General features: G+C 38.8%; 2 protein-coding genes across 2 annotated transcripts; both read left to right on the top strand.

Annotated features, from left to right (window-relative positions):
• The first annotated feature begins 73,842 nt into the window (after positions 1–73,842).
• On the top strand, positions 73,843–241,285 carry LOC121443640 (A disintegrin and metalloproteinase with thrombospondin motifs 19). Its single transcript, XM_041645465.1, has 23 exons — positions 73,843–73,930; positions 74,434–75,083; positions 112,088–112,253; positions 120,765–120,937; positions 122,073–122,156; positions 122,858–123,015; positions 136,967–137,010; positions 149,614–149,719; positions 158,096–158,236; positions 160,365–160,515; positions 166,867–166,968; positions 172,288–172,418; positions 173,316–173,488; positions 178,514–178,641; positions 189,350–189,470; positions 196,124–196,204; positions 202,888–203,045; positions 208,444–208,597; positions 215,376–215,511; positions 220,118–220,322; positions 221,233–221,385; positions 236,959–237,136; positions 241,134–241,285. Exons 1-23 carry the CDS (start codon positions 73,843–73,845, stop codon positions 241,283–241,285), a joined length of 3,633 nt encoding a protein of 1,210 aa, XP_041501399.1.
• A 4,772-nt stretch (positions 241,286–246,057) lies between these two features.
• Positions 246,058–260,690, top strand: Minar2 (membrane integral NOTCH2 associated receptor 2). The gene is made up of 4 exons (XM_041645455.1): positions 246,058–246,276; positions 249,763–249,813; positions 257,208–257,432; positions 259,872–260,690. The coding sequence occupies exons 1-4, from the start codon at positions 246,112–246,114 to the stop codon at positions 260,049–260,051; spliced, it is 621 nt and encodes a 206-aa protein (XP_041501389.1). The 5' UTR covers positions 246,058–246,111; the 3' UTR covers positions 260,052–260,690.
• Positions 260,691–288,358: the final 27,668 nt, after the last annotated feature.

The following is a 288,358-nucleotide window of genomic DNA, read 5'->3' as shown; positions in this document are numbered from 1 at the left end:
GAACAGATATATATCTTTGTATTTTAAAGGGAAGAGTAATAATTGTAAAAACCAAATTACAAAATAGAGAAAACAGAACAATAGTGGACAATAGGCATTAGAAATCATTATAACAAACATATGCATATGTCTGCATATTGTTATACATGCAGTAAGTATTCACTCCATCCATGACCTTGAGCTGTTGAGCTGTCTGGTGCAATAGAGGTGGTGCTTCTTGTCTGTGGATGTGAGCTCTTAAAAGAGTGGGGTAGCTGTTACCCCTTTAAAGGGATCTCTTGGATTTGTCTATCTATCTATCTATCTATCTATCTATCTATCTATCTATCTATCTATCTATCTAATATATATACTTATGTGTTTATACTGATTATAAATACATATATACACAAAATTTCAGATTTATAGTCAGTAACATGAAACAAAACACTCAAACACTCACCATAAAGATTGTCTTCATTTGAAGTTAACACTTATGAATTCTTAGGGAACACACTAGAAAGCTCTGAAGGGTTGAAGGAGTCAGAGTTAGACAGAAATGTTAAATTGAAAGTTTTCAGTACTATGTGGAGCTGCCTTATTGTTCTAATTCTGTAAAATCTACATCAAAGTCAGAAAAGAAGCATTCACTGAAATGATTAGAAATTTGAACATTAAATCTCTATACAGCCTGGACATGGGGAGAGACTCTAATAGAAACAACATCAAATATCTCTAAGATACAAAATCATTTAAAAACTGCATTTGACATTTTCTTTAACAAATTATACATGACTAGAAATTGAAAGAACTCGTTTGACTTTTCAGCTTTCTGTTTATGCCTGACTTAGATTTTTGTGAAGAATTCTGATGAGTTTTAATGTTTTTAACCCTAGGTGATAATATGTGAACATTTTTGTCCTTCATAGTTACAAATTTGACTTTAAGTTGATACACAAATTTGAATCTATATACCGCATGATATTTTGAAATGTGTTTGTGCCTTACCCAGGGAAATTGATATATGTGTGACCCAAACATATCAAAGACTTCAGACTTGTCGTGAATATCCTACACTAAGGTTGTCATGTGTTACAATGACTCTCTTAAAATTATTCCCAAATAAAAGGGTGCAACTTTGACAGGCATCCATGCAATGTCCCACACACCCTAGTAACACCCACTCTACTTAGATGCCCCTTCTTGAGCTTGACTTTGTTCAGATACCATACATGAGGAAGATGTGTGGTACTTGGTCTACATCTGACTAATTTCACTTAATAGAACATCATCCGTGTTCATTCATATCCTCAGGAATAGAAGGACTTCTTTCCCTCCCCATCTTTTGATGGAGGGAAATGAATGCAGACCCTTACCATGCTAAGCAAGAGCACCTGGTCATGAGACATGACCAGACATATACCATTTTGTTTATGAGTATCATTCTACTGTATATAAATACCACATTTTCTCTATCCAGCCATTACCCACGGTGATGAAGTTTGCTTCTGTGTCTTACCTACTGTAAAAACCAGGATGATAAACAGAATGCCGAGCTCCTCCAAGACTGAGTTATTTTATTTGAACAGTCAGGAGTTGGATTGCTGGACCACACTAATGTGTTTTGAGAACTGTCCATGAAGTGTTTCTCTATGATGGCTCTTCTATCAAGCTTTCTCTCCACTATTATAGAAAAGTTCTCAATTCTCCATATTCTGACTAAAGTTTTCATTTAAAAAATATTAGCCCTTTAACAGTGTGAGTTGACATTGTGGACATTGTGGTTGTAGTTTTTAATTTTCCAATTATCTTGCGGGTTCAAGTTTTCTTTTCTTTTTCCATCTATACCTATTTAGAATTTATCTTTTGAAGTATCTTTTTAGGAATTATACCCATTTTTAATAGAATTTTTTTATATATTTGGATACTCACCCTTTATTATGTGTATAGTTCATAGTATTTCCTCTCTTGTAGAAAATCTCTTCACTTTGTAATTTCATTTATTTTAGGAAAATACATATTCTATTTTTTCTATTTTTGCTTTTGTTTTTGTTTTTATGGTCATATTAAAAAATATCTTTACCCAGAGAGTGTTGTAGATCAGTTTCTTAGTAATTCATTACATGAGTCTCAAATCCTTAATCTATTATAAGTGTTTTCTTTTTTAACATATCTCTTCAACTCAAATCTACACAGTCATTCTTCTATGTACGGACATGTAGTTTTCACATGTGATTTTTTGAAGAGACCATTCTTTGCCATTTGTGTGTTCTTACTATTTTCCAAACGTCAATGGACTATAAATATGTTTTTCTAAGTTGTCCATTCTTACTCTGTGTACATGTCTGCATGCATGTTAACTCCATGCTGACTTATTGCTTACTATGCATTCATACTATGTTTAATGTCAGGTAGTATAGTACCTCCATCTTTAGGTTGGAAGTTGCTTTCATTATTTAGTGGCTTCTGTTTTCCTATATATTTACTTGAATTATTGGATGAATTATGTTGGAAAATAATGATCAGACTGGGCATTGATTTTCTGCCTTGAATCTTAAAAAGAAATGCTTTTGATATAACTTTGCCAGGATGAGATATAAGAAATAATTTATAAGTTATGGTAGCTTTATTCTTTCATCTTTCATACCAAAGGACCCTTGACGAAGTTCTTCGTGCTCTCACTGAAGTAGGGTACACAGTTATAACATCCACCTGGCTTTTCTCCTTTACTCCCACCTTTTATTAACATTGATTTCCTTGGTTTATTTTAATTCTCTGTCAGGCTATTATTCTAAGAAAATTTGAGAAGAGAAAGCATATGATCAAATTATATTATATGAAAAAATAATAAAATAAGCATGGACAGAAAATGGGATCTATATTATGCAACACTTTTAAATAAAATATATAGTTTTATTAAATGAAATGGAGCCTGACAGAATTTGTTGATATATATTTTCTATGCACATATACAGTATTTAGCATATTGGTATTTTTGTTCACTGATTATTTAGAAAGCTCACAGGGCTGGGGATGGTGGCACATACCTTTAATCCCAGCACTTGGGAAAGGCAGAGGCTGTGGTGAGCTCAGGATGGCCAGGGCTACATAATGAAACCCTGTCTCAAAAAAAAAAAAAAAAAAAAAAAAAAAAAAAAAAAAAGCAAAACTCCTTTATCCTTTCCCAGTTCTCCTTTTTATTGAAACAAAACAATTCACATCTGCATAGTACTTTCGAATCTACCCAAACTTAAGATGATGTATATATTACTTAGGGATTTTATCCCCTGTAAATAACACAGGGAAGTTAGGTTTGAAACAAAAATCACGAGGGACGTGGAAGAATGGCTAAGTAGTCACAAACACTGGCTGCTCTTCCAGAGGTTCTGAGTTCAATTCCCAGCACCCACATGCAGCTCACAGCTGTCTATGACTGTAGTTCCGTGTTATATGTTTCCCTTCTCTGATATGCACACAGCACACAACACACACAAATATACATAAAATAAGCACATCTTTCTAAAGAAAGAAAAATGACAATAAATCACAGTAATAATTATTTTTAATATCATAAGCAACAGCCCAGGCCTCTAAAGACAAAGAAAAATTATTTTCAGACTATGAAAATTGAGAATAAATATTGTCCTTGGAAAATGAATGATGGAATAAAATTTTTAAGATTTTAATAATCTTCCAAAAGTTCTGTTTAGAGAGATTGTTGGTCACACTACTAAGAACTGCAGCAGACTGAGCAGGAGGCTACTTCAGAGAGTCTGTGTTCTGACACAGAAGTTGGAGAAACTCCACACTCCACTGTTAAAGTTCCAGGAATTTCTGTACGTGAATAAAAGAGAACACAGTCAGCTGGGAAAAATCAGCATTGGCCTAACACGGAGAAAGGAACAGAAACTAGGTCACTTGACCGGTAGCTTGGGGGACAACCTATATTCTCTTCCTTTAGAGAAAGAAGAGAAGAGACGGGAAGTCCCAGTGAGAAGCACACTTAGGAGATAAAACAAATGCAATTCATTTTACTCTCTCCATGTCATCTGAGCTTTATCATGTGGGAAGCAAATACTGACTAATACTGTTGTTCTTTTTCTTCTTTAATCTAACTACACAGTTCACAATCAAAGGCGGGAAGTATTCAGTTAAATCAGCTGGACTCCATGACTCCTGGAGAGACATTGAGAGAAGTTTCAGGTTGATCATTCTGCACTAGTAACTGAACAATGAGATGGTCATTTGAGGTTTTAAAATATATTATATGAATCTGTAAATCTCAAATAGTTTGTACTTAAATTTGGTAACAATTATACTCAGTGCGGGAGCGGACTATTTGAAGGCTGATTACAACTGCTCTACTTAGTGGGCCCTTAGGAAAATAGTTCGGCAATTATTTTCAAGACACAGAAATTCGTGTGATTTTTATCCAAGTGGATTTAATTGAAGACAGTCACCAGACAATGCATGCTCTAAGAATGAGACTTAAAATTCAATGCTTCTTCCACTAAGAATGTGATTTATAGTTGAGAGAAAAGTAATCATGTCAGATTGACTTGCTGAAACCAGTCTCTTCCAGTCTCCTTTTCCTTGTTTTTGAAGTTTCTAATGTAGCCCATCTCAGAGAGATTTTGTGTTAAATGTCAGCAAAATAGTAGATGCTGGAGGTATTTATACTGATGAACTGATGTTTAAACATCCACACCTGTTCTTTGAATTAATTAGGAGCTTTTAACACCACAGATTGCTTTTACTAGAGAGAGCCTCTTAAAGTCAGTGAAAATCAAGTAGTGGGTAGGTTGGAAACAGAATAATGTTTGGAGAATTTATTACTCAATTAAAATCCTTATGTTGTAATATTATTGTTTAATAATGATAATAATAATAATGAGAATGAAGTCACTTATTCTTAGCTTTGGCAATGTAGGAGTCAAATAAGAAAACTGTTAAAGCAGTCTTTATTTGCTATTAAATAATATTTACAGAATCTTTAGAATGAAGGGCAAATTCACAAGTAGTTTATATGTTATTAAAACACAATTTTATAGTATTTTGTTATTTTGAATGGGGCTCAGCATGTAGTCCCACAGTTAACTAATAAATCCTATGCACTAATGTGTATATGAATGCAGATCAACATGTATTTCCACATGCAACTTTCATCAACTAAATCCAGTTTCCCCACCTACTCTTCTCCTGTACATACTTCCCAACTTCAGAGGTCACTCTTCTCCATCCTGGTCCGCTTTGTGGATGTCCAGTCTAGGGGAAATGTGTGTTTGTCTGATTTAGTTCAGGTAGTGTAACAGCCTTCACTTTGCCAAAGTTGAGAAGGTTTTACTCTTTTTCGTTTTTGGATATAGCGTTCTGTTTATTCATCAGCTCACAATCTTCTAGGTAGATCCCATAAATTGACACTGATTTTGTTACTTCAGATACTAAAAGGTGGGATGGAAAAGTCATACAGAACCCCTCCCCAGTTCGTGTGTATGAAGAATCCCCATCCTAAACTCCACAGTGGGAATGTACTCACTTAGCTTACATCCTCACAAACTGTTGAAGCCACATCCCTACCAGTATTTGTAATGTTGTTGATAGTCTTTATTGATAAGTACCATTCTAACAGCGGGTGAGAAAGTATCTTAATGTAGGTTTTTCTTTGTACTTCCTCAGTGGCATGTTTTCACTTGCTTATTCGCCATTTTCCCAAGTGTGCTAAGATTATTTGGCCAATTTTCATTTGCATGTGTATGTGCCCAGGTGTTCACACATGTGTCAACACACATATAGTGTTTTTGCTCCTACAAGTGTGGACATGGAGAGGTTGAAATAAAGTGTCTTCATCTCTCTCTCTCCACCTTGTGTACTGAGGCCAGATCTCTAAGCTGATAGCTCGTTCAGTTGGACAGTATAGACAGCAGCTGACCAGGTTGCTCTGGCGATACTCTGTCTCTCAATCATGCCCATCTGCTGTTATATGTGCCCGGGTTCCAAACTGGTCCTCACCCTTCCCTGGAAAGAGCTCGTTTACTGAACCATCTCTCCATCCTTTGTTTGTTCATTTTGATTTGACTATCTGGAGGGACTTGGTTTGCATTGTGTTTCTTATATATTAAGAATTTAGAGTTCCATCACACTAATTGAACGTGTTCTCTCGCATCTTTTGGGTTGTCTCTTTGTTTTATTCTCAGCTCTGCCTTGAATCTTCCTACTTGAATGCTGTGGACTGACACTTTTGGGAAACACTGCAGCTGTGATGATCCTGATGGCCGCTTGATCTTGGTTAATTAGCATATGGAAATGACTCTTGACCTGTAGCATTTTCAGTGTGTCCTGCGTGGATTTATAAGGTCATTTGTTACAAGCGTCTGTATCTGACCTATCATCATGACTTTCAGGAAAGAATAGTAGGCTTTAAGGTTAAGTTTCACACCTTAAAACATGAGATCCATATGTTGTCTACAAATCTCAATGCAGACACGCAGAGAATAAAAGAACAGAAATCAATATAAAATAAAAACGAAGGCCTGGAAATGACAGTAGTAGCTGTACTTCCATGTCATATAAAGTGCATTTCATGCCAAATTAGAAGAGATAAAGGTCACTATATACTTATAACAGAAACAATCAGTCAAAAAGATGTAACAATTATATATGCGCATTCAACATTGAGGTGCCCAATTTCATAAAATAAACATGATGGGACATAATGGAATAGATGGGTCCAGATTCTGTAATAGCAGGGAAACTCTTTAATGAATATGTAGTAGTAAGAGCGGTGGGGCTGCATCCCCAGCACCCCGCCGCCCGCACGACTAGCTCTAGCTTATGCCCCAAAATAATTACACAGACACTGTATTCTTTTAAATACTGCTTGGCCCATTTCTATCTAGCCTCATCTAGGCTAACTCTCGCACCTGGACTAGCCCACTTCTAATATTCTATGTAGCACAGCTAGGTGCGCTTACCGGGAAGATTCTAGCCTACGTCCATCCTGGGTCGGAACTTCATTACATGTGTCTGCCCAGGAGCCTGGAGCATGGCGTCTCTGCTCCAGAGAGCAGAGCTGTCAGTCTGAGCTCACTTCCTCTTCCTCCCAGCATTCTGTTCTGTTTACTCCACCCACCTATGTTCTAAGCTATGAGCCCAAGCAGTTTGTTTATTACTTAACCAATGAAATCAACAGATTGATATATGACACTCCCACATCACTTCCCCTTTTTCTGTTTAAACAAAAAAAGGAAGGCTTTAACTTTAACATTACATATAACAAAACAGTTATCAAGTAAAAATTACAATAATCTTTATCATAACTAAGGAAAACTATAATTATAACTAACTATTCTTAACTCCATCAAAGACTCCAGAAAGATACAATATTACTTAAGCAAACAAGAAAAAAGCAACTTTTAAAACTCTAGAAATGACAGAGACATCTTGCTGCCTGGACAGTCACCCAAAGTTCCTCTGTACCGTTGGGGCATCCATCCATCTTCGGCCTACAGGCCCATGGTATCCAGAGACATTTCCATGAAGCAGGACATTTCAAAGTCAGTTCAGTCGCTATCTGTTTTGTCCTGCAGAATGTCTCACAGACTCTTTCATGAATCAGGAACCCCGAAAGATCATCTCACCTTTAGGCAAGTTCAGTAGTCCTCTCTCTGTGGGTTCTCTGTGTCCAGTTTATGCAATAGTGCAGGCAAGAACAGCTTCTTGCCCAAATGGCTATCAAACTCCATAAGGATCCTCTTCGATGCCCATCTTCTTCTTGAAGTAGATTGGTGCTGCCAGGAGCAGAGTGTCTCATTGTCATGAAAAACCCTAAGTTATTAAAACATTTAAAATGCCATATTCTATAATCTTTGAAAGATATGAAGAATGCCTATCTAAGATATATCTACGCACATCTAGAAAATCTTAACTAACATGACTACAAACTTGACTATTATGATTATCTATTAACAAGCTATATATATTACATTTTAAGTGAACTACACAATCACAATATCTTAATCAATAGCAGAAATACATATAACAAAATTGACCTTAAATCTCTATCAATAAAGCAAAATCTATACTAATGCAAATTATTCATATCTATATCATATCCCCCTTTAAATGTAAAAGAACGTTTATAAACCATATTTGGGAACATGGGCGCAGTTTTTTCTCTCCAAACTGCTTCCTGCTGAATGGGGGCGTCATTAATTAGGTCTTTCATGGTATAACCTGTGTGCTAGTTTCATCTCAGTTAGCAGTTGAGTTAGCAATTTTCTGAAGGTGTTCACACCAACCCTTCAGGAGGGCGTGATCCATCATACCAAATCAGAATAGAAGAAATGAACAGGGTCTCATCCTCTGTGAAAACAAAATAAGAAACTCCTTTCCAAAGCATCATGTCCTTAGATCCAAATTTCAAAGTCAAGGCATTTTCATAATATCTATGTTGGATTAGTTCAGCAGCATTTATAAATAAATATCTTTTAGCAGCTGTTGCTCTTTCCTCAGCATTCAAATAATTCAAAGAGAGTATAATAGCATACAGTATCAAAATTCTCTGTGTATTTTCCATCTTTGTATGGCTTTATTTTAACTCTATTTCGTTTATTTTTACTTTTGACTTTTTGCTTTTTGAGATAGGTTCTCTGTATCTTTGACCTGGAATAACTCTGTAGACCAGGCTGTCCTTGAACTCTCAGAGATCCGCCTGTCTCTGCCTCCCAGGCATTGGGATTAAAGGTGTACACTACTACACCTTGAACTCACAGAGATCTGTTTGTCCCTGCCTTCTAGGTACTGGGATTAAAGGCGTGTGCTACCACACCTTGAAGTCACAGAGGTCAATCTCCCTCTGCCTCCCAAGTGTTGGGATTAAAGGTGTGTACTACCACACACAACAACTCTCTTCCTTTTTTTGTTTTTTACTTTAAGAACTTCAACTTTTAGTCTGCATATATTTTTAACACACTTTAAACCATTTAGAAATTTTCTTTTTCTTTGAATCTCTCTTTACTGTATATCTCTCTTTTTCTGACCACACGAGCCTTCAAATTACTGAGCAATATGGGTAGGATTAAAGGCGTGGCTTTGCCAGCTAGATCCAGTCCTTTCCTTAACTTTCTAGCCTCACGGCTGAGGTACTGGCTGTAGCTATGTTTACTGCCACAACTCTATGGCATTTCAAGGTCCCTGCCTGCAAGTGGGCTTCAGCAGCCTGTGCTTGCAAACCACACGAACTGCCTGCGTAAAAGAGTCAGAGTTTGCCCTGGCAGGACAGCCCAGAAAGCCGGCATTTTTAAACGGTGCAGCTTTTTTCCTGCTACGGCTGAAAACCGAAAACCATGCGTTCAGCTTTTCGTCAACACCGTTTAAGTGTTTCGTGGCAGGACCTCTTAATGAGCTGTAGGGTTTTGCAGCTGAAGCTGAGTCAGGAAGCCTCTCTTAGATGAGGCGCTTGCTTGCCTCTAGCAAGCAGAGTAGACCCGAGAAATTGTCACTATCAAGAAAACATGCTTTACTCTTTCCCAAGCTTTTTCAGGCTTTCTGTGGATTCAGTTGTCCACACGTATCATCCAGGAAAACAACTGGTGGAGGTATTTTAATTAGCACCACAGATCGGTGGGTTAAAAGATATGGCTTACATTTTCCACAACAGTTACAGATAAACATTCATCTCAGCATCCTGTGGCAACTTGGTTTCTAGAGAAAATTTTCAATCAATCTATGGAGAATTTCCTAATTTTTTTCACCCACCTTCAACTGCAGTACTCATAGACAAACCACTCCTGTTTTAGATTATGGAATTAATGACTGCAAATGCTTAAAGCATCCAGAACTAGCAACTACCATTATAATTGCATCCATGTCTGTCATCGATATCTTGATCAAATTTTTTGCTTTGAGTAGGATCACTATGGTGAAAAGAGGGGCCCTGCTCCTCTACTCTGTTTTACATGTAAGTTGTTAGAAAGTTCTCCCTATCTGACATAGGCCTTCCTTGAATTTTTGTTTGTCCTGTTGCCTGCAGTGAGGCAGAACATTTAACTATTTGTTTTGCTTTGTTCTTCAAAGTCGTATCCCTGCTGACCTGTGCATACTTGAGCCAAGCAGCCCATTGTAAACCCTCATCCCTTTAACTTTCCTTTCCCTGTCAGTCAGTCCATTTGTTCTTTGACAACCTGCATTACTAATGTTTTGCCTACTTAGGGAATACCATGACAAAATGTCGATCAAATGTAGCAAGAGAGACAAGGAGAACAGGAGCTGCCTGAGGGGCCTGCTGAATAGGCCCAGCATAAACCTTTTCAATGAATTCAAGTAGACTCTAAGATAATAACGATGTGATGTAATCCAACACACTCAAGATGCAAAGGGGTACTAAACATGTTTTGTTATAAAAGAAATTATATGCCAACAAATTTGAGAGCCTGTGAGTGGACAAATTCAAACACACATAGCCACACCAACACTGAATCATAAGAAAATAAGAAACTATAAAATCTTACTAGACTAATAAGAAGCTTGAGTCACTAATCAAAAATAAAAATCTTGAAAAAAAAATCCCAAGGACAAATGGCTTCACTGCTAACTTCAGCTAAACATTTGGTCTTAAATTATTGCAAAAGGAGCAAAGCAGTGGGAATTCTTCCAGCCGCATCCCATGAGGCCAGCATTAACCTGATACTAATTCAGAAAATCGATAGCAACAACAAAAATGTCTACAAGACAGCATCCTTCATGAACTGGGATGTAAAGACCCTCCACAGATTACTGGGAAACTGAATTCAATGGAACATGTAAAAGTTTACTTACTCCAAACAACACTGTTTCAGCCCAGAGACTCAGTGGGATGAAACTGCTCACTTTAAAAGGTAAGGGACTACACAGCCATAGCAGTCTCATCTAATCTACCACGCCAAGATTGACTAGGGGGCTCAGAACCCCTTTTCCCTTTCATGGACTGGGGCTGGGCATATGGGAAGTAGTAGAAAGTGTGTATATGTGTGTGTGTATGTTTATATAAACATTATTTTTCTCATTATAATTAAAACCCATCTACCTGAGCTTTGGTTACATCTATCAAATCCACAGTCAACAATTCCCCATTGTGCTGACTGAGAACGCTTACTTATGGGCTTCATCACACGTAAGGAAAAAACACAGTACTAACAAAATGCAGTGATGCTCTCTGTGATTTGTTTTTAAAATGCCCCATGGAAAGAATCTTTTAAAATCAAAGAAAATCTTATACTAATTAGGAAGCTGTCTTTGAAGGCCAACCGCATCAGCGGAGGGTGATTGTGCTTTGTGTGATATTCAACAGATTCTTAGATTCCAATGGAGAAGGGAAAGGGTCCAATTCTAATCAGAAGCAGGTTGATCAGGGGAACTTATTCAAGAAGGATTAACTTTCCACACAGGAACAAAGAGCTAAATTCCTAATTCCTCCCTAGCACCAAAAGGCGCCCAAGCAAAGACAACTGGAATGGGAAGAAGGCCAATGCAGTATGGCTCCAGTCCTCCTCTCTCTGAAGCACAGAAAGGATGAGACTGCCGGAGAGCATTAGAGAGAGTCACAGCGGCAGGAGCACCAACACAGGCTCACGCTCATTTAAAAGTTTACATTTTACAAGGACTGATTCATGACTTAGGTAGGATTCCAAATTCATTAATACATTGCTACTTTAGAGTCAGATAAACCCAATTTTAAAAGCTACCCTAATTATCTTTCTATCACACAATGAGAATTTTACGAAACGATAATCTACAAGTTGATCACTCTTTACATATCCAGCTTGTTTTGGGAAGTTTCCAAGAACATACAATTTACAAAAGGCTCTTCTCTAGGATATGAGAACTTTATATAAATTGATAGGTGACCCCATCTTCAGATCCCTGTGGTCAGCTAGCTATCTGGTAGCACTTGTTGGATGCAGACTTCTTTACATAGATTCTTTACCCACTTCCATTCTGCTTCTTTAGGAAAACCAAAAATCAGCTCCACTGATTTGAGGTTCCATAGGGACAATTTTTTTCATTTTTTATGCCCTAATTTTTTTCATGTAATTTTTTCATTATGTGAGGTTGTCTCAACTGCACATAGACAAACAGTATTTGGCATTATGCAGTCATTCAATATATAATATATATTATTACTTCTGTTGAACTTAAAAAACATAAATAGAAGCCATAATTCTTGGAGGATAGAAAACGAATGGAAATTGTGGTTAATGATGACACAACTCCCAGAGCAGACACAGATCAGTAACATCTGTAACACCTTCAAAATCTGTCATAGAATCTAAGGGCCCAATCATCGATGACACCTTGGTTCCAAGGATATTTAAGGGAAGCCACCCTGACTCCTTTTAAAGCCCAGCTGTGCAACGTCAGATTGAGGCAATGGTTGGGATGAGAACAGCTAAGCGGGTTTTCTCAGATTGAAGATGTATTTAAGAGTGTGAGAACAGGACAAAGCTGGCAGCTACACAGCTCTGATTTCGACAAAGTAAGAATTGTATTTTTAAGAAAGGAAAGACAAAGAATGCACGAAACCCCTAAACAAGAAAACATATCTATCAAAAGCAAACGTTCAAATTAAATGACAGAATAAGATGTCTCTAGATCTACACCCAGCAACATAAATCCAACTAGGGAATATCCACAGGCCAGAAGATCTGTATGAGTTTTTGGGTATGTATTTGTAAAGCTGGAAACATATGAGCAAAGCCAGGTGCCACACCGTATCTCTCCCAACCTGGCACATCTACACACACACACACACACACACACACACACACACACACACACACAGTGCTATCCTGGAATCTCAACTTCTACAGTGGGAAAAGTGAAGTAGACATCCATGTTCTCCACCATTTTTGGGTGACTCGTAGGAGTCAAAGTCCTGCAACTTCACACAGGAAATATCAGAAGAAGCAGCGGGGCTGAACAATCTGGGATTCAATTACAAATGAGTGGAAATGGTTCTCCCAGTGACAGAGGGCAGGTGGTGCTTGTGGGCTTTCATTCTGGTTCATGGAGGCACAGCTTTCAGCACACGATCCTTCAGTACTGGACACGCAGTCCTTACATCTGTAAGCTAGCTTCCCCACTCTGAAGTCTGAATCTTCTCCAGGGCAGGAGGCAACTCAGGTCACCAATTTCCTAACAGAGGAGGAACATCTGGTTCTACCCAACTGCAGCTGCTGAGCAGTGACTCTGCTACACCTCAGGGCTCTGCTAAAGGCTACCCCTGCATGGAGAACAGAGCCAACTCACCACTTTGTCTGCTAGACATAGCTCACATCCCTGCCTGTCCTGTGTGACTGAAGAGATAAACCCAAGACGTCATCTAACCTCAGAGCCCAGAGCGTGACTTCCCACAACTACAGATGCCTGGTAGAATCATTTTCTTTATCTCATGTGAGCCTCATGGTGACTGTAAGGCGAAGCCATGTAGAAGTTGTACAAGATAAAATTAGTCACACAAATCTCTAAAATAAATGACAAAAGAAGGCAGTAAGAAAGGAAGAAACTAAGTGTCTACAAAACAATATGAAAACCCAGTTTTAGCAGGATGGAAGGAATTCTGAGAAGAAGGAACTGGCCTGTCTTTGGGGATGTGTAAATTATCACAGCCATTGTGAAAAACAGCATGGAAGTTCCTCAGGAAACAAAAGCCGAGTGAGTGATCGTATGATCAGCAATTCTACTTCATGGAATATATTTAACAAAAATAAAATAATGTTTTGCAAATCTACCTCCTAGTTGTATGGCAGCATTAGTCATCATAAGCAAGATGTGGAATTAACTTCATTTAGCGCCCAGCGCGAAATGAAATAATGGATAAGAGCAATGTATATATACACGATGGAATGTAGCTCAGAATTGATGAAGTGGGGGAGCAATTTGTAAAGGTCCTTTTGTTTGAAACACCATGAGTGAACCTGGAGGACACTGTGTTGTACAACATAAGCAGGACCCAAGCGTCACTGATAGCTTGGGAGTCATCAACAGCTGTCTAATTGCCCTTAAAGGTCACTCAATAGAAGGAGATGAATTCAAGCCTGGCACTGTAAACCTAGCCAACTACCTGTGGCTGGTGAGGTCATGGACCCTAATGAAGAACATACTACTATCACTTTCCCAAACTGGTTTAATTCCAAACTGCATTCTAAATAAATAAATAAATAAATACCCCTATACCCACAGGAAAGTGTGACGCTCTCACCTCATCCAAGAGGCTTCTTTGTGCAGCATATAGAGACCATCACAGAAACCAACAACTGGTCAAATGTAAACAGCTGACGGTGGAGTGTTAATCCCCACCCGATAGCACAGTCCCTACACCCAAGCACAATCCCTACGCCCACGGTTTCAGGAACATTGTGAACAAAAATGCAGAAAGGACATCTGTGGCACACTGTGTCTTCTATATATGACAGAGTGTTAGAGCCATGAAATTTTAACAAGATGGTTGCCTACCCTAGACTTGCACAGTGACAACACCAGTTGATATGGCAACACGAATGGAGGAAATCTCACAAGACGTCACCATTAGATAAACAGCTACAGGGAATTAAACTGGTGAGAGCAGAAGTTTTCCTCAGGGATGTGCCCCCTGATGGGTTATCTAATGCTAAGTGGTCAGCCCTAAATACATACACTTGAGCAACACTAAGTGCAGCAATGGGTTGTATTTATACATATAATTAAAGAAGAGGCTATGAAGTTAAGATGGTGGCGTGGTGAGATGCTAACAGCATTGGAATAAAGTGTGGGGTAGAAATGATATAAATGCAATATTCAAACAAAATCCTCCAAAAATAATAAAACACAGGTTAAAACCCAAGCAACTCAGGCCTATAATGATAAATTTCATATGATTTCATTCATCAGTGGAATCCAAAATATTTAAACTTATGTATGCCATCAGGGACTTAGAAGACAGTTGCCACCTGAGAGCAGGGGTGGGAAGGGTGGCAGGGATGAGTGGTTTGCTCATCATAGGGTGGAAAGTTGCCGGTCAACAGGCAAAAGCAGCCCTACACAGGGTGACTGTGCTCAGGATTGACTTGGCACGTGTTTCAAAATTACCAATGGCAAATTCCAACAGAGCAGCCAAATGTGGTGATGTGAGTATGCTAATTATCTAAATTTAATCCATTCATGTTTATACACATCCTTATTATATACTTGTATAGAATGAAGATTTCTTCAATGAAAATAACAAAATTAGTGAAGTTTACAACTGAAAAGCAACAAGGAAAGAACAGAAAAGAGGTAAAGCCCATTCACTTAACACACACACACACACACGTGTGCACACGCACACACACACACACATGTGCTGAGGAAACAGCATGCATACATAAAAATGAGAATGCTGAAATTGTTTACAAAGGAATATAAATGGATTTTAACGCTCAGGTTCTCATTTCAACAGTTATTTTTAGAAAATGATAACTTACTGAATGAATAGTTCTGTGCTGAAAACCAGATATCTCCAGGCAGCAGACTCACACTTGACTCCGACCTCTTACGCTGTTCCAAAATCAACTCAAGGTCGAACAAAAATCTCAAAGTACTCAGAGAAAACAGAGGAGAAACACATGAAGACACTTAGACAGCACCAAATGTGGGCTTCCCCAAATCACAGAGGAAAAGGAGAAAAAAATTAACAAACGAGATTCCACCAAACTGCCCACCAGTAGAGGGAAGAAACAGCCAGTATGATAGGAAGAGTATTTATAAGATACCCATCTGAGAGGGGAGTGATATCCCTCTCAGGATACATAGAGAACTATAAAAACAGCAGAAACACTCCAATTGGAATGATAATATGCTCTAAGTAGACACTGGTTAAAAGCAGAAACACAGAGGGTAAATAAATACATGAACATGCCCAGAGTCTTTATCCACCAGTAAAGGAAGTTCAAAGAAAAGCTAGGAAGTTCTTTATTATCAAAAAAGTTAAAATTATAAATGATGTTCGGCAAGGGCATAGATTAAAAGGAGCTTGTATACTTCTGGTGGGAGTGTAAATTATAAAGCTATCATATGTCAAAGTATGAAGGTTCTTTGAAAGCTAAAATTGTATCTGTCATAATATTGAGCTATCTCAGTTCTGGACATGTAACCAAAAGAAATGAAACCAGCACACCTGAGTGTTGTGGAATGCTGTTTTAAGATGTGTTATATTTGTTTACACTGTGGACCATTTGTTTTAATGATGCACATCATGTTTTTAATGAAGTTTAATGATTTGCTTTTATGTTGCATTTGCATAACTCTGTGAAGTTGGGTTACTTTGCCTCTCTAAAACACCTACTTGATCTAATAAAGAGCTGAACAGCCAATCGCAAGGCAGTAAAAAGAGTTGACAGGGCTGGCAGGCAGAGAATAAATAGAAGGAGAAAAAGAGAGGATCATGGGATGAGAAAGAGGAGGAGATGGAGGAGAGGAAGAGTCCAGGGGCCACATACCCAGCTATACAGCAAACCATGGAGAAAGAAGTAAAGAAAGGTAAACAAAAATAGAGAAAGATAAAAACCCAGAGGGAAAAGATAGATGGGATAATTTAAATTAAGAAAAGCTGGCAAGAAATAAGCCAAGGTAAGGTCAGATATTTGTAAGAAAGAAAAAGCCTCTGTGTGTGATTTATTTTGGAGCAGGGTGGCAGACCCACAGAGAGCAAAAGAGCCAAAAGAGTAAAAAACAACCAAGTACACGTGAGGGATGCCTGCACGCCCATGTTTATTGCTGCTCCACTTACAACTAAGGCATAAAGCCTGGCTAGAGGACTATCAACAAAGTGGTAAAGAAACCGGAACATATGAACAAATGACGTTTCTGCATGCTCACAGCACACACACACATACACACATGCACACCGCATCATATCACACCGCCTTTCATTGCAACACTGAGGCAGGAAGACTCCCATGAATCTGAGGTCATTGTCATCTAAACGGGGACTTCAAACACCATCAACAACAAAAGCAAAAGTTGAAAAACGTGAACTCGCATTATTTGCCTATCCTCCAATATTACACTTTTCTGGCTGCCTTGTTTGAGAAGGGACTAATGATAATCCTTTAAAAGCTCTTAGATTCGGCATGGGATGGTTTTGGAGGAGGCTACTTGGAATCAAACAAGAGACTGTACCCCGAGCAGCCTTTCAGCCCTCTCCTTTGTTTCCTCTTTCTGTTAGTTTGTTTTTTCATTTACTCGCACGTATATGAAAATGACATCAGCACCTGCTCCGACAAAACAAAGGACTACACTTGATTTCGGTATCTTTTCCAGCAACCATGCGCTGTCAAGCCTCCCTTGCCACTCTATATCTCTAGTCTCAACCCCCTTCCCTAAAGTTTATATTTTGTGTATTTTCACATTAAAACCTTCTAAGTCCTTGAGGGGAATGACAGGTTCTGCTTCACATGACCTGCAAGTCCCCAGGGTCTTTGTAAGTCATGTCATTCCTGCCCAGAGCCACAGTCTGGATTTTTAAAGGGTCATGACTATGAGTTGAATAGTGATTTTTTCTGAATTCACTTTTTTTTTTATTAAGAAAAGAAGAAAAAAAACATAAACAAAAAAACAAGTTTCCACCTCCTCCCAGCCTCCCATTTCCCTCCCCCTCCTCCCACCCTTCTCCCCCTCCCCCCACTCCTCTCCCCCTCCCTCTCCAGTCCACAGAGCAGTCCGGGTTCCCTGCCCTGTGGTAAGTCCTAGGTCCTCCCCCCTCCGTCCATATCTAGGAAGGTGAACATCCAAACTGGCTAGGCTTCCACAAAGCCAGCTCATTAAGTAGGATCAAAACCCCGTGCCATTGTCCTTGGCGTCTCATCAGCCCTCATTGTTCGCCATGTTCAGAGAGTCCGGTTTTATCCCATGCTTTTTCGGTCACAGTCCAGCTGGCCTTGGTGAGCTCCCAGTAGATCAGCTCCACTGTCTCAGTGGGTGGGTGCACGCCTCGTGGTCCCGACTTCTTTGCTTACGTTCTCCCTCCTTCTGCTCCTCATTGGGACCTTGGGAGTTCAGTCCAGTACTCATGTGTGGGTCTCTGTCTCTATCTCTATCCATCACCAGATGAAGGTTCTATGATGATATGCAAGATATTCGTCAGTATTGCTCTAGGATAGGGTCATTTCAGATTCCCAATCCTCAGCTGCCCAAGGAACTAACTGGGAACCTCATCTTGGGCCCCTAGAGGGGCTCCCAAGTGCTGAATTCACTTTTAAAAACTAAGTTAAAGTGGCAGATTTTCATATTTTCTTTCCAAATTGAGTTTAATTAAAGCAGACCTGTCATAAAAAGGAAACTAGAGGAAAACGCTAAAGAGAACGCCCGTCAGAATCCATCATAACCGAGCTCCTGATAGTGTTAATGTTCTGGAACATCTGGGCCAGCAGCACCTCAGGGCTCCTCTGTTGCTCTTCCCCCGTTATTTTGACATGTCCCAGCATCAGTCTTCACAAAAGGGCTACTTTGCATTTAAGGTGAATTCATTGAAAACTTCAAAAGAAAGCTACTTTATAACAAGTATTATCAACTCCCGTGAATATTTCCAAAATATAGTCAAACTGCAGAGGTAGACCCATGGATATCACTAGTTATACACATAATGCTGTGCTTTTTGTGAGATTACAACATTTCTTCCCTCCCTCCAAACCCTCTCATATACCCCTCCTTGGTCTCTTTCAAATTCATGCCCTCTGCTATTTGGTAATTGCTATTGTATGCATATATGTGTAAGCGTATACAAATGTGTTCTAAACATAACCTGCTCAGTCTGTATAATGTTACTAGTGTGTTTGCTTTAGGGATTGCCATTTGGTGTTGGATTTGTTGTTGTTTTGCATTCTGATTTTGGTAAGAGAAAGGGGTCTAGATGAGCGTCAGGACTTGTCCTGAACTACCGATGCACTCTGATCCTGTTACAACATTAGGCTTCAGTTTAATTTCGAGTGCTTATCTTTTCCTTCACCCACAATGAACTCAGGCAATACCTAAAATCATCAGAAGCGTCCTGCATCATTTTACTTAACCATCCTTTTACCTTCACAAATGTTTATTGGACTCACAAGAAGGAGAAGCCTGGATGGTTCAATGGTTAAACTTGCTGCTAAGCCGAAAGACCAGAGTTCAATCCCAGAGACCCACTTAGTAGGAGACAACTGATTCCCATAAATTATCCTTTGGTTTCCACCAGTATGTTATGTATGGCACATGCATACATGCATTTTCATTTTGCAGGCTAATGAACATGTACATCTTTTAAATGAGAAAATCAAATTGTGGAAGAAAATATGTTGATTAAAATGGTGTGCTTGGTGCTTTGGGGTTCATAATTCTGATTGTAATAACTACATTCTGTTATTTTTATCCTCGGTATGAAAACAATTATTATACTATTAAGTCCTTCATAGGTACCAGGGGACATTAAAACTATAGCCACAAACTTTTCTACATTCCTTTCAAATGATGCTACTTAGTTCTCTGTACTTCAGCATGGGCTGTAACTTAGTGACCTCTTTTTTTTTTCTTTTTTTATTGAGAAAAGGAGAAAAAAAAAACAAGTTTCCACCTCCTCCCAGCCTCCCATTTCCCTCCCCCTCCTCCTCCCCTACGCCCCCTCCTCCCACCCTTCTCCCCCTCCCCCCACTCCTTTCCCCCTCCCTCTCCAGTCCAAAGAGCAGTCAGGGTTTTCTGCCCTGTGGTAAGACCTAGAAAATGCTGGGTTTAGGAATAATTTGGTTAAAAGGAAAGTGTTTTCCACTGTCCCCTCCTCTTCCTCATTCACTACCGGACAACCTGCCATATTGTAAACTATCCTAAGAGGAGACACACCTGACAAGGAACTGGAGCTTTGGTCCAGCTGAATGTGAGGAACTGAGGCCTAGCAATAACCAGAGCAATGAGTTCAGATGTGAAATTCTTAGCCACAGACAAATATTCAGATGATTTCAGCCTTGGCCGTAGTCAAATAAAGAGCCTGACCAGAAACCAAACAGCCTGGCTGAACTCCAAGCCTAGCTTCTCAGAAACTATAGTAAATACGTGCTGTCTTAGCTTCTAAACTTGGGGCTGCTTTGTCATGGTGCAGTAGAGATTCGGCACACATGGGCACGGATATTGGCTGCTTTGTCAGGGTGCAATAGAAGACCAACTGTAGTGATGGAGGTGGCCAACACACAAGTGCATGGATATTGACTGAAAACAACTTTTCATTTACACCCTGGGGTGATAAGAAAGAAATATTAGGGTATTACAGCAAGAGAAACAACAGTCAGTTTGAGCCCTGAGTAAAATATGAGAGTTCAGTAGTAAACCACAAAGTACTGCTGGTTGTTTGTCCTCTGACCCTGGTAGGGACAGAAAAGGCATATACATACATGTGCACAACGACACGTAATAATAAAACAAGAAGACATGAATTTGAAAGAGATCAAGGAGAGGTACAAGGGAGAGGGAAGGAAGGAAAGGGAGACATGTAACCATATTCTCAGAAATATAATAAAAAGTAAAGCATGGAATTATATCACAAACACAACCCTGCCTACGCTAGCGTGGGTGGGAGGGAGCAATGGAATGCTTAAAACACACAGTGCATATCTGGATTTGACTGCAAACTGCCTGTTGAATTCAAATTCTCTTCTTGCTTCAATCCCTGTTTTTGGCCTTTTAATTATTCTTTTCACTCCCTCTTCTTCTCTTTGTGAAATTACCAAATAGACCCCTATTAATTATTTTACCAGTTTCATTAGTAATTTCTACAAGCATGATTTACTTTGAAGTCTAAGTTAACACTATCTCCTTCTTCTTCCAGACCATGGACCAATGAGTCTCAAATTTAATGCCCTGATGAAATCCTTAAGGACCTTGTTAGACTGAACATTTGGATTTAGTAGTTCAGGACAGGCTGGGGAGGTGACCTTTTAATCCACTCCCAGATGAACTGGCCTCTCCTCCTGCAGGCAGTCTACTTAAAACAGCAAGGCCATGGGCCCCAGGGCTCCTGCCATCTCTGTTCTGAGTCAGAGTTCCGGTTTATTGCTGTTGCTTAATAACTTCTCATTCAAGCCATAGCATTGGCAAATGAAAGATATAATAAACTACTTTATTTTGCTTTTGTTTCATTTTGATATGTTCTATAAAAACATTTTCTACATATCAGAAATACTGTCTCATGTAAGTTTCTTAATATGTGTTGTGTGATTTTTAGCCTAGGGATATATGAATAAATTTCTCATCAGACTATATAGAGAACTAACAACAGATTCAATATGAATCCATTCAAGTCTACTATACTGGTTCAGTGAGCTTAATGGGGTGGCCTAAAGGAGTAAAGAAGATGGATTATTTATAGGAGCATGACCAACTCAAAGACACCTGCATCATCAAAAAGCCTTCAGGAGTGAGGACTCATGAAAACTGCATTTCTGGAGCCCTATATACAACTTGCAGGCAGCTCAACCATCATAGAGTCTCCTTCCCCTGGAAAATGTATTGCCAAGGCCTTGTAAGTCTTATAGGTTTCGGGAATATCTTGTACATCATAAATTTTGAAAACTTCTGAAGGCTTATACACCTCCCTTACCATCTAGGAAGGAATGTTTCAATTCTGACCAAGTAGCTTTGTTGCATTGTGCTATTTTCACACTTATTTAAACTATTTCACTGCACAATTTGTTCAAATGGAGAAAGATATGTAGATAAACTTATATCCTTCCATCAAAAATTAATAAAACTCTCTTAGCTGCCCCTGACTCTAGAATAAGAAATCTCAATTCCTTGGTCATGGAATTTTGTTTTTGTCATCAAAATTTCATTCTTTAAATTTTTTAATTATTTGAGAATCCTATACATGTCTGCATTGTATTTTGATCATATTTGCCCCCACTGTTTCCCCTAACTCCTTCCAAATTCTCCCAGCCTATCCGAACTTTATGTCCTCTTTCTGTTGTTGTTTTTAAATACCCGACTGAGGCCAATCTGTGATGCCTGTATATTTATGGGTTTGGGACCACCCACTGGAGCATGGGCATTCTACCACGGGCCACCCCTTAAAGAAAACTGACCCCCCTTCCCTGAGAAGCCATCAACTACCAGAAGTTCCTTGACTGTGTGTGTAGTGATGAGGCGAGCATGCTAGAAAGTGTACTGGCCTGATGTTGTACTGATCTTCTATAGACAACAACATTAGCTTTGGTTAGTTTGTGAATGTAGTACGGCTATCATGTCCAGATGACACTGTTTCTTCAGGTTTTCCCCATTACTGCTCTTATGATCTTTCTCTGGCTGTCTTCAATGGTCCCCGAGCCTTAAGGAAAGGAGGTATGACACTGATATCTCATTATGGCCATAAATACCTCACAAAAAATGTGTTTTTTACATTTGGGAAGTTGTAAGCTTCTACATTAATCACTATCTACTGCATCAAGAAACTTCTCTGATGAGGTCTGAAAATTACAATCCACCATTGATATAGAAACATGAATTAAGAGAGTGGTTTGAGGATATGTCTATTAGCAAAGAGGTAGTAAGTTTACCCCTGGAGCTTAGAAGTTCACGGGTCATGGTTTCTTAGCCAGAGTCACGGTATCAGGTGTGAGCTTTCTCCTGTGGAGTGGTCTTTGGTCATAAAGCAGTTGGTTACCCCCACAACACCCATACCACTGATTTTTCCGATAGGCATATCTTACCATGTGATCATCATTATTTTAGCTCAAAAGGTTTACAGATGATGAAACTGTTGATGATTTTTTTTTTCTTCTCCAATTGCCTTCAGATAATCTTCCAGTCATAAAAGCTAGCCAGCAGGGAAGAAGCTTCTGAGTCAGAACTAATTTTATTTCTGCATGTAGCAATAGAGTCTTACTATCAAGTACCAGTAGGCAATATCCATTGAAGAGTAACGGCACTAGCCTGTCTTGTTTGCGAGACTTCTAGACACCCCTGACCACGAATTCAGGGGAAAGTATCTTCCACCTAACACTGGGCTGTTTTTGTTTTCTTTTTCTTAGTTCTTTGTTTGTTTTGTTTTTGGTGTCTTCTGGGAACAGTTTTAACCCATGCTTAGTAGCTTCAATTAAACTTTTATATGAGCCGGGCGGTGGTAGTGCACGCCTTTAATCCCAGCACTCGGGAGGCAGAGGCAGGCGGATCTCTGGGAGTTCGAGGCCAGCCTGGTCTACAAGAGCTAGTTCCGGGACGGGCACCAAAGCTACAGAGAAACCCTGTCTCAAAAAAAAAAAAAACAAACAAAAAACCCACTTCTATATGAATATATGAAATAGTGGGTTCCCATACGGGCTTCCAACAGCTCTAGTTACAGCCTTCCCACCTCCTCTTCTTGACCCGATCCTTCTCCCTTAAACCTCTGCCCTCATTATTTCCCCTTCCTTTTCATTCCTCTAAGAGAAAGTGAAATGAGACTTGCATTTTGATTCCATTTGTTCTTTCCATTCATTATTAATATTTTGTTTAGCAAACGTCTTGATGTAATTCAAGGTAAAACGCAGCATCTTTGTCAGTAATACTTTCATGAACTATATTCTGAGTTGACAAATGTAGGTTTTTAAATCTAAGGAATTCAATCTTTTCTCTTTAAGCTTCATTGGCTTTCAGGAGAAGACGCTCTAACAAAGAGAGAAAACAGGGAGTCTTGGAAACCTCTAGGGCTCCTCAGAAAGGCTTCCTTTACATAGAATCGTTCATCAATTTCTACCGTAACAGAAAGTAATTGGAACGTGACCCGAATAGTAGCTGAAAATTGAGTGGTAACTTAAAACCCTGTTGAAGCTGTTCATCAGATACCAGGGACAGCATGGCCTTCCTATTGCAAAGATGTAGACGCTGTAGATACGTTTGCTAAAACCAAAGCTTGTCTTCTCAATATAGCAGTGGTGACATAGTATGAGTCACATGTTAAAACACTTAACCTTGATAGGTAGAAGATTTGTGGCATGGGTTAAGAAAGACCTAGTGTATTCACGACTGTACAAAACTTCCTTTAGAAGTGTAGGCAAATCACTCCAAAGGGGAACCACTCCATAGGGGAACCACTCCATAGGGGAACCACTCCATAGGGGAAACACTCCATAGGGGAAACACTCCATAGGGGAAACACTCCATAGGGGAACCACTCCATAGGGGAAACACTCCATAGGGGAACCACTCCATAGGGGAACCACTCCATAGGGGAACCACTCCAAAGGGGAACCACTCCATAGGGGAAACACTCCATAGGGGAAACACTCCATAAGGAAGATCACTCAAAAGAGCATCGCTCCATAGGGGAACCACTCCATAGGGGAACCACTCCAAAGGGGAACCACTCCATAGGGGAAACACTCCATAGGGGAAACACTCCATAGGGGAAACACTCCATAAGGAAGATCACTCAAAAGGGCATCGCTCCATAGGGGAAACACTCCATAAGGAAGATCACTCAAAAGGGCATCGCTCCATAGGGGAACCACTTGACCTGAAAGCACACTCTCCATAAGCTAAGGTTTTAGAGAATAGCATAGCTTTCAAGTAATTAGATTCTGGAGAGAGAATTTTAAAGTCGCTTCCAACTCTATATTTGCCCTTGGTGTGAGTAAATTGTGTTTGCCAATTTTCTTTTTTCACATCTATGTTGTTTGCTTATACTTTATGTACCCCAATTCTATTTATAGCTAAACGTCAAGCTTTCAGCTTATAATTATCAAAGTGGCAGAAGTGAAAATGGGCAGGTTAAAATTTAATTATTATTCACAAGTAAACATTCAGAATCAACCTATCATCCCACATTAAAGAGCCTATATAATTCTCAAATTATTTCCTCTACCAATACATAAGTGTGATCTTACATGTTGGCCTTTTTAGTGATGACACTGACATTCAATAGCTCTGCAGTTATTTAAAGAAAAATGTGATTTTATTAAAAACAAAACATGTTTCTCACTACTACTGGAAGAGACAGGGAGAAGAAAGTGAAACAGGAACATTGCCATAATACCTTGAATACAGAGGAAGCTTTTGGATAAAAATTATACTCTTGATATTCTATAAACTATAATAAAGATCGAAAGAATAGTGAACACCCTGCATGCTATTCTCTTAGACACTTGTTTTCAAATTATTTTTTTTAGCACAGAACTGATTTTGAGCCTATTATCTTTTGTACATTTTAAGCATCTTTTCCATAAACATATGGCCCTGATTTTTTTCAATATGACACTTTAAATATATGACATCCAAATCCCAATTAATTATGTACAAGGGAGTAAAGCAAGAGCTTCCCACTATTGATGCACTTTTCTTCTAAATGGTTTCTGTTTACGCTAATCTAGATCAACTCATTTAAAGTATGTGAGGTGTATATGTGGATGTGCATTCATTCAGGTGTATGTGGATGTGAGCGGGCACTGCATTAATTCACGTGTTGTGGACATAAGTAGACACTGCATTAATTCAGGTGTATGTGGATGTGAGTTGACACTGTGTACTGATTCAGGTGTATATGGACATAAGAGGACACTGGGCATTAATTCAGGTATAATTAGACGTGAGTAGACACTGTGCACTGATTCAGGTGTATGTGGACCTGAGCAGACACTGTACATTAATTCAGGTTTATGTGAACCTCAGTGGTTCACACTGCTCCAAATTTTCCTAACTACTTGTGAAAAGAAAGAGATGGAATTTCATGACTTTTTAAGTGGTTAATTTAATAAATTCTTCTTCAACTACCCAAAATGTTTTCCTCTTTCCAAAAGCCAAAGTTTTATCACTTTCCTTTGTTTCTCATTAAAAGAGAAAAAAATCAAGTTAAGTCTATTTCTAAACATTAAATTCATTTTCTATTACAGTTGTTTTTCTTCAATTTAAATGAATCCCAGGAGACTGAAAAAATCTAATGAAAGAACAAAGAACTCTATGTGTTACAGGCAATACCTTCCAATATATTTTTCTCTGTTTGAATTGACTTATTAAAGTATTCAGAGTGCATGCCCCATATGGAAAGTCATGGTAGCCCTCGGTAGTGCCCCCCGCCCATTGCTACAACCAATGGTTAGTGGGACGCCCCATTTTTCAATATTCAAGGCACTGCACAGTGTTGAGTCAACTCATAGAAAACAGCTTTTAAAGATTTCCCAATCATAACCTGACTAGAGAAATTCTCATAAACACTTTTGCACCACCGTTATAAAGAATCTTTGCCTTTCCAGACATGCCTGAAGTAGAGATAGTTTCTCCATTGGGCCCGAGACTGCTTTTCTTCTACTCTCCCACAACCAGGGTATCCAGATGAATATCCATTTTCACAAAAACTATTTATTAACACACAGACCTTTTCCCAGAAGGACCAAGTGCAGGGGGCAGGCCCTTAAATAATACACAAGACCCATAGTATTCCAGTTTTTCACAATCACTAAGTGAGAACTCAGCACATTTTTGTCTGGAAAATTGGTGATTTTCTCAGTCTATCAGGAGGGCTTAAATGACCAAACCAGAATCGCATTTGTGATTCATATCCAGAGACTATGCCAACAAAGATGGCATCATGTTGCTGTTAAAGGGAAAAGATAGCATGGTAGTAAATGAACAGGTCAGAATCCTGAATTTTCTAAGGAAATGAATATAACATTTCTCTCTCTGCTTCTCTCTCTGTGTGTGTGTCTCTCCACCTGTCTCTGTTTCTCTCTCTCTCTCTCTCTCTCTCTCTCTCTCTCTCTCTCTTTTTTACCAAAATATAGACTCAGGGAGCTGGTCCCTTTCAGGGGACACCTGCATGAAGTAATAAGCTATTTTGAAGGTGTAAAAACAGGTAGGAGGTCGTTTCTTCCTATTAGGAATATCAGCTGCTGATGTTAGTGGTGTTGGAGAGGGAGCAGCAGGAATCTGGCGCTGGACTGCCCAGCCACTGCTGATCTATCTTTGTGATCAAACACCATTCTTTGCACATTGCAAGTGACTAAGAAATCTAAAAACATAACAAGAGAATCAAGGACCTCAGTAGTGTGTTGTATTTGGCCAGTGGTTAGGAATACCACATCATCATCACTGACAATGGTGGTAAGGCATCATGGGTGACAGGTTCAGTGAGAGTCTGAAGACCTCTCTGCTCTGCCCACAGGGACTTTGAATTCCCCTTCCTGGTGGAATTGTACATCTCTGCAATGGCTGCCTGTTGACATATATCACAATCAATTGTCACATTAGGGACACATGCTCAACCATTATACCCTTGGAGTCCCCACGGGGAATGAGTTTCATCTATTCATCTTTTCTCCATGTGTCATGATATCTTTGCCATCATTTGACTGAAACTAAATAACTAAACCTTCCAATGTTGGAATTTTACGGATGGTAGAGAAGACTGCATATTTGGGCTACTGTGTTATTATCAATTCATAATAAGACCGAGACCAGTTTTGCAGGACACCAAGTCTCATGAAGAACATTGCCATCTTCTCCCCCGGCTACTGAGGGTAAGAACAGTGTTGGTGTTTGCCCCGTGATAACGGCATGCTACACCTGGAAGACACTATATTGGTTGGTTTTAATGTCACCTTGCCTTGAATTAGAATCCTCTGAGTAGGGAACCTAACCTGAAAAAGTGGCTTGGTTGCCCTGATTGCTATGGGAAGGCCCATCTTGATTTATGGGCGGCATCTTTTAGTCGCAGCCCGGATCAGAAAAGGTATGATAGATGGAAGACTATCTTGTCTTTTGCTTGCTTGTCCTCTCTTCCCCCAGAGTTGATTTGATCTACCCTGTTGCTGCTGCTGAGAACTGACTCCCTTTGCTGCTAGCAGAACCGGTGTCCCCAAGTTGTCATTGTGGATCTACTGATCAGTGGCTCTCAATCTTCTGGGCTTCTGGTATCTGATCCGGACTGTGGAAGTGCTCTGCCTTGGGAACTAAGTAACTACCATAACTACTGGTTGTCACTCCCCTCCTCCCAGTGAGAGACAGCTGTGGGACTGCTCCAACTTTTGAAGGGCCCAGCCTCAAAGCCGAGTGATTACCAGATTCGCAGGTTCTCTGGTGTGATTTAGCTGTAGTTACTATTTTAATGCTGACTTAATATAGTCAGTTCATGGTTATTAAGAGGATGCTGACTAATACAGCATATAAACACTAATAAAACAACTTTCATATAATATTTGGCTGCTTTCTCAAGCACACTGGAAGGAGGAAATGCACTTCACTTACTAATAAGCCTGTGGCTTATTAATGCATATGTAATCTGGAAGTAGTAAAGTGAACACAGAAGCTGGGCTCTTTGATATTCTGCCCCTTGTTCAGAACTTCATTAAAGCTTTCCTTCCAGAAGGCATGACTAAAGCTTTTTGGCTTGCGTATACAGGATCTTGCTATGTTCACACCACACACACACACACACACACACACACACACACACACACACACAAAAGCTTGGGAAGTTTTGATACTTAATTACAAGATTAGGTCAACTACTCTAATACTACAGATTTTCAAATTCTCATTAGATACTTTTGATGTTGTTTGGGTCCTTCAGTGGATGCAGAAGGCTCATTTGGCTTAGCTCACCACTGCAGCCCCCCAACCTACACCCAGTTACCTGGATGTAGCATGAGGGGAGGTCACAGTGTTCCCAAATAGTCCTTTCATCTGCGAGTGAAGATGAAAAATCGTCAACAACTCTCCCTGCATTATGCGCTTGCTCTTTGTTTTATTTTCTAAAGGTTTGATGTTTGATAATGAATAAATTAGAATAAAATATGAATGCTTCCTCTGTAAGGACCCAGCAGGAAACATTAGCTGCTGCGCCAGATCTCAATCAGCAAATGAAAGAGGTTCCTCCTGGCCCTAAAATTGAGCCTGGGAAGTCTGCTTATTTAGAAGAGAATTGTAGATGAAAGAGGAAGCGCATGCGCATGGGTATGCCACTTGTGTGTGCGCGCAAGGGAGGCGGTGACTGGAGGAAGTTTCAGCTTTGCTGAAGTATAGCTTTCATCATCTAAGTTATTCTACAAACACTCACAGATTCATTGATTCCTTTTTCGTGATTTAATTGGCATACCTGCTTTATTAGGAATGCACCCGGCGTGTAGCCATTTGGAGACTAAACATGTTTGAAAGCTCATAAATACTATAACTTATCTACATTTCTGCCTAAACTTATGCTTATAGAATAAACATAAACCCTTTACAAAAATGTAGATAGTATGGCAAGAGGCTTTGTGTTAAACTACCTGCCCGTTGTCATGTTGTAGGTGCCATTACTTACTTTGCAGTCGCCACATTTGGATCTGGTTATCTCTCCCCGTCTCCTCTATGGACGTCACTTCCTTGAAGTGTTGCAGGTATTCCTACTCTGAGGACAGCTTCATTTAAAGCCAGAGTCTGAGGCTAATAGCTTTGCATACCTGATAGCACAGTCCCTTCTCATTACCAGTGCCCCACACCTGACTTCCCAAGAGCCTTCCTATTTAGTTAACAACTCCCAACACTCGCTCAGTTTTGAAGGAAAGCTGGCTTTTAACTACTGCCCTGCCTCCATCCAGTCTTGCCTGAAAGTGAGAGATAAAGCTGTGTTGCTGGAGTTTCTGAGAGGGGCCAATGCCAAGCAAAGGTGTTTCCTTGGTACTTTCCTCGTTTTTCTTGTGTTCCTCTCTCCGTGCCGTTCCAGACTGTAGGATGCGATACAGGTGTGTGTGTGTGTGTGTGTGTGTGTGTGTGTGTGTGTCTGTGTTTTGTAGGGGTTTTTTTATAATCTCTCTAGGTGGCATGCCACTGATTGGACAGAAGTAAATCTAATGAAGACTCAAGGAACATGCCTCTGTAAATTCATCACCCATTTCTACTTCTTGAGCTTTTTAAATGCTTCATTCTGTTTACTTCAATCATACAAAAGTTAACTGCTAAGTGAAAAAAGTCTTAATTTCCATCTAGCAACTGGAGAAGTCACTTCCATAAACAACATCTTGTGAGTAGCACTCAGAGCACTTGCATGGAGCAGGAAGTGACTCATGGTCCTCCCACAACCTAAGCCTATCACAGGTTCTTCCAATCCTTGCGCACACTCCAGCACAGCCTGTCCTTTTTCATTTTAATTGATGAGTCACCTCTGCCAATGCAGGTTCAATTATTTTAAGTAAAGTCTATAAAGTATATAGAAAATTACACATTGTTATTACCATTTGACTTGCTACTTATAATTGAAATGAAGTTTTAAAATACGAAATGAGATGGAAAGATAAAGCAGCTATCTTCTGAAACATTGGGATCAAATGACACTGGATCCCATTCCCTGTGGTGGAAAGCCTTGCCCAGCCTTGATGCAGGGGGAGTTGTTTGGTCCAGCTTTAACTTGAGAGCCAGGTATTGTTCAGTCCCCATGGGAGGCCTTACCCCTATGAGGAGTGGGGGGGGGGGAATGAAGTAGAAGTTGGAGCTGGAGGAGGGAGGCAGGGAGGGGGAACTGTGTTTGGTATGTAAATTGGATAAAAAATTAAAATAAAAAAGAAATAGTTTTTTCTGTCCCTTTGTGAGAATTTTTGGACAATTTAAAATTCAATGATTAAGCTTCTGTAGATCTATAAACTACAAATAATGGAATATTAAAATATAATAAAGTGAAAGTATTATTTTTATTATTCTAATATAAATGATACATTTACATTATATTTTCTTTTCTCTGAATTTCACGCTATTTTTATCTTCATGTCTATCAAAGTTAAGATTCTTATCTATCATTTAGTAGCACAAATTTTTGAAGTTATTGTTTGGAACAAGCAAGCTAAGTGGTGAAGTCCACTGTTCCCACCATGTAATTAAATGACTTCCAACCGTGAAGGGTGTGTGTGGCTGGGTGACGTGCAGACTGTCACAAAGCAACTAGCTAGGAAATGCGCCACAGTAACATGCAATAAGTTGTAGTTCTTTATCATTTCACTAGGTGGCGCGTGACTGACCTGAGCAAAAGAAAAACTACAGGAGAGACTGGAGATCATTAAAAGGTTATAAAGAGCAGGTTCTCCAGCTGGCTGCATTTACTCATTTGCCTGCCTGTCTGGGCTGCGGGCAGTTGAGATAGCTAATATTTGTACTGGGTATCATATGGCATAGTCTGTGATCAAGTGTTGTGAGGGCCAAATAGTTAAAATATGGCCAGCCCTGAGAACACACGTGGACAAGTAACTCTATATGGAATGAGTAGGTTGTATTCATATGTTCAGGAATATATACATACATGCATGTCTCTCTATATTGAGAGACAGAGAGCTATATAGATATAGCAACAATTTTTTAAAAGAGTCCACGAATTTTATTTTTAAAAATAGCAAGGGTATACATGTTAGGGTTTTGGAGGGAAAAAAGAGAACTGGGAAATTCTGTAATTATATAAAAAAATCTCAAAAAATAAAAAATTAAATTATAGTTATAAAAATAAGCCACAAAAGTTAAAAAATTAAAAATATTGTTGTATGATCAGTACTCAAAAAGGACCATAATTGTTTATTTTGATTTTCAACTGTTTAGCATTAGTAATGAGGAATGTCAAGAATTTCTATGAATTCTAATAGTTTTCCAAATTAAAGATTATTTAAAATAATTAAATATGAAATTATAGAAATGATTGCTTTTTTTTTACTGTCTTCTAATTATTTGTCAACTTTGTTTAGATACTTGTGTGAAAATTCAATGGTTTTCACGTACTATGAAGACCTTGAAAACATTACAGGACTGACCTTCATAAAAGTAGTTTGTCTGTGGTAGTGAAAAAGCAGACAAATGGGAGTCTGTCTCAGCACTTTAGGAGTTAAAGGCTGTGCACAACCTGGCAAGGCAAAACACAGGTAGTATTGGTTTGCTTCAGCTGCTGTAACAAAGGCCATAATCAAAAGCCCCTTGGGGAAGAAAGGGTTTGCTGTTCGTTCATCATCAAGGGATATCAGGAAAGGACATAGTCCATCCTTAAGGGAAATAGGGGCAGGAAGTCAAGGCAGGAGCTGGAGATAGGAAGTGAGCCAGAGGCTATGGAGGAATGATGCTTACTGATTCCATGGCTTGTTCAGCTTGCTTTTTCAAACAATGCAGGATCCCCTGCCCAGGGTGGAACTACTCCCAGTAGGATTGGCCCTTCCTTATCCGTCATCAGTAAGAAAATGCCCCACAGTTTGCCCACAGGCCAGCTTGATAGAGGTAATTCCTCAGCTGAGGCTTGTCTTCTCATATGATTCCTGCTTATATCAAGTTGATTTTTTTTTAAAAAACAGCATATTGTATATCACTGGTTAACATTTTCTAATATCTAAGATTTGTAAGAGAGAATTACATAAAAATGTTCATTTATATTGTTTTAATTTTTTCTCTCTAGAGGTTTATTAATATTGGCGAGTTAAGCATGTAGTTCAGGTGATTCCTCAAATAAATGTTTGTGTCAATTCCCATTTCAAAAACATGGAAAATTTACAGAAATGTAAAAGAATAGTGTGGAATATTCCTCTGTACTGTGTGGATATATGTCACTGTGATTGGGTTAATAAAGAAGCTGACTAGCTAATAATTGAACAGACAGAGGTTAGGTGAAACATGCAAACACAGAAGAGAGAGAGAAAGCATGAGAAAGAAGAGGATTCTCAGGACCAGGAGGAGATTCAGAGAGAAAGAGATGAAGTTGTCTTACTGAGAAAAAGTACCAAGGCACGGGGGCAGAGCATAGATAAGAAATAGGGTTAATTTAAATGTGAGAGCTAGCTAGTAACAAACCTGAACTATTGGCCAAGTATTTATAATTAATAATAAGTCTTAGTGTGGTTATATGGTAGCGGTTGCAGGGACACAGAGAAACTCTGCCTACAAAAATGACTTTTTAATTCTCAGAAAAAGAAAGGAAGTAGTTTTAATTTATTGACTATTCACTTTGGGGCAAAGCCAACATTTAAATCCTGATGGTAACTCATTAAAAGAGAAGCAATGTGAGCAAGTTACCTACCCGGTAAGTGAAATGCCTCTGCAATTGTGTGCCCAAAATTGCACTTCTTTTTTTTTTTTTTTTTTTTTTTTTTGGTTTTTCGAGACAGGGTTTCTCTGTGGCTTTGGAGCCTGTCCTGGAACTAGCTCTGTAGACCAGGCTGGTCTCGAACTCACAAAGATCCGCCTGTCTCTGCCTCCCGAGTTAACTCTATCAATAAACCAAAATTGCACTTCTAAAGAGTAGAAAGGTTTAAAGTCCATGGACATTGTCTTTGGTCTTCTCTTATGAACATCTCTACTTGTTAAATTTTTCTAGGTACTCAACTATATAATGAAGTAAATTTTCACAAAACATCTGCCTGCTCTTTGCTCAGTCTTGTGAAAGAAAAAAAAATGTTAATTTATTCTTCTGTAAGATAATATCTTGAGTTTGTTACTTTTCAAATTGAAGTTAGCATACACAGTGACAGGTTTCTCTGTAGATTTCCATACACATTTAGTTTTGGTTGATTCTCCCTGACTCCATCCTTCTCTACATCTTTCTGTTGCACAGCTGGTCCCTCCCCTCCCCAATATTCTTCCATCCACTCTCATATCCCTTATGTTCCACATTCTCTTTCCTCGCTCCTTTATTCTAAGGCCTTCTTTTTATAACACAACAGATTTCAGTGTTTTGAAATTTAGAAATTCAAAGCAAAAAAAGGATAATATTTGAACAAGGTAGTAACAATTTAAAATGCTAGAGGCTCTTTCCCTCACAGACTCGTCATGGTTTTAGCAGTTTTAAAACTCTTGGGACAATAACCACAGAACCCAAGGAAGAGAAAAAGTGGCTGAAAACAATTGAGACTGGGGAAAAAGTTCATTTGGTTTAAGATTTCTAGTTACATGTGATACCTGTGTGTGAGTCAGGCTAGTGCAATGCCCTAGAAACCAAGACTGGGTTCTGCACCACCAGGAGCTGCAGTTATAGACAGCTGTGTGCTCCCTCGAGGTGGGGTCTTAGAATTGAACTCAGGTCCTCTGCAAGGGCACTCATTCACTTCCCTGCTCTCCATCTCTCCAGCCCAAGCTAGTTAAGGTCCTCCAGTCAAGAACATTGGAAATGGTTTAGCCCCACAGGTGTAAGTCCTAGACTTGTGGTTATTCCCCCTTGTGGAGTTTGCCGTTTCCCAACAGAGTGGCAGTGGAAAGCTCAGCTGTGTAGTGGGTCTCCTACAGCGCAGCATGGAGAGGACAAGGAAAGTTAGTCCAACTCCTCAGAAAACAGAGGAAATGGAGATGTCTTCTCCCGCTTTATTTTAGATGCCAAGGAACCCATGCCAGGGTCAGAGTGACTCTACAGGGTTCTTCCAGAGACTGAAGATGCCACACAAGCTCCAACCAGAGACTGTAGATGCCACACAACCAGAGATTGTAGATGCCACACGACCAGAGACTGTAGATGCCACACGATGCCCGACCCAACAAACAGACTGGAGCAATCCTTCAATTCCAGTGCCTCAAGCAGCTGGAGAAGGCAAAATCCTCAGCATAAGAGAGCCTGTCTGGTTGCAAATCTCTCCAAAGAACTTTTGGATTTAGACACACAAACAGTTCAGACATGACCAGACATGTGGGCTGGTAAGACCATAGGCTTGAGAACCACCAGCTACAGTGCAGCTGGGGTGGCCCTCCAGAGGCGCCAGGTGTTTCCATCAAGGTCTGATGGGGCTGTACTAACTGTGCCTGGCAAGATAACCAGGGTGAGATGTTTGGAGGAAATTTGAAAACTAAAAATAAAATAATACGGGAGTGGGATGATAGCTAATGGGCAGTCTTTGGAAAGCAGACTTCACATAGCAAATTGAGGCTTTGTTTACTGCAAGCTAAGGGAAGATGTATTAAATGTTATATATAAAAAGACAAAAATTAATAATAGTAAATTCAAAATATAAGAAACCTAGATGTAAGAGGAGGGGTGGAGAGCTCAATGGAGTGCTTAGTGAGCACAGTGGGGATGTTAAAGGACAGCTGACCAAAGTGAAGAAAAAACACATTTGAGGAGATGCTAGATACAATCTTGGCAATACTGGTGGGAAATATGCAGTATTTTCTCAAAAGATGACAGCACCTACCAAGGAAAATAGAGAAGAGAAAAGTTTAAAGTGACAGGAGTGTTAAAAAGTCAGCCAGGTGGTGGTGGCACACGCCTTTAACCCCAGCACTTGGGAGGCAGAGGCAGGCGGATCTTTGTGAGTTCGAGGCCATCCTGGTTGACAAGAGCCTGTTTCAGAACAAGTTCCAAAGCTACAGCAAAAAAAAAAAAAAAAAAAGGACTTTTTAATTTGTGACAAGTTGAAATATAATTTTTCTCTATGGCTATGACAGAGATTGATTCCGTGTAAGGGTCTGGATCAGTTCTTTTTTCCTCCCAGTTGAGGAATTTAAAGGCAGGAAAATATCTGAAGAGCACCAGGTAACAGTAGAGAAATCAGTAGAGAGATCTCATGCCCAGTAGACAGAATGGGCAGCTGAAGAACAGCATCCATTGAGGGTGAAGACAGCACACATGCAGGAGACACACTGAAAACAATACTCATTGCCAGAAATGCAGTCTCTTCTTGAGGGGTGGGGGTTTAAAGCCTCTGAAGAGATTCCCTTCCCTACCTTAGGGTTGGTCAGTTTGAAGACAGGATGGTTGATTGGTCCACAATTCTTGTTGGCCATGTCCTGATCCACCCTTGAAATTGTTGAGTTCATCAGTAGGAGGTCAACTGATAGAAGATCAAAGCTGCCGGCTTTTGTTTCACGTCAGGAGGTTGAGGGTGAAGGTGGCCATGTTGGGAATTCAAGAGCTTTGTGCCTAGCCATGGTCTCTCTCCCAATTTGTCTGTTAACATGGGTCTGTGTAACTCCCATCTGTCTCTTAAAATTAAGAACAAAGCATTATAAAACCAATGAGAGGAAAGAGCCATGATCCACCCCAAACAGCAAAAATGCTCTCAGAAAATACAAGTAATATGCATTTCAGACAAATTATAAAAGAATTATCACCAGGAAAGACTGCTGTTAGGAAGAAAAACACATCTTCAGAAGAGACAAATGGGATTTCTGGTGGATTACCAGATATTTGAGATGATAAAAAGAAAACAAAGAGTAAAATTGAAAACAAGTCTAAAGTTGAATGGTGGACATGACATTACAAGGGTAGTTATTGTTTTATACATAATCTCTATACATTTGATATGTCAATATAAGAGACAATTTAAAATTGCAATTTAAATAAAAAGTTGGGTAAACCTGAAAGTCTCTTCCCTGAGGGTTAGACCTCATGGTATCAGAAGGTCCTCCTATGCAAGCTGCTGGGGAGAAAAACAACCAATAGTCACTCATAGCCATAAAACATATTAATTGCTACAATGGCAGCCCTGGTAAGAAATAAGCAATAGTGCAATAGGTGCACTACTGTCTTGAGGGTGACCAGCAGCTGTTTAATTGAACTAAGGCCCATTCAATGAGCGGATTTGTGGCTGATACTGTAAACCCAATTTTTAGACCTGGCCTAAGAGGGTCTTTAAGGATTATGTAAAATGGCTTAGCATAATCTTTGGTCACGTTTCTGGATTTGAAATGTGTACTAAATCATGAAAAAGTTTTACAAGTAAATGAAATTTTCTCAATTTGAAAAATTTTCTTGAATCACATAGCTGCCCAACACACAGCCCAAGAAACAAATGTAGGCTGACTTATTATGTAAAACCGGTTTCCAGTCTGTGGTCCCGAACGGGTCCTCAACCTAGACGTTCTGCCCTTTCTAAACTCATCCCCCCTGAAAAAAGCTGTGTAATCCCCATGATTTCATTAAACTGATTAGTTACGGCTCAAAGTTGACTTTCAACCACATTGACCTGGCCTGCAGGACTTAGGTGACCCACTGTGATGTCCTCCCCATGGCTCTCCAGCCTCCCTCCCTGCAGCATGCTACCCCTGCCAAGACACTGGGAAAGTAAACTAGTTTCTACATACTTTGAGAATAAAGCATTGCTTATCTGTCCTCTTACGGGTTTTGTTGTTGCTGTTGCTGTACTCAACTTTTTCTCTGAAGAAAAAAAAAAGCTTTTTAAAATAATTATCCACCTCTGTTTTCACCGATGCCCCAAAAAGGAAAAAATAAATTCAGCAACTAAATGTGCATTTCAAACCAAGTGTCCTGCTTGTTATTTAAGACTTACCAAGGAAGTGAGCAAACATCCATTTTGTGAGAATATCCAGAAAGAAACTGTGTTTGAAAAAGGCGGAGTGGAGAATGCCCTAGCAACAGTATGATATGTTGGACATCATTGCAGTTCCTGCCACTGGCTTTACCACACACATCTCACTTCATATCCATATATAGGAGATTTATAAATGTCATTCAAAACAAGCAAACAAACAAAGAGCCTAAAGAAGGGCAACAAAGACACTCCTCTGAAGTCTGAGGCAGTGGACAACTTGTAAATGCTAATCCCCAATTACCAACCCATTTTCTGTATCACAGAACCCATGTGTAACTATAGAAGTTATGTGGGGGGGGGAGGGGAATAACTTGATAGTTGAGTTTGCCAACATAGAGTAAGACGCAATAAACACTGGGAGAAAAGCACAGGGTTTAAAGAGCATTAAAAGCAGAGTAATGCTGTCCTTACCTAGTGAACTCTGTAAAAATTGTTGAGAATAAAGGTTGCCAAAGGGCAAGGGGAGATGAACTGAGACATACAACAAGCCAGTTTCTGTTCTGGGTAGCAGCCATAGACATGCTGGATGATGAAAGAGAGGCTGCATGGTTGGATAACAGCAGGGGTCTGAGTGTTGAAACACAGTGGAAGCGTAGCTGTCAAAGGACGTGATCAAAGATGAGCTACCAGAGCAAATGACACGACTTCAATGGCTTTTTAGTCCATCCAAATATCTACAGTGGGGCTGCATGAGTGGAATTTTCTGCTTTCCGAATGGCTTAAAGAGGAAGGCATCACTAAATATGGCAATGGGAATGCCTGATGATAGTGAATTGTACAGTACGCTTTAACAGGCCACCTCAGTAGATAGTCAAACAGGAGCATTTTGTTTCTTCAAGGGATATTATCTTTACAGTATGAAAAAGCCATAGAGATTTGGACTTTGTCTGGAAGTTTAATTCAGTTGATGCCAAATTGAACTTCCCAGGTATACAATTTCTGAATTTGCTAAATGCTGCAAAATCTTACTTCTTAAAAGCAGAGGAAGTTTAAGTTGAAATATATATTTTTATACTTCCCAACAAGTATAAGAAAAACTTGAACTCCCCATAGTTACTAGAAAACATCTTAAGTTCTTTCAAAGGACCCAAATCTATGATCATTTAATTTTCCTTGAGAAGAGATCTGGCCTCTAGCTGGAGTGTGAAGAGGTGTGCTGGAGTTTGTCCTTGGGGGACTCTGACATCCGCACTTTCACAGATGCTGACATGCTGCCACGTGAGAAAGAAGCCCTTCATTTATGACCAGTTGCCTCACCTCTCAGTATGATCTTAAGCAAGAACCTAGGGCCCACCAGAAGAGCCTCCCATGAACTGAGTACAGACAAAGTGACAGTTTCAGGGATGTCACTGTTTTCTCGAAGCGGGCGATGAGCTGAAGGACAAGGAAAACCAGAGCTATGTCCTCAGTAATTCCTTTCGTCCATGATTTTGGGACAAAGTAATTCAGCAATTTCTCACTCATGTTGTCTATCTCTAGATACCATCGCCAACAGGGAGATCTTACAGATGTCTAAGAAATGCTGGCATATTTCATAATGTGATTTGTTCATAGGATCTTCTTGACATTTTGAAGCTTGAAATTTCAAGACTTGTCACTTTGCCTTTGAAGTTTTTTTTTAATGAAGTTACATATATCAGTCATCATTACAAAGTCATTGAGAAAGCTATTTGATCATCAGCTTTAGTTAGACCCACTAAAGATTTCTGGACTGGAATGAATGGGAAACTCTTTTCCCAAGGACTCCCCTTCTTTGCCCTGCTTGCTCCTCTGTGCCATTCCTCCCGATGAACATGAATCCCAGACTGCACTGTGTATCCAAGCTAGCAGATAAACCTATCGTTCACAATGCATATGTTTTTTGTTACTTGTCTAAAACATGAACCTGTATCAAAAACAATTAGAGGTATATTTTACTAATTTAGTGAAAAACTAATCCAAGGTCAACCACATAACACTATTTACTGCTTAGTCACAAAAGACAATATTTAAAACAAAATAATCTATTTACAAAGTCTATATATAATTCAAGACAAACATCCTACTAAAATGAGATCAGAAGAAAGTTACAAGTAGTGCAAGCGTTGCACCTTGCTCTTTCTCTGAAGTCCGTTGACACAGTCTAGCTGTTAAAACACGTATCATATATAACTTCAGTATGCAACAAGTTCAGTCATGAAAATTTAGTGAAAGTCAAGGCTTCTCGCAAGAGCTTTCCATTTCCGCAGCTGTAGAAATCCACTTGTGATAAGTCCAATTTGTCAAATGTTTTCAAATGATATTAGTAGTTATAAGGGTTAGTGTTTCTCTTTTAAACAGATATTTTTATAGGCCAGATCAAAATGCACAGCCTAAAATAATCCAAACGTTCTTGTAGAGCTAAATCTGTGAATTAGGCACAGTGAACTTCATTTGTTATGCTAAAGACAGTGGACTCAAGGTTGAATTCCTACTGCCGTTTAACCATGGTCTCTTCTTGATGCTATAAGATATTTGCATACAGTCTCCTTATAACCAAGCTCATATAAAAAGAGATTTCTCACTAGGTTCCCATCACACAAACCATACTCAAATGTACACTTTTTCCGCCACTTACTCCCCTTAGGGTAAATGTTTAGATTCGAATCTCATATCAGTATGGATTTATTATGAACCAGGCACTGAGTTACACACTTTCACACATGTTATATCAATTAATTTTTAAGTGGTTAAAAAAGAACATAAAATTGTTCATAGTTTTTTTTTTAAATGAATGTATTGTGATGTTTGAAGCCACCAAGTGTTGATTTACGTGGCACGGGATGTGAATCGATGGACGACACAGACGCTGTTCTCAGAGAGATTTTGGTCCCACTGCCTGAATAGATACAGTTGCCATGCTTTTGGAAGCAGAGCAAGTCTGTTTCTACATCAGCTGGTCGCTGAACTGAACGTTATCACGATATAGTGGGCGTTTGTTTTACGCACCCACAGCCTGGAGCCCTGCAGTCTGTTTCGTATTGCTGCACACTATTCTAGAAACTTCTGTGGTGTCTCTAGGGTAATGAAATGATAACGTTATCAACAGCACTGTTTCCACTTTGAGCTTTATCAGTGCTCTTTCGCTGGATCTCGCATGCTTTCCCGTCACACAGCCGTGGTCTGTGCATGCCACCTCAACTGTACACAGGGGAACAAACATCGGTTCTCTACACTAGGGATTTCCGGACAAGCTAGGAATGCCCACCGACGTCTGCAGTTGAAAAGGCTGTACTTCATGTCTTTGTTCCATGGTAATGCTGTGTAGGTATGTCAAAGCACAACTTGGCTACTGCCCTGCTCCTAGGTGACTCTAGGACCTACTGTTTTCCACCTCTCACTCCCTACTCATCTGTAGACCAATTAACCGACAATGTGCACCTTAGAAAAACATAGGTCTTTTTTGAGGGGACCTTGATCCCCATCCCCTAACTTCAGCGTTCCATTTTTCTGCTCTCTTTGTAGCCAAATTTGATGGGAGCTGACTTCTTATGTCCAGCATCTTCCTCCAACACTCATCTGCACTACAGTTCGCTCCAAATTGACTTCTGCCTTCAACACATCTTGTCAAACAGAAACCACCACTGTCAGAGGTCTCTACTTCCTCAGCCCAGTTAGAGGATTGACTATATCATCCGGACTCTCAGCACCGTCCCACAGTGCTCTGCTAATACTGTCCTCTAACTCTGATGAACCTCACTGGCCCTGCTGATGGTGCTTTTGTTCACATCTAGCTTTTTGTAGGTCTGCACTTTAAAACCTGTGGGTCAGAAATCTTAGGTCCTAGACTGGGATTTCTCTTTGTGTTGTCATTTTCAATACTTTGTATCATAAATGTCATCTCTAAAAATGAATGTCATTTTCCCATCCCAAAGAGAATTACTACTTGTTAAACAGGAGGCTCGAGCTAAAAATGTAGTGTTCAGAGAGTTTCGCTCAGTGTCAGTAAAATGCAATCAGTAGAGAAACATTCTACTTTATCTCAGTGATAAGAGACATGGCATCTACGATTCTACAATTGGAAACATAGTGAGCGTGTTGCATGAGGTCAGTGTGGGGAAAGGCAGAATCTCATGTGCTTTTCAACAGGCATGTGACAACTGGTTCCACCTTCAGACAAAGGATAAGAGACTATCAGCTGAAGCCATCTAGGACTGGATCCCAGTACCCATTCCATCTCAAGGCGGCTCTTTCAATAATTCAAAGGAACGCTGGTGTAGCGCTGCTATAGAGTATCACATTTTAAGCAGGATCAACTCTTTGTCCTGTCAACTCCATTTAATACTTTTTTCCTAATTATAATAAAAATACACATAAAGTATCTGTGGGAGTATGCATAACTAAGCACTACTAAATATTGAGAAGTTTGTGCATGTGTGTGTTCCAAAGGAATAAAGGTTCTATGTGTAAAAAACAAAACCTGGAAATAGAAGCCAGTAAGATATCAAGAGCAGAGATGTCTGCACAGTGAATTCTCGCTAACATTTGCTTATGTGTTTCTCTACACTACAGTAATTCAGTAATTATGACCTGCATTAGCAACTGTAAAAATTAAAGACATGTATAAAAGTGTCCTCTAAGTCTCCCGGAAGTGTTTTCCTCTCTGATGAAAGAGGCAGCAGCTGCTCTTCTCACCCAGGCAGTGCTGCTAAGAGCCACCTCACTCACAAGCACTCTCTTGCTTCCCTATAAATGAAATCTCAGACATTGGTGTGTGCCCTAAATATATGTAATGGTTCACCATATAAATTCCTAAGGAGTTAAGGCTATCTTTGCTTTATCTATGTTCCACATGCAAACACGCAGAGAGCAGTGTTTTCTATTAGAAAGGACCAAATACCAGGTTAGTGGGTATTATCACATTGGCATATTAATGTCACCACCATATTAATATTACTGTATGAACATTGCTGCAAATATTAAATTAGCACTACCATCATACTAACATAGTAAAAGTTATTATTGTTTTTGTATATAATAGCATGCTATTGACCTGGTATTTCACTTAACTCTTAGTAACAGATCACTTGCAGTATAGCTTCAATAGTTATGATGATAGTGGACAATAATAATAGAACATCTGGGCATGAATTATGTGTCAAGCTCAGTACTAGGCTGCTGAAATGAAAAAAATGTTAACTAAAAAGTCTGTCAAGGCCCATACATTTAAAAAAAAAAGGGGGCTATTTCTAGGAATCAAACTTAGGTCAGCATAGTTCCTTCACAGTCCATCAACACGACCCGTCTCCATGCTTTGTATAATTAATACATGTAAATAAAACCTTGAAAGAAAAGATTTAGAAGCTATTCATCAGAAGGCCTCCCCATCCCATGACTCTGCTCTCTTCAGCCAGCCTGTTGTTACTCTTTGTGTCTTTTGTTTGTTCCATAAAAAGCATTTACGAAGTTAACTGTCCTCCATCACACCAGGCAGGGCATAGTCGACTTTGTCTAACAAATGAAATCCAAGGTAAGCTGAGAAAGTAGCTTCTAATTGTAAATTTACACAAGCCTGAACTTTGAAGTAGGCTAAGCATGTCAACTTAAAGTGCTTACTTGGAGATCATTTCATCTCACCTTTAATTAAATGATTAGGGGCATTGCCACTTAGCACACATAGGGGAGAAAGTGAGATGCCATGGAGTCAAAGTGGGGTATTCATTGAATGGAAAATGATACATTTGGAGATTAAATGCTAATCTTTTAAAATGTTGACATTTTCACATTCTGGAGACCTGGAGAAGAATTTTGTTTTTTAAGCTACAGAAAGAGTCAGTTGTTCTGCGGTGCTGCTGTAACTTTTGTTAGAGTTTTGCAGCTCATTGTCTGGTACAATTTCACGTGGATGTGGACTGCTGAAATAATAGTGTTCTTCCCCTAACAATTTAAAATTATAAAAATACCTTTCAAAGTAGTTACGTTACCACTCTACTGCAATAAACATCCTGAAGGTAGAGTCACACCGTTTTCTCCAAAACTCATGTATCTGAACAAGAAATGGTGACTTATTCATGCAACGTATAAACAATGATTGTTTATATACTTATTCAATTGTTCTAGGAAAAAAAATTAAAATCGTAAGCTCAAGATTTCCACAGTTAACAATATAGCAATACATTATAATGAATACCTTTACAATTCTTCTAGAACAGATAAAGCACTATAATTTTGGGCCACAGATATTATAAAAGTCTTCAGTTTTTTGAGTTTGTACGTTATATAGTAAGTACACAGAGCAATGTTTTCTTTTGCGGACTTCTTTTTTTATAATGCAAATAAAATTAGCTCATTCTAATGGATAATTTTAAAATATTAAAATTGGTCCATGTGCTTTCACTTTAAGCAAACAAAAATGAGTTAATCATTCTCTTGAATTATTAACCCATGAAAAACAATGCAAAGGTCTGTCTGTCTGTCACTGAGGAATCAATTTGGGCCTAATCTAGAAGTTTCCTTCCTTCTGGCCAGCTTTCACAGTGTTGGGAGGTGCTGTGAAAGCTACTTTGGGAGAAAAGTGCTCTTACCCAGCTGTGGATCTCATGAGCTCCAGCAATGGCCTGACTGGCAAGCTATGCCCACTGATGCAATAATGGAGTTGACTATTGTGGGGTAGCCATTCTAATTATTGGATTTGAGGCTCACCCCATAAAGGATACTTGCACCCAATACTATAAATCTGGATAGAGCCTATGGCTGAATACATCGCAGGCCTTAAGGGAGAATGTACTATTTTTGATAAATGGTCATGATGCCAAATTTCCTTCCAAATTCTTCTGTTTACATCAATGGATTTGTGATGTTCTCAGCCTCCATCAGAGAAGCACCTCTTTGCTGTGAGTTAATACAGAGACTCATGATTGACCTACCCACAGAGAATGTATGACAATGAAATATTTGAATTCAAAAGATACTTTTGTATTATTTCCTCCATGGCACAGAAAATACAGCAGAAGTCAGAAGAGAAATATTATAAAAGCCAGAGGTTGGGTAGGAGTAGCGTGAAAGAGTGTCTTCTGCACATGACAGGCACTCCGCTGCAGCTGTGCATTGCACCCAAAATTTGAGCAAGATTGGAACATCAGTGTTTCAAATGCATGGGTGAAAAACTCATGAAGCCTTACCCCTCCCTGAGGGATTATGATCCATTAATGGGTGCTGGGGATGAGGACTCAGTTTTTTCAGTGGTCTGTCACTAACAAGTAGTCCATATTCCAGTAGATGATTCCCTCCTCATGTAAACCACCACAACTAAACTCAGTGGGCCAGAAGAGTAAATAAGTAAGTAAATAAAATAAAGACATAAAATAGGAGGGGTTTGTTGGGAACAAGAAGGGTTTCAGCAGTGCAGGTAAGGGGATGAAAACTCAATACATATGTACATACAAACGCACACTACATAATTATTTGACAGTTTCTATGTCTATGAGTGTGTGGTGTGAAACTGTCAAAGAATTTTTAAAGATTAAAAATTTCTCTCCAAAAGTAAGATCAACTAGTCAGAATAAAGGTATAATGAAAACAATAAGCAAAAACCATTTGTGTGTGTGTGTGTGTGTGTGTATGCATTTGTGTTCATGCCAGCAATAAGACTCACCTACTCAAACAAGGACATGTGACATACCTCAGGGATGTAACATGGCCAATACATATTTCTCGAAAGGTTGTCTTCCAAATTTTTTTCCTGTTTATAGTAATTCTCTGCATTCTAAAATCTGACTCCAGCACACGCCACAGGAGACAAAGAACCCAGTGTTAATACGACCAAAACGAGTTTCCTCGCTCCGTGTTATTTGACACCTCAAAGCTACAAGTGATCCAGATGTCTGGGTGCTGAGACAAAGAAATAGGAAGAGGTATGTAAAGGAAGTCTATACCGAGACTGGTGGGTGGGAAAAAGACAGGTTCTTACAGATTTTGATCTGTCCTGTGCCCATTGTTCCAATATCTCTTTTCCAAATCCTAAGCCGGATCCCGGAGCTAGAGACAGTGGTATCTTTTCTCAACCTCTGAGACCAGCATTTACATGAGCTGATTTTGCTCTTTGTAAATGACACTGTAGAGAATCATGTTCATCTCAGAACTGACTGGAATAAAATAAGAGACAAAACAGAAGATATAGGAGAAATAGTCAACAGGAGGGAAAACACCAAGATCTCCCTTCTCTGATTGTAAAGAAAAGTGGCATCCGATGGTCCCCATCCTTTGAATCTAGGCCGATCTTACGATTGATTTTGATCAATAACATGGCAGATGGATATTACAGGATTACCACTTTGCTCTCAAAACTCACGTACCTCTTGAATTCTGACTGTCCCAGGAAAACAGAAGGCTTTAAAGGGCAGAGCAGGGCCAGATGACCCCAACCATGTCAGCCTGCTCAAATGATGCCGCGGACATTTGAAAGAGGCTATCTTCAACTTACCGGAAGATCTCACATCCAGCTAAGCAACTTCATAGCAAAATCTAACCACCCTGGAACCACAGGAAGGAACGATGGTTGCTAAAGGACTGCTAATTTCTGGGAGAGTTTCTATATGGCAGTTGGTAACTGAGACTGATTCCCACTCCAGGTCACACAGCGCATAATCTAATTTTACTCCCACACCTTCAGTGAATTTGCTTTTATTAAAACTCTTTTTTTTTTTTTTTGTTTTTCAAGACAGGGTTTCTCTGTGGTTATGGAGCCTGTCCTGGAACTAGCTCTTGTAGACCAGGCTGGTCTCGAACTCACAGAGATCCTCCTGCCTCTGCCTCCCAAGTGCTGGGATTAAAGGCATGTGCCACCACCGCCCGGCTATTAAAACTCTTCTGCTGGACTTAATACCCCCTTAGAATGTCTTTCAAACCCTTTCCAAGCTGCCATCCTTCTTGGTTCCCAATAATGTCCTTTCTTTCTTTACGTTTCCAGTGTCAAATTCTTATCTCATGAGGATGCAAGCACAGTTTACAGAGTTGCTTTCATTTTTATGGTACAGTTATCTTTTCTGCAACCACTTGCACGATGTTCTTCTTTGCCCACATATTCATGCCTCTAAAATTTCTAATTCAGGCCATTCCCAGTATGTTCTTTACAACTCCAAATATGTTCTGGAAAAATTAAAGATTGAAATGTTTCAAACTGGACATTAAGCTAAGGCTTGACTTTTCACTAGCAAATTTCTGCATTGATTTTGAATCACTTTTACTTTCCCCGTAGCTCATCTATCTGAGGATGACCCTTCTGTTAACCCTCCTTTGTGGTAATTTCACCTGATCTTTTTTGAAATTGTTATAAACCTCACCTCCATACACTCAGCAAGCCACAGGAATACCCCTTTCTTTCTTTCTTTCTTTCTTTCTTTCTTTCTTTCTTTCTTTCTCTCTTCGTTCACTCAAAAAGTTCAATATTTGTTTTCTGTATTAGTTTGATTTTCTCTTGCTGTGATAAACACCATAACCAAAGGCAACCTAGGGGAGAATGAGTTTATTTCATCCTTCAACTCAAGGCCACAGTCGATCACTGAAGAAGGTTGAGGCACGAACCGACGCAGAGGCCACCCGAGAAACATTGCTCACTGTCCTGTTGCTCATGGCATCCTCAGCCTCTGATACTCAACTCAGGAGCAGTTTTCTGTGGATGGCGCTGTCCACAGTAAGCTGGGCCCTCCCACAATGATCATTGATTATGCCTATGCTCCACAGAGCAGCCTGCAGAGCAATCTGACAGAGCAATTGAAGTTTCCTCTTCCGAGCTCCTCTCATTTGTCTCCTCAAGTCAACAACGGTTAACTGGAACAGTACCTGGAGGTAAAGGTAAAAGCACTGAAATCATTAGGTGCTTAGGGTTTTGAGTGTTTCCCTTGCCTTTAACATAACTTATTCAGCTGTAAGTTAACATCACATGATATGGAACTGGGCTTCTTTTTATCAACCAGTCAGCCCACACAATACCTGGAGTTGGAACAATCAACTGTCTTTATTTATTTATTTATTTATTTATTTTTTGTTTTTCGAGACAGGGTTTCTCTGTGGCTTTGGAGCCTGTCCTGGAACTATCTCTGTAGACCAGGCTGGTCTCAAACTCACAGAGATCCACCTGCCTCAACTGTCTTTTAACAAATGGCTTTTACACTCAACCAAGTATGCCTAGGACATTCAGGGGCTGGAGGAACCTAAACCTCTGTGGTCACTAAGCTGTTGGTCTTTGCTTTCATGTGAAGAACCTGATAATTTTATACATTATAAATCAAACCTCCATAAAACTTTCCTTCACCCACATAGATGCATGGATTCCCCCTGAAAACCCCATCCTTACTAGTTCATCCTCCTGCTCTTATCAGAAATATTGACACTGTCAGTTTTCTTGGTTGCTTAGGGTTTATAACAAACAGCTGACTCATGATAGCTATTCAATTTTTTTTGAATGTAGAAATGAATTTATGAAAAAATGATTGTTGAGGATGGTAGAGGACCAGAAATTGAATAGTGCCACCCGAATGCAGGGCCCTTCACCATCCTGGAAAAACTGATTTTCACTGGCATCATCTAACAGGGAAGGAAGCCAACAGAGACGCTTTCATCGTGGCTAAGGATATCATTGAAGAACAGCAGAGAGATCTGTCAGCAGCTCTCCTTAGTTAAGGACCAGCGAGTTTCTGTAAGATCAAAAGGACTTCAAAGTCTCTCTTCTAGAGTCTCTGGCAAGATATTTCATTACAAACTCTGAGAGAAATTTTAAAATAACAGGAGAAACCAGCAATTATAAAATCCCTGCAAACCTCAGTGATATGAGCCCCACAGCGCAAAAAGGGATTGTGTGCTTCTGCTCAGCAAGACCTAAACACCTTCAGTTCTTAACAATCAGTGTGTAATATCATCACCATTTGTGTAAAAAACAGGAAAAATCAAAGGAAAACAAATGCAGAGCATTTGTGAACTTCCAGACATTTGATTTCAAATCATGTCAATAAAGAAATACCTTCTTGCTGGGTGTCATGGTGTACGCCTTTTGTTCCAGCACTCAGGAAACAGAGGCAAGTGGATGTCTGAGTTTAAGACCAACCTGGTCTATAAAGCCAGTTTCAGGACAGTCAAGGCTACATAGAGAAACCCTGTTTTGAGAAACAAAAATACCTTGTCTTGAGAAACAAAAACAAAACAAACAAATAAACAACAACAAAAAAGAAGTTCTCTCCATCTTCCTCTGTCAATGAATCATACCATTTATCCTTGAGCTTGCCCTTTGTGCTATGGAACTTATTACACCCTTCACAGATGTTGTTACGGAAAACCATAACAGCCAGTGGGGCTGATAACAGAGGTCTAAAACAAGACAACTTCAGATCCTCACAGTGTCAGGACATTCAAACATATTCTGCTAAATGTGACAGGAAACTAACAAAGGACCAGAGCAGCCAACAAGGTTGGGGCCATAATGTCTCCACTAAACAAATGTGCTTTCTTAAAGAGTAAGATGAAGATCCACATCTGCCCACACTGGAAGCATATGATCACAGACAGCTGGCTTAGCAGATCCACTTTTTTTCTTCTGGAATGGATTACTGAAGGTATGGTTCAATACGGGTTATTATTTACTTTGTGACACCAATGAATTCAATGGCTGTAGGGCAAATGGAAAAAATTATCAACATTCTCAATATTTTACATTGTATCTCATCTTTAGAGAACCTTTAGTATGGTTACCAATATATAAAAGTAAAACCAGAGGTTCGTAAGAGGTGGAATGGCAGAGTGAAATAGAAATGTAAGCATCCATGAGCCTAAGATGTATATTATTAATCTTATATAGCATTAATGTTTAATGTTTCATGCCTTGAACATTAACAAGTTTATATTAATAAAGTCAGTCACAATTCAGCAATAGAAACTTCAGTGACAGAGTGTCACTTACCTGAGTGTGCACTGAATGCTTGCTGTCACTGTTCATGCGTGCAAATGCAGTTCCTCATGTCTATTCATTCTTCTAATGGTATGATGTCCCGTTCATTCGGCAAGCAAATACTGACTTTGGACTAGATACTCAATGAATGAAAGGAACAGAGTCCTTCTACAGAATGAACCCATGTTTTAGTTGGAAAAGAGGGAAAACACAGGCATATGTATATGGATGAATAACTACAAGGGCTGTGGACTATGGGAAACAATGCTTATGATACCACAGTGTGATGAGATAAAGAGGCATCAAGAGGATTGCTGACAATTAAATGACTCCATGCTGCCATTTTCGTCCTTAGTAGTTAGTAGCTTGAAGAGCAAATCTTGAGCTTTCTGGAAAAAGAAAAAAAAATTCTTTTGCAAATTAGGCTTTGATGCTACAGGTAATATGATAAAAACCGAGGACTTGAACAGGAGCTAACTTTTCCAGACCGCTTTGCATTTTGTCAGTAACTTTTGGTTAACTCAAACTCTTGATGGGTTTGTTTCTTATAAAGGGGCATTTTGGTAAAGTTAGAGGATCTGTATGATTTGAATCGCTGGAAATATAAAATAAATTTTGCTTTTAACTAATTTTATTTTCCAAATCCCATCCCAAAGTCATGAGCTCCATGACACAGGAAATGAACTGGTAAGTTAAAAAAAAAAATTCTTTAATTTGTTTATTTTTCAAAAAAGATTTATTTACCTTATTTTACGTGTGTGTGTGTGTGTGTGTGTGTGTGTGTGTGCTTGAGTGTATGTATGTGCACATGGGGGTGCAAGTACCTATGGAGGCCAGAAGAATTCATCACAACCCCTGTAGCTGGAGGTACAAATAGTTGTGAGCCATTTGACGTTGCTGCTGAGTATGAATCAGGATCCTCTACAAAAGCAACAAATACTGTTGCTCACTGAGCCATTTCTCCAGCTTCAAGTCCATTTTCATACAATCATTTCTAACAGAGCTGATATTAAAAGATTGAATTGTTCAGTTATGCTGTTACGTTTCCCAAATACACTATGAGTGAAAATGGGAAATGTAACAGCACACTGAATAATTCAATAATGCACATAAATAAGAAACAGTTCAGTAGTTGGGTTCCTGCTGGTTTCGTTTGTCTTGTGCTTTCAATTCACAGGTAAAGCTGGCTTACGTAGAAATATAGTCACTAAGTCATATATACTTTATCTTTGGGCTTGGGAGATAAGATCAGAAAGCGAAGAAGCAAAAAAAAGAAGAGAAATGGCAAAAGAAAATAATAGTGCCTCTTCTCAGAAGTATAGGAAAGGTTGGAAGACTGTTAAGTCTTGATATGAGCCCATCTTTCTATGGTGAACCAGATAAAAACACGACCTGAACTGGAATGAGATGTTTCAGAGCCTGAAAGTTATTTGTGTAGCTAGGTTTAAAAATACTGAAGTCATTTAGAAATGGACATGAAAGGCTTTTAAACACTGTCTTTTCTACCTGGAAATAAAATGAATGGGAGCAAAATAGAGACATGGACATCTGACCACATTTGTAGTACAGACAGATTTGTTTAACATCTTGATAATGTTTGATCCCCAGTTTAATCAAATGCAAGGATCTGTTCAAAACTTGGAGTCTTAAACAGACCCTACACCTTGGATGTCTAGCATTTTTTTTTCATGGTCCAGTGAGAAACTATCCCAAAAATCAACAGATATAGTAGGTAGATTTTTAAATTCATGGGAAAATCCAGAGCTATAGATGGAGGAAGAATATACTAAGCCAGAATGTGTCAGCAGGTGAGGCATGTTTGACTTGTTTTCCTTTTGTTTCCTCATGCTTGAGAAATTTAATAAATTCTACCAACTCCTTTTTAAAAATGAAACTTCAACTAAACCAATAACTTCCCATCAATTAGTCCTGTGAAGCCTGTATTGTGAACATATACTCTGTGAAAATACCAGTAGAACTTCTGTAGATGCAAGAAAAACATCTTGGTTAGACGTCCATGTCAGTGGAAAATACACACAACAATTAACAGGCGGAAATCATCAAAAGTTAATAATTGAAGCACCTGGAGAACCTATGAAAAAATCTGGGAAGGTAAGGCAATTATTGCTTTGTAGAGTCATGCTAAGTTTGGGAGATGACAGAAAAGTTGGAGCAGTACCCTTGTCAATTAAAAAGTATATACTTGAGTTTTGTGTAGGATTATAGATATGGATCTATTTGCCTTCTTCTACAATGCCAACATCCACTTAGACCAGCACCATTAGTTAAAGATGCTTTCTTTTTTTCCACTGTATAATTTTGTATAATTTTCCCACCTGTTTGAACAAAAACAGGCATCTTACAGGTGTGTGGACTTTCTTCTGGGTCTTCAATTAGATTCCATGATCCACCTATCTTTTTATGCCAATGCCATGTGATTTTTTATTACCGTAGCTCTGTATTTGAACTTGAAATCAGGGATGGTAATACCTCTAGAAGTTCTTTTATTGTACAGGATTGTTTTACGTATCCTGGGTTTTTTGTTATTGTTTTTGTTTTTCCATGTGAAATCGAATATTGTTTTTTCAAGGTCTATAAAGAATTGTGTTGAGATTTATTGTGAACTGCAACATAGCACAAGGGATTCTCCCAGGAATCTACAAGGGTGACCCCAGTTAAAACTCCTAGCAATAGCAGATAGTAGCCTGAACTGGCCATCTCCTGCAGCTAGATTGGTACCTAATCTATTTTTCATCAGAATCTTCATCCAGCAAATGATGGAAACAGATGCAAACCCACAGTCAAACATTAGGTAGAGTTTGGGGAATCTTGCAGAAGAGGCGGAGAAATGAAGTTTTCCAGAAATATAAGATGAGCAAATCTTGTGTAGTCTATGATAGTAACACAAAAGAGATTGGAAAATGTTGGAAAAATCATGAAAACACATGGTAACAACACCATTGGGCAAGTTCAATAGTAGCTGTCCTCTGTAGACAAGAGCCAGCAGGAAGAACCTTGTAGTAGCTCGAGTCACTGACAGCCCTGGAACTAACCCCATGAAAAAAAGGCCAGTTAGTGGAGCACGGCCACAAGAGTGGGGGTTATAGTAGTGATCACCCGGGTGGATGTGGTACCCCATGGGGCCCAGTTCAGAATTATAGAGGTAGATAATAGAACACAGATTCCCTACAGCAAAATAGACACACGAAGATGTGGGTATATTCAAGCACAAGAAACCAGAGACGGAAAACTTAGAGCAGTTTCAGTAGAAGTCACAATTTTAGTTTCCAGACATGATCCACTTTGCACATTCCGTAGTCATTAAGAGGTGATTTAGTCTCTGAGAGGGGCGACCTTGTTTAGACTAGAGCAACTATGCGCAGTAATGAGTCCTCAGCCCTTTTCCGAGGGCACTCTGTCTCTACTCATACAGCTATGTAGTGTGGGGAGGATGAAGGGAATCCTCAGACATTTGGAAACCATCATGGAAACAATCTGAGTTGACGCTGCTATCATCAAAAAGACTTAAGATATGGTTGCCCTGTTTGAAGGTAACACAGCACCCAGGAAAAGGGTAGCTCAAGAGTGAATTACAGTAGGCCTACTAAATGCAAAGATGTGTCTAGTCATTGTTTCTGTGATCCCCAATGCATTATTGTTATTAGTATACTTCACAATACTAATACTCGAATGGATCTTCTTTTGTGCAAGCAAGAGGCATTGCACCAGAGAATGCAAAGGAAGGATCATATTAATACATTGTACTGTAAAGAAAATGTCATAAGTTTATGGTGTAAGTTAGTTCTGCCTTTATTTATTTATATATTTTAGATTTAAAATGTTTTTTATTGATTTTTATTGAGCTCTACATTTTTCTCTGCTCCCATCCCTGCAGGATACGGATAGAATGATCACCATCACATCCCCATTTAATCCGTCAATCTGGTTCTGGAAAATGGTAAATAGACCCTGGAATGTGAATCCAGGCGTTCTTCTGATTAGCAGTCACTGCCATAGCAGATGCAGTATCTCTATTCAATCAGATAACATTGCTTGTGGAACACACAGTTTGTGTCTATTGATTTGTACCCTTATTTAAATTAGGATAGAAACAGCTCATATTTGCAGGAAGTATCAGGAGTAGGCTCATGGGATGAAAAGGACTCTGTAGGAAGCCTAAACTTAGATCATATGATCTGTCAACCCCAGTGGGCTGGAGAAATTAGTGAAGGAGAATAGTCCATGTAGGATTTATGGCAAAATTCCCTGTGAGGACTCCAACAAAGACTCATGAGGTTCTGAAGGAAATCCATCCCCTCTGTAATAAGATTTTAATATCTTTTGGGAAATAACCACACTCATGTTAGTTGGCTTTGATGGAAATGGAACACCTGATTGTTAAAGAATAAGTCTGTGACCAAAACTACTCATCAGGAGCTGAATCCTGTCTGATGTGATACAGTATAAATCGAGTAAACACGGCAAAAATTTATTGTAACTTGAAAGTGATATTTCTGGGATCACTCAAACAACAGCAAGGAACATAACTTTGTTTCAGTCCATGCTGTCTGGAGAGACAGATTTGGGAAGATGTGCAGAGGCACAGGATGGTGTTTATTATGAGAGTTGGCTCATTTCTTTATGGAGAAGCACTGTGATAGGCCATCTGAGAGTTGGAAAACATCAAAACTAGCGACCCGGGTCAGCACAAGTCTAAGAGGGCTTCAGAGCCTAGGGAGTTGCGATGCGATTCTTAGTTCTAGACTCAGAAGCCTAGATGGAGGTACTTAGGCACTGTTTTGAGCTCTGGACCCTAGAGGTAAAGAAAATCTGGAGTCGTGAATCAGAAGGATGGGAAAGGGCAGCCAGGGAGGATGTGTCAGGATGAGACTTCTCTTTCTCTTTGTTTTGCTCCACCTGGCCTTCCATATGGCTGGATGGTCCTCCTTTGCTTCAAGGGAGCGACTTTGGAAGTGAGTTCACCAATTTATCCGCCAGTCATTTCTGCAAATACTTAACAAGCACCCCAGAGGCAGCCCAATTATTCAAACCTAAAGTGAAATTATACAAATTACAGAACAAGAAAGGTGCCTTCTATGCCCACTGAGTTACAGAGAGCAAATATCTCATAATTCAGTCAAAATGGTGTCCAAACTGCCTGGAATACAGCATAATCCTCAAGGCATGGCAACTGAAGAAACAATGTAGCAAAGCCGCTTTTCATAGTTCCACTCACACAAACAGGCTGGCCACCTCTAGCAAATGTTATAAAATGACCCTCTTCTAATCATTCAAGGAGCAAAAGGGGAAGAAGTAGATCAATGGGCACTCATTTTGCACACTTGCCTGTGAGCGTAAATGCTCATAACTGGGAAACATGTTAACAAAACCATCACATTGAACCACATAAAGGATTAATTTCTGCAAATTTCTGAAGTTGAGTCGGGATGTAAAAGGACAAGAAAAAGCTTGCTTCTTGAAACTGAGAACGCCACTTATCCTGTGTATCATACAAGTGCTCAACCTTTCAAGCTGCAGTGATTTTCCATGTCGGTGTCATGTGACGTCCCAAGGAGTGCTATTAACTCAGCAGTTCAATGACACCGCAACAGTCTCCGTGGCATGAAACAGCTCCCAGCAATTTACCAAATTGTTTGCTCATTGAGTTGTATTTTCAGAAGTGAAAATGATCAGTTTAAGTGTTTCCCCTCAGCATAATACACACAAGACAAGATCCAGAAAAAAAAACCTGAAATGACAATCCAGTTACTGTTCTGTTTCATGGTACTATTAAAAAGTCATGCAAATTCTACACATAGTTTTTGCTGTTAATATCATGCCTTGTGGTCTGTTGAGTGTTGAACGGGAACAGCCCCTGTGCTCGGGGCTTTTATAGATCCTAGTCAATAAAAGATGAATTAACTACACCAGTTAGTGTGAGGCTTTGGGGCTTGTTTTGAGCTATAATTTTTTCCTCTTTGTCTTTTCATTTCTTCCTCTTTATTCTTTTAGGATGCCATGCCCAATGGAAGAACGTTATGTGACTTTTTTTTTTCAGAGATACCACAACTAGTGTTCACTTAGAAAGCTTGCTGAAAATATAGGAAAGCTTTTAACAAAATTTAGAGATGTCACCCAAAGTCCCCAGTGGCTTTTCACAGAAAGAATTTGAAATTTGATAAATATTTGGACAACAGTAAAGTCTTTTGTTGCTAATTTACTGGGTTACATTTTTCCTTGAGAGGACCAATTTCGCTGCATAACAAAAAGAAGTAAAGAAAGAAAATGTACCTGTTAGTTACACACGGTTTATTTGCAAGAGTTTGATATCTTTAATTTACCAAAAAAGTCATTGCATTGTATCTAAGAATTTATAAATAGATACTGTTATGAAGCAAATTTACTCATGACTGTCTTAAAATTACTTTAAAAATTAATCTTCAGTACACTTATATTTATGTTTCTACTTTAAATGAATCTTGCATTTAAGCATATAAATATAGCATAGAATTATACACTAAACATTTGGAAACAATGAGTTTAATGGGATATTAATGTTTCCTTCCATCAACAGAAATATATTATTGTCTCCATAGAAGGGAACACTGTTTCAAAAGCATTCTAAACAAAATTAAGACTTAGTTAATCTAAGCACCCTTCTAAGGAAAAACAAACCAAACAAAGCAAAAAAATGATTTATCATCTACCTTCCACTTTTATGAGTTTATTTATCCCGAGATAACATTTGCAAAGCTTTCCAAAAACAGAAAAGCAAAAGTTTCTGTTTCTAATTTAAATAGTCATATGACATGTGACCTTAGTGCAATAAGAGCTGTGCCAGCCAGGGCAGGTTCTTCTATGGATCAAGGGTATTTTTGTTAAATTGCAAAAATTTAAAACAAATGTCTCTCTAAGCAAAAAAATAATTAAAATAAAAACCCTTAAGGGCATCATCAGTCATAAGTTTAAAACACATGCTCAAACAATTAACAGCCAAATCACAATAAGAAAGCTAAGAGATTTTCCTGAACACTTTGTGGTATATTTAAAATCTTCTCTTTTGAAGAGAATTATTCTAGGATGACCAATTTTCTTTTTGCACTTTTACTCAATAAACACTGACGAGTCAATTATGTAACAGTAAAACTAAGCAAAACAAAGCAGCATTGAGCTATTTGACTAGATTAAATGCCAGAAGAGAAAAAAAAAAATTCCTAGCTCTTCTGTTTTATCTAGTAAACAGTGACATTCCTTTGAAGTCGTCCAAGACTTGGCTGGTTATTATATCATTCTTTTCTGCACACTCATAAAAATCCACACACAGATGTAAGGCGAGAAGAGAGGCATGCTGCAGTATGACTTCTTCAAATATTAATAGCACCGGAGACACGTCTCTGCACAGCAGCAGAAAAATATCCGTGTGAGTTGAACGTCACAGAGAGTACGTCCCGTAGGAAGGAGAGCCGCAGCGTATCTTCTCAGTCACCTAGTGCTTCTTCCTCTTTAACACTACGTGAACAGTGGAGTGATAAACATGGTGTTCCTCTCTCCAGTCTCAGATGGCTTCTTCAGGTGTAATTGCAGAGTCAACAAGAGTGCTCATTTTAAAACTGTTTTAAAAACAAATACCCAAGGCTATTTGCAAAGAAGATAATAGCACAAGCTCTCAAAAGCAGAATGTGGCTGTTCCTATATCTTACACCGCTGCTCCCACCAGCGTCTCTCTTTGAACTGTGGTGGGTGAAACATGAACATAGGATCTGTTTGCAATAATGTGAATTATCCTCCCAGTTGTATGACTTTTCATACTCACAGATGATTGCATTTCATTTATACTTCCTGTCCCCTAGATTACTTTAACATGCCTTTGAGTTTTCCTTTAGACACTAGTCTACTTAATATAAGAACAGTTTGAATTAGTAACACTGACATTTTTCCCTACATGGATTTTTTTTTACTTTCAAAATATTTCTCATTCTATGAGCATTTTTGTCTTCCTTTTTATAGTAATAATAAAAATCTTTTATTCATACAATATATTTTGGTCATGTTTACCTGTTCCCCAAGTCATCCCAACCTTCCCGCCCAATGAATTTTATATCATTTTTCTCTCCACCTCTACTTTTTTGAAAAAAGGGGCAAAAAAAAAAGCAAGAAGCAAACAAAAAAAAAAGCCCCATTAAAACCACAAGAATGAAAATCAAACTGACAAAAGATCATTAGCAAAACCTGCCCAAACAAAGCAAAATGAAACAAAAAGTCCACAAAAATACCATTCAGTCTTTTTTGTGTTGGTCAGTTTCTCCTGGGCGTGGGGTCTGCTCTGGAGTGCAGTTGATATACCCAGTGAGTGACGTGCCATCTGAGAAAACGGATTTTCCCTTTGGTAGAGAGTTTCACTTGCAAGACAGCTTCTTGACAAGGGTGGGACCCCTTGCCCACTTCCCACTCTCAGTGCTGGGGCCCCATCTGCCTTAAACCTGCCACTGTCTCTATGAGTTCAAGTGCGCCGCAGTTCTGCAGTGCAGAGTCTGGAAGATACTCTTTCTGCATGTCTTCTTAAGATTGGGTAGCTCTACTAAAGTGTTAGGTGACTTTTGTTGTTTGTTTGTTTGTTTTGAAACTGAGCATTGTAGTTTATTTTCTGTTGCTGTGATAAAACATTCTGACCAAAAGCAACCTGGTGAGGAAAGGGTTTATTTTAAACCTTACAGGACCCAGTCCATCATTAAAGAAAATCAGGGCTAGAACCAAATGAAGATAGAAATCTGGATGGAGAAAGCACTGGCCACAGAGAGATGCTGCTTATTGGCTTGCTTCCCCCGACTTGTTCAGCTATTTTCTCAATTACCTACCTGTTATGGGCAGTAGCACCCATAGTGGGCTAAGCCTTCATACATCAACTAGCAATTAGGAAAATATCCACAGATCTTCCCACAGGCCAATCTCATATGTGAAGTTGACAAAAACCAACCATCATAAAGGAACTCCCTATATGGATTACACCAGCCTCAAACTCACAGAGACCCACTAGCTTCTACCTTCTTTACAAGGATTAAAGGTCTACATCACCACATCCTGCCACTATATACATACTTTGTTCTTTTACAACTGTCTTTTCGATGTTGTCTCCAAAAAACTTTTTCAACTAAACATCACATAGTCCTTCCTAACATAACCCTCGGATTGGCACTGTCATATTAGGAAATCAGCCGTGGTAAGGGCTCCATGAACTTTCTTGAGAGAAGCAGATGTCCCAAAGTTTATGAATCTCATCCATCTATGCCACAGTTCATTTGGTCAGGCCTACCTTGATCAAGGGCAAGTTTATAGAGAAGGAGGCTGGCTGACACAGTCAGAAGGGGATAGTTTGTATTCCCGAGGAATGAGCACTTCAGGGCCGGGGCAGGGGTGGGGGGCACAAATGTCTTCCTTTCTGGATCCACTTCAAGAAGTTTGTATACATAATTCATATACAGATTTCTTTTCTTCTCACCAGTCCTTTAATCAGGTTCCTTCCCAACTTCTCACAAGTGTGACAAACCATTAATCTTACTTTATGCCTTTCCTTTTTTTCCAGCCAGATAGATAAAGATGCATGCTTACCATTAGCCGATTGCTTTCAGAGCACTGTGCCATTGCAATCGCCCACCTGTTCCAGGGAACTGCACGGAAAGCTACGAGCTGGGATGAAGTCAGTCCCTCAACTGGTCTTAGAGAATTTCTAACGAAACAGTTGATAAAGTGTGAGGGAGAAATGCCAGTGGGTCAAGAGTGGGCATTACCATGTTTTGAGAGAGAACAGTTAACAAAAGACAGAGGCCCCATGACTCCCTGAGATGCCGTCCTGCATAGGCATTATTTTATTTCATGGGAGTTTCGAGACATACTTATCTGCATATCCTTCTCCTTCTTTCTCTTCTGTTCTCCCCACTCATTCCTAGCATTCTTCTTTTCATCCACAGCTTGCTTACTTGCCCTGAAATATGAGCCAACACATAGTAGCAACTACACTATTGTCAGCTGCTGAGGGATGATGGGGAGCGATGCAGACCAGTTGTTCCTTTGGGACCATCACGCTGTGCTAGCACAGTAGCTTCAACCTTCCCAACACCACAACCTTGCAATACTCATGCCATGGTAACCCCAACCATAACATTATTTTTGTTTTATTTCATAACTGTAATTTTGCTATGGTGATGAGTTGTAATGTAAACTTTTTGGAGGCAGAGCTTTTCCAAAGGAGTCACCACCCACAGGTTGAGAATCACCACAATTGGAGGCCTGCTGCTCCATGCTCTGGTGTTCAGTTTCAGGGAATAGCATGCCAATGTTCCGGAAACCTGAGAGTTAAAAATTCAGCTGTCTTCCTCAGACCCCACTGGTCCCTTCAAGGGTGAGGTTATGCAGGTTGCCTGGTGCCTCCCTTAGTTTCCATGGCCTACAGGGTGGAGAGACAGTAATATGACCTCCTGTAATATGACAGTAATATGACCTCCTGTAATATGACAGTAATATGACCTCCTGTAATATGACAGTAATATGACCTCCTGTAATATGACAGTAATATGACCTCCTGTAATATGACAGTAATATGACCTCCTGTAAGACCAGTTCAAATGCTGAGAATTCTGAGGAATTCTCAGAAAGTGTCAGTTCTTGCATCTTCTGGTAAATACTTAGAAAACATTCCCTCCAATGAAAAACATGTTTTCTCACAAAACCTTAAGACTCATAAAAATATTTTGTTATTTTTGATGGGGAAAATTTGAAAGGGAGAGTAGTTAGGATTTTATTGCTGTGCAGAGACACCATGACCACCACAACTCTTCTAAAAGAAAACATTTAATTAGGGCTGGCTTACAGTTTCAAAGGTTTAGTCCATTATCATGATGGAGGGAAGCATGTCACTGTGTGGACAGACATGGAGTTGGACAGGTAGCTCAAAGTTCTACATCTGGATCTGCAGGCAGCTGGAAGTGACTGCCACATTGGGTGTGGCTTGAGCATCTGAGACCTCCAAACCCCACCCCCTAGTGACATATTTCCTCCAGCAAAGCCACAGCTATTCCAACAAGGCCACATCTCTTAATAGTGCCACTCTCTATGAACCTAGGGGCCATTTTCATTCAAACTAGTACATGCCCTAAATCACCAGATCCTAATAACTTCACTGAAGTTCTAGGCTCTGAATCTTTTACTCTTTACCAAGGTCTCTGCAGTCTGTCAGCACCGTTATCAGCTGAATGAGAAAGCATTAGTTTACCTGGTATTTGTAATGTCTCTGTGAACTGAATCATGAAATGCCTTGGACAGTAACCATGAGTGGGGAGCAGGGATTTATCTTGATCTGTCTCAGGTTAAAATAGGAGTTTCCCTGAGCCTCAGGTGTAGGAGTTGTATTGTAGATTTATCAGCTAAGGCTTGGAACTCTGCAGTTGGTTGTTCTTTGCATGCATGCATTTTGACCAGTTGTGGATCTCTGCAATTGTTTCTATTTGCTGCAAAAATGAATTTTTTTGATGAGGGGTGAGTTCTATACTTATTTGTGAATATAAAGGTGAGATTATAGGAAAGTGGTAGTAGCAGTTTCTCCTCTATGCTCCATGACCTCACCAGTCATAACCAGTTAGTGCTATAGTACCAGACATGAATTATCTCTTACTTACTGGGCCTTTTGTCCAGTTAAAATATAGTTGTTAGTTACCTTATCCAGGGCATCAATGTCACAACTGCACCCTTGGTGATATCTTGCCATGCTGGTCCTTTTTGTGGTTCATAAGCCTCAGAGCTGGGTAGGACTGTTGATTTTTTTCCTGTTGCATAGCTTGGCAGCTTGCTTATTACCTTCTGATACTGTGATAATTAGACCTCAAGGGGGAAGCTTCCAGGTTAGTTCCTGCTCAGTTATCCCAAGTCCTGTGTTTGACGTGCGTAGTGACTTCACCAATAGGGTCTTACATTCAAGTTCTGTGAGGTAATGGTAGACAAGGACAGCCAATAGCCTGCATCGTTTTCTTCCAAGTCTCTTTGATTCCTTTGACCAGTAACTCTTCTCTCTCTCTCTCTCTCTCTCTCTCTCTCTCTCTCTCTCTCTCTCTGTTACACACACACAAACACACACACTATGTATTTTTAAAGTAAATATAAAATGTTTCTTTATGGCTTTTTCAAACACTTATTGATACTGTTTATCTTTTCTACCTCTTTCACACTTGGTATTGGTCTCTGTGCTCCTTTCTCAGTAAAATTCCCATAGTTTTTAATCCATTAATTATTTGATAATTTCATATATCTATACAATATATTCTTGTCATGCTCACCCATGCTCACCCTTCCCCACCCTCTACTTCAAACCTTTTCACCTCTATGAGTCCTCATCACAACCTGCTATTTCCCTCCTGCTATCTTGTCTTTTATTTACTTATTATCTATCTGTTTATATATTTTTTGTGGACAATTGAGTTTAACAAGGTTGTTTTGTGCACTAGAGTGATATTTTGTTTGTAATCTAACAAATAAACTTGTCTGAAGATCAGAGTACAGAGCTAAACCACTAGTTAGCCATAGAGGCCAGTCAGTAATGGCATGCATCTTTAATCCCGGAGGCAGAGGCAGACAGATCTCTGTGAGCTCAAGGCCACCCTGGGCTACACTAGGTTGCTCCAGTCTCAAAGAGAAACAGAGCTAAGTGGTGATGTCTCACACCTTTAATCCCAGTACTTGGGAAACACATACTTTAGTCCCAGCACTAGGGAGGTGGAGATAGGAGCGATATGGCTGGTCAGAGAGAGAAATATAAGGTGGGAGGAGACAGAAGCTCAGATACGGTTTGAGGATGCTGTCTGAGACACGATTGCCCCTTCAATCTGAGGATTCCATAGGGGTAAAAGGTCTGCTTCTCTGAGCTCTCAGTTTTCACTCCCGTGTCTGACTCCTGGATTTTATTTATAGAACAATTAGAATTTGTGCTACAGAGCATGGGTCGAAAGCTAGCGGTTGGAGCACAAGCAAGTCATTACACCACTAAACACAATGACTCTTTCTTAGCAGCAACCATTAACTGCTATGGTTCTCCTGAAAGTAACCAGGCCTCATAAGTCCCTTTTCCAACAATGACTAAACTTTGATAGGTCCAGTTCTGTGCAGTTCTTGTGAGGACAATTGTAATAGCTGTGAATTTGTAAGTAAGTGACATGGGTATGGCCATGTCATAGCCAGAAGACAGCTTTTCAAGTCCTTCCTCCACATCGTCTGACTGTTAAATACTTTCTTTGGTCCGCTTATAAAAGCCTCCTAGATTTCAACCATACTTTGCTTGAACAGATTTTGAATTTGGCTCTCTGATTGTTTTTGTGTAGGATCCTTAGGAACAAGCATGTCATCCCACAAATCTTAACTCCCATACAACAAATATATGGAAAATGAAGATCTGTTTTCAGTGCCTCTGTCATTCTAGGATACCATAGGCAATAATTTAAAGTCATTCTGCTGCTATGTGTCACAGGCTGGCAGACTCCTACTGAAGGACAGAATGTTCACCCCCTCCAGCTTAGGCTATAGACCACAAGCACTTTGTGTTTTTTGAGGTCCCTTTGACCTCAGACAAGTTTAAGTTAGGGTTCTTGTCGGTATCTGCAGAAATGAATTCTGGCTTTACTTAACAGAAAAAAAATGTTGCAGTGATGTCATTGTATGGCCTAGAAATCAGTGAAAAGGCTGGAATACTAAGTTCCTGAACACAGGCAGAGACAGCAAGAATCTGTTTGCTGGGAGCAGCTGGTGTGAATGCCAGTGCAACTGATGTGGGAAACTCAACAAACCACTGGTGCCTTTGCCACTCATGGCCCTGGACTCCTTCAGGCAGAAAGTCTACCGGGCAATTGTTGATCTGAGTATTGTGTTATACATTTGCCATGTGAATACTCTATTTGCTATGCCGAGGACACACAGAGGCTGGAAACTGGGACTGTTGGGATGCTGTGGGAAACCAGAACAGTCTCTACCCTATCTCAGAATTAATTTTAATGCTAGTAATAGCCATAGAACTATGAACCTGAAAGGCTCCAGGAGTCAGCATCATTCTCCCATCTATGGCAGGCCGTGTAACATAGATGTGGATGATATCATCTGCGGTTTCATTTGATCAACTACATAATAAATGTTTTTGAGTATTTAGCAATCCAGGGAATCCGAGACGTGTCATTGTAGATAGTGTTAAAATTAAGCATCCTCCTATCAGGCAGAAATGGTACTAAATTAGAGAATGCAAAAAGCTTAAAAAATTCTTTCAAAACTGATGTGTTGGTTTTCAAGTCATATTGCTACTGATAGTCTGTTGTACTTGATAGAATTTGCTGAAGGAATGTAATGAAAAGTCTGTGCAGAGAGTTCTTGTATCTTAGTTGATATTTTTTGGAACTGGAATAATAATAATAAGTAAATATTAATAAATAAAGTAAATAAGAAGACACTCCTATGTATAAGATACAAGTGGCATGTGAAAAGACCCAATGTGCTGTTCATAAAAGTGAAGAACATGGTGGTTACTTCACCATTCAGAAGGCTGGAGAGTCATTTTTAGTTTACTTTTGGCCTCTCTTATTACTGAGAGGATGTTACATACATACATACATACATACATAGATGGAACTGGACCCTGTAACAAGTTTTATATCTAATCCAAACAACTGAGACAGCTCATGTCCTAATGACTTATGCCACACTAAGAGATAAAACAGAATTACCACAATTCCCTCCTTCTCTGCAAAAATGAAAATACATTTTTTTCTAGTTGAAATGTTGAAATCACATCATAAAACTTTCATTCATTAATATTTTCAAAGTCCAGTCATTACAACATACAAGTCACTCCTTAAAGAGCTTTTTTTTTCACTCAAATAATTAAGTAGAACTAAAGAACCTACATATGTAGACTATTTTCTTTCTCTTCCCTTCTTCCTTCCTAGGCATGATATTTTCTTTTACAAATAGTATAATAAGAATTTAAAAGGCCATCTCCCATTCTAGTAAATGAACACTTATACCATGTGCTGAGTAAGGCTATTTAGAATTACCCTTAAAAGAAAGGAGGGGGGAGGTCTTGGTCATATTTAAATCTTACAGTTCTATTAAACAATATCATGATGTTTGTCAATATGTTTAGTTTTACAAATTACATAAAAGGCTCCCCCAAAAAACCTAGTTGTGATTATTCCTAGGGAGTGGAACTTTGAGACAGTGGAAGGAGTTTGGGCAAATTAAATGTAGCAGTACAAGATAATTTAAACACTAGAACTCTGGAAGACACAGGTGCTCCGATGGCATCGATCAATAGGTATTTATGACACTCTGTGAAGCAAAGAGACAAGCATGAGAGGAATGTCGGAGTTATTTAAGCTTGTAGAGGTGTGAGATGACATGTTCCAGGCGAAGGAAACAGTGTATGTAGTCCTGAAGCAGGAAAGATCATGGTATAAGTTAAAAATTAAAGACGTCCCAAGGGAGGAATATAATGTGATTTGTCTGAAGAAATGGAAGCGTGTGGACCACACAGGACTTTAGGTTTGTTAAGGAGTTTAAAGTTGGTCCTAAGAGCACAAAAAACCATTTGCAGGGTTTTGTTTTCATGTTAAATAATAGCTCTGTCTACAGAATAAAAATCGAATTGTATAGAGACAACAGGACAGCAAGAGACAGGCTATTGAGGAGATGGCAGCTTTTACACTAAGAGCACAGCAATGAAAGCCTGAAGCTAGAAAGTGAGGAAAACAAGTCAATGGTTTGATGATCAGATGGACAGGAGTGACACAAAATGTAAACGAGGCAAGAGTGGCCTTCATGTTCCGGGCATCTGGATGGCTGATGATGACCATATTGAATGCGGAATCTGGCGAAAAGGTCTCAACTCCTGAAAACTACATTCTCTAGCTGCCAGAATTTAAATATTTGAACCATCACACATTTAGCATGTTTTATTTAATTATTATTAAAAATAATTAAAATATGATCATATCACTTCTTTCTCTTTTCTTTCTCTCTCCAACCCTTCCCATTCTCCCCAACTCCCTCTGAAATTCATAGCTTCATTTTCTTTATTAGTGTGGCATAAACGTATGAATGCATAAGTGTACAAACACAATCTGCAGAGTCTGGTTAGTATTGCTTGTGGGTGTACATCTTTATGACTGCCCATTGGAAATGGATAATCAATTAGGGTACTCATCTGTGGGCAAGACTGGTTCTCCCTCTTTCAGTAGTCTAATGTCCTCTGTCGCTCCTTGTCTAGCTATTGGGCTCCGTGGGTTTCCAGCTCTCCATGTTGGCATATCTACTGACATTGTTCGGGCCTTGTTTAGGCGGTCGTTTGTTGAGTTTCCATGAGTGTGTAGCTTCCCTGTCATTTCTAGGAGACACCATCTCACTACAGATTCCTTGGTCCTCTGATGCTTGCAATCTTTCTTCTGCTCTTCTGTGATGTTTTCTGAGGCATAGGTGCAGCATTTGTGTTGTGGATGTGTCCATGGGGCTTGATACCACGTGACTGGGTGTTCTCTGCATGTTGATCAGTTATGGTTCTGTAACTATACCTGTGTCTAGGAAGAGAAGCATTTCTGATGAAGAATGATAGCTACACTTATCTGTATGTTTAAGAATATGTTTTAGAACGCAGTTAAGAATTATGCTGACCTTAAAAAGTGGCAGTATTAGTTTCTTCTCTAAGATCCACAATCTCACTAGACCCAGGTATAATACATATATGTGCCAAAACACTATTGCTGCTATTTTTGGTTGTGTTCTTAAGGTTGAAGGCAAGTCCCTGTGGCTGAAGTCATCACACTCTTCAGACACAGGACCTGACAGATTGGAGCTCTATACAAACCTGAAAGCCTCATCTCTGAGGCTTAGCTTTCATAGTACCAGAAGATGCTATGCAAGTTGTCAGCAGAGGGAAGAAATCAATTGTCTCTCCCAACTGGGATGCCTATGAACCACAAAAAATGATCAGTATGAAAAGACATCTTTAAAAGTGTAATAGTGGTACTCATATCTTGGTCACAACCATAGCTTTCTAAAAAGGCCCAGTCAACAGGAGAGAAATCATGCCTGCTACTGGAAACTTAGCCAACATTAAAAAAAAAATTTAAAAAAGATTTAATTCGATATAATTTAAGTACAATAAATTCCCTTCATGTTAAGCATATGATTTTAGTAAGTCCTGAGTAATATCCATAACCATTTACCCTCTGTCATAACCATAACTCAAAGCACTTACATTATCCAATCCCTTGTCCCGCTTCGCCATCTATGCCCATTGGTTCCCTCATCAAGTCATATTTGAGATTTTTCCCTTTTGTGGATTTTCATATAACGAAAACCTTCCTTCACTTAGAATCCTGCTCTTGAGAAACATCTGTGTTACTGAATGAACAGTAGCTACATTCTTTCCCGCTGAATAATTTTCCACCAAAGGTATGTAAGAAAGCTCCTCGTCTACTTTATCACCTGATGCACAGTGACACTTCTGGTTTTGTCTACATGAACCAAAGTGACATGAATACTCAAAGATACATTATTTTTTACATGTATACTAATTTTTCTCAGATAAGTTTCTAGGGATTTAGTTGTTGAGTTGTACAGTAATACATACTTAACAAATATTTTTAAAAGTCCATTAAATAATGTTTCCTAAGTGACTCTATCATATTGCTTTCACATGCCATGTGTGGGGATATAGGGTTTTTTTTCCATATCCAAACAAACACTTGGTATTGTAGAAATTTTTAAAAGTTCATCAGTTCTAATGGTTATAGAAAAACTATTGCTTCCCTGGTTTTAAAATAATATTGAGCATGAAATTATTCACACTAGTAATGGAAAATATCCATAGGTATATATATATATATATATATATATATATACACACACACACACACACACACACACACACACACACACAGGAACCATGATACTACTTTGACCCTGTTATAAGAATTGAGTCAGCTGGCCTTGACCTTTCTTCATGGCTAGAAACCAATTATGAGTGAGTACATCCCATGTTCATCTTTTTGGGCCTGGGTTACCTCACTCAGGATCGTGTTTTCTATTTCCATCCATTTGCATGAAAAATTCGAGAAGTCATTATTTTTTACCACAGCATAGTACTCTAATGTGTATATATTCCACTGAAAAAGCATGGGATAAAACTGGAATCTCTGAACATGGCGAACAATGAGGGCTGATGAGAAGCCAAGGACAATGGCACGGGGTTTTGATCCTACTTCATGTTCTGGCTTTGTGGGAGGCTAGACAGTTTGGATGTTCACCTTCCTAGACATGGACAGAGGGGGGAGGACCTTGGACTTTCTACAGGGCAGGGAACCCTGACTGCTCTTTGGACTGGAGAGGGAGGGGGAGAGGAGTGGGGGGAATGGGAGAAGGGTGGGAGGAGGGGGAGGGAAATGGGAGGCTGGGAGGAGGTGGAAACTATTTTTTTTTCTTTTTCCCAATAAAAAATTAAAAACAAACCATTTCCCTCAGTTTTATTGAGAAAATAGTCAGGAAAGAAGTGTTTCTCAACTCATGTAATGGGGTCAGCTTTATATCAATAAAGACAACACAAGAAAAAAAAAAGAACTGAGTCAGAGTGAGGGATGAGGTATCTAATCTGATAAAGCTTTAGCTGTTCTAAAAGAAATGTAAGAGAAAATGACAATATTGGAAATTGAAAATCAAAAAGACAAACTATAAAGACAGATTAATAAACCAGAAATTGCCATCATTACTGTATTTAAAATATTGCAGATTTTATATTGACAGTTTCGTATTTGGTCATCTTATCCTCACTCTACCTTGGGCTTATGATTTCTTCCTTCTTATACATTTAAAGCATATCTATTGTTCCCCTTTCATGCTTTTCGTGGCCCATGTTACTTCTATTGTATTCGCATCTGTTTTTTACTAATCGACTTTCTTTTCATTCTTTCTTTTCTTTTCTTTTTTTTTGTTATTAGGCCATAGCATTCAATTTTAGGCTTGCATACAATTTTTTTCCCAGATGCCGGAGAATGAAATTCTTGCATTGTTGCTATTTTAAAAAATAAATCATTATTCTTTTAAATTCGGCACTTGTTCTAATAGGCAGTGAAGTTACTTGGAAACAGATGGATCACATTGAGACTTTAAAGCATAGCTAAGATGGCCGCGTGTCAACCTTAATGACAAGGCTAACTTCGTCTCACTGCTAAGCAGATGCTTTTCTACGAAAACTTTCTAATTCCCTGTGCATTTTGCAGCCCCTCAACTCTAGCTGAGACCCTTGCACTGCCTTAGAAGTAAGTTCTGAGGCTTCCTTATTTCCTGGCTCTAGCCAATGGGTAGTTGCTTCAGGTACTTGTACAAATCAGAGCACACAGAGCTCCTAGAATTCCAAGCTCTGACATTTCTAGGATCTGCTCACAGGTTTCATGGTATTCTGCTCATACAGGATGCAACTCAATTCTTTTATCTAATGTGCTCGACTTAATAAATCATGCCTGACAGGCTATGGGAAAAATGATGGTCAATTCTATTTTTATATTATCTAAGTGCTAGGCTTCTATCTTGAGTATACTATTGTTTTATCTTGAATAACACCTCTGTGAAGAACAAAGGTCTTCTGTTTGAGTCTTCTTCAGTGACTATGGCCAGTGTCTCTGACCTGTCGTTCAATTCCTTCTTATCAGAAAATCTGAATCAGAAATATCCAAATAGTTCTTTTCCTTTAAAAAAATTTTAAATTGCCTTTTTAAAGTTTTTAATTTTGCCTTTGCCTTGCTTTTTAAAAATATATGGGGTTCCGACTTAATTTTTTACATAGCAGTAGACAATGAGTTGCTTTAGAAGTTCTGATACACTACCAGTGAGCACTGCCGTAAAAGAAACTTAAATTCTGAGAATGCAAAGAGTATCCGTGAGAGGCTAAAGTGTCACAAATGAACCTTTAAGTGTTATTCACTTTAAAGTATTTACAATTAGCAATTTGATAGTGTAATACTGATATCTTCTATGTCCTTTGTCCAGGATTTTTGTTCATTTTCTGAATGTGTTGCAAGCATTGTTTGTGTGTGCATGTGTGTGTGTGTGTGTTTTATGCACTGTGTTTGTGCATGTACTCATGAACATACCTAAAAACAAAAACCCAGAAGATACACGATATCTTCGTCTATTTCTGCCTGCTTTACTGCTTTGAGGCAGTAAGAAACTCACCAGTTTTGACTAGACTGTCTGGCCAGTGAGCTTCAAGGACTCACAATGCTTGCTATACAGGTATGCATAGCTATGCCTGGCTTTTTTACATGGGTGCTGACTACAATACAAATTCCATCCTCATGCTTGCACACCAAATGTTTTGATCCATTGAGACATGTTTGTGTGGAGAGGCCCAAACCTGATACTGGTTATCGCTCCTGATGGCTCTTTATTTCATTTATTAAGGCCAGGGAACTACTGCTCCCGAGCTCACCAATTCTGACTAGACTAGAATGCCACCATGTACCTCACTTCCAGGTGTGCGTGACAGTCCTCCTGAATCATTGACTTCATGTCCTCTCCTCTGTGTACACCGGAGAAACTTGAGGAGCAAATTATTCAACTCCCATGTACCAAACAAGCTAACAGTGGAGGCGGCAGTTGTAGCATTTATATTCAAAGAGGACTAAAGCGTAGGTAGGAAAGAACCACATGGTTGTAATACATGATCACATTTTATTATGTACATGTATGACATAATAAATTAAAAAACAATTTAAAATCGTCATTCAAAAACTCTTTACTACATTTTCCTTTGAGTATGAGTTGAACATTGTGATTTTTTTTTTTGATACTCAGACTACAGTATAAGTGATGGTTCACCTCTCTTGAAGTTATGAAATACTATGGCTCCTTCTTTGGGGGGCCCCTTTCTCTCAGACTGTAATACATGTGCCCAGCAACCCTATGGGGAAATTCATGTAGCAAGCTGCAAGCCTGGAAATTCTATTTCCCGTTAAATGTTCTGAAACTATACCCCTGGCCAAGAGTTTGAATACAATCTTTGCAGAGACCTCTAGCCAGAAAGACCCAGCACAGCCGCTCCTAGATTCCTTAGAAATTGTGAAACTGTAAATGTTTAATGATTTTAAACTTTTAAGACTGTTATTTGACAACATAATCGGTGCACTCCCTGAAGCCCCCTCTTCTCTGGTATGGTACTTTGTAAATTCTAGTTACATTATTTTGTGTTCTAGCCCTCAGGACTTTGTTTGATTCCTTTGTATTCTGAATATTCGCTTCCAGTTGGTGGGCTAAGGAAATTATAGTGTTTATTTCAATTGTTCCTTTCTCTCTTGAGTCATAACCCTAGACTGCATGTGGTTTAGTGCCCAACAACTATTATTCAACATGTCTTTCCTGCTTATTTTGCTTATCATTTTAAAACCTTCTTTTGAATAAAAGTGTGTGTGTGTGTGTGCATGCACACATATCTGCTTGTGTGTGCACACACGTGTTAGAGGACAGCTGCAGAAGTTGATCCTTTCTTATCATGAGGATCCAAAGGCTTGAACTCAGGTCCTCTGGCTTGGTGGCAGGTGCTTTTCTCTGCCGATCCATATCTCTGGTCCCCATCTTGTCTGCTTGCTAATTCCTCAAAGTTCGAGTTCCGAGTTAAAATATGGTCCATATTTTTTTCTAGCATGGCCAGAAGCACTTAAAACTGTGCTCTCAGTTTCAGTGCAAAGATTTAATACCCTTATGAAATCCAGTAAAGGGGTTTGTTTTTGGTTTTGTTTTTTGTATTTTCTCAATATTTTAAGTCTTTATTCTGGCCTGGAGAGGGGAGTATTTAAGGTTAGCTTTTTGCTGTGAGAAGCCCAGTGCCAATCAATGATGATGAGCGTAAGAGCATTTGGAGATGGGGAAGCCAGCTCTGCATAAGGATCATCCAGGTTGTAAAACGCAACATGTGAACACTGTGCGCAAGCCCAGTTGTCTCTTCCTACTTCCAGTCTGAGCCATCTACCTCTCCTCCCTGTGTCCTTGTTCTGAGAACACAAGAGCAGTGAATGGTCGATTCTAGTTATCGTCTGGTGAAACACAGAGCAACCTGTCATAGGTGGTATATTTCTTTTTCTTTCCTCAGAGGTTGCTGAAGTAAACACACATGCCGTAGTCCTCCCCCGTTCTTCTCTGTTTCAGCACACATGCTTCCTTGAGTCCTAAATCAGACTAGTTCTTTCTTTCATACACACACACACACACACACACCACAGCACACAGATCAAATCCACTTTCACTGATACTCATAAAACTCTTTTCTAGTTAGAACACAGACATTCCCACACACACCATTCCTCTCTGAGGTTTGTTTTGTTTCTTAGCCAAACACATCAAGTTGATTGTGGCAGATCAGCAGCTAAATCTAGTGTTAATTCTGGATCATGGAGTTGAAATTGGAATAAATAGCATCTTGGAAATTTCATGAGGATTAGAACCATTATTCAGTGTGGCTCATTAAATGAATCAGTATGCTGCAGAAAGATAGGCAAACAAAATCACGGTTACCTTTCAAAACTTTATAGTCCGGTAGGAGGACTAAATGTGGAAACCAACTCAGTGAAAACTATTTATAAAAGCATTTGACTCTGTACAAAATAAATGTTATTAGTATTCAAATAGAAGGAAGTAAAGCTGACTGGAATGTAGGTAATTATTCCTGCAATAATTCATTTACCTCTGTCATGAAGAACACATAGGAAATCACTACAGTCGAGCTGGGAACTTGACCTTGGCAGCCCTTGACCTTTAACACATTTAACTTAAAAATATGGTTCATCGAGTTTTAAGAAATCCCAACTGTATTCCAATAAGTATACATAATTTAATATGCATTTCTCTTGCAATTTTACTTTGGGTAAAACACAAGAGAAAGATCTTATTCTCTTATTCTATAATATGTTATTGTAAAAACATGTGAGAAATATCTTAAGCCCTTATGCTAGCAGAACCCGCCTCCCTCTCCATATTGTCCTGTAGCATCCACCTTCCCAGCTCCGTTCTTTGCTTGGTTGAATCCTGCATAACGGAGTTTTGTGAAAACAAGCAACAGGTGTGTCTCTGAGAACTCACAACCTAGTAGCTCCAGTTTTAGAGAGTTTACAGATTGTGTTGGCCAACTCATTTAGCGTGTTTCATGTGTGTTTTTAGACTGTGCTATCCAGAGCACTCGAGGACCAAGCTTATCCAAACAATTGAAATAGGTTGCCTTTGAAATAAGATCTTCTCCCTCCATTAAAGGCAAAGTCACAGCCTTTGAAACTGGGAACCTAAGGTAAAACAACAAGGGATGTGGGAAGCCACTCTTAGTGGATGGTACATTTTATTTTAAAGTGTATTGGCATGAACTCTTGGTGCCAGGCCTTGTGTAGAGGACTGAAATAGCGGGCTGGATTCATCACCCTTGTAAGTTCAATGTGACTGCCAGAGAGGTGGGGGCTGCAAGAAAAAGAAAGAGGAATGTTTGAGAGGAGAAAAACCATCACTTATGCACAACACAAAAGAGGCAAGATAGTCTCACCTGGTATGAGAGCTTTACAGAACAATTGTTCACATTGATCTCCTGAATTTTACTCCAAGAAGGGGAAAAGGGGGAGAGGAAGAGGAGAAGCTAAGAAAAGGTGGTATAGAACTGAAAAGTCAGTGGTGTCTGTTGTTACTATTCTGGTACGATCCTTGAGAAATTTTATTCCCTCCAGGGTTGGAATGGATTCTGAGACATCAAGTAGACAAATCAGAAACTCTCTGATGCACAAGCTTCTGATCTGTCCTCAAGTATGTACTGAGTTTTGCTATGTGTATTGGGCAGGTAGTGGCAAAACTGAACAGAGGAGGAGCCCGAGAGGGAGAGTGGGATAGGAAGGGGAGGGCCCCCTACCTGCCTTTACCTAAGCCATAGCACCCCCTCGTCACCCCGGAGGGCAGAAGGTGGGGGATGCAAATTAGGTCTTTCTGAATGGCCAATCAGGAGTCAGGTGAGAGAATTTGGGTCCCAACACCACTCTTTCCCAGCCTGAGAGCACGTGTGAGGTGTTCTGGGACCTTTGTCCAGCCAAGTCACTCTTGGCGGGCACTCCTGGGTCCCTAATTCTGGTCTGACCCGCCTGATTCTCTCCACCCCCGACCCCAACCTCCACACCTCTTTGAGAAGAGCGTGCTCTCCCGCCCCCTCCCCCATCCAGCCCTCTCTTCTCCTCGGCGTCCCGGGGAGTGTGCAGAGCTCTGCTAAGGCAAGCTGTCCAAACCCGGGCACCGGCCTCGCTCTGTGCGGGTGCCGGCGGCGAGCATCGGCTGGGATCGCACTACTCCGCCCGATCCGAGACCGGCCGGTCCTCCGCGCGTCTCCCGGCTCTCGGCGGACTGCGGGACTGTCCCGCGGGGCTCAGGCTCTGGCCCGCGGGGCCTAAAAACTCCTGCACGGTCCACAGCACAGAAAGTCGACTCATCACCTAATTCGCCGGGGAGCTGGAGCGCAGAGAGCCCGAGTGCTGCTGGCCGCTCCTCCCCACCCCAGCCCCGCCCGGGCTCCGGGAGTCACACAGCTTGCCCCCCCTCCGCCCCCCGCCCCTGGCAGACAAAGGGCCCGGGCACAGTCGCCGCCTGGCCGCCGGCGCTCCGGGGAGGCGGCTGCGTGCGCTGTGGATCGCGCGGGAAGCGCGCACTGTGGAGATGGGCCCCGAGATGCGCCTGACTCGCATCTGCTGCTGCTGCTGCCTCCTCTACCAGCTGGGCTTCCTGTCGCATGGCACCATCTCAGGTACGTTCTAGAGTGACTTTCCAGCTTCCTCTCCCACTTGGCCAGTGAGGACCCAGGACACACGGGGAGGCAGAACTGGTGCACCCCGTGCGTGTTGAGCAGAGCTCTGTGGGTAGCAGGGAAACAGCTTGCTGGGCATATGAGCAGGTCAGGGTCACAAGCGAAAGGCCCTTTCCTTGGCCTGATTTTAACATCTGTAAAATGATCAGCTCCCCCAATCCCACCCCAAGTCATGGTTCAAAGCTGTGTTTACCGTACCCGGAGGAAACCGGGTGGCTTGCCATTTATTTCTTTTGCGAGCTTACTGGAGTTTGCACCGGTTTCAGTTAGTATATGCTTAAATAATATCGCTACACTTTTAGTATGAAAGTGTCGAGGTCTGTAAGACTTCAGGTCCTGCAGGAGTCTCCTCGCATTCGTGCAAGCGCATGTTATCTGTGGGGACCTTATGCCTGAATGCTTGCGTAAACTTTAAGCCCTGCGCCCGTCTGCCTCATTCACAGGACTACAGCTCACACCCGACGTCGAAGAGTGGGAAGTCGTGTTTCCTGCACTCTGGCGCCGGGAGTCTCTGGACGCGGTGGGCGGCAGCGGGGGCAGCGCAGATCCGGGCTGGGGGCGCGGCGCTGGGGGCGGCGGCCGGCCGCAGGCTGCGGGCAGCTCGCGCGAAGTGCGCTCGGTGGCCCGGGCGCCGCTGGAAGAAGCCCCAGATGGCCAGTCAGAGTCCTGGTTCGAGTCTACCCCGCAGCCAGGTGATGAGGACGAGGAGGAACTCGAATCTCAGGAGCTGCCTCGGGGATCCAGTGGAGATACCTCCCTGTCCTCGGGAGCCCCGGCCTCGTGGCAGTCGCCGTCGCCCCCGCAATCTCCCTCGTCCCCACCCCCGGCCCAGCAAGCGGAACCCAGCACTGAGGAGGTGCTACTGAGAATCCCGGCCCTCTCCAGAGACCTGTACCTGCTGCTCCGGAGAGATGGCCGCTTCCTGGCGCAGGGCTTCGCGGTGGAGCAGTGGCCAAATCCAGTTCCCGATCCCACCCGGGCAGAGGCTGACCCTCGACCTCCCACGCCGCCAGACTCCGCCTGCTTTTACACTGGGACGGTGCTGCACCATCCTGGCTCTTTGGCCTCTTTCAGCACCTGTGGAGGTGGCCTGGTAAGCGCCCTCCCTTACCCAGCTCTTTCCATTACATCCTTTTTTTTTTTTTTTAATACGCCAGCTGTTTTGCATACATCTCCTCCTCCATTCTTTCAAGCGTTTTTCTGAGCTTACTTGGACACCTTACCACCCAGGTGTCTACACTAAGCGTTTCTAAAGGAAACACTACCAGAGCGGTGCAGTGAACCAAAGGTCTTACTGCAGACAGGGAGCTTTCGAGGGAACTGCCAATTTCTTTGGGAGTCTGCCTTCTTATTCTTGCAAGTGGTTCAACTAATGTTTTTCGAATTTCTGAAGCACGTCCACCATGTGGTTGGTGTCTTTGAGCAGTTTGAAATATGCACCATACTGAATCCTGTTTGTATTTGCCCCCACCCTCAGTTCGTCCGTTGTCGGTGGTTTTACGGTGTTTGTTCGTTTGAGTGTCCCACTACAAAGCAGCTCAGAACAGTTCTCTGGTAGTTACATTCTGACAAGTGTTTAGAATCCGTACTCACAACATTCATTCTCGAAAAGCCCATTGCAAAGGTACTCAATCTAAGGCAGAGGTTTGCCATAGGGCACTCCTGGAATCCCACCAGCAGGGGGCTAGGGTTTTTTTACTCTTGTTCTTTTTCATGCTATTTTACAACAGCCCCCTTTCCTCTCGAGAGTCCATGTTGGAATGTTTGAAGGTGGAATTGGTTTCCTGTTGAGAAAGTCACTTTATCCATGTTCATTACTTGACTTTTCTTCTTGTCTTGACTTCATTAGCTTCCATAAGATGACCTTTACTTTGTGTGGGTATAAAAATATAGACCACAAAATTGACCACTCTAAAGAACCTTATATGTTCAGCTCAGTGGCAGTACCCATATTTGCCTAATTTTCCTGCCATATCCCCTATAACCTTAACTATTGGTATAAGCAGAACTCGTGGGAAATCCCCCTGTGAGTTGCTATTGCTCCTCAGAGGGGACCATTAATATAATTCTTATTTATAAGAATTCACAAAAAAGCAATTTGATGCTGTGGAGGAAAATCCAACAGCAATACATGACAGTCAAAAACCACCCAAAGGCAAGGAATGCTAAAGAGAAAAAAAAATGGTTAAAAACCCAAACAAAACAAGACTTGGAAACTTTACCTATGCCACCAAAGTTCTTGTGCTTGAATGCTGGGAATTGTTGGACAGGGCTATGTTTTACTAGATGGTGAATATTCAAATATAGGCATTTTAGGCATGACTGGGAAGGTGGCTTGGAAAAATGACGTGGAAAGCTTTGAAAATGTTTTCGGTGGAACTGATACTGGAACGCCTCAGCAGGGTAAACATTTTGTGGGAGTTTCATTGTCTGCTAGCTTTCGGCTGGGGATTAAATAATTACATATAGAACGTTCCTGGTGTGGTAAGAGCAGTAGGGGGACAAAGCATTTCACTGTATTGAGTCTTGGGCTGTGGGTCAGATTTTCCAAATGAGCTATGTCCTCTCACCATACTTAAGGGAGCAAAGTTAGAATTATGACTGGGGTTTTCATGGCCGGAATGAGAGTTTGACATTCCTCCCTGTTTATCATGCTGGAGTTTTTGCTCACTTTTCCTACCAGCCACACAAGGATATACTCTGAACTGGGAAGTCTTTGTTGTGGAAGAGAACTGACGTTGCCAGTAATACAGTATAGCAGTCAGAATTTGAGTAAATGTGTAGGCAGATAGCCAAGAGGGTAAATCTGCTACTCTAACTGCCATGCTAGTCCCTCCCTTAGGAGCTCCTGGACTAGGGAAGAGAGGATAATTCGTGATCTTGACTCCAGCTTTGGCTTCTTCTCTGGTGAAAAGTTCTTTACCCCTCTCATCTGTGGCATGAGATAACTAAATGATTGAATTAAAATTTAAATAGTCAACTTTATAGCTATTAATTGGATCTTGTATTAAGGGCTAGAATAACCTGTCTTCAGAGGCACACAATGAAGTTGCCCATATAAATAAATGGATATGACAAGAAGTCACACGGCAATGGCATGCAATTGTCAGGAGTCAAATGTCTCACCTGAATTTAAAAATCCTTGCCCAAGGTAAAACCCTAGGTAGGGAAGTTGAGGCCAGCTTTCCAATACTCAGAAGTTTAACTGGGTTTCTAAGAATGGGGAGATAGTCTCCAGCCACATGATGGAGTGCTTCAGGTAGAGCGAAGAGACCGTGGGAGGTGTTGGCAGAGCCCATAAAGGAACAAAACAAACTCGGTGTCTAGACCAGAAGAAACAGAAGACCTTAAAATGTCCATTTGGATTAGACCTCCAGAGCGGCATCTTCTCGAGTGTGGGCCTCGTTTAGCTAGTGTGATGAGCCTAGACCACATTGCTGCTCATCCTGTAACCCTTGTGGGAGACACCATCCTGCAGAAGGTGGATTACTTCCAAATGTTACAGCCTTTTGTGGATAACAGCGTCATTCTTCGCCATCAGCAAAAGCTTTCTTACTGGTGGTTTGACGAGGGTAAATCACCATGTGTCCAGTTATTCGTTCTTTCCATAATGAGTTTTAATTGCTAGCTACTACTGAACCATAGAGATGAATTACCTTCTTGATTATGACATATTTAAAAAGGTTTACATTTTTAATAAAAGGAAAAAGGTTATCAGCTACCCAGTTTTGTAAAGAGCTAACAGATTAGACATCTATTTCCCAGATATTCATCCAGCTTGTAATTTGAAAGTACTAGTGATGGAATGGATATTTTGGATAGAGGACCAAGTTCTGCCTCATCAAAGCACTAAGTATTTCTGAATCTCCATTTTCCCCTTATAAAATGTACATATAACAATTGTGTATCTAGCAACTATTTTACATATGAAGTCTTATTGTGTCTTCTCCCCCTAGTTAGGCTAGTACTGAATGATAACCTTTGCTTAGCTATTTATTAGATTGACTGGACCTCCAACACAGTAGCATTGATCAGTCAGATATCTGCCAACGACTCTTGTGCCTAAAGACTCTGTAGATAACAGAAACAGAAGCAGATGAGGCAGTGTTGATGCTTTTCAAGGAGCGCTCACCCTAACCTGTCAATCGCTAGATAAGCAGGAAGTGTAGTAGATTAAGTGCTGGGATTGGGTGTCTTGCTTTCATTCCCAAATCCTTATGAGATGACTAGTTGTTGATGGGCAAAACTACACAAACAACAAGAAAACCATACCACTGAATAAATAATAATAATAAAAATAACGAATAAAGGGCTTCCCATCATTGTCTTTAAAATGTAAAGTATATGAAAATAACCAGTTCCGCAAAACAGCACAGCAGTGATGTTAGCCTGAAATGGACACCATGACATTGTTTCAGCTATGCTCAGTCTTCATGTACAGTCAAGCACTGTACAGCTGTCCTGCATTTCCAGCAACGTGACCCTGTAAAACAGTCAAATCCACGTACTGAGCCAAAGAAAAGTCGGCCAGTGTCTTTTTCCTTATTGCTAAATATGTAGATAATTTTCTCAGAATGGTGAACAGCAGTGACTAAACCGTAATCGATTCTTTTTTTTTTTTTAAATTTATTTATTTATTCAGGATTTCTGCCTCCTCCCCGCAACCGCTTCCCATTCTGCCTCCTCCCCGCAACCGCTTCCCATTCTGCCTCCTCCCTGCAACTGCTTCCCATTTCCCTCCCCCTCCCGTAATGGATTCTTTACTTACACTGAGAGTTTTAACTCAGAGGCTAAGGCAGGAGAATTGTGAGTTCAAGACTAGCCTGGGTGACATAATGAAACCCTTCCCAAGATCAAACAAGAGTTTTTAATATTAGTGGTCATTTTGTTTACTGTTTGATACAGAAAAATACTTTTTTTTTTCTTTTTTCATGTGTACTTTCCTGTACTCAAAAATTCTAATCTGTGATGAATTTTGAACAAGTTAATATTTTGGGACCTGGACTTTGGATAAGTTAATGTACGAGAGCAGCAGTCAGGGCAGGGAGGAAGGAAGGAGACTGTTTGACATGGAGAGCAAGTGGGCTACGTGTCTGAACACCATGTGGCAGTCTTCCTGGGGAGACGTGACCCGGTCAACGTACCCCAGATAGCAAGCTGGTAACAGACCGCAGTAAGGCTACCATTAAAGTCCAGCTTTGGGAACCAATGCGTTTCATGGGGATTGTTTACAAGAACATGGGGAAGGAGTCTATTACAGGAGCAGAAATGACTCAGACAGCTGCATTACCAAAGTCCCCACCAGCAAAAACTGGGAACCTGGAACATACTTCCCAGCCTGTAAGCAGCTCACTGGGTTGGAGAATATTCTTTCCAAGTAGCCCAGTTGGTCTGAGCCTGGCCTGATCCCCGCTTCAAGGCAGATCCGAGAGTGTCTCTTAGCAGTTCTTTCTGTTTATATGCTCAGGGAGGGAGAGACCTAATGATTATGTTCAGTTTCACAGACTTTCTGAAGCCAATGAGTTATTTACTTCTTCAGCTTAGCATGCTTCCCTGCAAGACAGAAAATTTTAACTCTGCTGAAAGCAGTAGTTCTCAATCTGTGTGCTGCCACCCCTGGTGGGGGCTGAAGGGGTCTCCTAAGACCATCGGAAAACACAGATATTGACATTAGTTATGAAGTAGCAATTAGAGTAATTTTATGGGTTGGGGTCACCACAACATGAGGAACTGTAATAAAGGGTCATAGACTTACAAGGGTTGAGAACTACTTGCTAAGAGCACCTTGTTGCTTTATCTATGTCATCTTCCCATTCTGATCATCAAAAAAGAGATACCTAAATTTTGACATACTGTGACAGAATTGTAGAAAATCAGAGAGAAAGAGAGAAAAATCTAACATTTATTAAGGAGAGACCACCAATGGAGAAACGGACATCAGTTGATCTGAGATGGTTAAATCTATAATATTTGATGTTAGAGCATGGATTATTCAGAGTTCAGCAAAATGATTTTGAATCTTGGTGAGTATACATGGCTCTTCTCCCATTACAATCTAAGGCCAAAATAAATTATTCTTGAAATAAGAAGGATTCAAATCTTACCATGTAGAACCCCCAATAATGATATAATGAAAACTCCTCTTCTATCTGTTCCCTCCTTGTTACTTATTGTTTTTCCCAAGTATAAAACGTGCTTTTTGTGGCATATGATCTGGAAGTTACGAATGCACAAGAATATGCACGTGTAACTTTGCGATTTTTGTGATATCTGCACCTGCATGTGTGAGATTTCCTTTTGAGGAGTTCTGTTTAATTGGATCTCAAAGCTTTTCCACTATCTGCCTCAGTTTGGCTTGATGAACCTTTGAATGTTTGACTCCAATACTTTCCTGTCATGAACTGTGACATACACAGAAGAGTTAAAGACATCGTGGTGGTTAGGTAACATTTTGCATGTCAAAAGGAAGGTGTGTGTATTGGTAATGCATTGTGAGGTGGTGGTGTTTTATACATAAGCCAACAAAGGTGTGCAAGCTCACCTTTCCCTGTAGAGTTACCTGTATTATTATTAAAATTTCTTTCTTTTGGTTCTCATTATCTTATAGAATTTCTCTTTATATATTTTACCTATTTTTCTATGTGATTTTTGCTCTTCTTTATTTCTAATTATAGAGTTCCTTAATGTCAATATTTTGAAAGACAAATTTTAATTATAACAAATATATTCTAAAAACAATTTCAAAAATAAATAAAATTAAATATATCATCTGTAGTCTTCCATCCAGAGAGACACTTAGCTTTTAATGGTTTTATGAAAAGGTTAAAGTTACTGGGAGACTAGGAAAGGTGTGCTTTCTTTCTATGTGTTTTGAAACAGGGATTCTCGGTATAGCCCTAGCTGTCCTGGAACTCACTCTGCAGACCAGGTTGGCTTTGAACTCACAGAGATCTGCTTGCCTCTACCTCCGAAGTGCTGGGGTTAAATAAAAGTCTCTATCTATCTATCTATCTATCTATCTATCTATCTAGGTGTACTTTGTTAAATATCCTTTTGGGGTCATAAGACTGCATTAAATTTTACAGATTTAGAGGATCAGATGGAATTCTTGATCTCACACATTGCGTTTTGTATTCACTTGCTCCATATTTGTGTTCTTATTCAATTCAGGTAATTGGTAATTAGCTTAAGGAACACATCCATTTTCTACATAGCTACATGCCTACATGCAAAGTCTTTATACGTAAGCCTATTGTGCAGTACTCTGTAAATCTTCATCAGTGGTCCTTAAGATCTTTCAATTCAGAAGGCTTGGAAAACAGAAAGTACAATAATAATTTCTTGCCTTATGTATCAATCATATTGAGTTCCTTGCTCATGTATTGATTTGTATCTTAGGCTTGAGATAATCCTATCATGTACCAAATTTGAAGAAGAAATTTTTGTATTTACTTACCAGTATTTACTTTTTTGAATTTTACTAACTGAATCATAAAAAGCACATTTAAAGATCAGATGTATTTATTTTATTTTTATCTATGGGTGTCTACTTTTATGTATGACTTTGCACCACACGCATGTCTGGTGCCCTATGAGGTCAGAACAGGTCATTTGAACCCCTGGAACTGGAGCTATGGCCAATGTGCGGGTCCTGGGAAATGAACTCAGGACCTCTGCAAGAATAACATGTACTTCCAAATGCTGAACCATCTCTCCAGCCATACAAACATGTTTTTTAAAATCTATAGAGAAGTCTTAAAATACTTCTAAAGCAAGACAAAACAGGATATCTAAATCAAAGCTCATTAGCACAGGGATGTTTAATTTAATAGTAATTACAGCACTTTAGGTAGTTTGATGAATTTAATTGAAGGAATAATAGACAAAGGAGTGCTCCTTCTAGAAAATGGGTTAAATAAGGGAATTAATCCATATATATTGACAATATCTACAAATGATGAGGTGAATAGCAATCCCTTCAGGCTTTTGATTTGGGGAGGAGATTCCTAAAAAGAGGCTTCCAGGTTCCCCTAGACAAATGGAGACCATGATTTAATGCTGAGGGCTTTCAGTGTGCAGCTCCAGTGAGCACATCACTGTGTCCATCTCATCTTTATTCTGATGCCAGACTGAGGGAAGTGAGAAAATGGGAGCTCAGCCATGCAAAGCTACCCAGATACTTTTATAGAGTGATTATGTGGTAGTGTTGGAAAGACCCCAGGGATTGGATAGGGCAGGACTCACTTGTCCAGTAAGAGGCACTTGATTTCATCTCATCATTAGTGTGCACATATCTGCACTAAATTAACACTTTATACTCTAACTCATATGTTGTGAAAAGATGGTGCTGAACTTAGACCAGTATTGTCATTCTCTGGGTGTGGGGTTGAGAAAGAGAAAAAGACAGAAAGGCAGAGAGCGGGGTGGGGGGAAATCATCAAAATCAAAGGCATATTAAGAGGGCCAACATGAGGTCATATTGCTCCAGATTCTTTTTTTAGCTTCATTGCTTCAATCTGGCATAACTAAAGGAGTGACCACTTACATGGCAAGCCTCATCATCATGCCTTTAACTAGATTTCCTAGTGCCTTATATATTAACTTGAACTGTGTAGATACCAGTATTAGAATCTTGGAGATAAGGGAAGTTAGGGGTTGGTGAGTATAACTAGTCTTTTTCTGTCCTATCTGCTAGCTCCCAAATAACTACTTATTAGTGGAGACATTAACTATGAAGGCCTAGCCTTAGTTTTTTAGTCTTGTTGTTAACTATTTCTTATAAATTAAATTAAGTGATATCTTTTAATCTATGTTCTTTTACATGGCTTGGTTACCTTTCCTCTATATTCCCCATCCTGCTTTTTTTTGCACCAGGTTGACTTTTGTGCCTTTCTTCTTCCCAAGACCTCTCTGTCCCTAGAAGTGTCACCTAAAATTCTTCCTATTTAGCTGTTGGCCATTCACCTCTTTATTAAATCAATCACAGTGACACATCTTCACGTGGTGTAAAGGAATATTCTGTAACAGGTAAGATATAACTCATAGGTTTAGTTTTAACCTTAAGCAGAAAGACTGTATTTGAAAACTAAAAAGTAATTCCTTTTTCTTTCCTATTTTGATTAGTCCTTTAAGAATTTTTTTCTGAATTAATTTTATTTTATTTATTTATTTTTATTTATTAGTATTATTATTACAAATTTTCACCTCCTCCGCTCCTCCAAATTCTCTCCCCCTCCCCCATTCCCCCTCTCCCTTCCTCTCCAGTCCAAAGAGTTCATTTGTACAACTGCCCCGCTGAGGCCAAACACCATTCTTTCCTTAAAATCATCCACTACCTCCAGCTTTTGACATATTTCTTTTTCCCCTTCTATAATTGTCCCTAAGCCTTGGGAGGAAAGGACATGATATAGTTGTCCCATTAGGGCTGAGCATCCCACAATGTTTAATTATTTCATTTTTAACTCTGGTGGGTTTTCTGCTAATCACCACAACTGCAAATAGAAGCTTTACTGATGAAGGTTGAGAGATGCATTCATCCATGGGCATGATGATAAGCCATTAGGAGTTGGTTTAATATTATGTCCATTTAGCAGAATAATAGTCATAGGTTCTCCACTCGGGCCCATTACATGCTTAGGCACAAGGTCATAGTCCTGATAATGGTGGCAGAAATGGGTTTCCTATGGGGGAGGGGGCCATAAATTCCATCAGAAAGTTGCCTGCTGCTTCCACATTCTTCAGGGCACTATTGCACCTGTCAGGGCCGTCATTTCTGTAGCTCTCAGAGTGCACCACTAATTGTGATTCGTGACTACTTTTCTCCTCTTGTTTGTGGACAGAACCTTCCAGCACTATGAAAGCTATCCAGTAAGGATGAAGTTTCCATGTCAGTACTAGTTTGATTTCTCCATGTTTTATGATTAAAACGTGTGTTATCTTCAGGATAGGGCCTCACCTTCAAATTTAGAGGGTAACTCATCATTGTAATGTTATAAAACGTTGTAATATTTACACAAGCTTAAATTTGAGGGCAGTCATTCTAGTGGCTCTGGAAAAAAAACCACACAGAATTCAAAATCTTTAAAGAAAATTTTACATCTTCCAAACTTTGAATAAGGTTCTGAAAATCTCAAGTTTGTTCTTTTTATCATTTTCTTTTAGCACAATTATAATAAGCATAGATGCCTTCTGTCCATGCCCTCTAACATTCTTCTGGGAACCTCTCGTGTGTCTCTAAATTATAAGTTTGAATTAGTGGAGAGGAGATGCAATGGACTATTACTGCCACTGTGAATGTTTTTCTATTTTTCAGACAAAATCATTGAACACAAGTTGAAATATACTTTGTGTTTGAGAGAATATTTTAGAAATAAGGTAAACAAAACTGTTATTTCAAACCACAATAAAATTTCAGCTGGCAAAAATAAAGCAGATAGCTTATTCTAGTTTTGCTCCAGTCATTATAAAATAAGATTCATCAGAAATAAAATATGGAGCATACCTTCAAATTGACAGGGATTTACCCACTACCAAGTTAAGACGCAACAGAATAAAGGATGCAGAATTTCAAAATTGTGTCACCCTAAATAGCAAGCCTGAGTTCTCTTCTGTGGAAAGAATCATGTGTAAACAGGATCAGCACAGCATAAAGTTTGAGCAATTTGTTGGTAGAAATAACCGATTTTTAAAAATTAAATTAGTAAGTGCCCAATCTGTATACTTACAGATAATTCCGAATCCCAATAGCTTTTCAGTTGTAGTTTCTTGAGGTCAAAATAACTGATTTGTGTAGTAGCATTTTTAAAGTTATTAAATTGGTACTCTTAAGATCCAGTGCCCTCCATAGACCACTTTCCAAATATAGCCTAATTATTTCTCATTAGTAAGATGCAGCCATAGATACCAGGTTGGTTCTGTCTAGAGCAAGTCATTGTGTAAAATAATGAATTGAAAAGGATGTTATGCATGTTTTCTTCCTGCCATCATTTATTGGAGTTATGAATTCTATACCACGAAGTTCAGCTATGCTAAGTGTCCAATCCAGTTGTTTTTAGAACATTTACGGAACTGTAGAGCCATCACTGTGGTTGAGTTTCAGAGCATTTCCATCAGTTCCAAGTGTCTGTCATACTCCACTGCAGTCACTCTTTATCTCCAGGCAATAACCAAGTTTAAATCATACAAGCCTAGTGTGTGTCCAGCTTCGTTCAGTTATCATGTTTGTGGTCATGTTGTACATTCCCTGTTTCCTTTTCATCGAAAGAAATTGAAAATCTCTATTTCTATGACGGGATTAATCATCATGTTATCAATATTTTGATGAGTAATATATTTTTTATTTCATTATGTCTTAATGTGTTTAGTTGAAATAGAATTGTATCACTTTCCTCAACACCCTAGCCTGCCCATCTTCTAGCCTCTCCCCGTTACAATCCCTGTGTGGATCATTTATGATTATCATTTCACCAAGTCAAGCGCATTTAGTTTACTTCCGTGTTTGGGCTGTTATGGTTACTGCTACTATAAATATCTGTGCATAAGACTTTGTGAAGATGCATATTTTTTAATCTCTTAGAGTAAATATATTGAAATGGAATGAACTGGGTCATATGATAAATGATGCTTTAAAGTCACTTCACGTTTTAGAAAAAATAACGTTATCTTTAAAATTTTGGGGTCAGAATTAAGTCATAGTTTTTATCCTATGCATTTTATGTTCCACACATATTTCTAAGGGATAAGACAATAGGAAAATTTTTATTGTTAGGGGAGCTTCGTGGTAGTCAGAGGAAGGTTGACAAGATATAAAACGCAGTGTAAATTATGTCAGCTGGTAAAGGGGAAATTAAAGAAATAGAAAGAATGGAGATGTAGCTTACCTGGCAGTGTTTTTCTGGTATACACACACACACACACACACATACATACACACACACACACTCACACATACTCACCCACACTGTAATGTACCACTGAAACCAGCCTGGGCTACTTGAGTTTCAAATTAAAACAAAGCGTTAAAAGAAAAGGAGGGACAAAGGAGCAGTAGATAGTTGGTCTCTTAATTCCCATGACTGGTTGCTTTTCATTCTCAGTTCTCTAGATCTTTGTCCTTGTTAAGTCCCAACAGTTTGCATAATCCATATGAACTGAAAAGAAATGTTCGGATGAGGGGGGTAGAATTATGCAAAGGAGCGAGGAAGCAGAAAGATAAAAGAGGAATTTGAGTCTGATGACATATACTCAGGGTGCCTTTTAAATGTAAGACTTTGGAAATGCTTGTTCCCTAGGTTCCACTGGATTGTTTTGGAATAGCATGTTCCTGCCTACCTCTGCCCATTAATGTGGTTGCCTGGTTATCTCACCAGTGGTATTTTAGGAAGTTGTCTAAGAACTTGGCTGTTCCTGCCTTTGGCTGTAGAATCTCCATAACTTAAAATTTGGTTTCTCGATGACACAGTCTTACGTGTTCATGTTCTGAATCTATTAATAGCTCACCAAAGGCTTGTAACAGAACACACAAGACTCTGTATTGAAACTACATGATTAACTGCCTGATTTTCCTCTCGTGTCTTCCCATTAACTAGCAGAAGAAACATAGCAGGTGTGCATAAACCTCCTTCGCCTACCATCCATGGAATTTTGAAAATACAAGTGAAAGAACAAACAAAAGAATCCTCATGATAAAATGTGGTTAGAACCATAATAACAATATTTTTGAAAAGTACATTAGAGTTTACACAAAAATTTTGTCTGTGGTATAATACATGCTTTATAGAAAACATATGACCTCAAAGATATGTTTATGTGCTAGGTTTACTTTTTGGAAACTGTTATATTTTAAGGACTCTCTGATACGTTTCTATGTAAAGGAAACCATTTTCTTTTTTAAAATAAATACTTTAAATTTACTTTCTCAGTGAAAGTAAGGTTTAGATATGCCAATTTGCCTCTTAAAAATTTAGGATTCTCCTCAAATTATAAATTTTGAAATGAATATTTGAACGTTTAAATATATTAGACATAAATCTTTGTGAGTCAGGACAGTAGCAGGTAACAGATTGCACAAATAATTCTGCAGGGAGCAGGGAATTTACAAGGTTCTTCCACCTAAAATGTTTTGCTGTAAAGATACCATGGCCCAGACGACCCAAGAGAAAGCATTTAATTGGCGACTTGCTTAGACGTTCAGAGGGTTAGTCCATTATCATCATGGCAGGAAGTAAGCATGCATGTCACTGGAACAGTGACTGAGAGCTTTACATCCTAATCTGCAAGAAGCAGGTGGGGGTGGGGAGTAGGAGGTACCCAAAGCCTACCTGCAGAGACATTGAGACACACTACATGTCCTAATCCTTCTCCAAGCAGTTCATCAATTGGAAGGTAAGCATGCAAATATATGGACCTATGGGGATGTTCTCATTCAAACCACCAGGCAGAGTGTGGGATGCCTCAGTCGTTCACTTTCTAAGCCCTGTGATGGAAAATGGATGAATGGAGAGGATAGTGTTTGTATTTGCGTCACTTTTCAAAGAAAGCAAAATTAGGAGTTCACAGATAATGTAGTCATACTCATTATCTGTTGTCACAGAGTATGGCCAGTTTTCACACTCACTAAGACACATGCTTATTTTTATTAATAAGAATTTGGGGTCTACATGGGTAAATAATTTCCCAAAGTCAAGGGTATGGTAATATCTGAGATGAAGTTCAAAACTGTTCATGTGTATTTTATTTTTGTGATGTATGACTATAAACACAGCAATCATAGAGACTTTATTAGAGTAGAAAACACAGGACTCAAAGATATGCTTATGTGCTAAATTTACTCTTTATAACTCAATTATACTTTGACCATGAAATGTTATGTAAGGGATATAGTTCATATTATTTTATCCAATGTTTATGGAGAAATTGATAAGAACTAGATAGAGTAGTAGAAATAGAGGATAATATGCTGGAACATATCTATCTTTCTCCCTCTTTATGGTTCTCTTGTGTTAGTGTGTTTAATATTTTAAAACAAGAAATTTTTATGCAACAGAGAGATCTGTTTGAAGATACACCAGACATTTTCAAATACCAGTAGCACTTACTTTTACAAAGAAATTCATTCATCATTGTTGTGTGTAAGTCCAAGATGGGTTTGTGGTTGTGGCACAGTGTGTGTGTGTGTGTGTGTGTGTGTGTGTGTGTGTGTGTTGGAGGACACCTTGTGTTGTCAGTTCTCTCATCCCGTCCGTTTTTACCTGAGTGCTGAAGATCACACTCAGGTGATCCTGATCTTAAGCTTGTATCCTAGAGTAGCAAGTGCTGTTATCCATTGAGCCTTCTCATTGACTCTGTGGTTTGCACTTCTAAAAGCAGAGAACTTAGTATTGTCAACTTCTGGCTGCGCCTTTCCAAACTTCATTGGCTGGAAAACCCTGACATGATAGAATCAGTATTGGTTTAGTTTTCACAGTCTGCAGAATACTCTTCCTGCCTTATGATGGACAGCCTTGACAACTGTAAACACCAGTGGTCCTGTGGGACTCAACTGCTGAGTTTTGGACAATCTATTTTTAAGTAATTGCATTCGATCCCAAAGTACCCTGTGAGGAAGATGCTCTGCTTCTACTTGATTTGCTGTTTAGGATATTGAGTAATTGGTCTAAGACCATCAATGGACTCAGATGCAGAGCTGGCTAATTTCAAAACTATTGCCCCATAAAACTATAAAGTTGTAAAACATTATCCACACAATTTTAGTTTGACCCCCAGTGCCCACATGACAGCTCACAACCATCTGTAATCCAAATTCAGGAGAACTGATGCCCTCTTCTGGCCTCTGGGTACCAGGCCTGCATACGGTGCACAGAGAGATATTTTAATACATAGAGGCATAGATAAGTAACATTTATTGTTCTTGTGTAATCCTAACTTTGACTAGGTAGTGTAAATGGCATTACTATTGTGTTTCTTCTGTAACTTGTTTATTGATGTGTAGGACTTGGCCCTAATATTTGACTATCTGTGTGTATTGCTCTCTGGTCAAGACATCATTTTAAGCCCTTTGCTCACATCCACATTTAAAAATAGCTACATTGCCGGGTGGTGGCACACGCCTTTTATCCCAGCACTCGGGAGGCAGAGGCAGGCAGATCTCTGTGAATTTGAGGCCAGCCTGGTCTACAAAACCTAGTTCCAGGACAGGTTCTAAATCTACAGCGAAACCCTATCTCAAACAAAAACAAAATTTAAAAAGCTACATCATAATGCATAACGTGAAAACACAATTTATTTAAATCACCAGTGTCAGTGTTTGACTTAAAACAAGAGCTTAGCTTCTCATTACTTTTATTATTTTCAACAGGATATTCATTCAGTCTTTCTGAGTTTTTAATTTATATTTAAAACAAGAGAAGTGTTTTCTCATTATTTAGCTATAGATGATAGCAGAGAAATATAAACTCAAACAAACTGGTTCAACTCAGGTTTTTTGACGTCACTACAAAGGAGCATGGATAGGGTCAGTGTTGTCTTGTGACTGTTGATATTTAAAGGCATCTGGTCTGTACACATAGATGCACATTTAGGATAGTCAAAATATATTCAATTGTTGCCAGCTCATCCCATTTCTCTCTCTGTCTCTGTCTCTGTCTCTGTCTCTGTCTCTCTCTCTCTCTCTCTCTCTCTCTCTCTCTCTCTCTCTCTGTGTGTGTGTGTGTGTGTGTGTGTGTGTGCTTGTGCAGTTTCGCAAACTTGAGAATCACTGTATCACTGTTCTGGAGAAAGGCATGGAGCGTGGTATCATGCATGCTAGATGAGGCTGCACACATGCACAGAAAAATCATTCTCTCAGATCCTCTGTATGGATGTCACACTGATAACTCTGACTGTACTTGTTCATAGCTGGGAAGGAAGATTAGTGTTGTTAGGCTTTAGTTCAGCCCATTTTACACAATTGCAAAGCACAACAGCTTGTAACCCACAACTTCAGCTAGAGTTTGCACACCTCTTTAAGATATGCTTCTAGAAATGGTATCTTTAAGAGAAAAAGGGAATGTGGGATGGTATTATTGAAATGGCACATTCTGTCAATTAAAAGATGCTAGATCATCTTATATCCTCATCAGTTGCACTATACCTCTTCTTCTTACAAGACATTTGCCATTGTGGATGTTAACACACTTTATGGGCAATATTCTTGATGAATCTTATTGTTTCTTTGCCACAGTTTTCATGTCTTTTCTGCATTACATGTTCATAAATTTTGTGCATTTCCTCATTAGTCTTTTAGTCATTCAATAAATATATAGTTCTATAACTGTAAAACTTCATAACTATATGAATATACATAGGTTAATTCAGCAACACAGATTTTGTGAATGTGAAATTTCACCAGTTTTGCTTAAGACCTTTATTTTCAAATGTGTGCATCATGTTGAAGCTCTCGTGGTACCCCTGGCAGCCAATTTCTTCCCCAAGTCTCCAGATGTAACCACTATTCCCAACATTGTAAATGTATTTTCATTCATAGTTTTATAATTTTGTTAAGTATGTGCATCCATAAAAGCATAATATTGTTTTGTTTTTTAAAAGATGACTAACTAGAATCATACTGTAGATGTTTTCTAGAACTTTCCTTTTTAAAGGCATAGCATACACCAATTTATACAAAGCAACAGCAAATGCCCTTGTTTTGAGCAAAGTTTATCCTGATGCTTCTCGTTTCCTCTATTCAGTTGCTCACCAGGTCCATGCATCATTTCATCTTAGTACATGCAAAATTTGACTGAATATATTTTTCAGGATAAAACAACACAAATCAAGCAGCAAATTTAGAGGTAGTCCAAACAGAATAATTTATTTCATAGGGAAACGTAATGCATAGCCATTTCTTTTGAATTCCTAAATTTAAAGATTCTTTGTCTCTTCTAAAAGAGTGTTGGGAACTACTAAGATGTAGAGAATGTTTGAATAAGGGCTTAAAGCCAAAGCTGGCCAATGTTTAATATATGATGTTGTCATTTCAACAATAAGATTAAAAGGGATACCATTTTAAATTTTTGTAGCACAAAGAATTTAAAAATTCACGGTACCAATTCAATGGAAATATTTGTATCTATTTTGTGGTCTTTGAATTCCATATCTAAGTGTTTCAAAAGTATGCTTTATAGTAAAGATGTCATCAATAATAATTTGACAGATTTTACTTTTTGTATTTATCATATCTCATGCAGTATTTTAGCCCACTTGTTACTGGTCAGTTTTTCTCATCATAAATCACTATACATATCAAATAAACATTCATAAACATAAGTGTATATACATTCATATATACATTACAAAATATACATGATGATGTATATTGATATGTATGGCCATTAATGGAATTGGATTTATAGGTGTGTGTTTATACCTGCGAAATAGTGAATTCATATCTATACTTCCTTGGAATCTCATGCTCAACTACAAATAGCATAGAATTTTATGTATGTACTTTGCTGTTGAAACAGGCTTATTTTGTTTGTTGCAGAGGTCCAGGATATTATTAATTTAGAATATAATTCAGTAAAACATGACTTGATTTCTAAATGAATTCATTCTGCAGCAGAATGTAGTAGTGGGACCTGTCATTTGTATGCATTGTTCTACTAATTATTGAGCTAAGCCAGAATGGAGTTATCCACATATGGAGTTGAATTCTGTATGTGGGTTACACTGAAAAAATATAAGTTCCAGAAAAGTTACTAGACCGAAAGAAGGCATGAGACAATCCTCTGTAGTTTTATTTCCTTTACTGAACTTTACAATAAGGAAAATCACTAGGCTTTAGGTTAGAGAGAAAAGCCTAACTATTTATAAAGTACTTGGGGAGCATTTTTAAGGGGTCAGTACAGGGGTGGTTTGTTTCCTGCAGGAATTTATACTTGCTTAGTGTGCTTTTAATAAACGCCGTGACTTTCAATGGACAGCATGTTAAATGTGAGGTAGAAAAGGTTGCATTAGCTTCTATGTTAGTGCTGCCTCTGGGCTAAGACACTAAGGCCATCTCACCTGTCAAACCTCAACTCACATTCTTGGTTGAAACACAGCACCACCAACTGGGAACTAAGTATTCCTATTCCAGAGCCTGTGGGGGACATTTTTCATTTAACCACCTCAGCCTGTAACTCCAGCAGCACTAGGGCATCAACACCTTCTTCTGGCTTTCATGAAGCAATCCATTGTGGAACTAAAGGCAAGTTTTCAAGGTACTGTGAGAAGAAAAATAGATGTAGCCACTTATATTTCAAAATGTTATGTCAGGGAAGACAAGCTTACTTTGGGATGTTCTCAGCTTCTTACAGGAGAAGAGTTCTCCACAACGAGAGCATCTGTGTAAGTCCCCAGTCTTTAGTTAGTAGCATAATCTCTCAGGGACTCATTTTCTTCACTTGAAAATTTTAAGTAGAAACTGAGTAGGTGTTCTCCCCCTCCATCTCTTGTGAGTTTATGTTTGTGAAATAAAATCGTGGTAAAAAGACAAAGGTTATCTCATTAAGCAGCCTCTTTAAACTTTCTCTCAGATGACACTTGTTAAATCACTTGTTAAACAGCTTTGGAGTTAAATGAGTCCAGAGAGAACTAATTTAGGGTAACACAACTAATAATGTACCCATATACTATATATTTTGTTTGTTTGAGTAGATCTGAGAGTAAGCATTCAAGGCTAGTTACCTCCTGAATTCCTGGAAATGTCTGTTGATGGCTTGAACAGCTGAATGAAGTTTCGTACAACCATCCCAAGCTCTGAATTCTTAACCAAACTGTGATGTCTTCCAAACCCTTGCCTACCAGCCATCTTTCCAATTCCTACCTATCATGTTTTCAGTGTTAAAGTGCTCAGGTCTTTAGAAATGAAACTAATCCCTTGGTGTTTCTAAGAATCATTTCAGACACGCATCATGCATTGTTGATTTAACGAACATCAAGTCCATGAACGATGGAAGAAATGGAGAATAAATGACACTGAGATGTAGGGAGGTCAGGTAATTTCCGGCTCTCCGAGAAATCAATGTTTCCTATAGATGTTTCATCTCCTAGAGAATAAACACTGATCTGCTCTTAAGTAAATGCATATTCCAGAAACATCCTCCATTAAATGGCTACATGTATAGGTCACTCACTATATTTTCGAGTTATTTTTAATCTTGAGAAATAATTTTTTGTGCCCATAATGGCTTTCTATTATACATTTGTGAGTTGGTTTTCAGTAGAGCTTCTGTACCCCGGAGTATGTATACACTTAATTTAGATTTAATTCTGCAGTGACCTTCTACATGTTTATAGCAATTCCTCTGGTAGTGACATTACTCCAGAGCACATTACTCAGAAAGTCATAATTAATTCCCCACTGTGTCACCCTTTTATTTCTGAGGAAATGAGTGTGAGGTGGCATTTGATTTTTTCTTTGCTTATTAGTCAGGTTGATGGTTTTCCTAGTTCATCAACCATATGGTTCCTTCTGTGCGAATGTCCTATCTTGAGACTGGAAAATATCCTACTCTATTACCATGATAACAGGACCATTTAGTTTTAATGGAGTCATTATCCATTTTACAGATAGGTTCTCCATTCTATCAAGGGGAATCGAACTCAGGTTCTGGTACTTGCAAAAGCACTTGACTTGTACTCGTCCAAGCACTTTACCAACGGAGCTATCTCCCCTACATTTCTCCCTGCAGCCCTGAATCTAACTATTCAAATGAAGACTTATTATCAGTCAGGAGGAATAGTTACAGAAGCATCTTGATACTGTCTGTTTATTACTTTTAATAAATGCTAGATAAAGATTAAGGATTCTTTTGGATTCATTTGTTCATTTTCGCTGCTGAGGTTGGAACCGAGGGCCACACACGTAGTATGCAACACTCTGCCACCGAGCCATACTCTTAGCCTTAATATTATTCTCATTCAGATTAGAAATGTGAAAAATAATTTATAGGTCATTTTATTCATGAATAATAGAATCAGTATCCAAAAGTTTTCTAACAATGGAGAACTTACAAAAATAAAGAGTCTACGGTTATTTTAAATAAAATCTTGGGTAGAAATAAACTGCCTCAACTGTTCTTCTCCATTGTACATAACATAGAGGCTACAGGTACAGATTTTGCCTATTTTACAAACATCACATGTAAATCTCTCTTTTTTTTGGTTTCTTTTTAGTGGATTACTTTTAAGTATTTCATTTCCTTTTCACAACATAAAAATATATCCACTACTATTGAAGTTACAAAATCTGTACGTGTGAGTGATGAATTTTTATGTTGGATATTTTCTTTCATTCAAACTGAAATAACCTTTGGCATTAAGGAAATACGGGACTAAGTAGTGGCTGTAGGTAATCTTTTGATTTGAACTATAAACAAGTAATTGCCCATATTGTGGGATAGTTATTGTATGGCATTTGTTTTGTGTTCCATAATGGCGATTGCATGCTCAGGATTCTGAACTACGAAATGCTAATTCAGACACTCTTGAACTCTTGTTCAAGAACTAAGAGCTCTTGTATATCTAGGCACATAACTGAATTCAACATGAAAGATAATGTGTTTATCACACTTACAGTCTGTGCTAATTGGTTCCCTTCTCCTTTCTTCATAGTGTTACTGTTCTGCTATCTAGATCCATTTGACAATCATATTGTCATTTTTATTGTGTTTCTTTTCTTTTTTTTTACATGCTATAATCCAAGTACCAATACATTATGCTTTTTTTCTACAGTGCAGACGCAAACAAGGCGTACAAACATCTGCTTCATTTTAAAGGTTACTTTGAACCAGAAGGTAAAGAAATTCATTTTAGGAATGGCTGGAAGATTCATTTCAGTTGAACCAAAACATTGTTCTGTGTTTGAACATCTATCAAGTAAGGGCTTGTGTTTATTAAATATTGGGGGTAGCTATGAGAGCCTCCTTTTTTCCCCACACTAGCTTTTGTACAAACAAAAGAGTTTTGTGGGTTTCTTTGTTTTCTTTTGTTGTTGTTATTTTGTTTTGTTTTTAAGAATCAAAGTCTTACTCTAAAGCCCAGGTTAGTCTCAACCTCATGGTGATCCTCACAAGAGTGGTTCTCTGTTAGTATCCCTATCCTTTCCTATTTCAAGTCACCCTACGCACAGGAGTAATGTTTTCAGTGTTCGTTGCCATGTTTTAGGATTCAAACAACCAAGTCCCAAGGAGAACATCCAACTAAAATGATGGGAATGACAAGAGAGGAAACCAGTTTCAGGCAGAAATGGTCACCATCACTGGGCTGTGAGCATATTTATCATATGTCTGAGGCCTGAAAACATCTAGGATACAGAAATGAAATTTACTCTGAAAATTAATGACTGGAAGTTCCTGGCCCTTTAATAATACTTTCTCTGAGAATTGCTACTGTCCAGTAGAGGCCTATTTGCCTCAGCATGGTGACTGCTTTATGGGTGATTAAGAAGAACAAACATGACCTTAAATATTTATCAATGATTTTGATGAAAGCTACCTTTTCTACCTGGAATTTGGAGCCCAAACCAACCCCTGATGTCTTGTCTTGACACTTCTGTGTTTACAAATTTCACTGAAAGCTTGATGTCTGGGGAATGTCCTCTATGGCTAGATCAGCATGGAAGACATCTTGGGTTTCAGAACGTATACTGTATTATATCGGTTATTTAGGTCTATGATTTCCCAAGGCTGCATATAAAAATCAGCATATTGCATTAACATTTTTAGCCTCTGCAATCGTTGATGAAGTGTATATAAAATTAGCGAACAGAGAAATATTAGGAGGCAAAAAAACTATTCGTTTGTGCTTGCTTAAGAAACCACTCATGTGGGAAAGAGTCTGTGAGCACAAGGTTTGTCTCTCTCACACAATAAACAAGCCTTTGTGACCTGTTAATGCGAGTCAGAATGGAGATGGGAGAGAATTATTCAAGAATTTGAAATGGAAAAAAACACCACTCACCTCATTTTGCTGTTATATTGCAAATGAGAAAGGGACTTAATATCCACAAAAGTAAATTTTTATTGTTTAAAAATACTTCAGATTGTTTTCTTTAAAAGTAGAAAAAAATTGCAAAGAATTCCTTGCTGTATGTCTTGCTGAATTTCTGACTTCTAGCCTACTAGGCAATGCGTAGTCTACACTTGATAAATCCTATTAAATAAGTGAATCGACTGTATTCATTTGACCTTTAATTGACTCCTGAAAATACGTTGCAGCACTTTTCCATTCTCTGAGTGCCGATGCTATGGTCCTAAATAGTTTGCTTCACTAATCTTGTTTCCATGGTAAAACGAATCTGCATCTTCTCTCTTGGGGCATGTAGGAGGTTGGCAGCATCTCTGTCAATTGTGAGGTCACCAGTAAGACCTGGCAGTGATGTGCGCTTCTCCAACTGCAGCTGTGCAGCTTGCTCCGTGGTCTCATTCAGCTGCGCTGAAAACCCAGACTGGGCTGGAATGGCATGAGATAAGTATCACAAGAGTTCATCACCATGGTGAGCAGCTCCCCAAACTGTCCAGTGACTAACACTTACCAACGAGGGGCATCACCGAACACACCAGCTCATTAAATGCTAGCATGGCGGGGTGGGGGTGAGGGGGACTTGAGAGTTACCTTTTCTTTGTTGAATGTTAAAGGTCAATTCAAGCCATTCCATACATCCAGACTCTCCTCTGACCACCCAGTATGGAGCACGTACATTTTTCTCATTTGAAACAAAAGAGATCCATATTGTTAGTGACTTTTCGCAACCCTGATGAGGAAGGCCCAGGAATGTTCCTTAGTTTTGCTGTTGATTTAAACAACAGCCCCAGCCCATGTGTTTGATCCTCCTGCATAACACTTCTGATTTCTTAGCCTTACCCATGCAGGTTAGATAGGGACAACAGCTTCCTCTGACTAATGGAAGCAGGGCTTATTTCTAGATTTTTCTTCAAAGACTCTTATAGTAAGGGAATTATTTTTTTTTTTAAAGTATAAAAGCTACTCTTTTTTTCTCCCCTATCAGCCTTAGCTTTTCTTTCATTCTATCTGTTTCTGGCTCCCTTTCTACTTTGCAATTGTAAGATCCTGGGTTCAATTTTACATCCTTTCTAGAGAGCATCATTCATTTCTATGTTGAAATTTTATCTCCCACAAATTTTCCGGTTTAAGAAACCCCCTAGAGCTTTATGCGTCTACTTGAATTCTGCATGTGGAAGTCTCACAGACATGCCAAACCTAGTAAGTCCTCCCCAGAAAACCGTCCTTCTCTCCACCACCGTCCAGTTCATCACTAAGGTCTGGCTTTGATGTCCTCGTTACAGACTCGCATCCCCCCCCCCCCCCCCCCCCCCCCCCGTCTTCGTACTTAAGCCAGACACTCCCGGGTCACCCTGAATCATTCTGTGGCCTGCCTCCCTTCTTGTTCAGTATTGAATCTCTGACAGATTTGGGTGATTGCCCTCTGGTTTTGGGTGGAATTCCAAAATAAACCCGAAATGTGTTGAATTTTCTCCCCGTCTTCAGTCTAGCCCTGATGATCTTGCACCTGGCCTATTGGGACAGATTTCAAGTTGGTCTGCTTCATTCCGCTTTCATCTCCATCTCCGTTAAGGACCTTTTCCAAAAAAACAAAACAAAAGAACAGGAATAGTTTTCTTTGGGGTTGACATCAGATCATGCTGCTCACCCTAGGCTTCCAATTGCCCTCCAAGTAAAACTGAAATGCCCCGCAGTCCTGAGGGGTACCTGCTTGGTGATCAGCCATGTCGTCTGTATATTTGGTTTCTCCTGCCATTCTGTGATCCCGTCAATGTGTGACTGTCACACTAGATACGAGTTTCTAAGCTCAATCCTGGCTTGTCTTTAGGTTTTCCTAACTGATCGACTTCACCTTCAGGCCAACATTGCAGTGTCTTCCTGCCTCTGCATCTTCTTGTCTCCATCTTTTAAAGTGTGCCTGGACCTGCATACAATGTGTGCCCCCACAACACACACACCCATATACAACTTAGACAAATTATCTGTGTATATACATAATCTTAAAAGCCAATCCCTACTCTAAGCCTTTTTAAGTCAAAAATATAGCTTAATGGTTTTTTTTTTTAAAGCACGTTACAGAATCAGAAAACTATTACCATTACGTAATTTTTGGAACTTTTCTGACTAGGAAAGGAAGTTTGCTTCCATTAAAAATTACTTCCAGTCCCACTTTCTTGCCCAGTCCCTGGTAAAGACAATCCACCTTGCATCTCTAAAGATCTCTTTATCTAGAAGAATTCAACAAAACAGAGTCGTGCCTGAGATGCCTTTCTGTGATGGCTTTCTTTCATTTCGAATGTTTTCAAGACTTACTCACGTTGAAGCTATACTTACTGTACTTCAACACTGATGAATAGTACTACTTTATTTCCGCAGTTATTAACCTATGAGTCATGACCCCTCTGTGGGGGGGGGGAGGTTGAATGGCCTTTTCACAGGGGTCACTTAACAGATATCATTCATATCAGATAGTTACAATTTGATTCAAAGCAGTAGCAGAATTCCAGCTATGAAGTGGCATTGAAAGTGATTTTATAGTTGGGGTTTACTGCAACATGATGTGCAGTATTAACGGATTGCAGCATCAGGAAGGCTAAGAACCATTGCATTCTATGAACATACACTTGTGTACTCACTCATCAGTTGGAAGACATTTGTGTTGCTTCAGTCTTTGTGTTATTTGTTTTTAAAGATAGTGCTAGCATCAATATAAGATCACAAGGTTTTATGTGGAGGCAATTTTCATTTAACATGGGTACAGACCTAGGGACAGAAATGCTAGATAAAAAATAACTTACCACAAGTATTTTGAAGGAATGAGCAATGGATTACTAAAGCAGTATTTCCTATACCTACGGGCAGCCTAACACTCTCTCTACTCCCCTTTCATCCCACTTTTATTGAAAATAGATTGGTTTACCTCACATATATCCTGATTATAGTTTCTCTTTTCTCTACTCCTTGACTTTCTCCCCATTTACATCTTGATATATTCCTTGTTTTCTTTTTCATTAGACTATAAATAGAAATAAAAAGGATAATAATAAAATAAAATAAGATAAAATGAAAACTGATGCATCAGAATTGGACAAAACAAAACAAACCACCAAAAAGGCAGAAGGAAAAGAGTATAAGAGAAGGCACAAGAAGCAGAGATCCACTCATTGGCACACATGAAATCCATAAAAAACTCTAAATTGAATGTATACTACATGCATGAAGAACCTAGTGTATACCTATGCAGGCCCTGTGCATGCTTCCACAGTCTCTGTAGGTCATATGAGCTTTGTTGATGCTGATTTAGAGGCCCTTGTTTCCTTGGTGAACCCCAACCCCACTGGCTCTTATACTCTTTCTTCCTCCTCGTTCCCAGGGTTTCCTGGTCTCTGACAGGAGGGATTTAATGGAGACATTTCAAATAGGGCTAAGTGTTCCAAGTTCTCTCACTCTCTGCACAATGTCTGGCTGTGGGTGTGTATTTGTTCCCGTTTGAGGCAGGAAAAAGCTTCTCTGGTGATGGCTGAGCAAGGCACTGATCTATGAGTAAAGCAGAATGTCATTAGGACTCATTTTATTGCTGAGCTCTCTTAGTAGAACAGTAGTGTTTGGTTTTACCTTCGGTCCTTGGGTTATCCAGTCTCAGGTATTAGTCACCCCAACAGTGTTGGATGTGGGTTCTGTGGTGGTTTGAGTAACAGTGACCCCCCCCCCATAGGCTCATATATTTGAATGCCTGGTGCTGCTTGATAGGCATTAGGAAGCAGGGCATTGTTGGAGTGGTGTGGTCATGTTGGAGAAAGTGTGCCACTGAATAGGAGCACAAGGAAGTATAATGGAGCCAAGTCGGGGCTCAGGGAAATAACATGTTTAAAGAAAAGCCTAAAGTTACATGGAATAAAGGGAGTGGTAACCTCAGGGTAAAACTCCACCCAACTAAACTTCCAATTTGTGAAAAAGAATTAAAGGATGACTTTAGGGCTGGGTATGGTGGCACACAACTTTAATCCCAGCATTGGAGAGGCAGAGGCAGTAAGAGTTCTCTGAGTTCGAGTCCAGCCTGTTCTAAAGATCGAGTTCCAGGACAGCCAAGCTTAGTGAAGAAAATTAAAACACAGAAAGTTGATGCAGACATAATTGAAGAAGGGGGCATCTTCCAGCCCCAGCAAACAGCAGAACTTGACAACTTTGGCCACATACACAGCTTGTTGAATGCCAGCTCTCCAATAAGAACACTCATGAGGAGGGCTACACAGTTGTCAGGAAGATGACAGGGGGACAAAATGGAACAGAGTGCGTTTTGGTTGACTGGTTACAAACTATAACTATAAATTCAAGTTTATATAACCAGAAGAATTCATCACTATTAATATGCATTGTCTCTAAATTAAAGATTCCAGAGACAACCCAGATGATTTACTAATATAACTATAAGCAATGAGATTACAATAGAACGAATGAACACAAGTATATGACGATCAGTCTTGTCACCTAATATAAACAAATAGTAAATGGGATAGCTAATCCCAGTCATGAAGCCATCTGACATTTGGACAGCACTTTAGGACAAGTAGTTCATTTTCTCCCATAAGCACAGACCCTGTCACATCCATTTGTTTCTTCAATACATTTTGTCATGAGACTCATGCATCTATCTGTGTGTCTGTGTGTTTGTGTGCCTGTGTGTATGTTTGTGTGCCTGTGTGTGTGTGTGTGTATATGTGTGTGTGTGTACATGGATGGTTGTACATATGTGTGCTTATGCATATGGAGGCCAGAGTACAGCCTTGGGTGTCATTTTCCAGGTATTATCCATCCAGTTTGTTTTTGCAACAGTGTCTCTCACTTGTACTAGACATCAACAGATAGTTTAGTTTTTCCAACTAGGTATCCCCAAGGATTTACCTGTCCCTTTTCATCCCATCCTCCACCCCAGCATGGGGATCCTAAGTACATGCCTGCCACCATGCCTACTTTTTCACGTTGAATGTAGAGACTGGGCTCGTGCAAGCACTTTGCTGAGCCTTCTCCATGGCCCCAAGAAAAGAGTTTCAGTCAGTTCTTAAATTCCTATCTCTGTTGCGTGTTGGGGGGAACATCGGGAGAGCATAATGGTTTACAGGAAAACAGACAGAGAGCATGTGTTTCGCCGCTAGATGAGGAATCTGTTCTTGTGTAATTATCATGTAAATAAAATACGACTGTGTTGAAAGAGCACAACACAAGAAGCCAGCATGAGGCGCCCTGCAGTGAAATCGGGAACTCTGGCCAAGAAAAGATAGAAAAGACAGAAACCAAAGAGGCTTGTTTCTAAATGCAAACCACATAAGCGAGTCAGCCCCTGGATGTCCCCCTCCTTGCTTCATTCTGACGTCTTCCCCTTTGTGTCACTCTTTCAGCTGGACTGACGTTGTATGTCCTCACTGTTGCCACTTCTCATCTGTGTCCATGTTTGGACCATGAAAGCCTCCTGCCCCTGCCCACAAACCTGGGCACAGCTGTCCCTTCTCAGAAGTTACCTTACCCACGGGACTATCTCCGCGGCATGTTTTAACCCTTGATAGACCTTAGAACTACCTGCATTCTTGTTAGACATATATAACTTCACATTGTTCTGTTTGGACTCAGACATGTTAGCAACACACAAACCCCTTCCTGCTTTCCTTGTTCTGGTATGTGTTTTTTTGGTATAGGAAGCTCTCCTGTGAATTTAATCCAAAACATTCATTTGATAATTAAAATATTCATTCCCCAGTCATCACAACTTCCAAATCATGTCAACGAGAATTTGCCTGTTGTGTGCTCTCCACAATAAGCCTTTCTTAGACTGAACAGCACCCATGTAAACTGGAGCTAAGTCAGAGTCCCTGACATTTCCAAGCTTAGATGTTTCTACCTGGCCCTGGGCTTCCTCTGATTCGTCAACTATGGGAGCTGGAAGGAAGTTCATAACAAAGAAAACGTTCTTTGTTGACTAACAGTATTGCGGGTATTGTTTACCAGGTGATTAAAGCAAACACTCTTTCACAGGCCAATTGTGGGTATGGAAAAGCCTCCTTCACAGAAACTGCTTATTTCCCAAGGCTTGTACTAAGCGGGGCTTCATCCTATGCAATCATCTCTCTTTTTTTCCTCCAGCTTTGGCAATTAGGTGTCTGTCCAGGAAACTCTTAGGCTATATTCCAGTTTGTTTTCTACTCATGGAGTAAAACATAGACAGAAATCAAGGAATAGGCAATAGTACAGAAATTAGACAATTATTAAGCAAGGTATGCTTTTGCTTCAGATAAGAGGCATCTTCTTTCCTGACAATGAAAAAAGGTTTCTGGTATTGAGCCCTTGAAGCCTTCTTCACAGTGGACTGAAGCCTGACCTCTGCTTGCAAAAGCTGGTACTAAGAAGTTTTTACTTCTCAGTAAACAAGGGGTATTTGAGTGAATAGAGTGGCTAATAAAATTAACACACATCGGGAAGAGAAATAATTATATTTCATTTTAAAAACACACATAATGATTGTTTATTGCTATTAAGAAATAAGTTATTAAATGTGAAAATGAATATAGAATAAAAGATCCAAACATGTGTGAGTTTATCTACACATATATAATATTCCATGATACATTTGCATGTACATTTAAAGTATGTATGTGTGTGTGCATATGTATGTTAATTGACTAGAAATAAATCTGTACTTCTATTCATTTATAATATCTTTATTTTGGATTTGGGGATGATGATTTTCTTCTTTAACTGTATACAATGTTCAGTTATTAAAAATTTTTATTGTTATGTTCAGAAGACTTAAAAAACACAGAAGAGAGACTCAAAGACAAACTAAAACCTTAAAGCATTCTCAGAATCGTCCATGGGAAAATTATGGGGCACCTACAACTGTCAGAGCTCGTGGATGAAGCCCTCAGTTGACTTGGACAGTCAACTGTGTCTTTGGCAGCTAAGGAGTCCAGCCACACAAAACCACTCAAGATAAAGGTCAGAACCCTCTGTGCAATGTTTTTCTCCTCACATTGTGAGGGATAAGGCCTGGCCTTCCTGTTGATATCAAAGTTTGGATGTCTACCATCTGTGAGGTGCTGTGCTTGACATCCAGTTCCTTAGTGCAGAATTTTTTAAAGATGAGGATTATTTGAAATAGCAATCACATGGCAAGCTTGGCTTTCTGCAGTTTCCCAAAGGCAATGTGCATTTGGAGCCAGGCTTCTTTGGTTTGAATCCTGTCATCACCACGTGCTGGTTTGTAATGTTAGGACACAATAAATCTTTTGGAAACCCACTTTTTGCAACTATAAAACTAGTGAATTAGCGAGTGTGTTCCAAGATCAGTGTGCAGATTAGGTGAAGTAATACATATAAAGTACTTGCCACATAAGAATTCTATTTTTCGTTTGCATGTGAATGTTTAAAAATAGGTTTTTTAAAAATATAAGTAATTATATGTAGCTTGAGCATGCAGGTGATGGTTAGATATTTTTGTCAAGGACACAAACTAGGTCATTTGAGAAGAGGACAGGTTAATTGAGAAATTATCTCCATCTCATTGGCTTTAGGCCATGTTTGTGGGGTATTTTCTTTATTAAGGATTGTTCTGGGGCGGCCCAGTCCACTTTGGGTGGTACTACCTTTGGCAATTGGTCATAGACTGTAGAAGAAAGCTGGCTGAGCAATGCTCCAAGCAGTGTTCCTCCATGGTCTCCGCTTCAGTTCTTGTCTCCAGATTCCTGCCCTGGTTGAGTTCCTTCCCTCGGTGTTGGACTGTGGCACTGTGGTCCAGACATGTAAGCCAAACAAACCCCTTTCTCCCCATTCAAGGTTGTGGTCGGTATTTTAGCAGAGCAACAGGAAGTGATTAGGATGAGTAGAAAGTAGATGGGACCTCGAGAAGAAATGTGCACTAGGAGAAGGGTTCAGTTCAGAGAGAATGATGATTCCCAAAGTGAGATCATAGAAATGAAAGACAAAGAAAGTCGATTTCAAAGGAGACAAGATTATCTGGGTGGAGTTCTGAAATGGTCTCTCTACAAGGGGTTATCTAAGCAGAGAGTTATAAAGGCCGAAAACATGTACTGGTAATATTAGGAAGATTGGAACGAGGAAGACTTGTTTAGGACATACTTGGTTCATCGACTGGCGTTGTTATCATTGTGCTGATTTTGTTCAGGCATCCATATGGTTGAAGTTTCACGTGTGTATTTTCTCTTCATTGCTTAGGAGACACTGTCTAGCAGCATGCATCCTAAGTCTTTGGCTCTTAACATCTCTTCTCCCTTCTGTTAATTTGCCTGAGCCTTAGGTGTGGGGGTTGTTTGGCAGATGTGTCATTTGGGGCTTGGGCACACGAATACCTTTGAATTTTGACCAGTTATCTCTGTCCTTAGCTCCATCTGTTGCAAAGAGAAGCTTGCCATTCCTAGACAAAGAGCCAATGGCTGTGGAAAAGGGTCAATCACTTTCCTTCAGGGCTGTGTAGGTTATCTGAGCCCACGTGATCTGTCCTGGACACAGGTACATTTGTGTATTGCTGAACAAATTCAGGAGGTTGTATACACACTATTTATATAGATATAGATGGACGTGTAACAGTAATAACTAAAGAGGAGATCATGAGTTGTGTAGGGAAGCATGGAGCAATGTGAGGAATTGGGAGGGGGTGAGGGGAGTGAATGATATAGGGTATTCATGTATGAAGTACGTACAAAAATTAAAACGTGCTGAGACAACAAGAAGTGTGGCAGTGAACAGTTAGGAATATTGGAAAAATCTGGTCATCCCTGTAACGATCCTTGGGCCAACAACTTATGGAGGTGGTGTTGCCATTGAGAGTTTGAGTGAAGATGAAATGGCCAGTACCATAAGCATTTCTCAGAGAGCAAATATAGAATGATGTTTTAAAAACCAAAAAAAAAATCTTGGAAATTTGGAACTTTTGATGTTGTTCCTCAGTGTATGAATTTTAAGTAAGCCATGCAACATTTCTAACATCCCGTTTTCTTGATTTTAAAGGTTTGGTATTCCCAACTGATTTCTAAGTGTCTTTCTATTATTATCCTTTTACGATTCTCTTTGAAATTCTTTTGGCTGTGAAGGAAAATAGAATGACGTTTATAGTCTGGTTGCTTCAAAAGTTTCCTCAAGATATTACTTGGACATATAAGGAAGGCAACACTGGAAAAGCCTCGTGGAAGAAATGAAATTTGGATTTTCCCTGGATGAAGTCATAGGCACAGTGAATACATGCTCTTCAGAACAGAGAATTGATATGTTCTCTTTTATTCCAGAAGAGAGCAATGCATTGGGTTAAGAGCAGATGTCTCTTGAGTAGAGATGATTGAACAGGCTTCCTAATTGAAGGCACGAGGCTACAACTATCCCAAAGCCCTTTGCCTCGGAAGTTCTCAGTGTATTTAGACTGAAATGAGACAATAACTACATTGGAAAGAAGGTACTAGAAAAATAGGAGGTGTTGAAACACTAAGGATGGCAATCAATACTCGAGATGTTAAGGTCTTTTTTATTTTGAGAAAGTAAATGCTCTACACAAAGGCAGGGGTATTCTTGGAAGAACCTGACATCTGTGATACATTAAGATGCAACAATGCTCCCATGAGACCCACATGGGAGCACCGGACAGAAATCTCAAGGTCCAAATCAGGAGCAGAAGGAGACGGAGCACGAGCAAAGAACTCAGGACCATGAGGGGTGCACCCACACACTAAGACAATGGGGATGTTCTATTGGGAACTCACCAAGGCCAGCTGGCCTAGGTCTGAAAAAGCATGGGATAAATCCGGACTAGCTGAACATAGCGGACAATGAGGAATACTGAGAATTCAAGAACAATCGCAGTGGGTTTTTGATCCTACTGCACGTACTGGCTTTGTGGGAGCCTAGGCATTTTGGATGCTCACCTTAGGAGACCTGGATAGAGGTGGGCAGTCCTTGGGCTTCCACAGGTCAGGGAACCCTGATTGCTCTTCGAGCAGATGAGGGAGGGGGACTTGATCGAGGGAGGGGAAGGGAAATGGAAAGCGGTTGCGGGGACGAGGCAGAAATCCTTAATAAATAAATAAATTAAAAAAAAAGATGTAACAATGCATTAATTGTTATCCTAAAATAGTTCAATATAATGTTTGTTCACACAGAACATTTGTTCATTATGTTCACATTAGATTTCAGTAGTGAAAATGAAACGAGAGAGACAGGCAATAGTTTCTCATATGCAAAAGCTTCCCATAGCCTTACCATATGCATCTGCATCAACACCCTTGTGTTTATTCTCTGAGTATATAAGGGAGACACTGAAATGATCAAGTCAGAAAGGTCATTTTCTTGCGATAAGAAAAAACACAGCTATGTATGTGTCAGAAATGAATTTTTATACAAATTTGTATATTTACAAGGAAGATACAATTGCATGAAAGGTCTTTTCCGATTTTGGTTATAGCAAAATACTATGTTATTTGATGAAAACACAAAGCAAATTTGAAACTGTAATTCTTTAGCCCTGTTTTATGCTCACGTTTTAAGATACATTGCTTTACTCACAGGAGATAATATGCTACATCAGCAGCAAAAATGCTATAGAAAATAAAGTCAAACAATACAAATTCAGATGACATCAGCTATTTGTCTAAGACATTTTTACAACCACATACCGATGCCAAATCCTTTACACTTGTGTTTAGTATCTCTCTTTTTTTATAGTATGCATTATCTTCGATCAGTAGACTGGTTTGTCCAAGACACACAAAACAGTAGGCACTGTTTTGCTCCCTAAAATATTGTTCTTGTATTCCACCACCCCCAATTTAATAGGTTCATATTATTGTTTGTATACATTTTTCCATTTCTGTCTCATTCAGGTATCTTTTTTAGATTGTTGCCTGGAATCTATATCTTTTTCACCACCACCCCTATGCTTCACCTCAAGAGCAACAGCTCATTTCATATTATCCAAATCCTCCACTCAAGACATTTTATATCCTGAAATCTTTATGACTTTATCTTATCATCCAAATCCTTTTAAATGCTAAAATTATTCTTGTTGATAATAACTGTGTATTTATGTTCTTAGTTTCCTGTTTATATGTGTGCATAAATTAAGTAGGGTTAACTCAAGCTAATTAGTGTTTTTTAATATTTATATTCCATCCTAGTCTTTTACTTAACGCAGCTTTCTACTCCTCCCCGCCTGGTTCATCTATTTTGTCTCAAATTGAATTTTCTTCTTCCTTAGGTTGACTGGTCTTCTGCTCTGTACACATCAATTTTTCTTTTTTTGTCTTGCCACTGATGGACACTAAGACTGACAAGTGTAAACAGTGCTACATGGGAGTGCAAATACGTCTCTAAATTAGTTATTCTCAATCTATGGGTGACAACCCTTTTGGAGAGGTCAAACAGCCCTTCAATAGGGGTTGTGTATGAGGTAGTCTGCATATCAGATATTCATATTATGGTTTGCAATAGTTGCAAAGTTGGTTTTTTTATGAGGTAGCAATGATAATTTTATGGTTTGGGGGTCACTGCAACATGAGGAACTGCATTAAAGGGTCACGGCATTAGGAAGGTTGAGAACCACTGCTCTAACTCATTTCGTTTCCCTGATATTCATGAGTGGAATTGCTAGATCATATTTTAATACTGCACTGTCACATAGCCATAATATGTAGTACTTAATGAACAGTCAAACCATATTCTCCATCGAGACACAAGTTCAACAAACACACTGAAACCTTACACAAAAATCAAGGAACGCCTGAGAAGGAACCACGGAAGAATGGGTGATGGCTTGATGGGATGAGAGTAACGTCTTTCTTTCTTCTTTCTTTCTTTCTTTCTTTCTTTCTTTCTTTCTTTCTATTGATTATGTATACAGCGTTCTCAGTATTTTGTATGCATGTATGCCTGCAGGCCAGAAGAGGGCACTAGATCTCATTACAGATGGTTGTGAGCCACCATGTGGTTGCTGGGAATTGAACTCAGGACCTTTGGAAGAGCAGGCAGTGCTCTTAACCTCTGAGCCATCTCTCCAGCCCGAAAGTAATGTTTTTCTAGGTTAAGAGTAAAATAATACCTGAAATGAAAATCACCCCAGGAAGAACAAGCAGGAGTGTCCTACTACTTCTGAGCCCTGTAAGTTGTCAGTTATGCCTACCTAAGCTGTTTAACATCCATTCATCTCTTAAGTAGCCTCAAATCAATTTGAATAAATGAAACAATCTTGATTCACTGAAGCAGCCATGTTAAAACATCAATGAACCAAATCGGTGTTCTGGATTTAATTAGAACAGGTCCATGGCAGTATTAGTGTACCTAAAAGGAGAGCAACATTTGTGGTTGCTTACAAAGCACCTGAACTTAGAGGAAGATGCAGCAGAGCCAGCAAACAAGAAGTATCAGCCTATTTTTCACATAAGCAATGCTAAATAGAAAAATATGGAAATTCTTTGTGAAAATCCTTATTAATGGTGCCTACATGTAGAGGTGTTGTGTATATATGTGTACAAGTGTGTAGAGGCCAGAAGATAAACTCAAAGCCATTCACTTCATGTACACATGGGTGTAGGTGGAAGTATGTGCATGAGTGTGCATATGCATGCATGTATGTGTGTGTGTGAGAGAGAGTGTGTGTGTCAGAAAGAAGGTGTGTATAGGCCAGAATTCAGCATCAGATACCTTCATCGATTGCTCTCTCCCTTATTTTCTGACATAGGTCTTACCGTGGGACTCTTATATGCCACAGAACTAACTAGCAAGCCAACTCCAAGGATACACCTGTCACCTCCTTCCTAATGCTAAATTCTTAGCTAGCGTTCTCCAGGAAAGTGCTACAACCCTGACCTTTTAGATAGATGCTGGGTAATTCAACCTCAGGTTCTCTCTGCTTGAAGACCAAAAATTTTATCCCCAAGTCATCTGCCTAGTCCCATCTAAAAAAAAAACATTTTTTTTTGAGATAGGGTTTCTCAATGGTCTGCAACTGGCCATTTAGGCAGGACTGGCTAGCCAGTGAGCCCCAAGGATCTGCTTATCTCCGTCTCCTCAAATAAACATCATCAGTCTGCAGTTTATACAGGGGTTCTGGGGTTCAAACCCAGTTACTTGTGCTTGTGAAGCAAGTACTTTGCTGAGTAATGGCCTCAGTCCCCTGAAATTTTTATTAAATTGTGAAATAAAATAATTAATGACAAATGCCCATTACAACAGGTAGAGAAAGAAACGACTGTAAAGCTTAAGTTTATTCTCTGATGCTATCATGTGAAATTTCAGAATAACTCTGGAAAATGCAGAAGTGATGGCCATGCAGTGCCACACTGTGCTGTGATTTCCCATGAGCTTTGGTTTCCTTCTAAGTTGACGCTAAAGCAATTCTGTTGAACACTGGGCTGTTTGTGCAGAGAGGTTAAAAGGGGGTTATAGTTTTTCACAGCTTGTAAAACCACAGTGGAGATAAAACAATCTATTTTGCTAATAGGAAAAAAAAGCGACTTTTCTGTGAAAACACAGAATCATCCATGATAGTATCTTCAATGTTACAGACCAAGGCTGCAACCCTTGTGTGCCATGGTGTCATGGTAAAGGTTCCCGGTCTCTGATGGAAAGTCTACAGATTGATACTTGGTGCTAAATGTGCCTCAGAGGGGGCTAGGGCTGGCACACGGTGTCAGACTGTAGCTAAGCATTGCACGAATGAGTCACCCTTTATAATTATTCTAACATGTTTTCCTTTTAAAACTGGCAATCTTGGTTTCTTTAAAAAAAATTCCTGTAGATAAAATTCTAGTTACACCAGATCACCTATATTATGGTTTCTAATTCTTAGTCAAAGAACTTGTAACAGCAAAATAAACATTTCAAGTTATACTTAGTGTGTTAATAGAGGAACATGAAATGCAATGTTTGTGTATATTCAACACATTTGTCATAATTATTGGAATAAATGTATCAGGGAGCAGGTATAGAGTGTCTAGTAGCAGACCCCAGGATAAGAATATTAAGTGTGTTTTCAAACACCCCGCTGTCATTTTCCTGTGGATTCACAATAATGTTCTTACAGCCCCACTGCTAATAAGAAGTTACACTACTCCAAAATCAAATTCCAGATCTGTTCTAGGGAGCAACAAACTTTACAGGACATGACACTGCATAATATATTCAGGAACACTTACATGAATTCAGCAGTTTAGAACCTGTTGAGTGTGCCTCAGATTATGAATTCAGAATTTGAGTTAGCGTGGTGTGTTTGCATGAGATGTCACGTCATGATTCTTTCACCAGTCATGACTGATTGTAAGGGATGAGTTAATAAGGATGATCTACTAAGCTATGACACAAGGATACATAGTATGGATCAGTTTCTAATTCAACACCACCCAGTCTCTTTATGTATCGATGACCTATGTCTTTAGTACCTATTACATTGTATATTTTAATTTATCATTCTATTTATCATCAAACTACAGCTAAGGCAAAACATTTAAGAGTCATTGTAACTACTTTAAAATTCAAGAGAATCATAGACATACACATCTATATTATTCACATATTATTCTAAAGGTTCTTTAGGTTAAAATTTTATTCCTGATGTAATTGTTGTTGCAAAATTGGAAGAACGGTTGAGGAAATAAGATGCAGAAGGGGTGTTGGATTGGGCCATAATTCTTCAGAATCTTATTAAAGGTATGAATAACTCAAAAAATTAAATTGGTTAAGAAATTTTTATTTGCTCTAGAGCATCTCACAGTGGGAATTTGATAAAGAATAAAATGAAGTAGCATGTACTTATCCCTTCATGTTTCTTGGCAGGACATTTAATGCCCTCTAATAATGAGGTAAAATTTACATTTGAAGTTATTAGCTGCATAAATAGAAAATATAGTTATATATTTTTGGTTACTGAATTAGGCAATACCTATTTGTGTATTATTTTGTATCTTTCTATCTACTAGGAATGAAGAAATAAAACCATGTCTCTTTTAAAACAATGCATGTGATATTTTTTTTTAAAAAACTCCTACGTTCATCTAAGGAAAATGCATATTTTCAGAATAATTTCAGTTCTTAATCTTCAGTTTTGTAAGTTTACTTTCTGAAAGAATTATTATGCTACTTATATATGAACACTGAATTAAAATAAGCCATACATTTCATGTGGTTAATATGAAGCCAAATTAGCAACATTATATAAATAGAACTGTTGCTGAATAGTTCATACTTCAGGAAAGTATTTCTATAAAAATGCCTGCTAAGGTGTTAACATGGTAAATTATATATTATTTATAGATTGGGTTATATACTTAAATTATAAACGTTAAGAAGAACAACTTTTGATGGTTCTTTGTGGAGTATTTTTCTAGTTATGATGCAGTTTATATATAGTTCAGGAAGGAAAGACGCAAGTGCCTAGGCTTACCCTCAACACATAACAAAAATGCAAACTGGTTATTTTTATTGGCCCTAGCCTTGGTTTGCAGTTTCTGAATTTACATGCCCAATTAGATAAGTTTAAAATTATCTGTTAAAATTCTATGACCTGAAGTGATAAAATAATAAAAGTTTCTAACATGTTTAGTGGAAAGTTTAAGCCATTTTCTATATTCATTTCAGTGCTCTACCTCATCATGTGTAATGATATTTTATATGAATTTATATGAATTATTTCACTAAATAGAGGTTTTCAAGAAGTTGGACTGTGTGGTGCCTGCAATTAAAAACTGCTTCGCTATTGCTGGACATGTTGTTCATGTTAGTGACCCCATGGGTCTCCCAAAAGTCAGCCTTTAACATTCCAGAATTTTTACTGTGCATCTGTTGCTGGCGTTTTGCCTCCCACCCACACAGGCTCAGCCTAACGAAATGGAGTTTCTGCTAGTGCAGTAAGTGCATCAAGATGAAGTCATACTATGAGAAGGTTGCAAAGCTGGCTTTGCAGGGAGTTTGTGTGCACATTTGTTAGAGAAAACAGCACATGGGCGTGGAATCTGAAACGTAATTTCTAGATGGTATTTCTTACATATCTTTTCATGTTATGTGTTCCAGATGGGCTTTATACAACTCAACGAGGACTTCATATTCATTGAGCCATTCAATGATACAATGGCCATCCTAGGTCACCCACACCGTTTATACAGGCAAAAAAGGTCCACAGAGGAAAAAGTCAGGGAGAAGCCAGCTCTTCACAACCATCCCTGCGGTGTCATTTCAGGTAATGCATCCTGAAAAGATTTATGCCAATGTGTCCTAGAAAAGGAGTTTTGAAGCATTCTGTCTCCACCTCTCTACTTCCCCTTCTCCCAGTGTGCACTCATCCTCCATACCCTCAATCTCTTGATTTATTTGTTATTAAAATGGAATCTCATTTGCTTAATGGCAATTGGATATGTCCATGGTAGGTGTATTATTTGTGTTTATGTTTATTGTTTGTGAGGTACTGTACTTGAATAGCAAAAGACAGAAATTCAACCACTCTTCAAAGATCAGCATATGACCTCTGCTCTGCCATGCGCAGTCATTCTGGGAAGTCTGTCTTACAGACTGCTTTACACCGCACTGGAGTAGGGATAATTGACAGAGTCCCAGACTTCTGAATGAATAGCGTGTGCTCAGAGCCTTACGCAGTCCACCTCCAGCAGAACTGCACAGATTTTGCTTCTCTGTGATTAGAAGCATCCTCTGTGTTCCTTGAAACTCATCTAAATGCCGTCTTAGAAGATCAGTATCAGAACTAGAAGGGAAGTAAAACCATATACATTTAATTCATTCTCTGCATTAGAATGCAGGCCCTTTTTAGAAGCTCACAAACATTCCAGCCATTGCATTCCCATCATGTTCATTCTGCAAGTTCCCTGGAAGAGTAACGTGGCTCTTTTGCTTGCTTTCCTATGAGCTTTACACAGAAATCTGTTATATTTTCAAGTACAGGAAGAGGGGCGAAGGGGTGCCATCATCAACATTAGAATACAGTCTTCCCCTAAGACAGGTCTTTTAGACATTTAATGCAGCCATCTCAGTGAGTAGTCACTTACTAGAGAAATATTTTGATTAAAATGCGAGAAGGTATGAATTTCAGAAGGATTTTCAATGTGACGGATTTAAAATTAGACTTACAGGCTTGCATTTAAGTGATAATGTAGCTGATGGACAGGATATAAATTCTAACATTGACTGCAGTATTTGAGGCTAGCTTTACGGAAGTGTGACAGCAAGTAGTATTTACAGTGCCCACAGCTCTCAAGGGTGTTCAGTTTAGAGAAAAAATAGGATGTGCCCTGTGTAGGATGTATTTCTTTAATATCAATCATAAATTCTACTTTCTTCTGGGAAAGCTCATCCTATACATGAAAAGATCTTCAATGGTTTGCTGAGACTATGTTGACATCTGATTCAGTGAACCAGAGAAGACCATGTTGTGGAAGACAAGGCCTCTTTCCTATTTTAGGAATTTTAAATTAAAAAAAAAAGGTGAAGAGCCAAACCAAAGAACATTATGGAGGAAGGAAGAACCTGTTTAGTGTCTGAAACTAAAAATGATAGCATTAACTCAGAGATTATCTGTTTAAGACGATGGCTCTTGAGTTATCCTCAAAATCTGAACTGTATAGCTTCTACATCCCGATGAGCTCCGACCTATAACTACCCATGTTAAGGGTACCCATTTTAAGGCTTTGTGGGACATTTTTAACTGTGACAAACACACTAGAGAGTCCTTGTGTTAGTAGGTTAATAAAGCGTAAATGCATGATTCATATTTGGCAAACATTATTCCCAATGTTTCTGATATACATTACATAGTACATATAATATCCATAATGCATTATCTTATTTGGATAAAAGACTTGCCTGTAAGGACAGGAAGCTGTCAGCAATCAGAGGATTTGTTGAGCTTACCTATATCGAGGAGTTCCATGTTTGCTATTTCAAAATTAGCCACATATGAAATGTATTTATTTTATTTCACTCATGAATCTCCTGTTGCTGTTTTCTTTGCACTTTGAGCCTACACGTTAGCACAATAGTATGACTTAGGTTTGCATAATGTTTCAATAGTCTTACAAGATAGAATTTTGAAATTTCTTCCCGCTTGGTCTCTGTAGTACTCCTTTGCATCATGCAGATGTCATAGGTGGCGTATATGTCTTTGCATTGAGCATATGAATTATTTTTTTCACAGACACTTTTCGACTCCTAGTATGACATTTTGTGTGCTTTTTAAAGTTTTTTGAGGATTTCATATATGAGCTCTATATTTACATAATTTCTCCATATTTTCTCCCTTCCAACTCTTCCCCTATCCCTCCTCAACTTCATGGCCTTTTCTGCTTAGTGAAATTAAAAAATTTAAAAAATAAATTAAAAACAACCAGCTAGCTCACAATGTTGTATAGCTAACTGACAAAATTCCTGTTTCTAAAAGGTGAATAGTATATTGTTTTAAAAATGAGTCAATCAAAAATTATATTGTATAATGGTAAGTATGATGAGAATCCCAGTTCATACCATTCCTCAAAGTGTAGAACTGGATGAAAGAAATGCTGTGCACAAGCTAAGACAATGAACTGTGAGGTCAGGGGTCAGGCTGCCTGTTTTCACACCACCAGGTTACACGTTTTAAGTGTGTGAACCTGGGGAACATATCTCTCGAAAGGTCCATTTGCAGCATGCAAATTGGGACAGGATACCTGAACCGTATCGTTCTTCTCAGAATTAAATGTGACTACATGGGAAAATGAAAAAACTTATGCATAGTTTTTTTTTGAGATATTAATGGGGCAAGAACATTTTGGGCATAAGAGACGAAATACAGGAATGTGTAAAGGCTTAAGAAAGAATCGGCCAAGGGGACTGACGCCAAATGTCTGTATCTGATGCTCTCCAGTCCTGGAGAAGTAGCTGTGCACTGGATCATGATGGCACCCACGTGCTCTTCAAGTGACACCGTCATTTTATCTATTTATTTATCTTTAAAGATTTATTTATTTTTATGTGCATTGGTGTTTTGGGCTGCATTGTATGTCTGTGTGAGGTTGCCAGATCCCATGGGACTGGAGTTACAGACAGTTCTGAGCTACCATGTGAGTGCTGGGAATTGAACCTAGGTCCTTTGGAAGAGCAGTCAGCGTTCTTAACTACTGAGCCATCTCCACAGCTTGACATCGTCAATTTATCATTGATTAACATTGGAGAGTAAATTTATTGTCGTGCCTAGACTCTGTAAGAAAAACTGGACATTTACGGGATTGAAAATCAAAGTCTGAGCTGGATAAAGAGATCATTTCTACTCTTAGAGCTTATTTAACCAGGCCACTGTTGAAACAGTGAACATACTTCCTCCAGCACTGCTCTGATGACTGTCAGGGTTGGCAGGTGATAAGAGGGCACATGTCTTGTACTTTTCTGCATATTATCAAGTTCCTTCTCTAATGGGAGTGTGTAGCAACAGCAGCTGTGCTTATGGCAATGTGCATAAGTCCAGACAAGCATCTGAAGATTTTGGAAATGAGGAACGATCTAAGCAAAGTTGTAGAGAGTAACAGCTTCAAAAGAACAAATATATATATAAAAAAAAAAAAAAGTTGCTGCAATGTGAATGGCTTCCACACACAATTGCTAGATTGTAAGAGGGACTCTACCATGGAGTTGAATTATTAAGAAGCATAGAGTGTTCCAGATAGTTTATTTAAGTGCAACATGCAAAAAGAAACAGAGGAAGCTGACAAATTATATGGGATTCTCACTGTCTGGGAAAGCAAATGGTCTACCAGTCCACACAGGGAAGAAGCCCTCTTGGCCCATGCTCAGTCTCCACTTCTTGTTTCAGTCTCTGAGTCTCTTGCAGCTCTGTCTCTGCTGAGTGTCTTCTATATTTATCTACTGGTATAGAGACATTTTCCAGGAAGGCCATGTTTGCATTTTATCTTTATTTCGCTTACTTTATGGGGTTGGTAGAAGTCAAATTGTGAGATCAACTTCAGATGAATTAGTTACAAATTCTGTCTCTACTTCAGCTTCTGTCCTGACCTCCAGATATATACCAGCTCCTACTCATTTTTATTTAAAATGGTGTAGAGAGTCTTAATAAATTATAATAGTTTAATACTATTTTCTTTCCTTGTACTAAAATTTAATCTTAATACTAATTATGTGGGGTTTTTTTGCTGTAATTGAAATTGATTTATTATGAATTCTAGAAAGTTTTTCAAAGCCTTTAATTAAATATCCTTTATGGTAATTATTAATATTTTTAATACAAGGTTGTGAAAAATGCTGTTTTGATGCATTTTATGATTAGGAACCCAGGAGAGAAATTGAGCAAAACAGATAGAAAGCACCAATCAAAGCTGAGTGGCTTCCCTTCATAGTCAGAAATAATGATGTCTCTTTTGAAAAGAGAGTCAAAACCAGAGCCATAGCACACAGCTTGTTAGCACACAGCTTGCTATCGGTGAGGAGCCAGTGGTGAACGAAAAGCATCCCACTGTGGAGAGGAGAGGAATGGTCTTACTTTTCTGGGTTTATTTCAACTGAAAAAGCTTTAAAGGATTACATAAAAGTTTGTTGTCCCAGGAAAAGCTGGAATGCTTGGTTTAACTCAGAGACAATTTGTTAAAAAATGATTTGAGTAATCATCTCTTCACGTTCATCTTCAATGTTCCAAACGCCTAAATTTCCTTACAGGGCTACCTATAGGCCATGAAAGCACATCTTTGCATACACTGGGAATCCTTAAATTTTGGCAGGTTTTATGTGAGGGAAGCACTTTGTCCTCTTGTTCTCTTGGTGATGGATACAGACAACCAAGAGAGCAGCTGCGATGGAGGAGCCAGCTTGTTCTTTTTTCAGCTGCCCAGACCCCCGGGAAAAAATCACACAGAAACCATATTAATTAAGTCACCGCTTGGCCCATTAGTTCTAGCTTCTTATTGGCTAACTCTTACTTCTTAATTTAACCCATCTCCATTAATCTATGCATCACCACGAGGTCGTGGCCTACCAGCAAAGTTTCTGTCTCTGTTGACAGCTCCATGGCTTCTCTCTCACTTCACCTTCCTCCTCCCAGCACTGAGTTTAGTTTTCCCCACCTAGCCCTGCTCTACCTTATCACGGGCTCAAAGACAGTTTCTTTATTAATCAATGATATTCACAACATACAGAAGGGGAATCCCATCGCAGATACATCATAGATAAGGGTGTTCATAATGAGTACTTCACAAGAGGCACTGTCTAAAGGACAGTGAGAAACCCCTGTAATGCTTCCAGGGAGGCTCTAAGCTTCTATAATAAATACTAAGGGTTCAAATTAGATAGCAGTTTGTATCCCCCAACATCTTACAGTTCAGAAATTTTCAGAGAGCCAGGGCAAGAGAGTAAATATTATCTGTGACATCATGCAGTGGCCCCTTACCTCTTCCTATGCCCTACTGCTATGTTATTCCCTGTCAGTTCTAGCCCACTGGGGTAGAACTGAGAGAAAGAAGGACCAGTAATCTTGTTTTAAAGATAATCTAGGAATCACATACACCATTTGTCCTCATGTTCTGCCATTGAACATTTAGCTGGATAGTCACACAGTTGCACATTAGGCGGAACAATGCTTGTGGATTGCTGGGAAGAGAGTGGATGCCTACAGGTGGTCAATTATCTTTGCTACAGCAATATCCCGAAAATCAATGAAAGGGTCACAACCAGCAGAAAGAGACAATGTAGAGAGACGTCCAGAGTGAACGATGCTCCTTGTTTTAGTTATTAGATATTTCTACACACACCTGTCGCTGTAGTGAATGAATGCCTCACAGCACACGATGTTCCTCATTTCCTCTAGTGATGATAAAAATATGAGAACACACGCAACTTTTCGTAACCCAGTTATTAGCTATTGACTCTGGAAAGATAAGTCTTCGGAAAAAAACTTGAAGAAATTTCTCGCAGTTAAGACCTGCTGTAAGGTGGATTTGAGTCTATAACTACAGGTAGAATTTACACCACAGTTGGAAAAACCACACAGTTAATTTTTAAGTGTCTTATACAAGAAAACAATATTGAACATAACTTCTATTCTTGTCCATCCGTTGGGACTTTGTCATTCATTTGTAACACTCTTTTGAGTGCATAAATTCTAATCTTATCAACAAATTCTCTTCCACGTGCCCACTCTTGTTCTTGCCACTTTGCATTGCCTTCTTAGACGTTGCCATGCTCACTTTCAGTAAAGGGCATTTGCTTTTATTTTTGCAATATGTTCATTTATTTAGTCAAGTGACTTTATATGATATTCAGGTGGAGCTTGTTTTATTAAGTAAATATTTAAATTTCTATTATTACAAGAAAGAAGAAAACCAGTAATGATGCAGACAGCTAAAACCAGGGCTGCTGCCAGCTATTGTCTTGGCATCTATTACAGTTTAGATCTCAGGGCTTACTTGAGTGTCTAGAAAGTAATAATAGAGGGAATTTAGGAGGTCAAATAATTCAAGATATAAACGAATCCTGAAACTGTGCAAATGTTAGAGATAATAGATGGTTAGTAAGATAGAGTCATAGAGGCAAGCTGAAACCATGGCACCTACTATGAGTAAGAACTTTTACTATAAATCAGCTAGATAAATAGAAAAGGTGAGAACAACTCTCTTGAACCCACACAAAGTTAGACATCCAATAAATGCCTTCCATTCAACCAAACCTTTTTCTTCCCATTTCTAGAGTGTCCACAATTTGTGGAAAAGAAATTTGGAAAAAAAGTTGATCAACATGGAAAAGACATTCTATGAAGGAAAGAACATCAGTTTAGATTATTGTGAGAGAAGCAATAACTGATTTAGTCATGGCTACAGAGATGATTATATAACCACTGGGATTTATTAAAATTTAGTAAATGATACATGTAAACATCTACATATTTATGTCATGTCAATATACCTCAGTGCAGCTGCTAAATATAAATATCACTGTAGTAGCATATGAACACAGGTGGTTACAGAGTGTTGCGCATGAACAACCACAGAAATGAATACAGGAAACATCTGTGCCACACATACATCCCAGTTGTGTGCACTTTAGGTCAGGTTCAAAGTCCTGCTGTCTAACTCCAGGACTTTCCAGTCTGCAAATGGCCTCAAACTACCTTTTTTTTTTTAAAAAAAAAAAATTGGTTTCTTTTTACAGCATAGCATGAGTTTTGAGATCCATCCATAGATACATATTTTAGCAATATTTTTTCATTTTACTTAGTGTTCTATTGATTCTCATTGAATAAATCCACCAAAATTAGATCTATTATACTGTTGATGGCCTATGTGAACTATTCAGAACAGCGCTGTTCTGAATAAGCACATACTTTATGTACAATTCTGATGAAAGTATTTGAGAAATGACCATTGCATATGCACAATCTCATGTTTGGAGACCAAGCTAATCAGCTTTTCAGTGTGCTCATTCCAAGTTCAACACAAGTATCTTTTGTATTGTTGATTGTGATGTCAATACAATCTTTGGGTGTGTGAAGGAAAACACCAAAATTCAATCAGCCGTTTTTCCTGGCTGTTGCATATGTGACTGTAGTAATAAGGGCAGCGGGGCTGCGTTCCCAGCACCCCGGCTGCCTGCTCGGCTAGCTTATGCCCGAAATAATTACACACAAACTGTATTCATTTAAACACTGCTTGGCCCTTTAGCTCTAGCACTTACAGGCTAATTCTCACATCCCGATCAACCCATCTCTAATAATCTGTGAGAACCGGTCTTACCGGGAAGATTCTAGCCTAGTCCATCCTGGGTCGGAGCTTCACGGCATGCGTCTGCCTGGGAGCGGGGGCATGGCGTCTCTCTCAGGCGTCTGCTCCTGAGAGAAGAGCTGTGGAGTCTGACCTCACTTCCTCTTCCTCCCAGCATTTTGTTCTGTTTACTCCACCCACAGGGCCAAGCAGTTTCTTTATTGCTTAACCAATGAAATCAACAGATTGATATATGACACTCCCACATCATGTGACTGCTTTAAATATCCACCGCATACATGTGGATGTTCAGTTATCCTGCATTCCTATCAACAGTCAATGTTATAGGTCCTTTAATTTTAATCACTGTAGGGACTTTGATTCATTTCCATTTGCTTTTGGGTTTTCATATTGCCAAACTTGGTTGATGCTTATCTTATATATAAATTAGAGATTTAGAGGGTTTTGTTGTTGTTTTTTTTGCTTTTGTTTTTGTGACCAACAAGAGTTCAGTGTTTTCGTTTGCCACTTTAATTGAGGAACATTTGAGGAATTGTCATCACTTGAAGGTCTAACTTTTATACACATGATGGGAGGTGGAGTCAAAGCTTTGTATCTCATTCATGATGATTTAGTAATCAGAGCCACTGTCCGTGATGTGCACAACAATAGTTTTAGGTACTTTTTGCAATCAGACCTTTCTTTTTAATCAGGGTAAAGAAAAAGTCACTTTTTGTTTATTATATTGCATGTCAACTCTTTGTTAGAAATTTTGCTGGTGTGATTTTTAGATGCATAATCCATCAATAACTCTAGGTAAAAATTACATTAAAATTCACTTTAAGGTGGGGAAACCGAGGAGGCCTGGGAGACGAAAGTACCTTAAAATGGCAGAATTGACATCTCCCGAGTACTGTGAGATTCCATCTTGGAGGGCTTCAAATGTGTTGCTTTCTATCATGAACGATCACTATATTATATTCTCTGAGAAATTCATTTCTCTATTCCAGATAAAGGAAGACAAAGGTCTAAAAAACCAGGAGAGAACAGAAGAGAAAAACGGTATTCATACAAATTGCCCCAAGAATACAACATCGAGACTGTAGTGGTTGCAGACCCGGCAATGGTTTCCTACCATGGAGCAGATGCAGCCAGGAGATTCATCCTAACCATCTTAAATATGGTAGGCGAACCTCAACGTGAATTAAAAGGTTTTCAAGAGAGTTCTAAGTAGATTCCAATCTAAAGAAGTCATTTGTTTTGTGGCACTGTGTTTTGACACCAAAGTTTCAAATTCATTAAAATTTGACTCTTCCCTTTCTTTCACTAATTATGAGTAGAAATTCACTAATTCACTAATTATGGTTTGTTGTCTTAAGCACGTCAGATTGATTTGTCTCCAGGGCAACAGCAAGCAGCTCTCCAAACTTTGCTTTGTTTTCAAACCTTTGCTGTTAATTTTGAGATAGCAAAACTCTTCATTTTATTTTTATTTCATTTTTTCCTTTCTCTGCTTCTGCCTTTATTTTCTATCTTTGAAAGACATCGTTGATAGTTGAGCCATATTGTAGTCTTGGTTTATGTGCATGGTTCTAACACAGATGTTGTAAAATAATTACAGGGTGAAATAAAAATGAATTTTGTCAACCCGCTTAACTCAAGAATGTATGCAATTTTAAATAGCAAGTATGATTCCAGTTGGTGAGCAGAACCTAATATGTTGTAGGTAAAATCCAAGCAGGCTGACTTCCAGGAAGCTAAGTATGATTGCCATCTTCTGAGGTGCAGAAGAAAGTTTGTGTCTACTGTGTTGTGTTGACATATTTTGGGAGGTAAACTTTTTTCAAGAAAAAAGATCAGAAATACTAGTGAAGAGTGGTTTTTTTTTTTCAGAAGAGAAAACAGAACTATGGACTGAGTATATTTTAGTGTCCATTGGTCATTGTCCCCTTGTGGACTGTTTGTCTTACTTTAGATCCATCTACCGTTCCTCATCTATATTCTGAGACTCTACTAGCCTTGTTCTCTGCCAGTCTGACAGCCAGACTGTAGTCTCATTCCTGTAGTAAGAGCTAAAGAAACACAACTTTCCTTTGTCAGCCATATGTTTTGTAATACATACTAAATAAATTTTAAGAGAAAAAACATAAAAATAAGAATGATATTTAACATCAAAAATTTGTGTTTCCTACTAGTTTTTAACATAAAGTTTTTGTACTAAGTTGAAATTTTCTCCATGTTTGGCCTTGAACAAAAGTTGTCATGTTTTTCATTTAATTTTAAGAATTTTTTTAATAACAATTTTTATTTGCTTTTAGGTTTTTAACCTTTTCCAACACAAGAGTCTGGGCGTGCAAGTCAGCCTTCGTGTGATAAAGCTTATTCTGCTCCATGAAACACCAGTAAGAGAGTTTTGAGTTTTTATTCAATTAAGTGGGCGTGAAATTGTGCTCAGGAACTTTTAAGTGGAGAGAATTTTAAGGATATTCTTTTATTGACTCAAAATCCAAAAATATCCACTGAATCACTTAAAGTATACATAAAAACTGGCCTTTGGTTTGGGTTAATCCCTCGATTTTATTTGAAAAATGGAATGTTCTTAGTTTCCAAGGATCCCAACAGCAAACTTTAACTTTCCAAAATGTAATTTTAAGTTATTTTAAAAGACAGCTTTCTTCTATTATTTAAACATATGTGTTGAAGGTGTTTTCTTATCTGTTTTGCAACTGAAATGGAGAACAGTCTATGGCATTGTTCTGACTAATTAAAAAATAATTAAAGAAAAACTTTTCATAAATTACAGAATTTAGTCTATTTCCCAAGTCGGAACTATCAGATGTTTAAGTGTTCCATAATGCCTCTTGGTTTCCATGGTAACTTTAGAAAGATTATGTAATTATTACACCTTCACAAATTTCAACTTTTTTGTTTGTTTAATGCTGTGTTTTGTGTGAGATCAGGATAAATTAAGATTAATTGCCTTCCATGTTCTAACTAATGTCAGAGTCTGCAGACTGGGAAGTTTCCTTAGGATCAATAAATTGATTAATTAGGTTTATCTGAGAACAATATGTCTGAAAAATGAAAGCGGCCTCTGTTGCAGGCAGATCTGTATATTGGGCACCACGGGGAGAAAATGCTGGAGAGTTTTTGTAAGTGGCAGCATGAAGAATTTGGCAGGAAGAACGATATACATTTAGAGATGTCGACAAGCTGGGGAGAAGACGTTGCTTCAGTGGATGCAGCAATCCTTATAACAAGGTAACATTTCCAAAGCCACTTAAGTTGTGTTCTTAATTCAGCATCTCTGCTGCTAATCACGTCCATTCCTCAGTACAGCTCTTGTTCCAGGATTTCTTGGCATAATGATTTTAGTCTTCTCCCTTCATTGATCACTGATTTCTCAGAAGTTTAATGTTACATCGATACTCTGTTGACAGAATATCCTTCAGTTATCTTAAAAATCGTACTCACAATTGCTGGTATCAAAGATACAACACCGATGAGAGTATCTTTAAACCTAGAGAATTTTGGTAGAAACTAAATACTATGAGGAGATACTATATGTTGGTCAGCCATCACCATACTAAGTTAACTTCTTAAGTAGATTTTGGTAATTTGTAGTTTTTCTAGGTCCATCTGAGAAGAGATTTTTCTGATGTATCTAATTAACTGCACTGTGTAGTGAATGTATTTAGAATAAATATTTGTGATGCAGGAGTAAGGATACTTGTAGCTTTAAAAACATGGCATTGTGCACAACAATATGTCCTGTGTCTGTTCTCTGTATTAACAATTGTCGGTAATATTGCTTTGCTTCCAAGCAAGAACTAACTTCTAAGCAAGAACTAACAAAACATTCATTACGTGCCAGCAATTTAATCTAAGGTCATCAAATGTATTAAACTTTCATAACATATCAGTGACAACAATATAACATGACTTGTCTGAAAAAAACCTGTGAAACTAATAATATTTTCTTATTAACTATACTCAACAATTCTAGCAATAAACCTTTGTAAAATAAAAACTGTATTCAAGAACATGAGTGGACTTCCACTTGCAGCTGAGTGTAACTGATACTGAACTTGTATGCCAAACTGGCACGAAACGAGAAAATTTAGGTGGCAACAGTTTGAAGCCTTTGGAATATAATCTTTTTTTTTTAATGAGGGTGAATTTTTTTTATTTTTTTTTATTGAGAAAAGGAGAGAAAAAAAAACAAGTTTCCACCTCCTCCCAGCCTCCCATTTCCCTCCCCCTCCTCCCACCCTTCTCCCCCTCCCCCCACTCCTTTCCCCCTCCCTCTCCAGTCCAAAGAGCAGTCAGGGTTTTCTGCCCTGTGGTAAGTCCTAGGTCCTCCCCGCTCCGTCCATATCTAGGAAGGTGAACATCCAAACTGGCTAGGCTCTCACCAAGCCAGCACATTAAGCAGGATCAAAACCCCGTGCCATTGTCCTTTGCGTCTCATCAGCCCTCATTGTTCGCCATGTTCAGAGAGTCCAGTTTTATCCCATGCTTTTTCAGTCACAGTCCAGCTGGCCTTGGTGAGCTCCCAATAGATCAGCTCCACTGTCGAAAAACATATAGTTATCCTCTTGGCTAAGGGAAGTAGACAAAATTACCGGGGAGAAAATTGGAATCTTGGGGTTGGGGTGGGATGTGGGTAAGGGGAGATGGGGAGAGAAAAGTTAGAAGGGAAGGAGGGGGGGCTTGGGAAAACAGGAGGATTGGGATAAAGGAAGGTTGGACAGGGGAGCACGGAACCACAATTCTTAGTTAAGGGAGCCACTGTAGGGTTGGCAAGAGACTTGAACCTAGAGTGGCTCCCAGGAGCCCAAGGCAATGTCCCCAGTTAGTTCCTTGGGCAGCTGAAGATAGGGAGCCTGAAATGACCCTATCCTATATTAATACTGACGAATATCTTGCATATCACCATAGAACCTTCATCTGGTGATGGATGGAGATAGAGACAGAGACCCACACTGGAGCACTGGACTGAGCTCCCAAGGTCCCAATGAGGAGCAGAAGGAGGGAGAACATGAGCAAAGAAGTCGGGACCACGAGGGGTGCACCCACCCACTGAGACAGTGGAGCTGATCTATTGGAATATAATCTTTAAAAGAAGGAAAATGTACTAAGAACCCACAGTTAACCCTGCTCTGTGTTGGAGGACAGTTTCTCAGCTGATAGAACAGTCAGGATCTCAGTCGATCCTCAGGGTACTCCTGAAAATACCAAAGCACAGAACCCTATGCTCTGGATTTCAGATATTTAAAACAGCGCTGATAGTTGGACGAGTCAGTCTACAAGTGTGAGGCCGTTTTGATCCTTTTCAGCACTCTTGGTATTTATCTAAGATACTCAGAAAGGCTGTGTTATCAGCATGACAATCTAAGGGGATCTGTTCTGACCCAGCTCAGTCTTTGCTGGTTAGTAGAGAGTTTTTCCCCATTTACAGGACCTTGAGTATCTTCTCAGGCTTTTGATAGATTCTCCATTAGGGGTGGGAGGATAACGAAAACAAACACAAAAAGAAAACAACCCCTCAATACTTTCTTTTATATGATTTGTCTTTTATATGCACATGTCTTTAAATAAAATGCAGAGTAAATCTTGAAAGCAATTAAAAACCCAAATTTGCTCTTTGAAAATCAGCTGTCTGGAAACAGATTAACATAACTATGAGTGACAAATTCTTAATAAACTCTCCAATGTCATTCAACAGTGAAAAGATAATCTATTCCTTAAGTAATACTTAGATCTACTCTACAAAAAAAAAAAAAAAGAATGACAACATTCCTTAACTACTTACGTAATGTTAATTAGCGTAAGACCCTAGACTTGGGCATGAAAGGTACAAGGGAGGTGCTTGAGTGTAAAGCAGAAGAAAATCTTTCTGAACAGTGGAGGACAATGACTTCCTAAAAACAAGAATAGGAACAAACCGCAAACTACTCGCATTGATTTTCTCCTGTCTCTTGCTGTCACAAAATGCGTGGTGCACCTGGTAGGGTAGTGAGGTGACCTGGAAAGAGTTCTGGGACCGAATATGATCAAAACACACTACTGCCTTTTGTGTTGTACAAATATTTGTTTGTGTGAATGTTGTACAAAACTCTCAAAGAACTAATACAAATTGAAAAAGATATACTGTACTAAGAAACATAAAACCACCCACTTTGGACTTTTTTATAATTGTTTTTATTGAGTTATATATTTTTCTCCACTCCCTTTCCCTTCTTTCCCCTACCCTTCAGCCCTCTCCCATGGTTTCCATGCTCTCAATTTATTCAGGAGATCTTGTTGTTGTTGTTTTTCCCTACTTCCCATGTAGATTAGATCCATATATGTCTCTTGGGGTCCTGTTTGTTGTCTAGGTTCTCTGGGTTGCGAATTGCAGGCTGGTTTTCTTTGCTTTATGTCTAAAAGCCATTTATGCGGGAATACATATGATATTTGTCTTTCTGGGTCTGGGTTACCTCACTCAAAATGATGTTTTCTAGACCCCTTGATTCGCCTTCAAATTTAAAGGTGTCATATTTTTTTTTCTTCTCTGAGTAATCCATTGTGTAAATGTATCACATCTTTATTCATTCTTCAGTCGAGGTGCATTAAAATTGTTTCCAGGTTCTGGCTATGACAAACAATGCTGCTATGAACATAGTTGAGCACATGTCTTTGTGGTATGATTGAGCATCCTTTGGGTATATACCCAAAAGTGATATTGCTGGGTCTTGAGGAAGGTTGTTTCCTAATTTTCTGAGAAATCACCATACTGATTTCCAAAGCAGCGGTACCAGTTTCCACTCCCACCAGTAATGCAGGAGTGTTCCCTTTACCCCACATCCTGTCCAGCATAAGTTGTCATCAGTGTTTTTGATCTTGGCCATCCTTACAGGTGTAAGATGGCATCTCAGAGTTAGAGGACGCTTTCCGTGTCAGCTGGAAAGGCAGCCACATAGTATAGCTCCAGCCTCCAGGTCACTTGTATTTAGTGTCCATGTAAATCTGTTTGAAATTTATTTTGTTTGAAACCTCTACCAGTGTGGCATTCACTCTAACAGCCAGAGGGAACCATGCCGCTCTTTTTCTGTTCATTCAGAGGGAGGACCCTAAAAGTGTTCCAATTTATTTGATTTATTCTTTTTAGAAATTGTTAATGTGGTACTCTTTGAGAAGTTTCCTACAAATATCCTTATCTATGACACTGAGCATGTGTCAATACTTTTACGTTACTAAAGTACTTGTTCTGTCGATGGTATACACACATACGCTCTTCCTGGGGGCTTCCGGGCTGTTTTCTCTCACCCACCTGTGAGGCTAGGCTTGTCCGGAGGATCCGTATCTCTGCTGCTTGTTCTCCACTGCTGAAAACCAGAGCACTAATGAGAAAGATTTAGTCCTAAATGACCTCCAACTCTCCGGTCAGAAACAACTAAATGAGTGTTTGTGTGATCTGAAGGAATGTTTCATTGCTTAAATAGTGTAAAATAATGGTGATCAGACCTTTAATTTGTAAGAAAGCTATGAAAAAAAGAAGACAAGTTGAGCATCAGGGATCCCTTATTCTTACTCATGTTTGTCAGCTCCATTTCAAACCGAGTTTCTATTGAATGTTTCTCTTAGACAGTTGCTAAATGTTGTGGGCTACGTGGACACGTCACCAGGACGAAATTGTAGCTCAGGGATTAATCTTGGTCTCAGCTCCAAGGCATAATGCTCTTATAAGATTGAACCTATCTGAGGTAATATGTTTGTTAAGTTGTTCTGTGTGATAAAATGAAGTAAATAATTTACAGCTGACCTAGTGCTGTGGCCTCATGGCAACAGGAACGCGAGAAAGCTTCTCCCATGCGTCATCGCTAGAATTTCTCAGCATAATTGTCACATTTCTCTCTGATTTATAGTGAGAGCCTAAATCTCTGGCTCTGGAAAACAGCCTTGTTTAAAATTTAATTTTCATAATAATTTTTGCCTACGTTTATTTAAATGATTCCGGTTTATCTGCAATCCTTCTCAAAATTAATTTCAAATGAGTGCCATTGGCAAGAAAGATAGAAAATTTAATAAAACAGAGATGGCAGAAGTATCTTGATTTAATAAAAATCACAGAATCATTTCTGAATGAATCATTTATAGGTATATCCCAGGGCACTGTAAAACTTTACAATGAGGTTTATTCTCTGATGCATCTTCATTCCTGGAAATTAAAGACTATTTTTTTCAATATAAATCAGAACTTAAACAGAATTTATTGGTCTTCTCAGTTTAGACTAAGCATATCATTTCCACAAACTCACATAATGAAATTCTCTGAGGCCGATTTCACAAACACCAAGTCAACATGAGCCAAAATGTGAATTTGAGACTGCTGGAACACAGGTCTAGGCTGCAAAGCAATTCTCTTCTCCACAACACACACACACACACACACACACACACATCTTGAAATTAGTAATATATTACTTTGGTCATCTGCAAAAACATCTCTGACCAATGAAGATTAAGAACCCCAGAGTCATGTGAGGTCAAATGCTGCTGACAGGTTAGTCTTCAGCTGTAATGGTGATGCTTCCAGCGGTTTTGGTAGAAGCACATTTTAGATTCTATATAAAAGTATGCTTTATTATTTCTTTGTTTTACTAAGTGAACAGAAATTGGCTGTTCAAAGTCTCTTGGCGCCCTTCAAAACAAACAGTACATTTATCCTAGCTCTATAATATTGTTTACTTACAGATGAAGACCTTTGATTCACATTATGTAAATCAGATAGCTCTATTGCAGCCTTATGTGCATTGATACGATACACTATATATTTAAGGGAGAAAAGCACACAAACCTGTTCTTCCTACATCTAAGGATACTTTGCGCTCCATGACTGGGGTCCTGGGGTTGACTGTATTTTATGTGGCTCTTAAATTTGCCATAATAACATAACATTTGGTTTTATTTGTTTGGTGTGTTTTATTTTCTGCTTGTTTGATGGCAATAGAATTTTTTAAAAATAGAACTGTCTGTTATTTAATTCATACAAAACCACCTTAGGCTTCCTGCTTATCGATTCTCAGCATTACAGAGGTGCATCATGCTTCCTAGACTCTAGAGGAGCCCGTTTCCTTTACCACCATGGCATTTCGTAGATTCAGATAAAGAACACGTGAGTGTGATATTTCATTTGAGCCTACTGGTTTTTCTCTCTGCAGAAGCACAGGAAAGTATTCCATTACAACATATGTAAATACACCTCAATTTTAACCAATACTCAGCGTGTACAATTTGGTATTATGTCTCCGTGAAAAACTGATTTCTGTAGCTATCTATGTTGCGTGCTTTTTAATTTTCTCATTGATTTATTTACTGTGTATATGGCAGCCACCCTTTCCTAAGACCATTGATCTACAGTTATGTTCATACCCTGAATCCATTTAATTACTTGGACATACTTTTTTTTTCCCTTATCATTTGGAATTGGTTCAAAATGTAGATATTGAATTTGTCTGGGTTGACCACCACACGAAGCAGGTCTGAAGTGGCTAAGAGACGTTCACAGTGTCCATAATCACCAAAGAATCAGGCATGAGGAAAGACACTGAAGGGGGCATGATGGGAATTTCATCTTCTGATGTAGATCATTAAAAGTCATTAGCCACCTGTTAGTCTAGTCTTACCTTTACACACTCTGAAAAGGCTAGATTCATTCTGGAAACCATGTTCTGTTTTTAGTTTTTTCCTTTTGTTTATTTAAGTACCATCACATCTCATCGTGTCATTTACTCATCCTGCTCCCTTCTTTCCCTCCCATGTAGCCCTTTTTAACCCCCTAATTTACAAGGTCTCCTCTTCGTTAACTATTGATATTCAAATACTAATATATATATATATATATATATATATATATATATATATATATATATAAACTTGCTAAGCCTGTCCTGTGTTGCCTTCACACATAGGTTTCTAGGGCTGATGATGTAGCTATACGACATCTCCTCCACCCATGGTTCAGTCAACATCAGGAAAAGGAGATGGAAAGATTGTACGAGCCAAGGGACCAGGGTGTCTGCTGTGAGATTGTATCTGCTAGAAATGATAAACTGCACACATGATGTTCCAATAACGTGGATGCCTAAAGAAAACCAGATCAGTTCCAACAGCAGTTGACAACCCAACACAGATGAGGGACAGCTCTTGTTTAGAAGCATACGCTTAGAATGTTATGAGCAAATATATGAGGAAACAAGACGTTCCCTGTAGAACAATGCTAATGCGGGGGTGGGACAGGAGCATGGCTTTAAGATTTAACTGAAAGCTGTCAAGGAAACACTCAGTTTTATGTAATCCTCTAATTATAGCCCTAGAAATGCATGTTTTAGATGAAAGCAATCTTATTTTGCCTAAAGGACAAGTTTTTCAGTTCTTTTATTTTTGTTTTTGTTTGTTTTCGTTCTTTGTCTGTTAAAGGGGCTGTTACAGCTTGACCTTGGGGAAGTTTAGCTGTAGTTGTAATTTGCACAAGATATCATTTTGTGTCTTCACTGTCTTCTGACTTTGTAGTGTGATGTCCGATGATCTTTTTCTTAATGAAAATCATAGGCATGGGAACTCTCAGAGCAAATATGTAATCGGATTATTTAGTTCATCGATGTTTGCTTTCTGTTTTTTCCTATTTCTTTTTAACATCTAAAAATGAATTTTACTTTGTGACATTAATTCAGTTGGTATAATAGACTTTAAGGCATATTCCTAAGAGCCAACCTTAAGTATCCAGAAAAAACTAACATCCTGTTACTATTCTAAAAGCTTGGAAAATGACAGCATATGAAACAAAACCTTAAAATTTCTCTAAATAAGATACAACATTGCAATATTAGTAGTACAGAAAATACATTGTAATTGGGCAACAGCATATCTTACCTCTATGTATGTCTGTTGCATTTTGCGGATGGGTCAAATCCATGACAGTCAGATAAGACAATCTTTTTTCTGCACAGGTATCCTTAGCAAAAAGTAAATGAAGATGTGATGTTAAATCACACCAAAACTAGGGAAAAGTTTAATGTTCAAGAGGACTTCAGTTTACCTTAGTTGAACTCAAGTGAGTTATTGGAAAGGGGAATCTCACTAAGACACCAAAGGAATTCAAGAAGAGAAATTCTTGATTTATTATGGAGAAATTTATATGATGAGTTGTATGTTTGTATTAACTTGTAACAACAAAATAACTAGTGTATTCCTAAACTTTAGGTATAATTGCATAAATTAATTTCATACTAAGTCCCCTTGTGCCTAGTATTATAAAGATGTTTAGAGTTTGAACTTTCTCATGTCAGTTAAATTCTTTCACATTACTCTTGAATTAAAGTTTGTTATATGTCTGCTTCATAGAATTTTTTTGTTACAAATTTGCCAGGAGAAAAGACAAATCATCTAATGATTGTTTATATTAAAATAATTCATCCCTATCTCATTTTAATCAACCACTATCCATTTTGTTTTCCTCTAAACTTTTAAAAGAAAAATAATTTGCTTCAATACTAATTTTGCAATAATTTATAGTCTTCAATTGAATAAAGATTACTTTGAACAGGTGTTAAAAGTTAAGTATCTCTTCATGCTGTAATGCATACCTGCAATCCTACCTTTCAGGATGTAGAGGCAGGAGAATCATATTGACTGGTCAGACATTCGAGCCAGGCTGGGTTACATGATACTTTGTCACAAAAACAAAACGAAGTGTTTGATTTGATCTGAGTCAATGAGAACTTATTATTGAGACATTAGTGTGGACCTTTAAAGGGTTTAATAAAAGTTTTTGCATGTTATTAAATACAATAAAATAATCCACATGTGAATTTTTTTGCACATTGATATTTGTTCTTCATTTGTTGTTCATTTTTGATACTTAATTTCTAACTGGCAAATTACAGATGAGTGCATTCTGTTTAATTTTGTGATCATACAGTTGGATAAATAGTTAGAAAGTGCCCCATTTTAGGACACTCATAAATTGAATTTAAGATATAAGAAGTATCTCTTATGTGCACAGATTAGCCATAAACAAAAAGGTCTGCCAAGGAGAATGCAGCTTGAGGAGGAAATGCAGAAGCTGCCCAGGGGAGTTGGTTCTTTGACACGCTCCCTTTGAAATACTCTGCACATCTTGTTGCATCACTTTTCTCTTAAGGTCCAGGCAGAGGAAAGCTTTCAAGGCTGTGCAAAGTGGGAAGGGGAAATGAAATAATTACTGATGGCTATAACTTACGGATATATAGACCTTACATGAAAGTATGTGTGGTCAAAGCTCTGCCAACAACCATAGGCTGTCAAGAAGGGAATCCTCTGTATCATCTAGGATTATAGGATAGGAACAAAATGCCACACCCCAACCAGTCACACCATGAATTTGCTTTCAAAATGTAATTACTCAGTAACAATATTTTTTAAACTTCCCAGCAAGGACCCTCTCTCAAAGTATGCCGCAAAATGGAAACTCAGATAAAGAATCAGTGATCAAGTCCATAATTAATTCAAAATTTCAGGAACAGATTATCTTTGATTGTGAGAACCTAATGTAACAATAATGAGTAATACATAAAAAATAAGAATGACAATTAAAAATAAGCATGCTTACATTATTAAGAGCAAAAAGGTCTATTTTTTTAATTAAAAAATAGATGGCAAGCCGGGCGATGGTGGCGCATGCCTTTAATCCCAGCACTCGGGAGGCAGAGGCAGGTGGATCTCTGTGAGTTCGAGACCAGCCTGGTCTACAGAGCTAGTTCTAGGACAGGCTCCAAAGCCACAGAGAAACCCTGTCTCGAAAAAGCAAAAAAAAAAAAAAAAAAAAAATAGATGACAGTGAAATACTTGGAAAGCAGAATACTTGTTTTGAATACTGAAAACAATTTTATAAAATATGGTGTTTACACTTAAATTCTCCATTTGTTAGTTGAGGAGCAGATTAGATATCGATGAGTAGGGCATGAATGAGATGAATGGTAAATTTGAGGACTTCTTCCAGAAGGCTGTACGGAGTGCTTAAGAGTTGGAATATTTAAAAGCTATTGAGTGTTTGCTAAAATAAGAAGAAGGATGTTCCAGGAGAACTGAGTAGAAAGGCTGTCACAGATAATCTTACTCATTTTCCTTTGTTCATGGATCTTAAAAATTGAAAATAACCCAAATATCAAAGAAGATAAATAAAAACAGTATGAGCACCCCAGTACATAGGTCTGACTGAACGTATGACCCAAAGGAAAAGAAAGTCAAAACACCAGAAACCAAATGTATGAAATAAGAGCAAAAAATTATGTTAGATTCTAACCAATACTTATGAATGAGAGAATAAAATGAAATCATGTGTTTTATGCTTCATGATTCAGTAATGGCAACCTAAACTTCTCTCTAAAGCCAGGATAGATGGCACATGGCTTTAATCCCAGTAGTCTAGGGGCAGAAGCAAATGGATCTTCGTGAGTTTGAGGCCAGCAGAGGCTACCTAGTGAGAATACGTTTCAAATTAATGACCACCAAAATTCTATGTGAATAGTCAACTTTCCATTCTGAGTAAATTGAAGATACTGAAAGTGTAGGAGACAAAACCTGCGGACATTTAATGTTATAGGTGTTTACTTTATTATACTTAGAAGGACTAACATGCTGTCTAGTAAAAATAAAAAAGGCAAGCTGTATCTGATAAAAGAAAGTGTTAAGCATACAGACAAATTGCTAAGTAAGCATTGGTGGCTTGAAAAGGGACCTATTTTGAGATGCATAAATGAAGATGCAACTGGGAAAACAACAGAGCTCAAAGAAAGACTTTTGTGTAATCATGGAACAAGAATCTGATTTCCAGAATGTGATAACCAATCCAGCATAGTCACATAGAATACATCACTGTGGAAACAGAGAGAGTGTGGTCCCTAGTGTTCAGAGGTCAGCTATCTTAGTGTATTTGGTGAGGATCAAGGCAGGCCAATTAAATCTGTATCCAATAAATTTATAAGTAATTAGCAGGATGCCTAATAAGGAACAACATCTGAGCTCGATCTCTGACCTCCATATACATACTCATTCACATACATGTTCACCTACATACACACATATATACAGCACACACAAATAGACTAGTCAATATGTAAATGTTTTCAATACAAAAATAAATGAATAGATAGGTGAAAGGTATTATCTAAACCAAGATGGCATTAAAGTATTTTATTAAGAAAAAACAGAATAGTTGAGTATTGGGTACATCTATAAAGCCTACACTTGGTGGCTGAAGTAAAGTTGTCACAAGTTTGAGGTATGCTTAGTCTACATTACAAGCACTACTAGGTTATCCAGAGCTATATAGTAAGATTTTATCTTTAAAAAACAGACATAAAAACAAACAAAAAATTCAAGAAAAAGATAAAAGATATGGAAGATACTGAATTAAAAGCATTTAGTGTCTTTGGTTTCATTTCTCTTTTTAGAAAAAGAGTAAAAATAAATTTGGGCTTTTAACACTTAAGTCTTGTCTGGGCAAAATAATGTCACCCTTAAATGCCCAGGCTCCCATCTCCAGACATTGAATATACTACCATATATGCCTTAAAAGACTTTATAGATGTGATTACATTAAGGATGTTGAGAGCAGAGACTATCCTGAGTTGTCTGTGGGGCCCAATTTAGTCACAGGCCATAAAAGATAGATAGAAACTTTTGTAGAAGACATTACACTGTGGCAGGATGACTGTGGCCTGGAACTCGAATTTCAGAATTTTTGTCTCTAGATTGTAAGCACAAAACTATGTACTGCTTTCAGCTTCTAAATCATGCAACTATTATAGCAGCAATAGAAAATCAGTGTATCCTTTTTAATAATAATTGTTTTAATAAAAAAATGAATGGCCAATTGCTAGGCAGGAGGATAGGCAGGGCCGGCAGGGAGAGAATGAATAGGAGGAGAAATGTAGGCTTGAAAAGAAGAAGGGGAAAATGAGAGAAGAAGGAAGGGAGAACAAGGGAGACACCTGTGGCAAGAAACCAGGCAGATACCAATCAGACATAGAGACATGAGGAAAAGAAGATATACAGAAAGAAGAAGGTAGAAAACCCCGACGCAAAATGAAAATATAAAGAGAAACATGTTAATTTAGGTAAAAGAGCTAGCCAGGTCAAGCATTCAAAATAAATAATAATTCTGTATGTTATGACTTGGAATCTGGCTGGTGGCCCAAAAGAAAGAGCCTGGTACAATAGTAAGTCCAAATATACAAATAATCAATAAGTTGAATGCTATACAAGAATATTATATAGCTAGTTTTACATGTTTAACCGTGTTCTGTTTGCAAGAGACTCAGAAAAATGCAAGTTGAATCTAATACCAAGAAAAACTGTCCTAACAGACACATTAATGATGAGAATATTAGGGAAGGGCCTAGTTTTTTCAACTTAATGTACAGAAGAGTCTCCTGCGAGGAGACCACTTCAGTCAAGGAAATACTTGCATCCTATTGGGCTATAGGCTTGTAAACATGTATGAGTGTGTTGAGGGATCAGCCCGCTGTGGGTGGTGCTGCTATTGAACGGTTGGTCCTTGGAAGAATAAGAAAAGAGCTGAGGATGAACTGGAGGCAATCCAGTAAGCAGCATTCCTTAATGATTCTAGTCTATGCTCCTCCCTGAGGTTCTGCCCTGGCTTTCTTCAGTGATGGACTGTACTTGAGAAGTGTAAGCCAAATGAAGCCTTCCCTCCCCCAAGATGCTTCTGAGCAGTGTTTAATCATAGCAACAGAAAAGCAAACTAGAACAAGAGATAAATGTGATATTTATCCAGAAATAAAACCAATAATTCAAAATAGATAAAATCCATAAAACTGAGAGTTTAACTAGTCAATAAGTTAGCTTTGAAGTGAACAAAGCAAAAATTAATAGACACTCCCATGGTAACATCAAAACCTTATAACTTTAATGGAATTTTAACATTTCTTCCTTACTAATAAATTCAAAATCAATTCTAAGTTGTTTATTTCATTAAGCAATTCTATTTCATGATATGTAATAGGTTAATCTAGTGAACATGTGAAGAAGTCTTTTTGAGAAAATAATGTATTTAAATATACAGTGAAATTTTTGAGGCCATAGATAGTTATTAAACTGTACAGGATTCTGCTGACTCAAACAATGTGTAAATAGATAACTACTATTAATATCAATATTATTGATGAAGTTTCACCAGTCTTGTATGCATCTTTTTGACAGTGACTTTAAAAAAAAAGCCAATTTCCAATATATCTCTACCATACCCTCTGTCTGCCTTACACACACACACACACACACACACACACACACACACACACACACACGGAGAAATGGGGACTTAACTGGGTCAGTAATCTTGAGAGTAAAAGTTATAAGAACTTAAATGCTAAGAAATGGGATATCACTTCTATATTAGGTACAAGAAATATGGCAATAAAGATCCATCAAAAATCTCAATAATTACTATATGTCTGATATTGTTTTAATACCTTATGTGTAATACTCATTTAATTGCATGATAAACCTATTTTTTAAATGATTGTACATTGCAATATTATTTATTCTGCACAATAAATATATAGGGCTGTGCCTCTGTGCTTTAGATGAATGCAAGACTGTTCGGTAATGTTAAGTAGTTAAGGAATGCTCTCGAACATACAGTACTGCAATTCACAGAGCCCATTTACGTAAAATGCTAAATTTTCTCATGCCCTTTTAAAAATGCTTTTCAGTGTCAAAAATGAGTTTTTGACAATCTTGGAAGGAAAACGGTGGATGACTTTAAATTATATTCCTTATCTATAAACTCTCGACCTGGAAATTCCTTTGTCATATGAAAGAGTGTTATAATATTTTCCTATGGTAAATCATTTCCCAACATCATAAACTATTTTGTGTAACAACACAATGAAATTTTTTTCAGAAAAATGCCAAACAAAGCAAGCTTTTTATCTCTGAACTAGTGTCTATTAAATAGGAATATATCTCATGACTAAATAATATATCTTCATTATTAAACTTGCATTGATCATTTTTTCAGATCTATTCCTTAATGTTAATCTGACTTATATTAAATTCGAGGGAATAGACAGTGTAGCTAATGTCACTGTGACGATGAGTCATGATGATTGGCAGCTGTCTGAAAGAATCTATCTTTACTTTGGTTTTCTACTCTCCTTTTTAGGAAAGATTTCTGTGTCCATAAGGATGAGCCATGTGATACTGTAGGTAAGTATTTGTGATAACCATTCATCTGAGGAACATTGGAGTACTTAGATGCTTGTGTTGCTTACATATGATAAATTATTTGAGGGTGTTGACTTTGAAAAGGTATTTTTTGCAATGTAATGTATGTATATATATATATATATATATTTCATTTATATGTTAAATCATAGGTTAACACTTCAGTTACAAATGAAACAATTTAAAGTCATACATAAACTATACACTAGAGATACTTTACATGTATTTTAAGACTATTTTCATTTCTTTTTTGCCTTTTCCAAAAGATACACAAACATATTCAACAACATTTTATTTATGAGTGAATGATTCTCATCTTGCTTCCTCTGCGTCTGGCTGGTGTCTTCATCTGCCTTTCCTCTTCCCAGAGTTCTCCTAGTCTAGTCACCCCACCTATACTTCCTCCCTGGCAACTGAACAATCAGCATTTTATTAAACCAATATGAATGACAAATCTTTACAGTGTACAAGAGCATTATCCCACAGTAATTTACTGTTCTATCCTTTTAACTGTGAGTTATACATATAGGATATGTATAGTATACATATAGGATAGTTATACATATAGGAGATATATATGTATATATACATATATATGTGTGCTGATTCATGCTTATTTCTTTTATACTTTAAAGTCTGTGGCTAGAGGTGTATTATATTCATTGAAAAATGCTTTAGTTTATTATTGACTATTTAAAATTTTAAATTTCTTGCTTTTGGCAAACAGTAAGTATAACCTTTTTCCATGTAAATATTTGGGTTCTCTGTAAATTAGTGGCAAAATTAACTATTCAAAGAAGATAAAATACATTTATCCTAAATTAACATATCTAAATCTAATAACAAATTGAGTAATATTTATACTGGGATTCCTGGCTACTCACTGTAGTGGAAGAGATGATAGTAGGTATTAGAAACCTCCATTCAACTTGAATAGATAATTATGAATAAAGTAGTTTAAAGTCTACAACAAGCATTCAGCATACTTGTATGAGTTTAGCCATTATGAAGTGCTAGTGGGCATTCCATGAAGATGGTCACAGAAATGCAAATGGAATAGGTTCTGAAACATAGAGGTAATCCACCCCTGGCTGTTCATTCGAACACTAGTAGATACTACAGTGAGAGTTTTTGCAAATTCAATTATACTCTTTCACTTTACCTTAAGGTATGGAAATCTACCTAAGCAGCTCTTTAATCAAGTAAGGAGCTTAATTATACCAACATTCCCATACATCAGATAAAAATCCACTATGGTCAACATCCTGATTTTAGCTGTGTGAGATCCTAGACAGAGAATTCTCTCTTCTCAATTTAGCCTGAGGAAAGTTCTTAGCAAAAAGCAACTAAATTCTTTGCCAAAATTCCACATCACAGGACTCTCCTCTAACCCAATGGCTAATATATTTCTCCTTTGAAACCACTTGATGTGGGCCTCCAGAGTCCTCATTCCTCTCAGAATTTCAGTTTTCCAGCCTCTTACTAGAGCAACCGATGAAGCTTTGCCTAAAGCATTCAACTACTTTTCTAGTCCTAAATCCCAAGTCTTCTGTACTCCCCAAAAAACAACACTGTCAGGTTCACAGCAGTGATACACTCTGATAAGAGCTTCTATATAGAGACTTTCTTTTGATGTGATAAACACCCCAATCAAGGCTACTTATATAATAAAGCTTGTTTTGGCTTGTGGTTCCAGGAGGATTAGTGTCCATCACGGTGCCAAAATATAGCAATAAGAGACAGGCATGGAGGCAGGAGTAAAAGTTATAGCACTCATCTTGAACCAAAAGCATGAACCAGAGAAAACAAGAAGTATTTGGTGGTTCTAGTGAAAATGGTTCATACTTTCATCTGTTTGAATATTTTGTCCCCAGCTTCTGGAATTGTTTGGGAAGGATGAAGAGATGTGACCTTGTTGGGAAGGTGTGTCAAAAGACTTGCAGCTTTCTGGCATTCCAGTTCTTTGCTTGCTGTTTGTGAATCAAGATGGAAGCTCTTAGCTGTTCCTGACACCTGGTTTTATCATCAGAGGCTCCAACCCTCTGAAACTATAAGCCCAACTGAGTGCTTTGTTTTATAATTTTTCTTGATCATGCTGTTTATTGCAAGAATAAAAAAGTAACTAAGACAAATGGCATGAGTATTTAAGCTGCCAAAGCTAGCCTCCAGTGCTATACTTCCTCCAATATTCTAAACCCTCTAAATCTCCCCAAACAGTGCCAACAGCTTAGAACCAAGGGCTCAATACAGAAGACTATAGGAGACGTTGTTATTCAATTCTCCAAATGAGTTACTGAAATTGCTCATTTTCACTGTGCTGGGGGTCAATTAATGATTTTAAATCTAATATTATTTTGTTTGTTTGCTTGTTTGTTTTCTGAATTTGATTATTTCTACATTTGGTGCATACCTATTTACCATTTTAGTAATATTCTTGTTTTGAATTTTTCTTTAATAAGAATAAATTATCTGCCCTTAGCTCTTCTAGTTAGTATTATTTTTAAAGTCAATTTAGTTGGATGTCAGAATAGTTTGTTTCTTGGCTTCATTTTCTTAGACTACTTTTTTCCAATGCTTACTGTTAAGGTGCTATCTGTCATTCGGCATGAGGTATATTTCTTAGAGACAGTAAAATGATGGGTCATGCCATGTGTTCATGGATTCGGGAACATCCACTGGAGAATAAGTAACCCCTAGTGACCACTTGCCCCCAAAATAATGATTTTTACTCCAACAGAAGAAATAAACTACCATTAATCTCATATTCTTATTTATACTTTTAGTATGTTTTGAATTGAAATAGAATTGTATTACATTTCTTTAAACCATTCCCATGTTAGACATTTCTGATAGAGTACTGACAGAGTAGTACTGGACAGTCTTTGTCTTAGAGTTTTTACGGTGTCGCAATAAAATTCCATAAACAATGTGGTTTAAAAGCAATAAAAGTCTATTTCTTAGTGTTCTGGAAAGTCCAAGGTCAAGACACCAGTATATTTGATAAAATGTTTTATCATGGCCTTTTCTCTTTCTGTCTCATGAATGGCACCTTCTAGCATATGATTCTCTTGTCTCAACATGCCAGGATTGATGGTGCCACCATGCTTGGCTTCTTTATAGCAGTGGTAGTGATATATCTACAATGTTAGCTTAAATGATGAGCTAAAACATTAAATACTACCACAGTGCTTTACCTATTAACATAAGATTTAAAGAGGTAGTGGAGAAATAGCATGAGACCAATTTCTTAAATGATATTAGCCTTTAATATTTCCTTTTATAAATGACACTAGTGGTGGATTATCGATAAGTAAGTAAGATAGAAATAAACAAACAACTTGTCTTCATCCAAATCATATTCACGAAAGCTTAAAGTTGCTTTTTCATAACTGCCAAATCCTGGAAGCAACTGAAATACTCTTTAGAAAGCAAATGGGTAAGCAATCTGTGGAAAAGAGCATTATAAAAAAATGTCATCCAGCAATGGTAAAGAAGGAGCTGTTGGTCTACATAAGTGTTTGGGAGGACCTAAAAGTGAGCTGAATGTAACAAAGACTCTTAAAAGTGACAGAGGTCATGACTACATGTCTGGGATGATCTTTTGAGGGCAATCATGGTGGCACATACGACAGATCAGATTCTAGGTTTCACTGGAGGAGCAAGCTGACTTTGTCTTCTTTAATTCTTGGCCGATGTTGGGTATTTTCTTAGGTGCTGTCCAGAACATAAGTCACACATTTTTTGTCTATTTTGGCAAGACGTGCTGTGGAGATAAGACTTGGACACATGATTCTAAAGAAGAAGAGTAAAGCTTGCTGTCCTTTATTTACTTCTCAAGACCTTACAGCTCAAAATTGATATTAATTTTTATTTCTACTGGAAACTGTTTAAATGCAGCTTAAACCCCGAATACTGAAACATAATTAAACATCTTTCTCCTCAAAACAAAATCATATTAATTGGAAAAATCTATATTTTCCATGTAGTTATTACAGTTATTCTTAGGAACGTTGAGGATTGGCAACTTTGTGCACAGCATAGGTTACCCAAAGTCATCCATAGAAGTGACATTTGCTAAGTGTCTCTTAGAAGACAGCATCGTCTCTCTGAACTTTTTAAGAATTCACTATGGTAAAATATAGTTAATTATTTTTACAAATAAAGGCAAATGGATGTAATATTTAAAGTTACCATGTTTCTGGCAGGGTCCCATGTGCTTAGAATTCAGCATCTAATCAATTAGAGTTCCTGCTTCCCTGAGCAAGTATTATCAGTGTGAAGACTGTTTTAGAGAGAACAAAACTTACCCAAATCACAGCCTAGCTTGAAATTGGTAGCCAGTTAGATTTTATTTGACACAGGAGCACAAATCATCAATTTTAGACGAGTTATAAAACTGGCTTTATTGGGGTATAATTGGTATCCAAAATCTGCCTCTATTTAAAGCATATAGTTTGATCAGTTTAGAAATGTCAGTTTGTAAAATCTTAATTTTCATTACTTTGCCTACTTTATACTTCAGAACATAGGTTGTGAATGAACTAGTCCATTTGGAATTTTAAAATATTGAACACTTTTGGGGGACCTCATAAAACTAAAATTGTACCTGAATTTACATTTGGAATCACTTATCCAGCAAGGACATATTTTACTTTCCAAATTATAGCAAAACATTATATTAATTCAGGCAGTGGTGATGCACACCTTTATTCCCAGAAGTCCATGAAACTGAGACCAGCCTGATCTACAGAGGGAGTTCCAGAACAGCCAGAACTACGCAGTGAAAAACAAAACAAAACAAACAAAAAACAAAAAAAAACCCAAAAAACAAATCATTGTATTAGGCTTATATTTATAATACTGTAATCTCTAATCTCTTTATATAATAAATAAATATATTTATAATCAGAGATTTAATAATATATGTTTATAATTGTAATTGTTTTAAAATTGTAATAGTATTCAGATTTCTTAAGTCTCTGAACATAATTTTCCTTTACTTAAATAGATGTTGATTATACTGAGAACAAAGTAACTTCTGAAGTAAGATTTATTAAAAATAGGCACTGTGATGGGAGAATAATAAGCAACCCATTTGAAACTTGAGTGTTTCCATACTTATAAAAGACTTCTATCAGTGTTTTGACTAAGAAAGCAGTTTCTATGGTTTTGGTAGCATGGTGTTTGTCCCTGTTCAATACCTTTGGGATATGCTTATGTTATAACGTTATAAACATGTATTAGCCAAAATTCCTGATTTATATGCAATCAGAACACAAATGTTTTCCATCTGTATGCTTAGCATTACTTCACACAGATTAATTCTGACTAATCTTAACCTTTCTGAAAGTCAGGCTGTTCATCTCGAAGGCAGATGAAATCTTTAAAATCAGTTCATTTCTTTTGCTTGCAAGTCAGCTCATGGAGGGTGTGTGATAATTCTGACTAGTTACCCAGTAGGAAATACAGATTTCTAGCCAGCTTTGTGGAGACTCAACAGTAAGTTTCTGAGACGGAATTGCTTGTGTAGTTCACCACACATGGCTTTCCCAGTGGGCCACAACACTGCACTTTCTGGTTCAACAGGAGATGGATTAAGAATTTCACGTTTTCTATTTTGTGCATGGGTTACAAGCGTTAAGTCAGCAAGCATAGACAGTATAATCTGATTCAATTTGAATTTGCAGCATCTGAAAGTTTAATCTTCCAAAAGTCACGTGGCCTGCTCTGATAGTCTCAGGAGGAGTTAGAAGCTCACATGAAAGAGAAAGATGTAGAAGGTAACGGATGAGTACAAAATCGCCTTTCTCATTGCCTTACTGAAGAGGAGGAGGATTCTCCTCAAGACCACAGAAAGAGCTGGCTGGGACTGCATTTTCTGCTGTGGCCTCCTTCCCTTATTTCCCAAGTTCAGGCTATTCCTACGTGCTTACTTGAACCATCCTTTACTTCCTTCTTTCTGCGTAGCAGTACAATTTTGTCAGAAGCAGAAACAGGTGTGTGAGCTGTAAAGCCTAGTGTACCCCTACAGCACTCCAAAACTTGGGGCGTTCAGAATGGTTCAATGAGAACTATGAAGAATAATAACTGACTACTCAGAGTAGAAAACTGGAATGGCCGTTCTGAGGCTAACTGCTACCCCTGGCCCCAAGGAACTGGGTGGGTTAAGCAAGGTGGATGAAGAGGTTGCTGGTCAGAGCTGTCTTCCGCAGCAGGATGAGCAAGAAGGGTGTGCACTGGGGTGAGAGAGAACGAAAATGTGGAAGCTTCATCATGGGAGTAAGAAATTTATGATTTTAGAAATGATCACACATGCCCTCACTGAAATAGCCATTGATACTTGGAAGAAAGGAAAAAAAATAAAGGTTTGACGCTCTGTAGAGACTTACCTTGGAAGATAATATTGCAGACATGAGAATGAGAAGAGGGGCTAAGGAGGAAAACATGCTTGCCACATTTGAGAAATAACCAACCTTAGCCACTGTAGCTGGATAGAAAGAATGAATCATTCTAGGAAATTTCAGCTTTTATGTATCACCCTTTGGCAACAGGGATAAGTAGGTGGCTTTAACCGCTCTTGTCAGAGAAGTCCTCTGTGTTCTGGATACTACCTCTATCTCTGCCGTTCGATCACATTTCGCTACCTGTGTGTGTGTGGCGCAGCATCCTGTTGCAAGGTTCAAAACAGTTCTTTCTAATTCTCTGAGCGTTCCTTCATTTTCATTTTATCCTGTCGGTTTCTGTCACATTGACTCTTAGATGAGACCAGAGTTTCCTAAATGATCTTGACTCGTATTGCTCTGTGGCCTCATCTGAATACTGAAGGGGTAGGTCGTGAGTTCATTCTCCCTTCTCTGCTTTTGCTTGTCTGCATCTTTCCTGAAATTCAAATTATATCTTTCTTTTTCTCCAACTCTTTAAACATTTGCTCCATTTAAACACTGGCTAATGCCACATTCCTAGTTGCCAGGAGTCTCCACTGCAGTCTTGTCACTGGGTAAGCACAACAAGGCGATCCAAGTCCAACTCGTTCCCAGATACGTTTTTGACATGTTCAGTTAACAGCCACAGAATAGACTGTCCTCAAAAACCCCAGAAAGACCAATGCTGGAAGATGGCTGGTGGAGGCGGCAACTGCCTGGCCTCCTCCAGTTCCGGTTGCAGGACAGATCAGGGATGTCCTGTCTAACATAAAGCCTTGATCTTCTCTGCATCTCTGACACAGGAAATGTCGTCATCTAGCCTGCTTGGAATTGAAAGATAAATAAAATGGGGAGGCTTCTTGGGGTGTCTTTTCTTTTTGTTATTCTAGAAACAGGCCCTGTATTCTTTTCCATGTTTTCCTTAGCTTTGGTAAAGGTAGTTCAATGCATGATTGGCCTTTAAGTGTGGTGTGTCCATGGGGAAATGACTTCCAGAGGATCTTGCCCAGCCACCCCTTGGTGCACCTCTTGCACTTACATAATTGCATAATTACCTTTTCTCCTCATGGATTATCTCTGCTCTTTCTTTTACTTTCGACTTGTATGAAGGTTGCATCCATTTCTATGCTATAATTTAAGGTATTGTTTCTTTTTATGCAAGCTGCAAGTTTTTCATCTTTTAAAATAGTTTAGTTCTGGTGTTCTGGAATTTTTTATGTCTGTTCTAAAGAGAAGTTTCCTTAATGAGAGAAGAGAACTATACTAATCTGTGTGTTTAAGGACAAATGTTTCGATTCTTGTTAGGGATTATGCTGGTTTAGTAACGTAATGGTTGCAGGTTCTCGTCCAAGATGGCTAACTTCAGTAGCATTGAGTAGTTGACTGGATTTCCAGTATCCGGCTTGGTTTTTCTCTTGCTGAGTGCATCTTAAGTTGATCTCCCCCACATTTAAGGCTCAGGTAACATTGTGGAAGAGAAGGCAGAAAGATTGCAGGAGCCATATGCTGAGGGAGCTTGATGTGCGTTTGTGTCTCCAGGAATGTCAGAATCTATACACATAAATTCTCACCAGCCTGACTTCCAGAACATGAACTGGGCAAGAATGACACCAATAGGCACTGATGGTATCAGGAACAACAAACAGAGCACAGACCTCAGTTTCCGTAGGACTGCTGACCCGGACATGGTACTTGGCATCAGCCCTGGGCCAGACAGCACCAGAGTCCCAGTCACAGCACAACCCTCCACTCCCAACATGGCCTCAGGATGTGGCTAAGAGGTCATGTGCTTTTTATCATATGTTCAAATGTCTTTTGTTTCATCTTATTTTTATTCTGGGTTTTATGTTTCTGGCCCAGTGGACAATTTCTTTGCTTGGTTTTAATTCTCTATCTTGAGGCCATATTTGGTGATATCTACCCTTTCCTATTGTTTTTCTCCTCCTCACCTACTGGGTGATGCCAGCAGCTGGTTTCCTTCTCATAATGCCTTTTTGGTTTTCCCTCTTTAACGTATCTTTTTTCTCCCTATACTAATATCTTCCATACTTGCACAATCTTAGTGTCCCATTTTAAAATGGGTGTTTTTGTGGCTCACATTCCTAAAAGTATGTTGAACATATTTAAATGGCCTCTCTTGTTCGTTACATATCACGATTTTGACTGCAATAAATCTCTAGAAATATTAGAATACAAGCCATGGGGTAAATAAGTTACTCAAATTTCTCCCAAAACCCTGTGCTAGGAAAGCCAGGATGTCAAATTCAGGTGGTCCAGCCAGTCATAAAAGCAGCAGTTCTGGAGGAGGAACACTTAGTTCTGTTTGTGTTTATCTTTCTGGTCAGATACAAGCTCTGATTTCATTCCGAGTCTTTTGTAAATGAATCCTACATCACTTCAAGAGTTTCCTGTGGTCCTCCTTAGGTATATCTTAGCACAGTTATCTTTGTTCAGAAGAAAGATTCTCCTTCATCCTGGTACATAACTTCGTTCAGATGGGAAACTAGAAAGCTGTTTTTGTTTGCTTTACATTTCAAGGATTCTTTCCATTTACAGTGCTGTAAAATAGGTCTGTATTGCGTCTCTCTTTAATAACAGCTGTGATAAATCCTTCCCCTCCCAACCCGCAGACCTCATTATAATAGGGAACACATGGGCTCTTGAAGAGAAGGCAAAAGTGTGGTCTTTGGAACAAAGTAATACAATTTGTTTAAGTGGTAACAAGTGCTCTCTATAACATTCAAGGAGAAGGCATGCCCTTGATCTGCCAAATTAGGGTCAATGAATTTCAAATTTACCAAGCACTAGTTGGTCTGTCTGACTTTACACATCAGTAGAATAGGAGCAGAAGGCCATTTTCAATTGTTAAACCATAACTGGGTCTATGAGAAGTTGCAATTACTAATCAAATTTATAAAGATGATTACTGTGCTTAAAAGTTTTAAAGTTCTCACTATAAACATATGAATTTGGGAAATTGGAAACAGGGAGAAAATTCACCCATAGTCTTAGCACTTTGTACATCTGCTATTACTGAATTACCACATATTTAGTTATTTTCTTCTTCCTGTAATATGTGGTAGTAATGGATTCAAAATATGTCCACAATCTTACCTCTTTGTAAATATATAGTCATCCCTTGAATATTTTCTATCATTTCCTATGCACATATATTTTATATTATAAATGTCTTCATAGCATATATAATAATATTAATCAGCATATTTTTGTAAGCACACTGTGAGTCAATGATTTGCCATACCCTTGTGATTGTAGACTTCTGTACTCCAGGACTCTCAAAGCAATCATTTTCTGCTCTGCTGTGTTACATGCTGGTGCAGAGGAATATGACAGTGCTGGCTATTTCGCTCCTCTCACTCTTTGACTTTAAACCACAGATTTTCCCACTGTGTTTATCAACTCTTCATTCATAGATGAAGCATGTGTGCTTTACCACAGCACGGTTTGTTTCGCCTTGATTCTCCCCACATTTTCTATGGAGGTTGATTCTCCTTCAAACGTTCCTAAGTTCATTCTGACATCAAATTTCTTTCCTTTTTTTTTTTTAAATTGAGCTCTACATTTTTCTCTGCTTCCCTCTCTGCCTTTCCCCTCCCCTTCAACCCTATCCCAAGGTCCCAATTTACTCAAGAGATCTTGTCTTTTTCGACTTCTCAAGTAGATTAAATCTATGTATGTCTCTCTTAGGGTCCTTATTGTTGTCTAGGTTTTCTGGGATTGTGATTTGTAGGCTGGTTTTCTTTGCTTTGTGTTTAAAAATCACTTATGGGTGAGTACATGTAATAATTGTCTTTCTGGGCCTGGTTTACCTCATTTAAAATGATGTTTTCTAGCTCCATCCATTTGTTGGCAAATTTCAAGATGTCGTTTTTTTTTCTGTTGTGTAGTACTCCATTGTGTAAATGTACTACATTTTCCTTATCCATTCTTCAGTCGAGGGGCATTTAGGTTGTTTTCAGGTTCTGGCTATGACCATAAAAGCTGCTATGAACACAGTTGAGCACATGTCCTTGTGGCACGATTGAGCATCCTTTGGATATATACATAAAAGTGTTATTGCTGGGTCTTGAGGAAGGTTGTTTCCTAATTTTCTGAGAAATAACCACACTGACATCCAAAGGGGTTATGCCAGCTTGCATTCCTACCAGCAATGCAGAAGTCTTCCCTTTAACCCACAACCTCTCCAGCATAAATCGTCATCAGTGTTTTTGATCTTGGCCATTATTACAGGTGTAAGATGGAATCTCAGAGTTGTTTTAATTTGCATTTCTCTGATGTCTAAGGATGTTGAGCATTTCCTTAAGTGTCTTTCAGCCATTTTAGATTTCTCTTTTGAGAATTCTCTGTTTAGGTCTGTACTCCATTTTTTTTATTGGATTATTTCTTCTTTTGATGACCAATTTCTTGAATTCTTTGTATATTTTGGAGATCAGACTTCTGTCTCATGTGGGGTTGGTGAAGATCTTTTCCCAATCTGTAGGCTGTCCTTTTGTCTTGTTGCTAACATCAAATTTCTTATTCAACAAACTCTGCGGAGTTATTTGACTTAAAATGTCAGAGACATTTTAATGCCCTGGCTTTCTGCGTGCGTGCATAGAACCATTAACATTTAAAAAAGCTCTGACAATTTAAATCCCTCAATTCCACTCTCTGGTAACAGTCATAATATTTTATTTTAATTACACGCACTGCCCCTGTACAGGCTTTTAATATGTATCATTGGCTGGTCTGGAATGGATACTTAGACCAGACTGGCCTGCAATTCATAGAGCACCACCTGCCCCTGCTTCCCAAGTGCTGGATTTAAAAGGCACATACCTCTTTGCTTGGCATTGTCTACTTTTGTATGTGTGTATGTGCTGTTGGGGGTGCAGGCTATGAATAGACGAGCAAGTATCTCCAGAGTCCAGAGAGGGTATCTTCTCCATGAGCAGGAGCTACTGCTACCTTCTCAGGTCCTCTGCAAGAGCAGCCAATGCTCTTAACTATTGAGCAATCTCTTACTCTATCCTGTTCTTCATATTATTTTCAGGTTCCTCTGTCTTGTTTCTTTGCTCACACAGAGATTCCTGCACATCTTTCCCTTCTTCCACATGCAGTGTACAGCTGATAAATATGCTCTATTCTTTCTCCACACCTGATCAGCAGAACGCGAGCACAAGCAAAGCCTGTGGGTTTCAGTCACTAGGTGCCTGGCCCCCAGCTGCTCCATTATCAGTATTAGTATTATCCGTATCAGTGCTACTACAGGATATGCTCTCCCACGTCCGCTGAACCCATTTTTGTTCTTCCGCTCATTTATAATAGGTAGCCCTTAGTACTTAATTAACTCACTTGCAAATTTTCTTCAATGGATTTTTTTTCAGCCTTTTATTCCCCTTCAGAGGCACTGCCTCTCTTTCATCCAGGATGCCCGCACCAGACAGTAGTGTCTTCTTTGCCTTCAGTGTGCAAGAATTTCAGAAAGCTTGAAATTATTATATCCCTTGACATAATTAGCTGCGTCTACTAAGGGGAGGGGGAACCCTCCAGCAATAATCACACAACTGGGAACCTAGAGTTATTCCACTTACATATCTCAGTATGACATTTGAAATCTTGGATAGTTCCGTTAAGGGTAGAAAATTACAAAATATAAACGTGGGGCATGGGAAGAAGGCTCAATTAAGTTCTGTCTGTGAATGCATGACGATCTGAGTTCAGATACCATGCTCCCGTGTACAAATCTCGGAGAGGCAGTGCGTGTCTATAACTCTAGGGATGTGGCAATAGATAGATCCCTGGAGCTCGTTAGCTATACTGCTTAGCTGAACCAATGCACCCAAGCGTGGTGAGAGATCCTAATTCAAAAGTGAAGGCAGGAAACAATTGAAAAAGACTTCTGACCTCAGTCCTCTGGCGTTCATATTCAGGTGCACATGCACACGCATGCGTACATACATGCCGCACACAGACAGAAAAATAAGAAATATAAACAGTAACCATCCTAATATTTGAGGAAAATGTTCTATTCTAAGAATACATGACTTGAAATATGAAAATCATTAAAGTGTCCAGATTTTCTCTGTTCTGATGCATGTGATGTATTGATTTTTTTTCAGTTTAAATTTGACATATGATTAATAATGTTGATGTCTTTTAGGTATAGCTTACTTGAATGGAATGTGTAGTGAAAAGAGAAAGTGTATTATTGCTGAAGACAATGGCCTGAACCTTGCGTTTACAATTGCTCATGAAATGGGTCACAAGTAAGTATGAGTCATCACCACCTTGAACATTTAGCCCATAGATGAATAATGTGAGGTATTGGCAATCATGTATGTTTTTGATTATTTCCTTTGGAGTCCACGTTCTTGAAAACGTTGAAGAACTCAGTGCAAGAAGTGGAGGGAATAATTCAGAGCACATTGCGCAACCTGTCACCATTCCTGACACTTTGAACACAGCCCCATTAGACTGCTGCCGTCCTCATCAAGACAGCGTCAGGACGATGCATGGCTGATCTCAGCATATTTCCAAATAAATATTGCGATAGCCATGAAGCTATGAAGTAATGTGTATTTTCAACAAGTACTCAAGAAAATCACACCAGGCACGGGAAAATACTTCAGAGTAGCAGAATCTCCATGAATATCAGCACAGACTAAATGTATTAATCTTCACAGCTTACGCAAGCAATGAAATGAGATACATTATTAACATATAGTTAGCACTAACTCGATCCTGGGCATGGTTTGTCAAATACAAGCACCTTTCAAGGAGTAGTTCATTCACACAGTAGAATGAGTACAACCATAGTTCTTTTTTCTTTTCTATTTTATTGAAAATAATTTTCCCCATGCAACATATACTGATTATGGTTTCCCTTCCCTCAACTCCTATTGAATCCTCTACATCTCCCCCTATCCAAATTCACACCCTTTCTTTCTCTCTCATTAAAAAGCAAACATGCATCTAAATAGTAATAAAATTTAGAAATAATAAGAAAGATAGATCAAATAAAAACAAACAAAATGGTAGAAAACAAACAAAAACAGAAGAAAAAGAGTCGAAGAAAAAATGAAGCACATATAGACACAGAGAGACTCATGTTCATACACGCAAGAATCCCATGAAAACACAACACCAGAAACCATAATAGATACACAAATGAAAACTATAAGTTAAACTTAAAAAAAAAACCTTGATAAAACATCAAGAAACAAAGAACCAACAAAAATGCCATTATGTTTGTTTTGTGTTGACCATTGACTGCTGGGCATAGGGTCTGCACTTGTAATTGTACCAGTGCCATTGATCGCGATCATAATCAGTAAATAGTACTTACACACTTCTAAGTACTCAGAGGAGGAATCTTGTGACTGAATGCTGTTGTGCTTCTGTATTATAGCAAAAAGTCATCAGAAATTTTATTTGCCCCCTCAAAGTTATAAAAGAGGTGTTTATTGGAGAAGGGATTTGATCCCAAGCCATTGAATGCGAGTCATACTCTTCTGGATTTCTACGTTAAATTAGCTATTGTCCTGGCCCTAAGGTTTCCTTCAGTCAATCAGTCATAATACTTTTGTGATTGATATTGGTTCACTTTAAGATGAAAGTTACATAAAAGCTCTTTGTGTGTTTTCAGGAAGTCTATTGTAGTAGATAAGGTGTAGCGTGGGAACAGACAGAATTGTGAATGTAAGTTTTACAGTTTGCCGGTCACATCAGCAATAGAAACTTAGTCGAGTCTTGCCAAAAAAACATAATCTTTAAGAAAACCTTGTTCATCAAGACTTTTATCTTCACTACAGTATCCCATGTTTACAGTTATTATCTATTAACCTTTTTGTAAATTAATGAATTAAAAACTATGGTATAACCAGATGAGTTGTAATAAAACCAGATAGGCCATAAAGCAACGAAAAGGTGTTGTTTGATGGGTAAAACTGGAGATTATTAGATTAAATGACACAAGCCCCATTCAGAAAAGATGATTATCACATTTTTCTTTCATTTATGATTTAAAATAATGTACTGCATGTTTTATGACATGAATTTATAAGAGAACAGGGGTAGGAGATTGGCAGGAAGGAAAGGGTAGAGGGCAAGAGAGGTTGGGGATGGATATTATGGATATTGTCAGGTCACATGATATACTGGAAAGAAACAGTCTTTAAAATCAATTACTATGTACAATGAATATATGCTGAAAATTTTGAAATTATAAAATTTATAAAATTGAAGTATAAATTAAGACTGAAACCTATCATTTCTTAAGATTGTAAGAGCAAAACCTTTATTTGTAATAATAACTAATGGTTGTGGTAGATAAAATTTCAATCCCTAGAAATCTATTGGTTCTCAAATTAAACATTAACTTTTTTATACTTCGTATCCCTTATTCTACTGAAATTAGTAGTGAACACATGTCAGTCTCCCGTCACTGTGTTGTATTACGCAGAATCCTCTACGGCAAATGTGTCACATGTATGCTTTGGCCAATGGAGCACGTTCCTCATTGAGTGAGTTTCAGGCGGATTTTTAGAGGCATGCAATCCTTCTCTCACAGTTTTAGGGTTAGAAGAAACTTTGTATCTTTGCTTTTCTTTCCATCGTTGTATATTTACTACTGTAATTCTGTATCTGCTGATAAAACAGTAGTTATTAACTTGGTAAGAAATTGAATATTTCAAAGAAAAAATGTTCAATGGTATTTTTAGATGGCAGTTTTAAACAAATTCTAGGCAGCAATAGTGTACAGATATTTCTCAGTGTTCACCAGAAATCAAAGGTAGTTCTAATTATGTGTAGCATACTCTATATTTGAAGGACACAGATGTTAAAAGGTCACTAGAAACATGGGCCGGAAGATCCTTTATTTATTGGATAGTCCTTTGTAGAAAATGAAAGCTTAAAATTTGAACTGAACCATAAATAAAGATTTGCATAGGAAAACATTTTACCAGAGAGTAATGACCCATGCTAGGCTAGAATTAACTGTTCCGGGCAAAGATTAAATTGAAGTCAGTTGACAGATGGTTTGAATAATGGTGTAAGAGTAGGTTTTAGCTAGTGTGTCATTAGTTCTCAGAACTTTGAGTAAATAAAGATCATCCAGAAAATGTACTAAAGTGAAGCTTCTTAACCCCTTTCCATCAATGTTGTCTTTCAGTTGGTGTTAGTCCAGGTACTAGCCAACCTCATGTCAATCAACAAGCCCTGACACTCTGATGCAAGTCGTCTGCTCACCACATTTTCAGGACCTCTTCTTGTTGAGAGAAAAATGAAAAGATTTTTACACTGGGGGCTGGGGACTTAATGGTGCAGAGGTGGATAGGATCAGCCCTTGTCATCACTGATGGCAGGAGTGGCAGCAATGGGGGGGAGGCAGGAAGGAGACGTTTAAGAGAAAAACCTCTCAGAACCTGTCCTAAGTAAGCAGGAGTTCTCTAGCCCTAGTGGAGAGTAAACTTAGTGATGGTAGAACTTGGCTTCCATGATATCTTTGCAACCATCTCCTACATGACCCGTGCAAAGTTTGAGCCTATCAAGTGTGTGCAACCTTGGTAGGAAGGCTTGCAGAAGTGTGGGGAAAGTTTAAGGAAACCTCTTATGCCTGTCTTTTTCTTTTTTCTTTCTTTCTTTCTTCTTAATCCCCTGTGTTTTGGGGTTGTTTTTTTTTTTTTTTTTTTTTTTTTGCTTTTGGACTGGAGATACTTGTTTCATGGGTATTTTTGCAAATTAAAGTGAATTAAATAATTAAAAAATAAAATAAACGAATGATTGAAAGCTATCTTTTAGTTCCTCATAACGATTTTCCATGAGGGCACAGCAGTGTAATTACATCAAGTCAAATATATTCATGCATTTTGAATAAAATCAAATGCTATTTTATGGAAACCAGTTGGGCATAGTCATCACTTACTTCTTCTTTTATTATTTTTTGCCATAATATACAGCTTTGAGAGAAGATATTACATCATGAAAAATATTAACAGTCACCAGAAGATCCCCTTTTAAATGGAATGTTTTCATACATGAAAATTGTAATTGCATTATTTCTGCCTTTCTCTCTGCGATTCTTCCTATGGTCTCTTCTCAAGATCATGACCTGTCCTTAACTTATTCTTATGCTGAGTCCATTTGGTGTTTATTACATGTGTATGTGTTAAGCCAGTGCCTTGGAATTGGATGGTCTGGTGGTTCGTCCTTGGAGGAACTTGCTGTCCCCTCAGTAGTCACTGATTTTCTGTAGCTTTTCACCTAGGGATGGGCCTTGCCTTTTTTTCCCCATCTAAATCGCCATTTCAACTGACACTCTTATGAGGATCTTGTTCAGGCAAAGATACTGTCGAAATTTCATGGGTGCAGCTACCTTGTCGAGTCTTGAAGACACTATCTCACAAAATGTCTCCTGGTCCTTGGCTTTTCACATTCTTCCCACCCCTCTTCCATGCTGTTCCCTGAGCCTTAGGTATAGGGTTACATTGTAGATACACCAGTTGAGTCTAAGCACTGTGGAGTCACTTCTCTGCATTTTGATATTGTGTCTGCCTGAGGTAGCCTCCATCTGCTGCAAGTGCTTTTAAGACAAGAGATTAAAGCTTCATTTATATATGTATTTAAGTGTAGATAAAACAGTTAGGAATTTTATTGCTTTAGGAAAAAAAATGGTAGTAGCTGGGTTTCTCTAGGTTTTGTGACCTCTCCTGATAGATGTAGTTGGTTAAGTTTCCAATGCCAGGCATGAGTTTCCTCCCATTTAGTGTGCCTTAAGTACAGTCGCACAACTGTTTGTTGCCCCTAAGATATAAGTGCCACTACCGCACTCTTGGGGATATCTTCCCACGTTGGTCACATTGTGGTTGTCAGTCCTTACAGCTGAGTAAGATTCTTGGTTGCTTTTCTCTCTTGACACCTTGCAATAACACCTTCTGAAACAGAGCAACTTATTGTGAAAGAGACTTCCAGGTCAGTTTCTGCCCGATTCCTTCAAGCATAATGGTGTCTTCTGCAAGAGGGTCTGTCTTCAAGGGAGACAACCAAGTACAGTTGTGGAGTGGAAACTGACCTGAAAGACTATATTGTTTTGGAGTCTCCTCGACTCTCCTGACTAACAACTGGAAGGGAAATTCCCATGCCTTTCACTGTGCTTGCTGTAATCTGTGGTTTTGTGGGAAAGAATTATTACACTATGTGGCTTAACTTCATTTACACACACACGCACACACACACACACAATAGTAATTTAAGGAAGATTAAAAATTTAAAGATAATATATTTCCCTCATTGCGTTTAAAAAGTTCTTTACTACTATTTGTCTCTCCCTCCTCCCTCTGCCTCATGAGTTAGAGAAAAAAAAAACTCTTCTCTTTTAAAATATTACTGTTTACAAACCGAATCCTTTCCAAATTTCTCCTAAAATGGGAGTGAGTGCATGTGTTCCCCAGCTCTTCCAACATCAGAAGGGACCATCTTCAAGATCCAAGCCAGTCTCCAGCTTTCCGCAGGATATCACAAAAACTTCCTGGCAGGGACTTTTAAACAAGTTGAGAAGTTTTATAAGATAAAAATATTTTTTCAGTTGACTTGACAACCATGTACAATGTTAGCGGAGAGTTTATTTGCCCAAGGCTTTTTGTCAAAATGAATTTTAAACGAGATTATTAAAATGTACTTCAGTGGCACAGCCTGCGGAGAGGTGTCAGTAGTAATGCCTTACTGTTTTCCACACGGTGTACACAACATGGTTATAGAACTGTGTATATAGAGAGATGCGAGTCTATTAAAAACAGGGGAGGCATAACAAAACCAAAACAGAACACAAATCATCTGCTAAAATGGAATTTGATCCAGAGAGAGAAGCCCCAGTTTGTGGGGGTTCCGAAGTCGGCTGGGTTGAGCATTGGACGAAGAGGATATGCATCAAAGTTATATGTCCTGCCTTGACCTCAGACTGTCCTCATATGTAAAATAGAAGACATTCTAATGGAAACGTTATGGGGCTAATATGAAGATTAAATGATATCATTGCAAATGACTAATAAGTTGACCGGCACAGATAAAGATTAACAATTGTTTCATTGCATAACTGAAGAATCAGCCCTTAGCTGATGACCCCAGATGTGCTGCAGAATAGCCTTCTCCCAAGTTTTTTTGAGAATCTGTTCTGATGTGAATCATACAGGAAACGTTAATGATCAATAAACAGTATTTCCATCGTCAGCTCTTTCTATGGCTAAAGCTGAGTTCTCATGTGATAGTCAGGCTCCCCGGAGGAGAAATGGTCATCAGAATTAGAAGCTGCCCTCTTCTTCACTGGGAAAATCACGTCACGCCTTTGGAAATGGACAAATTGTTAAGTCTTGGAAGTTAAGTGTCCCAAATGGTTGCATTACTTAAGAAGTTTTATTGTTGCGTTTGTAAAATGCCAACATTTGAGCGTGAGTCAAAAGAGGGCTTCAGCAGGCTGGAAGGATTGATCGTATTCCACACGGTCGGTCAGGGGCTGTTAACTAAGTGAGTGTCTAGTGAGCATGCTATGAACAGAATTCGCCAGGGAGATGAGACAGTGATAGTTCCAGGAACTGCATCAGAACCGAGCCATTAGAGGTGCAGTCAGGCATCCTGAGTATTATGTGAGGTTGTGCCGAGTTTAGAGGTGCTTGTTTTATTTTTTATTTAAAAAGGTTTTCATAAATAGATTTTGATCCTAGTTTCCCCCCTCACATATCTCTCAGATATTCTCCACCTCCCTACACACCCATCTTGTTTAAAGTCAATAGCTAAGCAAAGTAATTCTTGCTCTGGTGATTTTTCTTGGGGAGTCTTAAGCCCACACTTTGAGCAAACACAACACAGCACCTGGATCTCTATATCTTTTGTCAAGGAGACTAAGCAGTAAAATTTCTCTGATTCACTCCCTCAGTGTAAAGTGGCCTCTACACAAACCATTGTCAACAGCCCCATGTAGTCTTCACAACAAGGGGTAGGAAAGTGTCTTTAATGTTCACAGTTATTTTGTTACTAGTTTCCAGTTTGCTCTTTTCTTATAAATGGGGTAAGATAGAGAAAAGTCTTTCTAACCCAAGTATCTTCTCCATCTTTCTCTGTCGAAAGAGCTGTTTTATATACAGCGTCTTAATTTTTCTTATGGTCATCAAACTTTGAAAACATTTTCTCTTCCCATATTTTGCCAATCATGCCATTAATATGTATTGATACAGACCCAATTCAAAGACTTTTATGAAAAATGGAAACATTATTCACTAGTGAGTGATTTTTTTGTTCTTAAAGTAAAAAGTTACATTTGATAGTACATTTTTAAACAAAGTTATCATATCTAAGTAGTGTGCTTTTTATTCTTGCAGAACACAGATGGCATTTATTACTTCCAAGTCAGATGCTCCTTTCAGAAGTTATTGTCATAATAAATTTTATTTAAATATTTAATTTTTATAATTTATATTTTTTAACTTGGTTTTAGAACAAGTCGAATTGTAATCACATGGAACCACTTTGATAATATTTCTAACTTAGTATTTTAAACTATAATGAAACTGTTCTTGGAAATTTTCATTTAAAATATTTTATTTTGTATTTAGAACAAAGAGAGATGAAATAGCATATCACACCATCATGTCATTGTTGGAAACGTGGCGTATATTAAACAAACCTTTCTCTTTTCACCTTTTCAATATTAGCCCTTATTCATGAGTTGTTATATTAAAATTCCGAGTTTGAGAATTTGTCAGACATCATAAGAATTTTGTTCTTATGAAGAAGAGACTCTACTTGAGTTAGAGTGTGAAATCTAGATGTCAGACATTTAGGGATCCTGAAAAGTCCTTGTGCTCAAACTTTGGAAAATAACTGCAATTAAAAAATATATAATACAACTTAGAGGGTATTGAACATTAGTCTTGACAAAATCCTGTGGCAAGATGAGGCAATATACAAACAGATGTGATAGAGGCTAGTAAACATCGTTTAGTGCTCTACGTTTTAAAGAGGAAAACTTCAGTTGAGTTTAATTGAAGATGGTTCTCAAGTATTTATTTGGAGTTAAGTCAAATTTTCATAGTAAGATCTCTACCTAAATCAACAGATTTATGATCCAATAGAAAAGATAATGATGACCCAGCAGTTTTCCAAGAGATATTTTTGTTATTTGATGTGTGTGGAAGAAAATGAAGTCGTGAAGCAGATGAAGAAAACATTCCACGAAGTTAGTAGTTTAGTTTGATTTTGTTTGGCTAAGAAGTAATTCATGTTTTAAAAGAACAAAGTACTTCAGGCAAAGGCAAGAATCCAATGAGGTTGAATGAAATTTTTCTGTTTTTTGATTCATATAAATAATTCAAAATATATGTACATATCAGTTTCTTATATGTACTTCAGCATCCATCTTGAATATATGTTTGGGAAATGGTCTTAATCAAATTATATTATTTATTTTAAACCTGGATGATAGAATTTAAAAAATAATTATAATTTGAAATCCAATCTTGTTTTTGAACTAATTTCTTCTAAACAAATTTTCCCATGTGATATTTTAATTGGAATACCACTGTTGTAATAAAAGCTAAAAAAAACATTTGTTTAATTCGAATCTTTTCTCTTTCAATTATATTCTAAATCAGCATGGGCATCAATCATGACAATGACCACCCGTCATGCGCTGATGGTCTTCATATCATGTCTGGTGAATGGATCAAAGGACAAAATCTTGGTGATGTTTCATGGTCCAGGTGTAGCAAGGAAGATTTGGAAAGATTTCTCAGGTACTAGTGTCACGGATTACTTTTTCCTTGGGATTATTTATTTGTTCCTGCTGACTGCCAACCAGGAAAGGCATTATGACAAAGCGGAAAGTCAACGACACAGGAGAAAGAGAGCATTTGATTCTGCCTGGCTCTTTTCTTAACTCATGGTATGAACTAAAACACATTGCTTAACTTAGCTGTTTTTCATTCTCATATTTCTCAGATTAAATGATGAGCAAGATGATCTGAAAGGGAGAAAATTGCTGTAATCATGGAAATCTGTCACTGACTGTAGTGTCCTCTTCAATGTTAGAAGTAACAGGCTCATTGAGCATCAGGCAACACACCATTAACACATGGAATTCCTTACATGCATAGTTCTCAAACTTGCTAATGCCATGACCCTTTAATACAGTTCCTTAGGTTATGGTGACCCCTGACCCTAAAATTATTTCATTGCTACTTCATAACTGTAATTTTGCTACTGTTATGAATCATAATATAAATATCTGATATTCAAGATATTTGATATGTAACTTCTAGGTTGAGAACCACTGCCTTAATTGAACTTCCCCTTTTCATTTATGGTACTTCTAGGTTGTAAACACTTTTTTTCCAATAAGAACCATTTCTAGCCTCTGTGGTCCATAGGACATCTTAAGTCTTTTACAGCTCTGTCAAAAGTAACAGTTAGCTTCTGTCTAGCCAGAAACAGAAATGAAAAATATTGCTGCTGTACTTGTTTTTGTCTGAGAGTGCTTGTACTTTGTCTATGCCTTTGACAAAGGATCAGGTAAAAAGAAGAGGTTGTATTGAAGCAGTAACAGATGTTTAAGCTTTTCAGAAATCTAAAAGAGGAATCCATAAATACCTATCTTGTCAAATCATCACAAATATGAAATCTATTCGTTTGTCCATATTCTTTAGATAGATGATTTTACTTTACCTATTAGCTACTAGGGGATGGTAAAATATAAGGTTTATTTGGATTTGCTCATATGTGCAGGGGTGTGTGGTCATCCTCTGGGTCATGAGTAACCTGCCAGTGGCTAAGTCCCCAAAGGAAAGTAACTTTTTCTCCCTCAATAACATCAGTTGTCTATAGTTCCACTGCTGGTATGTCTGCTTCTCCCCTGTCCATGGAATTATGATCTCATGTGGGTCTTATACAGGAAACCCTGTAGCTGCGATTTGATGAATGCAACAGCCATATCATGACCAAACTCAACCCTTCACAGCTCTCACCAATTACTCTCCCCTCCTTTTCCATGAAGCTGCCCAAAGCTTGGATCATGTAAAGTCAATAAGGTGGAACACACACATCCACAACCAAGTACACAGAATTACTTAAATCTAGTACTTGGACTTTGTTTCAGCTACTCTGGGGAAAATAGGAGCATTTGGGAAAAGGTAGTTGGTGGATGAATATGAGCAATATACATTGTGTGCAAGTCTAAAACTTTCAAAGAGTAAAATTCTTATTTGAAATACATATTATATATTGCATACCTGTCTCTCTATTCTAAAATTTGTGGAGTAGATTCTGTGCTCTTTGTCATGCCAACTCAGGATGACATTCAGAGTATTAATACCTTTAAAACAGCATCAACAATTTTATCAGTATACCCTACTTAGCTTGTTTTAGAACATGCAAGATATGTATGACTGTCTTTATATGTCAGGACTATAATAAAATTAAATGTCATACCAAAGCTGTATGACAATGTCAATTATAGGCATCTCCTGACTATTAATACTCATTAGAAAATGATTTCTTTAAATCCCCAAATAGGATCGACACCATATGATGCTTTGGACAAGTTGCTCTCAGAGTATGAGCTTATATATCTTATAAATGTATAAAATCATGTGACATCCCAGCAGATTTAAACCAGTGGAACTGACTCCTATGGACAGTCTTTATAATCGAAATACTCTCTTAACTTGAGTAGCATTGTTACTATTAGGATTGCCATAAGTGGTTATAAATAAAGCAATCTCAAATGCAGAATTCTTCCCACACCATTCAATGGCAGGAATACTAAGTAGACATTTAATTTTATTATGAAGCTGTTTCTTCTGACTAGATAATCATAATGCCTTTTTTCATTAAAATGAAATATTTAATGTATCTGCATATTGACAGGTCAAAGGCCAGTAGCTGCTTGCTGCAGACAAGTCCACAGAGCCTCAGCTCTGTGCTGGTTCCTTCAAACCTGCCAGGAATGGCGTACACTGCAGACGAACAGTGTCAAATCCTCTTCGGTCCTTTGGCTTCATTTTGTCAAGAGATGCAGGTAAGAGGCATGGGCGATTATCTTCCATCGCTCACATGCATTGTTTAGAAACACGCACAGGTGGAGGAGATGACCTTCATTAAATATATGTTGCTCCAAATCATGGCACTCCTCAAAAGAAATCCCTGAGAAAAAAAATAGTGCATTTGGGTAATCCCAACCAAGTCTGCACTTAGCTGAAGGCCACAGGACCCTTGCCTGCCTTCCTGCCCTGTTTCTGACCCACCCCTTTTCAAGTAGCGACTATGGACTTGTCCTACTCACACTGAAACTCCTGTGTTCTTTGCACTTTGAAAGTAAAAGCACTCAGGCATGGGCAGTTAATAAGAGTTGATAAAGAAGAGGGGCTAAGTCAGAGGAAAGAAAGACTAAGCACTCACTACATCAAAAAGTATACCGAAATCAGGCAACTAATTATGTTCTGCCAGAATAATGCTTCTGTTTTAATTTTTAAGCTTTTTTATTGTCAACTGGGTAAAATGCAGCAGAACAATGTATGGATATGTAGTTGTGGTAGAAGAGTCATCTGTCCTTAAACATAAAGGGTTAAACGTTATTTCTTAGAAAACATCATTTTGGGAGAGAGTCTTTAAACTGAACCGTCACTGTCCCCAGTAAAACCTTCTTCTATTTCTGCACCTTCTGTTTGCTTTGTTTACATTGCTATTGCTATTCATCACAAACTCACTTGGATTGCTACAGATGTTATTTTATCTTTGAATATTTAATTACTCAAGAGATTTTTTTAAAAAAATGATTTTTTTCTTAGTATTATAATAGCGACCTATTCTAAATTAAACATTGCTCAAATAAATTGTGTGAATTTTTAAGTATCCAGAAATGTTCCTCTTTTCCTTTCAAATTGTGTATACATACAAAAAAAAAGAAAAAGAAAAAGAAAAGAAAAAAAGAAGAAAAACTACTTAACCTATTACATTTTTAGCCTTCACGGTGAGATCTCTTCTTGTTGAAAGGTCTGATCTGACCCGGGTCTAGGCTTCAGATCACATGATTTTAATAAGGAATCAGAGTACTGGCATCATCTTCAGTATTCTGTGCTTCTTGAAGCCAACCACAGACAGCATCTATGTGAATGACCCTGGGAGCAGCACAGTGCAGCTTTATTGTCAAAGAGAGTTGGCTGGTACCCAGTGGTTTGCCAAACTCAGCTCTAGGGTTGAAAATATAAGCACTTAATCTACCTAGATTAAATGTGGCACGTTTCTTCTTGGGTGATAGAAACATGCAGTATGCAGTCACTTGTGTGCATCCTGATTTGTGCTGTCGTCATCACATATGCTAATCTGTGCGCATTGTAAACCACAAAACAGTGTTGTCAATTCTCCTCAAACATCTGTGTGCCGTTTAAACAATGATTAAACTGTACTCTTTTTTGTTGTTGTTGCCCTACTTGCTGTTCTGCATTACGTATAAAGAGAATCTCTACCCTTTGGTTTCCCTTCTCAGGTAGATTTCTTTATTTGGATTTTGCTCATGGTATATTTTCCTTCATGTGAAAATGCCTTTTTACACCGAATTATTTTTCACCATAAATAACACTCGGCTGGCATTCGCTCTCTCACCTTTTCTGTGGTGTTTCCTTGTCTTTTGTGCCTGTGCTTCCTGCATATTCAAGTATTTCGTGAAATTTGGTAAGAGGTGTTTATTCATCATTCCACTGAAAACATCTCTGTCCCTCCACTTCCGTCTTGTCCCCTCCTGATGACCCATTAGACTTGTAAGGCCAAGTAGGAGGGCCTCACATGTTTCCTAAGCATTTTTATGCTTTTTAATATTCTCATTCATTCATTCACATTCAACAATCCCACTTCACTTATTTTCAGGTTTTCTGAATATTCTCCATATAATCTGTTTTGTGCTTACCCCTATCACATTCTTATTTACTTCCCATTTTTTTTCAATTGAAAGTGGGTTTTCATTGAGTCCACTTTTGTCTGCACCTATATAGCCTGTCATACACATTTCTTTTACCTCACTGAGTATATTATAATTCCCGTTTAAAGTGTGAAAACTGCACACTGAGCTCAATCCCCAGCACCCACTCATGGAAGGAGAGAACCAACTCCCACATGCATTCAGGTGCCCCACTCCATACAAAAAAATGAATGTTTTAAATAGATGAAAATAAATTGTAAAAAGAATGTTAATATTCATGCTTTATGTGAATAAAACACAGACATTTAAGCAATTTCTGGGCCTGACTGCGTTATTCAATTCTCTAATTTTAATACAGAAAAAAACCTTGATCATTGTGCAGTAGGATTTTGACTGATTGCTCTATTCAGCCTGCATTTAAATATAAAATTAAATATAACAACTGCCAATATTACTTGTTTTTAAAATTCCAGTTTAGTGTTGGCATCCACCAAATGAAGCATTTAGAAGTGTGATCACTCACCCTTTTCTATAGAGTTTGTATGAGCTGAGAGTCCAGGCTCTTAAAATGATATGCTTGGGTATGAGATCTGTTCTTCATAAGAAGGCAATAAATTTTAACTCTTTTGGTCTTAGTATACTAACATACTGTATGACTGAAGAGTTTTTTTCTAAACACTATTCCACACATGGGCTATATTTACAACAATATGTTGAGCTACTAAGATTATGTTTTAGGGGAAATCCATTTAAAAACATGGAGTTACATGACAAAAGGTGGATTATTACTTAGATATATATGACTTCATATCAATTATTTTGACAAAAATCTGAGAACATTTTAATCAAACCATTTGTGATAAGAAAAAAAATTTATGATAGTTATACATGGACAGTCAGCTTCTCTTACCCCTTAATATATAACACAGTGTGTCTGTGTATGCCTATCAAAAGTTTATTTCAAATGAATACCCAAAGTCATATTTTGTGTTTGAAATGAAATTTTTTCACTTCAAAGATAAAACAATTAATATTGCTGAGTTGTGTAATATTGCAAGGAGGGGCCACTTGTTGGTTCCCAGCTTCCCAGCCCTGAAACAATCACACAGAAATCGTATTAATTAAATCACTGTTTGGCCCATTAGCTCTAGCTTCTTATTGGTTAAGTCTTACATATTAACTTAACTCATTTCTATTAATCTGTGTATTGCCACATGATACACAGCTAAAAGTTCTGACATCTGTCTCCGGCGGGGCTACATGGTGTCTCTCTGACTCTGCCCTTCTTTCTCCCAGCATTCAGTTTAGTTCCGCCCTCCTCCCCCCAGCTCTTTCTGCCTTGCTCTGCTATGGGCTCAAAGCAGTTCTTTATTCACCAACGGTATTCACAGCATACAAAAGGGAATCCCACATCAGCGTATTTGTGTTTAGATGTTCTACGAAATCTGTTGGAGGTATTAAATTTCTTCTAACTGAAAACATAAGAGATCCCCAACCCAGTTAAAAATATGAATTGTTACTGTGGAACCTAAAGAATGCTTTGTTCTGATCTTGTGCCCTACCATACTCCGTAGAAAAGGCTAGGTAAGACACGGCCCTAGCCTTACACCTCCGACACATTCCACCTTTAAGGGTTAGAATATTCAATACCTTTTCTTCACTGGCTTTGGAGCAGTCGCCTTGAAGTGAACTGGCATTTTTCAGAAGGCTGAGACTACAGGCTACTTAACACAGACCTCTAGACCTGCAGAATGCCATGTATCGAGGAGATCCCCTCTTCATGATTTATTTCACCTGGTTGTGCTTATCTTGAAAAGCTGCCAAGTGTGCTGTTTATCTTCACAGTGTCTCCTGTGGGAACTGATTGGAGCACCTGCTGCTCGGAAGAGCTAACTGCTCACAGTCTAAGGCCAACAGTCAGACCACCAACAGTGCTCAGCTCTGAAATGATAGTGTAGAAGATTTGTTCTTTCGCTGACTGGTTAACCTAAGCAATTTCTTCAAAACATAAATGAACTTTATTGAGTAGCAGTTAAGCTGTCGTTGGTGGGAATTCAGCATTTGACTCTAGTTACAGAAAGCGTCTTAAGAAATAAAATGAGAAAGGTAAAATATTTAGGAACTAAAATTATAAAGCCTGAGATATTTTCACTTATGTATACATGATTTACAGAAAGCGTTTTGGAGTTTTCAAGAACCTAAACATTACAAAGCAGCATGATTATTCAGTCTTTAAAATAATTCCTAGATGAATTTGTGAGAACTTTATCCCTGTACAAAATAAAGTATGATATACATACACAAAATATTTTGAAGTGAGGATTTTTTTACACAAGAAAAAATGAATAAATTATATCTATCTTTTAGTGGACTAGATATTTAGGAAATTACAAAGAGTTTGTAAGTCTGAATTTTAAACATAACAAAATAATATTATAGGAGTTCTGGATAATATGCATTAGAATCATAAAAAATTTATTTGAAAGATTAGCTTAAATATGTCTGCCAGTGTGATTAGTGGTTCCAATTCTATGTTAACCTTAATCTTGTGACATCTGTTTTATTCACAACCTTTTAAAGAGACCCTGGCAAGAACTTTTTACTTATCAGCTTTTTAGTTGTTGGCTAGTGGAGTCCTTTTGTTTACTTACATGGTACCCTTTGTTTTTCCCCATCTCCTCTGGGAAAAAAAAGATACTCTTGGGCATTACATGCACACAGGTAGCATACAGTACCAATTCCCTACCTCATCTGTTTCTTTCCTCTTGTTTCTCACCAGTCCTTTCCATTCATATGCTTCAAGTTGAATTGTGAAGACTTTTTCTAAGTTTGTAAAGAATTGGATTGGCATATAGATTGAAATTGCTTTGAATTTGTAGCTTGCTTGTTAAGATAGTCATTTTCACAGTGTTAAGGTTATCAATTTGTGAACAAAGAGAGGTGTAGTGGGAGGATGCTTCTTGTTTCCCGGCCGCCTGGCTAGCATTCATTTGAAATAATCACAGAGAAACTGTATTAATTAAATCACAGCTTAGTCTATTAGCTCTAGCTTCTTATTGGCTAACTCTTACATATTAATTTAACCCATTTCTATTAATCTGTGTATTTCCATGTGGCAGTGGCTTACCTGCAAAGTTTTGGCATGTCTGACTCTGGCAGCGGCTCCATGACTTCTCTCTAACTTGGCCTTCCTCCTCCCATGCTATAGGTCAAGTCAGTTTCTTTATTCATTAAACAGCGAAAACAACACAGAGACAGAAGGGCCTCTCACACCAGAGAGGTATTTCCATGTTATTGGCATTAGTATTAGAGACATTCATATTGGTAATAGGAATGTAGAAGATGGCAAGGGGAGAAAGTGAGTTAACAGTTCAAGTTCACAGCACCAAAGGGAAGGTCTGTGTGTTATTGGGGAGAACAGCCAATGTACTTTTCATGAACTGATAATTAGCCCCTCAACACAGAAGGGCTTAAATATGTAAAACAAAATCAAACTGAACAGTAGGATAATGGGGAGAAGAGATTTGCATCGGGGCTGCAGCTAGAAGGACTGACCTCAGGGAGAGGTATTGAAATCCTGCTGCATAGAAGAATATAGATGAGATGAATGTCCGTAGATAAGGCTAGTCCCAAAAGTTTGGTCGTGGGAAGATAAGAGGTAATCTTTCTTCTTCAACTACTGCAGTCTTTGAAAGTTTTCATTAACTTCCCCTGATAATCTTTCTTTTTTCTTCAATTGCGTAGAAATTATTTTGTTCATATCATGTCTAGTCACGTAATAGCAATGTTTTTAAAATTCTATCTTTTCAATAGAAAAGTTTGTTGCATTCCAAATGTCCAAAAAATTTATTCATGCATGAGTGAAAGTAAGTGATAATGACAGACAAATATGCCCATAGAGTTATGTATGGGCCAAAGCTGTGTGTCCTAACCATGCTGTGGAAGCGTCGAAGAAGGCCTGTGCATGAGGAGGTGCTGGGAAAAGCATGGTGAATGTAACACAAATAGAAACCTGGAAGGGATAGGGATAGGGCACAACAGTAAGTTTCCTAACTTGTATGCTTAAGTTCATGGGTCACACTACGAAAACAGAAAAGTAAAATCAATTTTTTAAAATTCTTTCAGCTTGGTTTCTATCCAGGCATAAATGTCGGGTTTTTAGCTAAAATTTTTCTCTTATAAGCTGCATCTGTTTTATATATCCCTCTTTGATTGATCAAAAGATCTTTTTGAAGACATAAAGTTTATTAAGCTTACTATTTTCGACAGTTACGTATAAAGATTTCTATCCCTATAGACAACCCCATGTATTGTTTCACTTATATTTAATATTAAAAATGCATAGAGCATATTTTCACTCAATTACATTTTTGTTTGCATCATAATAACTGAAATTACTGACCTAAACTTAAAGCTATGGACCATTCCTCATCTGATACTGTGCCCGTTCTTCAGCATGTTATCTGCGCTGGTCTGTGGTGCAAAGTAGAAGGGGAAGCAGAGTGCAGGACCAAGCTTGACCCACCAATGGATGGAACTGACTGTGACCCTGGCAAGGTGAGTCACTAAGGCAGCCTAGAATAGGTCAGAATATTGCAAAAGATTGGAAACTTGTATTTTCTCCCTACAGCGACACACACACATCAGTCTTTGTATCAGTCAGGGTGTTAAAAATGTTAATGTTTCATCTATGTTTAATTGCAAGTTTTCCATTTTTTCATAGGTACTTTTGTTAATTATTAAAGTGTGCTATTATTTCTTGATATTGGTTATTATAATGTTCATAGTCAGATATATAAATATGCTTTCCCTGAAAAGTGAACTCATGTTCATTTATTAGTTAAATGCACAGAAATAAAATAATCACAAGTAAGAGCATCAATTATAAAATTTTCCAGAACATCAAAAAAAAATTCTTTTAATTATAATTTTATTTTCCTCAGGGATTCAGCTGTCACAGAAACTGACCACTAATTCTCCTTTTGTGGTTGTTGTGTTTGCCTGGTTTTGGTACCAGGGTTATACTGGCTTCATAAGAATTAGAAAGTGATTCTTCCATGTCTACCACAAGTTCGATGATTTTAATGTTTGTTCTTTTTTGAAGATCGGTTAGAATTCTACACTGTAACCATTTGAACCTGTGTTTTTGCTTTATTTATTTATGATTTTTGTTTGTTTGTTGTTTTTTTATGGTTGGTTGGGTTGAGTTTGGAGGGAGATCTTTAAAATTATTCACTTTATCTTGATTTCATGTTGGTAGGTCAATTATGTATCTAGAAATGCACCCATTTCTTTTAGAGACCTTATTTCAGATTTTAAACACCAATACTTCTTAAGTTATTTCTTAATGTAGAAAACTGATAGCACAACTTCTAACATCAGAAACCTGGAGAGATATCATTAATAACTTAATGTCACCCCTAAAGCCTTAGAATTTTTGTGTCAAAAAAACAAATAGCCCTTAATACCTTCAGAGGTTCCAAAAAAGTACAGTCTTCTTGTGTTATATAGGCTCATAGTACATATATTTTTTACACTAGTAGAAATTAATTTGAAAATGTTATAAAGAGGTATCTGTTTTATTCATGCCCCAACCCTTGGTGAGATGTTATTGACAGTGGATGTTTGGTAGCAGAGGAAGAGTCATCCTTTTGTGAGGATGTGGCCACTCAGATGTTTGGGATGGATGGTGACACCCCTGTACATATGGGAAGCACTAATTAGACTTAGTGTTATAAAAACAAGTAAGGAAGGAAAGAAGAAGAAGAAGAGAGAGAAAGAATGAAAGTGAGAGAGAGAGAGAGAGAAAGAAAGAAAGAAAGAAGAAAGAGAGAGCAAAAAGAAAAAAGAAAGAAGAGCACAGGAAGTTGAGAGGAGGACATGTTTAGAAAGACATGGGAGGAGCTAGAGGAAAAAAATGGGAGGTAAGTATGAGCATATTTCATTTTCATAAAGAGTTAACTGTAAGGAAGAAGAGCTGCTGGATGGTTTTAGGGAGCAATGATGAAATGATATAAATGTGTACTTCAATAATTTCTTTAATTAAATGAGAAAAAATGACACATTGTTTAAATTGGAACTTCTTTTGAAGAGTTGAAGTGTTTTGTCACTTTCAATATGAGAATGGCCTCCTGGGGTACACTTCCGTGAAATACCAACCGGTTGTTTATAGACTGTGCCAAATATTTTTCCATGAGATTAAATGGAGAATGAGGATTGAGGTCTGTTTTATTTTTTCTCAAATTATACACAGAGGTAGAACAATGTGTGTTCATCAAGAGCATCTCCTGACATTAACCTAAATAATTTATTGCTTGAATCCTAAAACACTCTGGAAGGGCAATCATTTTCGTCATTTTGGAAACACCGATGCAGAATCACAGAGGGATGCTGAACATCCTCCCGGAGTTCTCCAGCATCCCACAAGTCACTCGACTTATTTAGTGCCTCGTTTTTATAATCTGAATTCTAAATATTTGCACTATAACAGTTTTCTTCATGTATAGTTAAGAATAATTTACATTCTTGAGAGTGTCAATTTATTCTTTCAGCCAAAACTTAATTACTCATCAAAGGTAAAATGTTTTCTTTCCCTGTGACCATGCTCATGATATTCTTCTAGAGGTTCTTTACGCTTTGCATTTGCTTTTGTTTTTTTTTTTTGTTTGCTTACTTTTTTTTTTGTTTTTTGTTTTTTGTTTTTGTTTCCAGACAAGGCTTCTCTGTAGCTTCAGAGCCTGTCCTGGAACTCACTGGATAGACCAGAATGGCCTCGAGCTCACAGAGATCCACCTGTCTCTGCCTCTCAAGTGCTGGGATTAGAGGCATGTTCCACTATCGCCTGGCACGCTTTGCATATATAAATGCATAATTAGTTTCTCAGTTTCTTGGGTCATGTGATCTTCTTCCAATACCCATGTGTTTTAGATACTGTAGGAGCTGTCACACTTGTTGCATTGAAGTCAATATTTAAATGCCTTAGGTTCACATTGAATGAAAGAAGCAAAGCTGGGAATTTTTAAGTTTTGTTGTGCCATTATGATGAGAACTAAGTGGTATAAGTTTGCTCCCACTAAGGGTTTTGCTTTTGAGTCTGAAAGTCCCTTATACAATTCTGTTCGTCAAATGATTCTGAAGATGGATATTTATATACTGATTTAGATAGCATTTTACAAGGTAAAAGGAGAGACCTTTTTTCTTTCCACACTATCACCATTGTACCATAGCAATCATTTTTGATTAATAACATAGAACAGTGAGTTGATAAGTTATTACAAACCAGCAACTAGTTATTCACAGCATTTGTTCAGAATGGAAAAAGAGGAACAAGGCTTAAGCAGCAACATTGAGTTAGGTACCATGAAGGATTCATTACTGCCTAGTCATTTATTTTCCCGAGTTAAGACTCTTTAGAATGCTATGGTCATTCACTACTGGAAGTAATGAAGACCACCACATCCTGGCAACTCCTAGGTGTTTATGCAGTAGGCCCCTGTTGGCCTTGGCTGTCTCTCTGTTCTCACAGTGTGTGTGCAGGGTGTGTTGGGAGCATGCTCCTGCTGCTTTGACATCTTACCTCTGCACCAGTTCTGCCTTCATAAACCTCTTATTCAGGTTGGCATAAGCTTATGGCAGCCCAGAAACACAGCTAGACATTTTAGGGCTTGTCCTGCTACAGAAACGATTGATACTGTGTAGTATTAATGTTTTGTAAATAAAAATGATTTTGTGCATAATAGAATATTTTATTATTTATTTAGCATTATTTCTTGAGGTTAAAAAATAACAAACACATGGTACAAAATATGGTGCTACCAAATACATGGAATGCATGCCTAGAAATGTTTTATATAGTAATTTATTGCATAACATTTTTAGCAAAATTAACACTTTCTGTAACACAGAAACAACACTCACTACCTACAAGATGCAGAAGCAGGTCCCTTTGGTGCAGAAACCAAGTTGTCCGCAAGGGGACAAACCTTAGCTCTCATGTTACAGTTTCTTTAAATATCACCGGCTTTTTTTGTGTGCCTGCTGGCTTGCCTGTCTGTTTCCATTTTTTCTTCATGTGCCAGATGTGATCTCGTTTAAATTATGTGCAGGCAAAGTCCCAGTGCCTTTCAGAGACTTCCAGTCTTCTGTGAACCCTCGCCCAGTCAGTCCGTGCCAGCTTGCTGCTAAACGGACAAGGGTCTGTGATATGCACTCGGGGAAAAGTAAACACCCTCCACACAGGCCAAACAAGGTGATTGAGTCAAGTCTGACAGGTTTTATACTGGGATTTTTCCATGGCTCCCATAGCGTTATTGACTGCTTACAGCTAGTATGTAATATATGTTTCTACGCATATTTTTCCTGCATTCTTTTTCACGATTCAGATTAAACTATCACATGAAACGACAGCTTAGTTATTAGCAAACCTAAAACAGACCCATCCCACTTCGCTTTTGAAGATGGAGCTTAAAGCACACTACATCCAAAAGAGCATGGATTAAAGTTTTGACATAACAAAAATATATACAGGAAGTGATTAATTTTGCTCATAAAAATGTCAATTGGATGTAAGCTAAATGATATAGTGTTATTTTTTATTTATTCTTCCAAAAATAGTAAATAAAAAATCCTCAAAATAATTTTAAATCAAGGCATTAACTGAAATCCTCGGAGTAAATGGAACTTTTGTTTATGAAAACCCATTCGCAGTATTACTGTAATTATACCCCTAAAAAGCTTTTATGGTTATTATGCTAACCACAAACTCCTCCTGCATTGTGTTCCATGCCACACTCAACCTCTGTCAAACAGTCCATATGGTGAGTCAGATTCTCTCGCACCTTGGACATGAACAGGATGAGACACAGCATTTCTGCACTTCTCTCAAAGTCCTTTTCAAATCTTGATGCCCTTGGGTGCAGGAAGTCCCCTTTGGCCAACGGGATCAACTTTCCCAGCCTTGCTATTTTATAACTAATAATCTAAATGGCCCTAATATTATAACATGTTATTCCAGGTTTGATGTTGTGGCCTTATACCTGTTTCCTGTGTCCGCCATCTATGCGGTAGATTTTTCAGGAGCAACTGTAACACTCTTGTCCATGTATTCAATCATTCCTTAATAACCATAAAAATAGCTGCTCCTGTCTACCTAGTCTATCATTTCTTAGAAGTCGTAGAAATAACCTCTTTCGTGGCTGATGGTTTAACTTCATGAGAAAGACTCAAGAATTAAAAAAAAAAAAAAAAAAAAAAGAAAACCACATGTGGTTCTTTGTTAAAATATGAAATTAGCTCCAGAATTTGAGATTGTAATGCAGCATTTCACAGTCAATTGCTTGGGTCTTTCAAACAAACTTGGCTTCCAAGCAAAAGCTTGTGATGATGTTAGTGGAACTCAGATTTCCTGAAATGTTTGCTTCGCCCTCATTTCAGAAGGACAGGTATTGCTGTTTGTCCATGCTTATATGTGATTGTTTCAATTTTGTTTTTCTTTTGTGTGTGGAGAGGTATTTATTTGCTTTCCCCTTTTCACCAGTTTCACAGAATATGTCAGCTTTTTTCTTTTGCAGTTGGAGCAACAGATCTCCTCTCCACTACTTCTCTTCTCTCTCCCTCACAACCCAGGATTTTCTGCAGCTGAGTAGTCAGTCTCTGAGCCCTGTTTTTATGCCGTGACTGTTAATGACCCCAGAACCAAGCAAGGGGGCCTTGATATTGCAAGTGCCAGCTAACTTTTGTCTTTTGCAGTCTTCGTATTTGGCACTGGGGATGCCATAGACCTAACTGACTTGCATTAATTCCAGAGACTATATAGACCAGTGAATGATTTTCAGTTGTGCCCTGATCTGTTCACCTAAGACATGACTTTTGGAATAGTGGTGTAAGGCTGGAGAATGCACCCGCAGGACCCCTGCACCTGAGCCCTTGGCTGGAGAGTGGAGCACGTGGAGTTCCTGTAGCCGAAGCTGCAGTTCTGGGGTCAGCAGTCGAGAGCGCAAGTGTCCTGGGTAAAGTCACAGCTCCTGGTTTGGGGGCGGGCATTTCGTCATCAGTTTCGAAGTAGCCAGGCTTTTACCGCCTGTAAATCATAATGGGAAACAAAACAAACCGTTACAACTGTACTGCTGCCTCAAATTATTGACCAAAGCTCACCTTTAATAAGGAAACCTTGATCAGCCTTTCTAAACAATGAATAATGAAATCTACAAAAGGAGACAGTTCCTGAGTAAATGTAATGATATATCCTTAAGTGAACAGGAAGTACAGCCGAAGAGCCAAGTAAACATTTGAAGGAACTAGTAAAAAGGCAAGAGGATGATTGAACTTCAGAAAGGCAAAGTTATGAGAGCAAAGTTAGTGATGGTAAAAGCTAAAAACAACAACAACAAAAGCATGCTGGGTCCACATCCAGTTGAGGGTCACTGACAGACCTTCTTGCTCAATGCCACTGCACCTGGACAGAGCACAGGGGGTGAGGTAGTTCTGCTCAGTTTGGGTTTGTGGTCCTCAGGGACACTGTTCAGTTATACACAGCTGCAAAGCTTCAGAATTTGCTAAAGAAAATATGAGCTTTATTATCCTCAGAACCAATGGCACATGGGAAAGTTAGCTTTTACATGTTGCTCTGAGCTTTGCCCTTGAATTATGCTTTTGGTGTTATCTAAAGTCAGTTTTATCCTTCATAGATTTTAAAAGATAATTTGAGCATTGAAACAGTTCCATTTAAAAAAAAATATAGTAGGCCGATGAATATCCTGCTTTCCTCAGTCATTTAGTATGTCCATGCTTTTAAAGAAACATTTTATTAGAAAGGATTATATTTTTATAAGTATGATGGTTTTCACATTTAAAAGTTGGTACTTATGGAGGAAAGGTGAAATTTATTATCTGTACTCTTTTTCTAGGCTAGGTTCTGAAGCAAGGGATTGTAATGGCCCCAGAAAACAATACAGAATATGTGAGAATCCACCTTGTCCTGCAGGTTTGCCTGGATTCAGAGACTGGCAATGTCAGGCCTATAGTGTTAGAGCTTCGTACCCAAAGCATGCACTTCAGTGGCAGGCTGTCCTCGATGAAGGTATGACCCCCAGCTGGATGCAAATTCTTTAACAAACTTGTATTGTTCCACAAATGATCTAGTAGTCATTCGTAGACTTGGTTTTTTTCTGACTTCTCTGGTATATAACAACCACAATATTAAACATGTATATATATTTTTAACTATTTAGAACAATGACTATATATCTATTGGAATAAATAAAATAAAAAACAAATTACAGAAAGGAAAAGAAATATTTCCTATCAGGGCCTAGGGATAGTGGTGGTGAGAAATATGGCAATAGGCACATCCATGAGCTGATGGAGTAACTCAGTGTCCTGCTGTGGCAGGGGAACAGCACTCCTGCATTTGATAAAATGGTGCAGAGTAGCACACACAGTTAACAGTGGAATGCTTGTGTTTTCCTCTCTGTTTTACTATAACGACCAAGGGTCAGCCTTGGAGGACTCTAGCTGAGAAGTGGGTATCCTGATGACCAAATGTACCAGATGTGTGCTTGCGTGGCCGTGGACAAATGTGCCGTAGCTTCTCTGGATCCATCGTGCTGCCAGGGTTACCTTTACTTCTCATTCCCAAGATGGACTGTGGCTTTCCCTAAGTCTAGGTGATCGCCCACACTCCGATGGCTCAGGGTTTCCTTAAGCTCAGTTCTCTCTGCTTAAGCACATGAGCATAAAAAGAAAAAAAGAAAGTCAAAACCGAAACACAATGAAGAGGTACAGGTTATCACACAACATAACAAAAAGATTAGCCATCAGACTACCTCTAGCTTCTCACTACCACACACTTACGCTTAGCCCTATCCACAGACAATCATTCCATCTGTTTTCTACTAAGTAGCAGGATTTCAGTTTCTCTTTTCAAGGCTAGTCTCTCCAGCTGCATCCCTGAAGCCACCCGTTTCTCCCTTTCTTTATCTTACTAAACAGCTTGACTTTTGTTTATATATTTAAGTCCCTCTGTGTTGGGTGTTGTGATAAGTTCATTAAGATATGTAGATCTCTCTCTCTCTCTCTCTCTCTCTCTCTCTCTCCCTGTATATATATATATATATATATATATATATATATATATATATATATCACACACACACACCACAGAAATTCTCTCTGGTGCACAGCCTCCTTGAGATGTAGGCTCACTTTCTGACTTTACAAGTCCGTGCTTCCTTACCTTCAATATGCACTTCCATAACATAAATATTGAGAATGTCCTTGAAGAATCTCATGAAAATTAAGATTTATGTGAGTTTTTTCTCTCCTATTTTTACTTGAAACATCAAACAAGTAACTCATCCTTGCCTGTCTAAACACTGTGTGTCTTGAATTCCATGTCCCAGCAGAAATCTGACTTCCCTACTTTGTCCCTAGTGTTGTTTCCTTCTGACGTATTAGAGATGCTCTCTACTTTCATGACATCTTCTTCCTGGTTTGACCGTCATTACCAGGAGTTAAAATATGCAAGTCGCTCATCAGTTGATGTCTTTGGTCAGATTCTTCCTTTGAGCTTCACATTTATGCCTACAGTATATTGCTTGGTGTCTCTACATGTTAACTCTTCCTGTCCATTCACACTGGTTCCTTCTATGAGCTCTATCTCATGAACACAACACTGTTTCAGGTACAAAAACTTAGCCGCCCCATTTTTAAGAATTTTTTGTAGCCTCTTTAAACTTCTTTCTACCTCACACCTATCATTCCTTTTTGCAGGCCTCAGTAGAAGCAAGAACAAACTCTGTATTGTACTCAAGTGCATAATGCTTGTGTGTTTTCAAGCCCTTAGACAAGGGACTTTCTTAGCATTATACCTTCCTATTATTAATCTCACTCACTCTTTATTTACCTTGAAACCTCATGGTTTGGGATGGGAAATTCAGTTTAGGCTAATCTTCTTGGAAACAAGAATTCCCCTGATCACCCAAATTGAGTATATATCCTGCAAGCATCGTGTAATACCACAGTTTAGCTCACCTCTATTCCCTCTAATGTATATTCTGAGTGTAGCAATAGTTATATATCAAACTTTTAATGAATTTTATTGCATAAAATATTTTTCATATCTTCTAGTTATAAAAGTAAAGTCGATAACCAGTCACCTTATCTCATTACTTGAGGGATATTCCCATTATCACTTCTAATTGGCTGAAGGAGTAATAGAAGGTACATTCATTTGAAACCTATTTACTCATGTGGAATAAATGAGCAGAACAGGTTTCCTTCAGATTAAAGGAAAATTAGTCAAAATGGGCATCAATGTAATTTTTAAAGAATTCACAGTGCGGGTGACTTATCGGGCAAAAGCCTGATGCCCTGAATTTGGTCTCTACAACACATGTTCGAAGGAGAGACAGACTCTGAAACCTGTTCTTCACCTTACACACACACACACACACACACAGAGAGAGAGAGAGAGAGAGAGAGAGAGAGAGAGAGAGAGAGAGAGAGAGTAAAGAAAAATATTTAAAGTAAGTCATAATGATCTTGATGATATAGAATGTTCTTCTTTATATATGTTGCTTTTATTGGTTGATGAATAAAGCTGTTTTGGCCAATGGGTTAGCAGAGTAAAGCCAGGCAGGAAATCTGAACAGAGATACTGAAGGAGAGTAGACAGAGTCAAGCAGATGCCAGCCAGCTGCTGAGGAGACAAGACATAGAAAATGACTCAATGCCACAGCCAAGTAGCAGTACATAGACTAATAGAAATGGGTTCATTTAAGATGTAAGACCTAGCTAGACATATACCTGAGCCATTGGCCAAACAGTGTTGCAATAAAAAAAAAAAAAGTAAGTTAAAATGAGTGAAAGAAAGCCTGACTGATAACATCATATTGTCCTTATCTACTCGGACATTAATACACAGTTTATTTGCATTTCTTGGTCTTTTTAAATACTCCTGCAATGATTTTGAATCTCCCTTTTCCACACTGACTTAGTTTCCTTTGGCTACATGCTTTAGAGTGGACATGCTAGATCATGTGGAAATTCATTCAACCTTTCACTAAGCATCCTTACTACAACCTCCATACTAGTGTAAAATTCCCTTTTTTCTACATTCTACTCGATATGCACCAACTTTAGACTTTTTGATAATGGTCCTTCTTACTAGAGTTAGGGGGTATTTCATTGTGATTTTGAACTGTATGTATATATATACATATACATATACATATATACATTTATATATATATATATAGCCACTTTGCAGCGGGCATCAATTGAGTTCATCAATCTGTTTGATTATTATTTTTTAATTAATTAATTTATTTATTAAAGATTTCTGCCTCCTCCCCGCCACCACCTCCCATTTCCCTCCCCCTCCCCCAATCAACTCCTCCTCCCTCAACAGCCCGAAGAGCAGTCAGGGTTCCCTGCCATGTGGGGGGTCCAAGGACCTCCCACATCTTTCCAGGTCTAGTAAGATGAGCATCCAAACAGCCTAGGCTCTCACAAAGCCAGTATGTGCAGTAGGCAATAACTAGCTAACATATCACCCCATGGAAGAAAATTAAATATATGATTTCATAATTCCAAACTCTTGGTAATACATGTTATCTTATAATATAGTGGTTATATCTGGATTCTTTTGTGATACATAGCCATAGAAGGCTATCTGGGTCTTACTGAGTCTTATCTGGGTCTGGATCTTACTGAGGTAACAAATATTCCTTGTTATAAAGAAAAGCAGTGCATGGCTTCAGTGTTCCTGTACCTATATCCTATATTAATGCTGAAGCTCTGCTGATATCTAAGTATAATGTACACCTTGGAAAGGACTGTTTCTTTAAATCAAGTCATAGCACCTGCCTGCCAAGTACTGGCTTGTTTCAGATCATCTTGGTGTCGCAGTCTCTAGTGTATTCTCTAGGAAGAAAGAAAGAAAGAAAGAAAGAAAGAAAGAAAGATTTATGACAGCCATAAAGTTAAATTATTGAGATGGTATTGACAATATGTTACAAAAGAGAAATATAGAGTTTTTATTTTCATCAGGCTTTTTGCGGGGAACATGAGTGGGATTGTCACGAGGGCTAACTCCTTTCAGCTCGTGTATCTGGTGTGCTTCTGTCTTCAATGAAAAGTCGAGAGAGAGAACTCTATATACCACGTCTAAAGTGTTGCAGTCAGCGTAGCGGCTTTTAAGTCCACAGATCTGACACAGTGAGCAGTCAGCGAGTAAGCACACTTCACTGGGAGGTGTAAGAGCACACTGGACTGCTTTATTGCGGCTTCTAATGGCATCTCAAAGGAAAATTTCAAAACCATGCACATTCAAGGCCGGAGTCCAAGTCCCCCGAATTGTTCAGAGCGGCATTCAGAAGCCACATGTGAAAATTGTTTGAAGAGCTCGGTTCTGAAGGGTCATTTAGCTGTCTGTCTTCTCTTTGCAAAGCGATGCCCTGTTCCATGCCTCTGGCTGTTATTTGGTGTTTATAGAATACCATCAGCACACGTGGAACTTTACTAAAGACACAAGAGCCGTGTCGAGGGCAGTAAACTATTTTCCATCCTATTTATACAAGTTTAATAAGCAGGAAAGGGCCGACTGGTGCTGAGCCAGGGGAGTAGTAATGTAGCATAGAGGGTATTCTGAGGTTTCAGATTTGATTATCTGCACTGTTGGTGCCAGCAAGCACTACAGCTCCTCTATAAAAGGCTTCAAAATAGAAACACTTTAAAAAAAAAATGATGCCACTTTTGAGTCTAAGAGGCAAGTATTCAAAATCCATCCCTCCTACTTCATGCTCAGTCAGGCACTGAGGAAGAATGTTAGCCACTCAAGAATTCCTCACCCTGGTTCAGGAGTTCCCACCCTGGATGTGAGGTATGCCGACATGGTTTCTGAGTAAGCAGTGAAGGGGTTGAGTCCCGGTAACATCAGCCATTGTGCCTCCTATACAAACACTTACTGCTTCTGAAAACGCAGAACACAGAGAATCTGATGACAATTGCTTTTTCTGCTCTAGTAATTTTCTACTTGAGAATGTATGTTAAAAGTAAATTGATTGATGAGACAGTTTTCTTCTTTTATTGACTTTGTATATAGAAAAACCATGCGCCTTGTTTTGCTCTCCTGTTGGAAAGGAACAGTCTGTTCTTCTATCAGAAAAGGTGATGGATGGAACTTCCTGTGGATCTCAGGGATTAGATATCTGCGCTAATGGCAGGTGCCAGGTAAGATATTCCTGAAACGAGGCTCTACATCCTGAAGTGATCCATACTCTGGGTCCACGGGGAAGCCTCATAACATGGAGAAATGCTTTGGGTTGAGAGTCAGGAGAACTGGATGGTTCAGACTTGCCTGGGAACATGAGTAAGAGAAATTTAACTTGAAATGCCATGTCTCCAACTGGATAAAGATGAGTGAGAACTAGGTGGCCCACAAATCCCATTGCCAGCTGAACAGATCTGTGATTTTAAGATATAGGCATAGATCTCATTCTTTTTTTATTTATGGAACGATCTTTTGTGCTTTTTTATTTTAATTTCATCTTACATTTCAACCACAGTTTTTCCCCCACTTCTCCTCCTGCTCCCCTTTCCCTACTCCCCCCAGCCTACCCTCCAACTTCAATCTCATTCCTAAAATTGGAACACTTACATGTCAGAACATTCCGGAAAAAAAAAATCAAACACTCCAGTTTTCCAGTTTTCTCCTATCCTGAGACATAAAAAAAGCAGTCATGCTTATCATATTCAAATATTTACCAACATAATAGAACCAATCAATTTTCAAATGCATCCTCTATTTTTGATAGCAGTTATTATATTTAGTTTGCTCTTAAAATGTTCATTGATAGGAACTTGTGTGTGGTTTTTTTGTAGTCAGAGGCTGCTTGTTTGTTTCCCGGCTGCCCAGACCCAAAATAATCACACAACAACTGTATTAATTAAAATACTGCTTGACCAATAGCTTATACCTATTTCTAGCTAACTCTTATGTCTTAAATTAACCCATTCCTATTATTTTATATTTTACCACAAGGCTTGTGGTTTATTGACAAGGTTCTGGTGGGCTCCAGTGGACATCTTTCTCCTTAGGCAGCTACATGGTGATTTCTTGACCCTGCCTTCTTTTCTCCTCTATCTGCTTAGAATTCCTGCCTTGTTCTATTCTGTCCTGACATAGACCCACGCGTATTCCTTACTCATTAACCAATAAAAGCAACACATATGCAGAAGGACTTCCCACACCAGTTTTTCATCAGTCAAATGAGCATGAATAGCACAGTGGTAAGATCAAAAGTTATAATGTAAACTTCACAACTCTGACACTATCACAGTTTTTCTTCAGCTGGAAGATTAATATGCAGGAGTTGAGCATCTCTGTGAACATGGGGAGAGGACTGGGCACAGGGGAAATATTGACCCCATAAGGACTTCTTACGGGCTGTTTTTTCAGAGATGTCACTTTGGGAACTGAGAAAAGAGACCTTTCTGTCTTTAGACGTACGTGTGTGTGTGTGTGTGTGTGTGTGTGTGTGTGTGTGTGTGGTCTGTGTACTAAGGCAGACCCTGGAAGTAAATGTGATCTTAAGGACAATAGGGATTAGTTTGTTTGTGAGTTATTTTGTTGCTATTTTTTTCTAAGCAATTTCTGATGTGTTTTCTAGAAATGGGAGAGACGTGAGAAAATTAGCTGAGTGTAATTGTACTGCAGCTGCAGCAGCATCTCTTGGGAAATCATGTTCTCCAGCAAATCATACATGCTATACGCACATGCATTAAGTGGTTTGCAAATTTACTTGTTAGAACAATGGCCAGTAAATTTGTTCCATATAGTTCTCTGAAAATTGCATAAAGATTTCCCAAACCATACCACAGACAAAATACACAGCTGAACACACACAAGCTCTGCATGGATCGATCCGTGACCTAAAACATGCTATAGACTTAGAGTTAGAAACTGGAACCTCATACAAGTTGAGTGTTCCAGTTTCAACATTTTGCACTCTGCTACGATGTTGTAAACTGTAAAATTGGGCTGTGTGGTACTGTCACACACATCAACAGAACATGTCTGTGACTTGAAACATCGCTACTGATGACTGACTATACATATTTTGCTTTCAGATTTATACGTTATATAATTAAACTTGTAGTTTTATTTCATTGTGACATAGGGATCTGTCTGGTTAGCGTATTTGTAAATGGATTTATTTGTAAATATTAATACTGGTAATTGTATGTATTGGATATAACAGTCCGAACAGCTCTAATCGTCACATCACAGTGTTATATATCCATGACATTTTATCGAACCTTGTGCTAGACAGTAAAATTATGCCAACCAAAATTCTCCCATGAATCTGATTACTATAATTTCAGTAGAATTCTCTGAAATGGCATGTGGCTTCTGTCTGCATCAAGATATATCAAGATTAATTTTTTAAAATTAAAATGCATCATTTGGTCAAAGTATGATGAAAAACATGCAGAATTTTCTGAAAGTGCTCTGAAAACTGGGAATTTGATTAGCTTGCTTTGTTTATAATCTCAACGGTAAAGTCACAACCTGAGTTTGGAAACCTGAATATGATGAATACAGAGATCCTAAAGGGGTTTCATGGAGAAACCTGTTTAGCCCATTATAGTTTCTGTTGCTGCAAAGATAAGGAATGGCCTGGTCATCCAGCCATTTGCTCACAATCAACACACCAGGGGTGTTTAACATACCTGCCCCAGGTGAATGGGTATTGCCTTCCTGAGCCATTCATCTTCTGCTTCCAGGTTCATATGTGTATACTGAGCCTACCAGATGTAAAACACAAAGACTTCTATTTTCACTGCTTAAGTATTTGATTATCTTATGTATTTGATTATCTTATTTGCTATCCAGATAGGCTTTCGTCCTATCCTACATGTTTCCACTAAAACACAAAGGGCAGATTGCTTTCTTAGCCAGCACTCAGGTGTTCCTGACTCCTGCTCTGTGACCTCCACATATGTTGTATTTTAAGAACATCCTATGATGGCCACTTCTGAAATAAGCGTGCCTGGCTGACCAAAACCTTCTGCTAAGCACTGCTCTATGCCTTGACGCTGCTGGGCCCTCTGAGGAAAGCATGCCTCCATAAGCAGCATTCACATGTCTTTTGCTTTCTGTGAACATCCATCGCTAGCTGTTTTTAATAATCCATGTGCTTTCCAGATCCTAACAGTTTCGATATCAGTCACAAACAGATCCTTGATTTTGTTTCTATTTTTTGTATTTAAAATTTTCCCATATATAGGGGTCACTTGTCTTATTAATTATCTGTCTCTCTTTTGAATCTTTTCTATGGAGGAGGGTCTCTCTGTGACTTTCATTTATTTATTTATTTATTTATTTATTTATTTATTTGTTACATATACAATATTCTGTCTGTGTGTCTGTCTGCCTGCCAGAAGAGGGCACCAGATCTCATTACAGTTGGTTGTGAGCCACCATGTGGTTGCTGGGAATTGAACTCAGGACCTTTGGAAGAGCAGGCAGTATTCTTAATCAGGGAGCCATCTCTCCAGCCCTCTCTGTGGCTTTCTTGAAGTATTGATAGACGAAATTTTCCTTGGTGTATGGATACTCAACTTGGGAAAATAGAATCATATCTCCTAGTATCAGTGGCAGGCAATAGTTATTCAATAGAAAATAGCAAATGTATTCGGTCTTAGTTTTCTACAGACAAAATAGTTCTAGGAACATATAAAGATGAGTTTTTCAGCAACTCACACTTCCTTGTGTCATTCGGGTTTACGAGGTCCTGCACTCACTTTGCTTCGGAAGTTAGGCCACCCATGCGTTGAAATTCAGTCGCTCAGTAACATGAACATATGGGACCAGAACCTAAGTCCTTCCATTTTCCTCAATACTTTCATTTTCTTCAATAATTGTGTCATTTTCCAAACTCTTTGGGATACCATTCAAAATTTACTATAAGAAGAATTCACTCACCACTATTTACAATTTGGCCAATTTGCCAGTTTTTTTTTTTTTTATTTGACGTGAGTTTTGGGCATTATCTGCAGTGTAGAATGTAACAGTTTGATCATTTGCCTCTCAGGAACCTGATCTTTAGAGATGAAGCTCACCTTAAGTCAATGGTTTAATAAAGGGAGGAAGGCAACAACTCAATTTTTAACAAAAGTATTTCAGTTTTCATTTTGTTAGTTTGTGAATTGCATGCTGGCATATAATGTATTGTGATCAAAATTCATGCCACCTTCCCTCCTCCCCAGTTCCTCCTTTATCCCACCTCCCATTTTTTCCTTCCAATTTCATATATTTTGTTTTAAACTCACGGCATTCACTTAGTGCTGCCAGGGTGTACATGGGTGTAGGGTCATGTACTGGCAAATGGATTGTATTTCTAATGAAAAGTACATCTCCCTTCCCAAGTATCCATAGCTCTTCATCTAGGGATGGCACTTCATAAGCATCTCTGCCACCTGCTGGGATTTTTTTCTTGCTTGACTTTATAAACTCATACCTGCTATGAGTTAGCTTATGAAACTGCCCTGCCATGTCCTGAAAACACCTCCTTTCCTGGAACTATCCCTTCTGGTTCTCTACGCCTTCTCTTCTTTCTTGATTGTGGAGCCTTGTGAGGATGGCAAGAGTCCTTTGGATTATGCACAAAAGTTGTATAGTTGAATTATTTGATAGAGTTATTCTAGACGTTTGAGGAATTTCCACACTGATTTCCATAGTACATGTTTGCAGTTCTTCTAACAGTGAGAAAGTGTTCCTTTTCTACACATCCAAGCTAGTGTTTTTTGTCATTTGTTTTTATGATCTTGGCCATTCTAACTGGAGCAAAATGAAATCTTAAAGTAGTTTTAACTTGAATTTCCCTGATGTTGCAACTCAATCAATAGAGAACTATTGCTTAGTTTTTCTTAGTATTTAACTTTATGTTTTAAGTACTTCATATATTCTAGACTCTAATTCACTTTTGGATATATGACTGATATACTCAAAATTGGTTATTTCCTAATTTTCTGGCTGCCTCTTCATTTGACTGATTTTGTTCTTTGCTGTGTAGAAAGTCTTTATTTAATGAGAACACATTTACTAACTGTTAGTCTTAATACTTATGTTTCCAGGCTCCTCTTCAGAAAGTCCTTTTCTGTATCTATCAATTGAAGTGTCTTCTCCAATTCTCCCCTACCAGAAATTATATTGAGATTGTTGGCCCTCTTGCAGTTGAGTTAGGTGGAGTGAAAGATGAGGATTTACATATTTCATTCTACATGTAGTTATCCGGGTGAATCAGAGCCATTTGTTGAAGGCACTGTCTTCCCTCCAATGTGAATTCTTGGCCTCTTTTTACGAGTGTCTGTAGGAGTGTAAATTATATCGAGGTAATCAGTTTTATTTCATTGTACAATGCATCTGTTTTGATGCTAACCCCACGATCTTTTGATTGCTACAGTTCTGTAATATGTCTTTAAATTGGGGATTGTAATACCTCAGCAGTATTTTTGTTCCTTTGGTTTCTTTGTCTATTCTGGGTCTTTTGTGTTTTCATATACATTTTAAGGTTGTGTTTTTATTGTCTGTGAAGAATTGCATTAGAATTTTAATGGGGAATTACTGAATCTATAGATTGTCTTTGGTAGGATGACCATTGTCACATTATTGATCCTACCAATTCATGATGTATTTTTCTGGTATACGCCTCAATTTCTTTCCTTATAGTCCCAAACTATTCATTTTATAGGTCTTTCACTTCCATGGTTAGATTTAATGCAAGATATTGTTTGAGGTATGTAGAAGGCTGCCTGTTTTGTGTATAATTTTTCATCCTGCTGCTTTTTCTGAGCATGTTTATCAACTGTAGGAGTTTTAGGAGTTAGTGTAATGCTGGCTTTGTAAAAAGAATTTGGAAGCAGCCTTTACTCTTCTATTTTATGGAACAGTCTGAGAAACATCAGCTTCAGTTCTTCCTCAAAAGTCTGTTAGAACTCTGCAATAAATCCACCTACGCCTGGGCTGGTTTGGGTTTGAAGGATTTTTATTGCAGACTCAACCTTGCTATTCATGATGGATTTATTTAAATATTTATGTCTTCCTGGATTACTTCTGCATGTCAGAAGCATTAGGAAACTCCTCCTCCATTTCTTTAGACTTTCCAGTTTTGTGGAATTGAAATTTTGTTAAGTGTGTTCTTCTCAACCTCCGGATTTCAGTGGTGTCTATTGTAATATCTCCTTTCTAACCTCTAATTTTATAAACTTGGGTCTTCTTTCTTTTTGCTAATCTTGCTAACATTTTGTCAGACTTGTTTGTCCATTCAAAGAACCAGATCTTCCTTTAATTGTTTTTTTTAATCGTATTTCATTAATTTCTGCTTTGATCTTGATCATTTCTCCCTGCTTACTATTTGGGGTATTTTGATTTTGTTTTTCCAAGGCTGTAGAGGACATGGCTTAGTTGTTTATTTCACTTTTAATGTAAACACTTTCCTCTTAGGACTGCCTTCCTTATACCCTGTTGATTTAAATATGTTGCATTTTCATATTTTATTCTACTCTAGTTAAGTTTTAACTTTCTCTTTTTATTTTTTGATTAATCCAACTGTGTTGTTAAATTTCCATGACTGTATATTTTTCGTGATTTTTATTACATTTACTATATCTACTTTTACTTTATTGAGATTAAATGAGATATAAATAATTATTTGTTCCCTATATTTGTTGAGAGATGGTTTATTTTTCTGTTCCACTCTATGCTCCGTTTTGTTGAAAGTTCCATGAGCTACTGAGATAAACTTTATTCTCTAGTGTTTGCACAGAATGTTTTGTCTGTTAGATCCATTTGATCTGCAATGTCACTCACCTCTACTGCTTTTTTGCGCACCTCCCCACCCCAGATTGTAGGCAAAGACCGCTTGTTCCTTACCGGCTTCCCAGACCCAAAATAATCACACAGAAACTACATTAATTATAACACTGCTTGACCTACTAGCTCAGGCTTCTTTTGAACTAACTCTTACATTTTAAATTAACCCATTCCTATTATTTTGTATTTTACCACAAGGCTTGTGGTTGACCTGTAAGGTTCTGTCCCCAATTTAAAGACATCTCCTTCTGCAGCTACATGGTGTCTCTTTGACTCCACCTTCTCTCTCTCTCTCTCTCTCTCTATATATATATATATATATATATATATATATATATATTATATATATATTTATATATATATAAAACTAGGAGTCATTTTATTGATACTTGTTTTTACACCAGTAGTGTTGGCTTTTACCATAGATCTCTGCGCAATTTGGTCTCTGGTTCTTAGTTACCCAAACAAAGTATAACTTGCTTATCCTTCTCATAATATATAGTATAGACCTTAAGTTAAATCACACATTGGTCTGCTACTCCGGCAAGTTCTGTGCCACCATTGCTCTAGCATCTTTTGTATGTAGGACAGATTGTAGGTCAGAAGTTTTGTGGCTGTGTTGGCACTTAAATTTCTCCCTTGAAAGTACCTGCGGAGTACTTTCCCATAACAAAGACACTAGTATATAGGGGAAAAGGCTCCATATAGGCCCCAGTTCTACTTCTCTATTTATACAGTGGGTTGTATGGTTGTTGTCTTTGGCAACAGAGCCCCACTGCCAGTTTGTGGAGAGCAACCTTTTATCTTTTTTTTAAAAAAGATTTATTTATTTATTGTGTATACAGTATTCTGCCTACATTCATGCTTGCAGGCCAGAAGAGGGCACCAGATCTCATTACAGATGGTTGTGAGCCACCATGTGGTTGCTGGGAATTGAACTCACGACCTTTAGATAAGCAGGCAGTACTCTTAACCACTGAGCCATCTCTCCAGTTCCACAACCTTTTATCTTTGCAACAGTCTGGGTTGTCTGTGATTTCCATGAAATACTTTGGCCAGCAACTCAATTGAACGTAACCCAGTCCATCTACTTGAAGCCTCATTTGGTGAAAATAAATGGCCAATTGAGACTCAGTGTTCCTGTTATAAGAATCACCTTCAAATACTTTAGGAAGTTTCCATTGCTCTCGGTTTCCACATCACCCCTCAAACGCCCCTCAATTCTAGCTGTCTCACCCCACATTCTCTCTCTCTACCCTATTTCCCCTTCCCCTCCTCACCAAATTCTCCCATTCCTATCCTCACTCACCCCCAGTCCACCCCTGAAATCTATTCTATTTGTCCCTCTCAGGGAGATTCATAGATCCTCCTAGACCTCTCCTCTTTACCTTACCTGTTTGAGTCTACAGGTTATAGCTCGATTATCATTTACTTAATGGTTATATACAGTTATAAGTGAATGCATACTATATTCATCTTTCTGGGTCTGGGTTACCTCACTCAGGATAAAAATTTTTCTAGTTGTGTTCATTTGGCTGAAAATTTCATGATGTCATTTTTTAAACAGATGGATAATACTCCATTGTACAAATGTGCCACATTTTCTGTACCCATTCTTTAATTGAGGGGCATCTAGGTTGTTTCCAGTTCCCGGGTATTATGACTAATGCTGCAGTGATCATAGTTGAGTAAGTGTCTTCACGGTAGGACAGAGTATATTTTGGGTATGTGCTCAAGAGTGATATAACTGGGTTTAAGGTAGACAAATTCAGTCCCATTTCTGGAGGGAACTACCATATTGATTTCCATAGTGGCTGTACAAGTGTGCACTTCCACCAGCAATAGAGGAGTGTTCCCCTTTTTCCACATCCTCACCAGCATGAGCCTTCACTTGGGTTATTAAACTTAGCCATTCTGACAAGTGTAATATGGAATCTCTAATTACTTTCGATTTGCATTTATACAATGGCTAAGAATGTTGAACATTTCTTTTTCTTTCTTTCCCTTTTTTCCTTTGGTTTTTCAAGACAGGGTTTCCCTGTGTAACAGTCCTAGCTGTCTTGGAACTAGCTCTTGTAGACCAGACTGACCTCGAACTCACAGGGATTCACCTGCCTCTGCCTCCCGAGTGCTGGGATAAAAGGTTGAACATTTATTTGTTTCTTAGACATTTGAGTTTCTTATATTGAGAATTTTGTTTTTATCTGCATCCCAGTTTTGGATTGAATTATTTGTTTTGTTGATATCTAGTTTCTTTCTGATAACTTGTATATTTTGAAATGAATACTGATAATAGCATTGTTATTCAAAGTTTTTATTAAAAATTATATATTGGTTCCTTCCATTTTGCTGATTTTATAGTGTTTATTTTCTTTAGACTTTATCTTTTAGCTAATGTTATCTTTTCACTATCATCTCTTGGACATCTTTATTTCTTTCTTCTGTCCAAAGATTTCCTTCCAGTTTCTAGGGTAGTATGGGATTTAATTCCCATATTTTAACATTATTTCAACCTGCCTTTACCATAGAATGCTTTTCTTAATTCTTTGTTTATGTTGGATAGTATGGCCACAGTAGTCTGTGTTGGAATCTGGAATCTTTAAGAACTTGAAAAATAATGGTCCAAGTCCCTTCAGTTTCTTAAAATCGTCAATGAAAGCTATGTTTTGACTCTGTTGAGTCAGCCTTGATCTGTGACTTGACCTTTCTTTGGTCTGTACTTTCAGTGCTTTGATTATTATGACATGTGGATTCTTTTCTGGTCCTGTCTCTTTGGTGTTCTTTGTGCTTCTTGCATTTGATAAGCATCTCTTTCCTTAGACTGGGAAATTTTCTCCTATGATTTTGTTGGAAAAAGTCTTTGGACCTTTGACCAGGGTTTTATCTCTCCTCTAGATAGATAGATAGATAGATAGATAGATAGATAGATAGATAGATAGATGATAGATAGATAGATAGATTTCTTTAGTGTCCCATAGTTAGTACATGTTCCTGAATGTTTTTCGATTTAACATTTTTCTTTGATTGAGTGATCCAATTCCTTTACTTTGTTTTCAAACCCCAATATTCCCTTTTCCATATGATCCATTCTATTGATAAAGTTTTCTTCTGAGTTTTTATTTGGCTTCCTGAAATTTTCATTTAAAGTTATCTTTGACTTGGGTTTTTTTCATAATCTCTATCCATTTATTAAAATGCATTTCACATATTGAATTGTTTTCTTTCTTTCATTCACTCTTTTTATTTTTATGGTCTTCATTCTGACATTTATTCATATCCTCTTTGCATCTCTGAATATATCCCCAACTGCTATTTTAAAATAATGTCTTCTGCACCATGTCAGTTCCTTTTCTCAGAAAATATTAATATTAGAATGCTAAGTTTTGGAGGGAATATACTTTCTTGGGTGTTTGTTTTTGTGATTTTGTTATGGGACCAAGGTACCCGAAGTTACATTATTGATAACATATTTTGTTATGGATATCTGTCCCAACATTGGTAGAGTGGACATTTAAATCTCAGTTTGCTGTTATTCAGATTTGTCAGAGTTTAGGCTGCTTGGTTGATACTTAATTTTCAGTCTTTGGTCCACTCAGTTTTGGTGTGCATCTGAGTATCAGATGTGGTTCTAAGCTAGCTATAGTTGGTGTAACTTATGAGTACAGGAGCCAACCTTACATGGAATCATCAGGAGCTCACTGAGGATTCCCAGAAATGTGCAGAAGGCTCACAGTCACAGGTTTCAACTGGTGGTCCACAGGTAGCAGGGGCTAGGTGTGTGTGTGTGTGTGTGTGTGTGTGTGTGTGTGTGTGTGTGTCAGGGGGTGGGGAGTTACCTGCAGAAGCAGTATGGAACACACGACTGGTCCCCCGGTGCTGGAAAAGTGGCAGGGTGGAGGGTCACTATCTGAGTGAGGTCCATAGGACCCCAGGGCCTCAGGTAGTGTTGTGGAGGCTGCTACCTGGGGGCAGTGCACAGAACTGCTTGTGGTCCTTTACAGACAGGGCTGCAGGCCCAGGAGAATACTTCAACTCTTGATATATGCCCTTCTTTTTTTGCAGAAAGCTGGTTGTGATGGTTTACTGGGGTCTCTTGCCAGGGAAGATCATTGTGGCGTATGCAACGGCAATGGAAAATCATGCAAAGTCATTAAAGGTGACTTTAATCACACCAGAGGGGCAGGTAACTGTTTTTTTTAATATTAATAAACTGTAGTGTTTTGTGGAAAAAAATAGATTAAATTTGATTTAGAGATCGCAGTTTTCATTCTACTGAAGATATTTTCAGTAATTTTGGTGATGACATACAATTATCTATGGTATGAGCCAGAAACTTGAATGCACTTTTTTCTCAATAATGAAAACATGAAGTCATGTGTTGTGAATTCTGGAAGTCAGAGCAGGAAGAGAGTAATCTAATTTGCATCAGCTTATGTTACCAGGCTTCTAGAATGCTTATTAAACAATGAAAAGCATGCCTAACAAAAATTGAGATCTGCAACAGCTTGAAGCAACCATTGAGAATATTAGTATGCAGGCTTTCAGCTTTCCTTTCCCTTGTTGATAATGTTGTTACTAAATTTTAAGGGGAATATTTTTAAAGCTGAAATTTGAAACAGTAGTAGTGGAATTCAGAATAGGGTATACAGACATGGGGGAAATAACAAATACATTGTAATAAGAGCCCCTACTGTCTTCTTTTTTATAATTTATTTTATTTTTTTAAAAAAAGGAAACAAACTTTCTTTTTATTTTACATACCAATTTCAGTTTCCACTCCCTCTCCTCCTATCTCTCTACCCACTCCCAACCCTCTGGACTGTCTTTTTTTCTCATCTGTAAACGGGAGATGGGAGGGTGGAATAGATATAAAGGTTCTATGGAGAGTGGGAGAGTGAGTTAAAGTTCCTCACCACAGAAAGTGACAGTATCTCCACTGAATTGTAATAGCCCCCAAGTATTGTGTACACACACACACACACACACACACACACACAATTCATATATATGTATATAAACACACATCTATATGTATAAACACATAGATACACACTTATATACATACACGTATGAATAAACACACATACATCACTACATATCAACTTCTCAAGCTTTCTGGGTAAAGCACATATTTTCTGGGCTTCATCAACTCCTCTCCTGGACATGTTATCAATTGGGCCATCATTAATGACAATTTTCATTTTAAAAGATGCATTTTATTTATTCAGGTGTATGTATGAATCTTAGTGTAACTTTCTGCATATGTCATGTGTGCGAGGGTGTCAGTAGAGGCTAGAAGAGGGCGTTTGACTGCCTGGAGCTGGAGAGTTATAGGCAGTTGAGAGGTCTGGAAAGGGTGCTGGGATCCAGGCTTAGATCCTTTGAAAGAGCAAGCAAGTGCTTTTACGTTCTGAATCATACCTCCAGCCTCTATTCGTGACTATTCTCACCGCCATCATTTTCTTGCTTGCATTAACCTTTAGCTTAAGTTCTCTAGTTAAAAATCAATTCTGATGACAAAATGTAAATTAGTTATATTGTGAAGAACAATCAACTTATGTTGGACAGTCAAGGGAAACTGGAGTCTTTCCAAGTGAGTGAGTCATTTTGGAAGGCAAATCAGATGAACCTTTGTGAGGTTAAATGTGGTTTTTTGTTTTGCTCTGCCCTAACAGGATAAGATAAGCAATGGAATCGTCCAGTGCCCATTTAGGAGAGACAAGATACACTTAGCTGAAACAAAGTCTCTATCCTTCAGTTAAAAAATGTTAATGTAATAACCTGCCAACCCTTCCCACAGTTGTGACAAGAGAAGTCTTGTCACAGAAGTAGAGCCATGATCTGAAAGGTCAAGGACATATCACACACTCTGTTCTTAAAGAACATTGACACAGTTGGTACACATGTGATCTGTGCTCTGGGGAATACAGATGCCCACGGGGTTTGGAGCTCTTTATTTGGTGGCAATAATGCTTCAGTTTCCCCCAGAAATACCGAAATACCATTGAAAGTTCTGTGTCACTTTTCATTCTGAATGCTTTCTTTATTTCTCTAGAGACTCTTTTATCCCTACAGTTAATGGACTTTCTAGAATTTCTTAAGGGATTTTCAGGCTTTACACCCAGTTGGCCATGCACACTGTAGATACTGTATCAGTAGCAAGCATGCTGATGCACATGGGTGTGTCTAGTCCCTTTGCTCTATATAGTGTTTGATAAATCATTTCCTTTGGAGATAGAAAGTAAACTTGAGAGCTATTATTTTCCCTTTAGTGTGTTTATTGTATCTTTCGTGGTGACTATACTTTTCGTGGTAAGCCTAGCCTAGAATAGCTTCTTAAAGGAATGTATGGTAGCTTGTATATTTGTCCTGTTGAGAAGTGATGTACATGCATCTGGTAAACAATAGGAAGAAGATGGATGTCAAATATGTGATTCTTCTTTGTATGAGAAAATGTGTTCTTGCTGCTTTTTTCCCCACTGTTTTGGCTCTTTGGGAGGCCCCCCACCCAGCTCCCAAAAAAAAATAATGCCTAGCCTTAACTTGACTTATTTCTAGCCAGTTTTTCTTAAATTATCCCTTCTACCTTTAGCCTCTGCGCTTTGACTTTTTTTTATTTCCATATATCTTTCTTTCCTTCTTAGTCTGTGGTTGGATTTGTTGCTGGATAACTGGCCTCTGGAGTACTTCTCTTTCTCATGATCCTTGATTCTCCTTCCCAGATTTCTCCTTCTATTTATTCTGTCTGCATACCAGCCCCACCTATCCTTTCTTCTGCCTCACTATTAGCTCTTTAGCACTTTATTGGACCAATCAGAAGTGTTACACAGGCAAAGTCACCCGGTTTCACGGAGTTAAACAAATGCAACATAAAAGAAAGCTACACATCTTTGCATCATTAAACAAATGTTCCACAACATAAACAAATGTAACACATCTTAAATTAATATTCCACTACAAAAATGAACATACTGGTTTGAATTATGAAAGTGTGTTCTTAGAGTTTTTAATTGTTTGGTTGATTCCTACAAGGGTTGGGGAGTCATGGTCTCATCTACTTTATTTTATAGTTAGGAACTGTGCATTCTAGCAGGAAATGTGGAATGAGCTAAGACATCGTGAGAGTACAGTGGAGGCTGAGTAGTTCTTATCTAAAGTTTTGGAGACTTAAAGAGTTCTAAATTTCAGGGTTGTTTATTGTAGTGAATGTTTGTATATGAATTACCAGTTGACTTAAACTCTAAACTTTGAACTTTAAATCTTAAACGCAAAAATCTGAAATTCAAAATAAGAATAGTTAACCTTACTGAAATATCATGGTTAAATACTACAGTCTATCTAAAGCAATAATAATGGTGACTAGCATATAGAACCTCTTAAAAATATATTACCTGTGACTCTGCTACCATTGCCATGAAGAATCTGATTACTACTGGCATCTTAGGATGGTGATAAGATTGCAGCCCTGGTGGTACAATATAAGGCTTCTATGTGTGAACCCCCTGTCCAAAGAATCAAGTTTCTAGCTTTAGATTTAGTGACTTCATGTACAAATTCTAAGCTATGTCTTAGCCATTATTGCATTCCCTTTAAAACACATATATTCTCAATTGTGCCCAAATGCCTTATGTACTGAAAATACCCCGCCCATGACTTTCTACCTTCATATGTCATTATTTTTCAATACATTTCTCCCCCTTTCATGAAAATCAGTATAATTAACCAATCCAGTTGAAGATTTTTCCATGCACAGCCCTGATTTTAGAGACTACTTTTTCTCTGATTTGCCATGTAATTCTATTCATGGCTATGTAGGCAGAAACTGCCTGTTTGTTCCTGAAATAACCACACAGAAATTCTATTAATTAAAAGACTGCTTGGCCTATTAGCTTATGCATATTTCTAGCTAGCTCTTACATCTTAAATAAACCCATTTCTATTAATCTGTGTATCAGCACATGGTTGTAGCCTACCAGTAAGGTTCCATCCGGTGTCCAGTGTCTGTCTCCTGCGGTGGCTACATGGTTACTCACTGACTCTGCCTACTCTCTCTATATATCTTTTCCAGCCTGGATATATTCTGTTAAGCCATTGGCCGAAATTAGTTTCTTTATTAACCAATGGCAATAAAACATATTCATAGCATACACAGAGGAATCCCACATCATTGTAAAAGTCAAGCAAGAATTGAGATATACTACTTCCATTATGTGCTAATTTTTAAAAAATTCTAAATCCTAAAATTTAATATCTTCTTCATACTTCACTAAATTTATTTGCTGTGGGATTTACAATGATCTGAATGGGGTGACTGGTGGGCTGTCTGAGGTCTCCTTTTATATTAGAACTCTAACTTTGGCCACCATGGAGAGACACCACTGTCAACCGAGTCATTCCCTTCTTGAGAATAGTTCTTTTCAGGCCTGTGTTCTTAAAGCCTCCATCACCAAGTTCAAATGAACTTGACTCCTTTTCCTCTTTGATTTTCTCTAGGAGCAAATTGACTTATTGCTGCATGTGCAGATGCATCTCCAAAGGCGCATCAATAATAACCTGACCTTTACTGGAGTTCTGGCTGCTTTAGACCTCATAGTGGGTGTTTGTACTGCAGTAGTGTAACATTTGTGAAATATAAATTGCTGAACTGAGAAAACTCTCACCAAACTAGATCCTTCTCTCCTGATTTCTTTGCAGAAAAAGGTGACTGCATTATCCCATGTGCCCATTGTTTCCGATCAATTATTTTCAATTGATTGAGAAAGAAAAGATTACTTTCAGTCAATCTTCAACTTCAGAATTTTTTTTCCATTATAACATCTTCTGCATTTTCTTTCTCAGCCTTGATCATTCCTGATATTCATACATCATCTCTATCTTCATGAATGCATCTCAGTTAATCATGCATGTTGCTTCTGCGTTAAATGTTTCCAAACCATATTCTATGAAGTCTCTCGCTGAGTTTAGCAGATCCAAAGTGATTGTTTATTCCCTTAAATGCTTATTGAAACTTTCCATAATAGATTGAGCCATCTCCATCTTCTCTTTCCATCAGATTTAAGTTATCCAAGAGCTACTAATACCACCACTTACCTCACACTCTTCTGTATAAACAGAAAACAAATCCCTTTCCTTCCTATACACATTCCCCTAAGACAACTTTGAACACTTATCTTTTTGTAGAACATTCCCTTGACTTGTGTGGATGATGCCAGAGTTTTCAAATGTGAGTCACATACACATACTTCTAAAGAATAGCAGTGAATTGCTAAGCAATTTGTGTTCAGAAACGGGGAGTGACTTTAAAACTATAGTTTATATTAATGAACAGAGAGTTAGCCAGAATGTTCCATTTATATTTTAACCTATTTTTATAATTTATTTAACTCCTACCTTAACTGTACATCCTACCTTATTTATATGCCAAAATACCCACCAACCTTGAGTTTGTTGTCATTGCTATTTTGTCTGTGTGATGTAATGTCAGTGCTTTCCAGTTGGAACTGCAGTAATTGGATGCTACTGAAAATGGGCAATTCAATGAGTAATTAGATAAACAGTGTCTTGTAGTGTCTTGGATCAAAGTCTTGATTGTAAAAAGTCACATGCCCAGGAACTGAGGAGATGTCTTAGTTGGTAAACTGTTCAGCATGAGCACCGGAGTTCAAACCCTTAATCTGTAAGAAAAAGAGAAGGAAAAAAATCCAAGCAGGACCTTGAGTATTTGTAATCACAGTGCAGGAGAAATAGAGACAGGGCATCCCTGGGGCTTGAAAGCAAACCATTCAGTCTTCCTGGACCAGTGAGCTCCAGATTAAATGAATGAACTCATCTCAAAACAATAAGGTAAAGAGTGACTGAGGAAGATACATGAGGTCAACCTCTGACCTATGCATGTAGGAGCATGTACACGCACACACACATACACCACACATGCCTTTATTTTATCCTTGCCACCAAATGAACTACATATTACTTTATATTAATGCTGATTAATTATTTTTTTAAGAATTATAATAATTTTTATACAGGAGAAAACTTCAAAATTATTTTTTTCTTTTAATGGTTCAAGCCAGATTTTAGTTAGATACATGGATTTGCACAGGATGTTTAAAAAGAATGTTAGTTTTAGAAAAACTATTAAGCCAAAACAAGGCTTCTTTATCCCTCTTCTTCACAAAGTGGAGCTCAATTCCTTCTTTTCCTGCACAGTCTCTCATTTTACCCAATCTTGGCTTACATTCTTTCAACGACCACATCCATGACCATGGGTGGAAAATATTTTCTGAGAGCACTCAATTGTGCCTTTTGTTGATCTTTGTGACACCTGCAGAGGTGACAGCAGCCCTCCTGCTGTGGCCCTACACCTCACTTACTTCTCCTCAGCTCCACTGTGTAATCTTTTGTTCATCTTCCAGGAACTCTTGTTCTCTCTTGCTGTGTTCAGTCACTGCAGGGAGTGGTCCAGGCCAACTGTATCATCGCCAGTGTTTTACTTTCTCTGCTTTTTCTAGCTTGAAGAATTCCTAGGGCAAAATTCACTGGGATGATTTGGTTTGTCCTGCTGTATCTCTAGAGAGGTGATGCCACTGCTTTCTTCCTTTCCTCATGGGACTTCGTGGAGAACAGTCACCTTCTTGCCTTCTCAGCCGAGCGCTGTACTCAGTCTTTCCAAGAATCTTCTCCGGAAATCACGGCAACTTTATAAGGAAGCATTTTCCCTCCACAGCCTTTGGACCATGGTAGCAGTAACTAAACGCAGAGGTGGGCAGGAGCGAGGCAATTTGAAGGGTTTTCGTAAGAGCCTAGATTCACTGCATGTTTTACTGACTCTTACAGGTTATGTGGAAGTGCTGGTGATCCCTGCTGGAGCAAGGAGAATCAAAGTTGTGGAGGAAAAGCCTGCACACAGCTACTTAGGTAACAGGTGTTACAGTCTCACACAGGAGCTTAGTAGGACCCCAGCTCCCCAGTTCGCGACACAGTTGGTCTGTTTTTAGGTTCACACTTGAACTTCCCAGAAAGTGTCTCTTCTCATATTAAGCAAGTGTTTCCCTGTCTCCAAGGCATTCCAGGAGCAAAAGCAATTTGGCTTTCTGTTGAGAGTGTAAAGTACTTCCAAATGTAACTCATGATTAAACAACAAAAAAACAAAAAAATAAAAACAAAACAAAAACCTAAAACAAAGACGCATTAAATGACTTTGCCTTGTTTTATTCCAAATATGTGTATATATGATACAACCAATTAACACATTTATTTCATGTGTATACATGTGTGTATGTGCAAATGCATATTATTTTATGTATGACTGCACAGGTATTTTTGTGCAATGATTATTTTAGAAATGGGAAATCTTGTCACTCAAAATAAGCCATGTACAGTTTACTGAGTTTTTTCTGTCTTGCCTCACACCAGGAAAGCTCTCCTGTAGAAAAACTGCCTTTCAAAATCTGAGCGTTGCTTATAGGAAAGGCTAGGTTGGCTATTTTTATATATTCTTATTACATATTTTTATTGATTACTTGAAAATTTTGGAGCATGCACCCCAGTCACGCCCATTCTCCCAGGTCCACCCCCTCTCCCTTGTAACCTCCCACCCGCACAGACACACAAAGAGGATAAAAAAACAAGTCTAATTTTCACACACACTACAAAAGAGAACAAAAAAATAAGTCCAGTTTGCATTATCCATGTTTTAATTATGTCAGCTGATAACTTTTTAATAGAACAGAGAAAGCATCAGAGATAGTGGAATCAAATAGAATAAAGTCATGTCAGACAGGGGGCCAAACAGATTTAAATTATCTTTAAAAATACTTTGGAACTTTTTGTTTGAGACACGTGATGTCCTTATTATTCTCAACTGAACAATAAATTCCCAATATATTTATTCTTTTTTTAAATTATGCTCACCTACTAATGGCTTCTCTGAAGATAATAATGTTCTTTTGTTAATGGTTGACCAGTTAGCCTAAAATGAATAAACCTTATGGTTTTATTTATAAAATCATTGTAGCTTATGACTTCCAGAAAAAATCTCACAAAAGGCACCGAATTCAACTTACTCTGTACAATTCCACACACAGGGCACTACAGCAAACATAGTTTTAAAATAATTTGAAATGAGTAAAAGACAAAGAAACCCTCCCTTTTATTATTTACCTCTTAGTTTGATTACTTTAAGATGCTATAACAAAGAGCCACAGCCTGAGTGAGTTTTAAACAATACAACTTTCTTCTCATTGCTCTTAAGGTTGGAAATATGAGCTCAGGAGACCAGTATAGTTGGGTTCTGATGAGGCCCTTTTACGAGCTGGAAATTATGGGGTTCTGTGCCCTTACATGGCTGAGAAAGAGGAAGCATGGTCTCTTAGGGCTCTTACAAGGACACTAATCTCATTTATAAGGACTGTGCCCTAATGACCTCAGCCAATTCTAATTACCTGCCAGTGACCCCACTTCCTAATCCCATCACACTGTGGAGTCGGGTTTCAACATGGGAACTTGGAAGGGACAAGCATTAGCCTGCACCATGTCTGAGCAGGAGGGAAATGAAGAGGTCCTAAAGGACAAAACTACAGTGAAGACAGAAAGCCGAATGCTGAGTCCCCTGAAGTGTCACTTGAAACCTTCATCCAGTAACTGAAGTCAGACTCAGAGCCAGGGCGCTGCTGTTGACAGAAAATAAAGCAAAGGATGCTGCAGAATAACCCGCACAGGAGGCTTCCACTCAAAGTGGGACTTCAAAGGATTCCATGTTTTGTGTGATGGAGGGGCAGGAATACATGAGCAGAGAAAGGAAGGAGGAAGTGTCTATATTAATATTAGTCTAAGGTGGACATGGAAAATCAACTTTCCTGAGAATTTGCAAAGCAAAGCAGCAAGTATGTTGCACCCACTTCATCCAACTGTGAAGCCACAAGACTCAGGACTAGTTTTCTTAATGTGGTATCAATATCACTGACATGTGCTACAGGAAGCACTTTCTAGAAACAATCCCACTTCCAACCAGCCCTCAGAAGACTTGAGTGGCTCACAAATAGAATATTAAAAATAACCTAGGAACCAAAAAGAAAACAGACACCGTGAACCAAACACCACCTTGAGTAAGAGTGTACAGAGTCAGTATACAAGTGTGTCACACACAGAATGTATAAACAGAATTTCATAAATAATAGCTTTATTTATCATTTTAGGGAACAATTTAAAAAGTAAAGAGAAAAGTCATGATCTGAGAGAAAATAATTTCACTTGGCTTCAAAAGGCCCTTATTCTCAGGATATATAAAAACGTAATTTTTGAGTATTTATAAAGTCAAATAAGTATTATTGATTAGTATAAAACAGTAACACATTTTAGTGTATTTGAAGAACCCTGTATTCCCTCTTTTGCCTAAGCTATTTTGTCTAAAATTAGTAACAATTTTATTTTGATGATTAAACAAATTGATGTCTTATTTTTGAAAGGCCTTTAATCTCTATTATTCTTTTATATATGCCATGTTTTATTTTGAACTCCCCACATAGATATTACAAATAAGAATTCATAATTTCATATTTTCTTTGATCTTTGGAACTGGTTTGGTAATTCTTTTCTGCAGGGAATAATCTGTTTCATTTGCTTTCTCCAAATAGTTGGCTTGGAGCTGTTTCTTTTCTTTTTTTCTTTTATTGACTGTTATTGAGCTCTACATTTTTCTCTGCTCCTCTCCCTGTCTCTCCCCTCCCCTTCAACCCTCTCTCAAGGTCACCATGCTCCCAATTTACTCTACAAAAAAGATCTTGTCTTTTTCTACTTCCCATGTAGATTCCTATGTATGTCTCTCTTAGGGTCCTCACTGTTGTCTAGGTTCTCTGGGATTGTGATTAGTGGTCTGGTTTTCTTTAAAGCTTAGAGCTGTTTTTGATATTTTCTTATTGCACCCTCTCCCAGGACAGTGTTTGGGCTTTTATTTCTACCATTGTCACCTTGCGTCTGGTTTTCTTGAGCAGTTTAAGTGTTTTCAGTTATTTTAGTTTCCAAATAACCAACACTTTGTGTCACTGGTTGCTTCCACTGTTAATTTGTTTCTGTTCGATTCACTCCTCTGTCATTTTCTTCCATTGGTTTTGAATTTTAATTGCTTTCCTACCACAGATACAAATGGAAGAGCAGCTTTAGCTCCCTTCTTTCCTCCTGTAAAACTGGAGAGCTACAAAAGCTTTACCTGTGATCTACAGTGCACCCTCAGGTTAAGTTGTTACCATAGCACCTTCGTGGTTTCTGCCGAGATCTAGGAGTTATGTTTGAATAGACTTAATGTACAGTTACTGTGAGCTATTTATGTAAGTTTTCTGTTAAGCATTTCCAGTGTTAGGTCTTAGGATAAAAAAAAATATATCCAGTCAGGTGTAAATTGAGACTCGGTTTATCACCTTTGACCTCAAGGAGTTATTCTGGAATTTCCAGTTATAGTCTTTATGATCAGTATAATTCAACTTCTCTGCAAGCTTACAGATATTCCTCTTGTCTAATCAACTAGAGACAGAGGAATAAAGGCATATCAAAATGTTTGAAATTTTTCTCTCAAATCAGTGGTTAGCTTATGCATTTGATGTTTTATTATATATTTCAGATTGTCATATAACCTTAATAAATTTTATTTATCATTCAAGAGTTTAGTGTGTGTGCATGTGTGTGTATGTGAGTTTGTAGTACATGCACATGTATGTGCAGTTGCATGCAATTGGGCACATGCATTTGGAGGCCAGAAGATGTCTGTTTGTGTGTGTGTGTGTGTGTGTGTGTGTGTGTGTGTGTGTGTACAGTCTGCTGAGTCTTGTATGTATTTGTATGTAAGGCTGGATAAGCAATAGGGGTTTGTCCCTGGAGACTCTCAGCAGACATTACTTGCATGTAGCTCTCCATCTAGAGGTGGACTCCTGCAAGATTTCAACCAGTGTAGTCACTGTGCAGGTTTTATTTACACTACCATGCGGATGAGAGTTCAAGCTGTCTTGTCGTATGTAGAGAACAGTCTCACAGAGATAGACGTCCTGTTCCTCTGGGTTTTACTATCTTCCCTCCCCTTCCTCCGTGATGTTCCCTGAACTTGGTGTTTAGGTGTTAGATTGTAGATGCATCAGCTGGTGTTGGGTATCCAGCAGTCAGGGCTCTGTATTTTGACCACTTGGGATTCCCGTGATTGTTTCCATTTGCTACAAAATGAAGCTTCATTGTTGAGGAGTGAGAGCCACGTTTTGGCAATTTTCAAAATGCTCACAAGCCACAAGTTTTCTTCCTTCCGGTCCACTCTAAACTATGTTCTCCCAATCACCATGTTACCTGTGTGGCTGTGTGTGTGTGTGTGTGTGTGTGTGTGTGTATGTGTGTGTCTGTGTCTGTATTTTCTCCCACGAGTTCCTTGTACTTTTTAAGACCTATGTATTTGGAGATTTTATTTTAAGAAAATTAAAATACTTCTAAACACTGTGCTTTCAAATACTTTATATGTCCTTTTTCCCTTTTTAAAAATTCCAGTCACTCGGGTATCATCCACAGAGTGGTCCCCACATGTGCGCCATGCTGTTTGTGTTCATCAGGTCTCTGTTTCCTGAGCTTTAGTTCTTTCCTATGAAAGTGTCATGGTCTAATATGTTTTTAAGCCTGTTTATTAAGCTCAGTATTTGGTATGTCTTCATATTTTAATACATTTGATTTGAATATTTTCCAGATCCCATTCCTCTCCACTATTACATAACTTTTTATAAATGTGTGTGCATATTTAAAGGCTTAACTCACTAGTACCACTATCTCTAAGGTTCTTTCATCTCATTTTATTTCTGATGCCTCCCTAATTATTCAAAGTCAATTTTGTGGTGTCCACATCCCCAGCAAGTTTTTAACTGGGTGGTGAACATAATTAACATAGCATGGATGAGTGGCTATGTTACGTTTTCTTTATTACCGAATCTAAACTTCATTTTCCTAAAGAGTTAATTTACTTCTGGGCCAGCTGCATATAATGAGACTGTTGTAAAGCTTTGTTATAATTGTCTCAGGTTGCTTTAATATGAAGTCTGTTAAATCTTTATTTTTAATTATTTATTTATTTGACCACCTGCTTTTTTAGGTTCTCTATGTTCAAAAGCAACACGCCTTGAAATTACCTAGAATTTGCATGTTTCTCCATACCTATTTGAACTGAAAAGTTTAAAAGTCCTTAGGTTCTTGGCAGTTGTTCTTTCCCCAGTTTTGGATAGTTACACCCTATTGTTTGAAGCTGAATATTTAGCTCTAAGGTCAAAGGTCCCCTGTGAATGCTTTAGGAGCGTTTTTTTCTCTTGTAATTCACTCTTCTCCAGTGCTCCATAAAACAGATGCTAGCTATCCTAGCCAGTGTGAACTCCACTCTTTGTGCCTCCCACCTCCATGAAACCTTCCCAGTCTGTGCCCTGCAGAAGGTCAACCTCCCAGTGAGGGATCTGTTAAATATCTTCAACAAGACTGCTAAGCAATTGTAGAGATTATCCCAGCTTCAGCTTTCTTCTCCACCCTCAGACATTGGAAGTTTGAAGACTGTTTCTCCATACATTGTCTAGTGAGAAGCAGAGCAGTTCCACTGATTGTCAGAAGCAAGATTTTCAAAAATATATTTAAGTTAATGAAGTAAAAAGAAAAAGTCGAGAAACATGATTTGTACAAACTCCTGGTTCTGGATGAAGAGACTCTTAAGCCAATAAGTTGGCTGGATTCGCATGTACATGTGTATGCCATTTTCTAGGAAATGCTGAAAGCCAAGACATAAATAGAGTCTGAATATCATAGTCCATAAACCCCAATGGGCATTTTAAAACTTTTTTATTAGAGATTTTCAGGAACCATAAACTGATCACTGTAACCTGAAATAAAAGCATGGAAGTGGGAAAATATTGATCCATGTACAACATTAGACAAAAATATTTCTCAAAATATTTAATATAATTTACAAAAATATTAACAAATGCTAAATCTTATAAACAAATCCATTAGTAATTTTCCATTTTCCCCCCAAAACTTTAACATTTTTCTGAGGTATGTCCAGAAATGGACGTTGGCAATGTTCTGAGATGTTCCTATCAATATATTTCACTTTCAAGGATTAACAATTGAACATTGATCTCATAAAATAAAATTATGTATGTTTTTTAAACTTTCCTTTAAGGTATTTTATAATAAGGATTATATTATATATTATATTATATTATATGCCAGGTGGTGGTGGAGCACGCCTTTAATCCCAGCACTCAGGAGGCAGAGGCAGGCAGATCTCTGTGAGTTCGAGGCCAGCTTTGTCTATAAGAGCTAGTTCCGGGACAGATTCCAAAGCTGCAGAGAAACCCTGTCTTGAAGAAAAGAAAAAACCCAAACTATTTTATAGAGAATAATGATGCCGTAAATTTCAATACTTTCATGAGCTTGTTGCTGGTATTGATAAGAGTAGAAGCAGCAGAACAACTTTTGGGGGAGATACAACAGATGATTGAAAACTCTTTTGACTTCAGTAGCAACAGGGAATGCTTGTAAGAGGATGCTCATTAGTAGCGTTGTCCACGCTCATCGTGTGTTTTATCTTCTTAAAGCTCTTCGAGATGCTGGCAAACAGTCGATAAACAGTGACTGGAAGATAGAACATTCTGGAGCCTTCAACTTAGCTGGAACTACAGTTCATTACATAAGACGAGGCCTGTGGGAGAAGATCTCTGCCAAAGGCCCTACAACCACACCTTTACATCTCCTGGTAAGAGGAAGAAATGGGGGTAGTGTTGCAAAATCAGCTTCTCATGGCAAAGAAATTGGTGATCTCCCTTTTCTCCCCCTTTCCCCTCCCTCCTTCCCTCTGTACTTTCTCCCTCTTTCTCTCTCCCTTTCCCTCCTATTTGTTCTTAAAATCAGAATTGTCAGATCAGCATTTTAAATTGTTTAAGAGCTAAGATATTTGCAGGAACATTAAAATTATGGTATCTAAAATTTGTGATTACTTAAAGAGGAGCAAGATGTTCTAGGGAATTGAAAAACTCACAGTTGAAATCTATCACCACCAAAGAATACAGAACTCTTTTCTCCCTAAAAGCATTCAGTTACTAACCAGAATGTGTCTTTATCAAGACAAAGCAAGTAATATCCACTTAGTGGGTCTCATCTGTGTCTGTAGAAGGCATCTTTGATAACATATTGTTTTGAGAGGAGGGATTTGGCAAACTCAGTCTCCATTCTGTATTTCTTACCAGGTTAATGGATTACTCTAAATTATGAACACTGCACATTTTCATGCATTGGAACTGCAATGTTCTTCACCATGTAGCAAAAGACTAAATGTGCATTAAGAGAATTGGAAGGGAAAGGACTTGAGCAGTGGGGTTGTGTCCGGGTTGCTGGGATGTTCATGGGCTTTTTTTCAAGGCACTTCGGGCTGATGGTTAATTATTCAGAATAATGACTGTACAGATAGAGTTTTCATTCTATCGGCAGTAAGAAATCTAAAATCCAGAGACTCACCACCTCCTGTACACCCAAGCACAGAAAACCACTCTGACACATGGATTCGCTTGCTTGTAGTGGGATGTGTCACCTTATTTAACATCTTCACTCCAGTTGAACTGGTCTTTCCTTGACTATAGACATCTTTATTGTTCCTTCTAGGATCCAGAGATTCGGGTCACACCGTAACTCACTGCTTATCTTACTGGATGGACCTCTTGTCTGGGGCTCTTTTTAAGTGTACATTCTGATGCACTTGGTTTAGGTCAGAATGTGAGATCCACATATTTCTCACAGCTCCTCCCTGACATCACCTTTGCTGGTCCAGAAACTAGGATTCAAATTTCCAGGCTTTATATAAAATGCAGTCCTTTTGCTTTAACAGTAACAAAAGGGCAAAGTGAGCAGTGTGTGCTTTCTAACCAGTATAAATAATACTATCCCTCGGACACTGTGGATAGGAAGCTGACCAGGGGCTTTGCATTTGTTCAGAACATTTATTGCACACAGTTGCCCTATGTAAGAAGGTTAAAGAACATGTGAAATGTTGTCAACATGATTTCATTTTCACTAAAAAATTAGCGTTCAGTTCTGTTCTTCTGTGGAAGTTTTGACTCATAATTGTATATGGTCTTTGAAGAGTCCCTTTATGCATCTCCTCACAGTTCCTTTATATCCCACTTCACAATTTCAATTTGAAGATCCTGTCTGTCCTCTGCTGTCCAGAGAAAATGCTTAGCATCTTCTCCGACTGATTGGTGTGAAATGACATCAATAGCAAACATTTTTAATGATTTGATACTGAAAAGCACTACCATGTTTATCTACATTCTATAATCATATAGATGAGTTTGGACATACTTAAGAACAATACAAGACTGAGACATGTAACGAGCCTTTGCTTAAAGTCTGAAAACAACATATGTCAGACCCCAGAATCAGAGACTTTTCTTACAGCAGAGCCCTTAATCTGACTAATAATTGCCAAAGCTTTTCCTGGAATCACAGAACATAGTGAGCTCAGTGAGCCAGATCCAAAATAAGGTTATGTGTGGGGTTAGTGAAGATCTTTTCCTCTTCAGTAAACTGTAGTTTGTTTTTTTTTTCTTTTTTGCCTTGTCCATTGACTTACAATAACTTTTCAGTTTCAGGAAGTCCCATTTACTGATTGTTGCTCACAGTGTCTGTGTTATTGGCATTCTGTTTGGGAAGTGGTCTCTTGTGCCAACGCATTCAAGGGTACTTCCCACTTACTCTTCCATCAGGTTCAGTGTAACTGGATTTATGTTGAGATCTTTGGTCCATTTGGACTTAAGTTTTACGCATGGTGATCGATATGGATCTATTTGCAATCTTCTACATGTCCACGTCCAGTTATGCCAGCACCATTTGTTAAAGATGCTTTCTTTCTTTCTTTCTTTTTCTTTTTCTTTTTTGTATTGTACCATTTTGGCTTCTTTGTCGAAAATCACATGTTCATAGTGTGTGAATTAATGTCAAGATCTTCAATCTGGTTCTATTTGTCCTCCTGTCTGCTTTTAATGCCAATATCAAGCTGTTTTCCTACTATAGCTCTATAGTAGAGTTGAAGTCAGGAATGGTGATGCCTCTTGAAGGTCCTTTTTTTTGTACAGGATTAATTTAGGTATTCTGGGTTTTTTTTGTTTGTTTGTTTCTCTATATGAAGTTTAGTATTGTTCTTTCAGGGTCTGTGAAGAATTGTTTTGGTATTTTGATAGGGATTGCAGTGAATCTGCAGGTTGCTTTTGGTAAGATTGCCATTTTTGTTATGTTGTTCCTACCTATCCAAGAGCATGGGAGATCTTTCCATTTTCTGATATCTTCTTCAATTTACTTCTTTAGAAACTTAAAGTTCTTGTCATACAGGTCATTCACTTGTTTGAATAGAGTTATCCCAAGATATATCTCATTTATCATTTGTATTTAGGAGGGCATCTGATTTTTCTTTTTTTGAGTTAATCTTGTATCCCACCACGTGATTGAAGGTATTTATCAGTATAGGCTTTTGAAGTAGAGTTTTGGGGATCACTTATGTATACAATCATATAATCTGCAAATAGAGATAGTTATATCACTTATGTAGGCAATCATATCATCTGCAATAGCGATTCTTTCCAATTTGTATCCTTTGATCTACTTTTGTTTTCTTCTTGCTCTACCTATAACTGCATACAATATTGAATAGATACAGAGAGAGCAAGCAGCCTTGTCTTGTACCTGATGTTCGTGGAATCGCTTTGAGTTTCTCTTTATTTTATTTGATGTTACCTGTCAGCTTGCTATAAATTGCTTTTATTATGTTTAGATATGTTCCTTGTATCCTTGATCTCTCCAAAACCTTTATCATGAAGGATTGTTGGATTTTGTTGAAGGTTTGTTCAACATCTAATGAGATGATCATATTTTTTTCTTTCAGTTTATTTATTTGGGGGATTGTAATGACAGATTTCTGTATATAAAACCAACCCTGCCTCTCTGGGATGAAGCTTACTTGGTCACGGTGGATTTTTCTTTCTTTCTTTCTTTTTTTTTTCTTTTGATGTGTTCTTGGATTCAGTTTGCCAGTATTTTATTGAGTACTTTTGCATCAATGTTCATGAGGGAAAATGATCTGTAGTTCTCTTTCTTTGTTTCATCTTTGTGTGGTTTGGGTATCAAGGTAACTGTAGCCTTATAAAAAGGAGTTTGGCAATGTTCCTTCTGTTTCTATTGTGTGAAACAATTTGAGGAGTATTGGGATTAGCTCTTCTTTGAAATTCTGGTAGAATTCTATGCTGAAGACATCTGGTCTTGGCCTTTTTTTTTTTTTTTGGTGAATTTTAATCACTGCTTCTATTTCCTTAGGGGTTAGAAGTTTGTTTAATATGTTTATGTGGTCTTGGTTTAATTTCAATATATGGAGCCTATCAAGAAAGTTGTCCATTTCTTTCACATTTTCTAATTTTGTGGAGTATAGCTTTTGGAGTATGATCTGATGTTTAGCTTGATTTTGTCAGTGTCTGTTGTTATGCTACCCTTTTCATTTTTGATTTTGTTAATTTGGATATACTCTCTCTGCCTTTTGTTAATTTGGACAAGGATTTGTCTATCTCGTTGATTTTCTCAAAGAACCAACACTTTATTTCACTGATTCTGTGCATTCTTCTCTTTGTTTCTATTTTATTGATTTCAGCCCACAATTTGATTATTTCCTGGCATCTGCTCCTCCTGGGCGAGTTTGCTTATTTTTGTTCTAGAGTTTTCAGGTGTTCTCTTAATTTGCTAGTGTGGGATTTCTCTGACTTCTTTATGTAGGTATTTAGTGCTATGAACTTTCCTCTAAGTACTGCTTTCATTGTGTCCCATAAGTTTGGGTATGTTGTGCATTCATTTTCATTGAATTCTAGGAAGTCTTTAATTTGCTTCTTTATTTCTTCCTTGACCCAGGGGTGATTTAGTTGAGCATTATTCAGTTTCCATGAGCTTGTAAGCTTTCTGGAATTTGCATTGTTGTTGAATTCTAACTTAAACCATGGTGATCTCACAAGATACAGGGGTTTATTCCAATTTTTTTGTATCTGTTAGATTTGCTTTGTGACCAAGTATACGATTAATTTTAGAGAAGGTTCCATGAGGTGTTGAGAAGAAATTATATCCTTTGTGTTTGGGGGAAATGTTCTATAGATATCTATTAAGCCCATTTGAGTCATAACATCTGATAGTACTCTTGTTTCCCTGTTAGTTTTCTGTCTGGTAGACCTGTTCATTGGCAAGAGTGGGGTGTTGAAATCTCCCACTATTAGTGTGTGGGGTTTAATATGTAATTTAAGCTTTAGTAATGTTTCTTTCACAAATGCGGACGCCCTTATATTTGGGGCATAAATTTTCAGGATTGAAACTTCATCTTGATGGATTCTTTTCCTGTGATGAATATGAAATAACCTTCTTCATTTCTTTTGATTACTTTAGTTTAAAGTCTATTTTGTTTGATATTAGGATAGCTAATCTTTCCAGCAGAAGTGGGTGGGGAAGGGGCCTGGGGTTTTGCCCCAATGCCTAGGGCCTAACCAGCTGGGAGGCTGGTCACTCACAGCTTGGTCTGCTTTGCGCAGTTGCAGCCTGTGTCTCTGGGAGTTGCTGCTACATCTATAATTAAGAAGTGCCTCAGCTGCATAGGCTTGCCTACTGACCATTTTGGTGCAGATATTTTCTCATTTGAGGGCTCTCTCTTCAAATGACTCTAGCTTTGTCAAGTTGGCATAAAACAGACAACACACCTCGTATTGATTTCCTTTCCATCTCTTTATAAGTGTGAGAAATCCACAGTTTATTTTATATCTTGACATCAGATGCAGCATACGTCTCTGCCCCTAGAACACATACACACCAAAATTTATCATATACAATATCACACTTTGGAAAATGGTCTGCCAAATCTAAAAGAAAAAAAAAAGATCAGTTATTTCCGGCCTCATTCATTGTGACATGTTTAGCTCACAGGTGACTCTCCATCTTTGAAAAAAATATGACATTTTAAAAGTAATTTCTGCTGTGTTCATTGTGTAACTCATATTTTTAAGTATCAATATATTTGTAGGTTCTGTCGTTGAATTTGCCCTGGTTTAAATTATATTCCTTAATCACTCTGTGTGTCACAGGTACTCCTGTTTCAGGATCAGAATTACGGTCTTCACTATGAATACACAGTTCCATCAGACCCACTTCCAGACAACCAGAGCTCCAAGGAGCCAGAACCTCTCTTCATGTGGACACATGCAGGCTGGGAGGATTGCAATGCCACATGTGGAGGAGGTGAAGAATTTTAAAACTTCTTTCTTTTCAAAACATCCAACAGTTGTTTTCTGATTAACCATTGATAGTAACAATAGATCTACAATCTCTAATTTACAATTCAAGAATATGTAAAGGTTTATAAACTACGTTCATTACAATGTGTGTACCAGCTGAACATCTGAACTCTTTCATGGAAAAAGAATCTTACTTAAACTGAAAAGGCTCCTCACCCTTGTTCCATTTCACTCACTGAGATGCTTGTTATATTTATGACATAGAGAGTAATGTGTTTGTTTACAGCACACCAGGTTCCAGATACACCATTCAGGCCATGATATACATTCGATTACTATTAGCATCTGATAAACACTTTCAGCTAAGTAGCCAGCTGCCTTGAAGAAATCAGAGAAACAACACCTTTCACAGAAGACTCAATAAATATAAAATATTATGCGGTAACTCTAACCAAGCAAGTAAAATACTTGCATGATAAAAAAAAAATCTTTAAAATACTGTGGAGAAATTGAAGAAGATATCAGAATATGGAACAATTTCCTATGCTCATGGATTGATAAGATTATTACAGTAAATATAGTCATTTTACCAAAAGCCACATACAAAACCAATATAATCCCCATAAAAATTACAACACAATTTATTACAGCTCTTGAGAGACAATTTTTATCTTTATATGGAAACACACACACACACACACACACACACACATACACATCAAATCCTAATGAAGCAAACAGAAAACGGGATAGATAAAAGTATCCTGAATAATAAAAGAAATACTGCATGAATATATCCTGAATACTAAAATAGGAAATGAGGACAATAATCAGGGGAGGGGAAAGTGAGAGGGAGGCAGTGCACCATAAACTAGATTTTCAGAAAAGTCCTCCACTGAAGCCATGCTGAGTCAAACTCTAGGGGAGCACAGGCTGAAGCTGTAATGTGGACCAGAGCACTGGGTAAAGGGAAGCAAGGGTAGACCAGATGTGCGGACGATTGCTAGGTGCTTCCTGCTACCCCTCTTCTGTGGGTGATAGGAGGTACAAAAAAGGTGTTCTTATCTGCTACTCCAATGGAACAGAGCAAAAAGGCAGATGCGGCACTCCAACAATTGTGGAAACAGGCGAATCAGGCCACTTGGCCGCAGGGGAGGAGGAGAACTCATGAATCATGCTGTTGAGCTAGATGTGAAGCTGAAGAGTCGCGGTGACTGCAATGGTTCTTCCAAATGACTGGATACTGTCATCATTACTTGCAAAGGAAAGCCTGAAATGTCAGGATTAGTCAGGATCAAGGGCTTCAACAGAAGTAAGAAATACATGCTGGTCTAATGTGATGTCAAGTGTGCAGTTGGGGATGTAAGCCTGATGTTGGAGAGGGAATATTAAGTTATTCATATGTAACATATGAATAACATAGTAAATATGATGAGACTAGGTGGAGTCACTGAAAGAGTGACTGGAGACAAAGAGAAGGCTGTTGGAAGATTGACATTTGGGGTGTTCTACCATTGAGCTTTTGGAGAGATGAGAAGAAAAGGCAAAGCTGATTAAAAGCAATGCAGGGAATGAATATGGGAGCCACAGTGCTGTCTGTCTGGCAAGTGAGAGAAATACTACAAGGAGGACAGAACAACCAAAGGCCAAAATCTACTAAGTAGCCAAGTACATGCAGAACTGATTAGCGTCTAATAAAAAGATGCATTTTTATTAGACGTAAAATAAAGAGGTCAGTGCTAGTGCTGTAAAATTAATTCTAATACGATATTTATCTCAAAAGACCAAGTAGAATGATTTCATAGCAAAATAGAGAAAGGGCCCTATTAGTGTTCTGTCATGGAAAGGGAAGGGGCCCCCGAGGTACCCATCCTTACCTTAGAACCCATAGGCACTTGATGGTTACTTGGGAAGGAGAAGCATGGCTTTAGTGGTACAGCCACTGGGAAGGTAAGTGCACTTCAGTAAAGGAAGCCTTATCCATGCTCATCTGGGTAACCCTAATAAAACTCACTGGGTCGCACACACAAAAGTCATAAAAGTAGAAGGGAGACTAAGTTAGGAGATGGAAGGGGATTGATGAGAGCGAGAGGGCAAACAATATAGTGAATATGACCAAAATATATTACATTCATGTATAAAAATGCAAAAGCCACCATATGCAAAGGGACAAGGAGGTAGGGACAGCAACAATATGTACTCTCGTGCAGGCCTCTATGGTGGCACTTTTTACTCCTCTCCTATGGTGGCTTAAAGGAGATGTCACCCATAAGACCCAGGCGTTTGAATACAGGGTCCCCCTGTTCATGCTGAGGAAATGTCTCTGGGGACAACTTTGAGGTCTTAAATCTACATGCATTCCCAGTTCCTTCTGCATCCTGGTTGCCCTAGGATGTGAGCTCTGGGTTGCTGCTCCAGCCACCCACAGCCTGCTACCTCTACCCCACCATCAGGGACTCTAGCCCTCTGACACGGTAAGCCCAAAAGAACCTCATCTTTAAGTTACCTTAGTCATAATGTCTTATTACAAAATGGAAAAGTAATCAATACAACTAGTAAGTTCCCCTCTATCATGGCCAGAGGTCAGTGTTATAGCATATTAGCCAGGACTGTTAGACATTTTGCCCTAAAGAGTTAGCAGTTCCCCGGAATTTTTCTAGTGACCAGGACTTGCAGTTTCTCTTCTCTGGCTTCTACAGCCTTCTACCATCCAGCCACCTTTCTGCATCCCCTTGATTGCTGTTGTCTCTCTTGTTCCTGCTGTGGCTGTTCTCTCACACCCTTCACCTGCTTCTCATTAGAGCTGCTGCCATTAGCTGCCATGTAAGAGACACCGACTCCAGGTCCTCCCCTATTGCTGCTGTTGCTGCTGCTATTGGCTGACACTTGCAGCTGTCACCACATCTGGACAGCCTGTTGCTTTTGCAGCTTGGACTGTTAGCCGCTTATCTGTCATTGCTTGGTCTTGTTTGACCTTTTCCATTAAAAGTGAACAAGAACTGACTGTTCAAGAGAATCTTTCTACTAGGACTAATCTTGCAATGCCACAGGGAACCTCCTGGGAGGGCATTTCTCAGCCAGCTCACAAGGGGTACTGAGTTCTTTACGCAGATAGTTGCTGTTTTCCTCCGTCACAGCAGACCCTGCTACAAAGGCAGATTTCTTTTGGCTCCAATCACGAAACTGTCCTTCTGTCAGTAACGACAGTCCCTCCACTAAGCCAGTAGAGAAAGTGTGCCCTTCTAACATAGAGACATGGCTAAGGGTGGCCTAGAGCTCACTAAGCGTGGGAGAGATCAAAAAGTCAGTATAAAGTGTTTAAAACAGCCCTGGTTGGGTTTCACATTTTAGGAAAGTGGAACAGTTAAGGTCATTGTGTTTCTTTAAGGTTTTTATGGTATGTTCAAAGTATCAGTGCTGGCATAAGGGTAGTCTGGATGACTGAGTGCTAGAACTTTTTTTTGCTCAAAGATAGGAAGGAGTGTGATCAGCTTTCATTTAGGGACTAAAATTGCCCTATCCACCGTGTCTTTGCTTATTTACAGAAACATGAGCATCAAAGGGGCCACTTACAATAGGAATTTAAATTATCATTGACACTGAGTGATTTTAACTGAGTTTATTAGTGCTTTTGTGATGCTTAACATCTGGCCAGTGCCCCAGGGAGAGGCTGGCCCTTTCATCTGCATCTTAATGGGAACATGCATTTTGGTCTGAAGTAGCACTAATGGTCCAGTTGAATTCCAGGTCATGAATTTATCGTGACTTCAATCCCTGTGAGTGTGCAGTACCTTCTGCCTGTGTATGGTTTGCAAATACTCTTATAGAGCAAAAATGGGGATTTTCAAAAGCAAGAAAGGAGTAAGTGATGGCCTGAGACTGTATGTGTTGAGTTCAAACGGTTGTATGAAGTGGGAACTGAAGGTGCATGGAATTGAAGGACGTTGAAGAGCTGGTAGGGTTGAGGGGTTATAGGACCTGTTTGGATTTTAGAAATTGTCAGATTCTGTGCACTAACAGGATGGGAACATAAAAGATGATAAAAAAAAATAGAGAAAAGGTTATGGAACATCCAGACAGGAGTAAGTTGTTATTATCATTATAAAAGGAATTTTTATTTCATATAAGGAATTATTATTTCATAAATGGGACAAAAATCAAGATTGTTGGAAAGAAAATAGGACTAAAAACTGAGAAGATGGTACTGGGAAAACCATTAAGGTACTATGATTTTAGATTTTTTTTTTTAGAAGCAGTGTCAAAAACAACACAGTAATCTGGGAGAAGCAATGAAGGAGAGTGACCCAGATTCTGTCCTGTGACTATATAAAGAGTGGGGCTATATTGATCACAGGCAGGGATTCGGGAAGTAAAACGTGAAGAGCGTCTTGTTGAGGACTGCAAAGCCAAAGCCCATAACATCTAGATACAAAAGTATTGTTTATAAACAAGAAAATGTTCAAGGCATGAAACAGTGTGTTAAGGGGGCATAGAGGCTCAGGGAGCATCTGAAGGCACAGAGAGCAAGGGCCACATGGGCCCTCCATGCTCTTGCCCTCTGGGGCCTTCATAACAAAAGCAACACAGGCTACCAAGGGGGATTTCACATAATACAATTGTCTCTCAAGATGAACTCCAACACACACATTTCAACTCCCTGCTTGAATTGGAACTTCCCACCAGTCACCATTGCCACAAGGATATTTTCTTTTTTGCTGGGCCCCACTATGTCCACGCCTTCAGCTCCTGCATTCTCCTGGTCTCAACTACACCAAAATTTGCAAGTCTGCATTCCTCTGCTTATCTCTTATTCACAGGGCCGTCTCCATTAAGATAGTCTGTTTCCATCCAATAGAAATAGACAAGACAGACAGACAGATATACAGATAGATAAACATAGATATATAAGCATTATATATTTATCTATCTGTATCTATATCTATATAAACATAGATATGTTTATATATCTCTTGGATGCAAGTCGAATATATATTAATATATTTAATATATCTATTTAATATTTATAAGCACCAATAGAAGTAAATATCCCCAAATGAGAATGTGCATTTGAAAATTGTCTTTAGTATCACTTGGGGATTCAGTCACCCCCCAAGTCAGCAGCATCCAATGGTGTGAGCACTGAAATAGGCAACAGTTGAGAGAGTAGGGTTAAGATTTACGGGTAACTTCTACAGAGTGTAAAATGATCCCACAAATAAGGAAGAGGGGTTACATCTTAAGTTTAAGAAGAAACTAAGAGTCATCTCTTCAAGCTTATTGGCGTTTAGTTGAATCTAGCTGTTTGCTTCAGAATTCTCTGAGACAAGATGTTAGAATTTGATAGGTAGCAGTATCCAAGGTCCCTCTCACTGTACTACAGTGGGCAGGTTGAAGGAAGAAAGTTTTGAATAGACATAAGGAGGTACTTTATGAAAAAAAAAAGAAGTGTTATCAATATGCTTTTGTATCCTGAAAATATTTAGTATGAGGAAAATAATAAGTCAAGGAGGAGGGGGTGAAAAGAGGGTAAGGGGCAGAATACCCCACGTACTCCCATCAGTCCCCTGCCATCTTAGCACACACAGCTCACAGCTGCTGCTCTTCGTAGCTAACTCCAGGTCGTAAGGAGGTAACCAGCCCTCAGCTCCAAACTGGAGGTGAGCTCTCGGCATTCAGATGCTTTGATTTTTCAATATTTAAAAATGTGTTTTACAGAGTTATGTTTTAGGGATATCGTCTTGATTTTCAGTTTTGAAGTTACTATTGTGTATGGGTTCCAAGATATATTTTATTAGCCAAAGAAAATTTACTAAAATATAATTGCCATTTTCAGTATTGTTTTAGTAGTAAGATGTATTTTTTTTCTATTTTACTTGGTATAACAGAAGTATCTTTATGTTATCTTAAGCTTGCAACTTTGGTTTTTAGTACCAACGATTATTCATGAACCAGATTTGTCATAAATTTCTGTTCCAGTAATTTATTCCTTTTGTTTGCAATTGACATTTTCATCATTCAGTGAACCCAAAAATCAAGATGGCCCTCTGTCTTTAACATTTTTTTGCTGATAACATTAAACAACAAATTAAATACATTATTAAATCTCTTAATTGGATACTATATATAAGACTTAGGTTGCGAAAAAAGAAATTAGAACACATTTACTAGACTTTAAAGTTGATGCTAATATCAACAGAGTGGTATATGTATGTGTCTTTAAGAAAAATAAATACAAGTAGTTTTTACTATAAAAGAGTTTTTACATAATAAATTCACAGTTTTACCAAAGAAAAGTGACAGTCATTTCTAGAATTACTAGGGCTTTTGTCAGAAGCGCTAAGGATGAAGCTGTAAGGTGCACTCCAAAGTGTGTGATACTCTGTGAAGCTCACTACAGAGCTGGTAATGTACACACTAGCAATGAAATCTATACATGTACCTGTGGGTGTGCTTTTGAGACTTCTCATAATGGAGAATAGTCTAAGAATGTTCTAGACACAAGGCATTTGACTACTTATTGCTAGAAGATGGCCAGATCCCTAAAATAACTCTTGAATCAGCATCTTCTTAACTTGCCCTACCTCTATCACTTTGTAACATAGGAAGTACCATTTATCTTTGAAGGAAAAGCCCTTAAGCCTACAGAGGTACACTTTGTTATGTGACTTTTAAATAATATCATTTTCATTGGGATAATATACATTGTTTAAACTATATGAATATCTCCACTTCACAAAAGCCTGTAATGACATCGCATTATGTGTCCAATCTGCTCTTTGCAGGAGAGAGGAAGACAACAGTGTCCTGCACAAAAATCATGAGCAAGAATATCAGCATTGTGGACAACAAGAAATGCAAGTACTTAACTAAGCCAGAGCCACAAATTCGAAAGTGCAATGAGCAACCTTGTCAAGCAAGGTAACTGTGTTCTTGTGGTCACTGCAAGGCTTCGCTTTAGAACTAACTCAGTGATTACTAAAGTAACTGTTCTTCAGAGTATTACAAAGAAATCCGTACCCAAGTGTGAGCACTGAAATAGGCAACAGTTGAGAGAGTAGGGTTAAGATTTACGGGTAACTTCTACAGAGTGTAAAATGATCCCATAAATAAGGAAGAGGGGTTACATCTTAAGTTTAAGAAGAAACTATGAGTCATCTCTTCAAGCTTATTGGCGTTTAGTTGAATCTACCTGTTTGCTTCAGAATTCTCTGAGACGAGATGCTAGAATTTGATAGGAAAAACTTCATGAGGGCAAGTCTGGGCAGATCTAGCCCCAGGAAGATAGCAGGGGGGATGGGATTCTTCTGGCTCTGTTATTAAGATCCTCATTCCTTCAAAAGGTCTCAAGACGATCTGCCCAATTCCCGATATCTGGTCTCCAGATTTCAAGGTTTGACTATGGTTTCCTCAGTGAAGACAGAGCAATAAGACTGTCAAGGCTCATGTATAAGAAGCAAGTAGCAATGCTGATTGTTGTGAGTGTGAAAGGAAGTAGGACCCTGACTGTGGTAGCGGAAGTGGGAACAGATAAGAATGTACGAACCGGGGTATACTTTGCTCTATGGGTACTTGTCATGGCTTCCATAGTGGGGCCTAATATTTCACATACTTTCTCATAAAAATGAACGGTGTGTTTAAGACAGCCCAGTGACACAAGCCTTATCATGCTTAGGATGGTCCGATAAAAAGAGAACAAGTGACATCGATAACTCTGGCTTAGTGAAAGAATACTTACTTTATGTGACACTCAGGATTGTTGAGACTCGGCGCTTTAGACTGAGTTGAAAGTTCTTAGAAAATCAGAGAATTCATCCCCCTTCTTAACTGCTTTTGCAATTGAATTGTAGAGAATTTGCATACCCTAAACTTAAACATGCAAAAAAAAAATGTACAGCACTATAGTCCTGTACAGCTAATCTTCCCTATAATGTCCTACTCCAAAAGGAAAACATGGGAGGGGCTATGTGGTTGGAGGAACAAAACTGCCAGTTAAGCTAATTTCGCTTTTGTACCTTTCTCTTTGGAAATTAGTAGTGCCTAGGTAAATGTTCACTTCTGGATTTCATTTCCATCCCTTTTATATGCTGAAATCTCCCTGTTCCCACTGTATTACCAAACAAAATTATTCAGCCCTCCTGAGTGAGTTTATTCCATGTTGTGAAAGCTTAAAATGTTTGGGGAATCTTTTTCTTCTTTATAGTGTTGAGGTTTCAAGACTTATTTTGCTGTGGATTCGGTGTTGTTCCTAATTTTTCCTTCTCCACTGACAGTCCTAACCCCAACATAGGTTGTATACTTCTAACAGAACACAGGAATGATTTGACAAGAATTCGCAGAAGAAAGTACGTTGCTGTGCATTCTATCACCACTGTGCACCTGGACTATTCATGCTCTTTTTATGAAGTAGTGTAATTGGGTGGCTGATATTGAAGTCTTTTATGGCAGGAGGCAGGTCCTGAGTCCTTTCCAGTCAGCACTGGACAGAGAAACCAGTAGAACTAGTGCTCTGTCCTGCCAGGAAAGAATCTGGACTCTTTATATTTCCATGAGTACTAAGACTTCTTTACCTATTGTTCTATCTCTTTTCAATATTGATATTGATAAGTTAAAAAAAACTATTACTATGTATAATGTTAATATCAATCTATGATTATGTATAATATTAATGATAGATTATTATTTATTCTTTTTGTGAGACAGGGTTTTCTATGTGGCCCTGGCTGTCCTGCAACTCACTTTGTAGACAAGGGTGGCCTCAAACTCACAGATCTGCCTGCCTCTGCCTCCAGAGAGCAAGGATTAAAGGTGTTAAATACTCAGTTATTTTATGAGATGCTCTTAACTTAAAACCACAGTTTATGTATACTATTGGTTGAAAGCACCAGCCTTTTCTGCTGCATCAGGGATCTCGAATGAGCTTATAATTTTAAGACTAGAATGTCCTGGTTGCTCCCAACTCTCTGGCAGAATAAAGCGTGTGGTTCTCAGCATTTGCTTACCAGCTGATGCCATAAGTCACCTCCGAGAAGATGCCTTGACGAAAACCTAGAAAAGTGAGATATTTTGCCGCAGACTAGAAGTTATATGTTATTATCTTCCTTCCAGGGGACAGGGAGACAATGTCTTTAACAGGAAGCAATGTCAGTGAGGAAGGCGGTGAACATGACATAATTGGATAATGAAAGGAAATCTTTCCAAGATCTGCCGACAGAGCCCATCCTTCTTTTTTTTCCCCCTGCTTCTCTTTTGTCTCTTCAGGGAATAATTTGTAGGGCCATCCACACTCTATGCCCCTTTTCTTGCTGTTATTATGAAATATCATCACAAAAGCATCCTAAGGGAGCACAAGATGGCTTGGGGAATGAAGATGCTTGCCACCAAGTCTGACTACCTGAGTTCAACTCCCAGGTCCCACACAGTAGAAAGAGAAAATTGACTCCCATGACTTGTCCTCTCACCTCCACATGTGTGACATAGGAAACACATATCTATACATTTATTCACACACATGAGCTCACACATACAAAAGAGATAAGTAAATGTGAAGAGAACAGAAAGCTAGGTAGAGAACAAAGGGCCTTTCTGGCTCACAGTTTGAAGTTGTACAGTCCATCATGGTGGGGAAGTTGGGACTGCAGGAACTCATCACGTTTTATCTGTAGAAGTAGTATCAGCTCACTTTCTGCTTCTTCTAAAGCCCAAGATCTCTGTTCAGGGAGTGGTGCTGCTCCCATTTAATGTGGTTTTTTTCCAGCTCAGTTAACCTAATCTCAACAATATCTTACAGGCTTCCCCAGAGATTTTTCTACAGGCTGATTCTAGATCCTATTACACTGGCAATCAGTAAAACCCATCACATACATCTCCAAAAAAATCCACAGAATACAAAATAGACAGTAAATATAATACATACAAGTAACATTATACATAGTGAGCCGGTTGTCTTGGTATATTTAGACATACGTATGTATATACACATGCAGATGCATGTAACTTCTTTCTTTCTTTCTCTCTTAGGGAGCCCTTCATTCAACTCTCAAATAAATTCACAGATATTTATTCATACTTATTTATGTGTTCTTAGCTTGGCTTGTTTCTAGCCAGCTTTTCTAACTTAAATTATCTTGTTTCTCTTTAACTACGTTTTGCCTCTAGGATTTCTACCTTACTTTGGGATATATATATATATATATATATATATATATATATATATATATAGTCAGTGCTCTTAACCACTGAACCTTCTCTCCAGACTGGGATATTCTTTCTTATTTGCTTGTTTGTTTGTTTGTTTGTTTGTTTGGAGAGAGGAGCCAAGGGACTGGTACAGAGCTCAGAAGAAAACGAGCAGGGTGGATTATTATTTCCTTCTGTCACATGGGACCCCACTGAACTCAGATTGTTAGGTTTGGTTCAGGAACATTAACTTGCTGGGTCATTTTGACACTGGACTAGCCATACAAAATAATCTACGTGACTCTAAATTCCATGCCTTCTAATTAGTGTAGTCAAGTCCAACTCTATCCTCTGCATATTTCCTGGAATGTGAACCATCCTTTGGGCCCACGTGGCCATGCCACTCACAGTGTCCTTATACTCACTATGAAGCTATTTCAGTTATCAGATGGACTCTATGTCACCGTGTTTATATTTTTGTGACCCCTTACAAGGTAGCTTTATGCTGTGTCTCAGTGCCTTGGGATTCTCCTCACTCCACTTCAGCATATAGGCTTGTGACTCCTCCACGTTGCAAGAATATGAGTAAATACAGAACAATGAGAAAGGAGACTATTCACAACGTAGGACCTGGTTTCTTCCTGAAGTTAAATTAGAATAGATGGTTAAGCCCTGTGGTACACCTCAAGTCATTAGAAGTAATAGTAACAGATACATATTACTACCCTGATCATTGTAACTAAAACCTCTTCATCTATTAAAATGTGTGTGGGGGGGGGGGGGGGTTGTGGGTGGGTGTGTACTTACTGAGTGATTGAATAAGCCGGACTGAAAAAAATTATTAGAGTCCCAAGGATCACTAAAATGAGATCATGTTAATAAACTCATATATCTGTATTTGCATGAGAGCTCATCGGTAGCGAGGCTAAATCATATACCATATATCTCCTAACTTACTGAATCTCTGTGTTATTCAATTTGCCTTTCTGTAAACCGCCAGAATGGCTGTGGTTCCTGATGCATATGGGTTTTGTGACTATTTGTAATGCAAAGAAAAGGAATAATTCCAAAAAAACATTTTATATCCATGGTTCTCTAAGTACTTGTTGAGCAGAGAGGTTAACACATAGAACACTAGGAATGGCAATGCATATCTATCTTGAGAGTTAAGAACATTGCAGAGATAAGCATTATGGAACATTGAAGGACGTGCACAAAGCATAGTATGTTCAAATTTAAGGAAAGTTAATGTAAATTACTGTAACTTTCTGCTAACCCCAAAGGTGTTGAGCACATGGTAAGTTGACAGCTTTTAATATGTCTCCAATGACCTTGGCTTTGCTTTTAGATGGATGATGACAGAATGGACCACGTGTTCACGAACGTGCGGGAAAGGCGTGCAGAGCAGACAAGTGGCCTGCACCCAGCAACTGAACAACGGGACGCTAATTAGAGCCTGGGAGAGGGACTGCCTGGGGCCAAAGCCCGCGACTGCCCAGCGCTGTGAGGGCCAGGACTGCATGACGGTGTGGGAGGCAGGAGTGTGGTCTGAGGTACCGGACGTACCCCATTTCTTTCCCTTTTTCCTTCTCGGACTCTTCGCTCCTACAAAATCTTTTTGTGTCAAGTCCCAAATCACTGTACACGACAACTGATAGGTAAAACTGCTAATTTTGCAGATAAAAAAATAGATAATTTTGAAAACATAAAAAGATATTGACATAACCCATACACCATTTCATGTTAATTTTAGACTTTTGATTTTTCTCACGTATGAGCACTGCTTGAAGGGACATGCATTAACATGTCTATTTGACTCCTTGCATGTCTCTGAATATTAAAAGTGAACCAACATTTAGCAATCATTTTATTTGTGCAAGCAATGAAATTTTACGTCTTATTTGGTCAACTGTTTACATATAAGCACACATGTAAGAAACTTAATATTTGCTAATTTTTTTATATATATGGGCAGTATAACCTAGGGGAATTCATTCACTCAAGAACTCTATGTAAGTAATAAAGCTGCAGTTTAGACCAGGGTGAGCTCACTGCACCACACAGTCTTATAAGCTTGCAGTGTGCCACATCCAAGTGTGTTCCATGCAAATCCACAGTGACAAACTCACATTATCATTACATATATATTAACATAATTGTATGCACCACTTATTGTATGCATTCAGTGACCTCTCTTCAGCAATTTAGGTGTGTAAGTGCATGGAGCCCTACAAACACACGCATGTGACACCTGTGCAAAGTCCACCCCCATGTAGACACACAGAAAAATTATCTAGGTACGTATATTCATAGTTTGCTATATGATATAAAACGATAGACAAGCTTTGTTTAAAATTACTAGCTATCCTTTTAAAAGTAAGAGAAATGATTGAAACTGTTATAGACATGCCTTAACCCATAGCCTGAACCAACTCTATCCAAACCTGTAATATTATCTCCCAGTGCTCAGTCAAGTGTGGCAAAGGCGTGCGGCACAGGACCGTGCGATGCACCAACCCGAGAAAGAAGTGTGTCCTCTCCACCCGACCCAGGGAGGCGGAGGACTGTGAGGACTACTCGAAGTGCTATGTGTGGCGAGTTGGTGACTGGTCTAAGGTGAGGATAACATGTGCTGGGCATAGGAGGCATAGGGAGTAGAGGCGGGCATCAAGGGGTAGAGGGTTCAATGCCCAGCTTTGACTCCTGTCTATTTCCCCGAGATGATGATTTGAGGGAATGGTTTAATGATTGAGATAAAGCACAGAAAGTGTGTAACATCATAGTTGGCGTAAATAAATCTCTAGTAATAATGAACATTATTTTGTGCTATATTTTTGTTATAGTCCTCCCTCAGAATATGTTTAATAATATCTGATAGATACAATACTATAAATGAGTTAATTCAAACTACAAATAAAGGGGTTTCCAGCAGAAAAGCAAAGGGACAGATATAGTTCTTTGCAGTCAGTGTTTTGGGTTGTGTACAGTAGAAACGGAAATTACTCATTTCCTGTTTTTGGTAAAACAAACTTCGAACACAGGCCTCAACAGAGGGATAGAGAAACATGCCAGGAAAAGGTGGGACTAGGGGGCATACCGGCTAGCCAAGAGTGGGACCAGGATAACACTGCTAAAACCACTTCAAATGGATAGAATTCATTTGGGCAGGGGGCAGTTTTATTACATGGTAACAGTAAAATTTGCTATAAATTTTTCATATGCGGAACATACGTGGCCCATGCGGAGGTTCATATATGATTAGGCCGTGGAATTCACCTAATAAGTTCTCTTCATAGAACATTACAGAGCTCCACATTTTAAGATAAATTCTCATTGAATCTGGGTGAACACAGCCCTAATGTGCTATTTCCCCAAATGTAATAATTCCACATTCAGCGGCGGCATTGTGTTCAACACGGAACAGCCAATGCTGTGGCATAGAAGAAATATAAGCCTCCTCTCTTGGGTTTCATAAACTGAAAGAAAGATCTGCTATGGAACATTAGGAAGCATGGTAGATTTCCAAAAAATAAGCTGAAGATCATTCTGGAAGACATACTTTTAGTATATGAAGTAAGTGAATTCCAGCTTTCCAATGTTTCCCACACGAGATCATGGGCATTTAAAGACCAGTCTCGTTTCTTGTGTGTATAGTGGCTTGGGTGTGAATGTAGGGGTGGGGAACATAGGTGTGTGTTTGTGTGTGTGTGTGTGTGTGTGTGTGTGTGTAGTTTTGGTGTGGATATAGGGGTGGGAAACATAGGTGTGTGTTTGTATGGGTGTGGGTTAGTTTGTAGGGGTGGGAAACATAGGTGTGTGTGTTTGTATGTGTGTGTGGGTAGTTTGTAGGGGTAGGAAACATAGGTGTGTGTTTGTGTGTGTGTGGGTTAGTTTGTAGGGGTGGGAAACATAGGTGTATTTTTGTGTGTGTATATATGTGGGTATGGTTGGCCTGGCTGTAGAGTCCACATTGTTGTCTAGGTTCTCTGGGATTGTCATTTGTAGAGTGTTTTTTTTTCTTTGCTTTATGTTTAAAAACCACTTCTGAGTGGGTTCATATAATAATAAGTTTTCTGGGTCTGTGTTACCTTACTCAATATGATGTTTTCTACCTTCATCCATTTGCCTGCAAATTTCAAGATGTCATTATTTTTTTCTGCTATGTAGTATTCCGTTGTGTAAATGTACCACATTTTCTTATCCATTCTTTGGTCAAGGGCATTTAGGTTGTTTCCAAGTTCTGGCTATGACAAACAATGCTGCTATGAACATAGTTGAGCACATGCCCTTGTGGTACGATTGAGCATCCTTTAGCTATATACCCAAAAGTGGTATTGCTGGATCTTGGGGACACAGTCAACAAGACAAAATAGCAGCCTACAGAATGGAAAAGATCTTTACCAACCCCACATCAGACAGAGGTCTGATCTCTAAAATATACAAAGAGCTCACGAAATTGGTCATCAAAAGAACAAATAATCCAATTAAAAAAAATGGAGTACAGACCTAAACAGAGGACTCTCAACAGAGGAATCTAAAATGGCTGAAACATACTTAAGGAAATAAATGCTCAGCATCCTTAGTTATTAGAGAAATACAAATCAAAACAACTCTGAGATTTACAAGTGTAAGATGGAATAAGATCAAAAACACTGATGACAACTTATGCTGGAGAGGTTGTGGGGTAAAGGGAACACTCCTGCATTGCTGGTGGGAGTGCATGCTGGTACAGCCCCTTTGGATGTCAGTGTGGAGATTTCTCAGAAAATTAGGAAAACCTGTGGTTTTTTAATTTTACCACCATTATGCATAAAATTCACAGGTATAGTTAGATTGAATAACTTCTCATTGGGTTATGTTGCTGTACGACTACCACACAGCGCTTGTGGTGCTCAAGGAAGAGATTGGTTTAGTGAGTGTTCTTCATTCACAGAGTAGGCCTTGGTTTGCCTGCTCTCTCTTTACTCAGTTGTTCTCATTCTCAACCTCATTGTCTGTGCCTCCTCCCTCTTGCTCTCCCCCTCACTCTCTCTTTACATGAAAATATGTTTCTCCTTTTCCTTAGAGACATTTTTTTTCCTTCTTGAGGTCTCAGTATCACAAACTCAAACAGCAATGTACACAAATGAAAACCAGCGGCTCCTTGTGAGTGTTCCTGACTTCACCCCCTTTCTCCTAAGATTCGGCTTTCATGTTAAAATGAAAAACATCCCAAACAATGACCGAGGAGAGGGCCAGCACTGCAGTTATTGTGTTCCCGGGATGAAAGTGTTCAGGGACGGAGAGAACACAGACCTCTGATTCCTATCAGCTGTGTCTTTATAGCACAAATAGCAACAAGATGTATGCGGTTGTGGCTGGATGTCTGTGCTCCTCCGAGGGCAATTAATCTGTCATCTTCACTCAGTTTCTACCCAGGGTTTTATACCATCAATACACCTAAGTGGACTTAATATTAAAACTTGGTGTGGCTTTGATCGGGAATATTGAATTTGCTGTCCATAACGTCTACCAACAGACAAAGGCTCCTCTCCTGCTGAGACACAGTATACACTGAATCAGTGAGAAGAAAGAGTCCTCAGGCTCCCCCACTGCCTCGGCATCCTTAAGGAAGCTGATACCGATCAAAGGCAGATGCAGAATATGGCTAATGCCTTAAACTACTCCATTGCATTTGTATTAGTTTCTGTGATTTCTAACATTTAGATTTGGGATGGTTTTGTGCAGACAATGGGATTAGGGGCAGCGTAAGGGGCAGGGCGACCAGGTCCAAGGAGAGTGATGTACCTCAGTAGTAGAGTGCTTGCCTAGCATCTTCAAGGTCCCGGGTTTAAACCCTAATGCCATTGAAATAAACAAACAAATAGACCTTCATGTGGAAAGACAGAAAATCTCATTTCTAGGTAGATGCCCTGCCATGGACGTGGCGCATGTTTCTTTCACAGTGTTATTAGACTAGGACACACGGTATTGTACCCCTGGTGTGGCTTAGGTTAACTGTTGACACAACTGTGTGTCACATTCTGACTAGGGCTGATAAGGATGTGGCCTGAAAATCTTACTTAAGGGAGGGGAACAAGACCCACATTTTTTGTGGCAACATGAATCTGCATTTACTCACTTAAGATGAATTGAAAAATTACATCATTCCTTGAGTTTAATAAGATGACATATTTCTCCTGAAATTTGGCTTCTCTGCCTTCATTTGGACTTCTACAACTTCTGGTTTGCATTATTGGAGGCCAACAGAAGAACAAATGAAAGCATTTTATTTACCTGTTACAGAGAATTTTGTCCTTTTCTGAAGATTTAATGGATTTTGGTCTTCCATGAAATATTAACAAGTGATTTATGTCATTGAACCAAATTAATTATTTTTGTTCTATTGTTAGATTTATTTCATGCTTTAAAATCCAAGATTATTTAGTAATTAAAAATTACCAAACTCCAAAAAACAATAGTTTGGGCTGCTTATCAAATTATGACATTTTAAATCAGTATTGGAACTACATATTATTATGAGTCTTTTGAGGTCATATAATCCTAACCGATATACAGCCAATCATTTTGAATGGGTTAACTGTATGTCTCGTTAAAAATATCTGTGTAAATACAAAGCACAGAGGACAATGAGCCCTTTCAACCTATCCCTGAAAAAAAAAAAACTGCCCTCAAGGAATCATCTTCAAATGAACAGTAGGGAAATTGCAGAGGCAAAGAATCTAAAAACCAAAGTAATTCTCTGTAAAAAGTAGAGAAACACTTTCTGGTTGTAACATAACATCAAGGGGAGGGGAGAGTGATTCTTGTGTGTATTTTGATGTCATCTTTACTTGCGATGATTTTCTAGTTTTAAGTAGTTATAAATCTCAAAATTTTATTTGAAGTTTTTGTTCATTCTCTGGAAACAGTATTCTGACAGTCCTTGCTCATCTCACACTTGTTGGGTAATTGATCAAATTTAAAAAGCTCAAAATTAGAATATACAATTTGATCAGGTAAAATGGAGCAGCTCTTTCTGTAATTGTGTTTTGCGTAATCACCCAGCAAAACTGTAAAGAGTCATTGGGTTAAGCAAATACTAAATCAAGGTAACTCAGACCTAATTATAAGAACAAAGAAACAGTCATGCGTTAGTTTACTTCTCTATCACGGTGGTAAGACACTGAGAAAAATGCAACTTGAGGACGAAAGGCTTTATTTCACTTTACCGTACATAATACTTTATGGAGAAAAGCCAGGGAAGAAACTCCAGGCAGGAATCTGGAAGAGAGAACTGAATCAGACCACGGAGGAACACAACTTATGACACCCTCCATGGCTTGTTCCTTTCGCTTCTTCTCATCTGTAACTTATGACCATCTGTCCAAGGTGACACTGCTCACAGTGGAACGGGCCCTCTTATATAAATCATTAATCAAGAAAATGTCCCATAGATGCCCCCAGGCCAATTCTATGGAGGCAACTACTCAAGTGGGTGTCCACCCCCAGATGACCCTCGTTTCTGTCAAGCTGACAAAACATAATTAATGCAAATACGTGACTATTGAATTATAACCATTCCTTTCTTGTTTATTGCCACAATTATGTGTCAGTTTCACAATAAAAAGATATCATGACGTTAAAAGTCCACTATTTCTAAAATTCCAACACTAAAAGTTCAATGTCTTTAAAATATCTACTCTTAACTGTCATCTCCTATAAAATCTAAACTAAGTTACATCGTTTCTTACTGCAAGAAGGAAGAACCAGGACATAAATTCAATCACAGTTAAGCAAAACCAAAGTGAAGCAATTAGCTCCAAGTCTTGTAGTTCAGCACCTAACATCCAGACTCCTTGTTCACGCTCTTCTGACCTCCAAAGTGCACTGGCAGCTCTACCCCCTCTGCTCTGCCAGATGGAGTGCACACAGCTTATCTCCTAGGCCCAGGCCAACTCTGGACCTCACCTGCTGCTATTCTTAGTTGTCACCACACAGTTTTGGCACCTCCAGCTGTGTCAGGTCTCTACTACATCTGTGGCTGCACCTTCACCTGTGGCCTAAATTGGCCTCTTTTCAGGAATTCCAACCCTGTCACATGGTGCAAAGCCTCAACTACTCCCCGAAACCCCTTCAATCCTAGAGTTTCTGCTAGAACTGAGGCTGTGCTTTCTCCAGTGGTAACTCCTGCCCTCCCACAGTGCCAACCCTCAGCAGCTCTCCGTGACCCCATTAATACTACAATTTGGTTAACAGCTTGAGGTGCAGCTTTGGCCGTTTCTGGACCACAGCTTCTGTGTGCTGCCCCTAAGGAAATGCTATCCAGAAGACTTGGTCTCAATGATGCTGGTCTCTTCTGCGTCACAGCTGCTCTTTAGCCCTAACCAGTCAGCATTGATTGCCTCAGAAAAGCAAAGTTTCCATGTACCCAGACTCTTAATCCAAAATATCACACAAAAGGCCTTGGTAGTATCTCTGTTTCTCTCCGAAACTTAACAGGGTAAACCTCCATTTATGCACCTCTCTCTAAGTTTTTATTTTCCCAACTTCTAAATCATCTCATTCAACTCTGAGCACTAAAGTGGCCCACCATCTCTAGCCCAAACTCTTACCATGGTCCTTCCTCACCTCCACCTCCCCCACAAAAAAAAAATAATATGGACAGATTCATCACAGAAATACACTATGTTCTTGGTACCAATTTCTGTATTAGTTTGTTTCTCTGTTGCTGTGATAAAATACTTAGGAAAACAACTTGAGGATGAAATAGTTAATTTGTGGTTGATCTTTATTAGCACGTACAAGAGTTGGACTTTAACTCCCCAGTGCTGAGAAGAGGTGGCTTTAGCTAGACAGACAGATAGCATATTTATCCCCCGTCATGCTGGTCTGTGTTGATCCAGTTGGCTAGCACTTGATGTGTACGGGACTTTATTATACTATTTTTCATATTGCCAAAGCTTTCCCCTAGTGACACACTTCCTCTGACATGGCCACGCCTGCTCCAGCCAGGCAATAGATGATGATGACACTATTTAATAAACGGGAAGTTGGGGTGAGCTATGGGTTTGAAAAACATCAGACAAAGACCCCTTCTGGATGGACAAAATGTGCGGATCACTGGCTGCCCCTGGCGCTTTCCCACAGCAGCAGAAGATAGTGCTGAGAAGAAAGACAGAACATATCTGCTAACTCAGTCCCCAGACCACTGTCCACTGCCAAATCCTCTGCCATTTAACACTTCCCATATTCTGACCTATTCAGAACTGTCTGCTCATCCTCATTTTCATCAACCAAAGTATTTCCACAACTCTGGGCTTAAGCAGTTTTTTTTTTCTTTTGCAACCTCAGTTTCTATGTACAGTCTTTATAATTCTCCTGACTATTGAAGTCTTCAAGGACCAGTTTAAGGGTGTCAGCAATAAAAGAAGCTGCAGAAATCCTCCTCACTTGACTCCAATTTTGTTCTGCTAATTAGTTATTGTTGCTTTGTTTAGAATATCTGAACTCCTTGCCTCTTCTTAGAACTATCTCAGCAAATAGGCACTTGTAGTTAAGAAATATTGACTGAATATACATCAACCCATTTCTCCTTAAGTAAACAAATACACTTGACAATTATATTTCTTTGGAATATCATCTTTCTGGCCTTACTGCTACAACTATATTTATTTTTATGTGTATGTTTATAGATATGTATACATATATACATAATACATACATACACACATTGTGCATGTGATTTGTTTTTTCATTTGTTTTTTTTATAAGATCCCACAACACTGCCTGGACTAGACTAGAAATCACTATGCAGCCTTCAGTCACCTTGAACTTGAGATATTTCTGCCTCAGTCTCCTGCGTTTGGAGATATTCCTTATTTATTAGTGAAAGGACAAAAAATTATTAAAAGTCGTTTTAAGAAAATTAAACCAATATAATCTCATTTATGTAGCTGAACAGCTCCCTCACTTTTTCCTATATATTAGTTCATACTACTTTAAAATGTAGTTTTAAAGTAAATCCATCCTTATTTAACTGTCTTAGTATTTGGAACAATAAATATTTCTAATGTTGAGCATGTGTGTGTGTAATAAATGCATGTGTGTATGCTTTTAGGATCCACCTATTGCTTCTCTCTGACACTGGGGTCATAAACAAGCAGCCTTTTTATGTGGGGGCTGGGCATCCCAACTCAGGTTTTTATATGTTCAGTGCAAGCGCTCTTATCTACTGAACAATCTCACCAACCCCCTTAAAGTTTTAGGGGACAATGGACTTCTTCGGCATTCTTGTGACACAATGTGGTTGGAATACCCACCACTCGGTTAAACAGCAGCTATCTAACCTAGAAGGGAAACAGTGAACCAAGTGATTCTTGCCTAAGAGTTACCTTTGAGACCTAGAAAATACGTGGTTTCTGTCAAGGTGGAGTCATTTAAAGATAGCTGCTATATGCCAATACCATATATGCTATGTGCTGCTTGCAATCAAATATTTCCTTATTAAAACAGTGTAAAGTTAATTTTTTTTTTTTTTGATTTTCAAGACAGGGTTTCTCTGTAGTCTTTTGTTGTTGTTGTTGTTGTTTTTTTTTTTTTTTTTTTTTTGGTGCCTGTCCTGGAACTAGCTCTTGTAGACCAGGCTGGCCTCGAACTCACAGAGATCCACCTGCCTCTGCCTCCCGAGTGCTGGGATTAAAGGCGTGTGCCACCAACGCCCAGCAGTGTAAAGTTAATTTTAAAATTCAAATTATTCATTTCTCTCTCTTGCACAGCCAAAGTGAAAATAAATAAATAAATAAATCTGGTCTGCATTTGTCAGACCTGTTGAATGAGACCTGGAAAGAATTTCCATTTAAAATGAAGTTTGATCACTGAGATTGCAAAAGTGCTGTGTGGGGGATGATGATACGAGAGAACCATCTGGATACAAGGGCTGTGTCTTTTAGCATCTGTCAGACCCTCTCAGTCTGAGAGCTAATAAACTGATGAATGTAGCTGAAACTTTTCTTTTTGTTTGCTGGTTGGCTGGTTGCTTTATTGGAACCCGACTTTCTCATTCCTCCCATTGCTGTGTTGATCAGTGCCCACTTGATGCCAGTTGTGGGCTCACAGCCCTTTCACGTGTGTGATCTAGCCACACACCTTTTCTGGACTTACTCTGGCTATGTGTCAACATTTCATTAGCCATGGCAGGATACTTACACCCTTAGACAGAAGAAAGAAGGAAGGGAGGGAAAGAAGAAAGAGAAGAAAACAACACCATCCTGTATCTGACATCCGGGAATGAATCGATTCCAAACACCCGTGTGTCAAATAAAGCAGGCAAACTATTCTAAAACAGACACCAACATCCCCGACCAAAATCAGTTCTTCCTAGGGAACAAGGCCAACCTGTGTCCTTTCGTGTGCATGGTTCACACTCACTTCATTAGAGAGCTGAGTGAGAACGGCCAAGCATGTGCATAGTCCACGAGGAATGCTGCCCTAATCATTTCCAGGGGAAGTCACTGCTTAGCGTCCCCCTGAGGTCCACTCTCCCCTGGGCCTGCTCCTCCACTCTTGTTAATCCACTTTTGAATATCTCATCTGCTCCCAGAGACAAATTCCCCGAGTCAGGGCTGCCAACCTCATTACAGATTGGCACTTACCAGTACAGATTAGATCATGTTTTCAAAGACTGCTCCATTATATTGGTAGTTGAAAAAAATTTCAAGCCCTGCCAGGGACAATTTTCCCTTAATTTAGGAATTCCTATTTCTTCTAACAGCCAGCTGGAAATGAGTAAAATATTACAGTGCTCTCCTTAGTGTTTGGCCTCGAGAAAACACATTCTGTCCAAAATATATATCTTTGGCACTCTCTAGAAGTAAAGAATCTTGGGTAATCTCTATGCGGGCCAACTGTGAGAAATATTATTTTTAACACTTAAATGCATGGAATGATTGTTTTTCTTATTTTCAAGAAATTTAAAAATAAACGAAACTTATGTTCGGTTTTTTAATCTACCAAATTTTAAGTAAAAACTCATTAGAGATAATTTCATTATCTGGTCTTGTGCCTTTCTGATAAAACCTTTCGGTGACGTTCTACAGTGTTCACAGCTAGAAGAATTTCTTATCCCCTGAGAACTGCTTGTAACTTATACAGATTAATGCTTCTTAAGTTCAATGACAAATTATTGATCATATAATCTAAATCCATACATTGCTATATACTCAAATTCCCCATCTGTTCCAAATAGCTAAGTAATCTAAGGATTGAATGAGAGATAACTAGCTTAGACCCCAAATATCACCTTTATAGCTATACTCAATGCAGAAGGATATAAAAGTCTTATTTTATCCCCAAAACATGTCAAAAATAACATGTTGCTTCAAGTTGCAGCTGCATTAACAAATGTGAAATGTTTCTCTAACAATAGTTGGCTGATATAGTATATTTCATCACTATTTCAGTGTATATTTTGAAAGTGCCATAATTAAGGTAAAATAGCATTTTCAGGTCTAGAAATATTTCATTCTGACACCAGTATATATGTGTATTATATATATTGAGCTCTTTTGTGCCAAGAATCAAACAGCTGCTCTGATACTCTTTAATTCAAGCACTTTCCCCCCTTCTTCCTTTTATTGTCCCTCCTAGAAGCTTTAGAAATTTTTACAGTGTAAGCTTTCTAGGACCCAGTCAGTTCTTATTACCTGTCATAAGAATGTCAGAAAGGATGTAAGCCATGGGAATATCCAGCTGTATTGTAAGTATCCTGAAGCAATCTACAAAAGCGTAGGCCACATTTATGTCTATCCTAGGACACATGTGGCCCACTTTTTTTTTAAATTAATTTATTTATTTATTAAAGATTTCTGTCCCTTCCCCGCCACTGGTGGCCCAAGTTTTGAAGACACCAAGGTTTAAGATAAAAGTGATAAGGTTTGACAATGTACACTTTTAAGTTTTTTAATAAGTTTTTGAAATTTCATGTATTATATTTTGTTTACATCCTTCCTTTTCCCATCTGCTGCTAGAAACTTCTCTGATGACTTTTGAGAGATGCACTGATTGTGAATGTAATGAAAGTCATTTGGAGTCTGTTTATTACTTTGTCTCATCAACCATACAATAGTGAAAAAAAACTGCACTAGATATGGATTCTGTCTGTGGGGAGAAGCTAAACATCAATCAGAAAATGGTTGGCTATTCTCATGGTAGGTATGCTACTACTGTACCAGTAGGCATGGAAATTATTAAGGAGCCATAGAGAGTGGGAACTTCCAAAGATTAGAACTTAGAACACAGTAATACAAAGGGGAATGGGAATAATGGGTTAAATGGGGTTTGGCATAGGGCAGGGTAGAGAAGAGAATACAGGGAGTGATAAGTAACTCTATAGACCTTCTGTAGGTATGACAAACTACTACTGCAGAAATTTCCCAAAATATAAGCACAGAGACACATAAAAAGACTTTAAATAGTTACCCTATAATGAGACAATAATGTCCCAATAGGCATAACAAATAAAAAAAAATTGATGTCAGGAATGAGTTAACTCAGAATCGTTGGTGGCTATGAGTTCCCATCGACCCTCAGATATTATGAGCTTTTCCTGATGTTCTTGGTAGCCTCAAGAACTTTATGGTAGGACCCCATTGCTGGAGACACCACACACTTATCTACTAGAATATAAAGATATCAAGCTGGTACTGACCTGAAAGCCTCATTCCTGCTTTCTAGTTCTCAGAATGCTGGAAGGTGCTACACACGGTACCAGTCACACTCAGCTGTGGACCTTGCAGAATACCATACAGACCTGCCTGGCATGATAAACATCTTATTTTAAAGGATTATCAATTATTGTTGATAACAGGTTGATTGACCGATATTTCTTTCCATGGTCCTTATTTAACAAACTAATCATTTTTATACTTCATAGGAATTAAAGTATTGAGCAAATTTCTCTTATGTTTAATTTTTAATATGGAGCTGAGGTGTAAATGTAATTGACTTGAGTATTAGAAATTTTCACTGTGTCTCAACAGAAGAAAATACTGATTCTCTTAGAAAAATCTAAAGTGACATTTTCTAAACATTGCTCAATTATGTCAAAGCATGGAGACTATTTTCTTGTGTAACCTGTCATGATGAATATTAGTTAAAATAAAGTTTGCATCACGATATTGGAGTTCCTTCTGTATGGAGAGAAGGGATTCCTAACATTGACTTTCTATGTGCCTTGTTAGCTCTGTCAACAAGGAAATGTCCAAAGGCATTTTTAGAAATTTTTTCCTCTTTACACTTACCTTCTTACATTTGCGCGAAAGATCACCACCGCAAAGCTAGGATAACATGATTGTGTTTCCTGTACAGATGAGAATGAAGGATTGAATCATGAGCTGTTTTGTTGCAAGGGTCCTTCAGGGCAATATTAAAGTTTGGGAAATGGATTTTCACAATACACAATTCAAGACTCTATGTTAGCAATTATCTAGCACTATTTCCTTGCCAATGTAATCACAGTGGCAAGGGGTCTGGTATGGCTTGGATTTTTCTGTTATTTTTTTAATGAATCGGATTTGTTATTTTAACAATTTTGCTTTGTTAGAAGTCAAAGGAGTTGCCATGTTTCAAGTATATTTAATTTTTTTCATGATATATGTGAAGATCAAGGTTAATTAGAAAGAAAAATGGAGATAAGAGAGATAAATTTTTCAATTGATTCACAGTATGAAGAAATACCCCACCTTATGCTGCTATACTTCTACTGAACAGTTTGACATATTGTAACTCATAAATGTATGAAAATACATAATATATGGCAAAATAATCAGACAGGTATAAGTGGAGGAATTCAGTGGAAAGAAGCAAATATTTGGAATCCATGGGCTTGTGTTCATGGCTGGCCTGTGCCTGGAGAGGAAGGCTTTCTTCAGGAATCTTTCTCCATTTTCGCAGTTGAGCAGCAAAACCCACTACCCCAAACTCTTCCATTCTCCTTCAGGGTCTTTGTTTTCTCCACAGAACCTGGTTACATCTGCAAACACAATGTATTTGACTAGTTTCTTACTTACCTTCACTGGCCATAAAAATGCAAGCCCCTAAGCGTGAAATAGCCTTTTCTCTCCTGTGTACTCCTACATCTGAGTATCCAAAAGAGGACTTGGTATATTGTCACCTTTGAGTTTATATTTATTGAGTGAATTAATGAAATAGGCTTTATTATTATAAATTTATTGGAGCTTTGAGGAAACAATTATGCATCTATTTAAACAGTATTAGACAACCAGGTACTAATGAACCCATTTGTGTTATGGTTTAATACATAATTTTGTTCATAACTTGCCTATACATAGGGTAACTGTATGTCCTCGTTTACTCCAGACTGTCCGACTGCATTTTTATAGTCTTAGAATAATAATAAGCATTGCCTTCTTCCACGGAGTCCTGATGGGCAACAAATTGTATGGTCACTGTATCCAAAGACAAACTGTGCCAATGATTGGTCGTTAAGGCAAAGGGATGTGACTCATGCTATATAATAAGAATTTTAATAAGAATATCATTTCTGTGTTTTATAGTAAGATAGAAAGATGTTCTAGTTTGCTTTCTGTTTTTGTGATAAAACACTATGAATAAAAGCAACTGGAAGGAAAGGTTTTATCTAGTTTCTAAGTCCTGATCATGGTCCATTATTGTGGGGAAGCCACGGCAAGAACTCAAGGTGAATCCAGAGGCAGGGACTGAAGCAGAGACCATGGAGAAACATAGGCAGGACAGACTGTGGGTCAAATGTTACGTGACTGGGTTAGTTTCCCGTTCCTTCCACTTGAAGTCTTAACTGGTCACAGGAGATGTTCTCTTCAGGATACGTATCCAATATTGCTAGGAGTCTTAGCTGGGCTCATCCTCATAGATTCCTGGAAAATTTCCTTGCACTAGGCTTCTACCTGACTTGGAAATGTTCCCCAATTTTTCCAGTAGTCTCGTTCAGTACTCTCTCCCACCCTTCTCCCCCTCCCCCCACTCCTCTCCCCCTCCCTCTCCAGTCCACAGAGCAGTACTGGTTCCATGCCCTGTGTTAAGTCCTAGGTCCTCCCCCCTCCGTCCATATCTAGGAAGGTGAACATCCAAACTGGCTAGGCTCCCACAAAGCCAGCACATTAAGTAGGATCAAAACCCCCTGCCATTGTCCTTGGTGTCTCATCAGCCCTCATTGTTCGCCATGTTCAGAGAGTCCAGTTTTATCCCCTGCTTTTTAAGATGGTTTGACATAATTTTTGCCAGACTGTTTCAGTGTTCCTGGAGAATCATTAGTTAATAATACAAGTCTTTTCTTATCCAGCTTCAACTCCGGAAAACTACTGAATAGCAGTAGCAATGATAATAGATTATGTAGATGTTTTACTTCCATCATAGGTTAGAACTTAAACTACTGCTGAGATCAACGGCAGTACCTTGCTTAACACAATGGGAAAATAATAAGTCCCAGATACATTAGTTGTCAGGGGCAATACTGAAATCAAAGTCTCTTAATTCCAGTGCCAAAATTATTTTGGCTTTCTCTTTTAATGCCTGTCTGTTTTTAATCACAGTGATGTCATTTGAGAAAATACCAATTGTTTAGTTTTGTCTTCTGTAAGGAGTGAAAAGGTGTAGAAGATTCCTTGGGATCCCAGCTGTCTCTCTTCAAATATTTGCTCACTCTTTTCTCATATGAGCGATAAAATTTTTACCAAACTGTACTTTAGAAAGAAAATAATTATTACTGCTAGACTTTGTTTCATTATTGAAATTTTCTAGTGGGAATAAAATTCTAAAAACATTAAATACTTAATTTAATAAAGTTTATTTTATTAGTTTCAATAGCAGACTTAATACTGCTTACTTAAACAAATTACAGAATTTACATTATTCCTTGGGTACTGTATTGGTTTTCAAGTTGTGCTCAATCATTACAAAATTGATTTTCGTATGAACTGCAACTAAAGTTTTCTTTTTCTTATTCCAGTATTCCTGAAACTGAAATTAGCCATTATCAGCTAATTCTCTGTTGTCATCTTTAGTTATTTTGGTTTTGTTAGTAATTCTGGGGGAGAAAAGATGTGTTGCTTCCGTTCACTCACATCTTTTGTAGTCTTATGAGGTGGAAGGATTAGAACAGGTCAGTGAAATTTCCAGGCTTTTCGGGGGAAATGATTGAGGACGGCTGAGGTTCTCCTCTGTCTCATCAAACGGAACCTTTCCTCTCTAGCGGTGTTCTAACCCTGTCACTTTCTAAAAGATCCCAATTGCCCTGAAACTCTGCAGAAATATTAGGAATATAGATCAGAATACCTTTCCATGTATTCTTACCCTATAGATGCTTTAGTTATTTTTTTGCCTCTTTAAACAGCATCTTTCCTGAAAGTCGCAGAGGAAGCAGAGTTTGTGGCAGGCCTGTGTCACAAGCAGGAGGACTTGGTTTGAGCTCTAGTGCCCACCACCCATAATCCCAGTGCTGGGTAGTACAGACAGAAGGCTCACTGGGGCTACCCAGCCAGTCAGTATAGCCTACTCAACAAACACCAGCCAATGAGAGATCTCCCCTCAAAGGAGGTAGATGGTGTTTTGGAGGATGATATCTGAGGTCCTCCTCTGGCTTAAACACACATGCACATAAGAAAATAAAGAACAGATAATCAAAAACATGCATATATTTTATAAAAACCTTTGTACACCATTTTTAGTGGCACTACATATGTGCCTCTATGCTTTAAATCATTATTATTACACAAATTGAACACAGATAATTGGGACAATATGAAAACCTAAATTTTATTTAAACTCATTTCTTTACTTATATCTGACTTCTTCCATTTTCTTTAATATGTTTGAGGTCCACCTCCCCATTCCCTCCCTTTCAATTCTTCCCCTATCCTACCTCACTGTTACTTCCTAAATTCATGGTTTACTTTTTTAAACCCACTGAATTTACTTAGTGCTGCCAAGTGAGCATGTATGTATGACCTCTACATACATGGGTCATGAGTAACTCCTTACATAGAAAATGATATATTAAAGAGATAATCCTCGGATAAACACAATCATATTCCTCTTACACATGATTTTCCGTATTTTAAGATAACTATATTTTCTCAGTCATCTCAATGGATAGTGACTTGAAATTCAGACAGGGAAAACATCAAGATAACTCACACACCCTTTCTTCCCCAGTGCTCCATCACCTGCGGCAAAGGGATGCAGTCCCGTGTCATCCAGTGCATGCATAAGATCACAGGGAGACATGGAAATGAATGCTTTTCCTCAGAGAAACCTGCAGCGTACCGGCCGTGCCACCTTCAGCCCTGCAATGAGAAGATAAATGTAAACACAATAACATCCCCAAGACTGGGTAAGCCCATCACAGAGTGGGTGGCTGCCAGAAACATGGAAATCCTTTTAGGTCTTTTATTTCCTTAAAGTTCAGCTGTTATTAAACTGTGCTATTTAACTTGGTTCTAAGTTGGGTCCATTTTAATATACTTAGTCCAAATGATCAAAGATGGGTTTCTGTTTTGTTTTCTGTTTTCACTTTGTTTATTTATTCACTTATGTTTTATTTCCTTTTACATTCGAATCACAGTTCTCCCTCACACTCTTCCTCCCACCCTCCTCACCTCCCACTTTAGCCCACCCCTCATCCACTCCTCCCTTGGGAAGTTAGCAAACGCTGGCTCATTAAGTTGAGGCAGGACCTAGCCCTCGCCCCTGCAATAAGGCTGAGCATATGGCTCTATATGACTCGGCAGGTAAAGGTACCTGCTGCTGAGCCTCATATCTGAGTTAGATATCTAGAGATGGGTTTTTTAACGTTTCATAAAAACTCCTTTCCTTCCGTGAAGTATTTAACTCAAAGCTAAGTCTAGGAAATACTGACGGCACACTACCTGACGTCAACTTTTTTTTTTTTACAATTTTTTTATTGATTTTTATTGAGCTCTACATTTTTCTCTGTTCCCCTCTCTGCTTCTTCCCTCCCCTTCAACCCTTTCCAAGGTCCTCATGCTCCCAATTTACTCAGGAGATCTTGTCTTTTTCTACTTCCCATGTAGATTAGATCTATGTGAGTCTCTATTAGGGTCCTCGTTGTTGTCTAGGTTCTCTGGGTTGTGAGTTGTAGGCTGGTTTTCTTTGCTTTATGTTTAAAAATCACTTATGAGTGAGTACATGTGATAATTGTCTTTCTGGATCTGGGTTACCTCACTCAAAATGAATGAGGTTTTCTAGCTCCATCCATTTTTCCTCCAAAATTCAAGATGTTGTTATTTTTTTCTGCTGTGTAGTACTCCATTGTGTAAATGTACCACATTTTCCTTATCCATTCTTTGGTTGAAGGGCATTTAACTTGTTTCCAGGTTCTGGCTATGACAGACAATGCTGCTATGAACATAGATGAGTACATGTCCTTGTGGCACGGTTGAGCATCCTTTGGATATATGCCCAAAAGTGGTATTACTGAGGTCAGATTTTTTATGTTGCAGCAGAATTTAAGCTTCAGTCTAGTCTCACACTATCAACTATGATGATGTCTGTGGGAAGGGAAAGTTTTGGAATAAACCATAAATTTCTCCATGCCCAATGCCGTCCTTTTTATCTTGGATGCAATTTTTCTTTAAGATAGGCAGAATAAAAGCAGTTTCCTGTTAAAAAAAAAAAAACAAGCATCCAAGTCTACACAACAAAATGTGAGGTGCTTTTCTTGTCTTTGAGGATAGAAGTATAAATTTATAAGCCCTGGCAATATTTTAACATATTTAACATAATACTTTTTGTGTTTTTTAAATTTTATTTTTAAATTAACATAAAAAGTGACAGGTTTCTTGACATTTTCATTGATACTTAGTTCTGGTTGACCTACCTCCTACTTATCCATTTCTCTGCTGCCAGCACCCACTGCACTCTTCATCCCCATGGCCACTGGTACCCACTGTACCCTCCATTCCCACGGTCACTGGCACCCACCATACCCTTTATCCCCATGACCACCAGTTCCACTGTACCCTTCATCCTCACAGCCTCTAGTACCCACTGTACCCTTCATCCCCAGTATTGCTCTTTCCATTTTCATATCATATGTGCTTTGTTACCCTTCCCATCCTGCTCCCTTACAGCCTCTCTTGTTCCTGTTGGCCTCTATGCACACTTCGCTAACATAGAAATAGACACACACACACACACACACACACACACACACACACACAGAGCAATTAAAACCTAGGAACCACATAGGAGAGAGAACATACAGTATTGGTTACTGACAATCTTTTGTTACTTATATTTTAATGTCATGAAATATTTTTGTAGCTAGTCTGAGTTCTTTAATATAATCTAATTTATAAACAATTTATAATATATGCAGGTAACCTATATTTGCATGGAAAATCTTAATGACTGCATTATCTTTTATATCTGTGGCAATTAGTACCTTTAAAATCACTTCAACCTGGCAACCAGTGGATTGTTTTTTCACCTGTGTGTATAACTTCTGGGAAAACAATTTAAATGATGTCACTATTTAAATAATAGACAAATAAAAGGGGGCAATTTATCATACGTACTTTTATACTGAAAACACAAAATTCAAAGAAATGGGTAAGCTTGTTTTTTTATGGAAACACAACAGTTCTTTTTGAGTCTAATAATTAATGTTTCTTTGAAATAATTAGTTAAAATAAAATAACATTAATCAAGACAAAAGTTAAACAGTTCTAAGTCAGATACCTCAAATGCATGCTTTCAATAAAATGCAACTTTTTCTATCAACCGCATGGAATCTGTGAGGTGTAATTTAGGAGAAAACCATAAAATAAAGGGAGGGGTTTTATTAAAATTACATATCTTTTACTTGTTAGTCTTTGAAGGGTATGTTGGTTTCTCTTTATTGCTGCAGTAAATAATCTAACCAAAAGTAAGTTGGGGAAGAAAGGGGCCATTTATATCTCTATCCATCATGGCCGAAGGAAAGCATGGCAGCTGACCATAAGTTCGGTCAATCACACTTTATGGACACATAGGGAGCAGAGAGAGAAAGTGAGGCCAAACCGTAGAATCTCAAAGCCTGTTCCCGGTGTCTTACTTCCTTCGCCAAGGCTCCATGGCTTAAATGTTCTAGATCCTTCCCATGCAGCACCAACAATTAGAGATCAAAGTGTTGAAATCAATGAGTTGATGGGGGATATTTCTCATTCATACTGTAAGAAAGATGTACCTTAAAACACAAGTACCGTGATGGGGAACTTTAAGTTTTATAACTTTATATTTGACAACTCAAGGCCATCTTTGGTTACATACCGAACTACAGAACAATATGAGCTACAGAGTGATACTGTGTTAAAGAAACAAAAGATTACTTCTATACATGTAGATACAGAAGGGAAGAGAAAATGCTTTTGTTTATTTAATCCTAACTTCTAAAATCTTTGAATAAAAGTTTAAATGACATGGTTGTAGACAATTATAATTTCAACACTCAGACTGAAACCAGAGAGTTTACATACCAAGACCTCATTTAAATAATACATACAGGGGCTGCAGAGATGGATCTGTGGTTAGGAGTTCTTACAGATCTTGCAGGGGCCCCAGGTTTGATTCCCAGCATCCACACTGTGGCTCACAACCATCTGTAACTACAGTCCCAGGGGATCTGATGCCCTCTTTTAATCAGGTCAGGCACTATCTCATGGTATTTGCAGACAAAATTCTTGTATATATATATATATATATATATATATATATATATATATATATCACAAAATAAATAAGTTTTTAAAATGTAAATAATACGTAGATCTACAATAGATATGCTGGTTAATCTCAGTCATCAGCTTGAGATCTAGAATCACATGGGAAGCAAGCCTCATGGAATCCATGATGGAAATTATTTTGACTACGTTATTTGAAACAGAAAGATTCACCCACTGTGAGTAGCACCAATCCCTAGGATGGAATCTTGGACTATATGTTTCCAAGACAGACAGGTGAGCACAAGCGTCTGTCCCTATCTGCTTCTTGGCCTTGAGCCCACACTGTTTCCACTGGAATATTTTTTATCACAGCAACAGGAAAGGTAACTACCACAGATGATCAACAAATGCAACTGAAACTCAAAAGCTCTGCTGCACAGCGGTGAGCAATCTGTTTGCAGTAAGCTTCCACTTTTCCCAGCTGAGAGCATCATATACTCATTCTGCTGGCAGGGTGGGCACTCTTTGTCTTGTATGTTCTGTCAGGCAAGATACACACGTTAAAAAAAATGAGACAAATTAATCCACAAAAAATAGTAAAAATTGTTCCTACTGACGGCACCTAGGAGCCTTCCCAGGGTGAATTCACCTTGTTCTGTTTCCCAGCTGCCCTGACCTTCAAGTGCCTGGGAGACCAGTGGCCAGTGTACTGCAGAGTGATCCGGGAGAAGAACCTGTGCCAGGACATGCGGTGGTACCAGCGCTGCTGTGAGACCTGCCGGGACTTCTATGCCCAGAAGCTGCAACAGAAGAGTTGACCTCTGGCGGGCTGGCCAACTGGCTCGTAGCTTTTTGCTATTACATTATTTATAAATACACACACACTAGCATGTTTTTCAGACCAAATATTATCAGATTACATATAATTTAATCAAATTAATTTATTTGCCTGCCAAACATCTAATGTGGTGTTTGTTTTTGGTTATTCAAACATTTTGATTGTTTTTACTATAAGGTTTCATAAATAATTTTATTTGAATTGAATAAGTTGGGTCTAGTACACTAATAAAAAGAAATGATCATTTTTTTTTCATTTAGGGCTGTCTGAAAGGTGCTATTTTCTCTCCACCAATGCCATTAAGTTATCAGTGTGTACACTACCTTGGCATGATAGCTTAGCTATATGTGCAGAAAATGACCTATTTTCTTGTGTCCTGCTGCAGAACCTGCCCATTTTCTGTAATCCGCAGGAGATGTGTAAACAGAACAAACCTCACAGTCTTGAACAATCTTAAGAGAATGTATTCTGAACTTGATTCAGATTTAGAGGCAAGTATAGGAGACCGTCTACTGTAATGATACTTTTATGCTAATAGTGGAAAAGTCAAGACAGAGACTTGGATCATGTTCGCGAACATGCACTTGAACACAAGTATTGTGACCATGAAGCACTGTAAAGATGTACACTGAATCACCATTGCACTGTTGGTGTGGGTGCAGAGAAACTGTGACAGAAGTGGCAGCATCCTACAAAAACCTGTCTTCTTTTAACATGCCATTAGAGTGTAGCTTTTTAAAAACATTTCCAATAAAGAAAACGTTGGTCCACCTACATCCTTACACCCCGTAGAAGATGTATTGTTGAGCAGACTACTTAGGCTCACCAATCATGTGAGCGAAGGTAGTGAATATTTGTTCTTCTTTTCCCTAGGAATAAGGAAAAGGAAATGAGATTCAAATAATATTTTGATAGTTCCGTTGTATTTTTCCCTTAAAAATAAAAATTATAACTCTCTGAAACATTCAAAAGACATCTTAATTTTTTCTTGTAATAAAATATTGTAAATGATTCGCACGGTTCTTTTGTTTTTTGTTTTTCTAGCAAAATATGTGAAACTTCGTTTGGGGAGAGAGTTCTTCACAGGGCTGTCCACATCTCCACACTTGGCAGGAAGAGGTGCTATTTGCCTCTGTTCTGAAGAATCTACTGCAGGAAGCAAGCAGAGTGGACCACAGGGAGACAGAGGGTCTCTTTCTGGAGCAAGAGGAACGTGTGTGTATTTGAGACATTAACTGTTCATGTTCCCTAAAACCGAGGTCCCTTTTACAGTGCAGCCCACTGCATGTTCAGAAAATCAGCTGACCCTCTCTATATTACTGTTGATACAAACAAAAACAAACAAAAACCAACAACACAGTTCTCATCTTAAAGGGGATAAGAGATAGCTTATTCCAGATACACATATGAATGGTCAAGGCCTGGGAATACAGATTTCAGTTACCTTAAATTCCATGATCCAATTCAGAAGCAGTTTCATGAAGTTTTTAGTTTCACAAAGAAAGTGACAAGATTCAAAATCAACTAATAGAAGCCTGTAGCCTGAGTAGCAAATCATGCAAACACTTCCATTCATAATAGCCTCAAAAAGTATGTAGGAATAAACCCAATCAAGTGGGTAAAAATCCTCTACAATGAAAACTTAAAATCTCTAAATAAAGAGATTGGAGGAGACACTAGAAACAGAAAGACCTCTCACCCTTCTGGAGTGTCAGGATTAATACTGTGAAAATGTCCATTCTACCAATAGAAATCTACAGATTCATTCACATCCCAATCAAATCCCTAAGGCATTCTTTACATTAACCATAAAATTCATATAGAACCAAAAGTCTCCAGACAGCCAAAGTAACACTGATCAAAAAAGGCAATGCTGGAGGGATCACTGTCCCAGATTTCAAGCTGTATGGCATAGCTAAACTAATATAAAACAGCATGATACTGGAACAGAAACAAGCTTGTAGACTAGAACAAAGTAGAAGACCTACACATGAATACACGTAACTACAGCCACCACATATTTCACAAAATACGCCACAAATACACACTAGAAAATAGCATCTTCAAGACACGATACTGGAAGAACTGGGTGCCTACAGGTATAAGAATGGAACTCTTACATGAGTTCTCAGGACTGGGGAAGCCAGATTCTTTGCCAGATATTGTCTGACTATCATCTAGTCTAAGTGTTTCTTAGAATTCCCATTCCCCTCTATACCCTCATGAGCTGGGCCTCCACCTTGTGTTCCAAGCTCTCCCCTGCTTACAGTTCCAAAGCCTTTCATCTTCCGAGGCAAACCAATTCCGAAGGCCTGAGATCAGGTTGATCGCAACAACAACCTCACATTTGCCACCAATTTTCTGTTAATTACTTGTTCTGTTGCTGTCATAAAATATTAGACTCCACAACAAGAAAGAAAGGGTTTATTTTGTTTCACAGTTTGAGGGTACAGATCATTATGAAGAGACTCTGATGGTGGATGGGAGTTCGAGGCATTTGGTCAGACTGAATTGATTGTCAGGGAGCAGAGAGAGATAAATGACGGTGCTCAATTAATTTTCTTCTTTGCAGTCACCCTGGAATGCCTCACCCACAGTCAAGAGGGGATCTTCCTTTAGTAACTGAATCTAGATCATATCTCATAGGCGTCCCCAAGGGATTGTCTCCTATGGGATTCTGAAGACTGTCAAATTAGCAATCAATATTAACCACCACAAGAGACTTTTAAAATAAAATTATGAAATACATTATCAAGCAGACAAAGGTGAAAATCAAGTTTCAAAGGAGGGAAAGTCATATTTGCTAAGGAGCCTGTAAGGATTTTCTGGAAGGCTCAGTGTCACTCAGATGATTCATAGGCATGCAAGAGGCAGGAAAGAGAAGAGAACTCTTGGATGCGAGCAGAGTGTCAGGTTGGGGTGATGGTGTGAAGAATCAGTAGGTGGGGAGGGGATAGTTTTCCTGTTTACACCATATGGGCTTCGAGAATAGTGGTAAGAAATGCTAAGTGGTGGGTTTCAGGGTAAAGACAGAATATGCGGAAAGACTAAATTAGCAAAGGAAGAGACAGCACACAAACCTCCCGTGTATAGAGCAAGACAGAGAAACCTGGAAGAAGCCTAAGGAGAACCAAATCCTCACTTCACCTATGTCATACTTTGGCTAAGGGAAGGGTCTAATCAAATCTATTTGGATGTAAGTTCTGTGTCTCCGCTTGCCAACACAGAGAGCCAAAGGCAAGTTAGGCTCTTCTCAAAGATGTGTATTTCCCCCCAAGGAATACTCTGGGAAGAGCGGTCTGAGAAACACTTGCTCATTAGATATGTTTTGGCAGCAGCCAGGCTGTATCAAGCACACGATAAGCACATAATAAACTTGGTTCTTGAAACATTAGTGGTTCGATTGTTTTGTTATTAACTCTTGTTGTTAGTGCCTATTGCTTTCTCTAGAAGATAGGTGCTATAACTATGTGTAAGTTATATCAGTCATTATAAACTTCATGTACAAAGTATTCATGTAGAAAATGTCAATTTGTTAATTGAGTTTATGACTCTAAGTGGGTCAGGTTTTTGTCAAATCACATACTCTCATATTTTTTTTTCTTTTGCATAAAGAAGGTAAGTGCTCTCCAGTGTCTGGCTTGATTTAAGAACATCCTTATTCTTGTAAGCTATATGGAACCCTTCTGAATGTTTCTATTCCTGAAACATTCTACATGTAACTACACTGCCTCTGGAAGAGAAGCTTTCCTACTACATCAGAAGGGTTCATAGAGTTGGTGAAAAAACAAACAATTGTAGTCTGTTAGAAGCCCTTGATATATATCTACCCTTAACCAGTCTTGCAAGAGGGAATGCTGCTCTCTCCAGATGAAAACCCCATCCTTTCTAGGTGGGGGAGTAGGCCATTTAGAGTGTCCTGTGCATAGAGAGCATGCTTATATTAAATTCATCAGTTGTTGGCTAACCAGGCAGGCCATAAAGTCAGCCTGACCTTGGCTGTCTTAACAACAGATGGGTTCACTTACAACACAGCCCATCCTATGAAGTCAGCAGCCTGGTTACCCTCAGGTTCCAAATGTGCCCTGGGATCGCTGAATTTCACAGGTATTGATATAGCTAGGGGTAGAATCAAAGGACCCTGGATATGGAGGGGTCACGGCAGTGCGTTAGGACCTTACTACCACAATCCACAAGATACATGCCTGCTATTTTCACACTTAGAACAAGCTGCCAAACTCAAACCAGTTAAGTCTACATGAGCTTGAGATTGGGATTCAAAACCTGAGAAGGAATGAGATGGGGCTTATCACCTGAGAAGCTGAGGAAGTAGGGCCAGGGCCAGAGCAGCTGCCTTAATGCAGTAATACAGAAAACAAACTCAGTGGAGCTCTTCCCGGTGATTGTGCTAGGCTGCAAATGATGGGCTTTAATATACAAAGATTATGACTGTGGCAGCTTTAATATACAAAATAGCCTTGGAGGACTCTGAATGGGGGGCGGTAATAAGTGCAACCCATATCTAATTTTCTCAATTTATTAATTTGAATTGATGAACCCTTTTAATGCAATTTAAGCATCATATGCGTGCGTGCATGTGTGTGTTGTAAGGTAGGAAGGAGGGCCCTTTGCTGCTTTCTTGTTTTGTTCCTGTGGACTGACGTGGCCTTTAGAGGGTGGCTTTTGTGTGCAGACAAGAGACCTGGTTTCAAATGCCAGCCAGAGCATCTTCGGGCTCATTAATAATGGAGGCCTCTGACAGGGCCAGCTTCGCTCGCTTTGTTTCCAACGCAGACGAAAGGGGACATGGACCTTTCTGTTTTGCCCAATAACAACCATCCTGACAAATTCCTGCAGCTTGACGTGAAGTCTTTAATGAGGAACTCGACCCTTCTGCAGGCTAGCCTCGCGAGATTTCCCGGTGGAAATTTTCCTGCTCCACAGCACTGGCAAAACCTTGTCTACTCCCAGGTAAGATCTAAGGACATAGGAATACAGGTTTGGAGCTTGTTTCTTTCTCATTATATGAAATTTTCTCATTCGTGTGAAGGAGGCTTGGGGTGGGGGGTGGGGGATACATAGAAGCTGCTTTTCCTCCCCACCCCTTCCTGTAAGCTCTGCGTTAAAGATGTGCAAATTCTCCCACCGGTTCATTCCCCTCCAGTCCCCGCTTCTCAGCTTGTCTTCGTTTCAGATTTGCGTAGGTCTCATTTACTCCTTCCCTCCAGAACAGTTCAGACTAACTGTTTTCAAATAAGATTCGGGGGAAGAAATGCTAAACTCTGTCTGTCGCTGTGATCTATGCCTAAAATATCAAATGCTTGCCGCACAAGGGTGTACCTGCCTCTGAGAAAGCCTGAGTCTTGCCTCAGGGAAAGCCACACTCCATCTTGGAAAGGAAGTGGCTCTCAGCTTAGAGGCGCTTCTTCCACAGGTGTCCGCATGGAGCAGCCATAGGAATAAGCACGCTAATGCAGATTTCGTGGCTCTTGTTCTTTCACAAAAGAATGCGGCTGGTGGGTTCCGTCTGCTGAGATCAACACAAAGGCCCCTGCTGAGGCTAATCAAACAGGGATAATCTTGTTTTAAGATGGAGAAACTGGGGGCGGGGGGGGGGGGGGTTACTACAGGTAGAAAGAGGAAAAAGTATTTTGTTTCAGAAACGACGTGTCTGACCTACAAGCCCCTGTAAGTCCTTAAATCCTTTGGAGAGTTCAAATTCCCTGTACGGAAAGGCTTTTAAAAAAACAGTCGCTTCTCGTGAGTCCTGGTGTACCAGGACTACTTGGTGATGTGTGTGTGTGTGGGCAGGAGCATATGCCATGAGTTCATTCAGAGTCGGATGATTACGTCAATTGCCTCTACTTTATAAACGGTTCCGTTTATTTCCATTATAAATCTTATTTCCATTATAAGTCAATCTGTTATATAACGACTGAATATTGTTGTTGTTTACTTTTAATTTTTGCTTACCACTTTGTAATCCCCCAAAGCCTTGTGGCTTTCCATACACACCCATTTATCACTGTTTTGTGTTTTGCTTGATGAAATGAAATAAATTTCCTCCTTTATTTCATTTTGTACAAGTCACAGAACAAAAGGATTAAAATTATTTCAGAAAATCTTGCCCCTCCTCCCCCACCTCCGTCTCTGCGTAGTACATTGTAAGAACACATAGCCAATCGTTTTTTTTTTTTTTTCCCCTGGGTTGTGACACAGCAATTTTGCAGCATCTTTTTCAGTGCTCTGGTTGCTCTGCTGCCGCCATTTGGAATTTCACAACAAAAGCTCAAAAACTGAGGAAATGCAAATTCCTAACAAGCACTTTTTATACAGGCCCTTTTGGCCTAAATCATTATTCCAAGAACAAAGAGGTATGCTTCCTGCAGATGTATCTTTGATAAATTTCATATAAATTAGTTTTTTTTATTTTTTATTTTTTCTTGGGAAAAAAAATTTTCCGCTTCCTCCCATCTCCCATTTCCCTCCCCTTCCTCCCACTCCACTCCCCCTCCCCCCACTCCTTTCCCCCTCCCTCTCCAGACCGAAGAGCAGTCAGGTGGAAAGTCCAAAGTCCTCCCCTCTCCATCTAGGTCTAGGAAGGTGAGCATCCAAACTGGCTAGGCTCCCACAAAGCCAGAACATGAAGTAGGATCAAAACCCAGTGCCATTGTCTTTGGCTTCTCATCAGTCCTCATTGTTCAGAGAGTCCGGTTTTATCCCATGCTTTTTCAGTTCCAGTCCAGCTGGCCTTGGTGAGCTCCCAATAGATCAGCCCCTCTGCCTCAGTGGGTAGGTGCACCCCTCATGGTCCCGACTTCCTTGCTCATGTTCTCCCTCCTTCTGCTCCTCATTGGGACCTTGGGAGCTTATCCCAGTGCTCCAATATGGGTCTCTGTCTCTATCTCCATCCATCGCCCGATGAAGGTTCTATGGTGATATGCAAGATATTCATCAGTGTGGTTATAGGATCCTGAAATAAAATGACAAGTAACTTAGGGATGGGTAATTTACTACCGAAGTAATGGATAATGGGAAGGAATGTTAGACAAGTGTGTTCTGGAAATGAGGTAGGTGTGCTTCGGACAATGAGCAATGACACCTGGTCTTCACAGTCATCTGTAAAGTGCGTGAGTGAACTTAAAAATCAAGACTGACGTACTTATGGAGTAAAAAGTAGATAAATATGAAGAAATGGGAGCATGAAATTTTGAAATTCTTAGAATGATACTTAAAAATCTTCAGAAATATACCAAGACTGTTGAATGTGGTGTTAAGCATGTCTGAAGAGGGAGTTATCAAATATGTCTTAATTAAGTTCCTCACTGGGTGGTGGTTTAAGCAAATAGATTATGCAAACATGGTTGCCATGTATGAAATTCTCAAACTTTTTTGTAATTAAAAATTTAGGTTTGATCCACAGGTATCCAGTATGATCTCCTGAAAAATTAATACAACCCTCATTTTCATTTCTTAAGAAGTGAGAACAAAAGCTGGGAGGTAGTAGCGCACGCCTTTAATCCCAGCACTCAGGAGGCAGAGACAGGCAGATCTTTGTGAGTTTGAGGCCAGCCTGGTCTACAAGAGCTAGTTCCAGGACAGCTTAGGACTGTTTTACATGGAGAAATCCTGTCTCAAAAGACAAAACAAAAACTAAATAAACAAGCAACAACAACAAAAAAAATGAAAACAAATAATGTATAAGGAAAAGTCAGTGGGGTCTGGTTCCTATAACAGTTTAAGAAGTGGAAACAGAAACACCTGGCTGTAATTCAGTTGATAGACAATGTACCTGCCTGACATGATGGGAGCCCTGGTTCTTATCCTGAGCACAGCAGAAAACATGTACAGTGTGCACCTAGAATCCCAGAACTCAGTCGGCAGGATCAAGAGCATCAGGAATTTAGGGTTCGGTTATATAAAGAGTTGGAGGCCAACCCGGGCTACCTGCACTTTTGTCTCCATTTTGGTTTTTTGTTGTTGTGATGTTTGCCTGTTTGTTTGTTTTTTTTTAATTTAAAAAAGGGGAAAAATGGTATTGAATTTTGAAAAATAACAGATGATATTGTTCCTTCCAATGTTGCTCGGTTTGGTGTTAAGGCAGGATTTTATGTAGCCTAGGCTGGCCTCAAGTTCAGTCTGTGGTCTAAGGCGATGTGGTAAACCTGGGATCTTCAAGCCCTGAGGGTTGAAATTGCAGGTGTGTACTACAACACCTGGTTATTGATGTTCTGTGTATCAAATTCAAGGTTTGTGCATGCGAGGCAAACATTCTACCAATGCACAAGCAAGCGCGCTTGCACACACACACACACACACACACACACCTTTTTAAATTAAAGGATAAAATGTTTAAAGGCATCGTATTGGGAGTTGTTTTTCCTGGTGAGCAGCTGACGTTCTTGGTCTGTTCACGTGAGCTTTACTTCTTCCTGACTCCTTTCACGTTGGTTTCAGAACCCTGGGGCTTCTCAGAGGAGATCTGTGAGCTGGAGTGAAAAGCCAGTGGTGAGGACTGAGCCTCCTTATTCCTAGTCAAGCTCATTCACTGGTCTCATGTCTTAATCTGCATTCTTCACTGCTTTTCTGTCCCACACCACTGTTTTTTTGCTAAATATCAATATTCCATGTGTGCCTTTCTTTGTCTTCATTTATGTTCATGCATGGGTATATCTGCTTGTATGTATGTGGGTTTATTTCTATGTATGTGTGTGTGTATGTGTGTGTCTGTGCATTTGTATGTATGTGTCTGCTTGCATGTATATAGGTGTGTGTGCATTTGTACATATGTGTATGCTTGCATGTATGTAGGTGTATGTCCATGCGTTTATGAGTTTATGTATGTATATCTGTGCCTGTATATAAATGTGTATGTGTGTATGTTTGTACATGTATTCTGTGTATGTGTGAAAAGTGTGTGTGCATGCATTTGTGCTTCAGCCTATCATTTTTGTAACACTACATTTTAACACTCGCTGTGTCACCATTTAACATATTTCCATGGTTTTTATTGAAAACGTAGTCCAAATGATTACAGAATTTGTATTTGGGATGTGTTTTTGATGGTTTTTGATTATTAACTCAGTTGTATGTGTACTTCCCTTTAGAATCATTTACACTATCAGTGTTTTGAAAATGTTCAGAAAATAGAGTGTTTCTAACTGTGGATGCCAATTGATTGGATTTGTTAATTTTATTGTACAAATTGTCTTATCTTTGGGAAACTTTTGTATGAATATATGTAATTTTAATGATTACTTTAAATTTTATTACAATCATTTTGTAGCATATATAAATTTTATAGTTATTATTATACTTTGCTGATGGTGTTACTTTTATTCAAAATCTTTGTAGCTATCAAAGCTTCTTGCCTTAAGACTATTTTGTTTGATATATTATATTGTAATTATATACATATATATACTATTTTTCTGTAGTGGTTAGCTATGTTGTATCATAGAAACAAACATATTCAAATCTAATAATGCAATAAGGAATTAATACATCTGCACCCTTGAGATGTTGATGCTATGCACATGCTGAGAAGCCTACCTTAAAGGAGAATTCACATTCTTTTTCTGGAGGTTCTTTCTACAATATCAGAATCTGCATTATGCCTGCAGACCAAGAAGACAGAAAGGAAGACACATGTACTGTTGGGGAGGTTAGTAGCCAAGCTTGAGTTTCAACCCCATTGTTGTGTGTCGTTGAAGAGGAAATGGATTTGTCGTGTGTTTAGCCATGTGCTACTTCATTTTCATCTTTTAAAATAGATACTGTGTTTAAGTTACATACATCAAATATATAATATATAATCTAATATATATGTGTATATATACATACAGATATGCTTGCACACCCCACACAACTGACAGCCAAGATCGTCTATCAGATAGAAGAGTCTGTCTCATCACCACACTTAGGAGCAGGGCCTGCAAGCCATCCCAATCCTACAAATTCCCCTTTCAAGAGATAGGATTATTATCCTACGCTAATTTTTCCCTTTCTGAGCAGTGGAGAAGTCATATTCCAAACTCCTGTAATCTCTCCAGGAGTGCTTGTGCAGACTCCTTCCCTGGAGGTGAGGCAGGAACACTCCATTTCTCTGTGAGGACCCACTACCCTTGCTCTGCACAGCCTTATGCTCCAGGCTCTTGGGATGGTCCCAGGGCTTTCTTCCACTCTTATTCATAGGAATTTAGAGACATATACTTACTATTATTTTCCCAATCTTGGATCTGTTGTTTTGGTAGTTATTCTCAGTTTTTATGTCTAAATGACTGGAAATGCAGATGGTAGGGTTGGCCCAGAATACCCACATGATTTTATTTTATTTTAAAGACTCTAGTTTTCATCTTGTAATGTCTTCAGTTTATTTCCTATGCAATTTATTGAGCAATTTGCTAATATAATTCTCTTTGTTTAGCCTCAGACAGTTCTTTCTGACATAAAATGCCCCTATAGGTCCCTTAAAGCATGGGGCTCAAACTCGCCTTTGGATCTTGCTTTCCTGTTTCCACTTCTCCAATTTCTGGCTTACTGACCACCAACCCTGAGGTGTATAAAACTAGGCCTTCAACAGAATCTTTGTCTTCAGTTACTTCATACAGCTGAGACATTTTCCTCATCTTTCTGTTTTTGTTCTTTTTTGGTAAGTAGTTTTACATCTCAGTAATTGGGGTGTGCCACACCTTAGGACCCTCCCTGCATACTTTGAACCATCTTCTTGAATTCCCTGACTCCACTCATAAAACAAATGTTCTGACAAGGTATATGACTGTACAGTTTCAGACTTGCCCCAAGTTAGTGATGATTATCTCTCAAGTTACCAGACTAACATTTCTACCAAATGATTTCCGCTGCCGAGAACTGTCTTCAGGCTTCTAGTATTGGGGGGCTGGGGAAATGGCCCGGATGGGGAAGTGCCCACTATGCAAACTTGATGCTCTGGATTCAGATCACTAGCATCCACATGAAAAGCTGAGCTTAGGGGGCATGTTCCCACAATTCCAGTGCTTGGATGAGGTGGTGTTGGCACTGATGGATCCCTCGATCTTACAAGCAGCCAGTTCAGTTAGATCAGTGAGTTCAAGCTCACTAAAGGACCTTGTCTTCTTGTCTCAGGGCTGGAGAGATGACGCAGAGGTTAAGAGCATTGGCTGCTCTTCCAGAGGTCCTGAGTTCAATTCCCAGCAACCACATGGTGGCTCATCTGCCATGAGATCTAGTACCCTCTTCTGGTGTGCAAGCATACATGCAGGCAGAACACTGTATACCTAATAAATAATAAATATCTCAAAAAATACGGAGCAGGGTGGTTCAGGAAGATACCCAATGTCAACCTCTGGTGTCCACTCATTCACATATGTGAACTTGCATGTATACTCACAAGTACATGTACACCAAGAAACATGTACATACACTACACACATACAAAACAAGTAAGAATAAGGCTTTTAGTATTTCTTCCCGGATCTGGTGTGCTGCAGCAGTGCGGTACAACAGCCACTTTCCAGATACTCTTCAGCATTGGAGAGGGAGGTAACTGCTCACCACTGTGACCAGTGGCAAAATGACAGTGTTTGCCAATCATGAGAAGTCCTAGGAACAGCGGATGGACTGGGGTGAGGGGTGCTTCTCTTTTCCAAGCAGTGGCCAGGGTTTCCAATTGTTTGTTGTAGGTTCTACCATCTCAGACATCTCAGATCCTGATCTAGAGTGTCAAACCAACAAACAAAACAATGACAGAAATCATATGGAAGAGTTTGGGAACAGCTTGGATCCGATCTCAAATCACTTCTGCTACACTTTCTTGGTTTTAAAAAGCTTGACTCCAAACTAATTAATTTCAGAGCAGATGAAAGAAGCTGGACCCTGTGTATGCTCAACCAAGGAAAGCCACCTGGTTTACCCAGTCAGTCACCATGCCTGGGTCTCTGTGTGCATATCCACCTCCTGGAACTTATGCTCTTTAATCTTTCCTACTTCCCGAGTTCTTAAAGTTGAGGCATTAAATACTGAATAGTTGAATTTGCATTTTGACGTCTGATCTGCCTGTCTCACTCTCTGAACTAGAAAATTAAGCCTCCTTCTGTTTAGTATGCTTACTACTGACTTACTCTGTGTGTCCTTGAGATAACCTCCATTTTATACCCTCATCCTCCTAGAGCTTGGTCAACTTGCCTTTATTGTTTTTTACTGCCCTGGTAATTTGGAGATAAATAAATTTCTCTAATAATTTGGAGATAAATAAATTTCTCTAATTTCAACAACATCTCCATCTTTTCCCTGCAATTGGTTCTTAGTTGCTTGATTAAAAACACCTGTGCCAAACTTTTTACCTTCTAATTCTTTAGTTTACTTTAAACTCAGATTATCTTATTTCCATCTCATCAATTTCTGTTTATTTTCCAAAATCTCTTTGTCTCAGTCTCCCTGCCTACCTCCAGTTTCACTCCCTCTTGCTGTATGATTTTAAAGGTTCTTATTCTAATGGCCTGTCTGCTGCTAACCTTTAGCGTTTGTTTGCCTGAATATGTCTTCTATTCCTTTTTCATTAAGTGGTATTTTACTCGCTCATTAAAGTATTAGAATTAAAATAAATGGACAAAGTTTGGCTTAATAGCGAGAGTCTAGTTAAACTTTGAACTGTTACTTCAAATGAGTAGTTCAAATGGAATTTATTTTATAGTTCACATTGTTTTTTTATTTTTTTAATATTTAGTTATTATGTATAAAATAGTCTGTCTGTGTGTCTACCTGTAGGCCAGAAGAGGGCACCAGGCCTCATTACAGATGGTTATGAGCCACCATGTGGTTGCTGGGAATTGAACTCAAGAACCTTTGGAAGAGCAGGCAATGCTCTTAACCACTGAGCCATCTCTCCAGTCCCAGCTCACTTTGTTAAAATCACAGAAATGCTACTGAATTTTCTTCTCAGTATTTCGCCTAAGGTGCAACATGCAAAGTTGGACTTTGTATATTGTATCGGCGTAAATAAATGCAATGCAGATACTAAACAATATTCACACTTTAATGATAAACTTACAGAACCAAAGTTCCCGCGTGGCACAGGAGGTAGGAAGGAAAAAGGGCCTCTCCGCCTCTCTGCGTGCCCATTTATTGGCAGGCATTCGCCCGAGGCAAACCCCGCCCCCTAAAGGGGCTGTCTTAACCCTACAGTATATGCTCTTTATTTTCTTAAATCTATTTGGAAAAAAAATAGTAAAATACAAATAAATCACAACTTTTTTTAAATATATAAACTGCTGTTTGAACCTAGAGATTCACTCTTGCTAGGTAAGCATTCTGCCATTGAACTATAGATCCAGACCCAAGATCTCCCGTAATCTAAGCATGTGCTCAGTGCCTGAATCATGTTCCCAGTTATCCTATCAATTTCTTTTTGTGTTATCTAATTAATTTGTAAATTATAAAATATAACTGATTTCTTCACACTAGTAACAAAGCATGATAAATAAGCTTCCCTTCCCTTCATAGATAAGAATGATGTGCAGATCGGAGACAAAAAGCGTATTTCAGGAAAATATTTAAAAATTTTCAAGGATATGGCCTAGAAACAAGACGCTTTAGAATAAAGCTCTGACTGTTTTTGATACCTTCACATATTCGTTCCTCTAAACACATATCCATTTTTATAGTGTATATAAACTTTCTTGAACCACACATTTTATTTCCCTCATCTATCAAACCTTCCTCCTAACTGCATGCAATGAGCAGTCTAGCAGGAAAAGAACCTAACAAAGAAAGTTCGTTATGTCAGAAGAGTTATCCTGCTTCAGATATGATCAAAGCTGTCCAGGCTTGAAGAAAACAATAGAGTTATAATTGTGTTAAGCTCAAATAACCTTAATTTCCTGTCAGATTGCTCTTATTTAGTTTAGAACCACATTAACACATCTACTCAACTTTGAGATAAATGCTAAGATAAGAAGGTTTATTGTTTTATTATACAGCTTACCATTATGGACTATAAATTGACTTTTGGCAGGCCAAAACCAAATTTAAGTAAAAAAGGGTCTCCAAGTTGATCTCTAAGAATATGAAAGATGCCTTTATTAAGAACGTCAAGGAAGGGGCTGGAGAGGTAACTCTGGTTAAACCTGCTTTCTGCTCTTCCAGTGGACCCAGGCTGGATTCCCAGCATCCACGATGTCAGGCTCACATTTGATACACCTACATACATGCAGACACTCACTAATATACATAAAATAAAAACAAAATACATCTTTTTTATTAAAAGTAATGGAAAGCCAATGTCCAAGAGAATACAAATAGTTTTATCTGGATTATTTTTTCTCTTTATTTACAAGTTATTTCAGAAGGATGCCTCATGCAATGCCATTCTATAATTTTAGTTTATATAAATACATATTCAATCTATGTCCTAAAAGACCCTTAGGCCATTGATATATGGCCAGTGGTTCTCATACAGGTGACTCAAAAGGATGTGATTCCTATTGGTGTATCTCCAAAGTTCTTATGTCCAGTCACCAATATCACACACACACACACACACACACACACACACACACGAGTGTTTGTGGGAAAATCACATGCATTCATCATGTGTGTCCTTTTCTATGTTTCAATATCAATCAAGTTTTTTAAATTTCTGAAAGTGAAAAATTAATTACTCTAGTGGACAATAGGCACTTTGGGGGTGAATGATGTTCAATTGACTCAGTTGCTCTATGAGTTTTCCTGGAGCCAGGGAGATGGGAGCAAATCTTTCCACCTCAGAGAGGGTACTAATAACAGACAGAAGAAATGATCCCACCTAAGTCTACCTTAGTGGAACAATTAGTCTATTATGGTAACTTACAGGCTCATGGGTGACCCAAACGCAACTGTAGCTCTGAAACGGCCAATCCAGCGTGGGTGAGGACTCAAAACCTGCATGCCTGGAATAGCCTACTTGTGCCGGCGTACAGGAGCTCCACTGAAAAGTCTCCTAGGCCTTAGCAGGTGTTTGTAGCTTTTATAGCCTTGGGAGGCACCTTGTGAATCTTGTGATCCTTAGACCTTCCTGAGAATTTAAGGGTCTTGAATTTCCTGAGCCTGGAAAAGTGTGTGATCAGCTCCCCAGGTTTAATGAACCTCCCCTCTCTGTCTAGCATGGAGTATTTCAGCTTGGGAGAAGAAACTATGTAGACCTCCTCCTCCAATGTCTCTGAAATAGGATCCAAAGGCATGTTTATAAAAAGCTAAGACATTTAGAAATTATTTAACAGGGTTGCTAACTTTATTTGTTTATTTATTTGTGTGTGTGCTTGTATGCATATATGTTCATACATGTGTGTTCATACACTTGCATGTGCCTGCCAGGACATGTGAGTGTGGAGGTCAGAGAAGAGGCAGTACCAGTTTCAGGATTCTATTCTCTTCTTGGACTGTTAGGCTTTGGGGGTCAAATCTAGGCTGGCAGATTAATAGCAAACACCAATACCTGCTGAGCCATCTTGTGGTCCCAGAAAACACTTTTAATCCTAATTTTGCTGGATTCATACAACACTATTAAGTCCTATGTATAGGAACCTTGGGACACACTAAAAAACATAAAATGCCACTAAACTCTAGTGCACATGAGCTGCAAAACTGCGTTTCTTCAGAATTCCACTAGAGGAATTGGAGAACACTATTCTTTCTTTGTAGACGGAGAATGCCTTGAAATGGATATTAAACTGATCAGGACAACATATAAAGAGAGAACTCAGTTAATGGTAGGATTCTAATTAAAGCAGACCTCAGAGTCATTTTATAGGTCAGTTGCTCAATCTGTTGAATTTGAAACAGAATCAATAAATCTTCAGATCCAGATTTCTGCCATTTTGGCTTCTCTGCCACCAGCAAGGCCATCCTATTTTCTTATCTCCTAACAGAGAGAAAAGAGCATCTCTTCTCAGCGGGCTAAGGGATTTGGTGGGGAGAACGCAGTCCTGCCTGAGAGTCCCCCACCGTCCATGTCTTCGGTTATGAAGAATAACCCATTATATGGTGACATGAGCATAGAGGAAGCTATGGAAGAAAGAAAGAAGAGTCCTTCATGGACCATCGAGGAATATGACAAGCATTCTGCGCACACGAATCTCTCCGGACATCTGAAGGTGCGTTTACTAAGAATTATCCTCAGCTGCTCAACCAGATCAGCCGAGTGGACCTGAGAAGGTTCTGCAGCAGTGGCAGAAGTTCCCCACCAAACACCAAGACCAGGTCCTTGGAATTATTTCTCTTTCCCAGCCCATATGTGGGATTGTCTGTTTGCTTTGTATTTTGCACAGCCAATGGCACCTGTGTAGTGTAGAGAGGAGAAAAGGCAAGTAGCAATGACAAAAGGTCTCCTGGGAAGACGCAAATTGTTTTTCAAATTAATTTGGAAGGTCATACATGTATTCCCTCATTAGTAATCTTGTAGCTGTTTATGCTCATGGCCACCTAGGAACGCATTTCTTTCTCTGCATTTTTCAAAACTACCTATGAAGTGATCAGACTTAGGTGCTGCACGAGGAAGCCCTTGCCAACAGTCGTTTGGTTAATATTCCACATCCATGAAATGATTTAAGAGTGAAGGCTTATGTTTTGGTCGTTTTTCTTGTGTCTCAAAACAAACATTTCCACAAGGAAAAATACACAACGAACTCACGCACCCAGCTTAGGATTTTCTTTCCCTACCTTTTCCTTCTTCTTCTGATATCACCTACACAGACAAGACCCAAATGCTTGAAAGCCAGCATGGACCCTCTGTTGTCTGAAGGGACTGGATTCCTGATCAGCCTCTGCTTGCTTCAACCTGCCTTAGGCAAGAAAGGCCTGACATTGCCAAATACCCTCCGTTTAAAAATGTGTGTCTGGTGCAAGCTCACACCTTAACCACCTGCCCTGAACCACATTTCTTTTTAAAGGGGGCGGTACTGTAGACTTTTATGTTCTGCACACTTGTTTTAAAACCTCGACTGTGCATTCCTTGAAATACATAATGGTCCAGAATCACCAACAGCTCTTAATCTCCTAGCTCGAGGGTAACCTCCTTTAGCTTCTTCCTGCGAAGTTCCCAAAACACACATTCCCATGACAACAACAATGCATTTCTTTTCCTCCTTTTTGTTTTGGTTTAATTTCGTGTTTTTTACCAAAGACTTTATATCATTAAGGCTAATACTGGGGAAAGCGCATTGATTTATGTCACAGACGCTTGTTGTTGGGCACAAGCTCAGGCCTGTTCTCTCGCCTTTGCTTTGTGCAAATGTGACAAGGGGGTGGTGGATGAGCATCCCTGCTCACACACAAATCCATCGAACTGAGTAAATAGAAATAGTTTACCTGATTCAAAGACTGCCAATTAAAAAAAATTAATTTTTTTCTCAAATGTTTTATTGATTTTTAAGTTTGGATATCACACTAAGGAAATTGAAGGTCATTGGCAAGTAGGAAAAATTTTTTCTAAGTGGGTGACTTAAACCCACCTACAAGTTTCTATAGGAGAATTGCAATTGCCAAATCCATCCCAACTCCTTATGTGTGCATGTCCCTCCTAGCGTTACAGCCCCAAGTCTGAAACTAGTTCAGAAACCCTACATGCTGCCAGCTACCAGACATTGGTTTTGTGACACCAGTAGCTGACTTAATGTCCACTCAAACTATTGAGGGTGATAGCCTGTTTCAAATCCTTCAAAATATCCAAGCAAGAAAATCCAAGGCCTGCAGTTGCTATGTGCAAGTGGTAACCCAGCTATCTTTGTAAACTTAATATATGAGACACAGGATTGATCATACTAAAGTAGTTAGAGATTACAGGAAAATGGTCTTTTGTTGCTGTTGTTGTTTGTTTTCAAAAAGTATATGGGCTAGTCAAGTGTACAGGCGACTTATCGGATACTTGAGAGTAGAATTCTTAAAGAGAATTCTCTGGCACTCCACAGAAGATGGAGCCAATGAGACAGAGACACCCTATGGATTGGAGCTAACATGAGCAAAGATGCATCGTGTCCCCTGAATTTCTCTGTGGAAGATGTTCTGTAGCTCTGCTATGGAAGTAGCTCTTCAGACCTAGGCTTATTCTTCCTTCAGGGAAGTCAGCTGGGATTTCCCAAAACTTAACCAGATTCTTATCTCTGCCACAAAAATGAGATAAAACCTCCAAGGTCCATCTAAAGCTAGGAATGTTAATTGTATTTCAACTCACTTAACTGATTTATAGACATTATTCGTAAGATGTTAGAAAAACACAATTGGCGAAGAGATGACTATGGTGTTTCTGACTTAGAAGGGTCAGCAATTTAACACAGGTGTTGTGCAGGCCACCTAATAAATTCTTATACAGACAGACAATTTTCCTACAAGTTCCCACAGTCAGTCAGTTGTGGCAGTGTTTCTGAGATGCTTAGAGTTGTCGAGTTTACTGTTGGAGGATTGACACTTAACACCTTACCCCAAAGAACATTAATACAGACACTCAGGGCCCCTGGCAGCATCTTGTTCCCAAGTATCCACTGTAATGCTGACTGGTCACTGGTTAGTGATATTTTCTCTGTGCTGTTTTCTTTTAGGAAAACCCCAATGACCTGCGCTTTTGGTTGGGGGATACGTACACTCCAGGCTTTGACACTTTGCTGAAAAAGAAGAAGAAGCGCAACAAGCGATCAAAATTATGTCACTTTGGCATGATTGTGCTCCTTGTGGTCTCCATCTTGGTTGCCGTAGTGACCCTCACCACTTTATTGATCTAAGGAAATTGCAAATCCTTCTTTAAAGCTCTAAAACACCTTTTCGACCTTTCCAGGAAAATCTGTCTGTGCGTTGTGAATGTGTGCGTCTGTGTCTCCAGCTGTGTGACTAGACACCCCGCTGTCCTTTAGAAGGTGAGCATTGCTTGTGTTTTGCTGGTCTCCCTGCTTCATTCTGTGAAGCCTGTGTATGAGTCCAGTCTGGGTTTTCTCCTTTGTGAAGCCGATATTCCAGAGTGGGGTACAAGTCACCAGTGGGCAAGGCACTGGTGACACCCCGGGAATGCTGCCACTCTGAGGGTTCATTTGAATGACAATGAGAACAGAATAGATTATCAGAGCAGGGAGTTGGCTTAAGAACTCCATAGGACAGGGAAGTAGCTTTTCCCTCAAAGTCATTTCCGGTTGTCTTTTGGGTGTGGATACCTGGGAACAAGTGCACCACCTCCTACTCCCAGAACATCTTCCCTAAAGCCCCCACTGCCACTCCTAACGCTATTTAGTGTGTAAATCAAGGCTTTTCTTCTTCCCAAGAGTGCCCTTGGATAACGCCTTATTATCTCGCTTTATCGCTCTTAAAGAGACTTGAAGTAAAGTATATAAAAATGAAGGTTTACTGGATAATAAATTGTTGTGTACAAAGCAAAATTGGTCTTGCTGATCTTTGTACTGTCTGACTTATAATTCCTCTTTTTGTTGTGGGTTCCGGTCCAGTATAGAAAGGATGGTAGGGAAGTAAATGAAGGGGGGGGGGGGGGGTCCTCCTGATGCCAGGCTCACAGCCTTAGGATGTCCTTGTACTCTGCCTGTTTTCACTGCCTGCAAAGTGCCTCTGTGGGCTTTGAGTCCTGCTCAGGGGTCACCATGCATGGTACTCGACTCGCCGATGCTGAACTGGGTTATTTGTGTCCATTCAAGACAGCGCCCAGAGGAGGCTTTCTAAAGATGGGATGGGTAACCACAGAAATGTGAAGGCAGTGTATGTGAGCGCCTAGCCTGGCCCACCCCCACTCCCGCTTCCCTTTCTCCTTCCAGTGGAGCACCTAGGACTCCTCTACTCCCTAGCCTTCTTCTCCTTTTATTTACGATACCTTTGGACACTTACTTCTTCTGCATGAGTGAATTTATTACTTTGCTTTTGAATGAATATCCACGGCTAGCTTTCAGTGTAACTGGACTCAAGCTACAACATCGCCCCTGACTGATTTAATGGTATGTGTCTCTAGGTAAGGGAAAGTCATAATGGGAATGTGTCCTTGTTTGCATGCAAATTTATAACTTGCATGCACTTCTAATTCCCTTGTGAAAATAACTCCGGCAGAGGAAAAAAAAAAAGCGTAAGGTCATGGAAAGGACAACAGTAATGGCTCTGTCCAGACTCCTGCGCAAATCTGGCCTTGCTTGGTTGTTTCTGATCCGGGTCCACTGTTTTGTTTTGTTTTGTTTTGTTTTGTTTTTTATGCTTTTTAAATACAGCTTTTGGTACATGGCAGCACTGGTCAACAAATAATAAGTCTCATTGTCACCAACACCATTTTAGTCTCTTTCTTAGCCCCTAAATTGGATTAAAAAATCCAAACACCTAAATTCTTAATTTTTTTTCAAATAAAAAAAGTTCCCTTATTATTTGGAAGGCATATCCATGAAAGTTTTCTTTCTTATTCGTTTGTTGTTTTGTGTTTTATATTAAGTTAATGTGTTGAAATCCTATAAGCTAATAAGGTCACATTTTTCCAGGATAAAATTAGAATGTTTACACTTTTGTAAACTGTTTTTCTCAAATATAAACAGAAAGATTTGAAATTAACGTTTCTTCCAGTTGTATTCCAGTTGCTGCCACCTAGTGGAGAAATTAATTATTGGCCTATGAGGAAGTGAGGCCCCAGGCTCCTCCATTTAACTAGAGTGCTCTCCTGCCTCCTGGAGGTCATATTTATTACATCTGAGCTTACAGCATGAAGAAGCACCCCAGGAAGAAAGCAGCTCTGTGCTGGTGGGATAAAGGGCTGAGAGCACCTGTCTGGCGTTTGTTGTGCTGATTTGGACACTGTCCCATCTTTCTAGAAAAGACATATGGCTGACTAAGTCACGTTGACAAAAACAGAGCTAGACGTTCAGAATAAACTCTAGATTCCGCTGCTCATCATCTGTGAACACCAGACAACTCTTTCCTCTTGTCCTCAAAAGGGTTAAACCTTTGCTGCTTGGCTTCGGATTTCCTGTGGTCTTCTGAATTTGTATATTGGTAGATCTCCGTATTGGGGAGTCTTTACATTTTAGCATGTGTGTGTGTGTAACTGTATGGTGTATATGTGTGTGACTATATAGTGTGTGCACATATTCAGTTAGCACATACCTGCTGCACATAGGTATTTACACTGTGCAAATGTGTGTGTGGGGGGGGGTGTACATGTACGTGGTATACACAGGTATTCATGCTGTGGGTACTCACACGCATGCGCAAGCATGCAGAGTCCACAGCGGTATGCCAGGCGTCCACCTCTATCACCGTCTACCTCAATCCCACAAGCCATCATCTTTCCGTGGACCCGGAGCTATACTGGCAGCAGCGAGCTCCAGTGATTGGTCTGTCTCCAGCCTCCACAGCCCTGGGTTTGCAGCAAGATGAGCGGAGGTTCCAGTAATTTGGACTCAGCTGCTCATACTTACACAGAAAACGTCTTCACCCTTTGAGCCATCTCCTCTGTCTAAATATAATTTTTGTAGTTCCTTTTTTTTTCTTGAACCACAGTTTAGTACGAGTTTTTTAACTTTTCCCCTCATATTACCTATAAATATAGTTTTGTCATAGGTAAGAGGTATTTCTTTTAGAAGTTTAGACAGGGCCATTAAATTTCAAACCCTCTAAATTCTTACATCTACAGCCATGGATTTTTAAAGACGGGGGTTTTGTTTCCTTCCAAACAGACACTTAGTCCAGACTCTGGCCCAGCTTCAGGTGGGAATGTTAAGCAAGAGGGAAGGGTTTTGGGGACTGAAGCAATTTTCTGCCCGAGTGGCATCTCTTTTCCATTTTATGGACATGGTGACTCATGTACCTGATCAAATTTCTCTCTGTGCAAACGACTGGAAAAAGTCAGGGTGGAAATGCTGCCCCCTCTTCTCCAGTGCCTGTGTGAAACTTTCTAGCAGGCATTAGGTGCTCAGCACCATCCTGGCTCCAGACTTCACTATGCTCTTACTCCTGACTTAAATATGCTGTCCCCTACCTGCTTGATTTACCTTTTCATTTGTGTGTGTGTGTGTGTGTGTGTGTGTGTGTGTGTGTGTGTGTAGGGGTGGGGGTGATACTTCATGTATTCCTAGCTGTTCTGGAACTCACTATTTAGACCAGGCCCGGTGGGATTCGAACTCTCAGAGATCTTCCCACCTCTCCTTCCTGAGTACTGAGATTAAAGGTGGGCATCGCAGTGCCTGCTCCTTTCTCTCGACTTCATCTTACTGACAAGATACAGAATCTACAGACATTAGGGGTGCATAGATAATTACATGCCTGAGTTGATAAAAATGCATATATTCACATGTAGAAACCAAACACAGGGCTGGAGATGTAGTTCCATGGCATAATATTTTTCCTAGTGTGCTTTAACATCTGGGTTTAATCCCCAGAATAAGAAAAGAAAGTAAGAAGGAAGAAAGAAAGAAAAGAAGGAAGGAAAAAAGAAAGAATGAAAGGAATTTGTTGTTTAAAAGTAAAAGAAAACAAAGTATACTTTTAAAGAAAGGATAATAAAAGTGTATTTTAAAAGTAAAGACAATAATATTATTTGAATATAAAATATTCCTGTAATGAACCATGCACTAAGTACAATTCTCCAGCAGGTGGCACTGTTTTCAAGGCATCTGGCCTACACTCTCTGCAAGAGGAAGAAGGTCACTGAGAGTATCTCATTGGGGTGTAGCCTGTCCCCGATGCCCACTCTAAAATGTTGGGTGTCTTTTTTTTTTACAGTTCTCCACAGGGTCTTTCACTGAATATGAATGATCTAGGGAACTTCCAGAACTTGACTGTCTCCTCCCCTAAATGTAGTTCACCAGTGTTGGAGTTACAAGCATGCACAGCCATGCCTGATTTTCCAAACCTGATTCTCTCATGCTTGCTATTGAGCCATCTCCTCCACCCTGACAATGTCCAGTTTTGAAACAAAGATCACGGATAAACCTTTCTCCAACCCTCCTAGAAGACATTTACTCTGGACAGCAGGAACCACGTCTGAGGTCCATTTACCTGAACCGCGGCACCCACCTTTACATAAAGTTTCCTGCGATTGTAGGAGCTACAACAGTCAGACATGCTCCTACCTTCTACGTTTGGTTGTCTCAAAAGCTCCTCCACCCTCCAACTTCATTTCTTCTCGGTTGCAATGCTGTGAGACACGTACAGAACATGCTTTCAAGGGAAGAAGTTCAATTTTGGAGCTGGTGGAAGCCCTGCTAGAATACAAACTGGGGACACTCAGTCCCTTCTGTATCCCGAGTCCTCCGATTTAAATTCTACTTTTCTAGTGGATGTAATGAGGACTTTACATATATCAACTGCTGATGACAAAAGAGATATTTATATCCTCTCATCCCCTTAGTTACTTATATGTAATTTCCAATTCTTCTTTTGCCCCAACTTGGAGGAATTCATAGAGAAAATAAATGAGTTATATAAGCAGGAACACAATCACACTCAGAATGACAGTAAACCCAAATTCCAGCAAGTTATGCTACTTCTGTTTATATAGACTCTTTGCAAAGAGAGAAAACAAGTGCCAGACCCCACCATTAAGAAGGCTGATTACCGTTTCTCAGCATGCGGCGTTGACAGAATTTCTGTAACTTTCCCAGTGTGGGAGAGCACACAATCTAATTTCTCTGACTTTCCTATGTCATAACTTGATAACTAGATGCCTGCTCCTCCAGAACTCTGTCAGGAGTCTGGATAAAGGTGAACAGGCATGAAAATCAGCTCTAAAGAATGTCCGAGCTCCCATATTCTGCATGTCCACATCTACATTGAAGGCTTCCTGGTTAAGATGCGAGTTCTCCCTGTCAGGTAAGAGTTACATCTCTGCAGAATTTGCTCGTGGACATTCCCATCTTTGTACACCGCCTTTAAAAACCCACATTTCTTAGTTTGTACTAGTCAAACACTCAAGTTTTTATCTTAACCCCAAAGAAAAAGAAAGCAGAAGGGGGTCACTTTATTTCCCGGTATCTTGGAGTTCTTTTCTTGCCGCCAGAGGGCAGCCGCACACCAAAAAGCCACACCACTGCCTGCACATTCTCAAGGACCATACTTCCACCGTGTTTGAAAGCATGGCAAAGGGCTGGAGAAATTCTAAAAGACGAACGATTAATCGCGCTGATTAAGTTCTGGAGTGGGGGCAGGGGCCATCCTGGGTTGTCCAGTGTGCATCAGCGCGGAAAGTGACAGTAATTGGGGTCCCATACCGAGAAGCTTTCAGAGACAGGAAGTTCAAGGAGAGCACCAGCTCTCTCATTAACCCAGTCCTCCACAGTACTTTTCACTCAGGCTTAAAGTGATGGCTTCTTAAAAAAAGCCGACTCCGAGATAGCTGAAGTGAACTTTCATGTTTAGCCAACTCCTTGGCTGATTGTTTTCTGTCAAACTCGAGAAAAGGTACGGAACGTTTCACTCCTGTCTTTCCAGGCTGAAAACCAGAGCCGAAGGACCATGATGGTTCGTGAGGACATAGAGGTATCGGTCGCCTCCTCATTAAAGCTCTTTCCCTTCCCATTTCATTCTCGGGGGCAATATAGAATTAATGAGCACGTAAACTGTGACAATGTTTCAAGCTGGCCTTTATTTTCTGGGTACTGGGTGTCTAAAAAGTTGAGCCAGAATTAGTGCTGATTTTAAAACGGAATCTCAGACATTTCCCGTTGACGGACTCCTGAGCCACCGCCACCATGATGGAGACCACAGGCACCTTGTACATCTGCACATCTGCAGGTCCTTAATGTGGGTCTGCCTCTAAAGCTTTTTTTTTTATGAGACCAAGTCAATTTATTTGATTTCAAATTTGTGCAAAAAGGCTGAAATTCTAATTGCTAATTTCAATGGGAAGAAAAACAATTTTCCTGTCCCTAGAAATATAGCATTCTGTGTAAATTCAGTTCAAATGCTGTGTCTAAAGATCCACTAACTCAAGTTGCTCTCTTCTGCTTTTACCATGTCCCCTGAAGAGGATTTGAGTCTAGGAACAGAATTCCATTAACATAATGAACCAGGCATCCATGGTGAAGGAGGCGACTCTGCCTACCCACTTTGTGGCACTGTGCTGGGTGACATTGGCCCTGTTGAGTATATCAAGCTTCCTCTCAACACCTCATGTCTAAAGCTCTGTATGCATTATAGAAACATAGAGACTTTAGTCTGATCTGTGTTTGGCCTGGTAACCTCTGGGTACAGCCATTAGCCTAGTGTCCAAGCTAATGTTGACGTCTGTTTTAGAGGCCGCAGAATTGTAAAGACCCCTCCAAGGCTCCTCTCCCCAGGCACAGAAAATCTCTTAGAACCTTTTTAATCCAATTTTATCATCTTTATTCTTCTCCCTGGAATTCGTGGTATGGGGTTGGCATTTCTGAAGTGTCTGCTCTCAAACTCTGTCTTTTTAAAAATGCCCCCTTTTGGGTTGACTCAATTATATCTTTCTGCTTTTACATTCTTCATTTCCCTATGGGAGGAGAAAGTAATCTCTATTGCTCCTTCCTTCTCAAACATCCTGTCAGTGTCCTAACCTTGCTGTGTTCTGTCTGGAGCTTCAATTGTAAACTCAGGGAGAACCTGGCAGAGCTCTTGTGAGCTACCTTGAACCTGCCTCGTTTTGTTCTGAGAACTGCTTCTCTGAATGAAGCCTTCTAGACTGCTGTCGTCTGTTCTCCAAAGAAGTATCTGTATCTTACCACACAGACTGATGGAGTCAGATCAAACAAAGCAACACATGTTTTAGAGGAGAGATTATTAAGAAATATCCCTTCCTACTCCCCCCTGCTGTCTTGTGCTTGTAAAATTTTATTTTATAATCTCTTTTATTTCTAAATCATCTCCTCTTGGAGCCTAGCCACAAGGAAAGAATCAATTTAAATAAGGAGAACAGACATAGCAGTAGAAATAGGAAATACAGTCTTAACCTAAGTTAAGGTTTCTGATGGAGGGGAGCAGAGTGGGAACTGAGGGTCTTTCTGTGAATTATGTGAAGCATGAAATAAAGAGAGGGAACTTGGGAAAAAAAGCACAGAGGAATTTTGGGATCAAACCAACTCTGATACAGTTAGAGCACAAAGACGCTCCTAGAAATGATAGGAAAATGTTTTCCTGAAAGAGACACAAGTACAAAAGCCATAGTACATTGGTCAATGTGACTGCTCTTTTTTTTATTGCTCATTTGATAACAAAATACAAGGGCAAAGGCATTTTTAAAATACTGTCCGCTGTTCCCAGGTAACTACTTCCAAGAGCAGCTACCTCTTGCCAACATCCCTTATCACTATTTATCTGCTAATGATCACCATGACAACTATTCAGATGCAGTTATCACTACCACCACTCAACTGCTAATTATTACTGGGAAAGGAACACTTTTGCCTTTCAAAGAAGATAGCGAGTGTCCCACCAATACATAAAACCATGGAACAGCATGACAAAGTACAGTGTATGAGATACAGATGGCAGGCATCTCAGCAGGCATCCTGTAAGCCAGTTGAGGGACCCTTTAGGTTGGGGGTCAGAAATACTTCCTGAGGGTGTGTTCTCAGGTGAACACTGAAGCCCAATGATGTCTTTAACATTAGGAGAATGGATTTCCAATCTAGGAATAAAATAATTAATGGCACAGAGATAATTAAGTCTCACATTCTGGAAATGGTTTGTAAGCAAGACACGATTTTTATTTCACTAAGACTACAAAAGCATGCACTAAAAATTCTCGAGGGTTTACTTCAAGTTCTCCCTCCTAGACACCCATGTGTTTTGTTCCCCACCATTTTCAATTTGCACCCTCTCTAGTATAACCCAGCCTCAATCTCTCCATTTGTAAACAGAAGGACTTGCAATTGACCCAGACCCCTCTCTTTCCTCATTCCTGCCTTGGTAAAAATCTCTTTTCTGCCTGGATCCTTCTTCATAGCAATTGATCATATTAAAACATCTTTTATCCTAAAAACAAAATGAAAGCAGAAACAAATCAACCATGAATGATAGCAAAAAGCAAAAGCAACTTCGTGTTGCTCTACACCCTATACCAGATAAGGCACATATCTTTGCGTTCTTTTTTTTTTTTTTCTTTTTTAAATTTATTTATTTATTAAGGATTTCTGCCTCGTCCCCACAACCGCTTCCCATTTCCCTCCCCCTCCCACCGATCAAGTCCCCCCCCCCTCATCTGCTCGAAGAGCAATCAGGGTTCCCTGACCTGTGGGAAGCCCAAGGACTGCCCACCTCTATCCAGGTCTCGTAAGGTGAGCATTCACACTGCCTAGGCTCCCACAAAGCCAGTACGTGCAGTTCTTTAAAACCGGTGTGAAGTTTTAGGCACACCAACCCTCATCTTTTAAAATTACATGGTCTCCATATTGCTCAGTGGGGAGATGTCCAATCACTAAATTGGTTAAGCTCATTTGTTAGCATGCTTCTTCTAGAAACACGTTTTAATCTCCTTTTTGAATCCAACTATTTGGTCCTCATTCATTTTTTGCTGGGCATTTAGTTTCTTAGCCTCCAAATGTGAGCAAGTTTCCTTTCCTCTGTATTTACAAATTATCATTTACCCTAATTCTTATAGTAATCTTATGCAGTGTGATTCCATTTGCGGACAATTCCCAATGACCATTCCAATGCCTATCCTTCCCTCTGAACCCCAGACCAGCAGAGCCATCTACTTCTTTGATACAGGGCTTCACTCACTGAATTCCGCTAGAGAACAGAGACAGACCGTGCACAGGTAAAAATTTCAGGTGTTAGAATACAAGATGCTGACATCTTCAGAGCAGTGCAAACAGAAGGAGAAAAGTATCAAGCCAGCATTATGAACACAGCAAATGTCTTGGAAAGTAAAATGAAATGGAAGATCTCTTACTTAAATTATACAGAGAAAATTCATTGCCTTTCATTGAGATAAATGAGAAAAGTTTAGCAATATATTATTAACAAATTTCCTTTCTACATCTAAAGTACAGATACAAATTTTATGCACACACATATGTATACACACCATAAAACATATATGTGTACATATATATGTTATATACACATACCGTAAAACATATGACAATTTGTAAAAAAAAAAAAAAAAAGGGTGGGGGAACCAAAAAGAAATGAGATGCAAAGGAAAAGGACCTAAAAGTCATAAATCAACACAGAAAATGTGGTGAAAGCATAAAATGTAAAATGTTCAATTAACATACAATAAGGTGATTTCAAAAGAGGTAGGATGTTTTGTATTATTTGGGGACTCAACAGCATAACTCCATGCACACATCATATGTAAATGTAAACATGCTTGTGTTTCTGTTTTTTTTTTTAAGTGCAGCAGTTCCTTTCTCCACACCCTTGTGCTTGAACCCCCAAGGATCTAGGGTTCCAGAAACTGAACATCATGAAAGATGATCAGAGTGGCCACAGAGTTCATTGTCTCCCGCCAATGAAGATTAACAGTATGAACATCTGTGGGAGTAAGCAAAGGGAGAGATGAGCTTTTCCAAGGAGTTCAACAGAGAAGTGGGAAAGAACGGGAAAATGAGAAATAAGAAGGCAATAAATAAAGGAAAAGTTCGAGAAACCCAGAGTAGAGGGGTTCAAGAGAGGAGAAGCCATTAAACTTCATTGTCTAGGGGATTTTATGGGACTAGGGCAGAAAATGGACTAAAGCTGAGGTAATGTCTCTGAAATTTGTCAAATTGTGTGGTGTGTGTGTGTGTGTGTGTATGTGTGTGGGTGTGGGTGTGTGTGCGTGTGTGTGCGTGTGTGTGCGTGCGTGCGTGTGTGTGCGTGTGTGTGTGTGCGTGTGCGTGCGTGCGTGTGTGTGGGTGTGTGCGTGTGTGTGGGTGTGTGCGTGTGTGTGTGTGTGCGTGTGTGTGTGTGTGCGTGTGTGTGTGTATGTGTGTGTGTGTGTGGGTGTGCGTGTGTGTGGGTGTGTGTGCGTGCGTGTGTGTGGGTGTGTGTGTGTTTGTGCGTGTGTGCGTGCGTGTGTGTGCGTGCGTGTGTGTGTGGGTGTGGGTGTGGGTGTGGGTGTGGGTGTGTTGAGCCACATACTCCTTGAATGTCCCCTTGACCCAACCAGGGAAATGATGATGCTCCATTCATAGGCAGCTCAGGCAGTTAGGGTGTGAGGTCCCCTCTACGACTCTCTACTTCCAACTTCCTTAGTTACTGACCTCAACTCTTAGTACTTAGTGATTGGTTGCTGTTGCTACACCCTGCAGATGTCTCACTTGAAGTTACTTTGGCTATGCTGGCTTTATTCTCACTCTCTATGGTAAGCTTGTAACTCCCATCACAACTATTGATACAGCCACAATCATTCTTAGGTAACTCATTACCTACAAGATGGTCTACGAGGTGTCTTTCCTGATACAGGTGGCATTAGTAGCCATTATTGCTAACAATTCTGTCTGCTACAGTTAGCTGCAATAGAAACAAGAGTATGTAAAAGAGAAAGAGGTCTAACATACATTCCCCAGTGAGCAGATCTCATGGAAGCTAACTGTTGGCCTTGCTTCTCAGAGCCTCTCCATCTCTGATCAGGCCTACTTGGCTATCCAGTGCCTACATGCAAGCTTTTGGTTTCTCATCTTCAGCATCTCTAGTTTTCCTGTTTTAACCCCATGCTTCCTTTTAACACCAGCATCTATTTTCACTACAGCATATGTGATCAACTTGCAATTCTTACCATGGGCCCCTTTGTCTCACTCCCTACAGAGAGCCAGATCCTGCATCATTTACACATATGACTTGCCAAATGGGTACTTTGAAGAATTTTACTCTGGTGTTATTCAGATGATCCAGGAAGAGTGTTCTCTGCATTTATGTGACAGTTGTGTAGTTTGGTTCTCCTATGAGGGGCACTCCTAACAGTGAGAATAGAGTCTGTCTCCAACTCTTTTACTGGCTTTTGGGACCATATTTCTCACACTGGGTCATCTTCCCCAGCCTTACTATATGGGGAGGTGCTTAGTCTTACTGCAACTTAATACGCTATGTTTTATTGATAGTCATCGGAGACCTGCCCTTTCCTAGAGAGAGACAGAAAAGGAGGGAATTGGGGAGGATGAGAGAGAGGGACTTGGAGGAGAGGATGTGGGAAGGCTGTGGTCCAGACTTAAGATAAATATATAAATTAAAAAATAATAATTATATATGAGATAAAATGTCTAAATAATATGAATAAATAAGGTACACAGCTGTTTCCATAGATATTTTTTCAGATCTATCAAAAGTCTTAAATACATTGGCTGATGTTTATTACCAAATGCTTTCCCTTCTAGGAATTTATCCAAAGCCAATAATGTGAAATTCTTTCTAACAGTTATGAAGATATTTACTGAAATGTTTTTGTATTAAATAAAATTATAATCAATAAAAGTCAGAATTTATTAAGTAACAAAATGAACATATAAGAATAAACTTGAGCAGCTTTTGAAGGATGCTATGATAGGATAATGTTTTGCAAACAGCTTATGATGGGTAACTGATGCCATGCAACTTGCATTCACACGTTATAAACTAAAATTTTAAATGTATAGAACTACATTCAATATGTAATGTGTTCAATAAAAATAATCACCGATCTGCAAAAAAAGAATAAAGAGAGAAGAGATGTATTTAGCTAGTATTATTTTCTTACCAGTGCCCATGAAAATTCTATTGCATCATTCTGTCCAGATGTTCCCCAAGAGCCACCTCATATGTCCTTTACTGTCAAATGGACTATGCTTGTCTAATTGCTTATCTGTCTACATGAGAAAGGAAGTCACAAGACTATTGCTGCATATAATGTCAAGCTCTTCAGAACTTACTGATATAGAAACAAAGTTGATTTCTTCCCTATATAATTTTATACGAGCGTTTTCAGGCTTGACTCTACTGTTATTCATGACACTCTATTACCCTTGTGGTGTCTATAAATGCAAGCTTCTAATTACTTTATCAAATAAAGCATTGATCCTCTTTGATGATGACTACAATGTATACATACTCAGAGTATTCAGGAAACTGTGATAGATACATCATTTTTTTTGTTCACATTAAACGTATAATTTAAATTGTGGAACACAAAGTGTGTAGCATGTCCCACAACATCACTGTAGGCTCCATGTAAATAAGGAGTACTTCTAGAATGTGATTTCTTTTCATCTTTATTACCCTCCCGCATTGCATATGGCAAAAAGAATAAGAGCTTCTGAGTAGAATGAGCAGAATGTTACAATTTCATCCAGCATTTAATGAATATTTTGCATTCTTAGATGTCAGTTAAGAGAGGACTGAGTTCTGAGAAACAGTACGGAAAGCTGCTAAGTCCTCTGAGAAAATAGCAGATGTGGCCTCTCAGGGACTACCATGATGAGACTGCCAAGCATGCATGAAGTGGTGGATAAAGTATGACCAATATATTCTTTTTTTTTTTTTTTGATTTTTTCGAGACAGGGTTTCTCCGTAGCTTTTGGTTCCTGTCCTGGAACTAGCTCTTGTAGACCAGGCTGGCCTCGAACTCACAGAGATCCACCTGCCTCTGCCTCCCGAGTGCTGGGATTAAAGGCGTGCGCCACCACCACCCGGCGACCAATATATTCTTGCTGCCTTGTGTGTTGAAGACCAGCAAAACTACCCTTCTTGCCTCTCATTCAAACAGATGAGGGAGTCTTTCACTGTGACTTGAGAAACCTATTCAACAGCACAGAGTCCTGAAATGTAGTTGAAAAACTCATAAACTCTTTAACAAAGAATCCCCAATAGGCTTATGTATTTACATTCTTGGTCCCCAAATAGTTGCACTGTTTAGAAAGGGTGGGGAGCCTTTTGAACTCTGGCCCTAGCTGGGGACATAGGGTCAGAGTGTTTGGGTTTAAAGGTTATAGTCCAGCCTGTGTCTGGTGATCTCTCTCCCTCCTGATCTACCAAGATATGGCAAATTTGTTGCAAGCTCTCACTACAAATGCAGCCACTAGCTGCCCTGCATTGATCATAAAGAACTACGGACCCTCAGTCATGAGCCCCTCCCCCTATGTCAGACACTCTGTCACAGCTAGCAGAGGAATGGGTTGCTATTATTTCTAGGCTTCATGTCCAGTTGTCTTCTGGGAACAAGATAAGAATATGAAAAATGTATGACTGGGAATAGAAAAAGGAATTATCTCTTTCCCCCTTGGATGACAAAACCAGCTGAGTCAGAATTTTAAGCTTTATTTTTAATTTTTTGAAGCACTGCGTATTCTTTATACAGACTTAATATCAGTCTGCCTAGGACAAAATTCCTATCACCCACACTGTAAGGAGCAAGGAACTCTATGTTTTAAAATAAATGATCTACATTAGGAATTTTGTCTTAAAGCTTTAGTGTCAACTTGCTGCTCACTTCTTCTCCTCCCGAGTCATGAATTACTGCCTTTTAGACTCTGCCCCCTTCCATATTACTGTAGAAACGCAACTCAGAGTCTCTCATTGTTTCAAGACACAGCGATAAATATAACTGGCCTCACAATTTCCTTGCTTGTAATTTGAAGTCAGGCTTGCTGTTTAAGTGGAACATATCAAAATGGGTAACTAAAAGGTTTGCTTTGAAGTGAATGAGATATATTCTTCTTGGGCTCAGAAGAGAAAAATCTGCCTATCTCTTCTTAGAACTTAGACCCCATTGGACAATTTTAAAAAATACACCAGTAACTAATTAACCCAGAAAATATACAAAAGTAAATTTCTATAAGCACCCCAGCAATGAACACTTAGAATTTGAAGGTAAAAATCACAAGATCATTAACCCCAAACACAAAATTCTTAGATGCAAATCTAACAAAATGTCAAAATATATACAAAGAAAAATTTTAAAAACTTGGGGCGATCAGGGTATTAAATAAATGGAGGTATATTTTATGTTCCTGGATAGGAAGGCCCAGTATTGTCAAGATGTTTCACATCTGGATCCATGGCACAGTCTCAGAACTGTAGTACATCATGTTGTGGACGTCAACAAGCGGGGCTGGAGTTTGTATGGAAACAGCCCACACAATATTGCAAGAGATCCGAGTCGGGACTGACGCTGACTTCAAGGCTTTCTCTAAAGCTCCAATGATCAGTGCTGAGAGAAGAATCAACAGAGCAGTAGGACAGAATAGCCCAGAAAACTTTCGGAGAAAAAACCAAAGCAGCACAGGGGAGTAGAGACAGCCCTTCCCAAGGCTGTGCTAGAACAACCCCACATCACAAAATCACCTCAAAGTGGATCCTCCATCACATTCAAATCTGTTCAGCCTATAGGAGAAAACCTAGATGACAATGAGTCAGGATCATATAGACTTTTCTCTCAATTTTGCCTTGAACCTAGAATTTGAGAATTCTTTTTAGAAATATAAAAAGTAGATAGAGATGCTCTCTAGTTTCCCTCACCTGTTCCCTAATAAAAAAATAAAAATTGGTAAAATTATTTTTAGAAATAAAAAAAAATACAGCAGTAATCCTTAACATCATGAGTATGTTAAGTATGGTGGAAGCTTGGAGATGGTAGTAAGAAAGAAATATCTCATCCTATATTCACAAAATCTTCTACTTTCCCTTTAATTTTCAAAGTAATTAAAATTTTGAAGTAATTAAAAATAGTAAACATATACATTTTTGCCATTACTTCACTATTTTCATGTAATGCCTTCACTTTTTCCTGAAGGAGTAAGATTCAGAGAACCCCAGATCTTCATTTTCAACAATTTCAGAAGTCAACCTTCTGAGAAGCACACAAGATAAAGCAATGAAGTCCATGTTCAGCCCAAGTTGTTCAGCTCTCCCTGCCTTTCCTCTCTGTAGACACGAGCTAGACCTTGTACACCAGGCGCCCACTCTCTGTGATAAGCCCATGGAGCACCATGCAGGGCATTCTCAGTAACTGTCTCTTTCTGGTGAGGGACAATCAGCTAGAAAAGTTGATTTAAAAGGTTTATTTTGCAGAACGTGTTTGGGAACGGGAACAGGAATTCTGCACAGTGTTTCAGAAGCATGAGAGATTTAGCTTACCATTTCTGGCTTCCAGATGCTTCCAAGGGTATCTTCAAATTATGCCGAGATTTTTCTTGCATTTTTTTGCCTATCCAATGTCTATGTTTAATCGAGTGTGTATTAAAGAACCTAGACATCTAGATCTAAATGGAGTTGTCACGTTGGGCACAATGACTCTACTGAGCTCACTTATCCATATGGGAAAAAAAATCTGCTAATCAAAAATGACATTTACCATCCCTTTTTTAAGACCTCACAAAATCCATTTCTATATACATTCTTAGACACCTTAAGTGCATGGAGTTATGTGAAACACTTTCCCTTGGTTTTTATTTTACTAGCTAAGTGGAGCTGAGTTTTTAAAGGCTTCACTTAAGCAATGAGCAACAATGGGAGTTTTATTTCTCAAGGAAGCACATGCTATTGCACCAAGGCAGGGACAGGAAAAAGTACATCATACAAATCCATCAATCAGTTCAGGTCGACAGTGTCTCCAGACATGTGATGGTCCCTTGTTCATGGATCAAAACCTTACGGTTACTACAGTAGAGTTTTTTTCATGAAAGGGGCTTGGAAGGTTTATCCAGCCAAAGATTTATGTAATTGAGTGACTCAAAAATTAGAGAAAAAAGAAACAAACTAACCATCTAAAAGCAAACCAGTGTTCGTTCTACCTTGACCTTCAGTGCTCTCTGGCCAGCTGCTACCAACAGTAACTCTCTCTTTAATTACTGTCCGAGGAAAGCTGATAACTTTGCTACGTGTCCTGATTAAGCCTTTTCCAAAGTGAACTTGTCTCTTAAACTTTAATTTACCACCATATGGTGGCTTGGGCGTCGGTTAAATGGGCCTCGCTGAAAGGTTGCTGCTGCAGATGTGGTCCCAAGGATGGTGGAATTGGGAAGTAGTAGGATCATAACAGGCGTGGCCTAGTCACAGGTCATTAGATTAGCTGTGTAGATGATCCAGGGCATAACTAATCTTCAACCCTTGGGTCCCTGCTCTGATGATACTCCCCATCTGAGGCGATACTTACCAGTGCCAAGCTGATGCTAGAGCCTTGCACTACATTTTTGTAACTGTGTGTTAGATGGCCCTCTTTACATTATAAAGATAGTTCGCCTAGGGTGCTTTGTGATACTATGAAAAGCACACCAACACACACCAAGATAAACTATTTTACCCTACTGTCTGACATCCTTCATCCCCCAGGACCATTCTTCTAGGTGACAGACATGACTGCTAGGAGCTTCTCCTTCATTTCTTTATAACGGAAGTCTCACTCTGTTTACTCTGACCCATTTCAAACCACATTCAGATAGCAAATATTTTCTCGAGGCCCTTTTGTCTACAACCCAACTTTTGTTACTAATTTTTTTTTTAGATAACTTTGCTGATAATTGACATTAACCAAGTTGCTTAACATAATGGGAAGATAAATTATTGGTAGAAAAGTACGTAGCCAGTAGGACCAAAAGAAATTGAAATATCAAGCCTTAAAGAACAGAAAAGCCAAAACAGTTTCAGGAACTTTAGTAGCAGAGCTTAGGAAAGGGGGTCATGGATCCAACACTGTGTTGGTGAGGTATAGTCTCACATCCATAATTTCTCCCCCAAATTAAACAAAATAGGAAAAGAACAAGTCCTACTCCACCCACCCAGAAGGGTTGATGAGAAGATCACATACATTACTACATGAACCTACATAAGACTGCCCACTACAAATAGAAATGAGCAGGAAATCTTATTCATCTACATAGAAGCTATGCAAATTAAATTGGAGTAGAATTAAATTTAAGTAGTAAATGTGCTACTCAGGGTTCTCTAGAAGAATAAGTCTGATAGAAAGAATTGGTATATAGATATGGAAACGGGATTAAATAGAGTGTTTTACAGGCTGTATTCCAGCTAGTCCTACAATGGCTGTCTACCATGGAAAGTCCAAGAGTCCAGTACTTATTCTCAAGCCTGGATATCTCAGCTGGTTTTCAGTATACACTGGAATCCCGAAGAAGGAGGCTCTAATGCCAGTGAAGGAATGGACGTTCCAGTAAGAGTGAAGGCAAGCAAGCAAAGAAAGAGAGCTTCCTTCTTCTATGTCCTTTTACAGGCTGCCACCAGAAGGTGTGGCCCAGATTAAAGATGGATCATCCAGTTTTAAATGGTCTGGATTAAAAGTAGGTCTTCACACTTCAAATGAATTAATTAAAATAAAACCTCACAGGTGTACCTAGCTCCCTCGGTTTCAGTTAATTCCAGATGTGATCAAGTTGACAAACAAGAATAGTCATTGCTGAAACTCATACTTATAAGATGCCTTAATTAATGCACAGGGTGTATGCATTCCGCCTCTGAAGCTGGAGCTCAGTCAACCTAGCTAATTTGTAAACAGAAATGTTAGGCCAGTCTTAGGGAGGCTAGCCAGCCAGTTGCTATAGCTGTTTTACAGCTCAATACATTACTGATCATTCCGTCAAAAACTACAAGCCCTGTTGGATTTCTAGGTTGGTGATTTCTTAAGCATGTGCACCAGGAAGAGATGGCGGGCTGTAACACAAGCAGCTGCGGAAGGTGTTTTAATCTCTCACCACCTTCTCTTTGCTGCGTGTTTTAGTTGTTTGTTTCAGTATAATCATTAGATTTTTCTGTCATGGGCATTTTGTGCACAGGATTTTTTTTTTCCTACACAGGAGAACACTGCCCACTGAAGCAACATGTTTTCGACCTTGAAACCATTTCTCTTGTGTAGGGCTACAACTTGCTACAGTCACCTGCTGTTGACAAATGGACCCCTCTGGAAAGTGTCTAAAGGAGCTGCCCTGCAAGTACAGCACTTAGAAAGCAGAGCAGAGACAGGGCTTTAGCTGCCCCTTGCTTCACAGCCAAGGCATTTGTGGGATGTCTGATGGGCCTTCTTGAGGGTTTCTCTTTAGGTCATTTAGACTAGCCTGAGCAAAGGGAACCCTTTCTTTGAGTCACCTGGTTGGAAGCTTTAAGGGGAAAGATCTGGACTTGAGTTATCCAGCATTTCCTCACCACTCAATGGTAAAATGAAACTCACTGCATTACCACAAAGACTTTTTAATCCTTATCTTCTACACCTTGAGCTGGCTTTTAATTTTCAACATTAGGCACACCATATTGGTGTTCCTACTTTGTGAACTGTTTTTGGAAGAATTAGGACCTGTGGGTTTTTTTTTTTTCTTTTTGAAGGAGGCATTTAATGTGGAAGGACTTTGAGGTTTCAAAGTCCGCACTGTTCTGCCAGCTCTGCGTCTGCCTCCTGCTTGTGGATCAGAGGGAAACTCTCAGCTACTGCTCCAGTGCCCGGCCTGCCTGTCTACTGTTATGCTCTCTGCCATAATGGTCACGGACTCACCCTCTGAAATTATAAACCAGCCCCCAATTAAATGAATTATTTGATAAGTATCCTTGGTCATGGTGTCTCTTCACAGCAATAGGAAAGTAACTAGGATATCATATTTAATATGATACTCCCTCACTGATACAGTAAAAATCCTTTCATTCTTCCTTTGTGTGTCTTCATCCCTTGTTTGTGTTTCTTTCTGCTGTTGCCCATCATGTGCCTGGGCTCCTTGGCACAAATGAATTCCAACTTTTGTGCCTTAGCACCTCTTCCGACTTTGACAGTATCGCCTCTCAACACTGCAGAGACAGTACTTGATAGTCTTTCTCCTTCACCTTTTTCCATATCCCGCCTCAACTCCGTACTTCACCAGGCATCACCATGTCAACAGTTTCTACTGGCTGACTGCCTTATTCATCCACTTGAGACCCATCCTCATTCATCCCCACTTCATTAAACAAATTAACCTTTAAATTAATTTCATGTATATAGGTATTCTGCATTCATGTGCCTTGCACGAGGGCAGTGACTGTGGAGGTCAAAGAGGGGCACGGAATCCTCTGGGACTAGAGTTCCAAGAGTTGTAAGACATCATGACAGGGCTGGGGACCAAACGCAGGTCATCTGCAGCACCCTTCATTTTTATCAGCTCTCTGAATTTATTTTGACCTTCACCTCCATACTACCCAACTGAACTAATTAATATGTATCTTGCTAGCTATTGTACCTCTTGCTTCTTGTACCAACACCAGCTGTTCTCAGATGTGATAAGGAAATCTTGGATGCCATTCAGGGAGTCAATGAGACCAAAAAAAAAAATAATGAGTGTTAGTTAGCTTCTGAATATCATTTATTTATGATAACATACAGTAGAGTTTCCAATATTGAATAGAGAAACAAATATGAGAAACAACTTAACTTATGTTCATCCATATATTCATAAATTGCTAAAAAATTGAAAGATGGTATTCTTCTTACCAGATGTCTTTATTTTCCACATATAATTATTTATAATAAGCATTTTAATATGTTTATCATTTTTAAATGAAAGGATAAATGGTTTAAAATTCTCAAAGTCTTTGTGGGGGAATAAAAACACTAATAGGTAAGAAAATCCTATATGAACTTGATTATTATTAACAGTATTTATAGTCTCAAAATGGGTGTAAGCGGCTAGATGCTTATGTAAATAAGATCAAGACATGCTAGGTGGTGGTGGTACATGCCTTTAATCTCAGCACTCGGAAGGCAGAGGCAGGCAGATCTCTGTGAGTTCGAGGCCAGCCTCGTCTACAAGAGCTAGTTCCAGGACAGGCTCTAAGTTACAGAGAAACCCTGTCTCAGAAAACCTAACTAAATAAGTAAATAAATAAATAAGGTCAAGATACATTTAAATCACATGGCAAGAAAACATCCCAGGAATTTTACAAAAATGCTGGTCACTTTTAATCTACAAAAGAGTGTATGTTCGATGTTTACCAGGTATGGAATACTCTTTTCATACACTGTGAGGCTATGTCTTTGCCAAGGCATATTCTGATTGATTAATAAAGAACTGAATGGCCAATAAATAGTTAAGCGGGAGAGGATGGGCAGAATTTCTGGGGAGAGACATGAAGAGGAGGAGGGATCTAGGCGTGTAAATTTTGTCAGCAGACTTGGAGAGACTCAGATGTGTTGTACTGAGGAGAAGTAACACAGCCATGTGGCAGAATATAGATTAAGTATATATAAATATATATGTGTAAACTTACTTAACCTATATAACACACACACAATGTGCACACACAGGTTAATTAAGTTATAAGTGCTAATTAGAAACAAGCTTAAGCTAAAGGCCAAGCTTTTAAAGTTAACAATAATTTTCTGTGGCATTATTTGGGGGCTGGAGATCCAAAGATAGTCCGACAAGAAGGCTTGCTACATTTCCCACTGGAAGGGAGGTTGGTGAGCTAACCATTTTATTTTCAAGGTACTGGATGCCCATAAAGCAGAGGGGAATCACCACCTGTGAGAATTCCAAGGAAATAATTGGGTTTTGACAGATAAGGAGCACACTAAAGTACGTGAGCTGTTAAATATCTATGAAGCATTCATGAAGTAAAATTATTGGAGAAAATCCTATGTTCTGAAGGAAAAAGAGATGAGTCTAACTTATAAGTATGCTGATTAAAATTTAAGCATTCAATTCCTAACTCTTCAGTTATTCTCATGAGGTTACTCAAACATCTGTGAATAAGAAAAATCACATTACAAACACAAAACACACAAGATCCTGTGTAGGCTTGAAATCAAGCCAATTATATGCAATTGAGAAATTAAGTAGCATTCTAATGATCATTTGTTTTATACATTTATGAGATGGATGGTTAGCAAAGCGAATATGCATTACCATAATCTTTCATTTAAGAACTATTTTTTCTTCCAAACCAACAACTTATTTTAAATGGAGAAGAGCCAAGCATGGGTCTATAAACTTGTTAGTGATGGTATCTAGCTGCTTACTAATGACAACTACTTAGGATAAGTAAAGTATTAATTCTTCTAAAGTATAGATGGACACAGCACAGAAATCACTTTAACTTGTTTATGGTGAACATCTCTGCATTTGTTATTGCCCATTCTCTTCATGTGGCTATTTAGTTGGGGAGGGGTTGTCATTGTGCTCCCTGACCTAGTCTAGAGTGGCACTCAGAAGCCCTATCTTCACTAGAAGATACAGCAGAAGGGAAACTGAACGCAGCAATAAGAAGTTCCTGCTGGGTCTTCTGTGTAGAAATGAGTCCCAGAATCCAGTCATGTGTGTTTCTCAAACAGTACGGTCAGTGCTCTCGGCAATGACAGTTTGTGACTTCCTGGTATTTAGCATCCAAATCAGAATGTCACCAAGCTTCTCAACAGCCCCATTCTACATTAGCATTGGAGTTCTGCTATTAAAGACTTGGTTTGGGGGATTTTTTTTCCTATTCCCTTTCCTGGCATTCTAGTGAAACTGTTAGCCGTCTGATACATTTAGGCACATCAATACTCTGAGCAAACTAGCCAGAGTAGATTCTATTGTTTGCAATCCAGGGAGCTGGCTGATAATTCAGTAAATGAAAAAATGAAATAAATTAAGCTCTGAAGGCTTCTTTGAGCTATTGAAATACTTACTGGAAGAAAATTCATGAGAGTTTAATGTATGGGACATTTAATTCTGCAAAGTTAATGAAACTAAGCCATAGACTACAGGGAGGGCCTGGCCTGAAAAGCTTTGGGTTTGCATCTCGACATCCCCATGACCGGCTATGGAGAAGAACCATAACCTTTTTGATACTTAGCTTATCACCTCTGATGGACGATAATGCTACTCAATGGTTATAAGGATTTAAACAGAAGCCATTTATGCAAGATCAGTGTGAAGCTTTGTACTTCAAATTGTCTGACAAATAGCTTTATGCTGAGCTATTGTTGGTGCCACATGATTTGAAGAATTTTCACTTACAAGAAATATAATCCACTCCAGCAACTTCAAGCAGAAAGCGATTTATTTGAGAGATTTAAAGCACATTCTGAATGTTTGAGCTGAGGAAATCAAATGCAGAAAATTCTGGAAACAATCTACAGAATGTGCTAGCAAAGACACTTCCTTCGGCCTGTCTAGTAAAGAGTAGAATCAGGAAGCTTCGAGAAAGGGCAGGAGGGACCAGGAGTCTGCTTCTACCTTTTCCTACATGTGCTGGGCTCAGGAAGCCACCTGCCGAGTCAGGAAATCATTATCCTAGTTTCTGGCACCATACTTTACCTTGTTACAGTTAGAATTTTATATAAACAGACTATTCAACATTGTTTTGTGAAATCTAAGCATGCTGATATGTATGCAACTAAAACAAATTTTCTTTGTTTCGTAAGTGGTAAAAATTTCCCTCAAAAATATTAATAACTTAAATACCATAAACAATGGGCTTGTTACAATACATGGCAAGATAAAATCCATTTGTGTTGAAAATCAGCTGACCTTAAATAGAGAATGTCTTGTGGGTGATCCAGGTGGATTCAACTGCAACCACGAGAAACATTAAGCAGGAGAGTCGTGCAGACGGTAAGTGATGAGAAAGGCGGGATCCTGGCCTCTTTCCCAAGACAAAAGAGGTCTAGGAAGCGAGGAATAAGTATGTAACACAGCAATAGGAAGTGACTGTGCTCCAGATACAGGAAAAAAATGAGGAAACAGGTGCTTCCCTAGAGTCAGTAGAAAGGGACTGAGACCGAAGGATACTGTGGTGTTAATCTTACTTCAGACCAACAGATGTTTAACACAATGTGCTTGTTTTGTTTTAAGCCACGAAGGTTTTGGCAATTTGCAGTGGAGTAGTGTTTTCATGTTGTGGGTACATCCTGTGTGTTGTAGCAAGGATAATAACCAACCTGGGTTATACCTACTAAAAGTGTTAGTATTCTCTCTCTCTTTATTTAGTTATTTACATTCTGACTGCAGTTTCTCCTCCATTCTCTCCTCCCAGTTCTTCCCCCGCCTCCACTTCCTCTCTGCACACACCCCCTCATCCACTCCTTCATTTCCACTCACAAAAGGGCAGGCCTCCCATGGACGTCAACAAAACATGGCAGATCAAGTTGCTGTAAGACTAAGCATATAGTTTTGTATTAAGGCTGGGCAAGGCAACCCGGTATGAGGAGTGGGTCCCAAAAACCAGCAAAAAAGTCAGAGAAAACCCCTGCTCCCACTGTTAGGGAGTCCCACAAGAAGATCACGCTACACAACTGTCACATATATGCAGAGGACGTAGGTCAGTCCCATGCAGGATCCCTGATGTTGGTTCAGTCTCTGTGAACTCCTGTGAGCCTGGGTGGGTTAATTCTGTGGATTTTCTTTTGATGCCCTCGATCCCTCCGACTCCTCCAATCCTTCCTCCCCCTCATCAGCAGTATTTCCCAAGCTTATCCTAATGTTTGACTGTGGGTCTCTGCATCTGTTTCTGAATAAAGCCTCTCTGATGACTAGTGGGCTAGGTTCCAAACTATGAATATAGAAAAATATCATTAGGCATTATTACATTGATTTTTTTCTCTCTCCAGGCATATTTGGTCTCTGAGCCATCCAGCCTATGGGTCCTGGAGCTCCGGGCAGTGTCCAGGGTGCACTTACTCTCATGGTCTGAGGCTGGATCGGTCATTGGTTGGCCACTCCCACAATCTCTATGCCACTCTTACCCCAGGTTACCCCATAGGCAGGACAGACTGTAGGTCAAAGGTTATGTGTCCGGGTTGGTGTCCCAGTATCTCCACTGGTAGTCTTGCCTGGCCACAGAAGATGACAAGTTCAGGCTACATATTGCCTATTGCTAGGAGTCTTCGGCTGGGGTCCTCCTTGTGGATTCCTGGGAGTTTCCCTTGCACCAGGTTTCTTCCTGATCCTGCAGTTGACCCTGTTCAGGTTGTCTCTTTCAGTACTCTCCCACCACACCACACCACACCTGATTACTCAGCCCTACCATCCCCCAATCTACCCATGAACTCTCTTCTATTTCCCCTTCCCAGGGAGATTCGAGCTTCCCCTACTTGAGCCATCATTACCTAGCCTCTCTGTGTCAGTGGGATATACAATGGTTATCCTTTACAGCTAATATCTGCTTATAAGTGATATATACCATGTTTGTTCCATCCATTTGCCTGCAAATTTCATGATATCATCACTTTTTATTGATTTTATTGAGCTATACATGTTTCTCTGTTCTCCTCCCTCCCTCTCACCTCCCCCTCAATCCTCTCCCATGGTCCCCATGCTCCCAATTTACTCAGGAGATCTTGTCTTTTTCTACTTGTTATGACCAAACAGCAAGTTGGAGAGGAAGGGTTTCTTGGCTTACACTTCAGCATTGCTGTTTATCACTGAAGGAAGTCAGGACAGAAACTCAAACAGGGCAGGATCCTGGAGGCAGGAGCTGATGCAGAGGCCATGGAGGGGTGCTGCTTACTGGCTTGCATTCCCTGGCTTGCTCAGCCTGCTTTCTTATACAATCCAGGACAACCAGCCCAGGGATGGCACCACCCTCCATGGCCTGGGCCTCGTCCACTGATCACTAATTGAGAAAACGCCTTACAGCTGAATCTCATAGAGGCCTTTCCTCAAATGAGACTCCTTTCTCTCTGATGATGGGAGCTTGTGTCAAGCTGACACACAAGACCAGTAGTGCACTGACTATGGATGCAGTGCGGTTAGACACTTCATACTCCTGCTATCCTGACTTCCCTGCCATTATTCACTGTCTTCTATTGAACTGTGAGTCAAAACGAGCCCTCCTCCCATAAGATGATTCCATCAGACATTTATCACATCATCGAGGCATACAAATGATATAGAAATCTGATATTTAGGACTAGAACCATTGTGATAAAAGTGACCATGGCACTCTTTGGCCATCAAATTAGTTAATAATTATTTTATCTTTTAGGTGCTCATGTTTTAGAAACTACTTTGAGTCTCAAAGAAACTGAGATTTTGCACGCCTGAACTGTCAAGACTGTTGATAAATATAGTAAACTATCAAAGATGGGCTAAATACATTTTATGTTATGAGGTGACAATGACACTTTAGGATAATGGGGTAAAAGTTTTATCTTCTGCAACTATGTATACTTTTAAGAAACACTTATAATGTAGCCACACAGAAAGATACAGGCATACATGTTCTTAGGAAAAATACCAAGTAAAAAATTTCCAAATCAGAGGAAGTAACCAACTTAATCTTCTTTGTGTGTTCTGTTGGCACTAAAAAATTTCACAGGTGAATGTCTGGGGAGAAAAGAAATGGCAGGTCTTTAGAATAATCACTCTATGTGAAAGTTCAGTTCTGTTTCTTCATGACAAGGCATAATTAGATCATTCTTAAGTATAAATCTATGATCATTTTTGCAAGCCAGTAGGAAAAAATAGTAATATAATTGCCTTAAAAGAGGTCATTAAAAGTTAGAAATGTATCTTGGCACATTTTTAGTTATAAAAAAAGCTGCATAATTTTCCATTTTGAAAGACTATGCTGAAGCACGCAGGTATATGTCTAAGAATAAATTGTGGGGAATCATATAAGCAATACTGATTTTAGAAACATATGCTGCTCGGTGGAATTTTGGTGCACACCTTCAATGCATATTAACAATATTTTAATTCCTCCTTGACTGTAGAGCTGCATTTCAAGTACTGAGTTTGAAAAACAGGCTTAAAACATTTCACACAGGTAAAAGTGTTCATCTTATTCTAGGCATGCATTTGACCCTATTTCTCATGCTAACTAGATCTGCCTAGGTTCATGAGAATTGTCTAAATTGTAGCTCCATATTTCTAAACACCCACAACTCTCTTCACTGTTTCAATCCCTCAACAGTGTTCTGTGTTGTGTCACTTCCTGAGCTAGAGCCTAAATCTTAGAGAGCAAAGGGTCACCAGTAGGTAGGTGACCCATCCTTAATCCACCATAATGGGTAATCATTGCTGGTATTAGATAGTCAGAACCATTATCTATGACTCAAACATTCAAAAAGTTTTTTAAATTAAGTTGATTTATTCCTTTAGAGTCTGAAACATAGTTTCATGTTTTTGAGCTCAACGTGCGGTCATCTATTACATATTCTGACTTTGATGATCTGCATTTAAAGGGGCCTATAAAGTATTTCATGAATATTTTCATCTATATTCACCTCTAACAATGGAAAATGATTTGTGTTTTCCCTGTTACTGAACTTTATTGATTTCTCTATAGAAAATGCAAATTCCTATCTCTTAATCACTAATAAACCTCTCAACATATTTCTGTTTCATCTCCCCTCTCTTACAAAGAATAACTGAGAGCCAATGTGTAAAATATGTGAATGATCTCAACAGTGGATGAGTCAGAAGGGAGTCAGCTCATCGGACACATATTCCATATGTGTTCCCCAGTTCTCTACATTGTCCCCAACCCTGGCCATCCTCTGGATCTTCCGAGTTATAGCACAACTTTCACAGTTTGAGTTTTCTACATGGCCTCCGCAGGACAAGGCAGGAAGCAAACATAAGCTAGTATACCTGGTGTCATGATACTACTAAAAGCCATCTTTAAAACAATTCTAAATGTGTTTTCTACTAACTTCCAACCACTTCAGCTCTAAAAAAATAGAACTGGCTAACTATAACACTATATCAATGGGAGCATTATCTGGATCCATGAATCACAAGTTCTGATGACCAGGACCCTTCCTAACCCCGTCTAAAATCAGATTTTGTACATAGAAATTTTTTGGAAAGAATTTTAATGGAATTTATTTGACATACAACAAATATGAAATTAACGTAAAAGTATCAAAAGTATCAAACTTCAAAAACAAGAGATCACAACTTTTACATCTTAAGTCAATTATGATTTCTAACATTCACTGAAACCTCATTATGTATGAGAGAATGTTAACTATTGATATGATTTAACTCAGTTCTCATAAGTTGATGGAATCAGCAGTTATGTTGCCAGACTTAAAAAAATGAGGACAATGCCCAAGGTCACATGGTCCAAATGATAAAAGGCGCTATGACTAAGAAAAGTCCTTACTTACATGATACATTGGTAACGCAGACATTCTGAGATCTGGTTCAGCCTTCTTCATTGGACTCAGAACTAGTGCTCTCTTTAGTTGAACAATTTGCAATACAATTTAAATGATCTGCATATAATGTCATCAAAGTTTAGATGACATCTATCTATTTTATCACAAAACAGTGTAACGTTACACTATCTGAGTAACTAAAGCAGAAGAGCAACTTTTAAAACATTTTTTTTAAATCTCACAGATGTATACACTGCATCTTAATCAAATCTTCCTCTATTCCTTCCCTCTAAATTTCCACTGTGCCATCCCTTCTATCTCTCTTCATACACACACACACACACACACACACACACACACACACACACACACGCTACACACACATGAATGCACACACATATATTTCACTGAGAAAAAAATATTCCTGCCCATCTGCACATGCGTATGGTGTCATTCTCCTGGGCATGGGAAATCTCAGTAGCCATCCCTAAAGAAAAGTGACCCACCCTTCTCCAGCAGCCATTAGCTACCAAAAACTTCTCAGCTAGGAGTCTGGTCTCAGGGTTTCCTTCTTTCTCCATGCTGTAATCGTCTTACTGTTATTTCTTGTTTGTTTGAGAAATACAAAATATTTTGCTGAATATAGTTCTAGAAAGTCAAAAGTGTTAACCTTAAAAAAAAAAGTGTTAACCTTAAAAACTCTTAAAATAACAATTCTTCTCAAATTATGCTAGTCTTAACAAAATTTTACTCAACACAAAATAACAGTGTTTCTGAAGATTAGGTATACTAACAAAACAATTATGAAGCTTATTTGGAAGAATTTCAAAAGGTCACTAATAAAAATGTTTTTAAATGATTGACAAATGTGATTTCTCTGTACAGATACTTAAGAGATAGTATATAGCAAAATAAGTAAACTATGTAGATATAACACAAATACAGTAGAACAGAAACTGGCTTGATCTTGTGTAGGTCTTGTACAAATAACTGCATTCCTATTAAGTCATATATACAACACCCATGTCATGTTTACAGGGATGCATTACACAGCCATGGTCCTCATTCTCTGCCTGCTAGATGCTGTGGGTTTTCTCTAGACTCATCTGACCCGTCCCTGTAAGCTTTTAGGTTTTAGGA

The sequence above is a fragment of the Microtus oregoni genome, unplaced genomic scaffold (genome assembly GCF_018167655.1).
Source record: "Microtus oregoni isolate MIOR12 unplaced genomic scaffold, Mior012 000110F_ref0000174, whole genome shotgun sequence".
In the NCBI taxonomy this organism is placed as follows: domain Eukaryota; kingdom Metazoa; phylum Chordata; class Mammalia; order Rodentia; family Cricetidae; genus Microtus; species Microtus oregoni.
This window is presented reverse-complemented; position numbering and strand designations above follow the sequence as displayed.

Coding starts and splice junctions, on each gene's coding strand:
- LOC121443640 (XM_041645465.1), top strand. CDS start 73,843: ATGGGCCCCGAGATGCGCCTGACTCGCATCTGCTGCTGCTGCTGCCTC. Junction 75,084..112,087: donor GCACCTGTGGAGGTGGCCTG/GTAAGCGCCCTC, acceptor TATGTGTTCCAG/ATGGGCTTTATACAACTCAA. Junction 196,205..202,887: donor GCCTGCACACAGCTACTTAG/GTAACAGGTGTT, acceptor ATCTTCTTAAAG/CTCTTCGAGATGCTGGCAAA.
- Minar2 (XM_041645455.1), top strand. CDS start 246,112: ATGGACCTTTCTGTTTTGCCCAATAACAACCATCCTGACAAATTCCTG. Junction 246,277..249,762: donor AAAACCTTGTCTACTCCCAG/GTAAGATCTAAG, acceptor CGTTGGTTTCAG/AACCCTGGGGCTTCTCAGAG. Junction 249,814..257,207: donor GCTGGAGTGAAAAGCCAGTG/GTGAGGACTGAG, acceptor ATCTCCTAACAG/AGAGAAAAGAGCATCTCTTC.